General features: G+C 55.2%; 13 protein-coding genes and 1 non-coding gene across 28 annotated transcripts; 4 read left to right on the top strand and 10 right to left on the bottom strand.

The window, feature by feature from the left end:
* Window positions 1-12,189: 12,189 nt before the first annotated feature.
* Window positions 12,190-18,359, bottom strand: TMEM151A (transmembrane protein 151A). The gene is made up of 2 exons (XM_028516774.2): window positions 17,692-18,359; window positions 12,190-15,411 (listed from the first exon to the last, which is right to left on the bottom strand). Exons 1-2 carry the CDS (start codon window positions 17,764-17,766, stop codon window positions 14,080-14,082), a joined length of 1,407 nt encoding a protein of 468 aa, XP_028372575.1. The 5' UTR covers window positions 17,767-18,359; the 3' UTR covers window positions 12,190-14,079.
* Window positions 18,360-20,218: 1,859 nt separating this feature from the next.
* On the top strand, window positions 20,219-24,251 carry YIF1A (Yip1 interacting factor homolog A, membrane trafficking protein). The gene is made up of 8 exons (XM_028515902.2): window positions 20,219-20,399; window positions 20,992-21,203; window positions 21,356-21,460; window positions 21,581-21,659; window positions 23,036-23,093; window positions 23,246-23,401; window positions 23,854-23,947; window positions 24,049-24,251. Exons 1-8 carry the CDS (start codon window positions 20,369-20,371, stop codon window positions 24,193-24,195), a joined length of 882 nt encoding a protein of 293 aa, XP_028371703.1. The 5' UTR covers window positions 20,219-20,368; the 3' UTR covers window positions 24,196-24,251.
* Window positions 24,252-24,605: 354 nt separating this feature from the next.
* CNIH2 (cornichon family AMPA receptor auxiliary protein 2) lies at window positions 24,606-30,825 on the bottom strand. Its single transcript, XM_028516325.2, has 6 exons — window positions 30,355-30,825; window positions 26,543-26,611; window positions 26,055-26,102; window positions 25,700-25,812; window positions 25,446-25,589; window positions 24,606-25,241 (listed from the first exon to the last, which is right to left on the bottom strand). Exons 1-6 carry the CDS (start codon window positions 30,433-30,435, stop codon window positions 25,214-25,216), a joined length of 483 nt encoding a protein of 160 aa, XP_028372126.1. The 5' UTR covers window positions 30,436-30,825; the 3' UTR covers window positions 24,606-25,213.
* A 564-nt stretch (window positions 30,826-31,389) lies between these two features.
* On the bottom strand, window positions 31,390-38,592 carry RAB1B (RAB1B, member RAS oncogene family). Its single transcript, XM_028517388.2, has 6 exons — window positions 38,442-38,592; window positions 36,826-36,898; window positions 36,462-36,557; window positions 36,253-36,348; window positions 32,929-33,060; window positions 31,390-32,834 (listed from the first exon to the last, which is right to left on the bottom strand). The coding sequence occupies exons 1-6, from the start codon at window positions 38,453-38,455 to the stop codon at window positions 32,640-32,642; spliced, it is 606 nt and encodes a 201-aa protein (XP_028373189.1). The 5' UTR covers window positions 38,456-38,592; the 3' UTR covers window positions 31,390-32,639.
* Window positions 38,593-39,200: 608 nt separating this feature from the next.
* Window positions 39,201-49,190, bottom strand: KLC2 (kinesin light chain 2). Of its 8 annotated transcripts, none has more exons than XM_028517384.2 (16): window positions 49,108-49,190; window positions 48,010-48,247; window positions 45,159-45,389; window positions 44,936-45,005; window positions 44,107-44,329; window positions 43,313-43,400; window positions 43,117-43,218; window positions 42,847-43,020; window positions 42,631-42,730; window positions 41,967-42,016; window positions 41,792-41,859; window positions 41,231-41,339; window positions 40,974-41,132; window positions 40,774-40,898; window positions 40,501-40,558; window positions 39,201-40,179 (listed from the first exon to the last, which is right to left on the bottom strand). In XM_028517384.2, exons 2-16 carry the CDS (start codon window positions 48,235-48,237, stop codon window positions 40,096-40,098), a joined length of 1,869 nt encoding a protein of 622 aa, XP_028373185.1. In that variant the 5' UTR covers window positions 48,238-48,247; window positions 49,108-49,190; the 3' UTR covers window positions 39,201-40,095. The 8 variants fall into 8 exon arrangements, with proteins under 8 accessions (XP_028373185.1, XP_028373183.1, XP_028373184.1 ...); XM_028517382.1 differs by having other exon boundaries at window positions 48,010-48,276; window positions 49,108-49,189; XM_028517383.1 differs by having other exon boundaries at window positions 48,902-49,178.
* A 10,742-nt stretch (window positions 49,191-59,932) lies between these two features.
* Window positions 59,933-165,738, bottom strand: PACS1 (phosphofurin acidic cluster sorting protein 1). Of its 2 annotated transcripts, none has more exons than XM_028516463.2 (24): window positions 165,164-165,738; window positions 98,735-98,822; window positions 88,262-88,351; window positions 87,122-87,247; window positions 83,252-83,396; window positions 82,990-83,081; window positions 82,816-82,896; window positions 80,019-80,078; window positions 79,020-79,180; window positions 78,558-78,651; window positions 74,298-74,378; window positions 72,866-72,981; window positions 72,557-72,692; window positions 71,291-71,395; window positions 70,609-70,715; window positions 69,745-69,899; window positions 69,495-69,605; window positions 68,659-68,761; window positions 68,196-68,238; window positions 65,990-66,032; window positions 65,563-65,698; window positions 62,833-63,059; window positions 61,456-61,575; window positions 59,933-61,332 (listed from the first exon to the last, which is right to left on the bottom strand). In XM_028516463.2, exons 1-24 carry the CDS (start codon window positions 165,511-165,513, stop codon window positions 61,217-61,219), a joined length of 2,886 nt encoding a protein of 961 aa, XP_028372264.1. In that variant the 5' UTR covers window positions 165,514-165,738; the 3' UTR covers window positions 59,933-61,216. The 2 variants fall into 2 exon arrangements, with proteins under 2 accessions (XP_028372264.1, XP_035885614.1); XM_036029721.1 differs by lacking the exon at window positions 165,164-165,738 and adding an exon at window positions 126,235-126,305.
* Window positions 165,739-167,110: 1,372 nt separating this feature from the next.
* SF3B2 (splicing factor 3b subunit 2) lies at window positions 167,111-182,204 on the bottom strand. Of its 4 annotated transcripts, none has more exons than XM_028516128.2 (22): window positions 181,946-182,204; window positions 181,728-181,774; window positions 181,369-181,446; window positions 180,358-180,606; window positions 180,112-180,162; window positions 178,992-179,109; window positions 178,584-178,684; window positions 178,165-178,261; window positions 177,870-177,961; window positions 177,199-177,414; window positions 176,913-177,050; window positions 176,646-176,726; window positions 176,226-176,453; window positions 175,428-175,577; window positions 174,668-174,757; window positions 174,450-174,557; window positions 173,095-173,202; window positions 172,443-172,585; window positions 172,253-172,354; window positions 167,973-168,072; window positions 167,684-167,869; window positions 167,111-167,355 (listed from the first exon to the last, which is right to left on the bottom strand). In XM_028516128.2, exons 1-22 carry the CDS (start codon window positions 182,076-182,078, stop codon window positions 167,284-167,286), a joined length of 2,688 nt encoding a protein of 895 aa, XP_028371929.1. In that variant the 5' UTR covers window positions 182,079-182,204; the 3' UTR covers window positions 167,111-167,283. The 4 variants fall into 4 exon arrangements, with proteins under 4 accessions (XP_028371929.1, XP_035885615.1, XP_028371928.1 ...); XM_036029722.1 differs by having other exon boundaries at window positions 180,112-180,159; window positions 181,728-181,777; window positions 181,946-182,121; XM_028516127.2 differs by having other exon boundaries at window positions 181,728-181,777; window positions 181,946-182,120.
* Window positions 182,205-184,169: 1,965 nt separating this feature from the next.
* On the top strand, window positions 184,170-192,362 carry GAL3ST3 (galactose-3-O-sulfotransferase 3). 3 transcript variants are annotated; one of them, XM_036029724.1, is made up of 3 exons: window positions 184,170-184,962; window positions 188,414-188,650; window positions 190,699-192,362. In XM_036029724.1, exons 2-3 carry the CDS (start codon window positions 188,526-188,528, stop codon window positions 191,870-191,872), a joined length of 1,299 nt encoding a protein of 432 aa, XP_035885617.1. In that variant the 5' UTR covers window positions 184,170-184,962; window positions 188,414-188,525; the 3' UTR covers window positions 191,873-192,362. The 3 variants fall into 3 exon arrangements, with proteins under 3 accessions (XP_035885617.1, XP_035885618.1, XP_035885619.1); XM_036029725.1 differs by lacking the exon at window positions 184,170-184,962 and adding an exon at window positions 187,220-187,277; XM_036029726.1 differs by lacking the exon at window positions 184,170-184,962 and adding an exon at window positions 190,483-190,606 and having other exon boundaries at window positions 188,533-188,650.
* An 8,732-nt stretch (window positions 192,363-201,094) lies between these two features.
* CATSPER1 (cation channel sperm associated 1) lies at window positions 201,095-210,051 on the top strand. Its single transcript, XM_036030024.1, has 12 exons — window positions 201,095-202,109; window positions 203,124-203,327; window positions 204,055-204,168; window positions 204,344-204,503; window positions 204,788-204,879; window positions 204,977-205,120; window positions 205,308-205,371; window positions 205,532-205,604; window positions 205,739-205,799; window positions 207,157-207,232; window positions 209,552-209,666; window positions 209,836-210,051. Exons 1-12 carry the CDS (start codon window positions 201,095-201,097, stop codon window positions 209,860-209,862), a joined length of 2,145 nt encoding a protein of 714 aa, XP_035885917.1. The 3' UTR covers window positions 209,863-210,051.
* A 2,427-nt stretch (window positions 210,052-212,478) lies between these two features.
* Window positions 212,479-214,153, bottom strand: CST6 (cystatin E/M). Its single transcript, XM_028516954.2, has 3 exons — window positions 213,857-214,153; window positions 212,987-213,112; window positions 212,479-212,691 (listed from the first exon to the last, which is right to left on the bottom strand). The coding sequence occupies exons 1-3, from the start codon at window positions 214,094-214,096 to the stop codon at window positions 212,608-212,610; spliced, it is 450 nt and encodes a 149-aa protein (XP_028372755.1). The 5' UTR covers window positions 214,097-214,153; the 3' UTR covers window positions 212,479-212,607.
* A 5,404-nt stretch (window positions 214,154-219,557) lies between these two features.
* LOC114501198 lies at window positions 219,558-219,721 on the bottom strand. The gene has a single exon (XR_003684953.1).
* Window positions 219,722-221,112: 1,391 nt separating this feature from the next.
* On the bottom strand, window positions 221,113-222,826 carry BANF1 (BAF nuclear assembly factor 1). The gene is made up of 3 exons (XM_028515874.2): window positions 222,704-222,826; window positions 221,879-222,017; window positions 221,113-221,638 (listed from the first exon to the last, which is right to left on the bottom strand). Exons 2-3 carry the CDS (start codon window positions 221,999-222,001, stop codon window positions 221,492-221,494), a joined length of 270 nt encoding a protein of 89 aa, XP_028371675.1. The 5' UTR covers window positions 222,002-222,017; window positions 222,704-222,826; the 3' UTR covers window positions 221,113-221,491.
* A 43-nt stretch (window positions 222,827-222,869) lies between these two features.
* Window positions 222,870-226,376, top strand: EIF1AD (eukaryotic translation initiation factor 1A domain containing). Of its 2 annotated transcripts, none has more exons than XM_028516195.2 (6): window positions 222,870-223,377; window positions 224,648-224,822; window positions 224,943-225,051; window positions 225,155-225,263; window positions 225,427-225,477; window positions 226,015-226,376. In XM_028516195.2, the coding sequence occupies exons 2-6, from the start codon at window positions 224,736-224,738 to the stop codon at window positions 226,160-226,162; spliced, it is 504 nt and encodes a 167-aa protein (XP_028371996.1). In that variant the 5' UTR covers window positions 222,870-223,377; window positions 224,648-224,735; the 3' UTR covers window positions 226,163-226,376. The 2 variants fall into 2 exon arrangements, with proteins under 2 accessions (XP_028371996.1, XP_035885613.1); XM_036029720.1 differs by having other exon boundaries at window positions 224,626-224,822.
* Window positions 226,377-249,072: 22,696 nt separating this feature from the next.
* Window positions 249,073-260,193, bottom strand: SART1 (spliceosome associated factor 1, recruiter of U4/U6.U5 tri-snRNP). Its single transcript, XM_028517149.2, has 20 exons — window positions 259,779-260,193; window positions 257,840-257,897; window positions 257,176-257,231; window positions 256,300-256,426; window positions 256,074-256,179; window positions 255,740-255,817; window positions 255,535-255,634; window positions 255,302-255,444; window positions 255,004-255,210; window positions 254,310-254,434; window positions 254,096-254,229; window positions 253,866-253,999; window positions 251,563-251,736; window positions 251,332-251,442; window positions 250,975-251,062; window positions 250,391-250,481; window positions 250,143-250,278; window positions 249,469-249,558; window positions 249,243-249,364; window positions 249,073-249,157 (listed from the first exon to the last, which is right to left on the bottom strand). Exons 1-20 carry the CDS (start codon window positions 260,086-260,088, stop codon window positions 249,139-249,141), a joined length of 2,409 nt encoding a protein of 802 aa, XP_028372950.1. The 5' UTR covers window positions 260,089-260,193; the 3' UTR covers window positions 249,073-249,138.
* Between the last annotated feature and the right edge of the window lie 694 nt (window positions 260,194-260,887).

Genomic DNA, 260,887 nt, shown 5'->3' with positions numbered 1-260,887 from the left:
TTGCCCTTCTCTGTGTGGGTGGTATGGGGTCGGAAAGAACCCAGAAGACCCCAGCTTGAGTGAAGTTTCGGGCTGCTCAAGGTTAAAGTGTCCCATAAGTTGGAGGAGGGAAAGGTCAAACATCAGAGCCTGGGAAAACCCTGCAAGCTCCAGCAGCTTGGGCTCACTGCCTTGGGGACAGGGAGAGACGGAACCTGGGTCGTGGAGGCGCGGGGTCCCACTGCCTCTGTAATTTTTCAGTTGCAGCCTCTAAGCAGTCTCTCTAAGCAGCCTCTAATTAAGACAGAGCAGAACCACCACGACCACCCGGGCAGGCGAAGAGGGGTGTCCCAGAGTCCTTTTCCCTACCAGGTGCGCTATGCCACCGCCTGGCCCCAGGGGACTGAGCCTGGGCTGGGCTGAGCCCCAAGGGACTAGGAGACTAGATGCCTGGGCTGGGGACCAACCTGAGGGCAGGGCCCGGGGGGGGGGGGGGGGGGGGGGGGGGGGGGGGGCGGGAAAGATACGCACCACCCCCGCCCCCCTCACGTTTCCCTAACTCAAACCAGACGCCCTACCGGATTCTGCCCAAGTTTTTAACCTCGGAGACGCCGCCAAAGAGGTTTGCTGCATGAGAGGGGTTGGCGGGGTGGCCCAAAGGCCTGGGTCTGGGAAGAAGAGGGGGTACAGCCTGGGGGGGCGGGTGACAAAGCCTGACGATACGGGAAGGGCTGGAGCTCCGCCTTGAGACCCTGCGCCGGGGATCCAAAGCGCCTTGAGGACAGGAAAGAGTTAAATGCACTGCTGCCGGAGGGAGGAGATGGGAGTGGGGAAGGGGGCCCAGAGCCGGCTCTTTGTCATCCTGTAATGAGCACCAGATGAGGAGCTGCGTGCGGGCCTAAACACAAGGCCTCCCAAGGCAGAGGCTCCGCCTGGGCCGAGCCGGGACTCCGCCCGGACCCAGAGCTAAATGTCAGGCTCCGCCCACTGGCTCTCAGGCCCCGCCTCTTCGAGGCGCGACCCCAGCCTACACCCTGACCCGTGTTACAAACCGGGTCCCTGGGAGCTATGAACCACGCCTACTCACTGCTGTCGAGGGATCCCTCAGGAGGTCTCCAGAGGCCCCGCCCATCAAAGCCACAAGCCTCGCCCCCTGCCAGCTCAAAGGTTCTCAGAACCATTGCCCCGCCTCTCCCTTAGCTCCGCCCAGGCCGCCCCAGTACCAATGGCCCCCACCCACCCGGCTATAAGCTCCGCCTCCTCAGCGCGGTCTGCTCACACACTCTCGGAGCCATTAGTTCTCACATCCAGGAGGTATGAACTCTGCCCAGAGTTTAATATATTCTCCTCACGCAGCCCCGCATGACAACTAAAGCTCCGCCTCTTCCCAGAGCCGGGGGCTTGGTCCGCGAGCGATATTAACTCTGTCTCAGAGATGCAAGCTCCGCCCTCCAGGAGTTCACGCGTTCCCCTCTAGCGCCTCTGTGGGCCCCGCCCCCAACTATAAGCCCCGCCCCTTCCCCGAGGCATCACGAGTCTGCGGGGCAGAGCTCCAGGTCCGCCTCTCCTGGAAAGAACTCTGCCCACGTGCGGCTAACACTTTCCCTTCACACTGAGGTAACGGCCCACCTACGCGGAGTCCCCGGGGCCGCCCAGGAAGAATGCCCCGAAACAAACCCTGGCTCGTGCGGCTCGGTGGCTTCAGCACCGGCCCGCGAACTGAAAGGTCGCGGATTGGACTCCGGGTCAGGGCACATCGTGGGTTGCGGCCATCTCCGGATTGGGGGCGTGTGAGAGGCAACGGATGAGGTGTTTCTCTCCCTCCCTCTCTCACTCCCCTACCCTCTCTCTAAAAATAAATACATAATTAAAATATATATACCGAAATAAGAGCCTGACGGTCACTTAAGTCCCGCCCACTCAGAGCGCCACTGCTGAGGGGCGTCGTGCACAAGTCCCGCCCACACAGAGATCATGACCCTACCTCCCCTCCCAGGCCCCTCCCCCTGCTTCCGTGTGGCCCCGCGTACCTTTAGGCCCCACCCTCTCGGGGCTGAAGCTCCTCCCACTCCGAGCGCGGCGCTGTTGAAGTCTCTCGGCACCTTCTGCCGTACACTCAGACTAGTGGGTGCGACCACTAGTGGGTCCGACGCCGCGTCCCGGAACAAGATGTCCCTGAACCCGGCCCGGGCGCCCCCTCCTTCCCCACCCACGGCCTCTGTGCCTCTTTCTTGCGGATTCTCTGGAGGGAGCTCCGAGACGGTGTCGACAGCCCAGCGGACAGCGTGGATGAACCGGCGTTTGGTGCCACCTGCCTTCCGCGCCGCGGCTTGCAGCCGGCGGGAGACCTCCTTGCGGCCCCTCTCCCAAAGCACGGAGAGCTCAATAAATAGTTGCTTAATTTCTTAAATGTTTGTGTTCCTCAAATATCTGCCGACACAGCAGAGCTGCTTGCAGGTGTCCTCCGTTGTACTGAGAAGGCCTCGGAGGGGGTTTGTACCGGCCCTCAAGTCACTCTGTGAGCTGACATGGCCCCTGCCAGCCTTTACCGGGCCTGGTGGGACTCTTGCTATTCCTTCCCCACGGAGTCTGTTTTCCAGGAGCCAAAGCAGTCTCTCACCTGGACGTCTCCCCTGCCCCAGCCTCAAAGTGTGGACACTTTTCATAGGGGTCTGTGTTTAGTGGGAGGGAGTGGGCTTCAGCCCAGAGGCTCTCACGGGGGGAGCTGAGGGTCACAGTCTGGGGAGGGAGGCTGATCTCAGGGCAGATCTCTGTACCAGCACGCATCACTACGTTCGTAAATATTTACCTGCTCACTCCCACACGGGACTGGGGCTCCAGGAGCTCAAGAAAACACTTCTCAAACATTATTGGGCACAGGTGGCGGTTAACTACGGTTGGGGGAGGGCAGAATGAACGCCTACTGAGGTCCATTAGGTACTAGCTCCCAGCTGGGCACCCTGCACTAAGCCCTGGATGATGCTGCCTCCTGACAAACTCAGGTCTGGGAAGTCGGAGGCTTTCCGGCTGAGATTCCAGCTCTGGTGCTGTGGCTGCTATGAGTGGGAGTAGGGTTTGGTGCCAAACAATATTGAAGATAATAGTGGCTGCTTGTGACAATTACTATATGCCTGGTCCTCTTCTAAGGACTCTACATGTCTTACTTAACCCATTTAAGACCCATACCAACTTCCACGCAGGAAGTGCTGTTGTTATCACAATTTGCAGGTGAGAAAGCTGACGGCACTTGCCCGGGTGCCCTGCTTGAGGCCACCTGCCCTAGCTGGCTGAGTGAGTGGAGGCTGGCACCCGGGTGGATTCCGTGATCTTCACCCCTAGAGCGTGCTTCTCATCAGAAAATGCCCCCTGTTAACCAAAAACCTTCAAGGAGGAAAGCTTTCTTCTTTTTCTTTTTTAAATTCTCACCCAAGGATACGCTGTGTTGTTTTTGTTTTTGTTTTTTAGAGAGAGAGGAAGGGAGAGAGAGAGAGAGAGAAACATCGATGGGTTGCCTCCTGCACGTGTCCCGACCAGGGATTGAACCTGCAACATTTTTGTGCACAGGAAGATGCTCCAATCACCTGGCTAGGGCAGGGCCGAAAGTTCTTCTGAAAGAAAGGGTTTATTGACCCACATGCTAGCCAGAGAAATGTCCAGGTCCTGGGACACGCAGTCTGAACCCCCAGCAGCAGGGCCAGGCGGGGAAGGTGGCAAGGCCGCAGCCCTGGGATTCCTTTACACAATGGACATGTAAAGGGTTCCTTTACACAACGAGTGGGCAGGCGAAGGACCCAGGTTGTTTTGAAAGACTTTACATCAGTTGTAGATAGTGGGGTGGAGAGGTGACGTGGGGACAGTTCTGGGATAAGTGGACAGTCTATAAGGAAGAAGTGTTTGATGCTTCTGGATTGGTTGTGGGCAATAGCCCAGAAAGTTCGGGCATAAGCAGGATGCGGTGGTTGCTCTCCGCTCCAGGTAAAAGCAGAAAGAGTCACCTGAAGGCAGATTCAAGGTTTCGACACACAGCTCTGCCAGGCATGGCTCAGCTGGCTGTTACCCTGCAAAGTGGAAAGTTGCCGGTTCGATTCCTGCTCAGGGCACATGCCTGGGGTGTGGGCCAGTTCCCAGTTAGGGTGCATGCAAGAGGCAACCGGTGGATGTTTCTCTCCCTTTCCTTTTCCCTCCCTCCCCCTCTCTCTAAAAATAAATTAATAAAATACTTTTTTAAAAAGTTTCAACATACGTGTAGGAATGTGAGCGGTCTTGCTGGTTTTAGCCAGTGGCTGTTACTGATTAAGCTCCTTTATTTCTCTCTCCCCCATTGTCTTGCCTGCTGCAATTTAGTTTAAGAGATCTCATCATTTTTCTTTTGTCACCACCTCCCAGTGAGAGTCAGCAAGATGTGGACACCCAGGCTGATGGCGCTGCAATGTGGGGGGGGGGGGCGATGTGAAGCCTTCCCCACCCAGGGAGAGTCAGTGGTGGTTTGGCGCATGATCCTGGTGATTCATTGCCTGTGACTTCGTGGGATCCAGACGAGGGGCCCAGACTAGGTCCAGCTTTAGGGAACCTGACAGTGGCCATGTTCTCACCTGATTCTGGTGACTTCTCAGATTTCTCGCCAGGAGGCCAGCCAGCCACGGTTAAGAGCCGACACCCTGCACGGGGCAGCCTCGCTTTGATTCGGATCCCACTCCTTGCAGGCTGTGGGTCCTTGGGCAGGTTCCCTAATCACACTGTTTGTCCCCTGATTTGAAAAATGTGCATACTGTGCACCCCTTACAGCCACAGCCCGTTAGAAAGCAGACAGGACCCTCTGTGAGGAAAGTCAAGGTCTCTGGCTGGAGGCCAGGGAAGGCCTTCCTGGTGGCCGCGGGGACCTGCTGCAGGAGGTGCACCGCTGGCGGTGGGGAGGTCCCGAAGAGCGACGGTGGGAAAGCTCAAGTGGCAGACACCGAAGCCCCCAACCCTTCCAGTCCCTAGGGCAGAGGCTCCCAAACACTTGGTTCGCCACATCCCAGTGTCTCAGTGACATGTTCACGGCCCCCTCGGCCTCCCAAAATAACAAACAGCTCTGTTTGATAAATAGTTAGGTCCAAAGAACATAAAAAGTACTTGTGTTTTAATACTCCACTAATCGTTTGAAAAAAATAGCACACCTACGCAGATACAAAAATATTTTGTTCTCAGATAACCACCATTACTAGCTGTGTGTCTTGGGCACTGCGCAACTTCTCAAAACTGTTCCCCGTTGACTTTCCTTGCGGTGCTTGCTTTGTAGCACGGCAGCTGCCCCGCCCCCGCTCGCCCCCCCCCCACCGCCCCCGCTCGCCCCCGCCCCCACTCACAGAGATACGACGTCATCGAGGGGAAGCCGGAGCAGCCCGGGGTGGACCCTGAGAAGCGCCCCGAGCGGCGAGTTTGCGGTCGTCTGACAGACGTCGGGTGTGTCTGTGTGTCTCGCAAAGGGCTATATTTCACGGTGTCCCTGTGACTTTGCCGGAGGGCGAGTGGCCCTCCACCAAAGGAAGTTGCCTGTTAGACACCAGGCTTTTCCCGAGCCCCGCGCCTGCAATTTTTGTCTGTTGAAGAGGAAGGGAAGGCTCCCAATTACAGACCCACCGGCTGGGTTTAAATGGGCAGGCAGCTTTGAAGTGGCAGTTTCCCTAACTAGGATAAGCAGATAACACAAGAGTAGATTTTATTTTCTGCCGCTGTAGCTGCGCTGCTGCCGGGCTCGCTCGCAGAGGACCTGCCTAGGGCTGTTGCCTGGTTCCTGTTGTGTCACTTAGGACACTTTTGACACACATTCAGCCCCATGTCCCCAGGGGAACAAGGGCTATGACAGGGGAAAGGGTCAAGTGGAGGCCAGTGGAACCCCCTGCCCACTAAAATAATAATGCGTTCACTCATGTACCCAGTATTTATTGAGACACTGCTGTGCGCCAGCAACCCCGCAAGGGGTCAAGGATATAAAAGTGGCCAGAGAAGCGAGCTGTGAGAATACTGGAGGTGAGACCACTCAGGGCCCTGCCCGGGCAGGAGAGGATGCTGGCCTGGCGGAGGCAGAGCTGGGGTGGGAGGAGATGACAGGTGGCTGGCGAGGGGGTTTGAGCAGCCAACACCCAGCAGCTGGCTGCACGTGGAGGAGAGGAAGGGCGGCCACCAGTGTTGTCTCCTGCATGGTGCCCTTCGAGGGGGCAGAGATGGGGGAGAAGATGCCGCCCGGGGGGGCGGGCAGAGGATACGAGCAGTTTGGGGTCTGTGTCTGGAGACACAGTGGACTGACTGACTGCTCGGGAAGGCAGATGGGCGCCCGGACCCAGAGCCCAAAGCAGAGGTCCGGGCTGGAGGAGTTCCTCTCCTGCCCCCAGCCGGGGGTCCGGGAAACTACAGGCCCCCCCGCCCCGGGGGAGACCTAGCACTCCCTGCCCTTGATTTGTGAAGCAAGCGGTGCAAGAGGGGCGCCCCACTGCAACCTCATAAATGTCCGTGCTGTTTGAATTTTTAAATAATTATATTTTCATTTTATAAGGGTTTTTGGAGGTTTGGACTGGATCTTTATTAAACTATTAGTCTTTATATTATCTTTTACAACACATTGTTACAGTTTTTTATAACATATTGTGCTTTTATAACACAAATTGAAACTCTTCTACTGAAAGTGTTTTGGCGTTTCATTTTATAAGTTTATTTAAAATTGATTTGAGAGAGAGAGAGAGGAAGAGAGAGAGAGAAGCAATGATTTATCATTCCATTTATTGGTGCTTTCGTTGGTTGATTCTTGCATGTGCCCTAACTGGGAATCGAACCCTCAACCTTGGTATATCTAGGCGACACTCTAACCAGCTGAGTTACCTGACCACGGGCTCATTTTATAAGTTTTTAAAGCAGCAGTAAAAGAGAAGAAAAATACATCTGACTTCTGCAGCATGACCATGGGTCACTGAAAACTCTCCAACTTCGGTCTCAGCTGACACTCGAGGCAGAAATTCCTCCTGGGGCAGACGTGGCACAGCCCCTGGCGGTCGGCAGGCAGTTAGCGACGCAGCCCGTTTGGTGTTCTTTGCCTCCGTTGCCCCTGACTTCCAGGAGCTTCCGGCCTCCACGGAGCAGGGGCAGCGACGCGCCCTTCCTACCCCGACTCAGGGATGCGGCCAACTTTTGGCTCAACGCCTGATTCTCCTTACCCATTCGATACCAGTGACCTCAGCCATGACCTCATATTCATGGGTTCCGGACAACAGACGGCAGCGTGACGTCAGAGGGCAGATGGAACTCTCTCAGAAGATGCAGGGCCCGCTGCCCCTGGGGGGCTCTCGGGTCCGGTGGTCCAGGCCTGGATCCACGGGAGAGACACAGGCGTCGTGGTTGGCTCTGCACTGGGGACTCTGCATGCACGTCCCTTCCTGGGCCCAGCCACCGAGGACCCTAAAGCCCCACCTCAGGTGAGGCTCCGTGACACAAAGCTCCCTTGGCTGGTCTGGGCTGAGGGTTCGGGCTCTCCCTGCTCCGTCCTAGGACCCAGCAGCTTCGGGACATTGAGGCGTCGGTAGGAGCTCAGGAATCATTCACTTAGCAAATGTTGACTGGCCATCTGCTGTGCATCAGGCACGGTGCTGGCTGCTTGTGTCTGATTAGAGGAAGCGCCTATTTGTAAGTAATACTGATAATAATACAAATTATGATGATTATGGCTAAGTTTATTGAGCATCTACTATGCGTGAGACCCTATTTAAGCACGGCAGCACGTTGTCTTATTTAATCCTTACGACACCCTCCGAAGTCAATATCCTCTATTGTTATCCCGCATCTCGCAGCCCATAAGACTGAGGCAGAGGGAGGATAAGTGACTTGCCCAGGGCAGCTGAGGTCGCAGGGGCAGAGTTGGGACTCTGTCCCAATCAGAGTTCTGCACCTGTTCCCGTTCGCCTCCCATGGCTTTAGTTTTAAAACAAGACACAGTAATAAATTCATACATACACAAATACAAATTATTGCAACTTACGGTGAGTGGCAGAAAGGAAATGCAGAGGGAGGAAGCTGAGCTCAGGAACAGTGGTGAGACCCTGAGCGGTGTGGCTCAGCTGGCTGGGCATCTTACGAAGAGCAAAAGGTCCCTGGTTCAGTTCCCGGTCAGGACACATATCTAGGTTACAGGTGTCTGGGAGGAGTGACTGATGGATGTTTCTCTCCCTCTCTTTCTCCCTCCCTTCCCCTCTCTCTAAAAGTAAATACATAAAACCATAAAAAAAATGGAATCATGAAGGGGACGGTGGGGGCATGGCTTTAAGCAGAACAGTCACACTGATACACAAGCTGAGCTGAGAGGAGAGGAGCCCCAAAGCTACAGAAGGAAGAGGGCTCTGGGAGGAGGGGTGTCCTGAGCCAAAGCCCTGGAGGCGGGAAGAAGCCTGGCTTGTTCCAGGATCTGGCAGGCGCAGGGCCGCTGTGCTGGGGCTTTGTGAGGAGAGGGGAGCAGCTTGGAGGTGAGAGCGTGCAGACAGACGTCTGCCGGGTCCCACAGGGACCAAAGGGCTAGGGTAGGAACCGGGATTTTATGTGATGTTTGGTGGGAGATGCTGGTGTGTTTTGAGTGAAGCGGAGATGTGATTTGATTAACATGTTAAGACGATTTCGTGTGGGCTGCAGGGGACTCTACAGAGAGGCCTCTTGGAGTCTGCGATCACCGCGGGAGGAGGGGGCCTGGAGCAAGGCAGTGCGGCGGCTTGGGGTACAGGGGCCCCGGGGGCTGTTCGGAGATGGGTGTTGTCAGTAGAATCCTGGGGGGGCAGATTTCACATGGGGGGCTGAAGGAGATGTTCTCAGATGAAATGCTACAACTTCTAGATATTCTTCAAAATAAACCATTTAGCCCTGGCTGGTGTGGCTCAATGGATTGAGTGCCGGCCTGTGAATCAAAGGGTCACTGGTTCCATTCCCAGTCAGGGCACATGCCTGGGTTGCGGGCCAGGTCCCCAATAGGGGGTGCGTGAGAAGCAACTACATATTGATGTTTCTCTCCCTTTCTCTCTCCCTTCCCCTCTCTCTAAAAATAAATAAATAAAATGTTTTTAAAAATAAAAAATAAAATAAAAAATAAACGATTTAGAGCAGGGAGAAGTGGGACTGCGTGGGGTGGGATAAGATTGGTCATGGTGTGGGGGAGGGGCGTAAGGGGACTAAATGGTAATGGAAAAAATACCGCACGCATGCATGCACACACGAGTGGTCACAGCGGACTGCGGCTCCGGCTCCAGCTGGGCACAGTGGGCCTCATCACACCAATCTCTACTTTTCTGATGTTTGAAACTTTACATAATACAAAGGTTGGTTTTTTTAATAAAAAAGAAGAAGAAGAAGAGAATTGCCATGCAGGGTCTGGCTGAAGTGGCTGGGAGGGGATGGCGGCTCTGCTCACTGAGATGGGGAAGACAGGGAGGGGCGCGGGCCGGGCTGCAGGTTGGATCCCCGGGCTCTGTTGCACCCGCGCTGTGCCGGGTTTCCAACAGAAGGCACAGGCAGAGGCCCCTGGGGTTTTGGAGCCAGGCCCTGCCCCCTTCCTGAAGCATTCTCCTCCTCCGGAGAGTGGTGGGAATGCAGCATCGGAGCTCTATGCTGGCTCTTTCGAGAATGGACGTGTGGACAAGAGACACCGGAGGACCAGGAGACGGCAGCTCTCCAGCAGACATTGGGGGTTCTGGGGCTTCCCCACCTGGTGGCGCAGGCCCGGTGACGCTCCACCATGCACCGGAAGTGGGCCCAGGGTCTTGTATCGGCTGTGCATTATGCATACAACAAACCACTCCAAAACTTAGTAGTGTAAAATGAGGACTTGTTAATTCTCCACATTCTGTAGGTCCGTAATTTGGGTTGGAATCCACGCGGTGGTTTGTCTGTGGGTTACACCTGGTGTTGCTCCCGCGGCTGCGGCCATCTGTGCCTCGACTGGGGCTGGCGTGTCCAAATGGCCTCCCTCCCCGAGCTGGAAGCTGATGCTGGCTTTTGGCTGGACTCGCCGTGCTCCTGTGTGCGGCCCCTCATCTGTCAGGAGGCTAGACTGGACGTCTTCACAGCGCAGTGGCCTCAGGCTCCACGAGGGCACAGGCAGGAGCTGCACGGCCTCCTGAGGCCCAGCCTCAGCCATCACACAGCCTCCCTTCCACCACATCCCGTTGGCGAAGCCAGCCTCCAGGCCAGCCCAGGCTTAGAGAGCGGGGAAATAGGCTCCACCCCTGGAGGGGAGGAGCTGCAAAGAATCTGTGGCCCTATTTAATCTGCCACAGGCCAGAGGTCCTCCAAAAATGAGCAGAGCCGGTCATTCTGCCTTCAGCAGGATGCCCACATCTGACACACCACCACCTCCGTCCCTCGAACCAGCATCATAAAAGGCTGGCATTCATTGTGCAGACAACTCCATAGACACCAATCAGTTAGGAACGGGCCCTGGCTCAGTGATCAATGGCAGGTGTGAAGGCGCCCACTTGTGTATCCCCCACCCCACGTGCTGATCTTACAGCGTGATGTTGACATTGTAAGGGGTGGGGTCTCGTGTTCCTTTTCCTTGAAAGTGGGTGGAACTTGGTAATAACCTTGACCCATAGAGCGGGGCAGAAGTGATGCATGTGACTTCTGAGGCTAGGGCGCAAAGGGCAATGCAGAGTCCAACCTGTAGGTGCACTTGCCCTTGGAACTTAGCTGCCGTGTTATGGGGAAGCCCAAGCCGCGTGGGGAGGCCCTCGCTGGGTCCTCGGCCGTCAGCCAGCATCCGCTGCCGGGCGCGCGAGTGAAGGGGCTGGCGGGTGACTCCACCCCTGCTCTCCAGTCTTCCAGCAGGGGCTCTAGACGCCCTGGGGCACAGCCAAGCCACCCCTGTTCACTTTGTCCGGGTTCTTGACCCACAGAAACAAGGAGAGACAATGATGATTATTGATTCTTTTAAAGCCACTAAGTTTTGAGGTACACGGTTATGCTCTGCTATCTTCAGCACTCAGTTAGCCTTCTCCAAGTCGCTTCCCGATCCAAGAAGGCTGCTGCAGTTCCAACTGCCACATCTGCATTCCACACTGAATATAAGATGAGGCAAGAGGGCAGACTTAGCTGTTACCAATATAGTTTGTATTTCAAGAATTCTTAGAAATCCCTTGCAACACATTCTGCTCATATCTCACATCTTAAAATTAAGTCACAAAGCCACCCTATACGGGCAAGAGAGGCTAGAGATGTTGCCTTTTAGCTGGGCTCACTGCCACCTGAGGTAAAACTGGGGTTCTGTTCTGAGGAGGCGAGGAGGATGGACAGCAGCTAGAGAGCTGCGCTGCTAGAGCTCTCAATGGAAGAGGGAGACCGTCCCCATGGGGAGGAGGCGCGGCCAGTACGTCAGCCCCCACGCATTCAGCCTTCTTGAATGCCTGAGCACCGGAGAGTTTTCCATCTAAGCTGCTTAAAAGAATTGACTTCAGTCCTGGCTGGTGTGGCTCAGTGGATTGAGCTGTGGCCTACGAACCAAAGGTTGCTGGTTTGATTCCCAGTCAGGGCACATGCCTGGGTTGTGGGCCTGGTCTCCGGTTGGGGGCACGTGAGAGGCAACCACACACTGATGTTTCTCTCCCTCTCTTTCTCCTTCCCTTCCCCTCTGTCTAAAACTAAAATGAGCAAAATCTTTAAGAAATGAATAAAATCTGGGGAGGGTGGGCTGGGATGGGAAGACAGAAAACTATACATGAACAACAATTAAAATAAAATTAAAAAAATTTTAAAATGAATAAAATCTTAAAAAATATATAAATAAGCCTGGCTGGCATAGCTCAGTGGATTGAGCTCGGGCTGCAAAACAAAGCATTGCAGGTTCGATTCCCAGTCAGGGTACATGTCTAGGTTGCAGGCCATGGCCCCCAGCAACCGCACATTGATGTTTCTCTCTCTTTCTCCCTCCCTTCCCTCTCTAAAAATAAATAAATAAAATCTTAAAACATATATATTTTTTAAAGAAACAACTCTTACAGTATTTAAAAAAAAAAAGAATTGACTTCACCCCCAAAGAAGTGCGGGAAATGAGGCCATGAAATGATGCGGAGGAAGAGCTCTGGTCTCTGACCACCCCCTCCCCCCTTGGCTGAAATCCAATGTGGAGCCCTGAGCGTCCCACCTCCAGGCTCAGCCACACCGTCTCCATGGCCCCAGTGCGCCCAGCGTAAGGACAGATCCTGGGCTGTGGCATCGAAGGCCTCGGCCAGCTCTTCCACGACTCTTTGCTCCTGCCTCCTCGTCGCACCTGCTCCAGGGCCTGCACAGAGGACCCCGTGCCCTGTCTGTGCCTGGGGGAATCCCTCCCATCCTCAGCACCCTTCTGGGGCCACCACGCGCCCTTATGGAGCCCTTGCATGAGTTAGAAAAAGGTGCCCCTTTATCCAGTGGATGCAGCACCACTCCAGGGCTTGAGGAGCGGCCCACAGGCTGGATGCCCCCACGGGGGCCCTGCAGCCTGGCACCCTTGCACAGTGAACTCGTGAAGATGCCACGTCCAGGGGCCTCCCTAGCTCCGCCCATGGGCGAGGCTCTACCTTAGCCCTGCCCTGACTTGGGGTTCACCGTCTGCCGCTTGGTGTCCTCCAGCCTGCTCTGTGCCCACTGCCCGGGACCACTAACGCCAATAGCCACCAGGGGACCCAAACTCCCGCCACTGCCCACAGTTCTCTCCCCACTGTGGGGCCCCGTCACCCCTCCCTTAGTCCTCCGCACACCCGGCGGCAGAATGGAACCCCCCCACCCCCGGGCTGGAAGAGGGACCACTAAGACAACGCCTTAGAAGTGACACAGACGCCAAGTGGTTGGAGTCCACGGCTCAGAGCCCCTCAAGTCTGAGTCTCAGAGGCCCCAGGCCGGCAGGGAGGCTCCCTCTCAGCGAACCCCGCTCCTGGGAACGCTGGAGCCCAACCCCGCGGCCCCTCCCAGACCCCAGGCTGGCGCATTGCCCTGGTGGGGGCGGCCGTGGACCCTCCACTCAGGAAGGCACATCAGAACACCTTCCATTTTGTACCTTTTTATTTTATCTGCATCTTCGCTACCTCCTCCCTCCCCCACCGGTCCCTGCGAGGGTGTGGGAGCCCCGTTGGAAGGGAAGGGACCACTCTTTCCTCCCGCGGGAGGAGTGGCGTCCCCTGGGCCACGCCCTGCTGGTCAGGGAGGTGGAGCCCTCCGTGGCAGAGCAAGGGCACCGTCCAGCAGGCTGTCAGGCTGAGGCCCCTCGGATGCCCTGTGGCCCTGGGTCCCGTGGGTCACCAGGAAAATGAAGAGCAGAGGGGGATCCAGGGGAGCGCTGAGGGCGAAGCCCAGAGGGCGTGCGCGCGGCTGACAGAGGCGGAGTGGACTTCGTGGGGGGCGGAGGCAGGGGTGGGGGGGGGGCAGGGGATGTGGGATCAAAGCGGGCCCTGAGAAGAAGCCTCAGGCTGTAGGGGGCGCTGGATGCGGGGCGAGGGGCGCACACCGGGGAACAGTGGAGGGTGGTGCGGGGCCAGGCTGTGCTCCAAGGGCCAGACCCCCAGTGGGGGTTGTGCTGCAGGGTCTGGTCAGGGGCTGGCCCCAGGCAGAGGGTAGGTCGCAGGGCTGTGACGGGAAGAGGATGGGGACTTTGGGTGGGCCGTGGGGCCAAGGCCGTGGCGCTACTGTAACCAGCTCTTCAGCTTCACGGAGGTCAGCCCGGCTGGCACAGCCCCAAACCGCCAGTTTGTGCTCCGGAAGGCCCGAGCGCCCCCAGCGTGGCGTCAGCCGAGCGGGGGAGACCACGGGAGGCCCTGTCCTGTCCTCAGGGCGCCTCCATGGAAACTCCCTCCCCTGCCCAGCCTCAGCTCCCAAGACAGATCACCTGCCATTGCAGGGGGCGGGGCGGGGCGGTGGTGGGCGGAGCCATGCCCGGAGGTTCCCGGGCTCAACTTGCGTGGCACCCATTCGCCCCCCAAATGACCCGGAGTCCCTGAATTTCAGTCTGTTGAAGGGCTCCGCCCACCCCCCTTGTGTGCTGGTCTGAGTTCCCTCCTGTTCTGGACGACGACGACTCGGGCGTCGAAGCCCTCGGTGGTGGAAGGGGGGGGCCGGGGGGGCTCAGAGCGCGCCCTGCCCGTCCCCCTGGCAGCCGCTGTCCCCGTGGACGATGAGCACCGGGAAGTAAAGGGCGTCCTCGTAGCACGGCGGGCTCTCCAGGGGCTCCGTGTCCTCTCTGCGGCGCCCCAGCGGCCCCCCGCTCAGGCTCCGGAAGACCCCGGGCGTGACCCGGCCCCCGGCGCCCAGGGAGAGGCGGCTGCGGCTGAAAGGCAGGCGGGGCCCGCTGGGCCGGGCGGGCGGCAGCGAGTTGCTGCTGACCGAGCGGCGGCAGCGCTGGCAGCCGCGGAGGTAGGCGCCCGAGCTGGCGCCCATGACCACGGCCTCCGAGTAGCTGGGCACCAGCTGCCGGTTGGAGCAGATGTGCCACTCGAGCTCGGTGAAGTCCACCGTGGCCACGCGGGAGAGCGGGGGCCCGCTGGGCACGGCCCCCGGTGGGGGCGAGCTGGCGCCAAAAAGCTTCTCCACCTGGTAGTGCACGTGGGCGGTGCCGTAGGCCGCCACCACGCGCAGGGGCCAGGACAGCGTGGCCGCCGACACCAGCCAGAAGACCCAGGCACGCGCGTACCAGGGCGGGCTGTGGGGGTCGGCGAAGACCATGAGGGAGTCGCGGAAGTCCACGTCCTTCAGGTGCATGCCCTCGCGGGCCTCCAGGTAGTCGTCCAGGCCCTCGTTGGCGCCGAAGAAGCGGGCCCTCTGGGTGAGGTACGAGGCCTCGGCCTCGGCGCTGCCGAAGCTGAAGCACTTGGTGAAGCGCAGCCGCGTGGCCGCGTGGTCAGCCAGCCCCACGAGCTCCTTGGAGACATCACGGACGCCGTGCGCCGAGTAGTCAAACTCTCCGCGGGCCGTGCGACTGTCAGCCCTCTCGTGGTAGACCTGCGTGGTGGTGTAGGCGTCGCCGTTCCGGTAGCGGGTGATCTGGCGCGTGCGCCGCACGTAGTGGTAGCTCGTGGCCTTCCACCAGACGCAGGGCGGCGCCTGCTGCAGCCGGTGGATCAGAGCGAGCACGGTGTTGGCGTCCGTGCGCGGGGCCTGGCACGACCGCACGTGGCAGTGCCAGCACTCAGCCAGGTAGAGGAGGTAGAGGAGGGAGACAAAGGCCAGCGGGATGTACAGATAGCCATCGGAGCAGGGGCTGGCTGGGTAGGTGGGGGGCGGGGCCCCAGCCCCACGGGCCAGGGCCGCCTCCGGCCCCAGGACCAGCCGAGGCACGGTAGCCAGCCGACACCAGGCCACCACGGCACCACAGGCGTGGATGAGCAGCGTGAGGAGCAGGCACTTCCAGTTCGACTCGTGGCACAGGGAGCTTCCCAGGGACTGTTTCAGGGGCCGCTGCTGCAGGGCGGGCAGAGAGGGAGGCGAGGTCAGGGCGGGCTATCACCTGTGCCTGCCACTCCGCTCAAGCCCTGTGAAGGAGCTGGCGCCGCCCTCCCCACTCCACTGACGGGAGACCGAGGCTCTGAGAGACGGAATCCCGCACTCCAGTCCCCACCCTTCCAGCGAACTCACAGCGGAGCTGCGGGATTCGAACCTCGGCCTATCCGCCCGAGTCTGTGCTCCACTGTGCCCTGTCGTTTCCCAGTCAAGGGCATCTAGGACCATACAGACCCCTCTGTGCCAAGAGAAGGAAGAATCCCCGGCCACTGAGAAAGCTGAGTTCGGGGCCTGGCTCTGCCCCAAACTTGCTTCGCGGTCTTGGTCCTGTCCCTGCCTTCTCTGGGCCTCAACTCCTGGACCTGGTGGCATGGGGGGACCAGGGTCCTAGAAGCATAAAGAGCACGGGCTTCGGAGCCTGGCTGCCCAGGACCCAGTGCTGGCTCCACCACTTACTGTATGACTTGGGCAGGTCCCTCATCCTCTCTGGACCTCAGTGTCCTCATCTGTAAACTGGGGCTGTTGAGAGGGTTCAGCGAGATCGTGTGTGTGAGGATCTCAGCACGGGGTCTGGCCATGGGAATAAATATTATCGCTGTTACCCGTAGTTCCTCTAGGGACAGCGGGAGACTTGGGAGAGGTTTTTAAGGAAGTGGGAAAGAGGAAGCGCTGGGAGTGAGGGAGGTGTGAGTCTCCGGGGAGCAGATGGAGTGCCGGCCTCCACTCCCCATCTGTGCTCTGGGAGGGGGCGGGGCACAGCTGCTGGGCAGCAGGGGCTACTGCCCGCACGGAGGGTTGGGCCCACCCTTCCTAACAGGGCTGCCAGCTTGCCTCCACCTCATCCCCAAGGTGCCTACGGAGAGAGAAGGGAGGGGACAGTGGGAAGAGGAGGAGAAAAAAGGGGAGAAGGGAGAGGTCGTCTGGTGGGAATAGCACAGGTGGGGTTAGGGAGCCATCTCTCCCACCCCAGCCCCACCAGGCCTTGAGAGACCCAAGAGGAGAGGGACCACCCCCATCCCAGCCCAGGGTAGCCCACCCTTCGCCCACATCTCCCTCACCCACCACAGGTGCATGTTGCCACCCTGAGCTGCAGGGCCAGGCCAACGCACACACCCATGCACGCACCTACCTTCACCCCACATGCTCAGCACGGACCCACCCACTGCAGCCTGGCATGCTGCTTGTTCATCCCCGACACTTGGGGCCCTCACCTGTGCCCAGGGCACGGCCCTTGTCCCCACACCATAGCATGGTGTGTGGATACCTGTGCACACACATGCACACCGGACACACACATGCACATACACATCACACATCCCCTGAAGCCCAGGGACATGCCAGACCCGCACCTCACCACAGTGCACATGCCCCACCCCCACCCCCACTGCAACCTGACACCCACACTCTGCAGAATCTACAGGAGAGACCACCCACGTCAGGACACTCACACGTGCACTCACACATTACCGCTCTACCCAAGCCAAGGGGCCCCTCAGACCCTCGCCTGACTTGGGCCCATCCATGTGTCCCACTCAAGGTGCTGGGAGCATGCACCAGCATTCATGCACCCACAAGCACACTCCGTTCACCCAAGCACACGCATAGACCCCCTCACCACTTATCCCCCCAGCACCCCACACTGGGCCCCACACCCCTGCAGATCCTATTCCTAGCCAGGACTGAGGAGGGGCTATCCTGGGCATCCCAACCAGGAGGAGGGGCCCTAGGGCCTGACGGCTGGGAGAGGGAGCAGGGGCACTAAGGCCTCCTCCCTTCCTCTTTCCTTCCCTCCCTCCACTACCCACCCCCCCAAGTCCCCGCTGCTGCAGCTGCATTGCAGGCTCCACCCGGGCACCTTGCGAGCTTCCGGGACAGGCTAAGGGGCCTGACCCCCGGGCCCTGGGGGTGAGGGGCAGCGCTGCGGAATGGGGACGCTAGGGGCCAGGCGCTGACGTCACAAGAGGGAGAGGCAGGAAGAGGGGGCGCGGAGACCGGGGTCACCCCCCACATCCTCTCCCAGCTGCCCCATCCCTGCACCCACGCGGGTCCCTAAGCCCCCAGGACCCCTCGCAGGATGCAGGCCACCTCAATGACGTCATTGGCCACAGTGGCTCCCGGACTTCCTACCTCAGCCTCCATTCCGGGATTCGCCCCTTCCCTTGTCCCCCTTTCCCGCTCCGGCCCCGGCTCCGGCACCAGCCACCCCCCGCCCCCGCACCTTCCACCACTCAGAACCGGTACCTCTTCCCGCAGCGGCTCGCCGTCTGGGATGAGCGCGGGCACCTCCCCGCCATCGCCATCGCCGCCCTCGGGCATGGTGTCCTGGCTGCTTGGGCGGCCCAGGCCCGAGCCCCGGGCATGATAGGGGGGAGAGCAGAGGGCTGCGGCACGGCCCTGGCGGGCGTCCGCTCGGCTCGGCGGCCGCGGAGGGAGTGCGCCGAGCTCTCCCGAGCGCGGCGGCGGCGGCGGCGGCGGCGGCGGCGGCGGCGTTGGCGGCCTCGGTGCCCGGCGCCCCGCCCGCCGCTGACCCCGCCCTCGCGGCACCGGCGGCGCCGCCAGCAGCGCCTGGTACCGAGGGCGCTGCCCCAGCCCCTAAGAATCCCAGGCTGGGCAAACCGACTCCTAGGTCCCCCTCCCGCTGCACTTGCGCTAGCAACCTTGGGCGAGCTTTTGCTCTCCGGGGCCTGAGTTTCTCCCGCTGTACAACGAGCGAAGGAAATCTCCAAGGTGGATCGGTACTTCTGAGAAGCAGGCCCAAGCCTAAGCCCACCCAGACCCCATCCGGGAAGCCTCGCGTGTAGGACAGGGGTCAGTCACAACCGAGAAAGATGTAATGAGCTTCCTTAGAGGACAGCAGCTCTGAGTTCCACTCAGAGGCAGTGGGGTGGGGCCAGGGCACCCAGGGCCCTAGGCTGTGACCCTGGCGAGGCACTCTCCATCCACAACCCCAGTTAGTCCGTCTGAGGAATGGGGATGGAACGGTGCTAGATTCAATCAATGCTCAAACATTCCTCATAGATAGGGGTGGGGGAGGGGAGGAACTGTCGTGCATGGGAGGACCCCCTCCCAGGTACCCGTGGCCCCAGTGCTGTTCCCTGGCCCTCAGGGGCGGGTCTCACACCTCCCCTGGGTCTGGGGCCTACGGTCACGCTAGACAATCAGTCGATGGATCATAGGGAGCTGCAATGCTGGGGGGTTTTGTTTTGTGTCCGCTCCCCCCCCCACCCCAGAAGGGCTACTCTAAAGCCATTGGTTTCCACGCCCCTGCCCATTTAAAGATGAGGTAACTGAAATGCAGAAAGAGGAAAGGACCGACTCGGGGTTTCATCCATTCCTTATTTATTTACTGACACAGATGTTTATTGGGTGTCTTCTATATGCAAATACTGTGCTTGGCACTGTGAAGAGCAGGACTGGAGAATGGCAGCAAGGAAGTTACATCCAGGGCAAACTCATGCACCCAGAGGGAGCCTAGACCTTGGCCACCAGCCCCCGCCCCAGGCCAGATTAGGGTGCTCCCTTTGTCTGAGAGGCACAAGTTGAACTGACTCTCAAAGGACAGCTAGGCTTTGGACAAGTGGAAAGGAGGGAGAAGGGCATCCCAGGTGGAGGGGATTTCTGGGCAAAGGCACTGAGATTGGACCACGTGGGCTGAGTGTGGAGAGCAGGAAGGTCACCTGGTGTAACTGGACACTGGGTAGCTAACTAGAGGCAGGTCACAGAGGACCTGATCTTGCTCTTTAGAACGTGGTGTCTGAAGGTGAGAAGATTGGCCCCTGGGGACCATCCCTGGGGAGGGTGAGAGAGGTCAGAAACTGGGTGGAGAAAAAGGAGCCCCCGGAATCACGAGTGAGGCTGGGGGAGATCGCACTTCCAGATGACCGCAGGGCCAGCAATGACTCAGGTGTTTCAACCATAGCTTCGGGGACGGATCAGCCTCTCTCTCTACTCCCAAATCCCCTGGACCATGGAAGAAGGGGCCTCAGTCAGGATCCTATCTTAACCATACCACACAATCTCTGGGACTTCGGATATTCTGGACTCCGGTTTTTCAAAACGTGTAATGGTGTTTGTGTGGTCTGAGAGCCCAAGCCCAGGGCCTTCCACCAGCAGGCCCCAGGATCTGGAGGATGGCGGCAGTGGCGGTAGAGTATTTCAGCACCGGACCAAGGACAGCACCCGCGAGGAAAGGAGGGGTGGGAGGCAGGAGGAGGAGTCAGCGTCCTGGGACGCACTTGGTTGCGCTGTCACAGTCCGGCCCCGGCTCTTACCAACACCTTCCGGACAGCCCAGGCTCCATGCCAGGACTTGGGGGACTGTAGGGGACGAGGAAGGAAAGCAAGCATTGGGAGGGAGGAGCAAAAGACTAGAGGGGCGGGACTTGGTCAGAGCCCACCGCCCACGTCCCTCCTGGAGTACGTGCCGCGAGTGAAGCTTGGCTCCCGGACCGCAGCTGCAGCCGCCGCCGCCTGAACCACGTCTCCGCCTGTACGCCTGGTGTAGTCGTGGCAAGATTAGCATCAAGTGCCCCACTGCGCAGGCGCGGAAGTAATTCCCAGCACCTTCTATCTTAACCTATCTATTGGCCACTCCCGCCGAACCGGAAAATCCACTATCCAATCCAAGAGCGCCTCAAATTGCTCCGCCTATCCTGCCTCCCGGAAGTTGAGTACCGCCAAATCCGCTTCAGCGATGGAGCGCCAGTAGCCAATTGGGACGAGTCGACGCCACCGAAGAGCCAATGGCAGGTGGCGTAGGATGACGCTACAGACATGGCAGTGGCGGTCGCACAGTCGGGCGACGTGTCTGGCAACTCCGTAACCTCTGTCGGTGACCAGCGAGCGGAGCGGCTGCTTCATTAGTGTTCGTACCCACGAGGCGGCGCAGCGGGTCCTCCGAGAGGGCGAGCGTCGCGGCCATGGCTTATCATTCGGGCTACGGAGCTCACGGTGCGTGGGGCGGGCGGGGCGCGGCCCGACCCTCCAGAGGAGGGTCGGTGGCACGGCCCGCTCACCCCGAGGGAAAGGGGCGGCCGTGATCTCAGCCCAAGGCGGCAGTTGTCATTCAGGTTCCTGCCCGGCGCGACTCGGCCACGCGTCCTGGACTTCGCTCTCTCGGCCCAAAGCTAAGATCGGGCGGTGACAGCACAGCTGGGATCCCCATGCCCAACCCGGGCACGAACGGAGCCCGCCTCCAGAGCTTCCTTTCCCTGTCATGACCCCGGCAGGGTCCCTGACCACTGCCCAGGGGCTTCGGGTACCCAGCTATCGCCCTCCCAACCGTCGTTCATTTGGGGATGCCCTCGCAATGGTCTTTTCCACCTAGCAAACTTCCACTCGCTCTCCAAGCCTCAGTTCAGAGATCACTTCCCTTGAGAAGGCCCCCAGCAATCCCCAGGTGGGAAACCACTTCCAGGCACTGCCTCAGCTCTTGGTCTGCCTACATTTAGCACCTCTCGAAAAGGACCCCTGGAGAAGGGACGGTGGTTTGGGCTCATGCTTAGTATTCCTGTCACCTACTCTGGTACCTACACACCCACAGGCTCCAAGCACAGGGCCCGGGCAGCTCCGGATCCCCCTCCCCTCTTCGATGACACAAGCGGTGGTTACTCCAGCCAGCCAGGGGGATACCCAGCCCCAGGAGCCGACGTGGCCTTCAATGTCAACCACTTGCTCGGAGACCCAATGGCCAACATGGCTATGGCCTACGGCAGCTCCATCGCGTCCCACGGGAAGGACATGGTGCACAAGGAGGTGTGGCCCTCCCCAAGGGCAAGGGTGGCGGGATTTCTGGCCAGGGCTGGGGCATCACGGGATCCCACCTGACCCTCAGGGAAGGAACACACAGAAGAGCACCCTGAGGTTCAGGGTGCAGGTTGCCCACAGCCTCCCCCCTCCCCTCCCAGCTGCACCGTTTCGTGTCTGTGAACAAGCTCAAGTATTTCTTCGCTGTGGACACAGCCTACGTGGCCAAGAAGCTAGGGCTCCTGGTCTTCCCCTACACACACCAGGTGAGCTGCTGGGCCGCCTCGCCTCCCTCATCCCGCCCCAGAGTCCGACCCCCAGACCTCAATGCCCTTCTTTCTTCTCTCGTCTTTTCCTCCTGGCCTGCGCGCCGCTGCCACTGCCAGAACTGGGAAGTGCAGTACAGTCGTGACGTCCCTCTGCCCCCACGACAAGACCTCAATGCCCCTGACCTCTATATTCCCAGTGAGTCTTCGGCCCGGGCCAGGGTGCGTGGGGGGGCTGGTGTCTGGAGGCGCCGACGAAGAGAGGCTCGGGTGTTGATCCAGCGTCTGCTCGTGCTGGTATCCAGGCAGACAGCGGGGTGACCAGTGAGGAGCCTCCCGGGCGTGCCTTCAGTGGCCTCAGGGGACGCCCTTTTGACCGCTGCCTGCCTCCTGACGGGGACTGTGTCCCTCCCCAGCCCGGAGCGCTGGCTTTAGACCCGGCCCCGCTGCTTCCAGCTATGGGACGTCAGCTGGCTGCTGTCACGCTTCCGTAAAATGGGAGTAACAGCAATCCCTGCTGCAAAGGATTGTTGTGGAGACCTGGTGAGGTGACGTGCCCTCGGCACAGCACCCGGCCCGTAGGAAGCACGCAGTGAATAGTAGCTGTCACCATCATTACTTGTCCCCCAAGGCCTGCTCAGACACCCCTCCCTTCTGAGTCCCCAAGCTGCCTGTCCACATGGCACAGGCTGGGCCGCCCGCACTTTGCCGTGGCTGACAGACTCTACGTCTGACACCTCTCTGTTCTGTGGCCTCTACAAGGCCAGGCCCAGGCCAGCCCTCAGGGAAGCTGCTGGGAGGGCAGCGAGCCAGCCCAGTGGCCCCAAGAGGGACACAGTTTCTTCCCTCCTTCATTCCACTCCCCTCTCAGTACCACTGCATACGGTGGAAACTCCATTCTCATTTTATGTGGTGAAGCCGCGGCCCAGAGACTTGGCGAATCTTTGAAGCCACTCGGCTTATAGCCCGCTGGAGCTGGTTTCCTTTCTCCAGACACTGCCCCCTGGTGGGCACATCAGCTCTGGTGTTTCAGCGGGGCAGAGGCCAGGTCCCACGGGTTCGGAGCTCTTGGGAAAATGGTTGAACGTGGAGCTCTCTGCACTGGCAGGGCTGTCAGAGCCGTAGCTGGCACCAAGGCCTAGACTGAGAACTTCTGGTTACAGTGAGGTCATCCCTGTGGTCTGGACTCTAGGGCCCTCTAGTCTTTTCTGAGGTCAGTTTGGCCCCTGCCTGTGATGGGCCAAGGATGAACAATGACCTTGACTGGTGATGCAGGTTCTGAGATGCAGCAGGAAGTTTTGGTGAATTTCCCAGCACAGGGACAGCAAGGCCAGCGGCCTGGTGGTCCAGGGAGAAGGGTCAGGTGGCGTTCACACAGGGCGAGTGGGCTGAGCGGGGAAAGGCATCCCGGGCAGGGTCCTGGGGGCTGAGTGTGAAAGCTGACCAGGTTGGGATATGCAGGGAGGGAAGTGGGAGGGGGAGACAGGGGGGCCAGTGGCCTCAAAGTGCTGTCTGGGGTTGGGGGGATTCTGGTTGGGGAGACCAGGCTGATGGCATCTCTCTGGCTCTCGGCAGCAATGGCCTTCATCACCTACGTGTTGCTGGCCGGGATGGCGCTGGGCATTCAGAAAAGGTCAGTGCCAAGCCCCTCCCTACCCCCTCCCCTCCCTTCTCAGTGCCCTAGGGGATCTGCGCCGGGTCCCAAGCCCACTCCCAGCCCCCAGTCTCACCCCCCAGCACAGGGTAGCTGGTTCTCAGTCCCCCGCCTCTCCCTCGTGGCCACAGGTTCTCCCCGGAGGTGCTGGGCCTGTGCGCAAGCACAGCGCTGGTGTGGGTTGTGCTGGAGGTGCTCGCTCTGCTCCTGGGCGTCTACCTGGCCACTGTGCGCAGCGACCTGAGCACCTTCCACCTGCTGGCCTACAGCGGCTACAAATACGTCGGGTGAGTGGAGGGGAGCCAGCGGGGAGGCAGGCCTGGGGGAGGAGTCTGCGGCCCTGGGTTCCTGGCTGTGCAGCTACAGCCTGGAACGGTGACCCTGGACGCGCCCCTGCCCCTCTCGCGGCCTCTAGCTCCTCTGTTACAGAGGAGCCAGCTGTTTCGGGCAGTCTCCTTGGAACTGTGTGGTGTCAGGGAGTCGGGAATGTGGGGTCACGGTGGGAATGCTGGGGGAAAGGGCCCCGGACTGGGGTAGCGAAGGGGTCTCAGACCCCGGGCCTGGGCCTTCCAGGTTCACTGGGAGTCGAGGTTGCTGTGGGGGCGGACTGGGGGTAAAGGTCCTGGGTGGTGGTGGGTGGGGATCTACGCTGGGCGCTGGGCTCTGGCTGGGCGGGGGCCCACTCTCAGGCCTGGAGCCCTGGGGTGGTCTCCAGCCGTCTCGTGCCCGCCCCCTGCAGGATGATCCTCAGCGTGCTCACGGGGCTGCTCTTCGGCAGTGACGGCTACTACGTGGCGCTGGCCTGGACGTCGTCCGCACTCATGTACTTCATCGTGAGTCTGGGCTGCCCCGCTGCTCCTCCCCGGGCCAGGGCTGGCGTGAGCCTCCCCCTGTCCCCCGCCCCCAGCTCACCCTCAGCCCTCCTTTCTTGCAGGTGCGCTCTTTGCGAACGGCGACCCTGGGGCCCGACAGCATGGGGGGCCCGGCCCCTCGGCAGCACCTCCAGCTCTACCTGACCCTGGGGGCGGCAGCCTTCCAGCCCCTCATCATATACTGGCTGACCTTCCACCTGGTCCGGTGACCCCTGGCCCCCACTGGCGCCGACTTTTCCATACATTGAAGATTTGATTTCTTTGATTTGTTTGACCCTTGTTTCTGGGACCTGGGGGGCAGTTGCTGGTGCCTCTGCAGTGTCCGGGGAACAGGCTTGGGGCTGTTTAGAAGAAGGGGGGCCCTGGGAAGGCTTCCTGGGTTGGTGACCTCAATACTGTCTCCAAGGCACATGGAAGGGTTTCGTGAGGAGCAACTGTCCGGGAAAGTGACCATGGCAGCAGGCAGCTGCCGAGACCTGGGCGGCCCCTGGTCCATCCGAGAGGTCCCCAGAGGGGTCCGTGGGCTGGTGGGGCGAGCCTCGCTGTGCTGGGCGTTTAGCTCAGGGCTGTCCCTCCCACAGTCCCTTCAAGGCTTTCGGGAGCGGAACCGGGACCCACATGTTTGCAGTGGTTTATTCATATTTTGTCACAAATGGCCGGGGAGGGGGTGCGGACTCCTCCAGGCAACATAGAAAATAGGTCCGAGAGACAGGGTGGGCTGGGGTCGGGGCGAGTGGGAGCGGGAAGGAGTCTGGAGAGGGAGCCTAGGGGAGGGGAGAGGGCAGACTAGGAGTGGGGCTGCCCCCCTGCTGAGCCTGCTCATTCTGGGTGCGGGTACCCCCCCACCTGCAGGGGGAGCCTCAGGGTGGGGGTTGAGGGGGCTGGCCCAGAACTTCCAGGGTCAAGCCCTGCCCCTCGGCAGGGCCCAAAGTGCCCCCGAAATGGACGAGGCCAGAAGTCCCGCCCCTGCCGGGACAGACTGCCATGCCGACGGGCTGGCAGAGGAGCTCCAGCCCCTGCGTAGAGCTCTGCCCAGCCCTAGTCCGAGGGGAGGGGGCTCTGAAGGCGGGGAGATCCCCGCAGCAGCAGTTTGGGGGGTGGAGAGGAGGCTGGGGGCACCAGTGCCCCCTCCCTCCCCAGGGCTGAGGCCTCTGCGGCCGAGGGGCAGGGCTGGGGGTGCACAGGCGTCCGGTCCGTTCTGGGCTCGCTCCCTGGCCGGCTTCCCCCTTAGAAACTCACCAGCGTATAAACCATACTGTGGGGAGACGGGCGGCGCAGTGAGCTGAGGCCCGAACGGGCCCAGCCACGGGCTGCCCACCCCGTCACACCCCGGGCTGCTCTCGGTCCTCAAGGGCAAAAGGCAGGGACTCGGGGCTCAACCACTCCTGGGGCTGAAGGCATGGGGCCCGGAGCACCCCTTCCCCGGCTGCACCGCTGTGGGCCAGGCCTTGGGCCTCACCTGTACAGGTAATAGAAGAAGGAGAGCAGGTAGAAGGCGAGTTTGCACCAGGACTCCTTCTGGCAGTAGTTGAGGATGTCAGCGTTCATGATGGAGACCGCGTCATACATGACCTCGGAGCCGTCCGCAGGGCGGTGGAAGTACCTGCGGCCAGGGAGCGGCCTCAGTGCCCGGCCACAGGGCTCCCGCCCTGCCCCGCCCCGCCCTGCCCCAGCTGCCCCGCCTCTCCCTCCCTGAGGCGCCGCATCCCTCACCTCCAGAGGTGGTAGAAGAGGAGGGGGATGTTGAGGCCCAGCGTCACCCACTCCGCTGCACACAGAAACATCAGGCAGAAGAGGCCGTGGATGGAGTACTCGGGGACCACCAGCTGGGGAGCGAGGGCGAGAGGTCAGCGGCCCGGCGCCAGGACAGAGCCAGGCTTCAGGGGCACAGAGGGGAGCTGGGGTTTGGAAGTGGCCCAGCCACTAGGACCTCTGGGAACCAAAAGGGCTCTGGCCTCCCACTCCGTCCCAGCGGCAGAGCCAATCAAACAAGCTCCGGAGCGGGAAGATCCTAGAGAGTGGGGCCGAGCTGGGCTAGGAGCCTCCTTCCCCCGACCCTGAAACTGACCTTCCTCAGGAGGCAGCAGATGCGTTCGATGTTTTTTAAACGCTCGCGCTGTAGGGGGAGGAAAAAGCCGAGATGGGGATGGAGGCGGTGGGGAAGCAGGCCTTGGGGATGCCCCACCACCCTGTATTGCTCCCGCACCACCCCGCACGTGGCCGCCAGGGGGCACCAGAGCAGTCTGCGGCGGTGCCGGCACAGCCGGGAAGCAGCCCCACCGTCCCCATGACAACCGTCACCACGGAGGGACCTTCACCCGCGTCTCCACGGCAACGGCCCGGAGCCTGGCAACGGCTGCCCCGCCAGGAGGAACCCGAGCCCGGAGCCGCGCCAGGTGTTTTCTGGGGGTGGGGACAGACAGAGGAAGGGGCAAGGCCCCCGGTCCCCCTCCCCCTCCGCACACACCCGTCTTCCAGTCCTGCCCTCCCTTACCCCTGAACAAATGGAAAGACAGACGGACGGACACACCTCGGCACAGCACATGTATCACTTACTGCCCGCGCTGGGTTCCCCTGGTCGATGGGGTTCTTGAAGTCAGTCCGCAGCTCGTCAAAGGCTATGATCTGGGGGAGGGGCGTGTGCCTGTCAGGGTTGGGGCAGCAGCCCACGCCCTGCGCCCGCCCTTCTGCGGGAGAGTAATTAATACACGCGGGGACCAGACCAGAGGGAGCTTGCTGCCAAGTTGGGGAAACCGAGGCCCAGGGAGGGCCGGGGCCTGGCCCAAGGTCACACAACAGTCCAGAGCTAGCGATGCCCGAGCAGGCAATGTCCATGATCCTCCGTCCCACACACCCCAAGGAATGGTGTCTTCTCTGCCAAGCCCTGTGCCGAGCGCTGGGACCCCGGGGGCCCGGGACACGGGGCCTGCCCGGCGGAACCCCGGGCTCGGGAGGACTGTGACCACACGCCAGGGTGCCAGAGCAGCAGGGCACAGGGAGAACCTGGAGTGGGTGCCTGACCCAGCGTGCAGGTCACGTGGGATCCTGGCTGGTCTCTGAATAGGTGTTTGGTGCACAAGCTGGGGGACCGTCTGGGGAGCAGGAACAGCAGGTTCAAAGGCAAGAGGGCTGAAAGAATGTTCAGGGAGCTGCAGATTCCATGGGGCTAGAGTGCAAGTGTGAGGTGAGTGGGGAGAACGACGGCCACGGTGAAAGGCAGGCTGGGGGCCAGCAGAGCCGGACGGGGTGCCCTGTGGGGCGGGGCTGGGGCCGGGGGCTAGCTGCTTGGACTTACACCTAAAAACTAAGGAAGAACCACTGAGGGGCAGGAAGCAACAGAGTGGGGCGGCCCGGCTGGTGTTCTAGAACCGACGGAGCAGGAAGTACAGGCTGGCTAAGCGTTCCAGCCAAGACGTCCGCGGTGCTTCCTCCCCGTCAGCAGGCCCTGTGTTTCCGAGCTCGTTTAATGGTGGCGACAACCTCGTGATGCAGGTGCTGGTGTGATCGTTTCCATTTTGCAAATGAGGAAACTGAGACCGAGAGGTTACGTGAGTGTGCGAGGCCACGCGGCTAGTTAGTGGCGAGCCAGGATGCTCACGCGGACCCTGGAGCACTCGGACCAGTGAGGGAGCCGTCGGAGGGCCTGGTGCCGACGGAGACCCGCGTGAAGACAGGGCGGCAGTGGGGACGGGCAGGTGTGGCCGGACTCCGGAGCTGTTTGGGAGCCGGATTCCACAGGGCTTGAACAGCAGCGGAGGGGGGAGGGGGGCCCAAGGTACCTTTGGGTGTTGGAGCACCTGTGGGGCGGCGTCCTCCCTGGGAAGGGGAATGTGGGGGGGGAGGTGTTTGAGGGGGTGACGGGACAGGCCTCGGGGGGAGCTGGCAGAGGAGCCTTCCGGGGGGCCCCCTCCCCTCAGCGCAGCCCTGGGAGGAGGCGGCAGGCCCACCACACCCAGGCGGCCCGGCCCAGACGGCTGGGAGGGAGAGAACACGGGCTTCCTGGAGGGAGCTGGGGCCATCTGGAGCAGCACCCCCAACTCCCTGCTGACTCTGGGCAGCCACCTGCCTGCCAGGCACAGCAGCAGGGTCCAGCAGGGAATGGAAGGGTGCTGTCTGTCTGCCCCAGAGCTGGTGCCGCCAGCAGGAGGCGGGTGTCTCGCCACCCACCCCCCAGGCTGCCTGGCGCTGACTCAGCCCCCTGGAACAAACAATCCCCCACGGTGACAGCTGACACGCGTCACTCACCATCAGGGTTGCCTAGCGACCAGTGGGCCGGGGCTCAGGGTGTGGGGTAGGACGATCTGGGGTCCTGTCCTAGAAGGTTCTCGTTCTTACCAATTTGGATCAAGGACCACACCCCCTGTCCCCATCGCATGCCCTGAGCAGGCCCTACTCTGGGCCCTGTGGTGCGCCCACCAAAGCTCGGTTTACCGACGAGGAAACAAACTCAGGGTAAGGGACTTGCTAAGATCACCCAGCTAGAGAGCTGAGCCAACAGTGCTTGACACATAGTAGGTGCTCAACAAATATTTGTTGAGAAAGCTTGAGCCCTCCTCCCAGTTTGGGAGCCCCAGAAGGGCAAAGCATGAATCTTTTTCATCCTTGATTGCCCCAGAGCCACCCAGAGCTGAATCTCGGGAAGCATGGGTACAAGTTAGTTGGATGGAGGACTTCTCTGAGGATGCCCTAGGGACAGACAGGGCTCCCCACCCAGCTTAGGGGTTGTGGGGGGGCCTCTGGGTGGGGAGGGGCTTCTTTAATTCCAGGAGCCTTTCTCCCAGGAGCTGGTTAGCTCTGTGTCCCCAGCCTCATCCTTCCCATCCTCAGGCCCCCGGACCCCTGCTCCCACCTCATGGGGCTGTCCGAGGCCCTGATGGGACAGGAGTCTCAGAGCCGTCCAGGTGGGCCCAGGGGGAGTGGAGGGAAGGAAAGAGAACAGAGAAGAGAGAAAAGAAAAAGCGTGCGAGAGACCCAGGGAGAGGAAGACAAGTCAGGGAGACATGTGGGGTAGGGGGTGCAGGTGCCTGTGGGGGCTCACTCCTCGCTCACGGGAGGTGGTCTGAGTGCATGGAGTCCTGAGGTAAGAGGCAGGCAGCGGGGGCAGCAGGGGACGGAGAGGGGGAGTCTGGTCAGGAGCTGGGGAGGCCCCCCAAGCAGGCGGGTGGCTGGTCCCAGGAAAAGACAGGAGAGAGGAAGTGGGGAGACCAGGAAAGGAGCAGGTGAGGCAACGGGGAGGAAGTGAGAAGGGAGGCAGGAAGGAAGGAAGGGAGGAAGGCAGGAAGGGAGGAAGTGAGAAGGAAGGAAGGAAAGAATGAAGGGAGGGAGAAAGGAAGGCAGGAAGGAAGGAAGGCAGGCAGGAAGGAAGGAAGGAAAGGAAAGGAGGGAGGGAGGGAGGGAAGGTAAAGGGCCGACCCCCGCAGAGGGGAAGGCTGGAGCGGCGTGCACTGAAGTGCGAGCAGAGGACGCCGGCCCGAGTGGGCCAGGGCCGAGGAGGGAGACGGGCCGGGTGTGTGGAGGCCACCAGGTGGGGGTCCAGGAGGGGCAGAGGGGGGAGGCAGCACAGGGGCCCAAGGCCCCACACGGTGAGCTGAAGGTGGACGGGGAGTCTCTGTAGTGAGGGGAAGGGCGCCGGGCAGGGCACGGCTGGGAGGGCCCCAGGGAGGGGGAGGCTCTGGAGGGCCAGGTGTGGGGCCAGGCCAGAGCGAGAGACAACCACAGGGAACAGCAGACAAAGGGGAAAGCGGGGGCAGGAAGAGGAGGGAAGCTGCAGGGCGGGGAGGAAACCTGGAGGGGGAAAGCCCTGCCAGGAGGGGTGGGGAAACCCCAGGTGAGCTGGCGGTGGGGCCAGGTCTCCGGGGCTGCTTGGGGCCCGTGGCTGCTGGGTCAGGGAGGGGGGTGGAAAAGGAAAGGGTTAATGGGCTCCTTGATCTGTGGGTCCTGTAAACAGATGCAGTTGCCATAGTAACCGGTTCCATCACTCCAGCTGGAAAAACCCACAAAGGAGGAGGGGGCAGACAGACAAACTGCCCAACAGAAATGGGGGCAACGGGATGGATGGGGGGGTAGTATGCAGAGAGAGACAAGGATCCCAGAATTCTGCCCCACACCCCAGGGCTGCTTGGGGCGGGGGACGGAAGTCAGGGACCAGCTAACACACCGACAGAGGCGGGGGTACCGAGGAGGGGGCCCCTGGGAACCGAGGATGGGGAGGTTAATGGGGGCCAACAAAAGCCAGCCGACAGGGGAGAGCGGACAGGAGTCTCCAAGTTTCCCGGGGTCCCCAGACCATCATCCGCCCGGTTGCCTCCCGCTCCCCTCCCGCCCTGTGAGCCCCCGGCCGCCCACCCCGCCCCCAGCCTCAGCCTTACGTGCCAGATGACAAAGAAGATGAGGGAGGCGCACAGCACCAGGGTGAGCATGTAGCAGAACGCGGCGAAGGTGAACGCCATGGCCCCCACGCTGGACGGCAGCCCGGGGGGCGCCAGCGCTGGGCCCGGGCGCAAGGGGACGCCCCCCGCCCGGCCCGCACTTAGGGCCGGCCGGGCATGGCCCACAGGGCTCGGGCGTGGGTCGGGGAGACGCTGGCGGTGTGGCCGGGACCGGGGCCGCGGGGCCGCGGGGCGCGGGCCGGTGGGCTCGGGCGGCGCGTCCGCTGCCGACTGCCCGGGCCCCGATCGCTCATCCTGCGATCCCTCGCCCGTGGATCCCTCTCTCCAGCCCGCGAAGCCGGCGGGGCGGAGTCTGGGGCGGGACCGTGTGCGAGTGGCCTCGGGCGGGGCTGGGTCTCCGAGAGCCCGGCAGCAAACGCGACCCGGGTGTACCTGATGGACACGTAGGCATGTCCGCCCCCCCGCCCCCGCCCCCCGCGTCACAACGCGGACCCACCAGAGCCGCAGTCACACTGGGTCGGCTCCACCCGCACACACGACCCCGCTCTCACTTGGCGCCCTCACCCACAGGCAGGGGCTGCAACAAGAGGTCTTAAGTGCGAAACATTTGTCACTGTCCAAAGGGGCAAAAACAGCTGGCCTGAACCCAGTGACTCTGGGAGGGGGTTGAACCAGAGGGCTGGAGGGCTCGTGGGCCAGGCCCAATGGGGCAGTGTCTGGGGTCCCTGCTGCTCCCCAACTTTGCATCCGGTGTGCCCGGGTTGACCAGGTACTCTCAAAGGCCCGCCTGCCTGCATCCTTCCCCGCCGGAACCACGCTGGGGCCCGTGGGGACGGACCACAAAAGCACACGCAGGCAGCTCTCCTGGCTTCGGGAAGTGGGTCAAGGGCTTCTGACAGCCAACTTCTGGACACAGCCCACGCGAAGACCCCGCGCAGCCCGCAGACCCCCAGGGCCCCAGTCCCAAGCCCCGCCCCACGAGGCTCCCACCACAGACCGCAACCAGCCGCCACATCCTTGCAAAAACCCGCGGCTCACCCGGGGGCCAGTGGAAATTTATTTTTTTTGTCCTTTCTGTTTTTTCCCCAAGTGGCTTTTCCTTGCAAAATGCCTGACATGACACCATAGGGGAACCTGGGAGTGGGTGGGGCACCCCAAAGGGCAACCCAGGGACTTAAATACAAGCTGGAAGGCAGGGGACAGGAGGGACAGGTGAGAGACAGCACAAGGGACATGGCTTCTCATACAGAGACCAAAGGTTTTTTTTGCAGGAAGAAGCTGTGCCAGAGGGCCGGGGGCGAGGGTCCTGGGCGGGAGGGGCTGGCAGAGAGGCCCCCGACCCTGGGCTGCTCCACACTCCCCAGGGGAGCGGTAGCCCAGGGGCTGAGGGTCTGCCCTCGCGGGCCCCAGGGAAGGGGGCAGTAAGCCAGATGTGCCGCCGCGGCGGAAGGGAGGTGCTGGCAGCGTGAGGGTTAAGGCTGGTGCCTGGCCCCTGGCACAGTGTGCCTTCCACCTCCGCCTGCCTTCGGGACAAAGGGGCACGGTGGGCAGGCGGCACATGGGCCTGGGCAGGGGCGGCAGGAGCGGGCTCCCCCTGGGCACAAGACACAGGCCCAGCTCGGCTGCCCGCCCACCTGCCCGAGGTGTGCTCAGACCCCACCGCAGCTGGACGGCTGGAGCTGTGAGTGTGGGAGGGGTGGGAGCAGAGGCAGGGCGGGGGGAAGGGTGGGCTGCAGGCCTCTTGCAGCCCCCATCCTGTCCTGAGGTCTGGCCCAGGGCCCTGGATCCCAGGTGCTGGATCCCCTGGCCCCCTTCCTGGCCCTGGGTGCTGACTCCAGCCAGAGGCAGTAGAGGCGAGGGAGGCCCTCAGCTCTTGAGGAAGGGGTGGGTGGGGGAGAGAAGGAAGAAGGAGAGAGAGAGAAACCCGCTGCAGCATACATGGGGGCAGAGGGGGACAGACGGACAGAGGAGCCCTCATCCCAGAGAAAGGCGGGCGGGCGGTGGGGCATCTTTTAAAGTCACCCAGAGGTGGCAGCAGAGCAAGCCCCTGCGCCCGCCCCCGCCCCAGGTCCCGGTGTCCTCCCTTGGGGCCCTGCCAGAACCGAGGCTCAGGATGGCGGGCAGACGGGCCAGAGGGAGATGGGGAGCCCAGGACACCCCAAAGCCACAGACTCAAATGCCCCAGGAGAGGGGGCACTTCCGGTCCCCTCCAGGGGCATCATCTGGAGAAGGTGCCCCCTCCTGTCCCGCCCCACGTGCCCCTCCTAGCAACAGCCGCCACCGGTTTGCTTCACAGGGGTGCTGTCGATCTTGAGGTTGGGCCGCTCACCCCCCGAGGCGGCCCCAGGCCCCATCCGCTTCTTGATTTCAGCAGCCATGGTCATGAACGCCTGCTCCACGTTGGTGGCATTCTTGGCACTCGTCTCCAGGAAGGGGATGCCCAGAGAGTCTGCAAACTCCTGGCGAGGGGACAGGAGAGGAGGGCGGCGGGGTGAGAGGCTGTCAGCCCCAGCACCGCCCCCCCACCCCCGGGGTCCGGCCCCGCCCGCTCACCTTGGCCGTGGTGTTGTCCACCACTTTCTTGGTGGTGAGGTCGCTCTTGTTGCCCACCAGGAGCTTATTGACGTTCTCGCTGGCGTAGCGGTCGATCTCCTGCAGCCACTGCTTCACGTTGGCATAGGACTCCTAGAGGGGCCGGCGGCACAAGTCACTTTGCACCCAGCTCCCGCGCCCACGCGAGGCTTGGAGAATGGGGCCGTGAAGGGAAGGCACTGCCCTGGGCTCAGGGGCCCAGAGGAAGCTCTCCCTCCAGGCTCGGCTCTCCTCCCTCCCAAAAGGCCAGCCCCGCTGTCTGCCAGCAGCCCCGACACCCAAACCGCCTAGGCCTGAGGGCCGGCAGCTGCGCACCTCTCCCTGAGACACAGAAATGGGTTAACCACATGTGAGGGGCAAATGACATCAGAGACAAGCCAGAGGGACGAAGAGAAACAGAGAGTAACGAGTGAGCAAGAATCACCAAGTTCCCACAGGGGCCTCGGAGTCCCTGTAGGTGTGAAGTCTTGGAGCCCGGGGGCAGCGGAGACCCCGGCCTACGAGGGAGACGGCAGTCCCGGGAGCAGAGCCTAACATTCGTCCCGCTCCCGGCGCCGACAGCCTGCTCACCCGGCTCTCCCGGCAGCCCGCCGTGCCCCGCCCCGGCACGCGGACCAAGGACAGAACTTGCAGGGCTGTGCTGGGGCTACAGCTGCTTTCCCTTCTCAGGAGCCAGAGGCCCGATGACTGACATCAGCAGCGTTCAAACTCACAGATGCTGCCGTGCCCCAGGCTGCGCCCTACGCTGGGCGCTGGGGACCAAGGGGAGAGTGGTACCTGGGCCCTCCTCTAAAGCAGTGGGAATGGCAGGGCGAGCCTGGGACACGCACAGTGGCAGGACAGGGAGATGGGGGCTGCAGGGACAGAGGCGGCAGCTGCAGGGCTCCAGGACCACCTCTGCCCGAGGAGGCACAGCTGACCTACGCCTGCAGGGACGGACCGGCCTTGCATGAAAGCCAGTGATGGGGTGGGGCAGGAGGAAAGGTGGGGAGCCGACACACTCCAGGTCCCAGAGTGAGCTGGGAGGGGCTGAGGGCTGCGGGGACTCGGGCTCTGAGCCGGGAGCATGAGGGTGAGGAGGCAGGCCAGTGCATGGAGAGGCTCGGCCCAGATGCCTGCGGCAGCCAGGTGCCAAGGGAGGTTTCCTTAGGAAGGGAGTGTGGGAGCATGCCTGCTTTCTAGGGATCCTAGACAGTCCCGGCCAGAGTGCGGAGGCCAGCCCTGGCCGGTGTGGCTCGGCCCGTTGGAGCACTGTCCCGTAACCCGAAAGGTCTCGGGTTCAGTTCCCAGTCAGGGCGCACGCCCGGGTTGCAGGTTCTGTCCCTCAGGGCACATGCAAGAAGCAGCCGATCCCGTCCATTTTTCTCTCCCTCTCTCCCTCCCTTCCCCTGTCTCTAAAATCAGTAAGCATGTCTTTGGGTGAGGATTGAAAAACTAGAAAAAGAAGTGTAGAGCCCAGATCAGAGCAGCAAGAGAACGGAGCCCAACCGGGAGGTGGCTGGAGTGCTCCAGAGAATGGGAGCCGCGCTCGGAGCCGGGGAAGGCCACCGCGGGCAGAGCCCTGCTCTGCCGTCGCCGGTGCAAGCCCAGACGCGGCACCGGCCTGAGCCTCAGGTCCCCTGCTCGCTTACGGCAGCACCTCCCGGGCGGGCTGTGGCGAGCACGCAATTATGAATGCAAGCCCGTCTCTAACAAGTGCTCAGTGAGAAGGAGCCACTATTGTACCCGTCACTGCTGTTATTACAAGGAGGCAGATAGAGAGAGATGATGGGGGCATGGGGCGAACAGAGGTGGCCTGGGGCTGACGGGAAGGCTAGGGGCAGAGTGTTCGGTCAGCCTAACAGAGACTCGGGGGCTAGTGCAAGGAGACAGGCGAGGCCGGTGCTGGGCATGCAGCACCCTGTAGACGGCACGGGGCTCAGGAGAGGCTGAGAGCAGAAGAGGGCGCCCTTGGAAGCACAGCGCCCCGAGTCCAAGCACGACTCTGGTGGTCCTGCTGTGAGACCGTGGGCAAGTTACTTCACAGCTCTCCAGGCGCGTTTCCTCACCAGGGAAACGGGGACCCCACCACTCAGTCCACTGGGTGGCACTGGGAAGATCGGAATTACGCCGACACCGAGTGCCGGTGGAATGTAGGGCACGGAGGAGATCTACCGTGATAGCTGCTGCGATGCAGGAATCGCAGAACGTAAGGCAGAGGCCGAACCGCACGTGGCCGAAGCTGTGCAGGGAGAGCCGGGAGGAAGACGGGGGCAGGGGCGGGACGCACATGGCACACGACGCGGGGCTGCGGGACCAGCGCAGGACAGGACGAGCCGGTGAGAGGCCCCTGGGAAGGGCACCGATGCAGCAGCACGAGCGGGGAGGCTGGAAGCAGTGCACTCTCCAAGGAGAGGAAAGAGCGTGGAGTCAGAGCCACGAGAGGTCGACCTGGGTGAGAACTGAAACGAGGTCACAGGACTTGGCAGTCAGAGGTCCTTGGTGACCTTTGTCTATGTGCGGCACAGTTCACCCTCGGCCTGTTGTCCAGGAGGTGTGGCAAGTCCCTAGTGAGGGAAGAGCCTGCCGTGCCCCGGAGCAGGGCCCTGGCGCCAACCTGGGAACCTCCACGTCCCCAGAGCCTGGCCCCACCGAACGGCCGGGTTCGGCAGAAAGAACGAGGCAGGCAGCGTCCCCAGACCGAGGCGTCTGCCTCTGTCACGTGCCCAGCTGCAGGGCTCCGAGCTAGTCTCCTTCCGCTCTGACCCGCCTCACCTGTGACACGGGGGCACAAGTGTCACAGACACCAAAAGACCATGGCAGGCCCTGCCAGCCCCAAGGTGTGCTGGGGCTATTTCTGGTTGGCAGCATCACGACTGCTGCCACAGGCACACGACAAGCCGCCGCCCGGACGCAGGGCTCCCAGACCCCTGCTCGGCCCAGGCCCACAGCGGGGCCCCTCGCTTCCCTGCCTGAGGCTCTCCCACCGCTTCTCCGGTGTCTTCACACGGGAGGCCCCGGACCCAGCGCAGCACCCACCCAACCAAACTCCCCCGGAACACGGGTGCCGGAGGGTCTACAATAAGGAGGCAAGTGTGGCGGGGCGGGGAGGGGCGAGGCCTGGCTCTACCAAGACCCCGCAGCAGGGAGGATCTGTGCCCACGCTGTTCCCCTCTTGGTGACGAGGGTCCACGTCCAGTCTCCTCCCCGGGCCACATCAGGGAGAGAGGGTGGGGAGGGCAAAAAGCAGCCCGAGCCAAGGACCTGAGGCCGAGAAGGCAAAGCTGGGGAAGGTGAGCCGAGTACCTGGTCGGTGACATCGTACACCACAATGATGCCGTGAGCCCCCCGGTAGTAGCTGGATGTGATGGTCCGGAACCGCTCCTGACCAGCTGTGTCCCACTACGAGACAGTGCGAGGGGAGGGCAGGTGAGCCCTGGGCTCCATGCCCAGAGCCCCTCCCCTTCCGTGGCGGGTGCCTCTGGGCCAGGGACTTTGGGAAGGCCGGCACTCACGATCTGAAGTTTGATGGTCTTGCCATCCAGCTCAATGGTTCGGATCTTGAAGTCCACCCCGATGGTGCTGATGTAGCTCTCTGTGTATGTGTCATCCTGGAAGGTGCAGGGGCCAGAGACACGGCCTGATGAACCGCTGGAGGCCCAACTGGAAACCCTCCCTCTCGTTTCCTGCCCCAGCACAGCTCCTAACTGCAGCCAGTCTGCCCGCCAGCGCCCCTGTTCCGTCCGCTGCGTGGCTGGCCGGTCCTGCAACTTCATCCTCAGCCCCCCAGGTCTTGCAACTTCTGTGCTCTGGGCTGCCCCGTCCCCTCCAGCCACCAGCCAGAAACCCAGATGCGCGCAGGGGAGCCTTCTTACTCACAGCAAACCGCAGGAGCAGGCACGACTTGCCCACGCCCGAGTCACCGATCAAAAGCAGCTTAAACAGGTAGTCACTAGAGAGAAAGAGTGAAAAGGTGTGAGGCAAGGGAGGAAGCCCACCTGCCACCATCCTGAAGTCTCAGCCACAGCAACCTCCCACGCTCAGGCACCGCTTTAGAGCACGGAAGTGCTCACAAGATCCTCCCACAAGTCCTGTGGGGTGGGGAGAGCTGACCACCCCCCACAACAGAGTTGGCCCCGAGGCCTGAGTATGAATTCCCACTTGACAGAAAGGAAACTGAGGCACGGGAAGGACGAGATTTGCAGAGGATCACAGAAAGTCAGGTGACAGAGCTGGGTGTCCTAGCCTGACTCTGGGCAGACCCTCTGGCCTGCAGTCCAGTAGGGGCTATTCAGGGAGCCCCCTCCACTGCCCTGCGGGGCAGTGGCGTGGCAGGGGAGGCCCCAGCAGTGGGAGCCAGGGCCCGGCCTAGGCCTCAACGTTATTCAGTGAATATCTATGTAAAGAGCTGTGAAGAGCTCGGGGTGAAGCGTCTAAGGAGAGGTGGCAACCATAACAGACGGCGGTTAAACTGCAGTGAGTTCCTACTTGTGCCTGGTCCTGTGCTAAGTACCTTCAGACTGGAGACCAGGTTCAGACTCCAAAGTCTCTGTCAGTTCCCCTCTCAATCCCCTTACGCTCCCGCTCAGAGCCTCCCGCTTCCCCAAGGAAATATGAGGCCTGGATGCAGAGGAGAAAAGGGAAGTGGCGGAGGAGGAAGGGGGTAACTGACAGCGGGGGAAAACTGTCAATGAGAAGTCTGGGGCAGAACTGTGGGCCACCTACCCGCAGGGGGAGTGACTGAGAAGGAGAGTTTGAGAAAAAGAGAATCCCACTGGGGGGGGGGGGGGCGCAAATGCCACATCCATCTAAACTCCACCAGCAGTGTGACAGCCAAAGGAAGGGGTGTGACGGTGGCGCTGGGGCCTGCGCAAAGGTGAGGAGAGGTCGGGAAGGGACGGCCGCAGGGAGCGGAGCGGCAGGGCAGCCAGACGGAGACAAGGGGCGAAGCAGCAGCCCCGGAGGGGAAGACCTCCGGGAGAGCTACCCAGAGCGGCGTCTGAGGCCTCCCGCGTCCAAGCAGCCCCTGGGCCAGCCCCGAGAACCGGATTCCAGATTTACAGCCCGACCTAAAGGGCCCGGGTCTGAACCGAGACCAGGAACCGTCTGATGACAGCTCCAAAACGCTGCGGCCGTCGTCAGCCCACAGATCTCCACTTTCAACCAGGTGGGGAAACTGAGGCCCGGAAAAACCAGGGCTGCGGGGTCACCGGGCCGATAAGGCCTGGTAAGGCCAGTCCCTCGGCCTGCCAGTGGTGCTTTCGGGGGCGCAGTCTCTGGGGCCCTGAGCGTAAGAACTCGGGGTGTGGAGCCGGGGTCCTGGGGCCCCCGGGGGAGGGGCAGGACCCGGATGTGGGGGGGGGGGGTCAGCGGAAGAGGGACCCGGATGTGGGGGCGCCGCGCAGTCCTGACCCAGGCCAGACAACCCCGGTAAGCGTACAGCCCCGCACTCGGGATCGAGGCTGCGCCGGACGGCGCGGGCGGGGCTCACTCACTATTCGGGGTTCATGGCGGCAGCGGCAGCCCGCTCGGTCGCTCCCAGTCGGCTCTGCTCCGCCTCCCGTTCCAAGATGGTGGCCGCTCCGCCCCAGTGGCCCCGCCCGCGGCGCGCAGCCGCAAACAGTCGCAACTGGGGCCTCGCCGCATTGCTTCTCGGAACTTGTAGTCTCCTTACATTGACACATCCACACTCTCACACACACAAACACGCGCACGCTGCGCAGGCGGAAACTGGGAAGCCCGGGCTTCCTAGCCCGCACATTGCCTCCTGGGGCTTGTAGTTCGTTCTCTAGACATACCTGGGCTTGAGTTAGAAGTTCGATTTAGGACTGGGATTGACACCTTCCACCTCTGCCTGACAAAGGTGGTTATCTCTACCCTCCTAGCTCCCGGAGCTGTAGAAGTTCATTTATCTAGGGTTCTTTGTGTGCTGGCGCTCCTAACTCAGTCACAGGCCCCAGGGGAAAGTGTCACCATCCACCTTTTATAGATGAAAAAATCGAGTCTTGGGCAACTTGCTCAAGGTCCGACAGCTCAATAAGGGTCAGAGCTCCATCAAGGACCGCAGTTTCTGGAGCCTCAGGGCTAACCTGGGGACCCCGCACAATTGCAGGACAAGAGCACAGTATCTGGATTCCCGCTGCGAGGGACGGGAAGAGAGCGACCCCTCCCCCCTCATTAGCAGCCTTCCCCGACCCCACCCCCAACCTAGAGACGCTGGGAACCCTCGGCCTCAGCCCCGAAACAAGCCTGGCTCAGATTCAAACCGTCTTTATTTCTACAGCAACATTTGAAAATAGAGAGCGACCGCCTCACCCCCCAACAGGGGCAGCCCCTCCTGCCACAGGGGGACATCACTGTCCCTCGAGAAGCTGCAGGGGTGGGGGAAGGCGTGGCTGGATGGCTCGATGGGCCGTGCCCGGGGCGGGGTCAGGCCGTGCCTGGGCGGGGCCGGGCGGGAAGGGCAGTGCATAAGGCCGGGATGCGATGCAGGGCAGGGCCCGGCGGTGAAGGTCAGTGGAGGGCTCTCTATCCTGGGGCACAGGGCGATGACCGGGCAGGACGCACTCTCTGAGTCCGGGAGGAGTGCTGTAAGTCCAAGGGAACCCTTTGGAGAGGCCCCTGAGATGTGTGTGGAGCCTGGGAGATACCACCGCGCGGAATGGGGGTGATTAAGGCCTGGGCGGTACCACTAGAGAAGGGCGGGTGGAGGGAGGCCCGGGCAGTACCTTGGACTGAGGGTCGGGGCGCGGCCAATAACTTATTTCTCTATATACAGAAGCAACGGCCGGGGGGAGGGCAGGGGTGCTGACGGGATGGCAGGTGCTTAGTGTTCTCGGCTCTGGGGTCAGGGGATGGTGGGCCACTGAGTCTCCACCGGGAAGACCCCAGTCAGCCTCTCTCACTGGCCCTGAACTTGGGATGCGGGGGGCCCTGATGAAGGAATAAATAAGGGGTAGAGCTGCGGGGGGCAGGCCCAGCCTCCATGGCTCAAGCTGGGACAACAAGGGAGGAGGTTACCCTGAGATTAAACAGAAAAGACAAGGGTCCTGGGGAGAGACAGGTGGGGCAAGCAGCAGGCCCATGCGCAGGGCTGGGGGCGGGGGCAGTGCCGGGCGGAGGCTCGGGCAGCCCGCTGCCCCGTCAGTATTAGTCCACCAGGGAGCTTCGTCGGGACAGGTCCATGGAGCTGGAGCTGAGGGTGCGGCTGTCCGAGAGGCCTGTGCCTCCAGGCTGTGGGCAGAGGGGGCAGGAGGCTCAACCTCGGGCAGCTGCCAGTCTGTGATTCCCCGGCCCACAGGGGAAGGGGTCTGACTGGCCAGAGTCCCTGCGCCCGGGGCCTCACCCCCTGCCCATCTCCACAGTGACCGTGTTGGCACTGCCACTTGCATGTCTACCCAGGCAGGACCTGGGTTTCCCTAATTTGTCTCCCCCGTGTCCAGCCCAAAGTCGGCCTGGGACAGAGACAGGACATGTTGCTCGAGGAGAAGCTCGGCAGGGACACAGGACGCGTAGGCCTGCAGCCCCCGGGCCTGGGCGTCCGCCCACCCATACCTGGACCGGCTCTTCCACACTCTTGTTGAGGAAGTTGAGAGAGCTGGCCCGCTTCATCCTGCGGGGAAAGGAAGGCCCATGGGTGCCCACGGTGGAACTTGGGGGGGAAGGGGAAGGGGGTCAGGCAGGGTTTGGGGAGGGAGGCTGATGGGAGGGAACAGCTTGGGTGGGTGGTGGAGCTCCTTGGGTCAGAGGCCCATTTGGGGTTGGGGGTTTGTTGAGTGGGTTCTTGAGGCTCGCCCTGAGTGGGGGGCTTATCAGGCAAAGGCTGACCTGCGGTTAGGGGGCTCCTGGGGGCCCCCACCCTGCAGCTTCTTCACCAGCATCTCACTGCTGCGCCTCAGAGCATCTCGGAGCTTCCCAAAGGAGCCGCTGCGCCGCAGGGAGCCGCTGCCGTCCTGGGGGGTGAACAGGTTTGTCTCCGTGCCACACTGGCCCCACGCCTCTGGGCCCGCCCCCGTCCCGGCACTCACTCCGCTCCACTCGGCTGCGGGCCCTGCCTCCTCCAGGTCAGACTCCGACCGAGCCCCCGCACCCCTGGCCACATCTCGGCTGCCGCGGCGGTCTCCCCGCCCACCACCGCCGTCTTTCAGCAGTTCCACCACTTTGGTCTGGCTTGCGGGGTCCAGGCCCTGAGGAAGTGGAGGGCACATATAGGTGGAGCGACAGGTTGATGGGAGAACACAGGGCCAAGCAGGGCCCTGCCCAGCCCGCAGGTCTGTCGCCCCACCTGCTTGCGGCTGCGGCTGGCACAGTCCTCCAGCGTGTGCGCGGCTTCCAGCTTGCCCTGGCGCCGGTACAGGGCCCCCAAGCTGCGCAGGGTGGTGTTGACCGTGGGACTGCGGACAGGACAGCAAGACTGCCTCAGACTCCGTGTTCCCCAAGCACCAGGGCCTGTCCCGGCGTCCACCTGCACTGGGCTCTGAAGGACCCTCTGGCCCAGCAACAGCTCGAGCCCCCTGCCCAAAGTGTCAGCTCTGTGCTGGGCCCAGCTGCACTCTCCTCCCGTCTGGGAACTAACCCAGGGCTGGGGGCCTGGCCCCAGGGCCCTAATGGGATACTGCCACCAGGACTAAAAGCCAGGAGACCCAAGGATGACACAATCGAAGTTTCTTAGTACAGAAAGCCATTTTGGGACAAGTGGCCTATGACCCAGGCCTTGCATAACAAGCCGAAAGAGAAGAGGCGTGGCCCTGGGGGTGAGCAGCATGAATCGTGCTGCCCGGCCCCGACCCAGGGTACTGGTTCCCTGCTACCTGCTCTGCCACCACCCCTGTGCCACGGTCCTCACCTGTCTACTTTACAGGCCTTGTACCAGCTGCCGTATTCCCCGTAGGGCGTGCTATCCCGGCGCTTGTCCTGGGGGAAAGGACGGTCAGGGCAAGCAGGGAGAGAAGGGCCTCCCTCCGCACATTCCCTCCCTCCCTGGACACCCCGCCCCCCGGCAGCCCTGCCCGCAGAGCTACCTTGCTGTCCTCCCGTTCCTCTGCGTGCATCCAGATGGGCTTGTTGTCCCCTGCGGAGCGAAAGGGGGCTGTCACCAGCCTGCCCTATCGGCCTCTCCTGGCTGGGCTGATCATAAGACAGGCCTGGGGAGGGGGTCTCGGGTAGCCAGGAAGGACCAAGGTTCGGCTTTGTTGAATGACTGAACGAAAGTCAGACCCGAAACATCATTGACAGTCCCCCGGAGCAGAGAATGACTGTGGCACGGGCTCGCGCTGGAGGGGCGTGGGGGAGCAGGCCCTCAGAAACCTTGGGCCCACAGTCTAAGACATGCGCTGAGCCTGGATGATGGGCCAGGCCGAAGGATCCCAGAGCAGGAAATGACTGAACATCAGGGGCCAGAAGGCAGTACCCCAGAGGGGGGACATCTGGCCTTGGCCTTCCCAGTAGGCGGGAGTTGCCCCAAGGAGAAAGGGGAGGCTCTGAGCCAAGGGCACTGCAGGGTATGCAAAGGGTGTGCATGGCACAGGCGGGGCCCAGGAGGTGTGTGTACATGCTCACGTGTGCACACGAGTGCTGGGGACCAGCCAGACCCAGGTACGAGGGCCTGCCTGGCTGCTTCGGAAGGTGATGGCCGAGGAAGCCCGCGCCGGGCGAGCTGGGGGCACAGGGCAGCCGTGGACTCACCATTGACGGAGCCAAACTCCTTCTCGTGAGCACGGGTGAGGATCTCCTTGTACAGGATCTCTGCATCCTGGTACTTGCCCTGCTTCAGGTAGCAGGAGGCCTGGAGGGGCAGGGGGCAGAGGGTGAACAGGACGCAGGCAGCTGCGCCTTTTCTTCTCCCAACCTCCTTCCTGCCTGCCTGCCTCCCTCCCTCCAGCCCCTCCTGGCCCAGGGTACCAGGTTATTCTTGGTCTTGGCCACGTTGGGGTCGTCAGGCCCGAGGCGCGTGGCATAGATCTCCAGCGCCCGCCGGTAGTAGTACTCCACCTCCTCAGCTTTGCCCTGGTTCTGGCACAGCAGCGCCAGGTTGCTCAGCTGCTTGGCCACGTCTGGATGGAACTTGCCCAGGACCTGGGATGAGAGTGGGAGCCAGCGGCCAGGCTCAGAGCAGGCCTAGGCCCCCTGCCTGCCCAGCCACCTGGCCCGCCCAGCCCTGCCTGCTCGCACCTTCTCCCGGATCTCCAGCGCCCGCTTGCACAGAGGCTCGGCCTCCTTGTACTTGCCCCGCTTGCCATACAGAACTGCCAGGTTGTTTAATGTTGCGGCCACCTGGGGAGGGGAAGGCGCAGGGTCAGAATGGAGGCTCTGACCTGGGAGCTGCAGAGAGCAGCGGCAACCCCCGCCTCCACCCACTGTCACTCACAGCCGGGTGGTCCTTGCCCAGTGTCTTCTCTCGAATGGCCAGGGCATCATTGAGCAGGTGGGCAGCCTCCTTGTACTTGTTCTGGTCCCTGGGGATAAGGAGAAGTACGGAGAGGGTTTCCTCCGGCCCAGGCCCTGCCCATAGTGGTCCGCGATCCCTCGATCACTCCTCCTGCATGTACTGAGTGGGCGTGACTACGACCCGGAGCACGGGGGACCTGGTCAGCCTCTGCCCTCCAGGGGCTGGGGGCGGGGGCCTTCGGGTAATTCACTCACAACTCACCAGGACATACAGTGCTGGGGTAGGAGGCAGACTCCCCCAGAAACCACTGCCACCGCCTCGTGTCCAACGCACCTCGTTCTGTACTCCCCAGGGTCTTTGCTCATGCTGCTTTCTGCTAGGGAAACCTTTTCCAGTCCCTCGAGTTCTGGGCAGACTCATCTTTCACCCAAGACCCTACTCAGGCCACGGCGCCTAGAGGAGCTGAGCCTATGCCCTGGTGCCCCAGGAGCCCTTGTGTGCTGCCCACCGCACGCCCCACCCCGCCCCGGCTGTGCCCGAGCCTTGCGCCTCCACCAGACTGAGGCTTATTCTCGCTGCTAGCCGAGACCCACGCAAGCCCAGGCACCCGGGGCTCAGCCTCCTTGGGCACAAGCTCCCCTCTCTGCTGCCCCACTGCCTAGAGGAGCCCGAGTCGTGGCCTCGGCAGGCACCCAGGGTTCGTGACCCAGGCCTGGAGCCCCTGGGATGAGTGCAGGTGCTCCCATGGGTGCCTGTGGCCAGGGCGACCTCACCGGTAGACCAGCGCCAGGATGTTCAGCATGGTGGCCACGTCGGGGTGGTCATGACCTGACGTCTTCTCCAGGTCTTCGAGAGCCTGCTTGCAGAGTGGCACGGCCACCTCGTAGCGGCCCTGGGAGGCGTACTGGATCACCAGGTTGTGCAGGGTGCGGAGCCGTGCTGGGATCTCATAGCCTCCGTGCTGGGCGGCCACATCCCCTCCTCCAGGGCTGGGGGCTGCAAGGCCAAGGGCAGGAGCTCAGATGTACCTACCTGTCCCCTAAGCTGGGCTGGCGCATGCCAACCATGCCTTTAACTCACCTGACATGTGGCCCTGGGCAAGTTACGATTTGGCCTCAGTTTCTCTGTATTTAGAGTGGGTCTAGTCACCCCCCAGAAAGAGCTGTGATGTCTCAGTGCCAGTCATTCAAGCTCTGTGTCCTAGTGCAAAGCACCTGACCTCCGGCCCTCAGTCTCCACAGCTGCAGGAGGGAGGCTCCGACACTCGCACCCAGCACCGTCAGCAAGGCGAGCGCTGACACCGCACACACGCCCTCCTTTAACCCGCAGAGGCGGCTCAGCGAGGAAAAAACTCTGCCAGTGGTCCCAGAGCGCCCAGTGGCACCGCTCCGAAGCTCTGAACTGTGAAGCCAGCTCCTTACAGAGCTTGAAGGGTGTGTGTGGGGGAGCAAACGGAACACCCGCCACTGAAGCTCTAACACTGGGATGTGATGGTCAGAAACGAGGCAGGGAAGAACGTGGCAGCCACTTGGCCCGTTTCTGATGACCTCTGGGGCCCAAGGCCCGCCCCCCCCCACCCCAGACCCAGGTGCCCCTCCACACCTGGGCTCTGCTCCTCCTCGTTGGGGAACAGGTCATCCAGAGAGTCTTTGGGGACGTCCCCCTTCTCCTCCTGGGCGGGAAGACAGGATAAGCATCAGGGAAGGAAGCGCCAGGCAGCCCAGGTGCGGCGGCCGGGTGGGAGCCAAGTGTGCATCACACTATCCCCTCCCTGCCCCCGGGCACCCTGGTCTGGTGGCCCTGCAGTGGCCGTGGTAGGACTCACGTTGGGGGAGGTGTCCTCATCCAGCTTTCGGATCTGGCTCATGAACAGCAAGTGCTGCTTCTCCTCCTCGAGCTGGGCCACGGCCTGCTCACTGCGCTGCAGCTTCTGCTGCGTCCCCGCCAGCTCCTCTCGCAGCCACTGGTTCTCCTGCACCAGGCGCCGCACCTGCGCCCGCAGCTTCTGCTTCTCCGACTCCACGGCCCCCAGGTGGCTCGAAAGCGCCAGGATCACCTGTGGCAGCCAGCCCGGGTACAGGTCAGAGGCCCGTGCACCCCCAGTCGGGGCCCCCTGGGGTGCTGCGGCCCAGTGGAGGGCAAGGCCCGGCCCTCCCTGTGAGGGGCTGCAGGGTCAAGGGACTTGAAGTTCTCTTCTCATCAGGGAGTTTTCCCTCAAGGCCCCAGGCAGCCCATAGTACAAGACCTGAACCCAGGAGGCTTGGGGATCCCCAACTCCTTCCTTCTGGGGTCAGAAGCCCTGGGGGGTCCTTGGCCAGCTCTGCTGGACTCTAAGGAAGTCCGTCCCTCTGCCTGGGCCTCCAGCTCGTTCCCTGCACTGATGGGCCAGCTCCCTCCTCACTGCGCTGACGGTGAAGGGGGCCGGTCAGGGCGCGGTGCTTCCCCTGAGCTGACCCTTGTCTTCCTTCGTCTCTCCTGGGGCTGTCCTCGAGCCCCTGCAGCCACAGCCCCTGTATCACTTTCTCAAGGAACCCTGTCGGATGGCGGCAAGACCCCACCCTGACCTCCGCCGAGGGTCCAGGCGAGCCCCTGCCCTTCTGCTGCTCTGAGCGGGGGAAGGGGTGCATCTCCCAGCAGCTGGTCTGGGGGACGACAGGGCAGGCAAGGAAATCCAGAGGCTTAACCCTCCCCCTGTCCCCAACCTCTGTGACGCCTCTCCCGAGCTCCCAGGCTCTCCCTGCCTCGGGGCCTTGCACGAGCTCTGCCCTTTCTCCATCCTTCACGCCCAGGGTCATTTCCGCAGTGAAATTCTTCTCTCTCGTGCCCGCCGTCCCAGGAAAGCAGGGCACCTTCCACTCCCTCCGTGCCACGCTGCTGCCCATCTGCGCCAGGGCCTGCCTGCACTGGCGGGGGGGCCTGTGTGCTCCGCTCTGCACCTGGCAGCCAACCGGCCGAGGACTGAATGACCAACACGTCACCCTCCAGAGGCCCAGGCGGTCTGGGACTTTGTGCTTTCCAGTGGACTAGCAAACACCTAAACGCCAAGTGTTTTCACAACTACTAGCTTTAAAAAAAAAAATTCCCTAAATGACCTGGAAGTATATACAGCAGATGGCATGATCCCAATTTTACAGACAAGGAAACCAAGATGGTACCACCTGCTCAGAATTCACAGAGCCAGCCGTGTCTCAGCCGAGATCTGAGGGGGCCAACACCCCTTCCCCCAAAGCCTACCCCTGTCTGCGTCTGCCTATCGTTCTGGCAGCCCCGACCTCCAGGAGGGCCAAACCAGGACTCCTGAGCACGCAGGCTCTCATCCCCTTAACTTGCTCCAGCCACAAACCTGGGAGTTGCCCTGCCCTCCTCTCTCTCTCTCTCTCTCTCTCTCTCCCTCACACTGTCCCCTGGTCCCCCTGGACCTGCCTCCAGAACAGCTACAACTGGCCCCCTTCCGTCCACCCTCACAGCCACCCCGTCGGCCCAAGCCACCACTTCCCATGTGAATCCCCGCAGTGGCTCCCCAGCTACCTCCCACCTGCCTGCACCCTTGACCCACTATAGTTCATTCTCCACAGCTCAGCCTGAGGGAGCTTCTAAAACCCGAGCCATGCAGTGTGTCGTCCCTTGGCTGCTTAAAGCCCTCCAAAGGCTCCCCCGTGTCCTAAGAATGAAACCCACCCTAGTGAGGCGGAGCGTGGTCTGGCCGCTGCCTGCCCCACAGGTCTCTTCTGTCCCCCTCTCCTTCCCCACGAAGCTCTAGTCACATAGGTCCTCTCTCATCGCTTCCACTGTGACAAGGTCTTTCCCACCGCAGGACCTTTGCACAAGCAACTCTCGCCCTCCTCCCTCTTCTGGAGGCTGGTGCATTTCTTCCTTCGGGTCTTGGTTTAAATGCCATTCCCTCATAAACCTTGAGGCCTGACCAATACCTAAGACTTCCCATGAACAGCTGCCACAAGCCCTGGCTCACACAGCTCAGTGGATTGAGCACAGGCCTATAAACCAAAGGTCGCCAGTTTGATTCCCAGTCAGGGCACAGGCCTGGGTTGCAAGCCAGGTCCCCAGTAGGGGATGTATAAGAGGCAACCATACATTGATGTTTCTTTCCCTTTCTCCCTCCCTTCCTTTCTCTCTAAAAATAAATAAATAAGATCTTTAAAAAAAAAAGCTATTACAAGATCTTGTTCTTTTCTCTGGAGAACTTATCACAATGTGTCACAGAGGCGTGTGTGTTTCTGGCCGTGCTTCTATGGGCTAGGGTAGGAAGCTCGTCCGTCTCCTTGGGCTTGCATCCCTGGCACCCGACACCCTGCCTGGCACACAGTAGGCATTTGATAGCTTACCCGTTAATGAATAAATAAAAGGATGGATGGGAGGTACTCCTCAAGGGTTTCCTTTTTGTTCTCCTATGCAACTCAGCCTTTGCTACCAGCAGAGAAGCTAGGAGGAGGGTTCTGCGTGGGGGCGAAAGGGTGACCAGGGTTTCCCTGGGGCAAGGCCCCCGGGGCCATCTCTGAAGCCCATTCATTCACTTTTCCCAGATATTTACTGGGGTCCTGCCATGGGGCTCCAGGGGACAGATGGTTCCCTGCTCACATTCTGTTCCTGTGTTGCCAGAATCCCTCCGGAAGGCCCCAACCCTCCCTCCTGTGGCCTCCCACCTGAGCACCCCCTACCTGGGCTTCCCCCAGTCCCAGCTCGATGGCCTCCAGGGAGCGGCGCAGGAGGACACAGCGCTCCTGCGAGCCGGGCTCAGCATCGCCGGCTTCGGGAGCCACCAAGGGAGCGAGAAGGGCACGATGCTCCCCGCGCAGGGTCTCCAGCCCCTGGATGACCGCCTTGGTGCCCAGCACGATCTCATCCTGGCTCAGCTTCTCCTCTCGCGGAAGCACCATCGTGGCCATGGCCTTGATCCTGTGAAGGCGAGGGGGCGGGTGCTGGGCCTGGGGCCACAGCGCGGTCCGCCCAGAATTAGGTAAACACCTCTGGTCCCCGGACGCCTGGGTCCCCGGGGTGCCCCGGTCCCCTCATCAGCAGCACGCACCGTGCCTGCTCTCGGCCTACAGGGGGCGCGCCTAGCTCGTCTTGGCCCAGGAGACGCAATGCGGTGAGGCCAAGTGAGGCTGGACCCGGATTCGGCCCAGACCACCAGTTCAGGCCGGCTCAGGCGGCCCAGTCTCCGGGCTTCCCCGGAGGACTCTCTTAGCCAGGGCAGCGTGCGTCGGGGGACAGGCCTGCGGGGATCCTGGGGTCTCACTCCCATGCGGGGGACCCCGGCCCCTCAGGGAGGTACAGCCCCAGCCCCTCCGGCAGCCCCCTCCTCCCTAACAGGCATTCCGGGCCCCAGAGGCCCTCCTCTTGGGCACAGGAGCAGAGATCTCGGGTCCTTAGTCACCCCAGACCCCGCCCACGACGACCCTCCCCATAGGCCGGCGCGACGCCCAGAGGGCATTTCCCCCGAAAAGGCCGAGCTCCGGCTCCGGGCCACCCAGGACCGCGCCCCCTCCGTGCGGGTGGGCCCGGCCTTCGCACAGGCCGCGCCCGCGACGACCCCTCCCCTAGGCCTACCCAGAGCCCCGTCTCCGGCGCAATCGCTCCTCCGCGCCGACCTGCGCCTCCCGCTCGGGCCCGCCTCCCGCTCGGGTCTGGCTCCCGCTCCGGCTCCGGCTCCCTCTCCGTTTTACTCGGACCCGCTGCCGTGAGCAGATCCCACCGCCTCCATCCCGCCGCCCTTCCCAACAGTCCCTGCGCCGCCTTAAAGGTGAAGCCGCTACCTCAGCGACGTCGGAGGGGGCGAAACGCTCCTCGCCCGCAGGGTGCCTTAAAGGAGCGCGCCAGCCTGGCCTGCTCCAGGCGAGGGGTGGGAGGGCTGGGGCGTGGCCACCAGGGGCGGGGCGGGGCCACCAGGGGCGGGGCGGGGGCTGGCCCCCGGCTCAGGTTCCCAGCAGCGGCCTCCACGCACCTGCGGCCTGGAGTTCGCAACTGGAAACCTTCCTGAGGCCGCAGGCGTGTGGACAGGCTCGGGAAACGGTGAACCTGAAGGCACGCAGTACCGCGGCCAGAGAGGGCAGGGAGAGAAACTGAGGCACAGGGAGCCGGCCCGGAGTCCATAGAGAGAGACACTAGGCACTAGATGACGTGTACTGAGGGAGTTGCCACTCTCTGAGCGTTGTGCATCAGGCGCTTTGGTGCCGTAAATGGGTTAACGCAACCGAATGCTCACAAAGACTCCATGAGCTGGGCACTGCTGTAATCCCCATCTCAGATCTGCCCGACTCCAGGCTCACTCGTCTCTAGAGACTGGTCGTGCCCCCCACCCCGTCCTTCATTCCCTTGTAGGATTCACGGCAACTTAGGGCTGCTTCTTGGGGAGGAAGAGACAGAGATGCCTGGCCGTAAGGGAGAAAAGGGTGGCAAAGGGCAGCCCGGCATCTGCCGAAATGAAGACGCATGCGTCCGTGGGTGAACTCCACAGCCAATGCTGCTGACCAGAGACCATCAGGATAAGGTGATGATGTCATTCGGGGCTCAGATGAAATGTCACCTCTTCAGAGAGCCCTTCCCTGATTTCCGACCCCCCATGTAGAGCAGCCACCCAGCCCATCTCATGCACCCATTTAACTCTTTCTTCAGCATGCATCCCTCCCAGCACTCTTCCTGTCGGTCTCCTGTCCCCTCCCTAGATGCACAGCGAGGCCTGCCTGTCTGGTCCGCTCCCGGAGCAGCCCCTATAACTAGTGTTATAGGCCAACACTCAGTAAGTGCTGGTTATAAGAAAGGGCAGAAGTGCAGTCCCTTCCAGGCCCAAGTGAGGTCTGATGCTCTGCACCCCTGGACTGGGGGCTTTCCTGGCACTTCCCCCAGTGCGTTAGGTTGATGTCGTTCGTGGGTGACGGCAGGATAACCACCCCAAACACAAAACCTGCAAAGCGAAGCCTGGTGCTCGTACCTAGGGGTCTGGGTGCACTTCATGAGTCAGAGTGGGGTCGTACGCAGGTTCCACCGGCCTCAGCCTCCGGGTGGATGCAAGATCTCATCGGCGTCACCTCTGACAGGAAGGTGGCCGGCGCCCCTAACTCAAGTATGTCCTGTGTCAGGGAGCTCACTGGCTTCTGCTGAGACTAAGGTTAGGAGGCTTTTCTCAGAGGGCCCCACAGCAAACGGGCGCTCTGTCTTCGGGACGAGCAGTCCACTCCCTTTCGCCCATGAAGACACGCAGAGACCCAGATGCTCCCCCTGCCTGGGCTGGCGGCCCCTGCCCCTTCACCCACTCCTGCCCCGGCTTCCTGACCCTTCTTCTCCCTCCCAAATTCTCTTTTCGGGGTGTAGTTTAGCATGTCTGCCCAGACACTGCTTGGAGTGTGGTGCTCTGTCCGGGGCCCAGGGATCCAGCAGGAAGTGAACTGCACAGACCCCGGAGGGGCAGTCCGAGCTTCACAAACAGGCCGCCTGTGTCCTGCGAACTTGCAGGTCAGGCTGACCTTGACGGCCACCGCACCACGTCTGCCGAGGGGCTGGCTTGTCAGCCCAACCCCTAGGCTGCCTGCGTCCCAGTCACATCCAGACAGGTTCTTCTCCCCAGTCCTGTGCTTCTGCCAGTGATTTTTTTTCACAGTGGTTTTTCTTTTTTTAGAGAGGGAAGGGTGGGGGGAGAGAGAGAGAGAGAGAGAGGGAGAGAGAGATTTGCTGCTCCACCCATTCCTGTATTCATTGGTTGATTCGGTCAGGGATCCAACCCTCACCCTTGGTGTAACTGGACAACACTCCAACCAACTGCGCTACCCGGCCAGGGCACCCAGTGACTTTTAAAGGTAGCTAGTGGAGTCACGCGATGCAAAATTCAAAAGGCAGATCCAAGTGACACTGAAATGTGCTTGTTTCCTCTGAGCGCTGTCCTCAGCCACGCCGCTCCCCTGCCCGGAAGCACCTGCTGTCACCAGCTGCTGCGTCCATCAGCTGTGTTGCTGGCATCGGTGCCGAGCTTGCGTTTCTCCTTGTCAGTTCCATCCGGTCAGCTTTCCTCCGGGGCCCTGGAGACCGGAGTCTTGTGCACTTGGGATCTGTCGTCCTTTCTTCTTTAAAGCCCTCACGTGGGCCCTGTCTCCCAGGGGGCTCTGACTGGGGTGTGATTAGGCCGCCTCTGGGTGTGGAGTCCCATCGACCCGTGACTGCACCCCCAACCAGCCTCCGAGCGTACGGGGAGGAAACAGAATCTGGAGCCCAGATTCTGGGCGGGATTTGAGGTTCTGGGCGAGGTTCTGGGCGCGGCGGGGTTTCAGAATCTCCAGCGAAGAAACCGTTAGAAGGCTCTCCTTCTAGATACTGGGGCTTGGTGGTGCCGGGCCCTGGCCATCGCATCTTTTAAAACTGCAGCGGTGCCCATGATGTGCCCTCTGGGTTGAAAGCTTTATTTTACTAGTAAGGAGCCTGAGACCCAGAGAGAGGAAGGCAGCTGCAGGGGGTGAGGCTGCCTGCTGTTCCTGAGGAGCTCGGCCTCCCGGTCACCACCGTGTCCTTCCCTGATCCAGAGTCCAGGCCACTTGGTCCCAGTGTGTAAGGGACAACAGTGACCACGTGGAGTGGAGGTCGAGATAACCTGATGGGGGAACTCAAGAGTTGGAAAAGTATAGTTTTTTTCTCATAAAGCATCTTCTTTTTTTAAAATTTATTTACTGATTTTTAGAGAGAGGAAGGCACAGAGAGAGATTGATTTATTGTTCCACTTATTTATGCATTCATTGATTGCTTCTTTTTTTTTAAAAGATCTTATTTATTTTTAGAGAGGGAAGAGAGAGAGAGAGAAACATCAATGTGCAGTTGCTGGGGGTCATGGCCTGCAACCCAGGAATGTGCCCTGACTGGTAATCGAACCTGTGATGCCTGGTTCGAAGCCCGTGCTCAATCCACTGAGCTACGCCAGCCAGGGCCATTGATTGCTTCTTATATGTGCCCTGACCAGGAATCGAACTTGCAACCTTGGTATATCAGGACGAAGCTCTAACCAGCTGAGCTACCTGGCCAGGGCGGAAAATTATAGTTTTACGTTATAGTTAATAAGCTTAGTAGTTACTGCGTGAAAAAAGCTATTGTTTCAGGAACCAAAGGTGGGACCTGCCCTGACTCCGGGAGACCACGGGCAGTTCCACCTTTGTGCCCCAGGAGGACCTTGAGCAGTGGGATGGCGTCCGAGCCACTGTCTTCCAGGGAGAGACGTCCTGCCGCCCAGGACACAGGACACAGATCAAGAACCACTGGCCCACCGATGAAAGGGTGCTGGGGAAAAGGATGCTAGGGAAATTGCCAGACTCTGGCTTTTATCTGATTAACCTCTTTCCTGAATTCCAAATCCCTTACCTCTGCTTTTTCCCTTCCCATAAAAAGGCTGGCGTGAAAGGAAATGTAGGACGGTCTGTGAGGGTGCAAACCCGCCGTCTTCTCAGATCTCCGGCCACCTGCATAAAGTGCTCGTAAAGATTCAATCCCTGTCTCTGCTTCTTGGGTCTGGTGGGGTGACAGGCAGCACGGACGCTGACTTTTCCGGTTTCAAACCGAGGTCAAGGTGCTGGTTCACACCTGCACAAAAGCACGGTCGCACACGGCCTCAGGCAGCTTCCCCCAGAGGCACCGAACACGCGCACCCCTCCATGCGCAGGGGTCTGCGGGCACGCGCAGGGGCAGACCACACGTGGCCAAGCCCCAACTCACGTCCGCAGCCCCTGCTTTCTTCCCTTGTGCGTTCTCCCTGTCCGATAAGAGAGCACATTTTAAAGATAATCTTTTCCCAGGTGAACGATGGAAAGAGACTTCTCCCATCTCCCTGTGTGACTTCTGCTGGGTCCGTGTTCCAGCGTTTCTGCCAGCTCCCCGCCGTCTCGGCGGTTTCTCTGAGAGGCCCCTTGGCCAGCTGGCCCCGCTCCTCCCCTCCTGCCCAGCGGCGGCGAGGCCAGGCCTGCCCTGCGGCTTCTCAGACCCTTATCTTGCGCTCCGCTCCGTGCTTGACCTTGCATGTGTCCAAATCTTTGCAGCCACTCGGCTTTTTATCTCGCCTCCGAGGATTACACTGTGTATCTCCCACAGGAAGGGATTGTTACTTCACCCGCTCCGTCCTGCACCCCCACCCGGCGCCACTGGTCTCCTGCCAGGCTGCTGGCGGGCGGGCACTCAGCGGAGGGAGAGGAGAGGAAGGAGTCCGGGCTCCGCGGTGATTCAGCTCCTTTCGCCACTTTGCAAGGAGCTCATCGGCTTGCCCCCCCGCTGGTCCCAAGCCTGGGGAGGTTGTTCTTGCTACTTCTAACATTGCCTTCTCCCTGAAAACCCCTCCCTCCACTCCCACCCTTCCCCCTGGGTCCTCAGAAGCACTCGCCCCCCTGAAGTCGGCTTTGAAGCGGCCTGGGGGGGGGGCATTTTACCAAGCATACCATCCCCCCCGATGTGTCCACGAGGTCACCCACAAATGCTCAACGTTGGAGGCTGCTGAGAGGTCACGGCTCCCGGCACCACGCACACCTCTCACTCCCCGAGGGGCCTGTGCCACTGTGAGCACCTCTGGGTGTCAGCTTTTTTCTACCAACAAACCAAGAACTGAGTCTGCTCAGAGCTCCCTGGCGAGGCTCCTGTCCCGGCAGCCACGTGGCGAATCTGCACCGCCACCTCCTCCCGCGGCCTCCCAGCCAGACAAGGAGGGCGCCTGCCCCGCTCAGGGAGAAGGCGGCTCACAGGTTCTGGGGGCAGACCGAGCCCAGTTCAACGCCCTGTTCTCTCCACCGGACAGCTATGCAGCCTTAGGCTTGCTGTTGACTTTCTCTGTTTCCTCATCTGCAGAATGAGGCTCCTGAGACCTACCTTGCTGGGTGCTCGAGAGAACGAAATAAGTAGCAGAGTTCAGGTGTAACCCATGATGCCTCGTACATAGAGATGCTATTTCTAGTAGTGTTATTTATCATCACCGCCAGGCGCACTCTTGAACAGATCCTGTGCTAGTTAATGGAGAGTGGGGAGCAAAAACGAGAAACAGGGCGACCTCCGCTTACGGTGGCGTTGGAGAGAAAACACCGTCAGCATGGAAGCAAGTGACAGGTGGGGCCGCGGAGAAAAAGGCAGGTGCGAATACGGCATGCGCTAGGATGTTCGGTGCCGGACACAGGAGCTCGCCCGGCTGGGGTAGTCTGTCCGTCCGCCCCAGGTCCGCTCCCCCTCACACCAAGGAAGCCCGCCTCTCCCTCCCCCCAGGCCGTGCTACGCCAGCGGGATGGTCAGTGTGGGGAGCGCACCCTCCTCACCCCGAACCCGCCACCTCCCACCCGGATCTCCTCCAGGGGTGTTTCTCCTCCAGGGGTGTTCCGCCACCTGCCTATTCACCCACGGCAGGGGCCAGTCCCGATCCTTGACTCTCTCCTTCCTTCGACCCTATTTCCTAACCACCCTGTTGATCCCCCCGTCCCCCCCCCACCTTAAATAAGGCCCAAGCCTCCATTTTCCCCGCCTCTCCTGCCCTTGTCTTGGCCAATGTCTCAGCCACATCGTCTCTGAACTGCTGTGGTGCCCTTCCACGTCTCCTGGTCTCCGGTCTTGTTTCCTCCTGCATGTGGCAGCCGGGTGGTCTTCTAAAGTCCAGCCCGCCCTCTAGCCTTTCTGCCTAACGCCCTTTCTGGGCTCCCTGCAGGTTTCACGATGAAGCGCCCGGTCCACGCTCCGGCCCACAGAGCTGGGCCTCAAGGCGCCTCGGTGCCCTGGCCGCTTCCTCCCCCTTCTGCCCAGCCCCTCACTGTCCCCGTGGCCCTCCCGCTTTCCAGCCACACAGACCCCCCGTGGCTCCCAGAACGGGCTGGACTCTCTCATGTCTCTGGCTGTGCTGTTCCTGTGCCAGGAACACCCGTCGTATCAAGCATCTTCTGCTCAGGTGGCATCGCTCTGGGACATCTTCTCAGACACCCCCTCCCCAAGCTGGGTTAGACGCCCCTCCTGCCACGGAACCTGTCGTGCTGTGTGGCAACTGTGTATTCATCTGTCCCCCAACCCCCACGTGTCTCAGAGTTCTCACGTAGGTAAGGGCCCACCCCCGTGCTCAGCCCGGTGCCACCGTACCCAGGACAGGGGCTGGCCCGCAGTAGGGACTTAGCACGTGTAGGACCCATGGGCGGTAGGGGAGTTGGGATCTGGGCAGGCCCTTGAGAGGTGGCCTGGAGTCCTATGACCTGGGTGAGTCACCTGGATCCTTCTCAGCCTCGGACAGGCAACTGAGCCTGGACTCATCCACTTAGCTGGCCTCGCGAGTGTTTGCCAGGCACCCGAGTGGGGCGGGGGGCGGGGGGGGGAACGGGAGCCGAGACCCTGAGCACGTCAGCCCCTGCCCCTGCCCTCCTGGGACTCTCGCTCTGACGCGGGGCACAGGCGCCGATGGCCGGTAACAGGCTTTGGGCCAGCGGTCAGGAAAGCCTTTCTGAGGAAGTGATGAGCAGGTGAAGGGGTTAAGTGTGGGGCGGTGAGGACACTCCTGAGGGACCAAAGGGCATGGGAAGGCCCGTGTGCGGGGAAGAGGGATCTGATTACTGAAAGGCCAGCTGTGGTTCCCCGGGGAGGGGGGAGGGGGGCGGGGGGCAGGAGGCAGCGGGAAGGGAAGTTATTGGCAGGCCCGAGGGAGCACGTGGTTGGTGGCTGCGTTCAAAGGGCATCAGAAACCTTGGCGGGGCTGGGGGGGGCGGCAGGGGGTGCTCTGGCTCGTGCTCAAAAACAGTGTCCTGGCAGCAGAGTGGCCAGGGGTCGCTGTGATGACACGGGGTGACTCGTCGGTTTCTGGCCCGAGTGATAGTAGGGATGCGGGTGCCACTTGTTAGAACTGGGAAGACCGGAGGACAGCTCCCGACCACGTGAGGTCTGAGACGTCTTCGAGTATCCGGGGCAAGTTCACGGTAGAAAGGGGAGCCTGGAGTTGGGAGGGGAGCGCCGACCTTTGACGCCCTCCTGGGTGAAAAGCAGGCCTCAGCCAGACGGATTTCCCAAGGCCCCACTGAGGACGCCGAGACACTGGGTGGGGCGGGGGAAAGTGGGGGCGGGAACGTGGGGACGACGGTACTTGAACAACAGTAAACAAAACACGTAAATACATAAACCACAGGAAGCACTCGGCAGCAGCCTGGCCGCAGGCGACAGTGGGAGGGCTGTTCCCGCCGCGGGTCCCTGTGCAGCGCAGTGGCCGGCGAAGGGACTCCAAGCAGTGGACACAGAGGGCGGCTGCCCTCTCCTGGGTGTGGCCGAGCTCGGTGCCCGCTGCCCCCGGGGCGGGGCGGACGGGGCTGCCCCTGGCCTCGTCCACACTCCCTCCGCCTGGTGGTCCAGGTGCGAGTCCTCGAGGTGCCATGGCCACGCGTGACCTTGACAGGACGCACCAGCAGACCCGGATGGAAGGGCACTCTACGGAAAACCCAGCCAGGGCTCCTCAAAACTGCCACGGTCATCAAAAATGGGCGAAGACTGCCCTGGCTGGCATAGCTCAGTGGATTGAGCTCGGACTGTGAACTAAAGTGTCGCAGGTTCGATTCCCAGTCAGGGTACATTCCTGGGTTGCAGGCCATGGCCCCCAGCAACCGCACATTGATGTTTCTCTCTCTCTCTCTCTCTCTCTCTCTCTCCCTTCCTTCCCTCTCTAAAAATAAAAATAAAGTCTTTTAAACAGGCAAAGTCTGAGGGGCTGTCAGAGCCCCGGGGGGCTCAACGCGGCGTGCACCCCGGGCGAGATTCCGGCCCGCAGGAGAGGCGTCCGGGAAAGGCTGCGGCACCGGAGGGAAACTCGGGCTTCAGGGGACGTGGTGCCTCAGGGCTGGCGCGTCGGCCACGGTGAACGTTGCACTAATGTAACACGTTAGTGACAGGGGAGATGGGTCAGGTGCAGGCAGCAACTTTGTCCTGTCTTTGCCACTGCAAAGTAAAAAGTTTATTTAGATTAAAAGTAAAGCGAGTCCGGAGTTGGTGTGCAGGTAACATACGGGCTCTCCCATACTCTGTGCCGAAATGCCACCTCTCGGCCTTTGGGAGTGTCCCTGGCGGCTCGGGGACAGCTCTGCGCCGGTCAGTGGGCCCTCACCCCCGGCGGCTGGTGGGCGGGCGCCTCCTTGCGAACCTCCCATCGGCGCTGCCCCCTTTCTGGGGGCCTGGAAACCTCTCTGTCCAACCCTCTCCCGCCTCTCTGCTCAGAGTGAGAGTCTGTGTTCTTCCTCCAGGGCCCCCGAGAAAACTCGGGTGTCCTCGGGCCGAGTCCTCCGAGGGTCTGAGCAGCAAGTCCGGATGCGGGACCCTGTTGCGACAGGACAGGGCCCTTCATTCCCTGTTCCCGACATGCACCATGTGCCTGTCACGAGGCAGAGGGCATCCTGGGGGCCAAGGATAGGGCAGGGGAAACGATCCCGCTTTGTTGGAGTTGACGTCTCGTGGGGAGAGACAAAGGAAGAGTAATGAATGCCAAGGAGTGAGAAGCACTAAGACAAAAAAGGAGGGTGAGAGAAAGGGAAGGTGCTGGCTTGGACAGGGTGAGCAGGGAAGGTTTCTCTGAGATGAGCTTTCAGCCAGGACTTGAATGAAGGAGCAAGCCACACAGTCCTGGGGGCAGAGCAGAATGGGCGGGCGGGGGGGTGGGGTGGGGCGGGGATGGCTCGTGCAAAGGCCCTGAGGCAGACTGTTCAGGGTGTGTCTGGGGAATGTGCTGGAGGCCAGCTCGAGGGGCGAGTGAGCGAGAGATGATCACGCAGCCCCCCAGGGAGGGCAGACCAGGTGGGCCTGACAGGTTGTGATGGACGGCTCCACGAGCCGTGGGGCCACTTGGATCAATAACGTAGCACAATCTGATTAACACTGTAAAAGGCTCTCTCTGGCCCCCTTGTACGAACAGGCCACAGGAAGGGCGGGTGGAGGCCGAGGTGAGGAGGCGCCCGTAGCAGTGTGCAGACAGGAGGGAGCAGCGGCGGCAGCAGGAGCTGCTGGATGCTGGATCTGTCCCAGGGGACAGTCCAGAGGACGTGCTGGCGGACTGGGCGCCGGGCCTGAGAATGAGGGGCCCCGGTGATCCCAGGTTTCTGGCCTCGGCAGCTGAAGGAGGAGGGAGAAGGCTGTGCCGGGGGGTGCTCACCCCTTGGGGCTGGGTGAGGGGGGATGGGGGAGAGCAGGGTGGGGCCCCGAGGTGTCCAGTGTTCCCCGGCTGCCTGATGAGGAGGGGCAGAAAGGGAGGCCCACAGAGAGCAGCCTGTCGCGTGGGAGGAGGGCAGTGCTGGCCGCAGGCCACACAGAAGGTGACTCTGGCAGGGATAATGCACGCCTAGCGCCACTGATGGGAGAATAAGAAGATGGACCTTGGGTTTGGCCACCTGGGTCATCCGTGACCTCGGTACGGGGACTTCGGAAGGGCGGGCGAGGAGAACAGCCTGGAGGAGCGGGAGGACGACGCAGACAGGGACAGCCAACGGCTCTCCTGAAGAACTTTGCTCTCGGAGCAGACACGGTGGGTGGGGCAGCGAGGGGGCCGGGGACCAGGGAGGGTGTTCTCCACGCGGGAGCTCTCACTGTGTGTCCATGAAAGAGCCGTAGCACGGGAATGGCCGACACGGGAGTGGGGTCGGGCGCAGCAGTGAGGCCCCGGCCTGGGCAGGCGGCTGGAGCTCCTGCCTCCCCCTTGCTCCCATCTCCCGTGTCTCAGTCCTGAGCTCTGAGCCGGAACCTGAGCAGGCGAGGAGCTGGGAGCCTGGTCTGCTTGCTCCACTCCCGCCCGCCCTGCACTCCCACAGCGCCTGCCCTGCTGGCGACCTCCGCTGCTCGGCCCTGGGGACCACGCGTGTCCTCTCTGGTCTGTGTCTGAGGGGCTTCCTCTCGCTGACCAGACCGCATGCCTCGTGTGGTGGCTGATGTGCAGGGCACACTCTAGGCCACTCCCATCTTCCAGGCTGAGAGTTTGCATAGGGCCACACCCGGGGCCCCAGGGCCACCCTCGGTTAGGTCATCTGGCCACAGGGCTCGGGGAGCCAATGACAGCCTGCCCCACCTGGCTGTCCACCCCTGCGGCTGTCCTGCGGGTGAGGACACTGCTTCCTCACAGGTGGCAGCTCGGCCACAGGCCTGTCCCCGGGGAACACAGAGAGCCCCACACCACGGTGCAGGGGCTGTTCGCCAGCTCTAAGGTTAAGGGTGTCAGGGACAGCTCAGTGACAGACCCCAGACCCACCCCTGTCCCCTGCAGAGGCAGAGAGCCCTTTGGCCTCGGCCTTTACCAACTCCCAGAAACCACGGCACGATGTCAGCCTAGTAGGGGAGAGGAGCTGAGTTCGAATCCTCAGTCAGACGAGTCCCTGACATGTCCCTGCCTTGGGAGCCGGGGCTGGGGAAGGAGAGTCCCCGGAAAAAGTGGGAGGTAGACCGGCAGTGGCGCTGTCCGTTTCTGACCTCTGCTTGCCCGCTCCTGGCAGCAAGACACCTTCACGCCCGTTTCTGCCATCAAAACGGGACCTGCCGTTTCCCAAAGCCAGTCCTGGCTGACTTCGAGTGGAGCTGGCTGCCTGGTGCAGGGGGTGGGGGCTGCACAGACCCCGGACGACAGGGAGGGGCGCAGAAGTCCACGGCTTGCAGCGGGTAAGAAACCACCGGTTTATTGAATGAAAAACCCAGCATCCTCCCGGCCCCCCCAACTCCGCACCCCCTCGGGCCGGGAGCGCGGCGCAGGCCGGGGATGCTCGGGAACGCCAGGCTGAGCCGCGGGTCAGGGCTGGGCAGTCCGGGGGAGGTACGGAGAACGAGACAGACACCTTTCAAAACAAAGTCCTGTGCAAACTTCTGGAAGGGGTCGGAGGGCAACGGTACAGTCCTGGAGGTGCTGGTGGGGAATGGGGGGCTGCGGCTGGGACCCCGACCCAGTGTGCTCAGTCTCTCCCGAGAAGGCTGATGGTCGAGGCCGGGCGGAGGCTCAGGCCCCGATCCGAGGGGAGAGGGAAGGAACGGAGCCCGCTGCGGGGGGGCCCGGGCTGGGAGAAGGGGGCCTCCACCCAGACCAGGGGGCTGGGCGGGAGGTGGCGACGAGCACGGCAGGGAAAGGGAGACAGACAGACATGCTGGGCACAGGGGTGACGGCGCTGGGGCGCCACAGACAGCACACGGTGGGGCCCACCTCCCATCTCTCCCGAGTCCACAGTTCCAGGAGGAGACTGGGCCGTGCTGGGGGAGGGGCGGGGGCAGAGGGCGAATCAACAAGGGGAGCCACAGGACAGGGGCCGGTGCCCGGGCGCGTCACACGGGACTGCCAGGAGACTGGCCGTGCGAGGAACCAGAGAAACGCTGAGGACACAGGCCGCATCTACAGGGGCCCGGGCACGGCGAGGGGGTATGTGGGGGGGACCAGGAAGGCCTCCCCGTCACAGAAACACATGGCACTGCCACAGAAACGCTGTCGGGGGTGCAGGAGCGGAGGGCCCCTGGGCTCAGGCAGAGCAGCTCCCACCAGCTGGGCTGCAGAAGTGGGCGGGGCGGGGAGGGCTGGGCTGCCCGCTGTGGGCCGGGACGCCAGTTCCCTGTTTCTGCGGAGGGAACCTGTGCACGCGGGAAAAGGCTGGGAGTAACGAGAAGGAAGGCCTGGAGGGTTCCATTCCAGGGACTGGCGCCCCAAGGCAAAATCAACATGCCTCGGGCCCAGAGCAGGGGGGACAGGGTGGGGGGCGGTGTCTGCCCAGGGACAGGACTGAGCAGTGGGGAGGGCAGTGTCCCCAGTGGCAGTGTCCTTCAGGACCGGGCAAGGGAGATGCAGGCCCAGAACCAGGGAAGGGGAGCCGAGCCCGGGCCTGCTGGCCTCCCCCTGCCCGCAGGCGGTGAGGCTGTGGCAGTGCCAGGAGGGAGAGTGGCCAGGAGACGGTGCCCTCAGGTGGTCTTGCTGCCACTGAACAGTCCCACTGGAAAGTGCTTGACATGGGTGGGCCACTGGGCCGCCAGCTGGAAGAACTTGATGTCGCTCCACTCGACCCCGTCGATGGACACTGGGGGTGACACGGACAGGGGGGCGTGACCAGGACTGCTAAGGCCGTCTTCCCAGGGTCCCCGGGGAAGTATCGCCCCTCTGCCCCCCAGTCCCTTGTCGCCCCTCCCCGAGCTGTGCTCACCTCTCAGCATGGTCTGCTGCTGCTTGGCAGAGCAAATGAGGCGGCTGATGCCTTCGATGACCTGGCTCTTAGAATCCACCTCTTTCTCTCGCGGTTTCTTGCTCAGGAAGATGGTGGGGACTGGGAGGCAAGCAGGAGCCCGTCTGCCACGGCCCCAGGAGAAGCAGCCAAGCCTCTCCTCCCCCACCCCACGGCCTCCTTCCCGTGGGAAGCAGGGGTGGTTTGCAGAAAGCCAGTCCTCCGTCCCCTGCTCCCAGGATCTTGGGAGTCCCCGAGCAGTCTCAGCACAGGCCCCCCTCCCCACCCCGAGGCCTCCCGGACCTTCCTGTGTGATGAGGACCTGGGGCAGGGAGGTCCCTTCCAGCTCCGAGCTCTAGGTGGCCTGGGGGGCACGCGCAGGCCCTGTAGGGCTGTGCCTGCCGCCGCCAGGAGGGGGGCTGCCGGCAGTGTTTGCAGCAGCTCTGCCTGGGATGCGGCCCTGGCCCTGCGCCCGCTCCGATGAGGCAAGACCAGGAGGGCACCGCTGGGCTGATGGCCCACCCCAGGCCAGTCTTGGGGACGCAGGTGCAGGTTTTGGCACGCCCCCCCACCCCCCCCGCCCACTCAGGGACCTCCGAGGAACGGAAGTATGAACGGGAAGCGGCCCAGGTGCTTTGGGAGCCCTGGAGAAGGGGGTGGGGTCCAGCAGAGAGGAAGCTTCCTTCCTGGCAGCTGGGGGAGGGGTGCTGTCAGTGCCCTGGGGTCACCCCGCCTTCCGCTGCTGCAAGTGCCCGGTCTGGTCTGTGGCACACAACCCGCAGCAAGTGCTGCCCCCGCCCTGGCGGGTTGTGGGGGTCCCTGTCCCAGTCTCCCAAAGCACAGGACCCAGGACCACCGCAACTTGACCTCTGGTGCCTTAAAGCCACTCCTCTGGTCTCGGAGGGGCTGTATTCCCCTTAACTTGAAAGAAACAGCTATGCCTTAAGCTCGTGGAGGCGTGAGTGGCCCCTGGGGTTGGGTGTGAAGGCACTCCTCCGCAGGGCCAGGGGGACCGTGGGGCTGTGGCATGGAGGTGTCCTCCTCTGTCACACCGTCCATCCCTGAGGGCAGCGGCCAGAAAGGCTCACTTCCTCATGGCGGCCCTCATTGCCTCGGTCCTCGCGGAGCCCACGCGCAGCAGACAGGGACCGATGACTCCCTGGGGATCAGCCCTCCGTTACGGAGGGATGGCGCCGTCCCATGAGGGCAGGCGGGACCCCTGGGCGACCCCAGGCTGGACCACATGATACTGGCGCTGCTGCTCCCTCCTCCAAGGTCTCCCGGAAGCGGATTCCGTCCCAGACTCCGAGACAGTGAGTGTGGTAGCCCTGGCGGTCCCTGGCCTCAGATGTCACCTACCCTTCTTGTTCTTCTCTTTGGTGACCACGGTCATGGCCATGGTGCTGGAGAGCTGGGCCTCCCCGCCGTGTGGCAGGCGGGACACCTGCACTGAGCGGAAGACGCTCTTGAGGGTGTTCTTGGAGCTGGCGTCTCTCTTGTCACCTTCCCGCCTCCGCTCCCCGGGGTGGCCCAGCCAGTAGTCCACCTGGAGGCCAATCACGTCCCCATATGGACTGTTGGGGCTCCTGGGGAAGGAACAGCAACGGGGAATAGGCTCTGCCCGCAGCTCCAAACTACATGGCCCGGTGGGGGGCAGACTTGGGGACCAGCAGGCCGTGGGAGGGGTGAGAGGAGGTGGCCGGCTGAGTGGCTGCCGGTCCCCTACGTCTCACAAAAGTGGCTCACGTGGGATGGAGGGTCAGGCTGATCTGGGGACAAAGCCAGGAGAGGGTAACAGCCGGGATCACCGTGTGAGAGACCCCGCCCCCCAAGGCACAGGGGTCGCGCGTGCGCATGCACACACAGGGCAGGCGGACCGGCTCGGAGGTGAGGTGGCAGCAGCGCTGCGGCCGGAGCAGCCCCGGGGCGGGGGGGCCGGTGGGTGCTGCCCTGCGTCCTCCTCTTAGTTATGGCACCTCGAGCTCACGGGTAATTTTAGCTCCCGGGAGAAAAAGAGCTGATATTCTTCTTGAAAGGAGGCGTCAGACACAATAGGAACACAGGCTACAAAAATCATCTGACATTTCTCTTTCTGCCTCATTCCAGCGGCTCTGTGAAACATGAGCTCGAACTGGCCGGGAAGGAGGTCGAGGTGAGCGCCGGTCCCCAGGCCTCCCCAGGAGCCCGGACCCGGGGTCACGGGGGCCACACGTGGGATTTCCTCCAAGGGCACTTCACATTCTTCAGAGACCCACACTGTCACCGGTGGTTCTGGAAAGGCCGCCGGCCAGGGCCCACGCTCTCCACTGCGGCCGCCGCGAGGACCACCGTCAGCGGGACGAGAGAGAGGCGAAGGCGGAGGGAAGGGGGAAGAAAGGGACCCAGGGGAGGAGCAGCAGGAGCTCTTTCCTGCTCCTGACTCAGGCCGCCCCCTCTGCCCCCCGCACCCCCAGCAAATGCCTGCCCCTCTGCCCCCAGGCTCAGCGGGACAGAGAGGCCTCCCTGGCTGGGGGCTCTAGCCTTTGGGCTTGTTGGATCCTAAAGAAATTCCCTCGCTGGCTGGTGTGGCTCAGTGGACTGAGCACCGGACCGAAAACCGGAGGGTCGCTGGTTTGATTCCTGGTCAGGGCACATGCCTCAGTCGTGGCCAGGTCCCCACTTGGGGGCGGTCAATGTATGTGTCACACACTGACGCTTCTCTCCTTTTTCTGCCTCCCTTCCCCCCTCTCTAAAAAAGTAAGTAAATAACATCTTTTAAAAAGGGGGTAAAAAAGAAGTCCCCCACCCCCTACTTTCTGCAGCACCTCTTGCAACCGACACAGCTGCTTTGACCCTGCCGGGGCCCAGCCCTCCAGCCCCCGTGCGGACGGACGGACGGACGGACTAGGAGAGGGGAAGACAGAAGCACCTCCCGGGGCCAGGTGCCGACACACAAGCTCTTATCCACGCCTCACTGACCGGGCTGCGTCACCACTACACTCAGAGCCAAAGATGAAGCTCTGTAACTTGTCCGAGGGACAAAGGTTTTTGGCTTGACCCACTTCAGTCGGGCTCCTGAATCTTCTCTAGGCCCATCTGTGTGTACACCTCCTTATAAAACCCAGTTTTAGCAAAAACCGTGCTCAGTCAGCCAGCAAGAACCCCCGTCTTCATGTCTGAGCACTCTGGATCCCTGGTCAGCTGCTCTGCCTCCCTGCACCCCCAGGAGATGCCTGATGCCCCAGCCTGTCTCCACGGAGAATCCCGTTGATGCCCTGGCTGGTGTGCCTCAGCAGACCGACTGAGCGCCGGCCTGTGGACCAAAAGGTTGCTGGTTCAATGCCTGGTCAGGGCACATGCCTGGGTCGTGGGCTAAAACCCCAGTTGGTGGCGCGCAAGAGGCAACCAATTGGTGTTTCTCTCACACATTGATGTTTCCCTCCTCTTTTTCCCTCCCTTGCTCTCTCTAAAAATAAAAACAATTAAAAGAAATGTAATGAAGCAGTGATACATGCTACCACATAAATCTATTAAAAAACAAAGAAAAAAAGAATCCCGTGACCACGTCAGTTTGGCCAGAACCTCTGACCCTGAGCCAGCCTCTCGGTAACCTTCCACCCCCTGACCCCACGCAGCTTCATGGCTCTAAACCCTCACTTGCTCACGTTGGCCCTGTCTGTCCCCCCCTGCAAAGTCCCGCGCAGCCCTCCCCGCACCTGTCAGGGGAGCCCCGCCTCGAACGAAGTCCCTCACTGTGCTTCAACGAGTGTCACTGACTAGTCCCAGAGCTGCAGCTCGGGCTGGGTGTGTCTGACCCCCATTCCGTCTGCGGCGCTGGGCAGTCCCGAGACAAGATGCATGCAGGGCACCTTACAGGCTACGGGGGCCTCTCATTCAACCCCGAGACGCTGAGATAGGCAGACAGAGCCGTGCAGTGACTTGCCCGCCGCTGACCAAGTCCCTGTGCTCTAGCCTCAGCGCTTTCGCTGCCGTTCTACCCGCTGAGCTCTGTGTGCTCTCACTGTGCCACGGAGCCGCAGGCAGCAGGGGGGACCTGGACCCTGTCGGAGGGGGCGGCGGGAAGGACAGGTACGCGTGAGAGAGCCTTACCCCACGACAGCCAGGGCACTGCTCATGGACGGGGAGGAAGGAGGGGTGGCCGTGGCATCTCGACTCAGACCTGAGCTGGAGGGCGGTGACGTGGAGGGCACAGTGAGGCTGACCACAGGCGAGTCGTCCCCATCACCTATCAGGTGACAGACACAGTTGGCTGGAGGAAGCCACCCCTGACCTGCTGGTGGCGAGGAGCTGAGGTGCCCCTCTGGCTCAGTGGCAGCCTGCCCCCCTGTGGGCCTCAGTACCCCCCTACCCCCCCCCGTCAACGCTTCGCTGGGGAGTGAGGGTGTCCCCAGAGCTCCTGCTCGAACCCTGACTCCACCGAGGCCACCCGAAGTCTTCACCTTCAGGCCCGCTGGACCAGAGGAGGCCAGGAAGGACCCACCCGCGCTCCACAGAAGCAAAGGGGTCCCGCCCTCACCTGCCGTGGAAGGAGAGTCTTCGACCAGACCCACCTTCACCACCTGGGAGGGAAGGAGACAGAGCGTTAGGCCCTCGCCCCGAAGCGGCACGCGCTCCGGTCCAACTGGAAGCAGGTGGTTGGGAACAACACCGTCACCACACACTGTGATCTCGGGCTTTAAAAATCTCTGCGGACCCGGAGTAGCCCAGATATGAGAGAGATACGGGAACACCCAGTCCCAGAAGTTAGGGCAGGGCACAGGAGACCTTGCGGCTCTTCACCAGGGACAGGGACCACCAGGGCACCTGGTCTCCTCTCCTCTCAGATCACAGATCACGCAGGCGGGAGGCCATCCCTCACAGCGGAGAGAGAAGTGAAGAGCCACCCTCAGGAAGCGGGGGGGGGGGGGGGGGGGGGGGGGGGGGGGGGGGACGGACCGGAGCGGGGTGGGGAGGAGCTCTCCGCACACCTGCCCTGGCACCAAGCCAAGCAGCAGCCATGCTGCTTCCTCCTTCCTCCTTCCCAGACTCCCTGCGATCCGGGGGAATACCAGTGAGGACGGGTCCCCGCCTCACCCCTTCTAAGGTAGTCAGTGGGGTTGATTCCTGCTTCCCAGATAATTTTAGGTGTTGCACAGAAAATTCTGGGAAGGACAGAGGGCGCCCTCCAGTGGTCAGCAAAGGGCACAGCGAGAGACAGACTAAATGCCAGAGCTGTAATGCCGAGCGATCAAAGTCCTGTGACCTGGTGGGCTTTGGCTCTGGCCCCTGGCAGGAGCTCAGCAGGGCTGGGAGGCCACAGAAGGTGGACCCGGGGGACTGGCGTACAGTGAAGGTCATGTGCAGATGGACCCCTTACGGTTGGATGCTCAGAACACGATGCTGCCATTCACTGAAATGGGCCCCAAATTTCCTACACCCTCTCAGGTCCCAGACAGTAGCACAGTGACGCTGAGCTTCCTGGATACGACTCCTCTTGCTCCCCTGATGCGGAAGGAGGCTGCCACCTCCTTCAGTGGTTTGAATTTACATTTTTTATACCCCTCCCTCGGCAGCTCAGAGTGGGCAGCGATCCACAGCTCCATGAAGATGTGAGCTGGCCGCCACCCAGGCTACGGGCTACGGTCCGGGGCCCCCGACGCAGCTACGGGAGCAGCCCCAGTGGCTGACGAGGACGGACTGGGCCAGCCAGACGGGAGGCTCTGTGCAGCACGGGAGGGGCAAGTGCAGCTCCCCAGGCTCAGGCACCTCCCAACTCCGCTCAGGACACCTGGCACCCGAGAGGAGCAGAGGGCCGGGGCCGGGGCAGCGGGGCCCTCACCGGCCCCTTCGCCCCAGAGGCTGGGAGGTGTCGGTGAGGAGACCACACGAAAGGGCGTGACCTGACTCGGAAGGGAAGCTTGACCATCCCCTGCGTGGAGCGGAAATCTGGGTCTCAGTCACGCTTCCCCGGCAGTGCCTGGCCCCAGCAGGAGGTCGGGTCGGCTGTCCCCGAGGGCCCCCCTCCCCCCCCGCCCTTGGTAGGTCTGTGTCGTGTGGCCAAACAACCACCAGATGAACCCAAGATCAACACTCCCTGGCACGGAAGACACCCACGAGGTGGTCCCTTCCAAACCCACTCTGGAGGGGCTCGCCCTTGTCGAAACGGGGGACAGAGACCCTTATTCTCAGGGGCCTTCCTGTCCCTGAAGATGGAAACCACCTATTTCTCGGACTTCTCTTCCGAACACAATCTATTGTTCTTTCGGAGGCAGCTTCCCCTCCCTGGGCCTGCAGGAGCCATGCGCTGGACATGCTCCCCAGGCCACGGCACCAGGTGCAGGGCCCGGTGTACTTGACAGGAGGCACTGGCGGACAATCGAGGGTGGTCCGTGATTCCAGAAAGGAGACACCGAAAGGAGCAGCCAGCGCGTGCTCGAGCCCGGCGGCTGTCTGCCTCGGCACCACGACACTTGGGGGCGGCTCGCCCTCTGTGGCGGGGGCTGGCCTGCACACGGCAGGGCGTTTAGAAGCATCCTGGCCTCCACCCACAAGATCCCAGCAGCACCTACACTCCCAGCTGTGACAACCCAAGATGCCTCCAGACATCGCCAGATGGCCCGGGGCAGAATCGCCTCCGATGAGAACCACTGTCTAGGTGAGAGTCTCCTGTGTGTGCATGTGGGGGGGGCCGGGGAGGCCGGGAGAACGGGTGGGGCCCAGAGGAGAGGGCAGTCTGTACTCACGCCAATGAAGGGGATAAACTTCTGATACGAGTCTTCATCGGGGCTGTGGGGAGAGACAGGAGAGCCGCGCCGTTAGCGGGGCGGCCGTGTGGAGGGCTGCTCGTGCTCTGCGGTGGCTCTGAGCGGGCCAGACGCCCCCCGGCCTCTCTCCGTCAGGTTCAGGCACGAGGAGCCACAGAATGGAGGCACGAGACCCGGTTCTGCACACCAGGCCCCCTGCTCCCACTCTGGAGTCTCAGTCCCTGCGGTGGGCTGCTCTGGACTGAGGGCACCCGGATGGGTGAGGAGGCCCAGGGCAAGGGAGGGCGGGCTGGGCGGGAGACAGTAAAAGCACTGTCTCTCCCATTTTCCAGGGTTCCTGCGCAGGGAAACGGGCAGGAAGGAAGATGTGGAAAAGCAAAGATTGGAGACTGATCCAGCCCACCCCGCCTATTTCTAGGAAATCTCTGGACGTGGAACTTACAACTTATGTCTGCAGGTCAGCATGGCTTCAGCCACAGGAAGCTGGTGTGTCACGCCCGCCCCGTTGACGTACTGCATCACCCGCCCCACCACGTCCAGTTGCTCTGCAGAGAGGCCAGCAGGTAACTCCCACTGATTTCAGCAGGCAAACCCAACAGCCCGCCCAGGGAGCCCCCTTCTCGAGACCCACGAGTGGAGGTGGGGGTTCTACAGACCTGCTGGTTCCGACTCTAGGGCACCAGGGGCAGAGGCCCTGTCCTCTCCCGTCCACCCCTCCTGCTTACTGTCCTTCATGGCCCTGCTCTCCCCCAGGCTGCCGTCTGTGCTCACACCGACTTCGTAGCCCGGAGGAACCCCTCCACCCCACCAGTCTGTGCTGGTCACTTGCTGCAGGGTCTGAGGAAGCACCCGCCACCTCGGCCTCACAGAGCTCCGGCTCGCGCCACCCCCTGCCGCTTCACCCTGCGTTCCAGGATGACGTGGCTGGTGTGGTGTTATCTGTGCACCAGGAGGTGCCGAGCAGCCCTCCTCTGCTCGTGTCTGACCTGTACAACTAGGCGCGCCCTGCCCCCCGAGCACTGCTCCCCACGGCCTTCCTTATTTCTAGATGCACAGGAGCAGAGCCATCGGCAGAGGCTAGAAGCGTGCAGGGTGGGATGGAAGGGCTACACTTAATGCGCCCCCACTTAATAAGGCCGAGAAGACGAGCGTACGAAGCAGCGGGGAGCGCCAGAGCCGCAGGGGAGGGAGAGGCGTGTGCGCGGGCCTCCTGCAGCCACGGCCGGCTCTCCCTGAACCAGGCGCATCCTGCCCCGGTGCCTTACAAGGGGACATTACCGGTCACTGGGGGCTCCGAGCGACTGAACAGGTCTCTCCAGGCGGGATCGAGGAAGGCGCTGCTGTATCTGCTGTCGACCGAGCCCAAGTATTTGGCCACAGGGTGAGAACCTGGCGGGTGGAAACCACAGAGGCTGAGCTGGTTAGGGGATGGGATGACGGCCTGGCCTGTGGCCCCTGACTGCTCCTTCTGCGGACCCCACCCACTACCCTGCTACCCCGACACAGGAGGGGGGCCTGGCGTCTTTACCGAGGGGAATGATGAGAAAGCGCATGTAGCCGAGCCAGTCGGAGGTCTTGCTGGCCAGCGACTTGACAAAGAACCGGAGGATGGAGCTCAGGTACGTCTGGCCGCCCAGGGCCGCCACCTTCACCGGCCGCGGCATGGAGGAGTTGCAGTTGCAGCTGGGGAGCAAGGGGATGGTCACGACCGCCTTCCGGAGGTTTGCCAGCAGCCTGCTCAGAGCAGCCTGCTCAGACCTGACTTGGTCTCAGTAACCCACAGGGGAGGAACCAACCGACAAACAAAATAATACCGAGAAAAGCAGCGAGCCAGAGCTTTTGAAATTAGGGAGGCATCGGGATCAGAGAGGACAGGCCACTGTCTAGAAGGAAAACGGAGCTGGCTGAAGCTAACAGGGAGACAGGTCAGCGACGCCCCCGGCCGGGGTCAGGTGGGCATGGACCCAGATGCCAGGACGCCCAGAGTCTCCCCCCGGCAGGGACTCTGGGTCCCGCAGGGGGTCCTGGGAGGGGAAACCTCGGCTCTGGACACCATGCGGCATGGGGCAGATAGAGGGATGGAGGAAAGGATCTTTGCAAAGCCCGGGTCCTCTCTTCTTGGCCTTCTCCATCCTGGGTTTAAGAAGAGGATGAGGCAGGTTGAGGCACAGCAGGAGTCCAGCTGGGCAGGCAGGGAGGGCAGGCAAATGACATTTTCCACACACTGACCCTCTGGGACCAGCAGGGACATCTGAGCACCATGACGCACCACTGCCGGCCATGCACTGATGTGGACTATTGGTCTGATGGGCCCAGGGGATCCTGCCACTGCCTGGAGGTCGGGGGGAGGGGAGAGGCGCCCCAAAGGGCAGGAGAGGAGTCGAGTCCTTACTAGCGCTGGATACGGGTGAGCAGGGCGGACAGCACGGCCTGGACCTCCACGGTGGAGCAGGTGCACACGACAGGCTTCCGCTGGTCCTGGAGCAGCTCTGCCACGTACTGGGGGTGGGGCGGAGAGGGGCAGGGACACTGGTAAGGCCGTGGGGCAGGGACGCAGCTCCCCCACAGGGGCCAAGAGGGCAGGCAGGGCCCAGACCAAGCAGCAGGGTCCTGTCCTTTGCCCTTCAGACCAGCGGGGAAGAGGGATTCGGGCATCGGGATCTAACTGGGTGGACAGCGGCGGTGGGTGGGGGTTGCTCTGTCCCTTCTGAACTGTTGCCTTCATGGAACCCACGGGCAACCAGCGGGTGTCACAGTGCTTGGCACTCCTAAGGGACCTTCCTCCCGTGATGCTCTCTGACACACACCACCGCCCTGCAAGGAGGCAGAACAGGTGATACTGTTGCTGTTTTCACAGATGAGGAAACTGAGGCACCGGAAGTGGGTGACTTAAGGCCCCATAGGATGGAAAATGACAGAAGTGGGACTAGAGTCCAGAGTTCGTTCAGGGTAGAGGGAAGCTGAGACACGGGGACCCTTTCCTTACTCCTCCACGCCCTGCCTCTCGCATCACACCCCTGGTGTCACCTGCTCTGCAGACCCCTTCCCCCCGGCCCTGCAGCCTGGCGCTTCACCTGGCCCTGCCAGTCCGTGGTGTTCACAAGGATGACATTCTCCGGGAGGGCTGCGTCTGACACCAGGATCTGGTTCAGCTGGTCGTAGACCACCTTCCTTGGGATCTGCGGGGACAGGCAGAAGTGTCTGCGAGGCAGTTCCCAGGGAGCGTGAGGGTGGTGCTGGGTGGCTAGTGGGCAGAGGATTCCCGGGGCAGGGGCATTCGGAGAGACCAGGGAGCTGCGGAGCAGACTGGGGTCCCGCTGGTCTGACCACAGCGGACGGGAGGAGGACGAAGAACCAGTCCCCGGAGAGCACACGCGTCTGTGGGCACAAAGCCCCGCAGCCCTCCTGACGGGATGGGACGGGCGGGCAGAGCTGGAGGCGCGAGAGGCGCCCCACGAGGAGCACTGAGGGGCAGACGGGACAGGTGTCGTGGAAGGACCAGGAGAGGAGGGGGGAGAGGACGCTGGGCAGGGGCTCCCGGGGGTGGGGTGGGGTGGCGGGAATGAGGGCACTGGGGAGAGGACTAATGCGAGTGGCGCGGAGTGCTGGGCGGGGCCTGGGGCCGCAGGAACGGAGGGGCCTCCCAGGACAGAAGATCAGCAGGAGGGACAGCCCGTCACCCCAGGCGCTGGGCTATTCTAGTCTTGGGTTCATTTCCAGCTGGATAACAGCGTCCAACCCAGGAAGCCAGGCTGCCACAAACTTTGCTCTCAATGGCATTTGTCAGGTGAACCAACAGGCTTGCCATGAACTCCAGAAGGCAGGAGCTGTGCGAGGTGTCGGCTCCGATGAGGTCCTTCCCCAAGCCCCGGAGCCCCTGGCCTCGAAAAGGCAAACCTGGTCCCCAGGGTCCAGTTCCCTCTGCGCTTCTGCCGCAGCCCGCTCCCTAAGGTCTTGCGGCACTACGGTGTCCGAGCTCAGGCTGCGGTGCCCAGCGAGACCCTGACGGCTGCCGTCCTCTAGAACCCGAGTCAACGCGCAATCCCCACTCCAGTGGCCGAGGCAGGCGGAACGAACCAGAAGGTGTGGAACTGCCACCTGGGGCTGACGGCAGGCTGGGACAACGCTAGCATTTCTTACTCCGTGACCTAGCTCCCTGCGAACAGCGCCGAAGCCAGCGACAGACCAGTAGTAAATAACAAGCGTGCTAGGCTCCTCCATGTAGGCCTGCTTTTACAGCGTTCACTTAGAGCGTTTCGGAGTGGTCCTCCTTTCCTCTCACCCAGCTGCCCGGGAAGACGACAAAAGGGAAACCGAGGTCCAGGGGTGCCAGGGGGTACCTGTGCGCTGTGGCCCAGGTCCGGGGACCGCTCGCTGTCGGAGCTGTTGGTCCTTTCACTCAGGGGCTTGGAGAGCTGCCGCTCCTTCAGGGGGGTGCTCCTCTTCTGCCGGGGAGTGTGCCCCCCTTCCACTTTGCTGCCAGACGCGTGCAAAGGAGGTGGTGCATCAGCCCCTCTGAGCCCGAGCCGCTGCCAGCCCACTCCTCCCCAGGCCACGAGGCTCTGCTAAGCACGCTGGCAGCCTCGTCCCATCTGCCTGGCTTCCTTCATTCTACCCCCGCTTCCAGAGCTGCTTCCCGGCCTCAGTACCTGGGCGAGGCAGAGCCCTGGAGATCTGTTTTGCTGGACTTCATGGGGGTTTTGACTTTCTCCGGCACAACCAGACTGGTGCTCCCATCTGCAAACATGTCCTGGTCAGTGATCTCCTGAGAGGAGGAAGGGGAGCAGCGAGCGTTACTGCTTACTCGGCGCCACCAGGAGCCTCGCGGAGCCTGGCCAGGGCCTGTCGCCGCCACGAGGAGTGTGGGCCACTCCCTCTCCTTTTCCAAAGCTCCTGCTGCACCCCGTGGGGGCTCTCTCACTGTATGACAGAGTGGACACTGCCGTAGCCTTCAGTCTGTCCTCCGCATCTGCAAACTGTTTGTCAACACACAGCCCTGAACTGAGGACCTAGCTTCTCTAGGTGGGAAGGAGAGTTGTAATCAGGAAGTAACAGGGCTGAATTCCACTTGTAAACGGCCACTGTGCAGGCTGGACCAAAGGGGGCAAGAGTGAAAGCTGGGTTACTCCGACCACCACTGAACTACAGAGTGCAAGTTGAAGAGTAAGCTTTAAATCAACCTGGAATCAAGCCTAATGTTTTGCCATACACCGGATCTTTAATGCAGCATTATTTACTGTAAGAAACACAAGCTTAACAGAACTCTTTCTTGGACTCCACTGAACTTCCAGGTCTCACTGTGAGGCTGGTGCACAGCACACCCCCAGGTGGTGTTGGGTTGAGTTCTCTGCTCCCTCCCACCATGCCCAGCCTCCCGTCCCACTGGGCGAACTGCAGCACATCCCGTGAGGCCCAGCTCTGCTGTCCTCCCGCTGGTGGCGTCCCTCTGTCCCTCTCCCTGGGTCTCCACATGGGCTGTGCACAGGCGGGCTTTCCCGCTGCAGGGCTGCACCTCCAAGGCCGAGGCACGTTCTCATGTCTGCACCTTCAGTGCTCAGCACACACAGCCGCCCGGTATGTGTGTGTGGAGTTCACTGTGCAATGACACGGTGCAGCCCGGCCAGCCCATTCCGTTCCGCTAGGGCCTGGCCCGCTCCCCTGGGCGGCTCCAGCATGTCTCAGAGCAGGGAGCAGGCCGGGAGTTCCTAGGAGATTTAATGTGGTGGCTGCCAGGCCACAGTAAGAGCAACATGGGAGAAAGAGGTAGTTTTTTTAGGGGAAGACGCTGGTCGCCATCCCCCTCAGAAGTACATGAGGGCGACAGAGAATGAGAAATTATTCCAACCGGCATCTGATCGAATTAAAGGGCAGAATGAGAACATTTCTGGTTTGATAATTTGGGGACTGACCTGGTCCCCAGGGTCCCCATTCCATGGGCAAGGATTTCAGGAGAAAGAGGACACAGGACATTCACAAGCCCACAAATTTAAGCAAAAGGGTCCTAAGGGTCCTTTTGCCTTTATTCCTAAAGACACAGAAGCTATTCTGAGCAGCCGAGGTGGGAGACCGAACCGTGCATACCAGCGTGTCTGTCTCAGTCAAGCTGTCATCTTGATTTTTAATCCAAGCAGATTTGACTTTCTCTAGAGCAGCCAATTCCATCTGTAAAAATTATAATAATTAGTCATCACCAATCCAAATAATCACCACTAACTTGTTTTCTAGGTACCCAAGAAACTTAAAAAATACTTTCACTTACTTCTAAAGACCTCATACAGTCTTCAGGATTTTCATCTCATAAGGAGATTGACTGGGTGAAAACTAAGCCCCAGGAAGGCCGGTTATTTTTATAACCACCAAACCAGTAACAGCGAGACACGGAACCCGGACTCTCCCACTCCCACAAGGTGCCGCTGGGGAAGAGAGATTCCCAGTCGGGAGGGCTTTGCTGCGGGGTCCGTGAAGTCCTGCCCAGGACGCAGGGAGCCCCCCACCCAGGAGGGACATTTAGGGCTTCGTCTGCTTGCCAGACATTGCTGAAAATAAAGGTGGGATCTTACAGGTCTTTGATTTTGAGACTAAAGACATCCATGGTAGCCAAAGGCTTTTTGCTTGGTACAAAAACCCTCTAGAAAACCCTCAAACGGAATATACTAAGCAAAAGACACCCAGTGTCAAGCCATTTGGGTGTGAATGAATGCTCCCTTTGTATCCAACTCTTATCAGTGTTTCTCATAAAAATAAAAAATGTACTTTGCAGATACAGATACATTGTCAGATTTTCATATTTGCTAATACTGCTCTGGCTGTGCATATACCAACATCAAAGTCATGATCAGCTGAGGGCTATGGGACGCAGAGAAAAGGCGTATTTTAAAAAATTTACAAAAAAAAAATGTACAAGAGTGTATTTGAGCCAACTGACGACACTGTCAGGGAGCAAGATCTCAAATGCTCCGGAGAAAAGGTATTGGTCTCAGTGAATCTCTTGGTTCTTGTAGGGAACCAGACAGTCAGAAAAGATCAAGGTATCCCCCTTCCTCCTCCTCACTCAAAGTCCTTCCTCAAAGTATCAGTAAGCTAAAGAGCACTGAGCAACACCAGGCTAATAGGTTAAAGGAATCACTTGGCAAACCAATGAACAAGGATCACAGAAGTAGGCCTCTATGTCATTCTCTAAACCAGGGCTTCCCTGTCTGGACGCTACTGACAGTTTGGGCCAGGTTCTCCCCTGGGGCTGGCCTGCCCGGGGTGCTGCAGGATGTCCAGCAGCATCCCCAGCCTCCACCTGCCAGACCCCAGGAGCAGCCCCTGATCCCCACCCCGCCTCCCGCTGTGAAAACTAAAAATGTCCGCAGTCATTGCCAAATGTTCTCTGGGAGGTAGAAATCACCCCTGGTTGGGAAGCCAGCTGCGAGCCTAACCCAACAGGCTTCAACTGGACCCTGTGACCCCAGACCTTGACATGCTTTGGCTCGGGGCCACGCACAGTAGGCCGCCTGCAGACCGCAAAGTCGGGCCATCTGCCTGTACCACCTCTGTACAACCACCAATGTGACAGCAGAACCGTGTTGAAGTCCTGGTCAGACTTAAGTCTGAAGCGGATTTCACTCGGTTTTGGATCTCAGCATGGCCCCCTTCTGCTGGGCGGTTTCAAAGCAGCATGCCCTCTCGTCTAGCCTGCCACAGCCACGGCCTGTTTCCGCTGCAGAGCTGCCACACCCGGCGAGACCAGTAACTTGCAGGGGGGTTGAAGGGCACTGCTGGTTACTGACAGACTCTTCTAGGTGCTCCCGACAACCCTGCCTGGAGCACGCTCGGACACCGCACTTCTATTCCTGCTCCTGTAAATACCAGGGCTGTTCTCACCGCAGGACCCTGGGACACCGCCCGGGCAGTGGCCGTGTCTGTCTCACTGCGTGGCCCTGGAGCGAGGCGCCGGCAGTGCGGAGCGCTGTGCCCGTGGGGCGATGCTGGCCATCGCAGAGGATGCGCAGGCTCCTGCGTGTGTGTGTGTGGGGGGGGGGGGCAGTACTTCCAGCGAGCATCTTCATGAGGTACTCGCCGGCCTCTGGCACCATCATTTCCAGCGCTACGGAGACAGCAGCGTTTAGCGGCAGGCAGTCCTGGCTGAAAGGCTGCATCTCCCGGTCTGTCAGGGCCTGCTGCTATCAGCTCAGAGGCTTCTGTGTGCTGAAGTCTTGGGAAAACTCAACAACCGTAATAGTTTCTACTAGCAGAAATCCCTTCTGGTTTTAGCGATAAACTAAATCCTCTCAGATTCGGGGAGCAGAAAGGAAAACTAAGAAAAATTAAAAACGACGCTAGGAAGTCAGAGACACTGGGTGGACACGTGTGGGCCCACCCACGCAGGCCCGGCCTCCGTCCTTTCCCCCTGACACACCCGGAAGTTCTCCGCGCTAGAGCACAGCCCCGCTCCGCAGGCCCTCCCCAGGGTGCCTCTCACACGCAAGAATCCCAAAGTTGCACACCCACATCCAGACATATGGGGTTCTTCAAAATAGAAATGTCACAGGGAATCAGCCAAGTGAGTATGAAATCTGGCTGAGGAGACCAGAATTTGAAAGACTTGCCGAAGAGACACCTAGATCTATCAGCCGCAGTGCATCGCTCCAGCCACCCACTGATCCCCGTGCGGGAGGTCCCATCTGCATCCGCTCAGCTGTGTCTTCCCGCCGCCTTGTAAGGCATGTGCTTCAGACGGCTACACGGACAAGGGAACTCGGGCGTGGCAACTGCCCCAAGGATGGTCAGTGGACCACTGAGGTCGGGATCCGAACTCGGAATCTGACTCCAAAGTGCGGGCTCTCCACCCAGCCCTCCCTTCCCCCAGTGGGCGTTTTGCCCAAACAGGGGCCCTGAGGCCACTCTGCTGTACAGACTGATTTCTTTTGCCGACTTAATACCAACCACCCCTAGCATTTACTGAGCATTCACCCCAAGCCCGGGGCTGTGCTGGGGCTTCTGGGTCGTTACCTGAGCTAATTATTTAATTGCATCGTGTTACAGCAGAGCCTTGCTCTGCATCCCTAGGACACTGCAACGGTCCTCCTTGGGCCAGGTCCTCATCACTTATGTTCATATTTAGGATGGACCTGGCTCTAGCGGTCAAGGATCTGTCCACACGCACAGTGACAATTTGGCAGGGCCATCTGGCCGCCCCAGAAGACAGAGCAGCCACGTCCTAAATATAAATAATAAAGCGAGGGGTCCTCAGCTCCAGATCCCATGAGCCTGGGCTGGAGAGTTGCTGAAAAGTACACGGTCTGCAAGTGGGAGGCCTGAGGTTTCTCTGCGAGCGGCATCATCGCTGACCCACCTGGTGCTACCGTTCCAGGGCCAGACTGGGCCTGCTGCGCCTTCACCAGGAAGAGGGATTAGGTGGAAGACTGCCCCACCTGGTGGCAGCAGGCAGTATGTCAGCCCACTGGGTCCTGATGGTTTGCAGACACTTGGGAGCTGGGGTAGCCCTGCCACAGACACAACACTTCTCAGGGAATGAGGCACCTTACACACTTCATATTATTTCCCCGCTATTCATACCTATTTGCAGGATGAATTTTTATTACCTCTCTTAAAGCGGCAAGAACAGGAGGACTTAAAGGATTGTTTCCTTGATCTAAGAAAAGACGCTGTGGTTTCTAAAATCATCCATGATGTCTTCTTGCATTTAGTCGTGAATGAGAGGAGGAAGAGCTTCCCAGGGCCTGAGGCAGTCACAGCACCAACCCGGGCTCCTGCCGCTGGCCCACTGCTGGGAGAACCTTCCCAGGCAGGGACACGGCTCAGGGGGACGCTGGGCGCTCGGGGTGCCACAGCAGTCGGCTCCTTCCTCCTCTTGCTCGCCCGGCCACATGGAAGCCTGCCCACTAAGTTCTGAATTATCTGTGAGCGCTGCCCCCTCTGAGTAAACCTACATATGTTCAGTGCCTCCCGAACAGACAGACCTGCGTGCTTCTCTCCCCCTCTACACCTGTTCTTCCCCAGCCGGGAATGCTGAATTGTCTACCGCTGGCCGGATGCCATACTCGCAGCCACCACGCGACGGGTGCTGGGGGAGAGGTCTGGAGGCGCTGTGTGCTCTGGGAGGGAAGGCTCCAAGCCACGGTGGGATCAGACCGAAAGAAACAGCCGCACGGCCACAGCAATGCCTTGGAGAACTGAGCCCCAGCCAGGACCGAGGTGAGGACCCCCAGGGCTGCAATGAGAGGAGTCTGCCCTTCTGAGGTCCCATGTGCCGAGAGCAGAGGGCCCGGGGTGCTAAGCCCCAACACTTCCCAGGTCCCTCCCCGCTGACCCACGGCCACTGGTCTCACTCACAGGGCTGGTGGTGTCTTTGCCGAGGCTGCCCTTGCTGTTGAGGCTGCCGATCTCCGTCTGTGAGCTGGACTGCGACATCCCCTCAAAGAAGGGCCTGTGGGAGAGAAGCACAGCCAGGGTCAGCGGCCACCGGGGACCGGGACAGCTGCTCCTGGAGAGCTGAGTGGAGCCGGTGTCCAAGAGAGATCAACGACCTGAGTTTCAAGGGCATCAGGTGAGGAAGGACACAGCAGAGGCTAGGCAAGTGGGGACCTAGAGGGCAGGACTTCAGGAAAGCCCCATCAGGACTCTCGCCAGTGAGAGGCAAAAACAATGGTCTTTATCCAGAGAGCCAGAGGTTCGACAAGAATGAGGAACCGAGATTCCCTGGTGAAGGGGGTGGAGGCGGGGGAAGGGAGGGAATGGGGGCTGGGAAGGAGAGGTGTGCGGGGAGGCAGTCTGCCAGAGGAAGCTGGGCCTCACTTGAGCTTGGGCTTTGGGGTGCTGAGGATGCTCTCCGTCTCCTCCATCTCAGGGCCGCTGTCGCTGGGGTTGTACATCTCCAGACTATCATACAGTTCGTCCAAGTCCTCCTCCACCTCTCGGATCTGCTCCCGGGACACGTGTTCCAGCCCAAAGCCCACCTGCAGGGGAGACGCCCCTTGAGTCTGGGGCGACCCCGCTAACAGTGACGGTAGATGTGCAGCCCCTTCCCCCGCACAGGGGCCGCCAGCCTCCCTCCCCAGTCCCCGCCGAGGACAGGCCACGCCTTCACACTTGTCGGGGTGGTCTTGCTGTCCGGCTGTGGTCCAGCCCAGAGAGCAGGGGTGTGGGGAGGCCACCTTCCCCCTGCCGCTAGCACCCCACACTATGGACCTGGTGTCAGGAAGGAAAGCGGAAGTGCTAATACACCTCTCCTAAAGAATGGGCACAAGACACCTGCAGCCCGTGACCCCATGCGGGCTTGCTCTGCCTCCTACAGCCCACGTGACAAGGACACCTCTCAACAACGTTCGCCTTCATTCTCTCTTCAGTCCACAGAGAAGTCTGTGGAAACAGGCACTGGGCTGGCCAGAGCCCAGACTGCTTCTCTGTTAGTGGCCGATCCTTGGTCACTCCAGGTTTGACCATGGAGGACACGCCCACCTCACGGGCTACGGCTCACAATGTCCCCTGGGACAGGAGGAAAAGGGAACCTACAACGACAACTGGATTTTTTACTAATCCCCAAACCAGAGGCTTAGTATCAAGCGATGGCTGGGTGTAACCCTGCCACCGGTCTCCAAATACTGAGCAGTCTTGGGTGCTACATGCCAAGCCTTTCCTCCCATTTCAAGGAGCTTAAAGTCCGTCTTTAGCTGCCCTCTCGCTTGGGGGTCCCGGAATCTTGACTCCCAGTGGCAACAAAAAGTGCACCCCAGGAACGAGGGTGCAGCTCAGGGGCGTCTACTCACTGTCGACCTCGGGAGTAAGGGGTCGTACCTCATCTGAAACTTTGAACCGCTTCAGGAGGGCCACAAACTTCTGTTTGATGTTAGGTTGCTGTGGGGACAAATTGCACAACAGTTCTCAAACGACACCCACTTCTGAATGGAGATCAATTTGAGAGAGAGAGAGACAGAGACAGAAAGAGAGAGAGAGAGAGGGAGGGGCAGGCCGAGTGCCCAAGTTTGTGCAGAGCTGTGGGGGGCAGGGAGGTGGGAGGAGCCAGCGTCTGCCCTCTGGCACTCAGAACCTACGAGGGAAGGCGGCCGTGCACGGCTAATTCCAGTGCATGGGGGCAAGGAGGAGGTCTCGTGGGTGCCCAGGGCCCTGCACCACGCTGGCTCTGGCATCGTCCACGTGGGCACCCGCAGTTCATCACTTTCTCTTGACCCTCAGATCCCTGGTATCAACTGGCAACTTCTACCTGCATATATACAGGGACCTCAAACTCAGCATTTCCCAGACGGAATTCATCATCGTCCCCCTGTGTTCCCTCCCCGGTTACTAATGTCACCTTCCACCCAGGCGCCCGAGTCTAAATCTGGAGTCGCTCCCCGCCCCTCTCCCCCCACAGCGCTGTGTTCCCTCACTGCTACCCTCGCCCCAGCTGCAGCACCACTGCCTCCATCCAGGCCTTTCTCCTCTCCTCTCCCCGGAATCGACCGCAGCGGCCTTCCTGGCGGTGGGTGGCACCCATCCAGCCGGTCCCCAGCCTGTCCCGCCCGAATCTGCAGTGGCCACGCCCAGTGCAGACCTAATCGTGCCCCCTCCAGCCCAGAGGCCTTGGTGCACCCCTGCAGCCTGGAGAGTTGCCCCACACCTGCCCGAGGGCTGGTTCTGCCTGTCTCCAGCGTCAGTTTAACGTGTAACCCCTGAACCTCGCGTTCAAGTGGAAGCTAACTGCTTGCGGTTCTGTGTACAGCTGCACGCTGTTGTGTGCCCGGGTGGGGCGGGGGGCCTCTCTACTGGTATCTTTTACCTTGATTAAATATTCTCCCCAAATCCAGCAGGCGGAGTTCTTTCTATCCTCAGAAATGCACATCTCAGCGCCTCATCCCTGAAGCCCGGCTGCTATCCCGGCGCTCCTGCTCAGGGCTGGCGGAGGCCCCTCTGGCCACCTCTGCGTCTCACACAGAGCTCTCTCTGCGAGCACCTGTCCCACTGGGCTGTTTCGATGTGTCTGCGTCACCAGACACTGCAAGCCCCCCTGATGGAGCGCTCTAGGCCTTCCTCATCCCTGTCTCCAACTCTGGGCACCGTGACCAGCCCGTGGCCAGCAGCACTTCCTGCCTGAATAAGGGCATCACTATTCGGGGGACGGAAAAGACCAGCCTGCAGGTCAGACGGAGCCACACCTCTGAGAAAGGGCACGGCCTCCAAAAGCGTAAAGGTCATTGGCAGAAGTGAAAAAAACACGAGTGCACGGTGACAGAAGCGTAAGATGTGTTCAGAGCACAGAAGCCGATCACTGCATCTGGCACAGGATGTTCTCGGCAGGGAGAGAATAGAGCACGTGCACGAAAGGAGACAGCAACTGGAGAACAATGATTAAGTCTGGAAATCTGACTGAGACGTGCCTGCGGCTGATAACAAAAGCCTTTGGGGGCGTGGGCATTATTAATAGGAGCACTGAGCTCGGGCCATAGGATGGAGTGGGGAGCGGCTACGGGGACCACAGGAAGGGGCGGTTTCCCCGTGGGAAGAAAACAGGGCCTCTCTGTGGCTGCACAACGGGACAAAGAAAAACCTCGCAGAGGAGCTACAGCAGAGAGCGACACACTCCCCTCTCCCCATTCTCCGAGGACAACGGCTGGTGACATGCCCACGCTGCTCTGGAGAGCCAATCAAGGACGAGACACCTGAGGACAACAAAGCAGTTCTCGCACTCTCTGGTCACTGCTCAGGGGGGGAAACCAGGGCTGGAGCTGTGAGGATTCACGTCTAGGCCCAGTGGTACTTTGGGGGTGGGGGGGGCCACAGTGTTGGAAGGGAGACCTTCCAACACCCCTGGGAGGTCTGGCCCACGTTTATTCCACTCCTGCAGGTGGTGGGAACCTCTGCTCTCGGGGTCGCTAGACCAGCTCTGCACTAGAGAGGCTCAGGAAGCCTTGGGGAAAAAATGAAACTGAATTTCTCTTCTGAAAACTCCTAACACTTTTGCCTCTCCTACACTTGAGCACAGAACTACAGAATCAGTCAGCGTTAACCTAGAAACACAGGGAGTAAGCGTCTCAGAGCCGTAATTCCACCACCAACAGTGACCCCCGGGGAAATCCTGTGCAGGACACACATAATCCAAAGGCATTTGTCTGTAAGGCTCCGTACCTGTTTAGGCAGGAACTGTATACCTACTGTAACTGAACTTGATCAAACCCACAGTTCTGAGCACCAGCCCGTTATCTCTGGGTAAATTCAACAAACGATTTAAGGTGCTGACCCCCTAGGGAGGACAGGGCGTCCCTGCAGTGGGCGGTGTGTAGTTTGAAGTCACCACCTGGAGAGGGGCGCGGGGTGGCTGTGGTATTCTGCCGCCTAGGAAGCGTTAACCTGTTCCAAAGTCTAAAACAGAGGTTCTCACCCTTTTTTTTTTTTTAATCCCAAGACAAGCAGAAGAATATAAATGCTGCTAGGAGTAACGCTGATTCTTTGCGAGTGTGGCTCTTCATCAGGTGGTGGTGGAGGAGGAGACACACAGGGTGTATCAGAACCCTGAGGAGACCACCCCCACCCCCACCCCCCGGACCTGCCCATTGAAAACTTCAGCTCACGCATTCCCCAGACCTTTGAGGCTCACCCTTGTGATGGCGGAGGTCGAGGTGAGTTTCCTCCGGGTCTTCTTCACTTTCCGTAGGTCCTCATCTTCATAGAACAGGTCCTAGGTGGGTGGGGGACAGACCGAGGTTGGAAAACCCCAGGGGGTCTGCAGGGGCTCCCCAGGCACTGCCCGGGAGGGGCTGTGGAGAGCTACCTGCCCGTGCAGCGGGTCGTCACTGCCTTCCTGTTCGGACGAGAAACTCTCCTCCTCTTCCTCGGAGTAATTGTCAATATCGGGAGAGCGATCTGCAGACAGACAGACAGACAGACACCTCACGGTGGGACGGCCTGGCCCACGGCACCGACTGGCCGGAACATGGCTCTCCCGGGCAGAAACACGGCAGGGGTGGAGGAGGGCCAGGGCCACGGCCACGGCCGGCCCACTGTATTTTCAGGGGCCGCTGCCAACACCTTACCAGACAGCTTGGACTTGATCCCTTCGTGGTCGATGGGCTGGCTGGACAGGGAGTAGATCTTGATTTCTGCCACGGGCACGGACACGTCCTTCACGTTGCTGTGCAGGCCCAGCACCAGGGCCCCTTCGTTCGGGTGCTGCATCACCTACGGCCACAGGGAGGCGATGGGGACACCGTACTGCGGAGAGGACGGCAGGCCTGTCCGTTTTCGTAACTCCAGGTGGACACAGGCCAATGGGGACGGCATTCTGAGATATTTTCCTCCAAACCTGTGGCTCCTTTTCTCCGACTGCTGGCAAAGTCCTACTTTAAAACTGTCTGCAGAGCGCCAGCCACTGGTCAGAGCGTGTGCTTACAAAAAAAAACCAAGGCCTGAGCTCGAAAATGACTGCCAGTTCCCAGGACGGCATTTTAGCTCGAGTCCCTAGTCACAGAGAAACTAGCCCTCCGGGCTGGCGGGGCTGGCCTGCCGCCGGCTGTCTGCGCTCGCTCGCTGCACGACGGGGAAAGGGACCCGAGCACAGGAGGACAGACGCAAGGGCAGGTGGAGTCTGCGTCCCTTCACTGCCCCCAGTCCCTCAGAATGACCCCAAACGTGCAGAGGACACAAAGGTGGGTGAGGGCGACCCCGTATATCTATTTATTATGGAGTTTTAACAAACAGAATTTATTCTATTCGCAGTTTTTTCCTATTTAATATACCGAAGCATAGAAATAAGTTTTCAAACTGATCTGTGGCCCCCTTCAGCTCCCCCCTCGTCAGGGCTGAGAGGCTCTGCCGGGCACACGAGGGAACCCCGGGAACAAGCAGACACGTCCCGCAGAGGAGGGGCCCGGCTTCTCACTGCCGGAGATGGGATCAGACCCGTGGGAAGGCTGGAGCGAGCCGGTGGTGCTGGACCGGAACTGACTGGAGCGTGAGCTCGTGATCAGACAGGTAGACATGAGTGTGGAAACAGGTACCATGTGTATGAATATACACACACACACACACACACACACACACACGTACACAGGTTTCCTGAACCTGTCTAGAAGTGGTGATAACCCAGGTAAGAAAATGTGTACTCCCCTAATCAACAAAACAAACAAGCAAGCAAAATGTAACCAGAGACACTGAAATTAAGAACAATCTGACAGTAACTAGAGGGGAAGTAGGAGGGGACAATGGGGGGAAAAGGGTGAGGGGTTTTCAGGAACAACTCTAAAGGACACACGGACAAAATAAAGGTAGGGGGTGGGATCGGGGGAGGGAGGTGGGGATGGCTGGGTGGCGGGGACTGGTGGGGGGGGGGTAAATGCAGACACCTGTGCTTGAACAGCAATAAAATAAATGTATATATCCATATATAAAATGTGCACTCCTAGTACCTAGATCTTGGTTTCTAAATACCATATTCCACTAAAGGGAACCAGGGATCTTCAGAGAATCAGTTCATCTCAAGGCCGGATCAGGAACAGTACATGATGAGCATAATACTTTATATCAGAAAGTAAAGAAGTATCAAAAAATAATGGGGCACCTGAAAAAGGATACAGGAGCCAACCTAAAGGGGCTCTCACTGGCCAAATTTGAGATAATTTGAGCATCAAAATAAATAATTGGCCCTGGCTGGTGTGGTTCAGTAGATTGAGTGCGGGCCTGTGAAATGAAACGTTGCCAGTTCAATTCCCGGTCAGGGCACATGCCTGGGCTGCAGGCCGGGTCCCTAGTTGGGAGCATGCGAGAGGCAACCAACTGATGTTTCTCTCCCTTGCTTTCTCTAAAAATAAATAAATAAAATATTTTTAAGAATAACGGTAGTAGCAGATTAGGTACCACTGAATAAAGCAGGGATCCACAGGTCCATAAGTGATACAAATGAACCAATCAATAAATGGGGAAGAAGGTAAAACTCTATCTCATAACAGAAAGCCAACTAATAAATATAGAAGGAATGGTGGGCTTAGAAATTCAATTTGTAAGCATCAAAATATTAACTGATGTATGTATGCAAGAATCACAGACACTCAAACTTGGTGAAAATACGAGGAGGAAAAAGATTGTTACATAGTCTCAAAATATTTCCCTATAATCCTGGCTGATGTGGCTCAGTGGACTGAGTGCCAGCCTGAAAATGAAAGGGTCGCCAGTTTGATTCCAAGTCAGGGCACATGCCTGGGTTGTGGGCCAGGTTCCCAGTAGGGGGCACTCATGTGGCAACCACACATTGATGTTTCCCTCTCTTTCCCTCTCTAAAAATAAATAAATAAAATATTTAAAAAAACATTTCCCTATACATACTTTTTTCTTTGGTAAACACAAAATATCTACTACATTTATATTGAAAATCTTGGCAGACACCATCTTAATCAAGTGATAAAAGTTAACCCCACCAGTAATGGGACAAATCAACAGGAAGAAGATAACATTACTTCTGTGGTGATTCTGCCAAAAATACACCAGCTGAACCTAATCTTCAGAAAACATTAGACAAACCCAAATGAGGAACATTCCATAAAGTACCCAGCCTGTACTCTTAAAAAAATGTCAAGGGCATGAAAACCAAGGCAGACCCGAGGGACTGTGCAGGGCGGAGGGCACTAAAGGGACACGACCACCGAGTGCAACTCGCACTCCTGGGTTACATCCTGGGCCTGGGGGGGGTTCCCGAAGCCCTGGGCGTGGTGGTGTGAATCGGGACTGCGGCCGAGACGGCAATCCTGCATGGGTGCTGACGCCCTGGTCTTTAGGAAGGCCTGGTGTTCGCATAATTCAGCAAATGAACACAGTGCAGGACCAATGTGTAATGAGGCATCGCGTCTGCAACTTACTCTCAACGGTTCAGAAAAGAAAGTATGTATAGATGTGCACAGACACAGAGAAAAATAAGGCAAATGTGCTGATGCGTTAACACTAAAGAATCTGGGTGAAGGGTATATGAGAATTCCTTATACTATTCTTACAACTTTTTTTATAAGTTTGAATTGTTTTAAAAAAAGTTAAAAAGCTTGCCCTGACCACTATGGCTCAGCTGGCTGGCGCTGTCCTGCACAGTGAACGGTAGCCGGTTTGACTCCGGGTCAGGGTACGGGCCTGGCTTCTGGGTTGGGTCCCCGGTTGGGCGCACAGGGGAAGCAACTGATCGATGTCTCACATGTTTCTCTCTACCTCCCTCCCCCTCCTTTCCCTTGTATCTTGAATAAATAAATAACATTTATTAAAAGTTAAAACTTGCTCTGGCCAGGGTGGCTTGACTGGTTAGAGTGTCATCCCACAAACCAAGAGGTCAGGGGTTTGATTCCCTGTCAGGGCCCAGGCCTAGGTGGCGGGTTTGGTCCCTCGTTGGGGCGCATATGGGAGGCAACCAATAGATGTCTCTGTCCCTCTCTCTCTAAAATCAATAAACTTGTCCTCAGGTGAGGAATAAAAATAAATACATAAATAAAAATAAAAGTAAAAAATGTTTTTGTGTGGAGCCAGCACAAAACTTGATAAAAGAGGTATACCCTGAATTTCCAATATAAGAACTAACTTATGAAATAGAACACCCAGAGCACAGGCCGGGAAAATCATTTGCTAGGCTTACATGGCTAGGCTTGGTGTCTCTCTGACTCTCTGGTTTATTAATTTTTAAAAAAGACTTTATTTATTTTTAGAGAGAGGGAAAGGGAGGGAGAAAGAGAGGGAGAGAAACATCAGTGTGCGGTTGCCTCCCCTGTGCCCCCTACTGGGGACCTGGCCTGCAGCCCCCTGCAGGTGCCCTGACTGGGAATCGAACCGGAGACCCTTTGGTTCACAGGCCGGCACTCAACCCACTGAGTCACACGAGCCAGGGCTCAGAGTCTCTGATTTCAAGGCCAACAGGCTGGAGACGGTGCTCCTCTCACCTCTGCCATGTTGATGAGTCCCACGGCCAGGGTCTTGTAGCCCAAGATGGTCCGGTTCTTGTAACGCTTTCTCCTCTGCAGCATGATCTGCAGCTTGTTGGCGTCCCGCTTCAGGAAGTGGGGGTACTGCCGAGTGCAAACCAGAGTGGAGAATGGTCAGTGAGCAACGGGGTCCTGGGTGGGTTCTGGCCCTGCTAGAGGGCACACAACCCTTCTGTGCCCCACCGTCTCCCGTCTGTTCACGGGGGGAGCTGGGGGACGAAGACGTGTCATTGCACGGCTGTCGGGGGCCTGACCCTGCCCGGGGCCTGGCTGCGCAGCTCCGCGGTCCAGAGGAACAAAGAACAGAACAGAGGGACCATTTCATGAGAAGGGGTCAATCATCCAGAAGACACAGTCCCACACGCTTACATACCAGCTTCAGAAGCACAACTAAGCAAAACCCGTGCTGGTCGTCGGGCCTTCCCGCGGCTTGCACTCACAGCCCCTCTGTCCCCCATCCTCCTGAGGCTGGCTCTTTCCTAACTGCCAGCTCGCAGCTCAAATGCCTCCCCCTCCGTGAGGCCTTCCCACAGCCGCCCCCCCGCCCCTCTGTACCCCACTACGCAGTCTCCCCAGCTTCCCCGTCCTATCCATGTCAGAAACAATCTTGTCCTCTGACGACTTCATCTGCCCTGTCTTTCCCACCGCTGCCGCCCCTCTGCCCGGAGCGCGCCCGGCATGGAGCACACGCTCAGAAAACCGCCTCTTTCCTTGCCACGTGCGCACGTGTTTTCTCCGTGCACTCAATCTGGGCCACTGAGATGACGACGAGAGAGGGACACGGGGAAGAGCAGGGAGTGGGGGGAGATTACAACGTGAGGGCAAAACGGGTGTGTTCCAGGGCTCGCTAAGAGATGACGGCGCAGAGAGTGGAGGACGGGTGGGCGCACGGCCTCCTCGAAGGAAAGGAACGAGGAGAATGAGGCAGCGGGAGCCTCTCAGCAGCCCGCCTGGCTCTTGGCGCTGGCGAGGTGGTTTTAACAGCAAACTCACTGGGTGACTCTAGTTCGTGGATAAAACTGTTTCCAGACGGCAGGCCTGCCTGGTGACCAGCCTGGACATGGCATGTGAGTGACCTGAGGTCGAGCCGAGTCTCACCTGAAGGGAGAAGGTCAGCTGGAGCTCTGTCTCCACCAGCCCACTGGCCGGGAGGATGATCTCGTTGGAGCGAAGAATCCTTTTTGAACCCTGAAACCAAGAAAAAAAAATACATCAAAGTCATGTCACCCAAAATCAGACCGAAAGAAATATTACATTTGCAAACAACTATTTTTAAAAAGGTTTTATTTATTTATTTTAGAGACAGGGGAAGGGAGAGAGAAAAGAGAGGGAGAGCAACATCAATTGGTCACCTCTTGAATGTCCCAGCTGGGGCCCTGGCCAGCAACCCAGGCATGTGCCCTGACTGGGAATCGAACCAGCGACCTTTCGGTTCGCAGGCTGGCACTCAGTCCACTGAGCCACACCAGCCAGGAAGCAAACAACTTTTAAAGTCTACAAACATACTTACCAGCCCCAATATCTTACTGGTCTTTGTTGTTTGTGTTAGAACCAAGGCGCTACCACAGGTATGATGTTACCTGCACTATGCTACACGTTCATAAAAGGTTCTCACACGAAAATGATCTGCTGCTGCGTTTGGATTCTCCCAGCACTCTCGGGGAAGAGGCGGGCAGGCACTCGTGTCCCAGGGGAGGGGTGCCCTCCCCAGGCTCACCTCAGCCTGCCTCTCCCTCTCTCATCAACACTTCAGAGGCGCTGTCCTGTCTCTGGGCCTTTTCACGTGCGTTTCTTCCTACTCTCAGATGCTCTCCTGTGCTTCTGCACACAGCTAGCCAACCTGTCCTTCAGGCCTCAGCTCACATGTAATTTTTCCCAGGAACCTTTCCTTTCAGTCCCCCTCCCCAGTCCAACTCCAACTGGGTCAGACACTGCAGTCTCTAGCCCTGAAAAAAAAAAAGTTAGGCTAAACTATTCCTAAACTATAAAAAGAGATATGCAGGAGGGTCTGAGGAATGCCAGTAAATTTCTATAAATGACTTATCTTTAAAAAAAAATTGAGGTTTGATTTAAATCCAGGGAAGTGCCCATCTCCAGTGCACAGACTGATGAGCGACAAGCACATACGTCATGTGACCCACATCTCTATCAAGTTGGAGAACATTGCTGCCCTGGCTGGTGTGGCTCAGTGGACTGAGGGCCAGCATGCAAAACAAAGGGTCACTGGTTCGATTCCCAGTCAGGGTACATTCCCAGTGAGGGTACAGGTTGCAGGCCAGGCCCCCACTAGGGAGCGCATGAGAGGCAACCACACATTGATGTTTCTCTCCCTCTCATTCTTCCTCCCTCCCTCTCTCTAAAAATAAAGACATAAAGTCTTTTAAAAAATACTTAAAAATAAAGACAGAATATTTCTATCGCTCCAGAAAAATCCCTCCAAAACTTTCCCAACCTTGCACCACTCCCAGAGGCAAGAACTGCTCTGATTTCCCTCACCATTGACTGGTTTTGCCTGTTCTAAACGTCCACAGAAACGGGACCACCCAGTATGCACTACTCTGGGAGGGCTGCCTCTGCCCAACACCGCGTGTTTGAGGTCGGCACAGGTTGTCGCGTGTATCAGCAGTTCATTCCTTTTCGCTGCTGATTAGGATTCCATTCTGTGGATATGTGGGCCACACTTAATGCATTCGCCCGTTGTTGAACATTCACATTCTAAATTGTTTCCAGTTTTTGGCCACCATGCCTAAGGCCGTTTGTGTTTTGCATTTTCTTGGACAAACCCCTAAGAGAGGAATTGCTAGGTCTTAGGGCAGACACATGTTTAATTTTATGAGAAACGGTCAGAGGTCAGGCTGAGTGCCCCAGTGCTGGTGCCATCTGACGCCGCAGCCGCAGTGCACAAGAGCGGCAGCTACCCTGCATGTCCTCCCACACTGGGCGTGGTCAGTCCTTGATTCGTGGATTCTAGTGGGCACGGTCGGCGGAATACCACTGTGGTTGCAATTTGTGGGTCACTCGTAAATCTCCATTTATGAAATATGTACCTGATCAAACATCTTTGCCCAAGTTGCTTATCTTGTTACTAAGTTTTAAGTTTTGAAACTTATACACGACATTGTCAGACATGTGTATTATAAATATTTTGCCTATTTTCTTAATCTTTTGATGAAATATTTAATTCTGATCTAGTCAATGTTATTTTTTCTCTCATGTTTAATGCATGCTGGGTCCTAGCGAAGAAAGCTTTACTACTTACTCCAAGGTTGTCAAGTTATTCTGCTATATCGGAGCAGATATTCTGCAATTTTTTTCCTTTAGAAATTAAAAAAAATTTTTGGACTTCTTATCCATTTCTGATTTTTAAGAAATAAAATGCAGATTTTGTTTAATTCGAAAAGGAAAATCTCCAAATGCATTTTGCAATGGTGTGTAATTAGAAGAGCATTGTGCCAATTAAAATAATACAGGAAACTGCTTTGTCTGTTCGATGATGCTTTTTACAGTAACCTCTGCTACAAATAAGAATCTTGACAAAGTTTTCACCTAAGTTTATGTAGGCGTTTGGTTTAAGAAATGTCCGTAAAATAAATCTCAGAGATGCTGGAAGAATCCAAAACGTAGTTTCTATATTTCTGCCAGGGGAAGGGGGCGTCCGGTACTATCTAGAGATATTTCTGGCTGTTGCAGCTGGTGTGTGTGTGTGTGCTATTTCTAGAGGGCGGAGGCCAGGGTGGCTGCTGACCCCCCTACAACACCAGGGCAGCCCCCACAGCTGAAACCTGACCTCCCCCGAAGACACCGCTTCCTGGCAGCCCTCTCGGCAGGTGGCTGCTCTTCTCCCACAAGCCACACCCCGCCGTGCTTGGAAGTGGAGCAGGTGTCTTCTTGGTCCTCACCACCAACTGTAGAACATTCTCCCCTCTACTTCTCTAAACGCCCCCTGGCACTGATGTCGTGTGCCGACAGTACCCTCTATTCCCTGCCGCTGCTGTCTCCCCCGGAACTGCCAGTCACTCGGCTCACGGCTGGACTCTGGCTCCTCACCCACTGTTCCTCTCCCCGTACTAGTCTGGTCATAACGCTCCATGGTTTCAATACACAGTAGCTCTTTCCAACATCCTGACCTCTAAATAATCCCACAGTTCTCTTCCAACAATCTTGTTCTCACACTGGTCCTCGCCGCTCACACGGTCATACCGGGGATGTTATCATTAGCAGTAGTTACAAGCATGCATCCCACTCAGTCTGCCACTGCCTCTCTTCAGCTCATTCTCTCCAGCTGGTCCACAATGATAACCCTTCAAACCCACCGGGACCACGGGTCCTCCCATCCTTTCGCTCCTCCTCTGCCCCAGTTGTCCCTCCTTTCCTCCTGGTGCAGCTCGAAAGCCATCATCAGTCTTCATAAACATGCCCTTGCACACACCCTTAAGTCCTCTGCCTGCTATTGTTCTCATGTACTCATTTGGAAGTTACAACCCTGTTTAAATCCAACTGCACCAGCTGAACACGCCTGGAGAGAATCGTATAACAGGCTAACTGTTCTGGCTATAAACTTATGGCCCCATGCCCTGGCTGGTGTGGCTCAGCAGACTGATCACCGGCCTGAGAACCAAAGGGTTGCAGGTTTGATTCCCGATCAGGGTACATGCCTGGGCTGCAGGCCAGGTCCCCAGTTGGGGGTGCGTGAGAGGCAACCACACATTGATGTTTCTCTCCCTCCCTTCCTATTTCTCTAATAAATAGAAATCTTTAAAAAAAATAAATGCATGACCCCAAACCTTAAGCAGACATGCTTTCCCCAAGCCCCCCACTTTCCCACTCTACTTGATGACGACTGCACACCTCCTGGGGCTCCTGAAACCCCCCACCCCTCCCGACCCCTCTCCTCACTCTGAGCTGATAACCTCGATTCCCGCTCTGCTGAGAAAACGGAAACGCTGGGAAAGGAGCTCCCACGAGGCCCGCCACACTCACCTACTTTCCCACCACATCTGTATCCGCGTCCTCCTCTCTCCCCCCGGTCCTGTCGACTGCCCCAGGTGTGATCTCGCCCCTTCTCACCTGCTCAGACTGTTCCAGCCATTCTTCCCTCACCTGCAGCATCAGCTCCCTTCTCTATCCTGGACCACTTCCCTTAGCAGTAGCATGCTGTATTTCTCTTGTTACAGAAAAAGAAAGCCCTCTCTTGTCCCCACACGCCCGGCTGGCTACCACCCCTACCTCACCTTCCTTTTATAGCAACCCCCTTAAAAGCTATCTGTCTTTGCTCTCTTGCAGTGTCCTCTCCTTTCCGCCTAAACGCACCCCTGTCGGCCTTCCCGCCCCTCCAGTCCGCCGAAACCGCTACTGACGGGGTCTCAGCTCGCCTCCCCTGGAGGAAGCCCGGGGATCTGTTCTGTCTTCCGGGCCCTGCCCGCAGCTCTGACGGGGCGGTCACCCTCTCCGTCCAGCAGCACTTGCTCCGTCTGGCTGCCAGAACCCCGCGCTCGCCTCATTTCCTCTTGCCCTCTCGCTGCTCTGTCTTGGTTTCAGGTCCTTCTTCTCCCCGACTTCCTAATGTTGGGGGGCCTGGAGCCTCAACCCTTAGACCTGCTCTCTTCTTCATACTCACTCCACCCCTGGTGATCTCATGTAACGTTATGGTCTCAAATATGTCGATGACTCTCCAAACGGTTTCTGTCCCCCAGAACTCTCCCCTGAACTCTCAACTCATACACTCAACTCCGTTCGACCCCCCCCCCCCCCCCCGGATGACTGACAGACATCGCAAACCTAACACGGTAAGCTGAGTTTGGGATCTTTCTCTCCACACCTGTTTCACCCGGTCTTTCTCATCCCACTCAGTGGCACTGCCACCCTACCAGTTGCTGAGTCCCAAACTTTGCCACCACCTTCATCTCGTGCCAGAGTCACTGTTGCAGCCTGTTAACCGGTCTTCCTGATCCCTCTTTCAGCCTACATACTCTCCACACAACAGCCCGAGCGGCCCCACCGCTTCTCTGTTCAAAACCCTCCGACCCACAAAGAACGAAAGCTACAAGGCCTGGCGGTAACCTGCACACATCCTCTCCCCGTCCCAGGCCTCCTCCTGCTCCTCCTCCTCGATTCTGCCGGACAGCCCAGACACATTGCCACCTTAGGGCCGGCCTCGGCTTTTCTCTCGGCCCGGAATGCTCCTCTCCTCCTCCAGAAAGCTGCACGGCCCCTCCCTCACCTCCTTCCAAGTCCTAGCGTAAATGCCATCTTCTCAGTGAGGCCCACGCTGACCACCATGTATAAACTGTAATTTGTAACTCCCTCCCGACACCACCCCCATGCTCCTGACATGCCCCACCCTCCTTCTCTTATATGACTCTTGTCCCCCCCACAGGACACACCACCTTCCCACAGCAGTGGCCCTTGTTATCGGGGCCGTCACTATCCAAACATGTGCTATAAATACCTGCAAACATTTCTATCCCAAATGTGTTACCTGAATTGCAAACCTGTTCAAATGAATCGCATGAGCAGGTAACAGGACGTAGAGTACAGTGGAGTCATACTTCAGGCCCTTTTATTAGTTTTAATTTTTAATTTAATCTTTATTGTGTTTTTTTACATTACCCTTTAGTCACCTTACACCCCGTTCCCCCAGCAGTCACCACGCTGTTGTCCATGTCCACGAGCCCTTTTTCCTTTTTGCTCAATCCCTCCACCACCCCCCTCCCAGACACTTTTAAAGCGTGGTGCATCGCTGCTCTCACCCTTCCCTCCTCTCTCTCCAGCCTGAGCCCTTCATGGGTCCCAACACTTGCTTCTTCCAGGTGCCTGGGGCACCAACTTGGGTCCAATTGCAAAACTATCTTTAGTATCTTTACATGTCATTTAAAATCTATGTAACAGTATACCTTCATTTGCAGTATAGAAACAAAACAATTTATATCTGATACTACAGAATCATTACCTACAGCACATAAAACTACCTGTTAATGAATATTAATGCATTAAAAATTAGGTCACTGGTGTTTTCAATGCTTTAAAAAAAGATTTCATTTATTTACTTTTTAAGAGAGAGGGGAAGGGAAGGAGAAAGAGAGGGACAGAAACATCAGTTTCCTCTTACACACCCCCAAATTGGGACCTGGCCTGCAACCCAAGCATGTGCCCTGACTGGGAATCGAACCCACGACCCTTCTGGTTCACAGTCTGGCACTCAACCCACTGAGCTACACCAGCCAGGGTTAAATGGTTTTTTAATAATAATAATAAAAAAATTCTCAGTGGATTGAAATGTAGATATTTAAGAGTGTTGTAGGGATATTCCAGGAAATAGCTGAGATTTTTGATGTCTGAGAATATGTTATTTTCCCCAATTAAATAATGGAAGCTAGGCTCCCGCCATCCAAAATGTTTTCAAGGATGGGTTAAAGTTCAAGGAAAGCCTGGATATAATTTTCTTATTTATTATATTTATTGTCTCTTTCCTTCTACTACAATGATTTTAAACTCTTCAGTCTCAGGATCTTTTTAAACTCTTAAGAATTACTGAAGATCTCAAAAACTTCTGTTTATGTGGGTATATCTATCAATATTTATCATATTAGAATTAAAACAAATATTTAAAAATATATACTAATTCATTAAAAATAACTGTAATAGATCTATTATGTGTTTACATAAAAATATTTTTATAAAAGTATCTTTTCAAAACAAAGACAATTTAGAAAGAAGATGGCATACACTTTTAAAGGACAGCTTAACTGAGATATAATTCAATAAAGGGAGGGACAGAGAGGAGAGAAACATCGATGTGCGAGAGAAACACTGATGGTTTCCTGTCACGCCCCACAACCAGGGACCTGGCCTGCAGGAACAGAACCACGACCTATTGCTTGGTGGGGTGAGGCCCAACCCCGTGAGCCACACCCATCACGGCCATGTTTTAATTTTTCTTGGGTAACGTTTAGGAGTGGAATTGCTTGGTCATATGGTAACTATGTTCACCCTCTGGAGGAACTGCTAGGCTGTTTCCCAAAGTCTGGAAACTGCACCATTTTACATTCCCGACAGCACTGTATGGAGGAGATGGCACACTTGCACATTTCCGCAAATCTCTTTAGTGACTTGCTTAGTAGAAGGCAGCTGGGTTCTCATATCTGCTTCTGGATTCAGTCTACTGCAAAACATTGCCTTGGTTGAATATATGGGAAAAAAAAATACAGACCCAAAGAGATACAGAGTTAGGAAAAAAAGGAGCATTTGGGAACACTCCGATACCACACCAAAACTCTATAAGCAGTAGTCTCATACAGGCTAGTTGCAAAGTAGAAATCAAAACCATGTCAAAGTCTTTTTATTCTGTTATATACTAAAATCTAATCAATTAACAGAAAAAAGGACTTCAGTGGAAAAACTGGGAAATCTGAATAAAGTCTGTAATTTTTGTTAACAGTGTAGCATCAGTGATAACTTCCGAGTTTTGATACATGGACCATGGTTAAGAAAGAAGTTAACACTGGGAGAAGCTAGGTGAGGGGTACATCCTACTCCTGAATCACTTCTGTAAATGTAAAATTATTCTGAATAAAAAGTTAAAAATAGCCCTGGCTGGTGTGGCTCAGTGGATCGAGCACAGGCCTGCAAACCAAAGGGTTGTCTGTTTGATTCCCAGTCAGGACACAGGCCTGGGTTGCAGGCCAGGTCCCCAGAATGGGGTGTGCGAGAGGCAACAACACACTGATGTTTCTCTCCTCTTTCTCCTTCCCTTCCCCTCTCTCTAAAAATAAATAAATAAAAATCTTTTTTAAAAAGTTAAAAATAAAATCCAACCCATTAGTCTATTTTAGTCTTTGAATGAATCTTTTTTTTTTTTAAATATTTTATTTATTTATTTTTAGGGAGGGAAGAAAGGGGGGGAGAGAGAGAGAGAGAGAGAGAGAGACATCAATGTGTGGTTGCTGGGGGTTATGGCCTGCAACCCAGGAATGTACCCTGGCTGGGAATTGAACCCGGGACACTTTGGTTCCCAGCCCACGCTCAATCCACTGAGCTACGCCAGCCAGGGCCTGAATGAATCTTTCACCCAGCAAAATTGTATGATCTCGGTCATTTGGAAAATATAAATTCACTGAATTATATAAATCTTTCAAGAGTTACCCATTTCATTATACAATATTTAAAAAAAATCACAATCGTTACCATCACCACTGATATCTTCAGAAATGCCTATAAGGACTGTAAGAATCAGGAAGCTGTTAAACGTCCAGTGACAGAGACGAACTTTTCAGAATTCCGATTTTCACGTGAAAGCTCAGATTTTATTTATCATTGGTCAAAAACATCTTCAGTTGTTTCCCTTGAAGTGGCAGTTCAACAAACTTTTCAAGGTCATTTTCAAGAAAGTATCTGCCAAATACCCACGCCTGTACAACCAGTTTGCTGGTAAGCTCTTCTCTCCAAGCAAACGCGGCGCGCCATGACAAGAGCGGTGACCGCAGTGAGACTCACACCTGGACGCACCAGCCCTGGCCCCCGAGACAACGGCATCTTTGCTCTGGAGCAGGAGTGCTTCCTGCACGTTTCCCACTCCACCCCACGGAATACTAAAAAGGCGTGGACCGCAGGGCTGAGACGAGAAAATTCACGATTTTTACCACTTCAAGGACATCCTTAAGAAAGACTGGCCTTTCTTTTCCCTTCCTTTGAGTCTGACGGTGACAGCACAACGACCCCCAGTACAGTGTGTGGCAGCCGCCGGTGGGAGCTGAGGGCCTGCTATCTCCCCCACCAGCGCACTTGTGCCCTCGGTGCGAATGTCACCACCGTAAAAAGAGCAAATAACACCACCGTATCACCATGAGAATTGTTTTCGACCTCCTGTCTCTCTTGAAAGGGTTTTAGGGACCCAGGGTCTGCAGACCTCATTTTGAGCCTGCGGTTCTACCAGCACGTTAAGGTCCCTACATGCGGGGATTCTGGTCTGTTCTGTCCACTGCTCTATCCCCTGTGCCTCGAACAAGCTCGGCATATGATAGGGGCTTAATACGTATTTGTTAAATGAATGAATAAATGAGTAAGTGACTGGATAAATTAATGTTACAGCATCTGTAATTACTTTCGGCTGCTTGGAAATAAAACAATAAAAATTCAGAATATTTTTAGTTTTTTTGGTGCAATTCTAAATTTTATAGAACGTTAAATACTTAATCGGGGAATAAAAGAAATTATTTCCCTTGGTAACGGTATTCAACTGCAGGGATGGCAGGAGCAGCAGCGGACACCTTTCGAAACCATGCCAACGGTGTCGTCACTAGAAAGCGGCAGTTTTCAGCAAAGGCGGCGGCCCCCCGAACCGGAACACCGCCTGTGACCGGGGAGCGGGTGCGGGACCAGGGGAGGAGGGGGGACACGGGAGTGCCCACCTGCACGTCACTGCCCGCACTGTCTTCCGCCCGGCAGGGCTACACGCAAGGATGGGCAGGGAGTTAGAACATACTGAGCTGGGACACACAGGACTTCATAAGAAGTAATTAAAATGTTTTAAGTTTTGAGGACTAAATTCAGATAGTTTTATTTCAGACACAGCCCCGAGGACCTCAGTGTACGGCTCACGTACTGTGAGTGCCTCAGACGTGGACATTAATGAAGCCAATGTCAGCACCGAAAACTGCTGCGTAAGAGCCGACCTAGCTAATACAACGTGCCGGTTAGCAGGGAGATAGCCTGTCGCTGACTGCTTGTTGATGGATAAGAATTCAGCAAATACACCGTCCTTGAGCTGGAGGAGCCAACGCGAATTTAACGACCCCAGAGGCGCTTCGGAGTCTCCATAAGCTCCAGGGAGCCGTAGTCAGGCCGGACCCCTCCGCCGAGGGAGGCCTGGTAACGGTGTTTAATGACCACACCCGTCACCCGCTCCTTAGTGCCAAGCCCCGCCTCTGCCGCTCAGTGATTTGCTGGCAACAGACACGTTCCTTAACGTCTCTGTAGTTCAGTTTCTCCCTTCTTTCCTGAAAATTCAGGAATGCTTAGAACATGAAGGCATGGAGAATATTCCGCGTCTCCTGAAGATACTGAGCCAAGTGTGAGGAGTTACAGGTGGGGATTGCCCACAACATAAAACATCCCAGTAAAATCTTAATTTCCAATTCTGAGATAATAATCTCTGACTTTCTTCTACGCTACAGAAAACCTCCAAAGAAAACCCCAACCGTGCACCCGCGTGACCTATGAATCCTGGGGACGGGGTCGCTATGGATGCGAGCCACCCTGGTCGTTTCTGAACAGCGCGCCGAACACTCCAGCATCTGCATCACTTGGGCTCCACACCCACCCTGTTAGGCAGGGACGCAGGAACCACGTTTATTCTACAGAGCAGGAACCGGGGGTTAAAGAAATCGAGTGCTTTGCTAAGAGGCAGTGCTGGGACTCAGGAGGTCCCGTGAGCTCAACCGTCTCGCCGCTGTTGCACTGCTTTGCTGAGTGAAGGAAGGGAGAGGTGCCCCATCAGTATTTCCGAAGCCCCAGCAGCGGGCAAAAGCCACCCCGCTTCCTGGAACCCCGAACAAACAGCCCTGCTGAACTCACCTGCAGCTTCACGGCGATGACCACCGAGTTGAGGTCCTTGTCCATCTCCTTCAGCATGACAAGCTTCTTCAGGGTCAAGCTGAACAGCCTAGAAAAATTCAGAGAAAGAAGATCCAGTCAAACGTACGGAACCGGTGAGAAAAGGGATCGGTGATCCGCTGGGGAGACGCTGCTTCATCTACAGTGAGAACGTCAGGATGCCATTCGTGGTCCAACCCGTGTCTGCCTCCAGTGAATGGGCATCCATCCCTTTATCTAACTTCTGTTCTTGAGAAATGTCAGCAAGTTACATCATCCCATCAACCTCCTGCATGCCCGTTTATCTCAAGACAAAAGCAACCCGTGTGATGTTGAAGGAAAAAAAAAGAAGACCAATGGAACAGACCAGAGCACCCAGAAAAAAATCCCACGATCCCACAGAAACTTGATATAAGAAAAGCACGGTGTTAAAATAACGGGGAATAGCATAAACTACAAAATGGAAAAAAAAATTGGATCCTACCTCTCACTAGATATAAAAATAATCTCAAGGTGGATTAAATACTTAATTGTGAAAGGCAAGATTGTAGAACGGATATGGGGTGACATCTTCCTGACTCTGAGGTAAGAGTGGATTTCTTGCCCCGGCTGGTGCAGCTCAGAGGATGGAGGGCTGGCCTGCAAACCAAAGGGCTGTCAGTTTGATTCCCGCTCAGGGCACAGGCCTGGGCTGTGGGCCAGGCCCCTGGCGGGGGAGGGGGAGGGGTGCACGAGAGGCAACCACGCACTGATGTCTTTCTCCTTCTCTTTCTCCTTCCCTTACCGCTCTCTAAAAATAAATAAAATATATATAAAAAAGATTAAGACGGTAAATTTGATCTAAAAAAACAATGGATTTCTTCTTTTTTAATCCTCACCGAGGATACGTTTATGACGGAGGTGGCAGGGGAAGAGGAGACACACACACACACACACACACACATGTGGATGTGGAAGAGAAACACTGCCAGCGGCCTCCCGGGAGCACTCCACCTGGGGACTGACCCTCAGCCTTCCGGCGCGTGGGGCGGCACTCCAGCCAGCGGAGCCATCCAGCCAGGGCAAGGATGGATTTCTTAAATAAGACACTGAAAACCTGAGAAATCAGGCATTAAAACTAGGCATTTCTGTTTATTGGGAGACACCATGGAGTTAAAACACAAATCACGAACTTGGAAAAGATACTTGAAACCCCCAAGACTGACAAAAGGCCCAGAATGTAAAAACCCCACAATTCAACGAGAGAGGGACCGGCAAGTCAGTAGAAAAGTGGGTGAAAGACACGAACAGACGTCTCCTGTTCCCAGAAGAGGAAGCACCAACGGCTAATAAATGTATGAAAACATGCTCAACCTCATTAGGAACCAGGGAAATGAGTATTGAAATCAAAATATCATTTTACACCCACAAAATCGGCAGAACCACGTGTGGGTGGAGGTGGGCCACAGTGGGAACTCGGATGCACTAGTGAGTGTTTAGGCTGGAACCCACGTGCGTAGGACGCTGTTAGGCTTGTGAGGCTGGACGCGTGTGAAACCCAGGCTTCGGCAATCTCACTTCTGGAGAAACACCTGCCCCATGTACCCCGAGTACCAGGAGACGCATGCAAAAGCGTCCATGGCCTTCACTAGCTATACGACCGCGGGTGAACTACTTCATCTCCTGATGCCTCTGTTTCCTCATTGGTGGGACGGGGGTTACAACACCAGTGCAGAGAGCTGTCGTGAGGACTCATAGGTACGGAAGCACTAAGAACCGTGCTTGCGCCTCAGTAAGTTCTCTGTAAACCAGACGATACCTATGTTATGCTCGTCAGGACCCACATGTACAATGTCAGAAGAGCAGACGATAAACTGGGGTATGTTCACACAATAAAGTGCTACCCAGCAGTGAAAATGACTTCGACCTGCATTAATCTCCACACACAATGCTGAGTGAAAACAAAGTTGCAAAAGACTATACAGAGTGCAACACTGTATCAAATTCAAAACCCAGCAAAGGAGGGAAATCTGCAGAGGAGGAGGATGAAACATTCCATGAGGCTGGGCTGTGTCCGCAGCCCAGTGAACCAGGCAGCAGTGAAACGTGAGGTTAGAGGGGCAAACGGAGGCTGGACCACGCGGTACAGCCAGTGGAGAATTAGAAACAAGTACATGATATGCGGCGATCTGCGCCAGTTCACTCCACTGCCATGTGGCCAGTGGACCACAGGAAGGGGAGGGTGGGAACGGGAAGGCCTGTCTGGGCGCTGCTGCAGGTAAGACAGGGAGAAGACGGGAAAAACAGGAAGGTTTCGTCTGGAGCAGCGGCAGTGGGGACGGGCAGAAGGGTGGAATTCAGGAACATTCTGGTAGAACTGATAGGACATAGTGATACACCGAATGCAGGGTACGGGGGGAAAAGAAAGCTCAAAGATATTTCTGGGTTTTTTTGGCTTGAGCAACTCAGTGGGATTGAATGCACAATTGAACGCATAAAATGGACGGTGGTACTGTTTACTGAAAAGAGGGACATGGGCAAGTTTTTTGGTGAACAGGTTAGAAAAGCCAGGTCATTATTAAGTCTGCAACAGTTAAATATCCAAATGGAAAAATTAAAGCAGGCAGCCAGCCGGGGGCCCTGAGGCCCAGGGAAAGAGGCTGGAGTCACACGCGCGGGAGTCGTGGTGTGAAGGTGGTGTTTAAAGCGACGGTGACGGCCAAGGTCTTCCAGAGGAAAGTGCGAGTTGAAAAAAGGGGGAGGGGGTAGCGAGACTGGAGCCCTGGGCACGCCAATGCTTACAAGGCTGGCAGAAGAGAAAGGTCCAGTAAAGGAGAATAAGAATGTAGGGGAGAGGCGTGACTGGGCACCTGGATGGAATAAATCAACAAAATATTAAAAAAAAAAATTAGCCCTGGCTGGCGTAGCTCAGTGGATTGAGCGCGGGCTGGGAACCAAAGTGTCCCAGGTTCGATTCCCAGCCAGGGTACATTCCTGGGTTGCAGGCCAGAACCCCCAGCAACCGCACATTGATATGTCTCTCTCTCTTTCTCTCTCTCTCTCTCTCCCTCCCTTCCCTCTCTAAAAATAAATAAATAAAATATTAAAAAAAAAAAAAACAGACTAAAATCCAGATACAAAGAATATAATTAAAAAAAAAAATTAAAGTAACTCTGGTGTCTCCCTAGAATTATGAACAAAAAAATGATCCAGCAAACAATTACTTGGATGTTTTAATTATGTCCCACCACATCGTTATCCCAGGGCCATACTATTTTCTGTTGGGAACCACCCTGCCTGGTTTCAGAAGCTGTAACCCTCTGCGGCTAAGGCTGAGTAAAGGACCTTGGGACCATAAGCCACTTAGGGGACAAAGTTTATCTTCCTTGTAGGGGCACCACCTCTGCCCCCTTTTATTTCACCGTGCTTGGCCTCGGGTAGGTGACTGGTTAGCCAACGACGGGTAAGATTCCTCAAAAGAGGGACAACCTAAGACAGGCCTGGTCACGAAGGGGCCCTCAGGGAAGGACTTGAGGGGCTATAGGAAAAAGGGGCAATGGACCTTCACACCTTGACTTTGACATAGCCTGAGTCCTCATTCTGTCTGCAAGAAGTCTCCTAATCTCTTGGCTGCCTAACTTCCCCTGCCTGACTTAAGCCTGAAACAATGTCTTAAAAGCCTCAAACAATGCCGGAGGTGGGTGCAGCCCTGGGCTGGAAAGGGCGGGTTCCCTGGGACGATCAGGCCTAAGAAGGAATGCATAAAATCCTATGAAACCTGCTTTGTTAATACCCTCAATTTAAATGATAAGGGTCCAAGCAGGAAGTGAGTTTGTTCCCCAAAGTTTTATGGCCCTTTAACTATCTGACCCTGACTCAGAACAAGCCCTGAGAGTTCTCTGAATGTTATCTATCGTTTAATCATTTCTTCCTGACAATGACTGATGAGCTTCAGCGTATACACCCTGTGTTCCCGTGCAAACTGAACCCAATAAAAAGCCTGTCGAGGCAAAGGCAGAGGTGCTCTCCCCTTGAGAGAGCGGCCGCGCCGACCCTTTTCCTCCGCAGGACTCAGTGGTCTGTGTGAATTTGTTTAGTCACATCCACAACACACGGACCCCAGGGGCCAGAATCCGAGCCAGTTTTCAAAGTCACAGAGGTGAGGAGTTGATCCGTTATCTCTGCTACAGTGAGACTTGGCTCTAAATTTTACTGACAAAATTTACTGCCACTGACAGTGGGTAACTAACCACAGAAAGCAAAACTGCAGGAAAGGGGACCCTGGAACCAAGTTACAGCCTCCGCTGGTAACTAACTACGTAAGTTCCCTTCCCCCACCACAGCGCCTTTCCGTAAGCGAGCCATCGTTCGCTCCAGGTCACGCAAGCGTGCGTGTGCGTTCTCTGGGCTACTTTCTGTCTGCCTGCTCCACGGCCACCAGTCCCGCTCACTTGTCCTCTCTGTTCCGAGGCCGATGGGACCCTTTACCTCTTGGCCGTACACAAAGGGAAGACCAACAGCAGCAACGACACTCACACGGCACCGCCTCTGCCTTCCACTGTTCTAAATGCTTCGATCTCTTAACTTAATCTTCGCTCTAGGAACAGTACTATTTCCCACAGTTTTAAAAAAGAGTTTATTTTTATTTTATTTTTTTAGAGAGGGAAGGGAGGGAGAGAGAGAGAGAAAGAGAGAAACATCAATGTGCAGTTGCTGGGGGCGGTGGCCTGCAACCCAGGCATGTGCCCTGACTGGGAATCGAACCTGCAATGCCTTGGTTCGCAGCCTGCGCTCAATCCACTGAGATACGCCAGCCAGGGCCTACTTCCCACACTGTACAGATGAGCACACTGAGGGGGTCTGAGAGATGAATAGATGGTGGGATCAGGATGGGAACCCTAGCAGGTGGGCTCCCGCGTCCATGGTCTTAATCACTGTGCGGGACTGCTTTGAAGGTAAGGTGCCAAAATGCTGTTAGCACTGTTTCCTAGTGGAGAGGGTACACATGAGTTTTTAAAAATGCTTTTCTATATACCACATTTCTCACAACGATCATGTATTAATCTTGTAACCAGAAAAATATTTCTAAAAAAAAGATTTTTAGCTCTGGCTGGTATGGTGGCTCAGTGGATTAAGCACTGGACTATGAACCAAAAAAGATTTTATTTATTTATTTCCCTCTCTCTAACAACATTTGGTTGGCCAGGAAGTCTGTTTAGTTTTTTCCATTATATAAAAACTACACTTTTCATTTTCACCAATAACTTTATTGATTTAGATATTTTGAGTATGTCGGTATAATGCTGATTATTCTCAGTGAATGTCTCCACTTGGTCACTATCAACTTCAACTGGTGTCCCTGACCGTGGGGCATTGTCCAGCGAGAAGTCTCCAGCTTGAAGCTGGGCAAACCACTTCTGACATGTCCTATCAGTCGCAGCACCATCTCCATACACTGCACAAATCTTTTTTGGCATTTCAGTTGCATTTTTACCTTTCTTGGAATAAAGCATGATATGCCAGAAATGTTGCGTATCTCCTTCCATCTTCAATATTAAAATGACTGCACCAAAATTCACCAATTTTGATGTTTTTTTGTTAAATGCATGCTGGTATGACAGCTATCACAATACAATCTAACAAAATAGTTTTGACTTAAGTTCAAGACAACTAAGTGCTACTAGAGCCATGGTATGGAAAAAACCAAAAGCACTTTTTGGCCAACCGAATTATTTTTAGAGAGAGGGAAAGGGAGGGAGAAAGAGAGAGAGGGAAACATCAATGTGTGAGAGAAACATCAATGGGCTGCCTCTCGCACACCCCCGACCGGGACCCTGGCCCACAACTGAGACGTGTGCCCTGAGTGGGAATTGAGCCCATGACCTTTAGGTTTGCAGGACAACACCCAACCCACCGAGCCACATCTATTGGGACAGAAAAATACTCTTTCTGAGTATAAAAAGTATCATTCCGTGAAGGCACAACACAGTAATAACAGCGAGCACAGGAACACCGAGCCAGGCACTACAGTGTGCAGCCCACATACGCCAACTCAATCCTCAAAGCCACCGTGATCTTCCCTTCAGAGGTGAGAGGTGAGAAGACGGAGGCACAGAGACGGTACATAGCCTGCCCCAGGTCACACAGCTAGTGGGCGACAGCCAGGGTCGTCTAGCTTCAGTCTGTGTTCCTCACTAGGTTACGCTGCCTACATTAGATACAAACTTTGGTGCTAAACTCCAGTCTGACTCTCTGCCAGAGTGCACCAGTGCCAAGAAAACACATGTTTCACATTCTGTCACCTAAGCCAGATTAAAAAAACAACAACAACAACAACTGAAAAACCTTCCCTTGCCTCTACATCTGTGTATTTACGGCTACTCATTATTTTAGGTCATCCTAAACACTGCCCCCTCCCGTCCCCACTCGCTCCCTAAGCTTGCCCCCTTCTCCGAGGCCCGCCCCGCTTCTGCCTGCACTGCCCTCACCAGGTTCTGTCCCGAGTCACAGTCACCCGCACTGCACGCGTCTGAAGGACGGGGCTCTGTCCTACTCTGAATTCTTAAATTCCTCCAACTCCAAGCACACTGGTTTGAAAGAAAACAGGAAACGTTCAGTTTGTTTAACTAAACTGTAATCTTCACCATTCAATGTAAATATATTTAAAGGGAAGCGTCCAGGGGGAGGAAAAAATCCGCTTCGCCACACTAAGTATAAAAAGCCCAAGTGTTTTCATTCTAACACCCTTAATTGGACATTACCAGCCCAGATTAGAGGGCATTCAAATTACCTCTTTCTAAACAGTGTCACAAAATGCAGAGCATTTTCCCCCTTTGCCGCTGGATGAGCTGGGCATGTTGCCAAATCTTTTTCTAATTAGGTCCTGTGGTTAATTTCCTGATCTGTTAGCATTTCTTTGCAGCTTGTAAAATGTAAAGAAAGTTGGGCTTTTCCACTGATTTTGTGAAAGTGCGGTAATTCCTATGCCAGCCTCACAGGGATGGACTCACCACTAAACAGCCATCCTTTCTTTACCTGTCAGATCAGCAAAAGCCACCATCACCCCCTAAAAGCAGCGGTCCCCAACCTTTCTGGCACCAGGGACCGGTGTCGTGGAAGACAATTTTTCTATGGACCAGGGTGGAGGACCAGTGAGGCAGGAGGCAGAGTTCAGGCTGTGTCCACTGACCAGAAGAAGGGAGGCGGGGGACCCCTGCCCTACAGGAAGGGGGGAAAGGGAGGAAGACCTTTAACACCAGGGCACAGCTGTGGGGGAACAGGCACTCACACGTTGCCTGTGGGAACCTAGGCTGGCACATCCTTACAGAGGGCAATTCTGTCATTTCTACCCACCGTGCAAATGCAAGTACTCTTTGGCTCAGCATTTTCACTGTAGAGTGAAATTCTACTTTATTTCTACAGATATATGTTGTTACCTTTTTCCTGTTAAAGTTTTTTTTTAATTTATGATTTTTTGGGGGGGGGAGACAGATATTTGTTGTTTCACGTATTTGTGCATTCATTGGTTGATTCTTGCATGTGCCCTGATTGGGGAGCAAAGCCACAGCGCTGGCTTATGGGGACAATGCTCTAACCCACTGACCCGCTTGGCCAGGGCCAGATATATGTTGCTTCTCATAGCAGACTGGAAGACCCGAATTATCCATCAACACAGGACTAGTTAAATACATTATGATATATTCACAGGATGGACCACTATGCAGTTGTGAAAACAAAATAAGTCCCCATCAAAATACCAATGATATTTTTCACAGAACTAGAACAAATTATCTTAAAATTTATATAGAACCACAAAGACCCTGAATAACCAAAGCAATCTTGAAAAACAAGAACACACTTGGAGGTAACATGTGCCCTGATTGCACACTATACTACAAAACTAGTAACCAAACAGTATGGTGTTGGCATAAAAACAGACATCAATAGAACAGAACAGAAGTAAATCTATGCTTATATGGTCAATTAATCTATGATAAAGGAGGCAAGAATACACAATGGGGAAAAGATAGTCTCTTCAATAAATGCTGTTGGGAAAAGTGGGCAACTACATGCAAAATAAATAAAAAATAAACTGGATGACATTTTTATACTATACACAAAATAAACTCAAAATTAATGAATTAAAGACTTAAGACCGCCCTGGCTGGTGTAGCTCAGTGGATTGAGTGCAGACTGTGAACCAAAGTGTCACAGGTTCGATTCCCAGTCAGGGCACATGCCTGGGTTGCAGGCCACAGCCCCCAGCAACTGCACATTCATGTTTCTCTGTTTCTCTCTCTCTCTCCCCCCCCCCCCCTCTCTCTCTCTCCCCCTCCCTCTCTTCCCTCTCTAAAAATAAATAAAATATTAAAAAAAAAGACTTAAGACCAGAAACCATCAAAGTCCTAGAAAAAAAAAACTTTTGACATTAGCTTAATATATATATATATTTTTTTTTTTTGATATGTCCTCCCAGGCAAGGACAACAAAAGCAAAAACAAATTAAGTGGGATTACATTAAACTAAAAATAAAAAGCTTTTGCATCGTAAAGAAAACCATCAACAAAACCAAAACCCACTGAATGGGAAAAGTTATTTGCAAATGATAGATCCAATAAGGGGTTAATATCCAAAATATATAAGGAACTCATACAACTTAACACCAATAAAACAATCCAACTTAAAGATGTGTAGAGGACCTGAACAGACATTTCTCCAAACAAAACAGATGGCCAAGCGACACATGGAAAGATGCTCCACATCACTAGCCATCAGGGAAACGCCAACAATAGCGAGGCACCACCTCGTGTCTCTCAGACCGGCTACTAGCAGGAAGACAACAAACAATGGGCACGGGCAAGGACGTGGAGAACAGGGACCTCTGGGCACTGCCGGCAGGACTGCCCACCGGTGCGGCCTCTGTGCAAAAACAGTACGAAGGTTCTTCAAAAAAGTAAAACCAGAACTACCACATGGCCCAGCAATCCCACTTCTGGGTATCTACCCGAAGAAAACAAAAATACTGATTCAAGAAGATATATGCACCTCTATGTTCAATTTTTAGATGCAAGGAGAAAAACTAAACACATTGGTATTAGTGGAGCCAGAAATAGAAGTATAAATGAAAATAATTTAAGTCACAAAAGTTAGCAACAACAAAAAATTGAAAATATAGTTTCCAAATACTGGAGGGAGGAAGAAGGAAGAAAATAAAGGGTTTTGCATTAAATTCTTACCTGTCACATCAGCAAGTCAAAAGATCTCTCATAATTCAATAAAAAGAGGAAAGAACAAATGTGCCGTCATATCCCAAGAGGGGGAGCCCTCCCCAGCTCAAGGGGTGATTCTTGGTTGGTGTCAGCCAAGAGTGCTAAGAACCCAAAGACCACTTAACCTGTATCAAATAATCACGCTGTTAGTAACATGGTATTATTTAAAAAACTATTTAGCCCTGGCCTGGCCCGGTGGCTCAGGTAGCTGGAGCATCATCCTGGTACTGTACAAAAGGTTGTGGGCTCAATTTCCTTTCAGGGCACAAATCTAGGTGATGAGTTTGGTACCCAGTGGGTGCATATGGTAGGCAATTGATGGATGTTTCCCTCTCCCTCCCTTTCCCCTTCGAGCCCTGGCTGGCCTGAGAACCAGAAGGTCACTGGTTCAACTCCCAATCAGGGCACATGCCTGGGTTGCAGGCCAGGTTCCTAGTTGGGGGTGTGTGAGGGACAACTGATCAGTGTTTCTCTCTCCCATCAACGTTTCTCTCCCTTTCTTTCTCCCTCCCTTCCCCTCTCTCTCTTAAAAAAAAAAAATCTGCTTAGTTCTTGTAGCTTCTAGCTGGTGCTTTTTTAGGCTGGCTAACTGAGGTCTCCCCTGCACCTGTGTAATTTGGCAGACAGCCAAAGATTTGGACCGCTTATACACAGATTTGATGGCTCACACCCTGTGGTTTTTGTGTTTTTGTGCTTTGCCTCTAATTTTCCAGCTGCTCTGCACGTCGGGGTCTGTCTTCCAAAGCCAACAGGCTTCAGCTCGCGCTATTGCCTGCGCAGTGCAGCTTAGAAACACGTGCAGTTAAAAAAAAGAAAAAAGCATCAAACTTACACTTTCAGATAGTATAAGATTGCCTTTCAAGGACTGATACCTCTCTTGACTTTGCCCGTTGTTTTTGTTTGTTTGTTTGTTTGTTTAGTTAATTGGTTTTTATTTTTGTTTTGCTGGGTCCACTGGAGTCTCCCTGCACATTTGTAATGGTTAATTTTATGTGTCAACTTGACTGGGCCAGCGGGTGCCCACACAGCCAGTCAAACATTATTTCTGGGTGTGTCGGTAAGAGTGCTTCTGGAAGAGATTAGCATTTAAATCAGTAACTGAGTAAAGCACGCGGCCCTCCCCAGTGTGGGCGGGTCTAAATAGAAACAAAGGCGGGGGAAGGAAGAATTCACTCTCCCTCTCTCAGCCGGAGCTGAACCACCCATCTTCTCCTACCCTGCAACGTCCGCACGCTCGGACTCAGTTTGGGACTACACCATCGGCCCTCCAATTCTCCGGCCACTGGACTCAGGCCGATTCATGCCACCAGCCTTCCTGTTTCTCCCACTCGCAGACTGCGGACAGTGGGACTCCTCAGCCTCCATAATCACGTTAGCCAGTTCCTACAATGAATCTCCTCGGGTACATCACGTTGGTTCTGTCTGTCTGTCTGCAGAACCCCGACTCATCAGGCAACAGGGATTTGGGCCAAGTTTTGGGGCCTCACCCTTTTTGCAGCACTCTCTGGCTTCCAGGATTTCCCTCTTGAATTTCCAGCTGTTCCCCTGCCCCCGACCTCAGGTCTCGGGTCCTCTTAATCTATGTGGCTGCAGTGTTCCAGTATCATTTCATTCTCCTACAGCCACCATGGGGTCTGGAGCAAACTTTTGGCAAAAGGAGCCACAAACTTCCAGGTCTTGCTCCTTCCAATCGTAATTTTTTAGGAGTCAACTCTCCTTTTGCTGTTTTTGAATGCTTTTAGTAGGTTGTTATATTTTGTCCGGACTTCCTAGTTGTTATCTGTGGGAGGAGTTGAGCACCTACTTCAGTCTGCCTTCTTTGTTGGAAACTTCCTCCAATCCAATTTACAATTAAATATACTTTTAAGATTTTTAAAACAACATCTTATCTTTAACTGCATAGTGTTACGTTATCATTGTACAAAACAATGATAAGTAAAAGTTTTAAAATAATGAATAATAATCATCTCAATGGTAAAGTTTTCATTGTCCTTAGAAATTTAGTAAGTCAAGCAGTCCACGTGCCACATGTAATAAAAAGGCTTGGGACTGAGTTTTCTATTTTAATGAAAAGAAAAAAGAGACATAAAAGAAAAATAGCCCAGGTCTCAAATTAAAGAAGCTGTGAACTGGAATTCTGATCCTAGAAAACGAGTCTTTTTCCTGCCGAGGAGCCGCCACCACTCAGTCCGCTCCGCATCTGGTGCCTGGAGGGCGTGGGCAGCGGGGCTCCTCGTCGCTCTGGGTCTTGTTCCGATAGTCGTGCTGGCTACCGCGGGGGAGGAGAGGGAAACACTGTGGAGTAACGGTGCTGCAGATCACAGCACTGGATCCCAACTGCCGCATGGAACTACTATTCCTGTGTCTCTAACGAAGTGTAAACACACATAGATGGTTCCCTATGTGCAATTCATAAAAGGAACAGAGAAATGGGACGGGTAGAAGTTAATAAATATGAATAAGACCAGTTTGCCCCCAAAGATTTTTACTATATACTAAATATACATAAAAAAAAAACCCAGAAGAGGAACACAGGTGGTAGAATGGAAGTAGAAAGTTAAGTGTTGCTTATAGACTGAGTACCCACAGTTAGTGTCACGCTATGAATAATTTTTTAAAAGGTGTGTGTGTGTTCACAAAGTATTAATGGTACACTGTAGAAAAATATCTAATTTACTTTGGAAATATAAAGAGACATTTCCATAAACCTCTAGAGAGGATCGCTTTAAAAAGCTGAGGAAAAACTGTATGCGGGTCCACCAGCCTTTGAGCGTGTACCTCCGTGCCTCCCCCTCCCCCCAGAGGGTATTTTACAACCTGCACAGATTGAGTGGGCACCGGCCCGTGCTAGTAACGTCCCTGGACTAGACCTGCAGAATCTGTCTCCCCCATGGTGTGCAGCCATGATGTCCCTACTCCGTTGCTTTTTGGAACTTCTTGTTTATGCTTTTAAGCCTGACCTTCTGGGGGCTGCCCCTGTGGCTACACAGTTCGGTAATCAGCCAATAATTGGCTAATGGGTTAAAGATTGCACTCACACATCATGAGCTCGAGCCAGCTAGACTTCCACCTCTGCCCGCGGATCGGTGTAGGGGCTGTGGAATACAAAGTTCGGGTCTGCCCAACTTTTACTTTCTGCTGGGCCCTGGTGCCTCCCGTCTGCATATTTACTCAGCCAACCGGGATATGCGGAGAGCGCGGGCCCTTCCCAGCCCCACTTACACGTGTGCCCGCGCTTTTCGGCAGTCAGCAACGTGTGGAGAGCTTCTCAAGCCTTTCCGTGCCTGTGTCGTTTCCGGGATCTCTGAAGTTTTGGCCTGTCCACCAGTCCGTTGCTTGAGCTATCTGGGACAGCTATTTGGGCTACCAGAGCTGCCTCGCTCAGCTGCTACCGGGATCATTGCTTTTACCGACAATGCCAGTGGGCGCGGGCTTTCATCCTCTGCCCCAAACCAAACCAAGCGTGCGTCCTCTAGCAGCTGCCTCGCGAGTTTCCGTGGCCGGCCCCGCCCCGGGAGAACTACCGGACTAATGGGGGTGAAGGGAGCAGTCCCGGGCCAGGACATCAAAAACTTCCACTGTTCTTACGTGAAGTTCAGCAGTTTCTTACGGATAAACGCTTCTCGGTTCGTCATTTGCATTTGTTCCATTTCCAGAGCCCCCAAATGGTTGTTTTTGACAGTTCTGCCTAGTGTATCATGGTTTTTGAGGAGAGCTTTGCTGACGTCCTCACTGCACCCACCCAAGTCCTGCCTGTGTCCTCAGTTACTTTTAAATCTTTCATCTTCAAGAGTACCGTTCAGGCACGTGACAAAAAACTGCATTATATATCCAACGAGACCATAAGGAAAAATGTCTAGTTGTCTTCCTAAGCTATTACTCTATGCATTTCCAGGTCTTGAGAAAGCAAGATGCAACTTTCTAAAAGATGGCTACAAGATGGTTTTAGAGGAACTCTACCTGGTCTAAAGGTAAACCAAAGGACAGTTTCTTTCACGTCTTACCCAAGCACCAGGGGCGGTTTCACCGGGATCCTCTCAGGAGAGAAGCTGCTTGGCCGTGTTTGTTCTCCTTCCCCATAAGCCCTGCGCTCTACCGGCTCGCATCTGAAGTCGCCCATAAGCCACTGAAAGCTGGCCGCCTAATTTCTGTATCTATCTGTACAAAATCCACCCAAGATTTATTCCCCTTGCTCTACTACACCTGTCCTCTTCCTCACACGATACAGCGTTTCACACTGGCACCGTGTCCTGTCGCTGTACCTTGCCCTACTAAAACTGCAAGGGACCGCGTGGCCGCTCCGTGTTACTGTTACTCTTTGTTCGCCTTCCCATTCCTTGATAAGAGCCCAACTCAGGAAAAACTAAATATAGTCCGTTATCAGTAAGAGGCAAACAGGAATCAAAGTTCAAGAATTTCTGACTCCTAGATCGATGTCTACAAACCTCCCCAAATTAAAAGCCTTTTTCAATGTTATTATTTGACACTGCAAGTTTGTAATAAAGCATTTCTTTTACACAACTCATCTTAAATTAATTGTACATCACTTCAAACTTCTTAAAATGCTCCCCACCCCAAAAGTCTCCGATAGCAAATGGCTCCCCAAGTTGAGCATTGCATTAAATCAGGGCAAACCTCACGGCATGTTAAATTTCATTCGTGTTTCCCTTGGGTTGGTGGTACCACCTGACAGGTATACAGGAAGAAGAGCAAAACTGCACAGACAGTGATCCCAAGGCAGCCAGATTCAGTCTAGCCGAGTGTACACAGGGAAGGGCCGGCCGTAGGTGCACACACACAGGGAAGGGCCAGCCCGTAGACACCCACACACAGGGAAGGGCCAGCCCATAGACGCCCACACAGGGCAGCTCTCTGTGCCCAGCAGCTGCCCCAGATGCCTTCCCAGCACCAGCCAGCCGCACAAGTGTTTGCCTGAGGAACTCGCTAATTGAGGAATGTGGACATGCCTCTTCCAGACAGTTGGCGGGGAGTTTTAAATAATCCACACAAAGTCTTTGGAAGCCAGCAGTCCATTACAAGTAGCATTAACTGATAAGGCGGGATTGATTACAGGAAGGTAATTCAACTGCAAGACTCTTGATAACACCATAATCTAATACTGCTGGGGAGGGAAATCACTCTTATTATTTGACATTTTTATTAACAGAATCACCTGACTTCAGTTTAAAAAGTTGCATTAGAAAAAATAGCCCCTTTACCAGACAGGTGGACCTGGCCCACCTGTAAACAGTAGAACTGCTAGTCCAGCCGTACAGCTGGAGTCAAGGCAGGAGGAACTTCCACCTGTGACTCGTTTTGTTTTCTCAGTGACGGCGCCCCAGATCCAAACAGCACTCGTGGGTCTGGGGTTTTTCCAGGGAAGGTGGCTAACACGTTCACGCAGGAGCGCCCAACCTTTGGCACCTCTGGGCGACGCTGGAAGAAGAGGAGTGTCTTGGGCTACAGATTAAACACATAAACACCAACAAAAACAAAAACAAAAAAAATCTCATAATGTTTTAAGTAAATTTACAATTTTGTATTGGGCCACACAGGTTGGACACGCCTGGCTAGGGCCTTACTAGAAAGACAGACGCTCAGCCCCGGCTGGCGTGGCTCAGTGGACTGAGTGCCGGCCTGTGAAGCAAAGGGTCACTGGTTGGACTCCCAGTCAGGGCACAGGCCTGGGTGGCGGGCCAGGTCCCAGGTGAGGGGGGCACGAGAGGCAACCACACACTGATGTTTCTCTCCCTCTCTTTCTCCTTCCCTTCCCCTCAAAAAATAAATAAAATCTTAAAAACAAAAACAAAAACCGAAACTTGCAGCCCAACCCCTGACCCACTGAACCAGAGCCTGCATTTTAACAAGATTCCCAGGCCGTGCCCATGCACACTCAAGTATGAGACAGAATGAGCAGAAGGGGTGCCCAACGGAGTCTGTCAACCGATCCTAACAGTCTCAGCTCTTTCTCCCACGCTGCACCTCTGACCCAGGAAAGAGATGCAGTCCCGCCTGCCAGTCTCCTGGCTACCTCTCCACTGACGACCCAAGGACAGCCCTACCTGGCCAGCATCTTAAATCAGTGGCCTGGACAACGACATAAAAGAGATGCTTACTGCCCTGCAGGTGGCACAGAGCAAGAGGCTGCGGATGCAGGCGTGTCAGAGCCACACCATCCTGACAGGCTGGATGACAGGCCGAGCGTTTAAGTATGTAAGAAGTTTTATATTTAGGCCAAAAAACTCAGTAACAGAGGCATAAGACGTTGTAAGGGCTTGCTTGGCAGCAAAACATGAAAAAATCCTGGGAGCAGATCCAAAGCTATGTCATGAACTTAACATAGTGGCATTTCAAATCGACAGGACAGAATGAATAATTTAATAAATGGTGTTGGAATAACTGGATGCTACCTGGAAGAAAAGATAAATCCAAAACCTTACCTCTTATACCAAAATAAATTCCAGAAAGACCAAGATTTACACACAAGAACAAATCCACTGAAGTACTTAAGTATGAGAAAAATATTTCTTTAAATAACCTCTAAGTGGAGGAGGGCTTCCTAAGGGTAAGAAGTAATCTTGATGATTATTATATCTAAGGAAACAAAACGCAGAGGTCAGTTTTGAAAATTGATAAATCTCACTACATTAAGGAAAAAACCTGCGCAGAAAAATACCACTCACTGTAAACGAAGCCTGAAGACAACGGACAAAACGGGGAGAGATTTTACAACTTATGTCAAAGACAGAGGGGCTGTCTTCTTTATTGTACAAAGGCTCCCGAATCATAAGAAAGAGAACAGAACGGCGAGCTGGGAGAAAGCCCGCCTGCAGAGGCCCAGGAGGCTGCGTGCTGTCGACGGCAGAAGGGCGCTCCTGTGCGTGAGAGGGAAAAACGGAGCCGTTCGTTGCTATAAACAGTTGAATCGGGATTGGTGGTAGCAATCCCCTGGAGCTGAATGTCAGCTGCATATACAGAAGAACCTCCTGACTACTAGGAGAGTCCACAAATGGATGCAGGCCAAGGCCAAACAGCCAACCTCTAAAGATGGTTTCGGAAGAGAAAATCACATTCGATGGGAAAAATAAGCTCCATCATCACCGAGGTTCTGTCAGACTCTGAAATTATACAACTCTATCCCAAAGAGTGTGTCAGCTCTGAAAAGTTAAAGCATGAAATCAAATAATGACAGGTTCTTCAGAGCTCCAAAAAGAGTAAGAACCATGATGCTCATTAGTCTTAACTGTTTATACTTTTTCCAGTTTTTACATTTTCATTGTAAAGCTTGGAATAAGTTGACATGGGTTTTCCACTGACAGCCCAGCAAACAAACCGAACCACATGGGGTGGAGGGGAAGTCAGGGAAAGAGAAAGACAGAAATCATTACCAACCAATGGGATCGCGCTGGCAGTGCCAGACACGGGGGTGAAGTGGGGGCCAGGCAGGCAGGGGCCCTTCCTGGGAGGGGTGAAGCCGTGGAAAGTGGTACAAACCATGCGCCTGACACGCCCAAATCCCAGCTCCCTGACCCCACTCCTCGATGAGAGAGAGAGAGAGATGCAGCCCCACCTGCCAGAGAAGCACTGAGCGGAGAAGCCCCCAAAGAGACTTTCTCCTGGCTACCATAAGCCCTCCTGCCACCAGGAGACAGAGGCGTCCCAGAGCCCCTGGAAGAAAGAAACAACTCAAAGCTGTCCAGTCTGTCCCCAAAGTGCTGCAGGCCAGAGACCCTCCAGTGCAGAGACGCAGGGAGGGCCAGGAACATCCCTTCCTGGGCATGCTTCAGCGGCCACCCCTTCCCGGGGAAGAGAGATGGCCTAAGCCTGACTTGCCGTAAGTCCTCCCGGAACCCTGGGAGGAAAACAGGCTTCCCAGGGAGCCTGGGTAGGGGGAGACATAATCCCATGGACCCCAGTGGGAATACATGGTCCCCCAGACACTCCCAAGGAGCCCCCACAGGTGACAGATGCTCCGGAGACCTGAAATATCCCCCCCACACACACCCTCTCCCTACCAAGAGGCATGCTCTGAAGTAGGAGGGCGGGAACCGACTAGGTCCCCTCCCGGAAAACACGGGCCGGGCCAGCCTGGGTTTGAGGAGGTCTCCTCTGGCCAACCGTCGCCCATTAGCATGTAAAACCATATGCAACACAAGGCCTTGGGAAAGGGCTTCACAGATGTAGCACCCACAGGAGTGGTCTCCGGTGCTGTCACCTCTGCCCTCCTCTGTTTCACTGCTCCAGGACAGCCCTCGAGGCCACTGCCCCAGCTGCCGCGCACCTCGTTACCAATTTCGACACTACTGCACCTGCCCCGTGTGTGCAGGGAAAAGGGGCTGTATTTTTTTTTTAAGATTTTATTTATTTATTTTTAGAGAGGGAAGGGAGGGAGACAGAGAGAGAAAGAAAGAGAGAGAGATATCAATGTGCGGTTGCTGGGGGTTATGGCCTGCAACCCAGGAATGTACCCTGGCTGGGGACACTTTGGTTCCCAGTCCGCGCTCAGGGGCTGTATTTTTAACAAGCCCCAGCCCACTTTCTGGGCCTCTCCCAGGGAAAGGAGCATTTGGCCAAACCCCGGACCTGGCTGCTGCCACCGCAGCGCCCTCTACCCCTACCCTCCACAGAAGGGCTGTGTGGGCCACCAGCCTAATGACGCTCTCCCTCCCAGCACTGTTCCTCCAGGCCAAGTCAGGGCGCGGAGCAGAGAATAGGGTGATTCTTCAGCCCACTGGCTTTTCTGGAGTAGAGGTGGGGGGCTCTGGGGCTTTAGGGGTCAACACCCCAGCCACAAAGCTCCCAAAGGCACCAGATAACCACCAAGCAGCCTGTACCTGCCCTCCAGCCCTTGGACTGTCCCCCAAGCTTAGACTAAGTCAAGCAAGGGCTGTACCCTGAGTCTCCAGCCTCCCAGTCTGCGCCCCTGGGAGGCTGGAGAGGTGTGGGTCAAGGCAGTCATGGAAGGGGCCAGGGGACAAGGAGGAAGCAGGGTGCAGGTCCCCCCTACTGGGGGAAGCAATCAGCCACCCCTTCAGCAAACCTTCCTGCTCCCAACTCACCCAATCAGGCCAGAGGCGCAGTCATCCCACCCCTGTCTAGCTGTCCCCCACGGCCCCAGGGCTGCTCTGTGATGCTCATCTGGATGTGGGGGGCTTAAGGTTTTATTTTAAGTACATAGCGTGCTCTGGGGGCGGCACGGGGGCTGGTCTGAACGATTTGTTGAATCATGACTCCTGTGCTCAGGAGATGTTGAGCTTGTGTGGCGGTAGGGCGGGGTGATCTTGCTTCTTCGCTCAGCCCCCAGCCGCCCCAGGCTTCTCCATTCCTGAAAGCAAAGGCAGACTTCTGAGAATGAATTAGGGCTGGAAGGTGAAGTATGAGGTCTTAGTAGTGCGCATCTTTGTTATGTAAAACCCGTAAGCCACAACCCATGGGAGACACCTGGGTATCAACGTCACTTTCACTGCAGTCTGAGTATGAGCTAAAAGGCACAAACATTGCCAGGTACAACTTACAGATGAGCTGTATTCCGGAAGCTCGTTTGCAAGTAGGTTGGGGAGAACCTGAAGCGGCACTGAAAATACGGAGCAGGAGGGAAGGAAAGCCAGCTTACCAGTGCATGGAGAGCCCACAGTGGCTCAGAGATACTGGACACTAGTAATTCATGAAGTAAAATAAAATTCAGAACAACTGTTTCATCTGTCTTGAAGTCTAACCCTTAAGGCAAACGAATGTAATTGGGGAAGGCCGGCGAGGCTAACGAATCTGTGCGGACTCTGAAGGGAACTCCTTAGGTGTCTCTGAAACTTTAGAAGTCGGCAAGAGTGTGTCTATTTTGGCTTCTATTTTCACTTCCAAGTCTAGTGCTTCCTTTCACCCTAGTAAGGATGTGCCACATACTTTTAGCCATGACTGGGGAAAGTTTTCAGTTCAAAAATATATAACGAAAAGAATGAATAAGGAGAAGAAATAAGATACTTAGGAGGTAGCAATAAATAAGAAATAAGCTCAAAGAGGAGATAACAGATTATTTCAAGCATCAATACCTAAAGTGCAAAATAGAGTAAAAATGTGTAAATTATGCGCAGAAAGAGACTCCCCCACAAAAGTAGGGGGAGAGGCAGCCACGCAACGGAGTTTCTCTGCAGGCCATCAGGGGGCGCCATCAGCCCAGGACAACGTGGCTGTAGCCAGGGCGCAGGGAGAGGTGTCGAACTGGGTAGTCCCACGTTGGGAACTACTATACTAACCTATAAACCACTAGAAATGTCTTCACAGCCAGATTCACAGAGAAAAAAGATCATTAAAAACAAACGAAATCCGTTATCTGCCATCTGCTTCTATATATGCTTTTCCAAATCAGCAAGGGTAGTGACAGATAGCGTCGCTTGGTACCCAAAAGTAAGGGAGGCCAGAGAAAGCTGAAGAAACCTCTTCATGCAGCCCTAGCCGCTCTGACCCCTGCAGGAAGGACGGCCAGCCTGTGGTGGGCCGGAGGCCCCTTGGCCCAGGCTGTGGGGTGAAGGAACTAAATGAACAGGGGTTTTCAGGCCCGGGCAGAGGTAACAGACCTAGAACAATTTACATACACTTCGGGAATAAGTGTGTTTTATGGATATATTGAACTAGCTTTTCCTATCACTGAGAAATTAGAACATGACGTATACAGCATAGGCATTTGAAAAAGAAGGAAGTTAAATGTCTTGCTTAGTATCACACTTAACCAGGGCGAGTATACTGGTATGACTCTTACTGGTCCCATTAGACACTTTTGTAAATAAATTCATGCTGGGGAAGAAAAAGGAAGAAAGAACTGCCTTAAGGTGCATTTAACAAAAAAGTCTGGCAAATATCTGAGCCTGGACAATACGTGCAAGCAACTCTGCCTGAGCGCCTCTGTGTGGCTCTCAGACCTCCAACCGGCTGGCAAGCAAACCCAAGACATCTCTCGACCGGCGCTAAAAACCATGAGCATCACTAGCTGTTGTGATGACCTGTCCCGCGGCTCGCAGCATCCTCGGCCCTAAGTGCCCATCAACAAGGAGGCCTCCAGCGGCTGCGCGTGAGGACAGACAGGAAGGAAGGAAGGAAGGAAGGAAGGAAGGAAGGAAGGAAGGAAGGAAGGCTGGAGGAGGTGCAGGAGGAGAGAAGAGAAAGAGGATGAAAAACAGGTTTAGTGGTTTAGACAACACGGAATGCCACTCGCACTGTCATTAGCGATGTCCCTGGCTGCTAGTTGTTTTCACCTGTTCCCAAGGTGGACAAGAATGGTTATTGACCTGTGCAATTTAGTAATATTACCTTAAAATTTCCTTAACACAACTAACCTGTTACAAATACCGTTTTTTTTTTTTTACACCTGACGCTCGGGGGTTAGGAGTTGGCCCAGAGGAGGTCAAGACCTTTCAGAATCAGGGAGGCAGCTTTTCCAGGGAGGGTCTGAGAGGGGGCGGGGCACACACTGCTGGGGCGGCTGCTAGGTGTTTCCGTGAGTGATCTCATTTACTCCTTACACCCATTACTGGTTGTGTTGTTATCTCCACTCTGTAAATGCCAGACACACCTAGGGGAGGTGTGTGACTCGCTCAGGGTCTCAAAACCCGTAGAGCGGCAGAACCAGACGCAAATCCCAGGTCCCCAAAGGACAGCTGCCTGCCTCCCCCCCCAGTTGGCAGCTCGACTCTCCCGGCCGCAGGGGACAATGACTCTGAAGCCCATTCCTTCACTCAGAATGGTTCCTAACTGCCGCCGTGTCCCAGAGCACAGACGCAGACCCGAAGCAGCCGTGAATGAAGCAGCCCCAGTGCCCGACTCCATAAAGCCAGCTGCAGAGCTGGAGCGAGGCCGTGTGACACAAGGAATAAATACGACAGACAGACAACAGAACCGGAGAGTGATGACAACTACTGAAAAACAAGACACAGACAGGACAGTGGGGCAAGGGCCCCAATTCTGAGTGGTTGGGGAAGGCTACACTGAGGTGGCAAGGAAATGCTAAGACTGAAAGATAAGAACCAGCCATGCAGACAGCCCGGGGCAGAACATTCTAGGTAAGGGAGCAAATGCCCTGAGGCGGAAACACACTTGCTGTGAAACAAAGGAACAGGCCTGCTGGCTGAAGCAGGACAAGGAGGGATGACAGAGGCCCAACTGCGCACAAGGGCAGGTCCCGCTGGCACTGAGACAGGTGACTAGAGGCGGGTCAGAGGTTGTCGTTAAGCAGGAACATGATACGCTCTGACTAGTGTTTGGGAAGGGGGGCTCTGGCTCCTAACAATCTGGAGAGGCTAGAGGGAAAGCGGGGGAGGGGGGGCTCTGGAAGGGCGCTGCCAGAGCCCAGAAGACAGACGGTGGGGACTTGGTTTAGGACGGTGGCAGGGGAAGCTGAAAAAACAGGCACAGGTTTGAGACGGATTCTGGAGTTCGAACGTACAGAATGCACTTGCTGACAGATTGAATGTGAAGAGACCAGGAAAAAGGAAAAAATCAAAGATGACCCTTAGATTGCTGGCTGAAGCAGCAGGGTGGATGGTGGTACCCATTTACTTAGATGAATAAGGGATAAAATACAGAGGTCTGCGTTAGCAAGGCTGAACGTGAGGTATCTGTCAGATATTCAGATGGGGCTATCAGGTACGCAGTAGACGGACACCTTTAGAGATCAATGGAAGAATCAAGCTTGGAGACTGTAAATTTAAGAGACACCTATAAAACGAATGCTTCTCTTAACTAGAAGAAAATACAGGATTTCTTAGTGATCTAAGGATGGGAAATGATTTCTGAAATAAGACATCAAAAAGCACAATTTTTGAAAGGTACATGGAATAGGAAGCATAGTAGGTAAGTATAAAATAGACAAAGGGAGATTAAGAATAGAATAGGAAATAGAAAAGCCAAAGAACTTACATGTATGACCCAAAAACATGAACTAAGGGGTGGGAGAATGGTGGTGGGAGGGGGGATGCAGGGTAGAGGGGAATAAAGGGGAGAAAAAAATGGAACTGTAATAGCATAATCAATAAAATATACTTAAAAAAACAAAATGAGACAAAAGCACAATTTCTTTACTTGAAAAAAGTGACAGCGATGACCATCAAACAGGGTTTCTGCTGGGTAAAGGACACTAGGAACGAAGTTAACAGAGGGGTGAACACCGGAAGACGGCATGTGCAACATTTATAACCGATTTAGGATTAATGTCTAGAACATATAAAGAACTTCACTGGGAAAAAATAAGAAAAGGATGTGACCAGGTCATTCATAAAAGGAAAATCCAAAGACTAACCAGGTTATACAGAGACCCGCTTCCTCACTAGTAATCAGGGAAATGTGAATTAAAGCAAAACAGGCAGTGCCCTCGGTGGTCCCCTGGATCTGGCTCTTGCGTCTACAGCGTTTAGACGGAACAGACCCAGGGACACCCCTTCTTCCAGCCACCCCCAACCTCTTTTCTGGTCACCACCTTTGGAGCCATCTCTGCCATCCTTGGCCTCTTAGACCAGCCAACACCGTTTTGTCTTGTTTTACCTTCATTCCTTACTGCTGAGCAACCATGAATTGCCAGATTTGTCAGAACTATTCTACGAGGCGGAGGCTGCCATCGACTGCCTGGCCAACCTGCCTCTGCGGGTCTCCTATACCCACCCCCACCTCTCTCTGGGCTGCTATTCCCACCTCCACGGTGTGGCTCTGGAGGCGGGGGGCCACTTCAGGGAGCTGGCCGAGAAGTGTGAGGGAGCCCGGCATCTCCTAAAGATGCAAACCCAGCATAGTGGCTGCGTTCCCTTCCAGGGCGTGCTGAAGCCTTGCCAGGATGAGCGGGGTAAAACTCAGGGTGCCAAGGAAGCTGCCACTGTCAGGAGAAGAGCCTGAACCAGGCGGGCCCTTTTGGACCTGCAGGCCCTGGGTTCTCACCACACAGACCCTTGTCTCTGTGGCCTCCTGGAGACCCACGTCCTGGATGAGCAGGTGCCACTCATCAAGATGGGCAACACCTGACTCACCTCCGCAGGCTGGGCTGGGCGAGTGTCTCTTTGAAAGGCTCATCCTCAAGCAGGACTAGGAGGCTTCGGAACTAGAGGCCTTTGAGGGACTCCTCTGCATTCCTGGGGTGTCTGGCTTTTGCTTGAGCCAGTCCCTGAAACCACTAAGCATCCTTTTAACTATCCTGGAGCCCTCTCCCATGCACTGGACCAGATGGAAACATTAAAGCTTTCTGCAGCAAGAGAAATTTTTAAAGCAAACAAACAAACAAAAAGCAAGGCAACACACCTCATCTGCCAAACTGACGGACGTCTGAAAGTCAGACGGCAGTGCTGCACTTCATGGCGGGCACGTGAGGGTGGCAACCGTGCAACACTTAGTGAAACGAGTTAGGAGCGCGCTCTGCGACCTAACACACGCTCGTTGGCATTCGGCTAAAGGAACTCTGGGCCACGTCCCCTAAGAGGATACACACGAGGCCCTTTATCAGAGCACTGCTCGCGGTGCAGGCAGATGGAGAACAGTCCAGGGGCCCCTCCCTAGGGGAGCGGATACGTAAAATGTGGTGGACACAGGTGGTAAAATCCATAAAGTAGCTAACATGGATATAACTAAAAATATAGCTCTACTAAAACAGCTATATTATTTATATACATTCTAAAAACACTGTAAAGGACATTATTTATATAAACTTACAAAAACCACTGTGAAGGATACAAACACATCCAGGGATAAATATTAGACACACTAGAGAAGATGGTAATGGGAACTGGGAGTGGGAATGGCAGAAGAGATGGAAAATGACAACAATGGGAAATAATAAAAAGGGGTCTCACAATGTCAATATAATGTTCAATAAACTAAATAGTATGACAAAGTCAACTCTGCACTTAAGATCTAAAGAAAAAAACAAAGCCAAAACCAAATGCATGGGGTAAAAGGAATGTTCCTTCTGTTCAAACTGCCTGACATTTTCTCCGCTGACTCATCCGACCGTAACAGGCGGGGCGGGGGGAGGCAGCCGCCACTGTACCGCGCACCCACCTTCGCCAGGGCATCGGTCATGCTGCTGAAGTTATATGTAAACCCGACTGTCTTCCCACCCCGAAAGTTGTATCCTTCAGGGTAGGACCGTATCACATTCATTCTCACAAACCCAGAACTCAGCTCCGTGGCCGGTGCAAAGACTGTATTTAATAAATGCTGACCGCCTGACTGGTTTGTTGGCTGGTACGCTGGGTGAAAAATAAGTCAAAATTAGAACCTCACTGACAGTTTTCAGTTCAGGTTTACACTCAGTTCTTGCTTATTGTGATGCGGTGAGTGTTCAATGACTATCAGAATGCAGTGAACGCTCTGACTTACCATCGGACATGGCTAAGTGTCCGTCCCAGCATCAAATGCGTGTGTCCATTTGGATGACAGACACATGAACAAACTTATGACAAAATTCAAGTTGACTCTGTGACTGCAAGAAATGATGATGCTACAGCAAAATCAGAAGTGCAAATGAGAGGAGTGTGTTTTGAGTGGGGGCAAAGCTGCGAGGCAACACGAGTCCGAGAGCCCCACCACCTGGCAGCATGAGGCGGCATCAAACCGCTGGAGTCGCCATTTAACACTGTGTGTGCGGCACGTGAAAACCCTTAGTAGTTTTTAACTTTTTATATTGATTAGAGGGGAAGGGGGAGAGAGAGACAGCAAGTGAGAAACATCGATTTGTTGCTCCACTTAGCTATGCATTCACTGGTTGTTTCTCGTATGTGCCCTGACAGGGGATCGAACTGGCAACCCTAGCATATCAAGGTGATGTTCTAACCAAGTGACCCACCCAGCCAGGGCTTGAAAACCCTTAACATTTTTAAATCAATTTTTAAATCAATTTGAGTTCAGTGTAATTTACATACAATAAAATGCACCCACTCAAAATGAACAGTTTGATGAGTTTCAAAGTATGCATCCAAGTAACCATCACCACTATCAAGATCCGGAACACTCCCAACACCCAAAAGGCCCCGCGGGCCCCGTACAGTCGTCCAGCTCTTACCCCAGGTCCCCAGCGACCGCGTGATTTGCATCTGTTAAAACATCGCTCTTTATATATTTTTTAATATGAAAGGGTTGAACTTTGTATTTGGAGCATCAAACATACACACAGAGGAACACTAGGACGGACCCGCTCCACCCACACTCAGCCCACTGCACGGCTGACCCTGTCACCCCCTCTCCTGCCCACCCCCTGCCGGGGTGGCTCCCAAACAAACCCCCCACACCATTCCTCTTCACGTGCACACACTTCAGTATGTATCTCCGAAGAGCACGGTTTTAAAACACACCCACCATACCATTTTCACACTTAACATAATTAACAGTGAGGTTCTCGATACATCAAATACACGGTAGCCACGTTTCTCAGATTGACTCACGTTTTTTCTTCATTTTGTTTCTCTGATCAGATCTATATATATGGGTTCATTCATCTGGTAGGTCTATCTATAGGTTGCCCCTCTATCCTTTTCCCCTTATCATTTATCAGTTGACAAACTGGTTTGTTTTCCTGTAAAGCTCCTGCAATTTGAAATTTGCTAATGCACCCCCCAAACATAAACAGTTTCACTGTCCCTTGTATTCCCCATAAACTTGTAGGTTTTAACAAGTTCAGGTTTTATTTGAGCTGGCGAGGCTCCCCAACGGGTGGCATTGTGCACCTCTATCCAGGAGATACACATACATAACATCGCACATTCCATTCTTGTCTCACTTTTTGAGATAAAGTCTTTTCCTCAACTAATTGAAAACAAAAATGTTTATTATCGTTTGTCAGACTCATTTAATCTAGAAAAGTATAAAAGTACAGGACATCAGTTCTCACTTACCAGACCGAGTCTGGATCACGGTGCCCCTACAGAGAAAAAAGTACTTCTTAAGTTACGGCCTGAAACACTTAGAAGGTTCCATCCATCACACCTGCGCACCGTGTACCTGAAGCTATACAGTGCACCTCCCCAGCCATGGCCATCGTTCTGTGGGGGTCACGTCTCCCCAGTCACATTTTCAGTTCGTGAGGGGAGAAATGCCGCCTCACGCCCCCCTCACCCCCACCCCCGCCCACAGCCAGCTCTGCCCAGGCGGCACCGAGAGCGGCAGTGCCCAGGCCTCTCTCTGCTGGGGAGGGCCCTCCTCTAGCCTGGGTGCAGTCCAGCCTCTCTTATCAGCAGCTCTTCTCAGCCTTCCTCCACAGTCAGGGCCATCCGCATTTTACCCATCAGGAAACGGAGGTGCACAGGAGAAGCACGAACAGTGACTCAGTGGAAGATTACAATGAGAACTCAAAACTCAGTTCAGAAAAACCCGCTGAGTTCAGCGTGGTTCTCCTTTAAGGCTCCTCCTTCCCTTCAGGGAGACCGTAAGCCTCACCAACAGGAGTGCACGGGGGAAAGGGCTGCAGACACTGCCTAGGCAAGGAACCAGAGGGCCTTCCTGCTTCCCTTGTCAGCACAAGTCCCTGCTTGACAAGGGCTAGTTATCACAAAAGAGAATAAGAATCAGCTAAATTAAAGGGATAACCCGTGCAGTTCGGGATGGGGAAGGAGAGAAAAGCAGTTGATGTTCTAACCTCACGAAAGCCCAGGGAGAGGCACGTCATCGCCGCACCGTGCAGAGGAAGTTCGAGTCAGCAGCAGAACACCAGGGCCTCTCTCTTCCCACTTTGCTAAAACCCCTGTCACCTGCCACACAGTGCTGCTCAGACAGCTGCGGGGCCCTCCAGCGCCAGCCACCTCCCACTCACCTCTGTGCTTGGCTGGTTCTTCACCGCCTTCAGAAATAAAAGGTAGACCTGTTACGCCAATAATCGCTACCTGGTAACATGCGTTCCAGAAGCAAAGGCCCCTGGTTAACAGCATAACCTTCACTCTAAAAGGAGAGAGCTCGCCCTCATCCCTGCCTCCACCCCTGGACAAGCACAGATTAAATTAAGAATTCTCAAAATTCCCAGTGGTGTCAAAAGCACTTAAAGTTGCCAGGTCAAAGATTCATTTTTGCAGCAGACAACCACAAAGGATTTCAGTGTTACATACAGTGGAAATGACTGCAAGAAATTCTAAATATGGACAGACAGTAATTTAAATTCTTTTTCTAATGGCTAATACTATTTTCTCAGTTCAATATCTGATTCTAAGTCAGGCTCCAATTAAGGAAGGCAAGACCCAGTTTCCTGGCTCCGCTGGGACTTCCCTGTCCAGGGACTACCTGGCCTGCCCATTGCGAGCCTGCTTCCCGTCACTGCTCTGCTGGAACCCTGTCATGACTAACAGATGTGTCTCAGCGCGAGGAAACACCCCAGTGACTCGGCGTCGAAGGGGAAGTAAGGCCCAAACAAGCAACTCTCACTGCCGGCCGGGTGCTTTCCCAGCAGGCCCGCCGCAGTCTGCACCAGCTGTGTCAAGTTGCAAACGAAGCTACCTAGGTTTTGATTTCCTTTTCTCTAGCTGACTTACTCACAATAGCCAAAAGCTGGAAACAACCCAAATGTCCATGGTAAAGAGAGAGACATGGGGAAAAACAGCTCCTCTTTTTCAGCTGTGCATTCTGGTGTCCATCTGTGACACCTGGAGTTACAGCAGACGACCTGAGACCCCGGGGAGCCAGCCAGGACAAGCCAGTGTGCTGAAGATGGAAGGGCGGGGAGAGAAAATGAACTTAAGTCGCTGAATTAACCAACATTGGATTCACCCTATCTCCAGACTTCTCGTTACTGGAAATACTGTGTGTGTTTAAGCCACTGATTGGCTTCTCTGTTTCTCAAAGGTGAAAACATTCTAACTGGCAACACCACTGACCTAAAAAGTCTGGCGCATCACAGGACTCACGCAGCAGTGGAAGGCAGAGTTGGGTCTCTATAGTTAACACAACCAAAACAAAGCAGAGCACCCTGTTGTGGTTACTAAAACCCGAGAAAGGGTTGAGGCCAGGTCAAGAACAAGGGTATATAAGGACAAGTGCAGTCAGTGGACCCACACATGTAGCAATTCACTAAGTAAATCTGGACCTGGAAACCAGCCTGGAGGAGGTGATGGTGCTCCCTCCCAGAACTATTACCTAGAAGACAGTGACCGTGAAGGCAGTCTCTGTGTGCGCAACAGCGCTGTGAGGCAGTCACTACCTGCATCACAACTGAGAACCCCAAGCACAGAGGTTAGGGCTAAGTGACTTGCCCAAACCACCCCATTCACGCACTTTTCTCCACCTGGAAGCCTTCCTGGTTTCACTAAATAACCGCTACACATCATTCCGATTTCAACTTAAATACACATCACCTCCTTAGGAAAATGCTTCCTTGAAGTGTCCAAACACGGTCCAAAGCTCCTACTGTATCCACTGCATCCCACGCTCCCCCACGGCAGCACTGTGTACGCTCACGACTACTCAAACATCCGTCTCCCTACCAGGATACACAGGCCCTGAGAACATCTGTCTAGCCCACCACCTTGTAGTATTCCCAGAGCTGAGCACCAGGGCCTTGCCCTCAAGGGGCTCCCTGTCTGCCAGACAGCAACGGGAGGCAGAGGGAGGGCCACGCAGGACTCTGGAAGCACAGCAGAGAGGGCGCGGGAAGGCTCTGCAGACATGCCCCTTGAACTGGGCTTTGAAGGGTGAGTAAGTCAGGGGAAAAAGGAATGAGAAGAAAGGTGTTCTAGGCAGACAAAGCGTAGGTAATGTATAAAAAGTAAAGAGGCTGTGAAATTAAGGGGAGCTACCATGAACTCACTAAAGCTGGAATTTGGTATTAATTAGGTAGCAAAAAGTTGAAGCTTCAGAGACAGGAAGATTCAGCCTGTACTCAAAGTCAGCAATATGCCGTACAGACCTCTAACAAATCTAAACCAACAGGAATGACGAAAGCACTTACCGTACATCAGACACCAGGCTAAGCGCTTCCCCTGCATAATTTCATTTCACCTTCACAACCCGCTGGGAAGAGTGATTCCCACGAGGAAGTAAGATCACACACAGCGAGTAAGTACATGGCAAAGCCAGGCTTTGAACCGCAGCTACGTCACCGTATTTTGCTGTGTTTAATGCACACTTTTTGCCCCAATTTTTTAAGGGAAAAATAAGAATGCACATCATACATGGGTAGTACCTGAAACACCTTGTATCTGTTCTTGCGTTTTGTAATTATTAGTTACATAAAATTTCTTATACCATAATATGTTAAAAAATAAATGCTAAAGTTCCTTTATAATACAAAAAAAACCCCAAGTATCTAAAGATAAATAAATAAATAAATGATTGAATAAAAATTTAAAATCAAAGATTCATTTTTCCTGAAAGTTTGGGCCAAAAACATGGGTGCGCATTATATACGGCAAAATATGTATAAGACTCCAAAACCTCTTCTCTTAACCACACAACCTAATCCTTGCCTCACTTACTATGCATTGATATATAATATAGTTGTAGTTACCTTGATTCTACTGGGAAAGCTGCCCATTTAAAGAAAGCCCCCATCTTTTTCTTTAAGCAAATCATAAACACAAGTATTTCATACAATGAGTTTGCTTTAAAAAGTATATAATTGGTATTCAATAAACCTTTATGAATTGAGATCAAAGGAAAATTAGTCAAAGACAGAAAATGCAGTGTCCTAAGTACCTCTAAACCATCAAAAACTATGCTAAACAAACATTAGCAACTCCCTGGTTTAAGTCTCATCAGAACTAACCTTCCTAGGGGGAACTGAAATTATTCTTTAAACAGCTCAATAATTGAAAATGAGTGAAAAGGAAGGAAAGTTGATACTGAGGACTGATGACGGGACCCACAAAACCTCTTCCCCATCATCATCTGCTTTAAGCATGGCAAACTGGTAATATGACTGAATGTGTTTACAAGGCTCCACATTTACTTTATATGTCAATTCAAGGTAAAACATGAGCTAGAAAATTTACCAGGTAGGAAAAGTTTTGGTTCAAAGAACTCAGTGTTTAGGAAGCCGGTTATTAGCAAAAACGCAAATGTACTAAGTCACAGCTGATGGGCTATTACTGAACCATTGAAACAAACTGCAAGGAGGTCTTTGCTTTTTAAAATGTCTCATAGTATCAGTAAGAGTTCACAGATTGATAATAATTATTATAGTTACACTAGATTAAATACATATTAGTGCCAAGAGTGTTTTTTTTTTACTTTTTTATTGACTTTATTGGGGTGACACTGGTTAATAAAATCACGAAGGTTTCAGGTGTACAATATTGTAACTCATCGTCTGTACGCCGTGTCGTGTGTTCGCCACCCTGAGTCACCTCTTTCCATCCCTATTCATCCCCCTGTAGCACCAGGAGTATTAGGAACACAAGCTCATTTTGTTCTTTTAAGGTTATTCTCACAGCCACATTTTCAGATGAGCTAACTAAGGCACGATGAGTTTAGACAAGTTGCTCAAGATCAGCTGGGTGGAAGTGGCAGAGGCAGGATTCACACACAGGCCCGTCTGACGCCAAAGTGCGTGCTCCTGCACCACGCCGTGCAACAATCAGGCCCGGTCTCTGCTGGGCGGAGAGGCACCTGGAGGTTATCCAGTTCACTCACTCATCAACCCAATCACTTAGCGAGACCTGCAAGGGAGTGAAAGGACTCTCCTGATGTCCTGTGGCTAGTTTCCAGCGCAGCTGGGAGTGGACCCCGTATTTCCTACCCTTCGGGCGAGCACATTTTGACCCGTGCCTGATACTCACTTTTTGAGGCATATTTAAAAATCCCCATAACTAGACTCAAAATAGACGAAACAAGAATGACGTAAGCGCCTGGCACTGTGCACTGAGGTGTGCGCGCTCCGTTTTAGAGGGAGATAGGAAAAGAGAAGTCTCAGGCACTTCCTGTGCACAACTCACCGCCGGCCAGCAGAAGGTGGCAGGATTTCATGCGTGCCTTTTGACGAGCAACATTTTTCAGCCCCTGCATGTCACTGGGGCATTGAAAAAGCACGAAAGCAGAAGTGGGCAAACGCGTTCTATAAAGGGCCTAGGCATCCGAGGCCGTGTGGGCCGTGCCGTCTCTGTGGCAAACACTCTGCTGCACCATTTTAGGGAGAAACAAAGCAGCCGGGGACAATGCTTGGGTGAGCGTGGCTGTGTTCCAGTCAAGTTCCAATCAAGTCTCAATAAAGTTATGGGCACAGGAATTGGAATTTCAATAAATGTTACAAATCCCAAAATACCATATTCCTTTTATGCATTTATTTTTTCCAACTACTTAAAAAGGTGCAGCTCGTGGGCCACAGAAAGGCAGGCGGTGGGCCGGAGAGCACCCGCTGACCCCGCACTGCACCAGAGAAGTCCCTGCGGTGGGAAGAGACCAAATGAACGGCCGTGCTCAGCAGGGCAAGGCCGTGGCTCTTTTCTCGACTCAGTTCTGGTGCTGCTGGCTCTGCAGCCCTCCTTGGGCCACCCCCACCCCCCACCCCGGCTTCGGGGAGGTGTCCCGCTGTTGTGTTCTCACGGAAACTTATGCTTGTTTCTCTCCTATCACTTACCATAATAGATTCTACTGATTATTCAACTGTCCGTATCTCCCCAAATCAAGGAAAGGCTGTTTTTATTTTTAATCTACATTCCTAGCTGACAGGATGCTCATGAAATCAAAACCAAAAACTGGGGGAGGGTGAGAAGGAAAACAAAAGAGAAATAATCTCAGAATGTCGTACCCTTACACAGAGAACAGGTCCCAGAGCGAGGCCCAGCTAGTAGTGGTTCAGCGGCACAAGCCTAAGGAGTTAAATCAGCGGCTCACCCGCTCCTGCATCTGTTAACAATCCACGTTGCTTACATCCCAAAATGCGCACCAACCCCTCAATCTACCCTCGTTATTTCTGCCTCCCTCCAGGCCAGCCATCTGACTAACTTGTTTAGACTAATCTGGATGAGAAAGGTCTAGGCATTCATTTAAAATGACCACTGGGCCTCCAGAAAGACGTCAGGGTACCCCAGGGTTTTGCAGAACGCAGATGGAAAAACGACTGTCCTGCACCACTAGCCTCAGAAGTGAACGATGGCTTCAAATCATTCAAAGAAAACCTGAAAAGCCACAATTACCAGACATAATAGGAAAATCAACATGGAGGAGGCTACCTTATCATTATCATATCAAACGTAACAGAAATAAACATTTCAATCCCACGTGCTTGGATGGATGACCCTCTGCTGCAGGATCCTTAACCTTTGCTGTGCCATGGGTCCCTTTGGCAGTCTGGAAAAGTGGACTGCCTTCTCAGAACACTGGTTTTTGTTTTAAGGTTTTTATTTATTTATTTTTAGAGGGGAACGGGGGCGGGGAGGAGAAAGAGGAAGAGAAACATCCATATGTGGTTGCCTCTCGCATGTTCCCTACTGGGAACCTGGCCTGTAACCTAGGCATGTGCCCTGACTGGGAATCGAACCAGTGACCCTTTGGTTTGCAGGCTGGCACTCAATCCACTGAGCCATATCAGCCAGGGCTCAGAACACTGTTTTTGAATGCATCAAATACTATGCATAATTTTGTTTATTTTTTAATATTTAACAGTGTCTTTTTAAATTTTTAGTTGATTTTAGAGAGAAAGATGGGGGAGGGAGAGGGAGAGAGGGAGAGAGGGAGAGAGGCAGAGAGAGAGACAGAGAGAGAGAGAGAGAGAGAGACGGCAGGGGAAGGGCATCAATTTGTTGTTCCACTTATTTATGTGTTCACTGGTTGATTCTTTTATGTGCCCAGGGATCAAACCCGCAGGACAATGCTCTAACTAACTGAGTGACCTGGCCAGGGCTGTGCATAGTTTTGAAAAGGAAACCCACCCTGACTGGTGTAGCTCAGTGGGTTGGGTGTCATCCCACGAAGCGAAAGGTCATCAGTTCAATTCTCGGTCAGGGCACGTATCTGGGTTGCAGGCCAGGTCCCTGGTTGGGGCATTGTGAGAGGCAACCCATTGATGTTTCTCTTACATATCGATAATTCCCTCCCTCTCTCTCTCTCTTTCTCCCTCCCTCCCCTCTCTCTAAAAATAAATAAATAAAATAAAAATGAAAAGGAAATCCGTAGGGCACCTGCAAGCCAGGCAGCAAATGGGGTGAGGGAGAGAACCCGCTATAGCCCCATGTTGTTGCCCCTGGCCTGTCTGCACGGCCAGACAGGAAACAAACAAACAAACAAACAAACAAGAAACTCCTTACAATAATCATTAAGCCACACTAACCTCCTCTGCCACTTCCTGTTTTCTTTCCCTGCTTTATTTTTTCCATTTAGCATTTGTCACTGTCCATCACGGTATTGTACTTGTGCGCTCTCATGTAGATGTTTCCCCAGCTGAAACCTAATTTCCACGGGGGCAGGGAAGTTTACCTATTTCGTTCACCACTCTCTTTCCCAAACCTACAAAATGCCTGATGTATAATAGATGCTCAGTAAATATTTCCTGAGTTATTAAATAAACTTATGTCCTATGAGCTACACTCAGACAAATCAAAGGCAGATGGACCTTTGAATCACCCTTAGGAAAGATAACAGGCAATATTATACACGTACAAGTAACTTCTGGGTAGACCCTGGAGCCCTTTTATAAACACAACCTTATTCATCCACAGTAAGCTTAGCATCTAGTGACTCAGGGCAAAGAAACAATAGGGGGAAGAGATGGGGAGTCAAGTGTCTCCAGGTTAGTAGTGAACCAAATGCGTGAGCCAGGTCTCCTGCCTGCTCACTCTGTCCCTTCACTGCACCCTTTGGCCTCTGGAGCTTCGGCTCCACTGCCTCCAAGCACAGCCTCCTCCCCGCCGAAGGTGTCTGTGTGCACACCGGCAGTGGGAGACGCTTTCAGGGACCTGAGCACACGCGCTCAGAACGAGTAGCTACACATGCCTCGGCAACACGGTTCTAGGATTTCCAACTTCTTGCCAAAGCAATTCTTGAATAGAGGAAATGGTTTTCTTTCAAAATACATCCCATCAAATAAATTAAAAGGTTAACAAGAAGTTAAAACCCTCAGACATAAAAGGCTGTTTCATGTAGTCCCAAGAGGAAGGAAGCTTAAAGCCAAGGCAACTCAAACCACCAGAGAAATGCAATAACTTCTACCAACTGCAACACCTTCACGCTACAGTGTGTGACAAATCAGAAACCAAAAAAAGAAAGGGGGGAAGGAAGACGAGGGTAACAACGAGGCCACATAATGACATTAAGAATTGTCCTCAGACTGTTGCACAACTATGCAAGCAGGCAAAACCCAACAGGAGGGCCGCCTGGCCCTCCTTGAGCAGCTAAAACAAATGCCAGCTTGCTCTCCACCCTGCTCTTTGCCAAAAGGCAGAGCTGAGGAAATGTGCTTATGTCGTGAGAGTTTTTGAGACACTCAACCTCTTTGCTTTTGAAATGTAACTTTCTCATTCTGCTTATACATCAGAATTTCCCATACTCGTGGATCCTCCTACATACAGGACAAGAAAATGTGAAGAAACAGGTATTTTGTGTATTTGTTTTTAATATTTCCAGTGCTAATAAACCAGCAGCAGCTGGTCACCAGCACAGGATGACAGAAAGTTCCACAGCAGCGATGTATATTAATAGGATTTCAAAATGAAAAAGAAGGAGGGGGACGTTTTTCACACATGCTGGACTCCAGTTCAGTGGGAAAAGATTAACCCTCCATAACTAAATGCTGGCTTCTCGTATGGTTCTAGTGTAATCCTTAGAGATGCATGCTTTTGAACTGACCAGGTAAAATTTTAAGATAATTTTCTAACTACTTATAGTTGCTATGGCTTTGTAATCACACTTGAGAAAGCCCTGAAGATACAATGATAAATAAAGGCCACAATCACAGAGAACTTGTATTCCACCATGTCTTGCAAAAGTTTGCAAACAGTGTCGTTTCAACATTACAATATCAGAGAGGTACTTCTTATCCCCGTAAGCTTTTTAAAAAGGTAGTATAAATAATTACATAACTGAATTATAAAGGAAAAAAACCTCACAAATTATTTACGTTATTCTACACTCACTTTCTGATTGACTGTTAGAGTGAAAATTAGAAGTAAACTAAATATCCATTTAGTGGGATTAACTAAGTGAACTGTGTTTTGTCCATTCTGTGGAATACTATACAGCCATTTAAAAGAACGAGCGAGATCCCTAAGCACAGAAATGGACAAGATACCCTGCTATGGGGAATGAGCACACTGAACAAGTCTTGGTGATTCTGCTTATACAAAGTCTTTATAGGAACCTGTATATATATTGCATTTAAATGCTTTGGGCAAGATCTAGAAGAATATAATAGATGCCGAATTCTTAACCGTGATTTAGTCTGGGGAGGGCGCAAGAAGTAAGGGAGCTTTGGGAGGATTTTCACATCATACACTACATACGGCTTAAATGTTTTGTAAGGTGGTATATGTATATATCACTTATGAATAATAAACATATTCATTAAGGAAGAAAGGACTAGATTCTATGAAGGGAAAAAATCAAAATACAAAAACTTGCTTGATACTAAATTCTAATAATGTCAGAGCAAGAGGCTGATCATCAGTCTTCTAGCCGCCACACCTCACTGTATATAGTTTTTAGTGCAGCCTCTAAATTGACAGGAACAGAATAAATCATAAAGAATTAAGATTTTTGAAGTGGTATGTCTACACTATAATCCAAATACACAAGTCATCATATCTAAAACAACGGAAAGTTTAAAATATTCACTTGTTTATTATGTCTTCCTATCAAGCTAAATGAACTGCTTTTTTTTTTCTTGTTGTATTGTAAAATAGCCATACTTCTGTCGGAAGTACTTATTCTTTGGCATTGAAGCCCAATTAGTCAAGTTCCAATAGAACATCTGAAAATAACCAACAGCACTGCAATTAAAAAGGTGCTTTGCCAGCTAGATATAGAAGACAAGAACCCAAAAGATGTTGATACTTACTCATAAACAAGAATGCCAGCATGACCAGGATGAGTCAGCAGGAGGCCCAGGGACCCTGAAATTTAAAGTTATCTGCCCAGGAAGCAGGGAGGTAAATAAGACAAAAGAACCCCAGTGTTCTTCCACGCAGGCACCAGAAGATCTTCATCAACTTTATCGAGATATAGTTTGTATGTAATAAAATGGACTAATATAAATTCCTTTTAAAAAAGATTTTATTTATTTCTTTTTAGAGAAAGAGGAAGAGAGGGAGAAAGAGAGGGAGAGTGACATCAATGTGTGGTTGCCTCTCATGTATCCCCAATCAGGACCTGGCCCACAACACAGGCATGTGCCCTGACTGGGAATCGAACCAGCAACCCTCTGGTTTACAGGCTGGCGCGCAATCCACTGAGCCACACCAGCCAGGGCAAAATGGACTAATTTTAACTGTGCATTTCAATAAGATTTGACAAATTTATACATCCGTGTAATCACCCCCCTAAAGTTTTCATAACCTGAAAACCTAATTTTCTGGTGCCCCATCCCAGTCAATCTGCTCCCATCCCTGGCCCCAGATAAGCACGTTTCTGTTACTATAGACTAGATATTTTTGTCTTATTCCTCACCTGAGGAAATGTTTACTGACTTTTAGAAAGAGAGAGACAGAGAAAGAGAGAAACATCCCGGTGAGAGGGAAACATCGATTGGTTGCCTCCCACACGCGCCCTGACTGGGGATTGAACCCACAACCCAGGTATGTGCCTGGGATGACACCCGGGAGGTAAGAGATGAGGCTGGAGAGGCAGGGAGAAATCAGGCCAAACAGAATCTTGTAGGCCATGATAAGAAGTCTGGGTTTTACTGGAGAGTATTAAGCAGGAGAGTAAAATAACCAGATTTGCACTTAAGATCACTCTTGCTGGGTAGAGAACTGTAAAGGGCGAGAGTGGACGCAGACCAGTTAGGTAGCTCCTGTGTGGCGCAGGCACTGATGGCTCGAACTACAGAGAAATCTGCAAGGGAAACACGAGAAATGGGAACGGCTTCAAGGTATCTTCCAAGCAGAATCAGCAGCTCTTGCTGATGGATTAGATGTGGCAGGTATAAAGAAGAATACAGGAGAATTCATTCCTAGGTGTGTGGCTTAGGCTACTAAGTGGGTGACAGGACCATTTACTGAGAGGGGGGAGCTGGAGGGAAAGTAGGTGTGTGGCTGTGGGGAGAATCGCGCTCCATCCCAGTCACGGCAAACTTGTGTTGCCGACTGAACATCCAGACGCAGACGTTGAAGAGGAGCTTGGACACGTGGGTCTGACGCTGGGAGGGAAGGTCAGTGGTGGGAATGCAGCGTTCGGGCTAGTGTGTGTGCGACTAAGGAGCGGACCACACAATTTGCTCCTGGAAGCAGTACACACACACCCCTCAGTGCACCGGGATCACACCAGGGAACCAGGACTCCACAAGCAGTTTTACTTGCAATCGGGGTCAGGGGAGTAGGGAGGGATGGTTTTATATTTGTGTGCGCGTGCGCACAGAGTAAAATGCTGAATTTACACACATTTTCAAGGTTAAACATAGGATTCCAAAGTAATTTTGTATTTGTAGCAGGCGGTCTTTGGATTATACAAGACCCCAAGTGATACGTTTTCATCTGTCTCTTGGAATGTTTCAGGAAAAAAGTTAAATAGGCATCAGAACACACAACAATTAATCAGAAAATATTTAACCCACAGACCAGACCACTGAGCCCTCAGCTGCGGAGATCATGGAGAGAGAGAAGTAGAGTTGCTAAGGACATTGACTTGCATACAGACTTCAGAATCAAATGGACCTAGGTTCGAATCCCCCCCTTGCTGTTTAGTAGCGTGGGACAGGAACCCTCACAGGGGTAAATACCAGAGCATGTGCGATGCACCTCGGCACTGCCTCGGATTCAACGTTCACCCCCAGTATGTTCTCTCTCCAGGGTCTCAGTGTCTAATGACACTCACAAGACATGTATTTACAAAAGGATAATAATGTAAGTTACCCATGAAAAATGCTGAACATGATTGGTAGGCATGGTCAGGAAAGCACTGAAATTTGGGCTGAAAAAGACTAATAAAGAGAAAAAGGAAGGTTTTTAGCTTTATTTCTTTTCATTTTTATTTGAAGGGGAGTGGGTAAAGACAGAAAAGAAGGTAAGGCCACGTGCGGAGGTGGTGAACTGCCATTACTGTGCACTAACTGGCAGAACTATTGCCTCTCAACTTCTTGGCGCTAATTCCTGCACCGCACAATCCGTCCCCTTAAAGTGGACCATTCACCTGTCGCCACGGCAGTCCGAGTCGTGCAACCAGCACCACAATCCGTTTCAGAACACCTTCGTCACCCCCCAGAGAAAACCCATACCCGTTAGCTGGCAGTCACTCCCCACGTGCCCCCAATCCCACAAGCCCTAGGCAACCACTAACCTGCCTTCTGTCTCCGCAAATTTGCCTATTCTGGACATTTCCTATAAATAATCATAAAATGTGTGACTGGATTCTTTCTTAATTATATTTTATTGATTATGCTATTACAGTTGTCCCAAATTCCCCCCTTTGCCCTCCTCCACCCAGCACCCCCCACTCCCTCAGGCAATCCTCCCCATCTTTGTTCATGTCCATGCGTCCTGCACGTAAGTCCCTTGGCCGCTCGGCTTCCTGTGCTGTCCTTCACATCCCCCTGGCGCTTCTGTAACTATCTGTGCTTCTCAGTCCCCTCCCCTCTTCCCCCTTCCCCCACACCCCACTCCCGTCTGGCGGCCATCAAAATGCTCGCCCTATCCATGACTCTGTCTCTGTTCCTGTTTGCTTAATTTGTTTTTAGATTCAATTGTTGATAGATGTTTATTTATTGCCATTTTATTGTTCATGGTTTTGATCTTTTTCTTGAATTACTTCCTTTAACATTCACATAATAATGGTTTAGTGAAGATGAACTTCTTTCATTTTTTTCTTGTCTGGGAAGCTCTTTATTTGCCCTTCTGTTCTAAATGAGTTTTGTTGGGTAGAGCAATTTTGGCTATAGGTCCCCACTTTTCATGACTTTGAATATTTCTTACCAATCCCTTCTAGCCTGCAAAGTTTCTTTTGAGAAATCAGCTGACGCTCTTATGGGAAGTCCCCTTTAAGTAGCTAACTGCTTTTCTCTTGCTGCTTTTAAGATTCTCTCTTTGTCTTTAATCTTTGCATTTTAATTATGTGTCTTGGAGGGAGTCTTTGCATCCACCTTGTTTGGGACTTTCTGTGCTTCCTGGACTTGCATGTCTATTTCCTTCACCAAATTAGATACGTTTTCTTTCATTATTTTTAAAAATATATTTCCAATTTTTTCCTCTTCTCCTTCTGGCACCCCTATGATGCAGATGTTGAAATACTTGAAGTTGTCCCAGAGGCTGCTTATACTATCCTCGGTTTTTTATGGATTGTTTTTTCTTCTTGTTCTGATTGGTTGTTTTTTGCTTCCTTATGTTCCATATCATTGATCCCACTGATCTCAGCTTCACCCATTCTACTGTTGTTTCCCCGTAAATTGTTCTTATTTCAATTAGTGTATTCTTTGTTTCTGACTGGATCTTTTTTATGCTGTTAAAGTCCTCACTAAGTTCTTTGAACTTCTCATAACCAGTGTTTTGAATTCTGCATATGACAGATTGCTTATCTTTATTCTGTTTAGTTCTTTTTCTGGAGTTTTGATCTGTTCTTTCATTTGAGCCATGTCTCTTTGTCTCTTCATTTTGACAGCCTCCCTGTGTTTGTTTCTTTGTATTAGGTACAGCTGCTTTGACTCCATGTCTTGGTAGAGTGGCCTAATATAGTAGGTGTCCTGTAGGGTCCAGTGGCACAGCCTCCCCTATCACACAAGCTGGGTACTTGAGATGTGCCCTCTGTGTGGGTTGAGTACACTCTCCTCTTGTAGTTGAGCCTTGAATGCTATTGGCAGGTCGATGTGAGGGATTTACCCAGGTCAGTCAGCTGCAAGGACTAGCTACGACCACTGACCACTAGACTATGCCCTCTGTGGAGGATCAGCTGTGTGGGGACAGGGTGGCAATGCTCCAATGTGGTCTGTAGTTGTCCACTGGGTGCACAGGCTCTGGGGTTTCCTGAGTAGTGCAGGCCAAGGTCAGCCCCCACCTGTACTCTTCCCAGGGTCACCCTGCATGAGCTACAAAGCAATCTGCAGAGGGCTGTTACTTGTGCTGGGCTTAAAGGTTTCCAGGTGAAGTCAAGCTGTGAACCTAGCCTGGCCACTGCTAGTGCCTGGCCTGGGGGCACTTGGCAAGAGGTACAGGCAGCTGGGGGATTCACTGAGGCCGGCTTTTGTCTATTTAAGAGAATTTAGGAAGTTGTGACGCATGAGCCAAGATCAGATATTCATATGGAAAAGCCACTGTTAACAGCTTGGGTGAGCCCATAAGTTGGGTGGGGCAGAACCTCAGGGTATCTCCAGGGTGGGGCAAACAGTGTTGGCCAGGTTGATGGGGTCTCAGATATGGCAACTGCCTGCCTGCTGTGACTGTGGGGAGAGAGTTCAGAAAAGGAACAATGGCCTCTGCCTGCCTTTCTGTCCGAGAGAAAGCTGTCCCCTAGCACTCGCTTTAATGCCAGACACTTCAGTTCCTCCGTGTGTGCCACTGGTGCCTTTCAAGCTGCTTTCCTGGTGCTGGAGCTCAGAGGGAGCGAATCTGAGTAAGTCTGTATGCTGGTTCTTTAAGAGGAACGGCTTGGGGCTCCAGGAGTTTCTTCCACCAACTCAATCCCCACTGGGTTTTGCAGCCAGAAGTTATGGGGACTTATCTTCCTGGCACTGGAAGCCTGCGCTGGGGTCCTGGTGTGGGGCTGAGATATCCCTCCTGATTTCTATTCACTGCACGTGGGTGTGGGACCGGCCCACTTCGCATCTCCCTCCCTCCCTCCCATCAGTCTGGATGGATGTGGTTTCTTTCATTCTGTAGTTGTCAGACTTCCATTCAACTCGATTTCTGACAGTTCTGAATGATGGCTGTTCTCTACTAAGTAGTTTAGTTGTAATTCTGAGGTGGTTGTGTGAGGAGACAAGCTGTGTTACCTACGCCTCCACCTTGACCAGAAGTGACTGGATTCTTCCACTTAGCACAATGTTCCCAAAATTCATTCATGTTGAAGCATGAATCAGTACTTCATTCTACTGTATTACTAAACTGTATTCTACTAGGCCGATATAACACATTTTATTTATCCCACCGTCAGTTGATGGACACTTGCTGTTTCTAATTTTTAACTATTGTGAGTAATGCTGCTATGAACGTTCACATACGAGTTTTTACATGGGCACGTGTTTTTGTTTCTCTCAGGTGTATGTCCAGGAATGGCGTAACCTGAGAGAAATTGTTAAACTGTTTAATCTTTGAGCACTGCCAGACTGTTAAGTCAATACAGTGAGCTCCAAATAAGTAAACGATGGTAACTAATTTCCAGCCAACACCTCTGGGGATCTGGGGATCTGAAATTACTTTCATTTCTAATAGTTTCAAATTGTTTAGTGATTTTTAAGTTTGTACTAAAGTCTATAGGAAAAGGTGAGCATGAAGAAAAGAGAGAGTGATTAAAAAGCCAGAAAAAGAGAACTCTAGACCTTTATTTGCTCCTCAAAACACTGAAAAGCTTTATGAGACAAACTGGGTAAAAAAGCCAAAATCATATTTATTTAAGAGAAGAACAAGTACTAAATATCAATTATGTGCATCCATATGTTGAAGTTGGGTATGTATAAATCGGAAAATTATAAAACCAAGTGAGATTTTTGGCCAATTTTTCCATTCCTTCAGAGTAACTTTTAAAAGGCTCTTTCTGCACCTCCGGTTCTCTCTCTCACGGCCCATCATCAAAGAAACACATTGTGTCTTAACCACATCGGCCAAATAACTGATTCATGGCCCAAAATGTCTTCATCACCAAAGCGTCAGAAGATTTGCATTTTCAATAAATATTACAATTGCTTGAGGCAGTATCATCCTGTGACAAGATAGCCCTTCTAGGGCTCCGTGGTTCAATATGATAACCATTTAACAACATGTCACTAAGCTCTTAAAGTGTGGCTAGTGTGCCTAAGAAACTACAGTTTAAAGTTTGACTTAACTTTAATGAATTTAAATTTAAAAACTGCAGCAGTGGTAAATCCTTTTATTATATCGATTACACTTACTTTAGATGAAGTGGATAAATAAATAAAATTTATTTTTAAAATGAATTTCATCTGGCCCTAACCAGTGTTGCTCAGTGGGTTGGGCAATGTCCTGCAAATCAAAAGGTCATTGGTTCAATTTGGGGTCAGGGCACATGCCTGGGTTGCTGGCCAGGTCCCCAGTTGGGGATGTGGGAAAGGCAGTTGATCGATGTTTCTCTTGAATGCCGATGTTTCTCCCCTTATCTTTCTCTGTCCCTTACCCTCTCTCTAAAATTAAATAAATAAAATATTTTTTAAAATAAAAATGTTATCTGTTGCTACTTCTCTTTTTAATATGGTTATTAGAAAATTTAAAAGTACTTATGTCTGTAAATGCTAAAATCCAATGGATTGTACACTTTCAATGAGTGAATTTAAATGAATGTGTGGTATGCAAACAGCATTTCAACAAAGCTGTGTTTTACACTGTATTTCAATTTGACTGTGACCATTTCTCCATTTCTGAAGTTACATGAGTCGATTATAGTAATAATGAGAAGGAAGGAAGAAAGGAAGGAAGGAAGGAAGGAAGGAAGGAAAGAAGAAAGAAGAGAGAAAATCATATTTATTTCTGTTTGTATAATAGCATTTGTGATAGACCTATTTATAAAACAAGTAAAAAGCTAAAGTTAATGAAGAAGAGAATCATCTACTGAAGAAATTAACTTCACTAATTAGAAGTTACAGTTAACAGAGTATTAGCAAATATTCAGTGTGAGGATGAAAAAGAAAAATGGAATAAGAGGACAAAAAGAAATGTTAAGGCCAGGGCTACAGTGAAGAGGACCCAGGAGGTTCCATAACAACTAGCACCTAGTAAATGTTCAATAAATGTCAGATGGAAAAACAGAAGAACAGATGGATGAGTGAACAAATAAAGAAGGATAAAAGGGCAAAAAAGACATTTAAAAACTTTTTTAAAAGCCTCTACTACACAATTATAAAAGCTATTGGAACTGAGTTCAATTTACCTACCAGCAGATCACCAGTCTGGGGAAGAAGCTAACACCCAGGACAAGGAACATGATTAATAGACTCGGGAAGAGGATCGACAGAAAAGGATCACAGAGAATACCCACCTGATTTTCAGTGTTTTGTGGAATGTGCTACGAAGTAAAAACACATGCTATTGAGATCCAAAGGCATTTGGTAAGAGCTCTGGTAGTTTATCAAAGGATCATGAAGCAATAAGGCATGTGATAAGTGCTTTTTGATTATTTCAAGACCATGAACCAACATGAGATGAAGGCAGGAGGAGGATACTCCCTCCATCTCTGTACTAGTAGAGAAATCAATTATACTCTCATGCGTGTGTCTCAGCACAGGCAGGAAAACCAGCTCAAAGCATATGGCAACCAACCCTCAAGGCAAGAAGGGGCTGGCAAGAAGTATTCAAAGTCATGAAAGGCAAGGACCTACATCCAAGATGACTGTGTCCAGCACAGCTATCATTTAGAATGGAAGGGCAGATAAGTGCTTCCCAGATGAGGTCAAGTTAAAGTTCATCGTCACTAAGCTATTGTTACATAAAATGTTAAAGGGACTTATTTAACAAAAAGAAGATCAAAACTATTAACAGTAAAATGACAACAAACTCACAACTATCAACAACTGAATCTAAAAACAAACAACTAGAACAGGAACAGAATCACAAAAATGCAGATCACATGAGGGCTATCAATGGTGTGGGGGGGGGAGAATGAGGGAAAACGTACAGGGAATAAGAAGCATAAATGGTAGGTTGAAAATAGACAGGAGGAGGTTAAGAATAATATAGGAAATACAGGAGCCAAAGAACTTATATGGACGACCCATGGACATGAACTAAGTGGGGGAATCCTGGTGGGAGGGGGAACGCAGGACAGGGGGGAATAAAGGGGAGGAAAAATATGCAACAACGGTAATAGCATAATCAATAAAATATACTTAAAAAATAAAAAAATAAAGTGTATGGCAATCAAGATAAACTTAATTTAATGTTATATGTATCCCTCTGAGGAGGAAAACGAAATGCTGGCTTACTATGCAAGGAATTCTCTGGAGTCATAACTTATCAAATTACTTGTGCCATTTATATCGTGAGAACTTCACAGAATGCGGCATCAGTAAGTGCAGTTTCATAAGCAGAGCACTGTGCTGGCTGACAACATCCTTTTTCACCTATTAATGGCAACACAGGCTCCAACAGGAACAGTTTCCACTTAACGCAAGGAATTGCCTTTGGAGAGAGCTAGGTTCAACTCACCTCAAGGAAAAGAGATTATAAAAAAAAAAGTCAGTAACTTTCAACAGAGCACGAAGAGGAAAGTCATTGGCTGTTAACACAGTAAAACGCTTGGGACGAAAAGAACAAGAGGCCCGCGTGGGCAGAACGGGGCAACCCACAAGGAAGTAGTAGGTGGTCAGATTATAAGCCTGGGCAGGGAGCTAGTTCTATCACGTAACTCTTGTGACTACTGGAAAGAGTTAGGGTTTTATTTTAAGCTAAAATAAGGTACTTCATCATCCTCCCATCTGCCATACCTGGGAGGTAATATTCCCTTCAAGAGTGAGCCTCTGAAACTGTGAAATCTTTCTGTGTTTTGTTTTGTGCTGCCCCAACAAGAAACTCAGATGAGGCTTAGAGGCAATGGCTGGAAACCTAACTATATATAACCCAGAAATGTAATTTGGTAGGACAAACACAAATCTATTTCAATAAAAAGACTCCCACACATCCTTGGGAGATGAGAGAACAAAAATTTTGCACATGGAGAAACAGAGGTACAAAGAAAAGACTTATCCATGTTTTCAAAGGCAGCCTGAAAGTGACATGGGAAGAAAACCAAATGACTACTCCACATGACGGCCTGAATCCACGAGAGAAATGCTGCCTTTCTACGGCACCACGGACAAAGCCACCAGAACGCGCATCTCTGAATAAGAGCAGGGGGGACACCAACATAAGACAGTATCATCTAGACCACTCCTTTCCACCATGCCTGTTCATGCGCCACTTCAAGTAAAAGGGCTTCTGCCTAAATGAAAACTTATAAAATTAAACCCAAATCAGGATGCTCACAGGCATACTTGCTGCTGGAAGACATACTGTAGTTGTTTACCAAGGGATAAAATGAAACATCGATCCATAATGCCCATCAATCTCTCCAATGCCGAGATTCCACGTAAGCTCTTCTCTCTGATTACTGCATTATTTGTGATCCACACTAAAGTTTAGATTTCTGGACAGGGTGCAGAGATGGAAGGTGGGGAGGGAGGGAGGCATGGAGAAATTATATATTTTAAAATTAATTACTGAAGTGAGAAAACAATGCAGGCATACCTCATTTCATTGCACTTTGCTTTACTTGTACATTTTTTTACAAATTGAAGGTAAGACTCTCCACCAGCAAAAGGATTACAACTTGCTGAAAATTCAGATGATGATCAGCATTTTTTAAGCAATAAAGTATTTCTATTAAGGTATGTACACAGTTTATTAGACATAATGCTACTCTAAACTTAATAGACTACAGTATAGTGTAAGCATAACTTTTAGATCTGCTGGGAAACCAAACGTTCCTGTGACTTGCTGTACTGCAATATTCATTTTACTGCAGTGTTCTGAACCGAACCCACAGAATCTCCAAGGTATCCACTGTCTTAAAACAGTGACTTCATTTTTGCATTATCTTCTGGTCTTTGTCCATACTCATGTGTATTTTAGAGAGTCGATGTGTGTAAGACTCTGACCCATCATAAACACGTTCCCACATTTCTGCAGTCTCCCTAATTACTAGTTTTCATTGCTCCTTAAGACTTCATTGTATCGCCCTGACCGGTGTGGTTCAGTTGGCTGGAGCACCATCCCAGAGACCGAAAGGTCACAGGTTTGATTCCCAGTCGGGGAACACACCCAGGTTGCAGGTCTGACCCCCAGTCGGGGCATGTACGAGAAGGCCACCAACCGATGTGTCCCTCTCACATCGATGTTTCTCTCTCTCTTCCCCTTCCTCTCTGAAAGCAATGAGAACATGTCCTTGGGTGAGGATTTAAAAAAAAAAATTAAGACTCCATTGTTTTTGATGAAACAATTTTCTAAACTTTGTTGGGGGGGAATTATAAGAAATTTATGTAATAGCATCACTGCCACCTAAAAACACACCATCCTCGTGCCCCAAGACGCTCCAATGTCTGACACTGAAGAGGAGCAAAAAGACCAAGGCATTCACTCATTCACTCAACGACTGCCTACTGAGTGCCTAGTAAGTGTCTGGCACTGATCCAGACACTGGGGACAGAGCAGTGAACAAAAGACACGAAAACCCCGCACCTTACCTCTAGTGGGGGGAGAAAGACAATAAACAAAATAACCAAATAACAATCAAACAGGAAGGGAAATTCTTAGAGAAACTCCTTTTTCTATGAAGGGCCAAGCAGTAACCATGCGGGGCTTGGCAGGCCGTGGGGTCCCTGCGGCAGCCACTCCACTCTGCCGCCGAAGGGCGCGGCGGCCACAGACGGCGTGCGAGTGGATGGGCGGGGCTGTGCGCCCGCGGAGGCCTGGCCGAGAGGAGGACGGGGCTGGCTGACGCCGTTCGAGACGGCTCAACACGACCACACAAACACCGCGAACCAGAAACCCAGGGAAGACACGCACACTGTCCTCGGCTGGAAAATCCCGTTGAGTTTTCCTCCACAGCGACTCAGCCTTGCCGTTTCCTTTCCTCTTCCGCGGCCGCGGCCCGGAATCGGACTTTCACCACCTTTCACTTTGGCACGTTTCTCTGCTTTGCACATGCCGTTCCCTCGGCCCGAATCCTCTTTCTCCCATCCACCACCTATCAAAACCTTCTCTGTGAAGTCCTGCTCGGCTGACTGTCAATTAGAAATTACGGACTTCCTGTTCATTATTTTAGGAGGGGTAATGGTATTATGGTTATGAATTTTTAAAAGTGTCCCTATCTCTTAGACACGCATACTGAAACTGTTGTAGAAGAAACCCTATGATGTCTGGGATTTGCTCCAAAATAATCTAGGGAGGAAAGCGGGGGAGGGGTGGGGAAACAGATGACACTACCTTGAGCTGGTAATGAAGCTGGGTGACGTGTTCATCAGGATTCATTACCCATTTTCTCTATTTTTTGTGTATTAAAATTTTTTTTTCCAGAACAAAGAGTTGAAGACAAAATTCCAGTTCCAATACCAGACCCTACAGAGGAATCAACACCCCTTCCTCCTGTGCTGCCTCAGCATGTGCCTCTGCTTCTCACCGACTTCAACACGCTTCGGACTGCTGTTAGCTGTTTACACCAAGACAGCGAGCTCTTGTAAGGACAGGCCTGTAACATACTCATCCGTGCAGCCCCCCCAGCATACTTTACATGTAATTGACCTCTGATATTGTCTGTTGAAGTTATCGGGAAAACAGTAACAGGGGCACCTTTCACTTCCCCTCCCCTGATCAAAATTAAGCCAACAGGGCTTTTACCATTTCAACTCTACTATTTACACAGAGCTAGTAGGCTATCTCCAGCTTTGAACTTCAGTAATCCAATAAAAAAAAACAACAAAAAACCAAAAAACCAACCATCCCTCTTAACTTTCCTGGAGCGGGGTTTGGGGAGGACTAGATTTTTGTTCCTAAACAGGAGCTGGCATTATTATTTTCCACTACTGACTTTGAGGACCCCAGTATTTCAAACATCCTCACCATCCCAGTGGATCAATGTGGTTACCAAAGCTAAGAGTCTCAGTAGAATAACCGAGGGTCTGTCCCACTCAGTATGCATCCATCACTTAGTAATTACTACAAATCCTCGCTCCGGCATAAAAGAGAGCTCAATGATGCTAATCACACGTGCAGCCTAGGTTGGCTTCACCTGAGAGATCAAGGGAGTTCCAATCAGGTAGCTCTGGTTTCAACTTTTAAATGTCTTCGGTGCCTCACATTGTATATTTTGCAAAAGACTCTCTCAGCCCATATTATATAAAATGAAAATAAAAACTGCTTCTGAAAAAAATGGACAGCTTTTTAAAGAACAGAACTTAACTGCATCAAATGTAGAGACACAGGATCCTGGCCTGGAAGGAAGAGACCCCATTTTGTGGGTCTACACCAACGAAGAGCCCACCGGCCAGACTCCGCCCTCTCTCAAGTGGTCATCGGCTCTGTCTCGCAGTTCTGTCTGTCCGCTCCAACTCCAGTCCCGCCCTTGGACTTGTGTGCATGGCCTGTGCCTCCGACTGCCTGGTATGCTGGAGGCACAAACATTCATTTCTCGAACAAAACCAACTAACACAGCTCCCCACCACATTTTTCTAGCTGTCCTGCCTCCTCAGACGGCAGATCTGCTCTGCTGAGTCCTCCTCTCTGTCTCATTCCGTCCACCTTTGCTGGAAAGCCTCTCCCACTCCATTCTTTTTCCTTGAGTCCAGTCTCCTATCCCTTTATGATCAAACAACCAAATCAGAAAATAGAATGTGTGCAGCCATTAAGAACAAAGTGGAACAAAAATCTCTTGACCTATAGTGATTTCCACAAGGTGTTCAGTGAGAAAAAAAGATGCAAAAATCAGGTTTTTTAAAAGCCCTGAAGGGGCCCCGGCTGGTGTAGTCCAGTGGACTGAGTGCCAGTCTGTGAACCAAAAGGTTCAATTCCGGGTCAGGGCACAGGTCAGGGCACAGGCCCGGGTTGCCCACCAGGTCCCAGGTTGGGGGCGTGCGAAAAGCAATTGAACAATGTTTCTCTCCCTCTCTTTCTCCCTCCCTTCCACTCTCTCCAAAAATAAATGAATAAAATCTTTTTTTAAAAGTTAAACATACACCTACACTAAGAGCTACCATTCCACTCCTACATATTTACCCCTAAAGAAATGAAAATGTGCCCATAAAAAGACTTGTACAAGAATGCTCAGAGCAGCTTTATTCAGGAAATCCAAAAACTGTAAACAACCCATATGTCCATCGACAGGAGAATGAAGAAACAAACTGTAGTATCTGTTCCAATGAAATGCTACTTGAAAATAAAAAGGAATGAACTCACACACACAGCGTGGATGAATCTGGCAAAAGGTCAACACGAGAATACATACCGTGTGATCCCATTTACACGGGGTTCAACAACCAACAAAACCAACCTGCGGCGACATACACCAGAACAGTGACTGCCGGTGGGAGGTGGGGGCTGACCGGCGGGGGTAAGAACGCTCTGTATCTTGTTTAAGGTGTTGGTTACACAAATGCGTATGTTTGTCAAAACTCATCAAACTAGAAGCCCAAAATCTGTGCATTTCACTGCATTTAAATTTTACCTCAATAAAATAAATGTTTAGGTATATATTAACAGAAAAGCTACTCAGCATGGCACTTGAGAGCACAGGTCCTGAGGCCAGACGGCCAGGGCCTGAGCTCGGACCACATCACTTCCTCGGGCGAGTCGCCTAACCTCTCGGCGCCTCCCTCCCTCCCCCCTCTCTACAAATGAATAAATAAAATATTAAGGAAAGATATATTTATAACTTTGGTCATTGAATCTGATTTAATCGACTTATTTAATCTGATAAATAAATCAACACACGGACAGCAATTCGAACAGCACCTAGTACATATTATGTATTCAATTAATATTAGCTATTATTAAACAAAACCAGAAAGACAATTTTTAATGCCAGGAAAAATTAAAGTTGGCCAGAAAAAGAAAATCATAGTTTACTACATAGCTCAACAGTGACTTGCCTTTCTATAGTTATAATAATAAAACCCTGAATAATAATCAAACCAAAATTATTCATTTTATTGGGACGATGAGGTAATGGTGAAAAACAAACAACCTTCCATATTCGGATTTACCAGATAACATCAAAAGATTGTTTTGAAATAAGCCTTAGAGAACAACTTGACTCTAAAATGTGTGTGCAGCCCTGACCGGCGTGGCTCACTTGGTTGAGCATCGTCCCACGAGGTGAAAGGTCGCCAGTTCAGTCCAGGGTCAGGGAACACGCCTGGGCTGCGGGTTCAGTCTCTGGTCAGGCACGTGTGAGGGGCAACTGGTCGATGTTTCTCGTTTGCTTCAGTGTTTCTCTCCCTCTCTTTCTCCCTCCCTACCTCTCTCTCCAAAAAAATAAGTAAATATTTTTAAAAATAAATAAATAAAAGGGCAAGCATCTGCATTCTACAGGTATTTAACTATGGAGACTGTCTGATGGGCACGGAGTTTATTCCATATTAAAACTGCACAGACAACATCCTTCCTCCCTCACAACTTACTTTCCAAACTCCTATCACCTTTTTATGCAATAACAAGCCAGGGATTTCTCAATCCCCTGGGCAATGACCTGAACACACGACTCATAAAAGGCGGTATTACAAACGGCTGATAAGTTTATGAAAAGGTACTCAACATAATGAGGGAAAAGCAAAGTAAGACCACGGGAGACACCATTTTTACCTCCAGCCAGCATGACTAAAATGAAAAAGATAGAGAATGCCAACTGCTGGTATTGCTGAGCGGGACATACTTATACCCCCCGATCCTGCAATCCCACTGCTGGCTGTAAACTCAAGAAAAACGAGATGACATGCACGAGAGTGCTCACATCCACCAGCAGACAGGCACGAGACTGTTCGCAGTGGCGCTGCTCACAGCAGCTCCAAACTGGACATCTTCCACGTGACCATCACCAGCAGAATGGTTAATAAACTGTGATACAGTCACACATGGAATGCTATACAACCGGAATGTAAGAAGTGCAACCATGGGCAATAATGTGGGTGAATCACACCAACATCAGGTTGAGCAAAAGGAGTGAGACGCAAGAATGTACGCTGTGTGGAGTACAAAGGCAGGAACACTAAGGCTACTGGAAGTTAGGGTACTAGTTCTCTTTGGTGGAAGGGACAGGCAGAGAGTAGAAGGGGGCAAGGCAATATCTGGGGCATCGGTAGTGTTCTGTTTCCTGATACAGGTGCTAGTTATGTGGGCATGTTCAATTTGTAAAAATTCATCAACTATACTTAGTCTATGTGTACTTTTCTAAGTATGTATTAGACTTCAATTAAAAGTTTTCTTTAAAAATTAAGTATAGGGCCATGGAAAGTGGCAGGTGCACATGAAGGGCCTCGAAGCTTAAGCTTCATTAGCTCCATAATAAATCTGCGTTTGGTCCTGCAGGACACATACGTATGCAAATAAGAAGCAGTTTATAATTACCTAGACCTAGAACTAAATAGACTTTTACACCATTTAAAGTACACTGAATTTCCCAGGAACTATAATTACTGTGTAAATAGAGGAAGGACTGTATTTGGTTTTGTGTAGAACTAGATGAAGATTTATTCAGCATTCCAGAAAACCATACACCGATGGCATTGCCACATATCACCTGAGTCGCCCACGCAATACACCTGTATCAGTCTCTGTTTATGGGTGTCATGTTCAGAGATAAGCTATGTGTGCTTGCCAGCACCCGATGGCTATAGTTTCTGATGTGCTGTGAACATGTACAAATGTCTCCTGGGAATTTGCATTTAGAAACACATACTGTATTACGAATAGCCCTCCTTTCATGACATTACAATTAAGATGTTGTAAATATGCTGGTGAGTTTTATTGTCTGGGAATTTCATTTCAGGGTAGAAAAGAGGCCATAAAGTCTGAGAGTGCTGAAAACCAGTTACAACCCATCGGCCTACCAAAAGAACTGGGAAGAGAATCCTAATTCCTGAACTTTGTAGCTGTTCTTTTATGCTAGTCACATTTTCCAAATCACACGTTAAGCAATATACTTATCTAAAAAAGAAGAAAGAGGAGGAGAAGGAGGAGGAGGAGGAGGGGGGAGGAAAAAAGCCCAGCTGCCATTTCCAAGAGTAATTACCTAAATATATCTATCGTAAACTTGGTCTAGAGGTGAGCAGAACAAGAGGAAAATAAGAATTCCAAGCACAAGGTCTGAGTCCTCTTCCTTGTAGATCATCGGTGAGACCCAATCTGGCAGTCACAAGCAAAGGGCTCCATTATTTTTCGGTTCTCTTTCAAAAATAGCTCCACCTTCAAGATTACACAAATTAGATCACTCTGCAGCAGGATTCCTCCTTACAGAGCAGCTCCTGGGAAGCAGAGAGAGGCTGTCTACTGTAGCAAACCAGTCATTTAGGGGGGGAAAAAAAAACAGATGCTTCTTCCTTTTCAGCTTCATTGGGTGACCGAGGAAGGCCATGTGCTGTAGTTGTTAACAGCTTCTGCAGCACAGCTCCCTCGTCAAAAGCCATCAGATCAGTAAGATTCACAGAGGAGATACCAGACCAAGCAATTAGGACAGCAGAATAATTAGGGGTGTTAAGCCTCAGCTGCTCCCATAGCATCAACATGGCCCACAGCATAAAAAGAACTTATCTATATTTTTAACACAATCAATTACCAACCTATGGATTATTCCATCACCCAGTAAATTCCTAAGGAAATTTACTCCCAATTACATATGGCAAAAATAGAAATAAATTTCCTCAAGAGCTCTGAAGAGTTTTGTAACAGATTTCTTATCTCACATAATGTCACTTAAGACAAAAATGACAACAATAATTAACTTTGGTAAAAAAAAAAGAAAAAATAGAAAACTGACAAAAGGAAGTTAAATGGAACTTTCAAGTCCTCCTTGAATCCTCTTCTTCTATCATACTCCAAATCCAATTCATAAGCAAACTGTTTAGTCTTGAAAATATACCCAGAATCTGAAGACTTCTCATCTCTTCCGCCTCTGTCACCCTGGGCCAAGCCAGCATCAGCAACCACCACATCATCTCAATACCCCTAACTGGACTCCCTGCTTCCACCCCTGCCCTTCTCTACAGGCTACTCTACACACAGCAGCCAGTGGTTATCTCAACACAGAAGTCACTATCATGCCTCTACTCTGGAAGAAACCCCCAAACGGCTTCCCATCTCACTCAAGGTCAAAGCCAGAGTCCTCCAACGGCCTACAAGACCTGGTCCTGTTTACCTCTCTGATTTCCTCTCCCGTCACTCTCCGCCTCACTTGCTTGGATCCAGTCCACTGGCCTTCTGGACGTTCCTGGAATCCACCGGTGCTTGCTGCTTCCTCTGCCGATTTGCCTAAACCTGGGCTCCACGGGGGCTGCTCACCTCCTGAGGTCTCCTAGAGCGGCCTACTCAGAACTGTAACACTCTCTGCCCCGCTTATCCCCCTTTGCCACTTTAATTTTCCCCATCTGACACACCCTGTAACATTGGCTCACTCATTTGCTGCCCACCCTGCCTGCCCCCTGGAAGGTAACCCTCAGGAGAGCCAGGCTTTTGACTGTTTTATCCACTGCTCTCTCCTCGGCATCTGAGATGGTGACCGGCATGCACACTCAGTAGGCATCTGCTGACTAAATGAAGTTACTCACAGGCAGAGGAAGAGTTACGGACACTTATCCAAACCCATGTAGTGAAGTAAAGCCAAATAAGAGACCAAATTCTAAAGCCAAAGCATTCTGGGCTTGGGGTTTTAAAAAAAATTACAGCAACTACCTGATATATTTTTCCTCCAGATATACTGTAACAATAGGAGGAAATACTTGAACGGGCATCAAACAAAACAAAACAAAGCAAAACAAAACCCAAACAGAGTGTCATCCCAAACAGTCCTTTGTCTATAAAACCTTCTCCTAAATGAACTCAAACGAGACGAGCCTAACCACACGGAGACATGGTGTTCGTTTATCAGCGAGGCCGCCTGAGAACTGAGGAAACGTATCGCTTGGCCTCCGTCCAAAGCACACCAAGCTAATCTCATGCCAAATCTTAGTTTAGAGGAGCATTTCCCATTTCCAGCCCAAGTTTTTGTTTCTCCAATGAGATTCTTTCCTTTCCCTCCATGGAGAGAAAAATAAACTGAAAAGATTAATGAGCAATGTTTAATAATATTATAGCTATTCCTTTTTTATAAATTTATAAAGGAAAGATAGAGGGAATTACCTACGAGTAATAAAAACAAAGCAATAATGATATTACGTACAGTTAAGGAACAATTAACTGGCAAGGGCATAAACAATTTATTGCACATTTTGGTGGCAGAGAGGAAGTACAATTAAATCCATTAATAGCCACAGGAGTTTTTATGTTCCCAGAGGACCTTGGTTTCCAGAGTTGCTTATTCACTTCCATCCACAGCAAACATGGTGCGCGGCGGAGACGACAGGATGCTGCAGACTACTCTCCGCATCTTTTCATTTTGATAGGACAATTTTATTCATTTGGATAAGACGTAAGGTAGATAGTACTGCCACGTTCCACTGAACGTGAGCTGAAAAGTGCCAAACAGAAACCCGCCTGCGCAGCGACACGCATGACGCCCACCGTGAACACGGCCTACCGCAGGCCTGCAAACACGCCACCGCGCTCACAGCTCCACTGCCGTCGCCCGGACATGTTGAGGCGACGACGCCTAGGAACACGGATGCGCAAACATCTCGCAAACACTTTGTTTCTCTTCATAACAAATCAACAAAGCAACAACAAAACAAGTGTCTTTGCTTTTAAAAGCCAGGAAGAGGCACCGTCTCCCTCCCAGCAGCACGCCCACCCCTTTCTCCCGTCTCAGGTGTGCATCTCCCAGGCTGTAAGGGTCTCCACGGGATCGAAGCCGGGGGAGTGATGAATGGGCAGCGGTGGTTCGCCCCAGGCTGACCCCGCCTAGGCTCTCTCCTGTTTGGTGCTTCTTCTGTCCCGAGCCTTTCCTGCTTTCACTGTCCCCAGCTTTAATACACAGAATCTCAAAATAAACAAATAAAATAAAAATAAAAATCAGGAAGAAAAGTGACTTGCCCGGAGGTAATAAAAAAAAAATTTAACCAAGCACAAGATAGAGGGCTCTATTTACTAATCCATAATTCTCTAATCCAAGCATAAAATGTATCTCTACTTGTATCTCTAACTGTGTCTTCAACAGAGTTCCTCACTCCCTAAGACTTTAGAAGATTAAACCCCAACCTTAAACTCACCAGTGACCCTGCCTCTCTGGAGCACAACCTAAGAGAAGCAAGCAGAAAGTTTCTGCTCGGCCCCTAAAGGACCCCAGCTGTGACTCTCATGGTCTCAGTTTACAATGCTCATTGCTCCCAGGACTACACTCAAAGCCCATTCATTCCTGCACAGTGGTTAGACCACACATACTTTACAGAACGACCCCTCCGATATTTCAAGTACCCACCTGGCCCCATACATAGTTTCGTACTACAATATTATTGACCATATTCCCTGCGCTGTATTTTACAATCCCTTGATTTCAGAGCCTATTCATTCTTAACATATTTGACTCTCTGGTTCTTCAGCCCATGGTGTACAGTTAGAAGCAACAAAGCAGAAAGAAGGCACACTGGCAGCCCTGGAGAGAAACGAAGACAGAAACAACACTAAAAGCGAACACGAGTTTAACAACGGTCACGCGCCAGGTCCCAGTCCACACTCCTCATTTCAAGCCCCGGTGACCACTGTGAGGACCTCACTCATCACGGCTGTCCACCCTCGAGAAGAGGCCAGCCTGTTTTATTTTCCAGGAAGAACCAGAACCATGTAAATACTCCTACAGCTTTCCAACCAAAATGGGAAAATAAAGGCTTGGTGCTTACTGATGGAGAAAATTAACATACACACAAAGACTCAAATGCTTCATGATAGCCCTTACATCATTTTCAGGTTTCTCCCGTCAAAGGAGAGTGGTTTCTCCACAGCTTGAGACATGAAAAGGAAAGCTTAAGGAAACAAGAGAAAAGTATCAACTCTATTTAAACCCTCAATTTGCCTTGGAGTCGCTCAGCCTTTATGGGCGATAAATGGCTAGCTGTAAACCGGTTTAGTTGCTCCTGCCGCAGCAGAGCTAAAGAAGTCAGCAGGTAGAATAGGGAAGCTGTCAAGTCAAGCTGGCTCAAAACAAAGTTGTGGTTTGCAGGCGGGGCCTGCGCCATCTCTTCCGTTCATATAAGCTGGCAGGATGTAGAAACAGGATCCCGACTCAGCCACTGCTTCAGAGAACCAAAATATTTTGCTTTGACTTTCTAGTCTATTAAGCCTGGGGCTTGGCAGGAGCTGTGTCTAAAGTGAACTCAAGGCCATGCACTCAAGGTCCCAGTGAGGAAACCAGAATACTAACAGAGAACTACCCTATTTCTAGAAAGAAAGCAGTTTTTGGAGGGTGTGGAGGAGACAGAGATGCTGGACTGGCATTAAGATAGAAATAATAATAGTAATAGCTAATATTTTAAAGTATTTTCTATACGCCACATAAGCATTGAACTTGTGAGGGATAGGGCTTTGGCTGCTGTGGCTCAGTGGATTGAGTGCCAGCCTGTGAACCAAAGGGTCGCTGGTTCGATTCCCAGTCAGGGCACATGCCTGGGTAGCAGGCCAGGTCCCCAGTAGGGGGCGCGTGAGAGGCAACCACACATTGGTGTTTCTCCCCCTCTCTTTCTCCCTCCCTTCCCCTCTCTTTAAAATTAAATGTAAAAAAATAAAAATAAATAAACGAGGGGTAGGGACCATTATTATGCCCACTTTACAGATGAGAAAACTGAAGTATTAGAGAGGTGAAGTAATTTGCCCAAGTCACTCTAATGGTAAACAACAGAGTCAGGACTAAAATCCTGGCTACTGGCTCCGGAACAGATACGCACAGCCACTAGGCTATGAAGCATCTCCCTGCCTACACTTTGGTAACAGAGCAGCATTCTGTAATTCCAACATGAAAAAGTATAAAGCATTAAACACTATGTGTCAGCTATGAGAACCAGACAGGGTTTTGGGGACGCCAAGTTCACACAGAGAAATAGCTCTGGGGTCTGACAGTCGTGAGTCATGAAGATAAATCCCTGCCCCACCGACCTCTAAACTGCGTAGCCTTGCAAAAATGCCCTCTCCTCGCTGGACCGCGACGTCCCTTTCTGGGAAGGGGAGCTCCATCACCGCCTCGGCAGGTTACCGCGGCACCTTCCTTTGGCGCTCCATGGCCAGGTTCACTCCGTTCGGGCACGGGCTCGAAGGTCGCCTCACCAGGGGTGTCCTCTGACCACGCTACCTGAAACAGCCCTCCTCCAGCACGCTCACTTCCCCACTTATTTTTCACCACAGCACTACTCACCATCTGACCATTTATCAAAGATCTAATTATTTTAAGACCGTGGCCCTCTACTAGCAAGTACACTAGGAGAGCACGGACTTTGTTCATCAACCCATTTGCTGCTGTTTTCCCCGGCACCTCGGGCAGTGCTTGGTACACCGGAATACTCAATAAATGTTTGCTAAATGAATGAAGTGTGTATAATAGATTTTCACTCAATAGACACTATAAATAAATGGGCACTGTTCATTTAACAAATTTATTAGGCATGTACAAAGTAATTATTGTACATAAATGAACAGGATTATTTCAAATGATAACAATTACTGGTGAAGATCTGTATAAACTCCCATAAGGGACTGGGCAGGTGAGGTCAGCTATCAAGGTGGCAAGTCAACTGAATGATGACCTTAATGGCACCCAGGAGCCCGCCACATGATGATCTGGGCACAGAGCATCCAGACAGAGAGAACGGCAAGTGCAAAAGCCCCAAGGCGAGGGCGAGGCGCCTAGGCCCAGCCTGCCCGGGGCCAGGGGAGAGTGGTCAAGGATGAGGGTGCAGACCCAGGAAAAGCCACACCAGGAAGATCTCCTAAGTGAGAAAAAGAAGTCTTATTCAAAGAGACATCTACTAAATGAATGAACTGGGAAGATTATGAGGAGGGGAGTCACAGGATCTGACTTTCACTTTTAACTATCCCTCTGAACTGCTACCAGTGGTTACCTTCTGGGAGGAGACCGGGCTGGCGGCGGATGGGGCCGATGACAAACAGCAGAGTGCCATGTGCTGAGAGGCACCATAAAGCAGGGAAAAGCTACTCTCTCGATCTGGAAGCTAAAGCAATGAAAACACATGTCTTTGGGTGAGGATAAAAAAAATTTTTTTTAAGATTTTATTCATCCATTTTTAGAGAGGGAAGGGAGGGAGAAAGAGAGAGAGAGAGAGAGAGAGAGAGACGGAGACAAACATCAATGTGCAGTTGCTGGGGGCCATGGCCTGCAACTCAGGCATGTGCCCTGACTAGGAATCGAACCTGCGATGCTTTGGTTCACAGCCTGCGCTCAATTCACTGAGCTACGCCAGCCAGGGCAAAAAAAAATTTTTTTTAAAGGACTATCTCACCTATGAAAAGAAGAACGACAAGAAACTCAAAGACAGACAGACAAACAAACACACAGTGTTTTGGAAAGAAGAAACACCTCCCTATGTCTAAGCGCAGCAACCAGCCTAAATCTCCTCTGAGACAATGAGGAAACTTACATCCGAAATGCCACTGGGAGGAATCTTGTTCACAATAACACTCTGAGAGGCAGACTGTCATTTGGAGGAGGAGTTCCGCAGTCTGCAAGAGAGGACCAAGTACTGTAGTAGGGATCAAGTTCTAAAACATCCCTCTTTTCGCATCTGCCTAGATCTGCACTAGGTCACACACACTAAATGCAGGATAAACTACTCACAGTGTGGTTTCTAAGATGCACGTCACAGTTCTATTTTTTTTTCTTGCCAAAATAACCTATGGAATATTACCTAGCAGTGTCTGTGTTTACAGGACTGCAAGCCCCGAGGGTGCTGGAAGGATGAACGAGACACAGGTGTGTCTGGGAGTTCGCAGAGTCGTGACTCCCCCAGGGAAAGGAGGAAGAACAGTGTTCAGGCTCAGAAACACTAGTGAAGCTAGAACTGAACTCAGATATTTTGGCTTTTCATGTACTTTACATTCTAAAAGAATTTACACAAACATTAAATAAATAAATGTGCCATTATCGATATTACCTTACCACCTGCGCCTGCCTCAACCACCCACCCACCATGAAAAAGCAATGTTCTAGAATGTTCTCCAGTCACCATTTTTGCTATCAATAAAAATGAACAAGCAATTCCAGGACCAAGAAAGGTCATGAGTGGAGTGAAACTTTAATCCCCCATGTCTTCATCCATTCAATATGTACTTTTTTTACAGCTTTATTGTGATATAAATGTGTAGTGTTCATTCCTTTGAGGTGTACAGTCAAGTAGTGTCAATGTGTATCTTTAAATACGTATTTTAAAAACAACATTTACTGGTATTTTCTGTAATATATGTTTATTGTAGATAATTTAGAAATCACCGAGTAACACATAAAAGACAAAAATTAATATCATACATGACCCTACCGTCTACACACCACTTTGGAGTTAATGTCTCCGGGCGGCTTTCTCCACAGACACTAAGACCTAAAAATGCGGGAGACCAAGGGCGGGGAGGCTCCAGGAAGCCGGTTCCCTCCAGAAAGGAGTGAGCGGACTCGAAGGTGACACCGTTTAAAGGGAAAAAAACTAACAACTGAAAACTAACGAGCCCTTGAATAGCGAAAAGAGGCATGTATGTATGTATGTATGTATGTATTTTAATCCTCACCCAAGGACATGTTTATTGGTTTTGGAGAGAGAGGGAGGAAGAGTGGGAGGGAGAGGGAGGCGGGGAGACAGACAAACATTGACCGGAGAGAGAAACATCAATCTGTTCCCTCCCGTACACGCCCAGACCGCCCAGACCGCATACAGCCAGTGGCTACTGTATTAGCACGGCTTTGAAGATAAAACAGCTTATGCCCTAAAGACATAATTGAATGTCGAATGGAATGTTTTAAGGAAGCGTTTTCAGGAAGACACAGAAGTAGGTAACAACGTATCATCACTTACTCTCCTTCTCTGCTACTGTGCTACCCGAGGTGGAGGCCGGCGGCAGGTCTGCCTGAGTGGATCTCTGAGCTGCAACTACAGCTGTTCTTCCGTTCGTAAGAAGACAAACGGGAATGCCGGTCAAGCGTGCTTTCTCACCGAACAACTGGCCTGTGAATGGCAGTGAGAGGGAAACACACCCGAGAGCTGGTACCTAGGCACATCTCGGTTTTCTAGAGCCCTCGGAAGCCTTGCTGGCTAGTCTCCTAAGTAGGCCTAGAGAAGGGAGGGCTCTGTCAGTGCTTGCCGACCTGGAACCAAACCGCCTTGCTCACGTCCAGCCCAAGGGACCTCTGAAAGGTGATGTAAGACCAACTTCAAACCCTGTCTTTTCTCAAGAGCCCTTAATACCACTCAGACCCGGACTGGAAAAAGACCGGCTCTTGCCATCATTCCCACATCTACCCTGCGTGCCCAAAGCACTCCCAGAACGTGATGCTGCAGACACACGCCAAGTGACTCTGAACTTCAGAGGGCCCACTGAGCCTTCAAGCCCAGGCCGAGACAGGACGAAGCGAGACAGGACAAAGCCTCCGGGGGTGAAGCAGTGGAAAGACTCAGCCCACACAGTTTCTGACTGGCGCTCCCTCCCGCGCACAGAGGCGAGCGCTGCGAGTGACAGTGGCAGCTTACCGGTGCAGCTAAGAAACTGGAAAACTAGTTTAAAAAGAAATCACATAACCACGAATGTGTCCAAAAGATCTGTAAATCGATACATGTAAAACAGACTCTGTGAAAGGCATTCTCTTGCTACCTTAAGGAATCTGAGCTTCCACAGGAACGGTGGATAGTATTACCCTGCCAGAGAGGGTATCCTATTACACCACTCACACTGTGAAATTCAAATCTTCTAAGACACAAATATGCTTTTAAGACTTTTAATGCTAGGGAAATAACAGAAATTTCACCAGGTCTCTCTTATTTGATCAATTACATTTACTTAAAAAATTTTTATTTATTTATTTTTAGACAGAGGGGAAGGGAGAAAGAGAGGGAGAGAAACACCAATGTGTGGTTGCCTCTTATGCGGCAACCCCCACCCCCTACTGCAACCCACCAGAGACCAGCCACAACCCAGGCATGTGCCCTGACTGGGAATCAAACAAGCGACCCTTTGGTTCACAGGCCTGCACTCAATTCACTGAGCCACACCAGCCAGGGCAATTACATTTCCTTTATAGCTATCATTCAAGTACTTTTTCTTGTGAAGCTATAGCTCCTATTATATAGGGTCCAGCAGAAGCAACGCTTGCTTAAGTGTGTTTGGTGGGGTAATAATATGGGTATAATAATTTATAGTTTTATTTGAACATTTCACCTAAAATGTCACATGGTGTGCTTGAGTGTGATATTGTTACATTACAGAATTACCTGCTTATGAATTTGTAATAAAAGATTTTGTAATAAAAAAGGGGTGTTATTTGTGCCGGACTCTGTATATTTATTGAATATTTTATCCACATCTTAGAATAGAGATTAAATAAAAGTATTCCCAAGCAATGGATGGAAAAAAAAAAACTAAGGTGTGGAAGAGTTTTCCCTAGTATACCATAGGAACACAGAGCAAAACTCCTGGCTTGCCTGGGGCTTTTGTGGTCAGAGGGGCAGCTGCCCCCACGTGCCTTCATGAAACACTCCTGCGGGCCGGTCATGCCAGCCTAGCCACGGCCACCTCCTTTGGCCTTAGCCCTAGTATGCGATAAGGCTCAACCTCAGCACCCACATAAAAAAAGTGGACTAAGGAGACACGTGACTGATAACTGCCGAGTCCCTCCCTTAGCAGACACGCAGATAAGGGTATGCACACGTGCTTTGCTCAAAGACAAATGTGACACAGTCTGAGTAATACCAGAGAGCGCATTTTGTCTCCTAACAGTTTTACGCCACTGAGGAAATGTTGTATACTTGTGAAATTCAATAATTTTAATAATTGTTCTGCACCTCCTTCTTCAGCAATTTGAAACCAGAAAACATACCGGGAAAAACTTCATGTGCAAAGTGGAGAGAAGGAACCAACATGAGACTCCAAAACCCTTTCTTTAACATCAAGCAACACGCCACACGGCGCCTACAACGGTGCCATACCACCACCCACGTCACGGACCACCCACAGTAGAAAAGGACAACTGAGTACGGCAGGAAGACAATGCCAGCTTCCAAAGCTGTGAATTCCTCCCTGGCTGGTGTGGCTTGGCGGACTGAGAGCGGCCTGTGAGCGGCCTGTGAACCAAAAGACCGCCAGTTCGATTCCCATTCAGGGCAGGTGCCTGGGTTGGGGGCCAGGTCCCTGGTTGGGGGGGGGGTCTGGCAACCAATCAATGTATCCCTCACACAATGATGTCTCTCTCTCTTTCTCTCTAAAAAGTAAAATAAATAAAGTCTTATAAAAAAAGCTGTGAATTTCATAAAACTAATAGACCTACCTACTCATAACAGAATCATAAAGCCAACTGTGTTTCCCTGTGACTATCTCTGGGGAGTGAGAACAGAGACAGGATTAGGGCTTTTTCCTTTACACTTTCCATTTTCCTGTCCTGTTAAAATTTCTAATCTTGAACACGTATTAATCTTTTTATTTTAAAAAATGCTGGTAAAAATGGCAATGGCTAGAATAATTTAATTATCTTTTATTTATTTTATTTTCATCATTGTTCAAGTGCAGTTTTCTGTCCTTTACTCCCATCCCAGCCCACCCACCCATTCCTCCCCACCTCCCTCCCATTTCTACTAATCTAATTATCTTAAAGCCAAACTATATGTATGCTCTTCATCCATAAAAAGTTTTTTTTAATTACTATGGGTTACAAGGAAATTTAGGAGGTGTTGAATAAAAGCAGAGTACAGCCCTGCCTGGGTAGCTCACCTGGTGGGAGCGTTGTCCCACACCCCGAAAGGCTGATGGTTTAATTTCGGGTCAGGGCACATACCTAGGTTGCAGGCTCAATCTTGGGGTGGGTACGGGCGGCAACCAATCAATATTTTCCACATTGATGTTCCCCTCTCTTTCCCTCCCCACCCGCAACTTCCTCTCTTGAAAATAAATAAACACATACAGGTCTGGCACAAATAACGCCCCCTTTTTATTACAAAATTATAAACATGTAATTCTATAACATAACGATGTCACACTCAAGCACATCATATGGCATTTTAGGTGAAATGCTCAAATTAAAACTACAAATTATAACACCCATATTATTACCCTACCGACCACTCTCAAGCAGGCGTTATTTCTGCCAGACCCTATATTTACCCCTCTTTGGGGGAAGACCTTAAAAAAAAAAAAAAAAAAAAAAGAGCATTGTATATTCCTCAAAAACAACTACAATGCCCATCTTTATTTAAATCCATAACAAAAAGGAAGGGATTTTTTTCAAAAGCAAATTATACTTCTGTAGGGAGCAAGAAAAGGCGCGTGACCACACTAACACTCAACTTTTCAACTCTCTGCGCTAGGCAGAGAATCACATTTCACGAGACTGACTCCCATAACATTCTTGTATCACAATCACGTCTATATGTCTTCAGAGCATATGTCTCAAGTTTGTGTCCCGCGGTGCACGCCACAAGAATGTGAATCCCAGACTCCATACAGAGTGCACACTGCCAATACGTTCTAAACAACGTGAACAAGTACACCAAGGAGACCTCAAATTAACCAGGTGACTCGAATAATGCGAAGGACCAACAGCAAGCCGTTTTCCCCCACGGGGTGTTACTTTCCGTCCTGCAGATAAAACAGCAGGCTCCGAAGAGCACAAGTGTTCCCCAAGGAGCCAGGAACAACAAAGTCAGAGCAGGACAGCTGACAAGCTCACGGACTGGTCACAGACACACCGCACACTCCCTGCAGGTGAAAGTAAGCCAGCCTAAGCCTCCTCTCACACCAAGTGCACATAATAAATACCGATGTGATCAGGATGCCTGGCTGTTTCTTGGGCTAATAAACGAGGACTTTTCGGAGGAACAGACCCAAAATCAATAGCAATCCTTGATTTTCTTTACATACCCCACATACATACCCTCCACCCCCCAACCACCTCTCTGAGCTCCCACCACCCCAACTCCCGCTGCACAGCAGCTTCCTGCCAGTCGGCTCAGGCCTTCACAACCTAACAAGCTGGAGAAGGCAGCTGCAGCTGCCCCAATATCACCAGTCCAACACGGAGACCCACGTGAAGAAAGGATGGGCGAGCATCCACTGACACACTGGATTCACGTGGGAAGGGTACTATGCTTTTATGTTTCAAAGAGATAGATTAGAATACTTCATCTAGAGAGAAGCCTATATAAAGAGAGGCCTGCTCAGGCCCGAGAGAGGAATAGAAACAAATACTAAACTCCCACTTGCGTTGGGTGTTGTGCTACGGTGCTGGCCAAAGCAAACTAAACTACCGTGGCTCCTGATGACCCTAAGGGAAGGACAGAATAAAATCAAGTGTAAGTAGGTACAATGAATGATGAAACACAAAGTACCTGGAGAGCAGAGTGGAGCGAATGGAAAACAAACTAGCGTTATCTTAACGGGTTCCAGATGCATTCCCTGCAAGCACAATTCCACCCCACACATGAGGACAGCCGAGAGGAACTTTTACAAGGAGCGCCAGGAGTCCTGGACAAAAATGTTGACAGCGTGACTGTTTATGTTAACAAACAGGAAGCAACCCAAATGTTCATCAAAAGGAGAATGATGATACATTCGTACAGTGAAATTCTACCCACTGGTGAAAACATTTAAACTACAGTTAGCATGCAACCGTGGTGATTCTCACAAAACTAATGTTAAGTTTAAAAGCACACACGCACACACTAAAATAGGTCACAGAACACATAGAGTTATAATAGCATTTACATAGACTTCAAAAACATTCGAAGTTTAAAAAATGTAGACAGAGATGCACACACATAATAAAGCCTGTTTTCAAAGACAAGGGAAACGATAAACACACAATTCAGGATAGTGTTTACCTTTGCGGGGAAAGAAGGGAACGTGGCGGGAGGGGGCACCCTGAGGGCTTCAGCATAACTGGTAATGCTCTATTTCTCAGGCTGAGTCAAGGCCAGAGACCTGCTCCTCATCCTTTTTTAATAGTCTATCTAGGACATATACATATCGACAAAATTGTGTATGCATGCAATAACTCAACGTAAAGAGGGGAGAAAAAAATGCAGCTGAGGGTGGAACCACACAGGGCTCCCTCTCCCCCACGCACACAGCCATATGCCCAAGGCTGGGCTCGCAGTAAAAAGTGAGCCCAAGACTCCAGGGCAACAGACTCAACTCCGAGGCGACAAAAAGATCACCTCCAGGCACCTCTCCGCGCTTGCTGGGCAACACCTGCTCCAGTGTCTATCCCAGAGGAAGCCGGGTGGCTGCACACAGCCCCTCACGAGTTGTACAGCGACTGCCTTGCCAATACAGACACAGAAAAGATCCCAAACTCGGGCACATTTTACCAATGGAAGGGAAGTCCCCAGATGGTTCCAACCAACAGGAATGGATTGGGTTTGGGAGCAAGGCGGTAATTTTACGTAGCCCTACAGGGCTGGGAGAATTTGTGACCAGCTCCTGGAGGAGGAAGGACGGGGATGAAAAATACAGCTGAAGACACACTGAACAGGGCTTTTCCAAGACCGTAGAGGCCGGCACAGAATGTATGTAATTTTAAGTTCAAACGAACATGTGTGCTGACGACTAACTAGAGGCCCCTAGGGTTAATGTATGGGCTTTCCCGGGCAGAAGGTGACAGCTGACTTTGGCACCTGCTGAGTATATTGGGAAACAATAATATCAAAAGAGATCTATACCTCATCTATGTAATGTATGTAGAGCCCACGGGCACCGGCAAAGCAGGGGGGAAAGTCTGATTTATGCGGGGAAACTGTCAGGAAGGCCGGATTCGGTCAGAGCAAAGAAAGGAAGGCCCAGCGCTTGAAAATCCCGAAGGCCCCACTTTGGGAGGGAAGAGGGTGGTCCCGGCCCGACCCAGAAGGTGCGGCTGCCAGGAGAGGGCGGGGTCTCCGCGGGAGGAGTCTCCGGAGGCCAGGCAAGGGCCAGGCGGGGCGGCGGGGCCGCCAGCGGGAGTGTAGAGAGGGGGTGTCTAGAAGGGGGCGTCCCCTTGGGCGATGGGACAGAGGGGAATGGGAGGCGGGGGCCTATCCCAGCCCTGGCCCTAGGGCCCGGTCCCCCCGCCCGACTCTCACCTGGGCACGCAGCTGGACGAGCTCCGGTCCACCTCCCAGGTGGCGTACAGGTTCATCTGCACCGGGGCAGGGGTGCGGCCTGGCCCCGGGCCGCCGGGAGGCGCGGAGCCCGAGGCCACCGCGACGGCCATGGAGGTGGAGGTGGAAGAGGACGAGGAGGAAGCGGCCGCCGCCGAGGTGGACGAGGACGACGAGGTGGCCTGGGCCAGCTTGGGGGGCGTTGGCTGCTGCGGCGTCGGCTGCTGCGGCGCCGGCTGCTGCTGCGGAGACTGGGCGACCCCAGAGCCCCGCTGGCCGCTGCCACCCCCGGCGCCTCCGGGACCACCGCCCACCCCTCCGCGTTCCGCCATGGCCCTGGCGGGGGTGAGGGGTGAGGGGTTACGGGAATCGAGGCGACGCCAAGAGGACGCCTAGGCTTTCCCCCCCGGCGGCGGCGGCGGCGGCGGCGGCGGCGGCGGCGGCGGGGGCTCGACTGGTCTCCTCAGCCCGCCCGCCCGAGCGCGCGAGCGAGCGAGAGGCTGCACGCAGGCGCGGGGCCTCACGGCGCGCTGTCCTCGCGCCCGCCTGCCGCTGCCTGTTGCGGCTCGCGCCGCCGACACTGGGTGGGCGTGTCCGGGAGGGGGCGGGGAGCCCAGCCTCGCGCCGGCCCCACCCAGCGCCGAGGGGCGGGGCCCGGGCTCGCGCTCCGCCGGCGGGTCTGTGGGCGCGCGCTCCTCGCTCCCTCGGAGAGGGGTCTGTGGCTTGCGCAGGCACAGCTGGGCTCTTCCCCAAAATCCACTGCACGAGAGCGCAGCGGGCCGGTGCAGTCCTCCCCTCCCCCGTTGTCCTCCCGACCGCAGTAGCCAGGCCAGCCAGGCCAGCGGAAACCCCGCTTTTCCGGGGCGCGGCCGCAGCCCAGGGAAGGGGGGCTGCCGCGAGAGCGCGCCTCGGCCCCCTCGGGTCTGCAGAGGACAGGCAAAAGCCGCTGGCGCTCCTAGCCCGCTTTCCCGCGGGCAGACCTGGCACCCAGTCCGGCAGCCCCCGGGTTTTTTCATCAAGACCAGCGAAGGGAGTGAAGACCCAGCGGCCAGGCGCTACGGGCCGTTGTTTCCGCTCCTGCTTTGCTCTAGTGTAAGGGGGAGCTCAGGGACCTAGAGTCCAAAAGGCCCTTGGCACGGGTGAATTAAAAAGCTAAACCCTGGCCCTTCTGGAACCAACCCTGTTCTGTCTCTACAGCCCCATTCCCAAAAAACCATTTCAGAGGCCCAAGGCCATCACCTTTGCCCTCAATTTCTTCCTCTTGGAATGTTTTTTTCTACTTAGAAAATACCTAAAATTCTATTCCCCCAAAGCCTTGCTCAATTTGCACGTCCTCCGTGGGATTTCCCACACTCCCTGCTCCAGAAACCATCTCGAAGCCTGCTGCACACGGGCACCGCTGTTGGTGCGCTCCCAACACCCGCGGTACGGCCGCAGCAGGAGACACCTCCCCAGCGCTCCGCAAATGCCGTTTAACCCCCAGAGCAAGCCCCCAGGACCGAAACCTCCCATGGATGGCAAGGTCCCGGGACAATCTAGACTTCGGGCTGTCTCTGCGCCATAGGACTGGGACTCTTCTGGCCGCAAGGTCTGTTAGAAAGGCCTGACCTGGCCTACTTCCCAAGCCCACTGTACTTCCTTGCCCAGCCTGGGCGCTAAGCTGGCTATTTTTAGCCCCCAAGGACAAAGTAGTAAGGTCAAACCAGAGCTTCAGGTACTTTCCCCAGAGCCTTACTTCCTACAAAGACAGGCCGTGGTAAAACAGTTTCTGCCCAGCTTGGGCTTCACCACCACCAGTCTCAACCACACCATCTGATCCAGGTGCATGCCCCTGCTCACTGGGGCAGCCCTGAAGGTGTAGAAAAAGGCTGTTTTAGTCCTTTTGCAGGAGGGGGACTAAAAGGAGACAAAGGAGGGTCAGGAGTGTTAACATAGTCATCTCTTTCCTTGGGAAACAGCTTTATTTACAAAACAGGTCTAAAATAAGAACATGAAATGACAAGCCCTTGGGAATGTGGGAGAGCTGGCTCTTGGGAACCCATGTGTGAAGCCCAGGCATCCAGGCAGAGGGTATGAAGGAGGGCTGGGGGTGTGACGGGAACCTAAAATTTGAACTCCTTGTATTTCTTGCTGCCCCCACGGCTGTCCTGGGGCTGTGCTTTCCGTTTCTTTTGCTAAAGGAGAGAAAGAGAAACAGGTTACAACAGGTTAAACGACCCACTGATCCCCCAAACAAGGGTGGGCAGCCTGACACAGCCACACACGTCTGTGGAAAAAGTGCCGACACTGGCTTCTCAGACTTGGATGAGTTCCTTCCCCTCCCTGTGCCTGTTTCATCACCCTTGAGGAGGGCAGCCCACCAGCCCATTTCTAAGGTTTCAGCACCCAGGAAGCTCAGGGCAGCAGGCCCTGAGCTGTCCCTCACTCTCCCCACTAGAGGACACCACTCCACTGAAAAAGGAGTCCCAGGCCCCAGCCAGAGGTGCTGCTGCGAGCTCCTACCTTCTGTTTGGCAGCATGCTCAGCCACCATGTCACTGAAGTCTTCCTTCTCCACTTGTGCCTGCTGCTCCCGCACATGCTCCTCATACTTCTGGGTCATGGCCATGGGGTCCAGCTCCAACTCTTCAGGTGCCAGAGCCACTTCCACACCTTGCAGCTCGGGGGCCGGGCCCTTCCGGCTCATAACCTACGAAGGGGATCAGAGCCTTGTCATTTCCAGAGAGAGGCTCAGAAACCCCGGCTTCTGCCCCATATCCAGTCCTCAAAAGCAGCATCCACCGAGTGCTCACCGTGGACATGTCGTAGATGTGGGTCGATCCCATTATGGCTCCCCCAACGGTGGCCGTTCTCTTCTCTGGCAACACAGTGAACAGCTGGGGCGTCTCACTTCTGCAGAGAACAAAGGGGTCAAGACCAAGATGAAAGGGAAGCAAAAGGACACAAACAGCACCTCCACCCAGCACCCAGCTGGAGAGATCCTGAGACATGGGGGAGAAGGGGGATGATACCCAAGCTGCCTCTGCCTCCGTGGGTCACGGAAACCCACGCGAGGACAGAACTGGCTCAGTGCTGACTGCAGGGCACACAGCCGGGAAGGAGCACAAGACCGAGTGAAGGGACCCCCTGAACGAAGTTCAGGTTGTCAGAGACCAGGACTACACCACATGCAAAGAAGGACGAAGGGTCAGAGGCTGCAAGTTTCCAGAAGATCTCGGGTACAGAGAAGCTAAGAGAAGAGAAGAGGCTACGGCAGTTCCTGCCCAACGCTGTGCCTGGAGTTTCAGCATCCAGAAAGAACTCCAACTTCCAACCGTTCCACTGGTGTAAGCACCACCCACAGCCAATCTCACCAGCTGCTTAAAGGGTTCCATTTGAAACACAAGAGCAAATCGACCACTGTCAACCCAGACAGGGCTCCATCCCCACCTCTCCCCCGGGAAGCGTTGACAGTCTACTCTCACACAGCAGCCGGAGCAAACGCCTTAAAATGGAATCCAGATGCTGTCCTTCCTTTGCTCAAAACCCAGTGAGGCTTCTGGTCACAATGAATGCCGTTCCTACTCTACCATGGTCTAAAGGGTCCACAGTCTGACCCCGTCCCTGATTCCTGCTCACCACACTCAGCCACAGTACCCGTCTTTCTTTTTATTTCTCAAATATGCAAAACTTGAAATTTCTGCTTCCTGACGAGGTGCAACAGGGACACATGTACCCTCCCACCTAAAACAACCAAAATAAGGGGGCAAAATAGATGTAAGTTTCTAAATACTGCCCAGAAGTGGTGTCACAGTGGCTGCCAAGCCCCTGGACACGAGACAGTGAAGGACAGTGATTCCTGAGATAAGTAACAAATGAAGTGAGTCCCCCAGTCGCCCAGCCCCCTGCATGGAGAGTCTGCAGACCACAGAATGAGGGGTAACCCGTGTAGAAGCCAAAGGACTCCACGAGTTGAAGAGAGAAAGCCACAAGTGCAAGGAGACCAAAGTGGCTGGAGATCACAGGACAGGGCACTGGAGAAGAGAAAACAGGCCGGAGACTCAAGGGCTCATGACACCTGCAGAAGGTCCCCCTCAAGGACTCAGGTAAGCACTGCATGTGAGGCAGTACCCGGGCCAGGGGGAGAAGCACCCGAAAGGACCGCTGGGAACAGTACCGGCCGCTTACCCGGTCCCAGCAGGTGGACAGAAAACACTGCCTAGTTAACCAGGCAGAGGGCAGAGCGCACGGAGCATCCTGCGCCTCAGGAATGGAGGGACCGCCGCAGTCCTGCCACTGAGCCTGAATGCAAGCCCTGCAAGGATCAAACTGTTTGCAAGTGCAGTCATGCCTTGGTTCTCAAACGTCTTGGTTCTCGAACAGTTCAGCTCTCAACCAAGCTGTTCACAGAAAAAGATGTCTCAGTTGTCTAAAAAAACTTTAGGCCCCGATTCTCTTCCCGACAACCCTTTCGTGTTGGTACCTGTGTGTTTAGTCACGCGTCTCTCAGGCAACAAAAGATGTGGTTTTTGAACAAATTGCTTGTAAAGTTTTCCAGAACATATTAGGGCAAGAGCTGAGGTTCCACTGTATCCCTGAGCAAAGCTAAAGATTTACAGGAAGACAAAAGTATCCTCGATCTAGCAACGTACGTTTTACAGTCTAGCATCCAATCAAAAACCAACAGACATTCACAGAAGCAGGAAATCCTTAATGAGAAAAATAATCAGTTTAAATCAACCCAGAACTGGCACAGATGTTGGCATTTAGCAGGCAAGTACATTAAAATCTTTTTTCTTTTTCTTTTTTTTTTTACAAATTTTATTTATTTATTTTTAGAGAGAGGGGGGAAGGAAGGGAGAAAGAGAGGGAGAGAAACATCAAAGCATGGTTGCCTCGTGCATGCTCCCCACTGGGGACCTAGCCTGCAACCAAGGCATGCGCCCTGGCTGGGAATTGAACCAGCAATCCTTTGGTTTGTAGGCCAACACTCAATCTATTGAGCCACAGCAGCCAAGGCTAAAATGTTATAACTACATTCCATTTATTCAAAAGTTAAATAAGAGACACAGAAGACATAAAAGACCCAAAACTGCCCTGGCCAGGTGGCTCGGTTGGTTGGAGCATCGTTCCATACAAACAAAATATTACGGGTTCGATCCCCTTTCAGGGCACATACCTAGGTTGTGAGTTTGGTCCCTGGTCAGGGTGCAAACAGGAAGCAACCAATCAATGTTTCCTTCTCACATTGATGTTTCTCTCCCTCCCTAAAAATCAATAAACGTACCCTCAAGTGAGGACTGGGAAAAAAAAAACCAAAGTCCCAAATCACACTGCTAGAGATAAAAACTATAATGGATGTGATTAAAAGTCAGATTAGAAACCGCAGAAAAGGAACAGAAATTTTCTAAAAGGTAGAAATACAAAGAGAAATTTCTAATACAAAGAGAAAAAATGTATTTTAAAAATGAAGAGCATCAGTGAAAAGTGGAACAATTTTAAGAGCTCTAACAGATGCATAATTGGAGTTCCCAAAGGAGAGAGAAAGGGAACAAAAAGAATATTTAGAAAAATGGCTAAAATTTTTCAAAAATTAATAAAAACCATAAACCCAGATTCAAGATGTTGCACAAACTCCAAAGAAACTTAAAGAAAACCACACAACACACTGCCCTGGAGTGCACAGCATAATTGAATTGCTCAGAACAGTGAGAAAACCTTAAAAGCAGCCAGAGAAAAGTAACATGTGTACAGAGGAACAAAGGAAGGTGCAGACAACAGAGTTCTCATCGGCAACAACAGAGGAGAGAAGACAACGGAGCACCTTTAAACTACTTGGAAGAAAGAAGCAGCCAGTCTAGAACCCTATGCCTGACACACACACATCTCTCAGAGAGGCGAGCCGAGTGAGCACGTGTTCGGACTGCGGGAGCTGAAAGAGCTCACGACCAGCAGTCTCACATCGAGCAAAGCTGAAGGGGCAGTTTGAGGCAGAAGGAAAATGATACCGGGTATCCACCTAGACACCCAGAAGAAAGGAAGAACGCTTGGTAATTACGCAGGTTACCATATGACTCTCACTATTTAACTCTCTCTAGAAGATAACTGGCCACTGAAACGAAACTAATAATCATGGCGAGTAGGACTTCTAACCTAAAAGTAAAATGCACGACAAAGTTAGGGGGGAAGAAATGCAAGACACTTTTGTGAGGTTCTTAATACCACTCGGAAGCGGTATAACACTATCTGAAGGCAGACTGTGATAAAGATGGATATTCCAAACCCTAAGCCACCCACTAACATGATAAAATGAAGACTTACAGTCACTAAGTCAAAATAGAACACAAAATGGAATCATAAAAAATGTTCAATTAGGCCCTGGCTGGTGCAGCTCAGTAAACTGAGTGCAGGCTGTGAACCAAAGGATCACCAGTTTGATTCCCAGTCAGGGCACAGGCCTGGGTTGTGGGCCAGGTCCCCAGTAGGGGGAGCTCGAGAGGCAACCACACATTGATGTTTCTCTCCCTCTCTTTCTCCTTCCCTTCCCCGCTCTCTAAAAATAAAATCTTAAAAAAAGAAAGTTCATTAATCCAAAAAAACAGGAAAAGAGGAACAAAGAACAGAATAGACCATTACATGACAAAGAGGATCAATTCACTCAGATGTAACGATCCCACGTGTTTACATACCTAATGACAAGAGCTCCAGAAGCACAATTATGCCAAATCTGTGTTAGGGCCTTCCCGCTGCTTGCACTCACAGCTCCTCTGTCCCCGATTGTCCTGAGGCTGGCTCTTTCCTAACTGTCAGCTCTCAGCTCAAATGCCCCCCGCCCCCAGCCCCTCTATACCCCAATACGCAGTCTCCCCAGCTTCCCTGTCCTATCCACGTGGAAAATGATCTTGTCCTCTGCCGACTTTCTCTGCCCTGACTTTCCCACTGCTGCCGCCCCTCTGCCCGGAGCGGCGCCCAGCACAGAGCTGCAGTTCAGTAACTGTGTGTCCCGGGGGCAGGCGACAACAAACGTCGGCCAGCCAACCTAGACGCTGGAGGGAGGAGAAAGGCCTCCCCCTCGGCCTGCTGGTTTCCTCACCCATCCATCGCCTCCTCGATCTTCTTCTTCCTCAGCTCAATGAGTTCCGGGGTCTCCATTCCCGCTGGCACCGAGGAGAAGCCCCCAGGAGTGATGAGGCCACTGTGGAGAGAGGAACGAGCCCTGGAGTGACGAGAAGGTCCCCAAGGACAGACCGACCAGTTCAGAGAGGTCGACTCTGCTTCCCCACCTGTCTGCAGGAGTGATGAAGCCTGTTTCATCCGGCTTGTCTTCGTCACTTTCCTCCTCTTCCTCTTCTTCTGAAGACTCTTCGTCAGATGGCTCCAGCTCCCCCCAGGGGGTCCGGTCAATCTCTTCTTCTTCAGTCTTGGTCTGGAAGAGATCACTCATTCACTTAGCAAACGTTTACTGCCGCTCCTGTGCCAGGCTGTTGTAAAGGGAAACTGACCCGGACAGGGGCACACCGCCTCTGCGCAGAGGGAGCTCCGTCCCAGCGGGGGCTCGCACTTGCAGTGCGGCGCAGAAGGGCGCGCGCCCTCCTTCAGACGCTGACAATTCACAACACCCAGCGCACTGGCAATGAAGCTATAAACCAGGGGTGCCCAAACCGTGGCCCGTGGGTTGCATGAGGCCCAGGATGGCTGTGAATGCGGCCCAACACGAAACTGTAAATGTCCTTAAAACGTTAGAGATTTTCTTGTGATTACACATTACAATATATTTAGCGTGTCACCATGTATTTCACGTGTGGCCCAAGACAACCCTTCTTCTTCCAGTGCGGCCCAGAGATGCCAAAAGGCTGGACACCGCTGCGATAAACCAACTTTTTCTCAAACTTCATGACCCTCAGTAAGGCCAAGCCGGCCTGCCGTGGCCCGCACCTGGAACTCGGCCGCGTTGGTTCCGAACACGTCCCCGTAGAGTGGCTTCCCTGTCTCGTCCACAGGGGGTTTGCCCCAGCCTCCAGCGTGGTACCCGAAGGAGCAGCTCTGCAAGACAGGAAAGGCCGGTCAGTGCCATCCCCACACTCCGCAAGGAGCACTGCAGGCCTAGCAGAAAGTCACGCTCCGAAGTACAGAAAAATAACACTTGGGAACTCTGGAAATCATGATCTCAGAGATGAGTTAAATGTAAAAAGGAGTTATAAAGCAACAGTAATTATCAACAAAAATCTGGAGGCGACAGGACAGGGAGATGAGAGACAGAAAGTATGTGAATGACTTCCGCTTTTGTGGTAGCCCATACTGTCTAAAACTGAAACACATTCATTAAAAAACACGACCCCCTCTTCTTCCTGATGCTTTCCTAACTTTTGAAAAGCCTTTAGAATCTATTTCTCTTGAGAAATTCTGCCGTGGCTGCTGTGGCTCAGTGGACTGAGTGCTGGCCTAAGAACAAAAGGGTCGCCGGTTCAATTCCCAGTCAGGGCACATGTCTGGGTTGTGGTCCAGGTCCCCAGTAGGGGGGCGCGTGAGAAGCAGCCACACACTGATGTCTCTCTCTCTCTCCCTCCCTTCCCTCTCTAAAAATAAGTAAAGAAAATCTTCAAAAAAAAATTCTGAAGCTGAACAATTACTTCTTTTTCACTTCAATGACTTTGTTGTCTGTTAATTTTTTTAGTTCTCTTTAAAAAAAGAATTTAAAGAAATTATTTTTAAAAGAATTAATTTTCTTAATTCTTTTTAAAAAAACTTTATCGATTTTAGAGAGGGAGGGAGGGCAGGAGAGAGAGAGAGAGAGAAATCCATCAGTTCATTGTTGCACTGATTCACGCGTTCATCCGCTGCTTCCCCCACATGCCCTGACCGAGCATCACAACTGCGATCTCGGGGCCTCAGGGCACCACTCCAGCCAGCTGGGCCACCTGGCCAAGGCAATGTTTGTTTGTGGTTTTTTGTTTTTGTTTTTGTTTTTAAATAAAAATGAACTTAATGCTATTCCTGACATAAAATTATTTCTGTATCCATCCTCGTCCATACCAGGGCGATAGCTGGAAACACATTCACCAAATGTTAAGTCCGGTTATTTCTGAGCGATAAAATTGTGATTCGTTTTCATCTTTGTACTTCTTGATTCTGATTATTTTAGATGAGCATGTCAGGTTTTTTAAATAACAAAATCCATTATTCTTTTTTATTTTTCTCCCCAAAATAAAAACACATGGGGGAATGAGAAAGAAAACCTTGCTCTAGTTCTGAGCGGAGACAGCTGAGAACAAGGAAAGCAGCGTGCTCACCTCGGGGATGGGCGAGTTCAGCCCAGGGATTTTCAGGTTCGGGTACGACGGGGGTGGTCCGTATCGCTGCATGGCAATCAGCCACGGGGGCGGGACCTTGTGGGCATTCTGCGGGAAAGAGGGAACCGAATACCATCTGCCTGACCCTACCCCTTTGTCTCCCTTCCGCCCCAGTTCCCGCCCTCTTCTCCATGTCCCGCCGGGTCGCTGGCACTCACTGGTCCCACCGGCATCCCCAAGGAGATCCTTAGCTCATCGGACAGATCTCCTGGCTTCTTCTCCTTCAGCCGCGTCTCGAACTCCTTCCCCTGGGGAGAAAGCAGGGCAGGCTGTATTGTGAGCACCAGACACACACCAGGGACTCGATGGCAAAAGGACTCGAGAACAAAGACGAGACGTCCCAGCCCACGCAGACACACAGCCCCGCTGAGCACGGCCGCGTTCCCAGTCCACCTCCGGTAGCCTCATTCCCCAGCTGGCACAGCCGAAGGGCTAAAGGCCAGGAAGGAGGGGTCTGGAAAGCAAGACTCCCAGTCCTCTGATCAGTCCACTGTGAGGTCCCGGGCAGACCCCAGGCTGCCTTCTCATCTGTGCAATGAGGGCATTTGACTGGATGACTGCCAGGACCCTCCCGCCTCAAGAATTCCAGGATGTCACGGTCAGTAATATCTTAAGAATCAGAAAAAAAGTTTTCTCCCTTCCCCAATATTAAATGTTTCCGAAAAGCATCTGCCTCTGTCCCTAAACCACCCATTAACAAATATCCCTTCAAAGACATGGTCTGCACCTCTCCAAAAAGCCGCCTCATCTGAAGATTTCCGGTTCCGTCCCCCTCAGGGAGAGTTAATGGACAACTCGGAGGCCGAGGGGAGGGGCCACACTGTACCAGCTTCCGAAGCCCTTCAGACCAGGAGCCACGGAGCCACGACCCAAGGCCCAGCCTCGCTGCCCCAGTCCCCACCCCCGAGCCCCCCAAACCTCATAGTACAGGTCCCCGTGGATCGTCAGCTTTGGCTTGGTCTGCCACTTGAAGAAGGCGTCGTGCAGCTTCTGGTAGTCGATGTCGATCTTGCCCATCTTGGGCCGAACCTTCTCTCGCATTTTTGACTTCATGGTCTTCTGTTCTTCCTGGGGAGGATGGCAGAAAACGGATTCAGCAAGTTCAATTCCTAATAGATCGGGCTCCCCGCTCCCAGATGAGCTGAAATGAAACCTCCTTTGTTTCCTTCAGAAAGTTACCCACACCCTCCTGCTCAAACCCCTCAACGTGACAGCCTCCGTGTTGAACAGAACACACGCGCCCTACGAAGCGAACTCACGAACCGCCCCCGAGAGGCCTGGCAGGCGAGCGCCTCGCTGGGGGGCAGAGACTTCCCCTGGTGCTCTGGCACCTCCTGAATGCTGGCGGGACACACAACTGCCGCCCACAAGGTATTTAAGTAAGACTTTTAAATTTAAGAAGTCACACGACCACCGAGAATCTGTAGCCCCGAAGTGGACCGCGCTCACGTTGGAGGCAGGTAACTGCAGACAAAGCCAGAGCAACCAGCAGCGGAAGGAGGCACTGTGTGCGGACCAAAGACGGCTGGCCAAGTGCCAGCACAGGGGGCAAGGGGGGCACTGGAGCCGCTCAGGACCAGGCGTCTCCGGGAGGGGACAGGAGAGCTAGCTCTGGGTGCCAAGATGAGGACCAACCCTCCTGCCACGTGTCACCTCCAGCGCTGACTTCTAAACATGGCTCGCGCAGGGCGCCTCGGGGCCCCAGGCAGGCCTCACCTTCTCCTGCAGGGCCTCCCGCATCTCCTGGATGCCCGTGCGTTTGATGAAGTCGGGCAGCTCGAAGGGGGGCTTCTCGATGCCGCGTTTGCCCTGCAGGTACTTGCGCTTGAAACACCAGTGGCGCGGCACGGGCACGGAATTCCGAGTGGCCTTGAGGTGCACCAGGAGCTTGGGGTCCTGTGCCGTCACATCGTGCATCTCCACGACATCGGGCCGAGCCACAAGCTGCGAAACAGCAACACACCTCAGAAAAGCCCCAGCCTCTCCGGTCCACAGCTTCTTCTTTCTCCTTCTGCAAGGACTCCTGCCGACGCCCCCTGGCCTCCTTCAAGGCTCCCCTCCCCGCAGCAAAACCGCCCACGGGGAGTCAAGGAGCTCCGCGCCTGCCGGACCAGCTCAGGACCAGCCCGGTCTCACCTGCTTCAGCTCAGCCACAGTGAAGCGATTCATTCGGCGCAGCTTCTTCTTGGACAGCTTGGGGGCTTCCGGCTTCTTCTCCTGGAACAGGAGGGCTCTCTCTTTAGAGCAGGACTCATCGGTGCCCGTCAGGCTGCCCAGCCAACCCCAAACCTTCGGCCACCACAGGGGCCCTCCCCCGCCAGCGTTCACTGCCAGCCAGCCCTGGAGTCCCCGTCCCCCTGCACCCCCCGACCCCCGGTCCCAGAGGGAGGGTGCGGGCCTCACCGCTTCGTCGTCGCTGCTGTCGTCATCACTGTCCTTGTGCTCCTCCTCAAAGCCCTTCTTCTTGGGGGCTGCAGAGTTCTCCAGCTTGTCGAGTTTCTCTGGCTCCTTCTCCTTCTCCTTCTTCACGTCGTCCGTGAGCTGAGGAGGCAGACGGCATGGAAACCCCGGCCCCGAGCCCTGCCCCAGTTCCTGAACCCCCCACGGGAAACATCCTGCAGGTCCTGCCTTTCCCCATCCCTGCCCCTTCCCCACTCAGCCCCGCCCCAGGGAGGGCTGCTCCTTGTACCTTGAAAGCCTCAAAAATCCTCTTGAAGAAGATGAAGTTGGGCTCATAAATTTCAGGTTCTTCGGTCACGTACTCAATTTCAACGTCAGCGGCCGGGGATTCGGAGCCGCGGGACCGGGCCGGCTCTTTCTCCCGGTCCCCAGAACTCTCAGATGATGCCGCCCGTGACCGCTGGGGCTTCTTCTTCTTCTTCCGGTTCCTACGCTTCCGATTTTTCTGCCAAACCAAGTAAAACCAACTGCGTCAGAGAATCCAAGCACCATGCTGGCCCCCAACCTCTAGTCTCCCCCAGTTTCCTCAAGAAGCTGAGAAAAGAGGCCTTGAACTCAGTGGATCGAGTGCCAGCTTGCAAACCAAAAGGTCGCCAGTTCAATTCCCAGTCAGGGCACATGCCTGGGTTGCAGGCCAGGTCCCCAGTAGGGGGCGCATGAGAGGCAACCACGTGTTGATGTTTCTTTCTCTTTCTCCTTTCCTCTCCCTCCCTCTAAAAATAAATAAAACCTTAAAAAAAAGAACTTGAAGAACTTACGGCAACTGAATGAAAAACACCTACGAGATGCCGGGGACAAAACCCGGCACGACAGCAGCTGCTACGTACGGAGCACCGAGAAGGGGAGTGACCTCAGTGCCCAGAGCCCCCTCCAGCCGCTGCTTCCGGGCCCGCTCCGTACCTCTTTTTTGGACACAGACACTGCGTCCTCCTCAGTCTCCGACGCTGACTGGCCCAGGGACGAGCGCATGTCTGTCTCCATCTCCTCTTCCTCTGCAGGGAGGGAGGCGGCCATGGGTCTCCTCTCAGGGCGCTGCCCCGCCACGTGCTCCCAGCGGCCCCTCCCTATCAAGGGTCGGGTCCTGTCCCACACCCTCCCACACCCTCCTCGGGACGGGAGAGAGGAATGCAGCCTCGGCCACAGCCCCTCCGGGTTCCCTGTCCCCGCAGCCCTCAGCACACCACAACGCACTCACCCTGTTGCGAGTTCATCTCCTCCTGGCGGCTCTCCTTCAGCTGCAGGATCTTCTCCAAAGCCTGGGGGATCTTGGGGCCCACAGAGGGGTCATCCATCTGCCAGACAAGCCAGGAAGAAGGGGTAAACTCAGTGCCTCTGTCCCGAGGACACCCACCTCCCGTACTGGGAAAGCTGCTGGCCAGACGACACAACCAGCAGAGAGCGGACAATACCAGCCGGGCTCCCCCGCCCCCTCAGAGCGAACTGCAGGACCCTGCCCCAGAGATGCCCCCCTGGCCTACATACACACGTCTGAACCACATGTGCCCCTCCCCCCGGAAGTCCGACTGCCTTCTCTCAGAACCCTCCTCTAACAGCCCGGAAATAGCCCCCTTCTGAACTGCTCTCCTCTCCCTGCAAAGAAATCAGCAACCTCACCTCTCTGTTCTCATCTCCAGGGGGCGGTGGGGGGCCACGAGGCCGGGGAACTGGGGCCCCCATGGGCAAAACAGTGGGAGTGGGGCCCACTGGAGCGGCAACTAAGAAAGAAATCCGGAGTGAGAGGAGACAAAACACTCATTTTAAATATTACCTTCCTGGCTGAAAGTCAAGGTGACAGTGCCCTTGGGAGAGGGAGTGGCTGGAAGGGAGCCAGGAGGACTTTTGGGGTGCTGGTTCTGTTTCGGTCCTTGGTCCAGGTACTGGCTATACGGGTGTGTTCCATTTATGAAAGTTCATTGGAACTACGTACTTTTGACGTGCCTCCTTTTTTAATGTGATCCATACTTAAATAAATAAAATCTTCACCACCATCCTCGCCCTTCCCTTCCGCTATCAAGGTCTCACCTCGAGGACCCAGAGGAGTGCGAACACCAATCTGGCCCAGGTCCTGTGGGGGCCGAGGGACTGGGGTGCCCATCTTGGCAATCTCCTGCTGCCGTTCTTGCTCCAGCAACACCGCGGCCTACAGGGGGAAGTGCACGTGGGGCCGCAGTCGGGCAATCCGCCGGGCAGGCAGCCCTGGCAGTGCGTCCTTTCAGCCGGGCCACAGGCCCCAGGAGAACAATCAGGCACCGCCGGCGCTCTGGCGGCCCCGCCACCCCCGGGGCACTGATCCAAACGAAGGAGCCCTTCTCACCTCCTCTCTCTCTCTCACACGTACACATACACATACATGTATATATACACATACGTACATATATATACACACACATACATACACACACACCCTGGAAATAACACCAGGAAACACTCCAGGAGACTTCTGATTCCCAGCAGAGAATTTGATATTTAGCTAAACCCTGACTTCTATTTTTTAACCAGAGTTTGGTCCAAAAGATTAAGCTATCTCTAACAAAGAATGAATTCTTTACTTATATCTGCCCCTCAAGATCTAGCACAATCTGGGCAAAGACAGTACTTCGTGACTATTTCCACAGCTGGTGCCATTAACACCGTTTTCCTAACGCTCCGTCAGGTAACAACTGACATAGGACACCTGGTGGACTGAATGTCTCCTGCATCACGTTTAGTCTCAATCAGATATGAATGACTACACTAGCCCAGAGTCCTCTTCACAGCACCTAAAATGACATCCGGTGAGACTAGGAGGGATCATCACACTTTTCCTGTAACAGGCCAGACAGTAAACACTTAAGCCACTGTATGGACCCTTTTACACACTCGTGGGGTATTTCCTCCAGTAATATGAAAACCACTCTTAGCTTGCATTGCATACCAATCAAACAAACATACACACACACACACACACACACACACAGGCTGCAGTACACAGCTCACCAGCGCCTCAGCTACGAGAAAGATGAAATTATTGGGAGAGACTGGCTGAAACTCCGTCAAGAACAAAGTAACCTGGAACGGCGCATCTTATTTGGGACACAAAGCTATAGAAGTGACAGCCAAGGAACTGGGCCGTGGGGTCAAAGATGGAAATGAGGGGCCTTACCCGCTTCTGTTGCTCCAAGAGCTCATGTTCCTTCAGTGAATGATCTCCCTGCTTAAAAAAGAAAACCAGCTCACACCAGCACCGGTGCCCCCAGGCCAGCCCACTACAGCTCTGCCTCCTGGGGTCCCCTTCCAGCTTCGGGCCTAAGCCCTAGTCTTTGACCCAGACCTTCCCAGAAGGCTTGGCCCCAAACCCACCTCTAAGACTCCCCCTTCACACCCCAGGCCAGGCTGCCAGCTGCCCTACCTGCTTGGCGCGCTCCTCCTGCTGCATCAACAACGCCGCCTGCTGCTGGGCCAGCTTCAGCCGCTCCTCCTCTGACAGTGCCACAGGCTCACCCCCGCGAAGAGGAGGCGGGGGCCCCAAGTTGGGTGGGCGGGGTCCAACTGCCATAGGAAAGCCAAGGCCAAGGCCTGGTGGAGGTGGTGGGGGTGGTGGAGGAGGCTGCAGAGGGGGCAGTCCCATGGGTGGCGGCGGCATGGGAATCCCAGACAGCTGTGGGGAAAACATGACCATAATCTCGGAAGCATTTATCTACCGCAGACGCTTGCTGGGGATCTACTATCATGCAGGTGCCGGGATCCAAGGTCAAACAACGCACAGTTCTTGCACTCAGATGATGCTCCATAGCAACACCAAGAGCAGATGTTAACTCTGGGGCACCAGCCACAGAAAACTAGTGGTACTCTCTCCAGAAAAGTATCTTGAGCACAGATTTTGCATACAACGTCAGGAGACTCATGGACAGCTCTAAAAGCCATCTGAGGACTCCTTGCCCCACACACAGAAGTCAACGGGCCCCCGGTCAGAGCCACCACTCCAGAGAAACAGACTCATATCCTGGATCATGAAGAACAGGGAATTTGAGAGGACTTAAATAAGCAGGAGCCGGTATGCCCCAATAACTCACTAAATGTGGGTAGTATGAAGTCAAATCAGAAAGTGAGCCCTGATGTCTTAATGAATAACACAGGAACTGTGCCCCAGGACAAAGAAAATCATTACGTCCAGCTGCATAGGGGAGAATCAAGTCAAGCTTCCAGATATTTAAGCTGTATCTTAAACAATCAGTAGAATTCGGAGGAGCAGACACTGGGAAAGGAGGCCAGGATGGGACCATGGGAGAAATGAAGAGCTCCTACCTCTGTCACTGCAATAACTCCCTGCCCAATCAGCTACTTGCATCCCCGGTACACCACCCGTGGGAAAGGATACCCTAACCAGAAGGGGCGTGGTAAAGGGGAACCATCTCCCTACCTGTGCTGACATGGGAGGGGGAGCAGCCTTGTCCCCATCTTCGCCTCTCAGAACAGGCCGATTCAGTACGATGCCGGTCTGCAAAAGAGAAAGGGCTCTAGGTCAGTCCAAGAACATGCTGTTCCCCTAAACGACGTTCGCTCCCGCTCATGCCACAAAATTTGCCCCGTGCCTGTCGGCCGGAGCTCCAGCTGAGCACTGGGGGAAATCAGTATGTGTACAGAAGCGGTTACGACAGAGCATGTAAAGGCAGCAACAGACAAAAAGAGAGAGACCCGCTTGCTGTGTGGAGGTACACAAAGAATGAAGGCCTCCTGCAGAAGCTCGGCCTATCCCGACACCCTGCTGGCAACGCTTACCTGGCGGGTGTAGCTCTGCAGCCGTTCCACCAGCTCCTCGCGACTCCCTGCTGGACAGAGCAGAGGATTAAGCGCGTAGCACAGGCCGAGCAGGCCAGGCGGCCCTAGTCAAGCCCCGGCAGCCCTCCTCCGCCACCCGCCCCCGGGTCTCCGGGGTAACCAGACTCCGCTTCCCCGCAGGCCTGCGCTGCCCGCTCTTGACCTCCAGGGCCCCTCACCCTGGATTGGAGCTCCGATCTCTGCCAGTTTGGCCTGAAGCTCCTGGGCAGCCCAGGCGCCATAGTGCCCAGGTGGCGGCGGCGGCGGCAGCTGCAACTCTCCTTTGGGAGGCTCAAGATGCTCGGCCGCCATCTTAGCCACAGCAAAGCGCGCGACCAAACCGGAAGCTCGGGCCGCACTGGGGGGGGGGGGGGCCCACTTCCCGGAACTTCCGGCAGCGCCGTCCGCCACGTCCCCTCTGGGGTTGGAAGGCCCTTGGGGTAGAGACCCACCCCCTGCTGTTCTCCAATTGTCTCTAGGCAGCCTCGCCACGGAGCCTTCTGGGAGTTGTAGTACGGCGCCCGGCCACTGCGCTGGGCACGCTGGGGGCCGGAGCAAGCTGGGCTGTTTTCAGTGTCTGATCTGCCGGTTCCCCGATCGGGAGGCTCCCGGCTCGACTCCCAAATCAAGCGAGAGACGCCCGGACGCTTACGTTCCCAAGGACTCCTAACGACTCACTCCCGGGCGGCCAGGCATTGAGGGCGCCAAAAAGCGGGAAGTCGCAGCCCATACCTGTGATAAAACTGTGTGATTGTCTGCCGCCCACCCCCAGCCCAGGTGAACGCGCTGAAATGGGATCAGAGCCGGTAGAAGAGCGGACCTGCCCGGGCTGAGCTCCAGCTACCGACCTGGGGGGAGGGCCACGCTTAAAGCCCTTTTTTCCCACCATTCAGGCCGGCTGAAATGTCTCGTTAGGTTTTCTCCCATTTTCACGTCCTTGCATGGAGCTCCCATGACACGTTCAAACCTCCAACGTTTGTTTTGAAGTCTTTCTTGCCCCTTCTTCCCCAACTTTATCCCCAAGAACTTGAGAAGGGGCCTGCTGGCGTCCAAGAAGTGCTCCATAAATGATTATCGGAGGAGAAGCAAATGAAACAGCCTTTCCAGCGACAGGATTTGTGTCTTTTTTAATGTCCAAAATAAACTCAGGAACTTTTCTTCCCTCATCCCCAGGAGTCTCCTGGGAAGTCGACCCTGCCTCCTGCCCCGCCCCCCACCAGTGGCCCGTGTCCCTGAGAGAGAAATGGACAGGTGTGCCCTTGCCTGCTGGGCTTCACCTGTCCCTATCCTGACCAGTCAATTCAGTTTCTCTCCCCACGCCTGCCTCGAGCTCCGAGGTTCCTCTGCCAGGCTAGCTCTGTCTCCGACTGGCAGGCACACTACCTGTGTGTGTATGTGTGCATGGGGGGGAACAACCAGGAAACTCAGGTGAAATGGTCTCATTCCCCGCAAACGCCCACGCCCCTCAGATCTCTAGCATGCTCTACTTCACCCACCGCCTCCAGCAGAGAAATCGCTGGCGGCAGTGAAAGAAAGAATGGGGTGCCAGGTCCAGTGCAGCTGAGGTTTGAGAGACGGAGGAAAGGACTGGCTAGGACATTCTCTTCGCTCCTGCCTGAACCTTGACCCTCCCCACTTCGATCACCATCCCAGTCTCCTGACACTCCCCGAGGAGAAGCCAAAGCCACAAGGGACAAGGAAAAGCAGCGCTGCCCTCCCCTCCAGCTTGTCAGCCCACTCGAGCAGAACCAGTCCTGATACAAAGGAAGTGTCTCTCTGCTCCCTGAAACTGGAGAGCCAATGGCGGGTCATCTGAGGCTAGAGGCCCGGAGGCCTGTGTATGCGGCAGGGAAGGGGCTGCGAGTCTCCGAGGCAGGAGACCTAAGGACTGATGGGTGAGGAGGTAGCATAGCTTAGGCCAGAAAGTGACAGCCCAAGCGGGGCCCCATGTTACCCTAAAAGCTCTGGGACCCAAGCAGGGTAGGACCCCCACTGTCCAGAGGGGAAGACAGAAAAGCCAAACTGAGACCACAAGCAGTTATCCTGCTGCTGAGCGTCCCCCTTCCCTTCTCCTCCTTAGTCAGGGTCCTCACACGAGACCTATCTGTTCGGGTCTAGAATGAATCCAGGCCCTTCCAGAGCCAGCTTCGGGGTGGCTGCCACAGCTCCAGGATCCTTGCTGCACCAGGCCAAGAGGGCAACAGAAAGCAGGGGTCCGGGAGAACCACAGAACTAAATGTGGGGCTCTTGGTGTCTGGCGGGACTCTGGGAGGTGCTGCTGCCCAGCACCCCGGTGGTGGGAGCTAAGAACTAAGAGGGCAGTAGAAAACAAGACCTCCCCGCCCCACCCCCACCTGCCACACACACACACACACACACACACACACACACGAGCTCACACAGAGCCTTCACATCCATCATCGCTGTAGCCTCAGAACCGTGGAAGCAGCCAGGCCCAGGCGAAGTGCCCGGGCAAGGGGTCCCAGGCCCACAAAGGCTCTGGTCAGGAGTAAGTGGGTCTGGGGTCCTCGTAAAGAGTGGGAGTGGGTCAGTAGCAAGGGGCTCCCTCGGGCTGGAGGGGAACAGGGACCCAGGGGTGTGAGGGCAAATGAGACCAGACCCAGGGGTGGGGGTGGAAGAGAAGGGAAGGAAACAGGGAGCATCGCATGCTTATAGATAAATGTACTTGTGCCTCTAACTCCCCCGGGGACCCACCAGTCCAACGATGGCCAGTGGGATCCAGGGATGTGCAGTAGTGCTGTCGTATCCGGATACCTTCTGGGGCTCAGTTTCCCCTTCTGTACGAGGAGGGCAAGGAGCTGGCCACGCTGGTGTCCGGACTCAGCAAGATCGCAAGCGGAAGATGCCCGCATCCGAAGATGCCGCCGGGAGACTGTTCGGCAGCCGACGAGCCAGCGCTGCCCCCTCCCCTTCCCCTCCCTCTCCCCGGCGCTGCCGCTGGCCCCCGCCCCCGCCCCGCCTCCAGCGTGCGATGGGGGGCGGGCAGCGGGCAGAGTCGAGAGCAGCGAAGCCCAGCAGACGCTGCCACCTGATCCCATCCAGGCTGCGAGAGGCGAGCAACGGGTACTTGGTGCGCAGGGCCCCAGCACCCTCGGCCCCGCAGCGGATCTCAGAAGAAGGGTTGGGAGGTAGCGGCGACCACCCGCCACCCAGGTCGGAGGCAGAGCCCTCGCGTGAGTACTGCGGTAGTCAACCTGCGGCTGGGGGGCAGGGGGGACTGGACCGGGATGAGGACGATGGGTGGGCGGGAGAGTGTCCTGGGGACCCAGCGCCTGGAGACCCTGAGGAGGGGGACTCCCGGCCCCCTGGGGAGGGACAGAGGACTGGGTGAGGGAGCGAATCTGGCCTATCCCCTAGGGTGAGCAGATCCCAATGACAGATCCCTGGGGGAGGATGTGATGAAACGGAGGGAATTGGGGCGAGGGGAGGTAGGCAGTGATGGAGAGAAGAGAGGAAGGGAATTTGCAGGTGGGGATGACGTGGGGAAGGATGACAGGGAAAGGGGGCTAGAGGGACCCCGTGCAGGCCAGGATGGGGGGAGGAGAAGAGGGGGGTGGAAAGATACTTGATCTCCTGGGACACTAATTTGCAGCCTTCTCAGCCTCTGGCCCCTTCCTCTCCAGTGCCAGGGGAGGTGTCCCCGTTCACTGGGCTGCACGGCCCTCAGGTGAGGATGGAGTCTCCAGGTCAGCCAAGGGTCGGCCAGGTCGTCAGGGCTGGGTGGTCCAGGACAAGGCGCCCTCCTCCTCTACACGCACCAGTATCAGCCCCAGAGCTCGGAGCAGGGAGAGAAAAGGGCTCATCTGAGGGTGGGTGGGCGTGCAGGCCAGTTTGCAGAGCTCTGGTTAGCTCTTCCCTTTCTTCTTTGGTTCCCTGGAGAAAGAAAAGCAATTTGCAAAAAGCGGGCAGCAGCCTGAGGTAGAGCGTTCTGCCTAAAATTAGCACTGATACTCTGATGAGGCTGGGCGGGCTGACCCGTCTGGGATGGCTGAGGGACACGCTCCCCGCTCCCCGCGGAGGAGGCATGGGGGGGAGCCGGGAAGTAGTTTGAAGCGTAGGATGGGCAGGAGCCAGGGCCTGGCCCCAGCAGACCCGCCTCACCCCAGCCTGGAGACCAGAGGGGGGAACTCGGCCCCTCCTGGGCGCCAGAGCCCTGACTCCGTCTCCAGATCAGGCACCAGGCACCGGGCGCTGAACTTGCCAAGGGGGGGAGGGCTGCCTCCCATGTCCCGGTGTCCGAGCAGCACCCTCTGCGGGACCCGGAACGTTTACCCTGGCCCAGTGCCCACCCAGAGGAGACAGGGTTACTGCTTTCAAACACCCAAAGGCCTGTCGTGGAGAAAGAGGGGCCGTGGGGTCTAGGAGGGCAGCGTGAGCAACCGCGTGGAGTGGAAGGACGGTGGCAGGGCCCAAGCTGAAGATCCCAGCTGTCCCAGAAAGAACATGTGGACAGCCAGGGCCGCTGAGAAGTGGGCTGGGCTGTATCGTACGGTGATGAGCGGCCCGTCACTGCTGGTGGCCAAGTGGAAATCGGTGCCCGGAGAACTCTTGTGATGACGCCCTGATCCGAGGGAGCCCCACGCTGGGCTCTGGCTGGCTGGCTGACTGGCTCCCTGGGCGACGGGGAATGGGATGGGGAGGACCACCCGGCAGGCTGCCGTCCCTCTCTGGGGGGCCTGGTTGAAGCATCTGCCCCGAGCAAGTTCCATGGTGGGCTCCTCAAGGCTGGAGGCCTTCGGCTGACCCCCAGTCCTCTGAAAACTAGGGTGGTCTCAGCGAGTTCAGCAAAGATGGGAACGGGCTGGCTCCCCACTGTGCCCCTTTGGGAGACCGGGCAGTCACCAAGTCCCCTAGGCAGGCTCAGCAACGAAGGGAAGAAGGTCTGCATCCCGAGGGGCCACAGGACCCTGCAGGACCTCCTCCTGCAGGCTGCCCGCGCGGGCAGGGCCGGCCCTCCCCTGCCCCGCAGTCCTGGGGAAGACCCGGGGTGAGTGGGCTTGGACTTTCCTTCTCGGCCAGGCCCTCAGCTGTCCCCTGTGGTTGGACCCTTCACCCTCCGTGGCTCCGGACGGATTAAGTGTGTCTGCCCGCTGGTGGTGGAAACCAGGAGATGGGGCGTGGGGAGCGGGGCGAGGCTTGACCAGACACCTTTCCCCCAAACGGGTTTAAACGTAATCCAGGATTAATTGGGGTCGGGGGAAGGAGCAGGACTGGAAGCCAATGCCAGGGCTGCCAGGCGAGGGGACGGTCAGAGAGCTTCCACATTACCTCACCCCTCCTGGGGCCCGGGTGCCCTAGTTCCGCACCTGCACGTGCCCATCGGGTCCCAGCCCCCCTGCCCCCACCTGGAGAGCCGTGTAGGTGAGGCAGAAGCTGAACCAGCACCCGGGCACGGAGGGCCCTGGGGCAGAGACCCCACCTGTGGCCCGGGGACAGGCACTGCCAGGGGCTGCGCTGCCCTTGAGCCGAGGCATCCGTGTGTGGGGACAGGTGAGTGGCTGGGAAGCAGGCCCTTTGGCCTCTCACACCGTCCCTCACCGGGGACGGAGACCCACCTTCTCCCGGAGATGCTCAGCAGGACAACCAGCGGGAGCCCCTCTGCACTCCCCGCACCGCCCTGCGCCTCCCACGCGGCCGTCTTGCTGCCTCGGCCAGTCCGCCTCATCACGGAGCGAGCTCACGGGGTGGCCAGGGTTTCAGGTATCCGGGGGTGGAATCCGGATAAGGTTCCAGGATTTCAGGTCCTTCCTTTCTTTCCCTCGCCAGGAGGAGCCCTCCTCCTCCTGGGATTGGGCTCCTCCTGGGATTTATTGGTCTGGGGCCCTCAGGGCAGGAGCCCAGCTGGGAGGGCTCGGGGCTCAGAAGCATGGAGTGCTAGAGTCTGGGCAGGCTGCAGAAATCAGCTCTCTGCGGGAGCAGCACCCGGTCCAAGGGCATGGACTCTGCAGCCAGAAAGAGCGGGTCTGACTCCAGGTTCCGCTGGCACCAGCAGTGAGGCCCAGACAAGGGGCGTCATCTGTCAGAGCCTCGGTTTCCTCGTCTGTAAAGTGGAGTGCCCGCTGGGGGTTCAGTGACCGAGCAGGACTGAGTAGGTGATAGTACAGCACACACAGTAGCCTGCGGTACGGACCCTTCCCTCAGTCAGAGACTTGAGAAGGTGAAGGGTTGGTCAGTTTCTGAGGAGCTCAGTTTCTGGGGCGTCAAGACCAACCCTTGGCTGCGGCCATCAGGTAAGGAGCCCTCGAGCAGGGGGGACCCTGGGGTGAGGCTTCTGTGCTCCGAGCCAAGCCTCGGTGCCACGGCGAGTCTGCCGGGGACACAGACACAGACGGCGAGGAGACAGAGACTGATTAGGGGCAGGCGGAGAAGCGGAGACGGGGCCCAGGGGAGGCCGTGGCTGTAGCCTGCGGGGCTGGCCACACCCCAGAGGCTGTAATTCCACCCAAGACGGAGTTATCTGGAGCAACTCGGAGATAGGGTCTTGGTGAAGGGAGGCAGGAATCTGATCTTCCCTGGCCTCTCTGCTCGCCCCACTCTGGGGAGCGCTCCTTTGCAGCAGTCCGCTGGGGCTCGGCGCCCATCAGCCTCTGCCCACGGTAAACCTGTTCGCCTCCTTCTCCTGCCAGGCCTCGCAGGAACCCTGGCCCTGCTGCCAGAGCCTCAGGAGCCCCCATGAGCGCCAGCGAAGGGCGTCCCGGATAGCGAGACCCTGGCCAGCCCGGGGGTGCGTGCCCCGTCATGCCCACCATCCTGCAGCGCCTGCAGCAGGCCACGAAGATGATGAGCCGCAGGAAAATCCTGCTGCTGGTGCTGGGGTGCAGCACGTTGAGCCTCCTCATCCACCAGGGGACACAACTCAGCTGGTAAGGGGTTGGGGCCTTGGGCAGGGCGGGGGGGGGGGGGGGCAGAGGGGGCAGGAGACTCAGTTCTCCTGCGGCCAGCTGCCTGGTTCGCACCAGACCTGAGAACGCTCCTTCCCATTCCACACACCTGCCGCAAGAGTCTGTCTTCTCCCGGGCTTTGTTCCTTCCCTCTCTCTCCTGAAAGTGTTTCCCGCACATCTTTGTAACCACACAGCCTCCCAGGTCAGGGACTGACCTTCACACAGAGGGTGGGTGACTTGCTCAGAGTCCCAGAGTCGGTCAGTGACCTTGCCGGGGACTCTAGTCTAGCCCAGGACCTCCGCGCCCACCATGGGCGCCCCCACAGACTTCTCACTGTCTCTGCTGTGCCGGGCAAGTGCCCTCACTTCTCCGTTTCCTCATCTGTGAAGTAGAAATGATGGTATGTGTGCCCCAGCCTGTCACCCTGACGCAGGATGCCATGGGACGACTAACAGGAGTCCCGACCCCACTCCCAGCTCACAGGTGACCCCAACACACCTCGGCACCCCCTCAGGGCCTCCCCTTCCCCATTTCCTACTCAGTCTGCCCCAGACAGGGGTGTCAGTGGGCCCAGGCGCCTTGCCAGAGGATTGGCTGGTCTTTAATGTCTGTGTAGACGTTATCGTGAGCCTGAATCAGCCACAGACAGGAAATCTCCATGGTGTCCTCAAAGCTGCTTAGAGTTGTCCTCCCGACACTGTGCTTACGGTGGAAGGAAAGAAACCGGAGAGCCACTCAGAGTCTGAAGAGCGCTCGTGGCTCACCTGTAATCCCGAACACCCTGTTTCAGGGTCAAGGACACAGAAATGAAAGCTTCCTGAAGACTAGCATTGTTCTCTGTTTTTTTTATACTATCATATTTCTGGAGTCTAGAACAGCGCCTGGCACATGGGAAATGTTAAAAAAACACATTGGCTGAATGAGTGAATCAAGATCTGGAGGTCTTAACAGAATCATGTGACAGTCGGGTTGCCTCAAAGCCCAAGCCACGCCTCCACAAGGTGGGGAGTTGGAGGCAAAGTAAACATGAAAAAGGAAACAGAGCCCTGGCTGGTGTGGCTCAGTGGGCTGAGCTCCCGCCTGCAAACCAAAAGGTCACTGGTTTGATTCCCAGTCAGGGCACATGCCTGGGTTGTGGCCAGGTCCCCAGTAGGGGGCACTCAAGAGGCAACCACACATTAATGTTCCTCTCTCCCTTCCTTCCTCCCTCCCTCTCTAAAAATAAATTAATTAAATCTTTAAAAGAAAAAAGAGAAAGAACACAGAGAGCAAGAGCATTTGGTGACTTTATCTGAGCTGCCAGACTTCTGTAAATGAGTCTTCTCCTTCTGGTCTTCGCTCTCTGTATCCGCAGAGCGGAATTCCTCAAGGATCTCCAGGAGCCACTGGCCCTGTATTAATGACCTATTTCTGTGTAACTGAACGGCCTCAAAACTTAGCAGCTGCACGTATCAAACATGTATGACCTCACTTCCGTGGATCAGGAATCCAGGTGGGGATCGGCCAGGTGCCTGTGGCTGGAGGTCTGCTAACGAGGCTGCAGCGCCCTCTGCAGGTCTGATGAGAAGGCCCCCTTCCAAGCTCACTCTGTGGTTGTTCACAGGCCTGAGTAGGGGGATGGACTGAAGGCCCAGGTCCTTGGGAGTTTTTGCCCCGTGGTGCCTCCCCACAGGGCTGCTCACAGGACGGCGGCTTGCTGCCCCTTCTGCATGAGATTTTTTAGAGAAAGACACCAACATAAAAGCCATCGCCTTTCTGTAACGTAATCTCACACGTGACACCCATCATTTCTGCCCCATTCTATTCCCTAGAGCCATCAGTAAGTCCCGCCCACACTCAAGGGGAAGGAAATACACAAGAGCATGAATACCAGGAGGCCGGCAGGGATCACGTGGGTTATCCTAGAGGCCACCTTCCATACCCCTCCACTGCTATGTGGCCCACCCCACAGGCCTTGGGGAGGGGCAGAAGTCCAGCTACACACCTCTTACACCCTCCTCCCTGCACCCCCTCCCTGGATCCTGCAGGTACCCCAAGTTGTTCCCTCTGAGTTGCCCGCCCCTGCAGGACTCGCCGCCGCGCCCCAAGCACATGACCGTGGCCTTCCTGAAGACACACAAGACTGCGGGCACTACGGTGCAGAACATCCTGTTTCGCTTCGCGGAACGCCACAACCTGACGGTGGCCCTGCCACACCCGACCTGCGAGCACCAGTTCTGCTATCCGCGAAACTTCTCGGCGCACTTCGTGCACCCGGCCACGCGCCCGCCACACGTACTGGCCAGCCACCTGCGCTTCGACCGGGCGGAGCTCGAGCGCCTCATGCCACCGGGCACCGTCTACGTCACCATCCTGCGCGAGCCGGCTGCCATGTTCGAGTCGCTCTTCAGCTACTACAACCAGTACTGCCCCGCCTTCCGGCGCGTGCCCAACGCGTCGCTCGAGGCCTTCTTGCACGCGCCCGAGACCTACTACCGCGCGGGCGAGCACTTCGCCATGTTCGCGCACAACACGCTGGCCTACGACCTGGGCGGCGACAATGAGCGCAGCCCGCGTGAGGACGCCGCCTACTTGGCGGGCCTCATCCGCCAGGTGGAGGAGGTCTTCTCGCTGGTCATGATCGCTGAGTACTTCGACGAGTCGCTCGTGCTGCTGCGGCGGCTCCTGGCCTGGGACCTGGAGGACGTGCTGTACGCCAAGCTCAACGCGCGCGCGGCCAGCTCGCGCCTGGCCAGCATCCCCGCGTCTCTGGCGCAGGCCGCGCGCGCCTGGAACGCGCTCGACGCGGGCCTCTACGACCACTTCAACGCCACGTTCTGGCGCCGCGTGGCGCATGCTGGCCGCGCCTGCGTGGAGCGTGAGGCGCGGGAGCTGCGTGAGGCCCGGGAGCGCCTGCTGCGGCGTTGCTTCGGCGAGGAGCCGGTGCTACGGCCAGCCGCGCAGATCCGCACCAAGCAGCTGCAGCCCTGGCAGCCCAGCCGCAAGGTGGACATCATGGGCTACGACCTGCCCAGCGGTGTTGCCGGCCCGGCCACTGAGGCCTGCCTCAAGCTGGCCATGCCCGAAGTACAGTACTCCAACTACCTGCTGCGCAAGCAGAAACGCCGGGTTGGTGTGCGGGCCCGGCCCGAACCGGTCCTGGACAATCCCCCACCGCCTCGGCCCATCCGGGCACTGCCCCGCATTCCCCAAGGCCACTGAGCTCCTAGAGTCTGGCCTGGGGCTGCCTCCAGGTTCTGCCTCATTTGGGCCCTGATTTCCAAAAGGCTTAAGCCTCACGCCGTCCTTGGGGGTGCGTCTCCCTATCTGAGCCCACCTCCCTGGGGTGGGCTGAACCCCGCCATCCGGAAGGGTGCGGATAGGCCCAACTGAGACCTGGGCCATGCTGTCCTGCTTCCTAACTGGCTGGCGCCTTCTACAGGCGGCCTCGGGCTTGTCCAGAACTGTCTAGTCTGCCTCTTTCTGGGTCTTTTCCCAGCGAATGAGCGCAGGCCGCAGAGAGGGGCTCTGCCTGCCAGCCTCCAGGGGCTCTTGCTCTTCTTCACAGGGGTCAGAGCCCCCCACACCACCTGTCTTCCAGGTTCCACCCTCACCACAGACCTAAGCTGCTCCCAGACTCCCAGAACCAAGAGTTCTTGGGTCGGGCTTTTTGTTGGTTTTTGTTTTTTAAATAAAATATCCTTAAAATGTGCAGGCTGTGTGTCATTCATTGGAAGCCAGATGCCCCACATTTGAGGATGAGCCAGGTGCCCAGGAACGGCTGTGGGCACCATAAGGGGGCGGGGGTGGGGGACCCTCCACTGCTCTTTGCAGAAGCTCAACCTGGATTGACTCAGCTGCCTCAGCCCCATTCATTCCCTTCAAGAGAATCTACATTATGCCCCGGCTGGCGTAGCTCAGTGGATTGAGCGCAGGCTGCAAACCAGGTATTAAAGGTTCGATTCCCAGTTAGGGCACATGCCTGGGTTGCAGGCTATGGCCCCCAGCAACTGCACATTGAAGTTTCTCTCTTTCTATCTCCCCCCTTCTCTCTCCCTTCCCTCTCTAAAAATAAATAAATAAAATCTTTAAAAAAGAGAGAGAATCTACATTATTTTCATTCCATTCAGCAACCTTTTTCAAGCACCATCTCTGTAACCTGGGACACGGGCGAACAAGGCAGCTAGGGGCCTTTCTCCTTCCTCCTGGAGCTCATACGGGGCGTGGACACTGGGGCAGAAGGACACAGAGGAGGGACCTCGGGAGGTCAGAGCGGAACAGCAGCTCCTCGGGCAGGGCTCAAGCGGGGGGTGGGGGGGGCTCATTCCACGGGAGGAGGTGCAGGGCTCCGCATGGCTCCTCCCCTTTTTGCATCACCAGCTTCACCCCTGGCCTTCTCCCTGCACGGAGGCGGCAATCCCGACCCAAAGGAGGGCCATTCCCTGCCTCTACTGTCCTTTGGCAGAGCAAAGCTCTCTCTGTCTCTGAAGACCAGCAAAGAATCAGGATTTTTCCTGTCACTTTCTTTTCTTCTTTGCAATGTACAGCTACACGGACCTACCCAGACACGTGAGCAAAGCTGGCGTGGTCTGCTGTGTGCTAGCCGCTCGTGCAAGGGGCGTCTATACCTTACCCCAGGAGACAGACACCGTTCTGTGGGTGAGGGAGCTGAACCTCGGAGAGGCCACACGGCTAGAAAGCGGCCCCCAGGATCTGATCCCAGACAGTATAGCTTTGGAACCTGTGCTCCTGGGTGCTGCCACAGGGCCACTCGAAGGAAGAAGTTCGCATGTCCCAGGCCAGGCTGACGCGGGCCTTCCCCCAGAAGAAGGGCGAGCGGGGACGCCGAGGCGGTGCTAGCTGCTCCTCTCTGTGGTTTCCCACGGAGACCGTCGTTGGCCTGCTCGGGCCACGGAGCTTGCAGCGGCTGGTGGACAGGTTGTATGACACACCCTGGGCTTGAAAGAGGGGCTGTTTGGATAACACCCCCCTTTGTAGCAGTTGAGCTCTGGAAAGGCAAGCAAGGCAGTAACTACAGACAGGCAAATGTACAATCAGGCTTCCAGGATTAAACTGCAGTAAAATACTGTACGAGACTCCAAGTCACCTACCCAAAGACAAGAGTGCTGGGGCCCCGGGCCAAGAAGGTGTCTGTCTGCCACTCCCACCTCCACCTCCAGCACTCCCCCCCACCCCCCGTCTCCCCGTCTCCAGCCCTAGCCTTCCGTCATGTGTTTGCCAGGAACACCCTTCCCCTTGCTCTGGATCCTCCTGGGAAACTCAGCTTTCAGATTTGCCCCGATAGGCCTGTCCCGCCTCCCCGCCCCTCGGGCGGGTGGGCTCTCCTTCTCAAACCCGCGCCTCTCAGCAGAGAGCCCACCTCTGGGCTCAGGAAACCTGGATGAGGGGCTCCCTGGGACCAACAGTGCCTGGGAGACGGTTTCTCCGACATGGCAGCAAGCACAGACCCCGAGCAGGCACTGTGCTGAACGTTAGCCTTTGGCAGCTGAGAAGGGGTCTCTGGGACGCCTTGGTCCAAACCTCTCCAGCTTCAGCCACCCCCCGGGGGAACAGCCCCTGGGACCCCGATGCCCTGCAGAGAGGCTCCTCCCGTCCACACACACGTGGTGCCGCTCACCCCGTGCCCGCTCTGCGTGTTTCCGGGGCTTCAGCGGTGGGGGAGACACGGCCCCTGCCTGGGGGAGCTCCCGCTACCGTCTCGGGCAGGCGTGTAAGTAGCAACCAAGGTGGCAACTCTAATGGAGGTGATTACCTCAGAGGCTTCAGGGTTCACACCCTGGCTCTGCCACCTACCGCTCACCTGGCTTTGGTCTCAGCCTCCGAGCCTCACTTTGCTCACCTTTGAAGTGATGAGTTCCCCCTGGGGAATGAGCAGTATTTGACATAAGGCACCCAGCACAGTGCGTGGCCCATGGAAGTGTCCCCGAGGCACCGGTGTTGTCAGGGCTCCCCCAGGCCCAACACCCGCCACGTTGCAGATGTTAACATGTTGGCACATCAGTCCCAAGAGCCTTCCAGCAGGTGGAAGAAGGCATTTTGGGGTAAGGGCACCTGTTCCCAGTTCGCCCTGAGGCGCTGCACGGGCAGGCGGGGCCTTGCTGGTGATGGTTTTGGAAGGACGGGCAGAGCGGTGGGAGCGAAGGGGAGGGCAGGCGCGTCTGCCCCAGCTGAGCCCCTGCAGAGGCCCCTGCGGGAGGGAGGTGTCAGCAGAGAACAGGGACATGGGAGGGTGCTCCAAACAGGCGCCAACGCCGGGTTATGGAAGGCCTTGAACATCACGCTTCCAAGTTCAGATTGTTCTGCATGGGACGCTGCAGTCAACGGAATGGCCGAGGTGACCAGCAGGGGAAGCCAGGCTGTCCCCAGAGCGGAGGGGGTCACCACCACAGCCCATCTGTAGCCCCCTCCTGACGCAGCAGCCCCCGAGGTAGGGACCTCTGCTGCACGGCCCGGAGGTCACCGAGTCGGCAGGGGCGGGGCCCCGGATACGGCGCGGGTGCCGCTGAGAGGAGGCACGCTCAGGAGAGGACACGTGTACTGGGCGAGGACTCACTATGTGCTCGGCGCCTTTCTCCGTGCTTTATGTATTTTAATTTACTGGGTTCTTACAACGCCCTGGTGACACGGGGATTACTCTTGTACCTCTGTCACAGAAGGGGAAACTGAGACACAAAAAAGCTGAACTGCCCAGGCTCACTGGCTGGAAGAAGCTGCTCTGGGACAGAAAGCAGAGCGTTTGGGCTCCCAAGCCTGTGTCCACCACGGGGACACATTGTCGCCATCTGTCCCATCCCCCCCAGTCCCCCCACCCCCACACACACCCAGCAACCCCTACCAGCTCCTTCTCAAAGAGCCCTCTGAGATGAGCACCCCCACCCCTGGAGTGGGAGGAAGGGGCAGAGGTAAGGAAGGCGGGGGCACAGACAGAGGAAGCTGGCCGTCCGCCACCTGCATTGGGCAGCTGCCCGGGAGGTGCTGGTGGACTGGAAAGGGGACCGCAGGGCAGGCGCACCGAAGGGGAGGGGGTGTGATGGGGGGAGGTGAACGAGCATGGCAGCCCCTTCCTCTGCCTCATAAGCCCTGAGATTAGCTTCTGTGAACCAGCAGGACTGCAGGGATCCGAGGACCCCAGCCAGCCCTGCCTCCTGCCACGCTCCGGCGGGCAAAGCACAGGACAGGAAGGGCCTCCTCCACACCCGCCCCGATCTCATGGGATTTTCACAACATGCAGGCGGGGCATGGGAGTCAGGGCCTGATACCCCAGGGCCTGAATTCGGGGACTGAGTCCCAGAGAGGGGATGCGGCTTCCACAGGTGGTCACCCAGGGCCAGGCCAGAGGCAGGAGTGAGGACACTCCCAGGAGCTGGAGCCACGAGAGGCCAGACCCTGGCCCTCTGTCCCGGCTTCGTCTCTGGCCTGGAGCTCCCTTCCCGGTGGGTGTCCCCAGGCTCATCAGACGCACAATGTTCGGAACCAAGCGGCTCATCTTCTGCCCAGACCAGCTCCTCCCGTGCTCTCAGTTTCAGGGGCTGGCACCGGTTCCCACGGACGCTCAGGCCCTGGTCCTTGCCTCTCTCACCCTTTGCACAGCGCCACCTGCCTGTCATCGTGTCCTGGACGTTTTCACTCCAGAGTAACTGGCATCTCCCCCTCTTTCCCCACCACATCTTTGTCTTTGACCAGGACTTCGGAGTTCCTCTACTGGTTACATCAACAGCCCCCTCACCCGCCTACCTGCCTCAGGCTCCCCACGGCAAACGCAGTCTCCTCTCTGTAGGCAGAGTGGTCCTTGATCCTTTTTTTTTTTAAGATTTTATTTATTTTTAGAGAGGGGAAGGGTGGGAGAAAGAGGGAAAGAAACATCCATGTGTGGTTGACTCTCACACGCCCCCTACCGGGGACCTGGCCCACAACAGTGTGCCCTGACTGGGAATTGAACTGGGCACCCTTTGCTTTGCAGTCCGGCGGTCAGTCCACTGAGCCACACCAGCCAGGACTATTATTCATACTCTTAAGGACATCTGTATCCGTGGTATGTGTCTGGTGGAAGTCTTGTAGAATCGTGTGCTTCACGTTTCACCCAAACAGTGTTCGGTGACTTCACACTGGTGGTGGGCATCAGCCGTGGTGGGAGGAGTTATACTACAAATCAATGAACACTGTATGTCAGAGATTGATTTATGGCTTTTTTGTTCATCTAGACGAGGGATCGGCACACTACAAGCCAAATCCGGCCCACCGCCTCTCTTTGTAAATAAAGATTTATCGGAACACAGCCACACCCATTCATTTGCTTATCGCCCTGGGGCATTTTGCACCACCACAATGGAGTTGAGTCGTTGGGATGGAGAGTGTGTGGCCCCCAAAGCCGAAACCGTTTACTGCTTGGCCCTTCATGAGGGCCCTTGTCACTCATTAACAAAAATTAAAACATCAGCCAACACTCACGTCAGAACGTGTGGAGAAACGGGCATTAAACACTCACCAGCACATGGCTGCCTGAAGGTGCCGCGCCCACTCACACCTCCCTTCTGCGCCCACAGTGCTTGCTTCTTCCCCAGCGGGAGAGCTCGTACCCATTCTCCAAAACCCAACGCAAGTATCCCTGTTCCCATGCCACCTGTATCGGTTAGCTATGTGCTGGGTGACACCCCCCCCCCCCAACATATAATGGCTTTAAAAAAAACTATTTCTCTCCAGATTCTGGTTCATCTCTGTGGCTCTGCTGGCCCGGGCTGAGCTCGACCGGTCGCATGGTGCTGAGCTCGCTCAGGGGCCGGCTGTCAGGGTGGCTGGGGGCTGGGGCTGGCTGCTCTGAGACGGCCTCGGCCTCAGTGACTCAGCTGTGCCCCACGTGGTCTCTCCTATGTTTTCTGTTTGCCTGTTTGTTTAAATAACAAACATTTATTTCTCACAGTTTCTGGAGCTGGACGTTTGAGGCCAGGGTGCCAGCATGGCCGGGCTCTGGGAGGGTCCCCTTCCAGGGCGCAGAAAGTCAGCTTGTCTTTGTAGCCTCCCGTGGTGGAAGGGACACAGAAAAGTCTGGCCTCTCAGATCTGCAGCAGAGGAGCCTGGGCTTTTTCTCATCGGCCAAGTGTGGGTCCAAGAGAGCAGGGGAAACGGGCAAGTTCTCGCCTCAGCACTTCCGCCACGTTTGATTGGCCAAAGCGGGTCACGAGGCCAGTCCGTATTGGAGGAGTAAGGGCACAGTACTTCGAAGTCACATTTGAAGGGGCATTTTGGACAGAAGTTGGGGCAGAACTGGAGCTGTTGATATACTCACCCCACTTCCCCCTCTTTCCCGAGCCATGGTGCTGCTCCTGACGCAGGGCTCACGCAGCACTGCTCGGGGGCGGAACAAACCCGGCACAAGCGCTTGGCTAACGTAAGGTGTCTGCCAGGGGCACCGGTTCATGTGCCCTCGTGCACAAAGGCAGGAGACATGGGCGGAGCTCCGAGGCTCTTCTAACAAAGAACACTGGCAGTTTGTATCTTTTAAAGCTACTATATCAGCCAGGATCTGATCAGAGAAACAAAGTTATGGGGAGCTATTATATTGTGGGGAGAAGACCTTATGTAATTGTGAGGGTTGGTTATACAAGACCACTGTGTCTTTAGCTGTCTCTTTAGCTGGCACTGGAGCCTGAACCAGCCAGCAGGCAGCTGGGACGAACGTGTGTGTGTGGGGGGGAGGTACCTGCGAGGACGAGCTGGAACCCACAGCATGGAGCAGAAGCCGAGCCCACATTTTGCTGCATCTCAGCCTCCAGCTTTGATGACGCACGGGACCTGCAGGAGAGGCTGGCACACTGTCTGGGGGCTCGACATACACCTGGAACGGGAGTGACGGAAGCTGGAGGATCTGGCGGAAGCTGCAGGAGCCGTGGGCCCAGCCGCTGCCAGCAAGGTGAGCCAGCAAGGAAGGTCATTGCGAATGAGCTGTGACTGCTTCTGGTGGCCCCGCGCCAACCTTCCTGGTGGAAAAAGGACACAACTCCTCTTTCACTCCTACTCTCCAAATCTGGCACAAAATGTCACTTGTGGCCCCCGCTAAGACAGGACCGCAGGGGAAAGAATTCTGGGGAACGTAGTTACAGCTCTGCTAAGATGACAAATTCGCTGCAGCTACAGATGTTCATCTGAATATCACACCCATGGAGACCAGTTAGCACCAGAGGCCTTTAGAGACCCAAGGCCACAGTCCTGAGGCCCTCGGGTGTGTGCTGTGGTTATTCCCCTCCCGGAATGTACCGCGAGATCAGTCCTCAGCAGCTGGCAGAATCCCCCACCCGTTCCCTGACACTGCAAAAAAGGGGGCCAAGCGGAAACCCCTGGAATGTTCCTTCTGCCCCTGCCAAGTTATAAACCCAAAGTGATGGCACGGCCCTGGGGAAATAGCCGAGGTTACTGCCACCACCAAGGATGTGAGAGATGCAACAGTAGTGATTCTAAACATATCTCCTTATAACTCATTTTTTTTTTACAGGCAATAAAGGGAACTCAATGATGCGGCGACGCCAATCACAGCTGCGAGTCTAGATGTGATATCTTCATGGGAGAAAATCAATGCCGGCCCCAGCAACCGGTGTGTGGCTATTGAGCCAGCAAGTGCTTTCTCCTCCATTCCCCCGAGTGTGGCAAACTGCACTCAGTTTGCACTTACACAGAACAGGTTTTTCCATGCCCTGCAAACGGCAGGGTCCAGGGGGACCACGAGAGTTTTGACAGCACAGAGAACACCGCGCCGATACATTCAACGGATGCCATTGTGCCAACCGGACTCTGAGCAGGAAACATCAAGCACCTCCGGTGCCGCAGACGGGGGTGCGCCGGAGAGCTGGAGATGAGCCCTGTGGAAGTTCAAGGGCCTGCCACAGCAGGAAAGCTCCTGGTGCAGCAGAGGTCTGGGGAATGTCAGATATCCTCTAATGTGAGAGACACGTCGCTGTGCCCCACACCAGACACAGCAGAAAGAGGAGTGATACACGGCGTGTCGTTTGGAGTTTGGAGCCAGCACGTATCACTCGTGGACAAGGTGCTTTGACTCACGTACGGGGCAAACTATAAATACCACAGTGTCAGGTCTGGATCTGAAACAGGCTCTTCGAGAGGCTGTGATACGAGCGGCCCTAGCGCTTGGGCATCGTGCCTGGTATGTCCACGTGCCTGACTTAGGTGTCGGCCAAAGATGCCATGTGGTACCCCTGGCAAGTCCCAGTAGGGGTATCAGAGTTACGACTCCTGGAGTTTTAGCCGCGCTGGCCTCTGCCAACAATTCGACACTCTGAAAAGCAGTTTCTGGCTTGTCGCTGGACCTTGGGAAAGGCTGACCGCCCGGTTTATGGGACGCCAAGTGATTACAGGAACCGAACGTTCTCCATAAACCGAGTGTTCTCTGAGCCCCAGAATCGTGACAGTGGACTCGCACAGCAGCATCCCACTGGGAGCTGGAGCGGGGTAGACGATACCGGGGCCAGGCGGATCCAGAACTGCACAAACGAACGGGCCAGGCGGGTGCCTTGGAGTCCCATGGTGCTTGTTCACACAGCCACCACCCCCCTGTGGTTCATACTCCATAGCTTCAAGGGGAACAGGGAACGTGACTTACGGAAGGCCCCGCACAGTAAGCTGGGGCCGGCCCGCTGCAGGGCGCCCTGGAAGTGGGCGGTGAAGGGAGGGGAAATCCCCCCAGTGGGAGGAGCGTGGGGCGGTCCCCTGGGTGCGGAAGGAGAGAAGGCCTGCGGTGCAGACCGCCATGAGCTCACGAGCAGCGTCTGAGGGGCTGGCCACTCGCAGAGACTCGGGAAGAACACGACCGGGAACTCGATGATGTGTTTGTTGGCCCACGACAGAGGTCTGCGGCAGGCTTCCGAAAATGCTCGCAGAGTGGGGGCGCACTCGTGTCCCGTGCGAACTCCCACGGGGAGGCGATTGGCCGCGGCGGCAGAGGCGGCGGCAGCGGCGTGTCCTCGCCACGTGAGAGGGCCCGTGCCATTGACTCAGCCCGCCTCTTTCCCAGGCAAAGTGGTGCTTCTCAACGGACCCACGGGAAGGGCAAAGCCACTGGCCCTCGGCGTGTGACAGAAGATTGCTGTGCTCTTTGTCCAGCTTTGCCATTGACCTGAGGGGTCACTTTGGACCATTCCCTTCCCTTTCCTTGACCTCAGTTCCCCAGGTCTACAGGGAAGGAGTTAGTCTCAATGATCTTTGATTCTGAGCTGCAGCCCCGCGGGAGGCATTTGTGAACGGGGCGGCGGGGGGGGCGTCTGCCGGTGACGTCACAGAGGGGAGGGTTCCGCGGGAAGAGCCGGGCCTTCCCAGAAGCCCCGCTGCCCCGGCTTCGGTGAAAAGCAGCACCGAACGGCCAGGGGCCTGCTGGGCTTTGGTCTTGACCTCTTCTTGTTCGGGGTTCCCATCGTCGTCATGGATCAACCTTCAGCGGCCGAAAAGGCTCCACAGGAGGCAGACGCCAGTTACACGGATGTGACCTCTGACCCCGGCGCCCCAACCCCGCTCCACCGGCCGGGTGGCGGGGGAGCCCGCCGCCACCACCGGTCCCGTCACCACGGCGTGTCCTATCACACCGAGGCGCCCCATCGCCGTGGTGAATCTCACCTCGGCAGCGAACTCCAAGACTCCCCTGAGCGCACCGTCTCCCGCCATTCGCAACGCCGCCGCAGCCACCGCCACTCCCTGCGTCGCGGCGGAGCCCAGGGCTCCACACCCCCTGCCACGGCTGCTTCCCGCGACACTGTCCTCTCCCAGCACTCCCCCGCGGAGGACTTCTTGGATGACGAGCGTCAGCAGAGCCGCGGGAGGCTCAACAGTATACCCAACGACCCCGCCAGGGGGCCCCGCCGCCACAGTGGGCTCCCTCCGGAAGGCGAGCCTAACTCCCATAAAGAGGTCTACCATGACAGCGAGGCCTCCGACCACGGGGGGCCCCAGAACCACGACGCTTCCGACCAGGGCAGGCGCCGCCATCATCAAGCCCACCACCACAGAAGGCCTCTTCATCCTGGAGAGACCCATCCCCACCCTGCCTACGGGGCATCCTCCCAGCAAGCCATACCTCGCTACTCCAGCGAGCACCGCCGCGGCCACCGCGGCCACCACGGCGAGCACCGCCACAGAGAGCAGCAGCAGGGCGAACTGCTCCCCCACGGCATCCCCAGCAAGCACTACGAGGCGTACCGCCAGGCCGGAGCCCCGGGCTTTGGCTCGCACAGGTCCCGCAGCGCGATCCGGATCGGCCCCGCCCGGTCTTCCTCCGCAGCCCTCCCACTCGGCGGCGTGGCGAGCCCACAGAGCTTGACTCCACCCCAGGGTGCAGTGCACCCGCATGCCGCCAAGGGCTTCGGCAAAGTCCATCCTCAGGATTCCTTCTCTAAAACCTCAGGAAGCTGGGCTGAAGATGAGCAACTGCAGAAGCGCAAAAGTGAGTCTTCGTCCTCCCCTCCAACTCCCACTGCCCCGCCCAGACTCCAGACCTCGCTGAGGCCCCTGCACCGAACTGTGCACAGACTGAGGCCTGACTCCCTGCAGGTGTGTCTGATCAGCCGTCCACTCACCTGCCTTCATCATGCAGGCGTTCATTCATTCCTAGGACCAGGCACCTCTTCGGGCCATCGGCTGTTCATTCATTCAGTCACTGCTTCATTCATTCACACGTTCACTTCTCAAACATTCCCTCTTACCTAATATGAGTACCTGGCCTACCTGGACCTTGGCAGCACAGGGAAGACCAGCCCCCAAGGGGCTTCAAGGCCAAAGGTGGTCACTTAACCAACTAATCCCAGACCACCCAGTGATGGAGACCTGTCCTCCATGGCAGAACATTTGTGGATTCCATTTTCTCATATTTCCCACCCCAAACTGTGAGCTTCCTAAGGACAGGCACCGGGGAGCAGTACCTGAATGAGGGCCTTGTTTGAGGGCAGGGAGGGACCTACCTTGGCTGTTAACACACAACCCCCAACCTTGGCCTCTAGTAGTTCAGTACACATGGCAACGGCCACACAGACCAGCAGAGGTGGGTGGATGTCTAACAGACCGGGGTGGGAGTTGGGGGGGGGCAGGTAGGGAAAGCGGCCAAAGGAAGATATTTCAGGAGAATCTTAAAGGGAAAGGGAGAGTTTACCCAGAGGATGGGGCGGTGTGGAGGACTGGATTTCCACGCAGAAGTTGCCGTGTGAGTAAAGAGAGGTGTGGAAATGGAGGAGCATGCGCCCTCAAGACGTGCTCAAGCAGACCCCGAACCCCAAACAGGCCGGCATCTCCCAGGGAAGGGGTCGGGCTTGTGGCCCTGTACCAGTACAGGGCCAACCCAGGCACCTCAGTGAGCGAACGGCAAGCAAGCAGGCAGGCGTGAAGATGAATGGCAGCCCAGCCTGAGAGGAGACTGGGGGGGCCCCAGGCCCTGCTGCCACACTGACTTGACCTTCTGCCTCCCTTACAGCCACCAGGGTCCAGCGGGCTCACAAGAAGCTGCACACTTGGTTGTGGGAAAAATTCAACAACCTCTTTCAAGGCCTGCGGAAAATGCTCAGGACCCTGACTGACTCCCTGGTCTTCGACGCCTTCATCTTCCTCGTCGTCTGCCTCAACACCATCATGCTGGTGGCCCAGACCTTCGCTGAAGTCGAGATCCGGGGTGGTAAGAGCAGGGTGGGGGGGGGCGTTCACGTGGAGGAGGAGGAGGCTATTGATGTTGCTTCAGGCCTCCCGTCGGCCTGACTCAGTGCCGAGGGATTCGGATCACTGACCTTACCTGAATCTCACCCCTGGGAAGCGGACACATTCTCAGCGTTAGAGATGAGACGGGCGCGGAGAGCGAGCCGAGGTCCGCGGGGCAGCCGGAGTCAGAAAGGCCTGTTGAGCTGCAGGGTGTGCTGTTTGCGGCCGCGGCCACGAGGTGGCGCGCCCGCCCTCAGGATGCGGCATCGCGCGGAAAGGTGCCGGGAGCCCAGGCGGGCCCCAGGGGCCAGGAGATTCTGAGTAGACCCTGGAGGGGTGAGAGTGGAAAACCGGAGAAGGTGGCCCCTCAAACCCTGGCAGCAGGGTGAAGTACAGGACATACCTAAGGAGAGAAGGAGAAGACGACGAATGGCTGACATTTCTTGCATGCTCCCTGGTGCAGGCTCCGTTATAAGCGTTTTACTGTGTTAAATGCCTTTCGCGCTCACGAAAACCCTATCAGGCTGGCCGCTAGTGTCACCGTTTACAGGCGAGAAAACTGAGGCACAGAGCAGTTAAGACACACAGCTATTTGAGCAGAGGGAGGCTCTCCCCAAATGGCTGCATGTGCGGTTCCCCTGGGGAGGAGGGGAAAGGGGCCAGAGCTGCCGGGGATGGCCCTGAGCAAGCCCCTGCTGTCCCTGCAGAGTGGTGCTTCATGGCCTTTGACTCCATCTTCCTCTCCATCTACGTGGTGGAAGCTGTGCTCAAGATCATTGCTCTGGGCCTCAACTATTTTTATGACGTCTGGAACAACCTAGGTGTGTGAGGATGGGGCCTTCTGTGTGTGTGTGTGTGTGTGTGTGAGTGTGTGTGTGTGCACACGCAAGCGTGCCACTGAACTGCCCGAGGGAGGCTAAGGACGAAAGGGGATGGGAGCAGGGGTGTGGGCGTTGGGGGCACCATGCGTGGCACTCAGGCGCCCTGTGCCCTCAGACTTCGTCATCATGGTCATGGCCGTGCTGGACTTCTCGCTCATGCAGTTCAACTCCCGCTCCTTCAAGCGCACCATCTACAACCAAAGCGTCTTCCGGATCTTCAAGGTCTTCAAGAGCCTGCGGGCCCTGAGGGCCGTTCGGGTCCTGCGGAGGCTCAGGTCAGCGGGGTCACAGCAGCCCGCCCTGGCGCGGGGGACTCCGAAGGAAAAGGGGACATGGGCCTGGACCTGTTGCAGGGACGGGGGAGGGGGAGGCCGCAGACTCCAGCCCGTTTCTGAGAGGCCTCCTGTCGGATCATCCTCTTCATCTTCCAGAGAGGGGCCGGGACTCCTCCAGGTCATGAGCACGTCGGGGACCCCTTGGGCTCAGCATCAGCTCTGGCTCCTCCTGGGCACAGAGCCCCACGGCCACTGACTGCCCCCCTGTCCACCTCTGCCCACAGCTTCCTGACCAGCCTCCAGGAAGTGACCGGGACCCTGGTGCGGTCCTTGCCGTCCATCGCCGCCATCCTTGTCCTCATGTTTACCTGTCTCTGTATCCTGCGCTGCGGGGGGCCGGGGCGGGGCAGAGGCCAGGGCAGGAGGAGAGGGTGAAAGGGGCCCTGCAAGCCGGGTTTGGCCCTGACAGCCAGTCCTCTTCTCCGTGGTGCTCCGGGCGATGTTCCGCCAATCAGACCCCAAGCGTTTCCAGAACATCCTCACCACCATCTTCACCCTCTTCACCCTGCTCACTCTGGACGACTGGTCCCAAATCTACCTGGACAGCAAGGCCCACGGTGGGGCAGGCCCCGGGCTGGGTGCAGGGCAGGAGGCTGGCCGGGGTGGGGGCAGACCCTGAGGGCTGGTTCCTCCCGTCTCCAAAGTGGGGCTTCTGATGCTTGCTGGCAGCGGTGCGGTGAGGGCTGGGCGGGGGGAGGGGGAGGGCGACTCACAGCCTCAACCCCCCCCACCCCCCCGTCCCAGGCGCCTGGCACATCATCCCCATCCTCATGATTTACATCATCATCCAGTACTTCATCTTCCTCAAGTAAGGTTGGCCCCCAGCTCCACTCCGCCCCCGCCCCCAACCCCAGGGCAGCCCCTCCCATTCCTCTCACCCTGGTCAGGCCCGGATGAACCCAGAGAAGGGTGCTGGCCTCCCCTCCAGCCTCGTCCTTGAGAGCACCCCACTGTTCCCCCACCTCCAGCCTCGTGATTGCCGTCCTGGTGGACAACTTCCAGATGGCACTGCTCAAGGGCCTGGAGAAAGTGAAGCAGGAGGTGCGGGGCGGGGCGGGGCGGCCAATCAGGGAAGATCCGGGAGGGGGTGCCAAGGCTGGGGGTCTGGCAGGCGGCTTCCGGTGTGGGGCGGGCAGGCCTGGGACTCCCGCAGGACCGAGGCCTCTTCTTCCCAGAGGGCCGCCAAGTTCCACGAGCCGCTGCTGTGTGAGTCGCTGACGGAGCTCGCCGATGCAGGTATCGGCCCTCCCCGCCTTCCACGCTCCGGCACAGGGTTCCAGGCTCAGTCTTAGAGTTTTAGAATCTTTTTTTTTAAGATTTTATTTATTTATTTTTAGAGAAGGGAAGGGAGGGAGAAAGAGAGAGAGAAACATCAATGTGTGGTTGCTTCTCATGTGGCCCCCACTGGGGACCTGGCCCGCAACCCAGGCATGTGCCCTGACTGGGAACTGAACCTGCAACACGTTGGTTCGCAGCCCGCACTCAATCCACTGAGCTATGCCGGCCAGGGCCGAGTTTTAGAATCTTGAGGCTCAAGAGAACGACCTTTTCTCCTTTTCTTCCTCCCTCCCTTCCTTCCTTCCTTCCTTCCCTCCTTCCTTCTTTCCTTTTTTCTTTCTATTTTTTATTTTCTTGAGAGAGAGGGGAAGGGAGGGAGAGAAACATCTCTCTCTCATTGATTGGCTGCCTCCCCCATGAGCTTTCAAAGCTTACAACGTTGGTCCAAAGAGACTAAGGCAGTCCTCCAAAAGCCAATTACATGGAGAGTCAGTTCTTGAAAGACCCGTTGGCGAAATGGCTAATTAGCCAGATTACGGTTTACCAAACATTTGTTTCTGTTAATAAGTTTCCAGCAGTGGTCTTCATGAGATGGCTTCGGCTGTCTGAGGCTTTTGTCGAGGTCAAGTACATACACACTTGTCCAGAGCGGCTCACAAACATGAAGTTTCCCGTACTTGTTCATACGCACACCCGTGGCTTTCTGTGTGCATTTATTTTGAGCCCATTACTCTTGCTTCCTGCTGAAAGATCCTCAGAGCCCTGGCTGGTGTGGCTCAGTGCACTGAGAGGCAGACTGTGAACCAAAAGGTCACCGGTTCGATTCCCAGCCAGGGCACATGCCTGGGTTGCGGGCCAGGCCCCAGCTGGGGGTGTGTGAGAGGCAATTGATGGATGTACCTCTCACACACTGCTGTTTCTCTCCCTCTCTTTCTCCCACCCTTCCCCTCTCTCTAAAAGTAAATAAATACTTCAGAATCTGAGCTCCAGGCTCCCACTCTTAGGACCATTAACACCGGGGGAGTGAAGGTCCTCTGGGGTCGCCTGCTCCCCCACTCCCCCCACCCCTGCCCGTCCTCTCCATCAGGGACAGACGCTCAGTGCAGACGAGCCTGCCGGGCCTGAGCTCATCACCTAAAACTGCCACACACTCCGCCCCTGGAGAAGCGAGCTCTTTGAGGGAATCCTGGGCAAAAACGTGTCAGCCCCTGTTTGCATAGGGAGCCCCTGTTTCCGTGGCCCATGGGGTTCCCTCCCTCCACTCCCTCTCAGCCCAGGCACCTCCTGCACCTCCCTGCTCTTTCTCCACACCCAGAGCCTGAAGAGGTGATGAGTGAGCACGCCAGACAGAAGCGCCTCCTGGAGAAGAAGTTTGGGACCATGACCGAGAAGTAAGGAGACCCGAAGGGAGGGTGGCTGTGGGTGTGAGGGGAGAGCTCTGGGGCCCGGCCGCCGGGCTGGCAGGGGAAGGCCCCCGGGCCCCCTCTGTGGCAGGGGGTGGAGCGCCCAGGCATATGCAGAGCCTGTGGGTCAGATGTGCAGAACACGAGTGGCTTCTGCCACCAAGAGTTGCCCTGTGCCACCGCGTGTGACCCCCAGCTGCACCGAAAGGGCCGTGAGAGCCCCGCTGAGGCCAGGGCCCACGGGCAGAGGCCTCGGAGAGGCTGCGGAGAGGCCCCGGAGGGCGGTGCTTCTGCTCATCTTCTCACTGAAGGAGCATCCCCGGGCCCTGCTCCGGGCCAGGCCCGGCGAGGACCCCAGGGACACACAGAGGACGCAGACGAGCACCTGCCCACGCGGGCCCCACCTCGCGGTGGTGCTGGCCTCCAGCGGAGTGCAGGGATGAGGCGAGTGGGCCACAGCCCATTTCCTCGGACTTGAGTGGTCAGCTGGGCCAGGACAGCTAGGGGCTCGGGGCTGTGCTCACTGCGGTGGGGGCACCTTGGCACGGGCTCCTGCCGCCCGGCTCCCAGAGAGCCCAGCCTCTGAACACCGGGCCTCCCCCCACTGCGTCCAGACTGGCCCTAAAGCAGCGGACAGGGCGCCGGACTCCTGCACCCACTGCGCTCATTCCCCAGAGGGAGCCCAAGCCCCAAGGGGCCCCATGGTCGAGCCTTTGCCAACCTTGCTCGTGTCACTGCAGCCACTGCCGCCCCCTCACACCCTGGCTTCACCCAGCGTGTCCCCACCAGAGCACATAGTTCTCCCCCCCGGGCCTTTGCCCACACTGTTCTCTGTCCCTGGAATGTTCTCGGCTTGTCGATACCAGGCTCCAGTGACCAGGAGTTGGGAGAGCTGAGTTCCGACCCTGCCCGCTCCACTTCCGGCCCCCCACCCCTGTCCACCCTGCACGCCCTGGCTCTCCGGCCCTCAGCCTCGCTGGGCCCTCGGTGCCTGTGCCATCCTTCCAGGGGGCGTCTTGGCCTCCAGCTCCTTCCCCCCTAGTCCACCTCCACCAAGAGTGCTCTGTGTTGTGTTGTGTTTGTTTAAATCATTTTTTAAAGATTTTATTTATTTATTTTTAGAGAGGGAAGGGAGGGAGATAGAGAAAGAAACATCAATGTGTAGTTGCTGGGGGCTGTGGCCTGCAACCCAGGCATGTACCCTGACTGGGAATCGAACCTGCGACACTTTGGTTTGCAGCCCGCGCTCAATCCACTGAGCTACGCCAGCCAGGGCTTGTTTAAATCATTTTCTTTCCTTTCGATTTATTTAGAGAGTGGTCTTTGTTAAAGAGCATTTTCAGCTTTTCTCTCCTCCCGATTTTGAAACCCTACAAGGGCCCCTGCCTCCCCGAGGATAAGGTCCAGGTGTCTTGCTCTGACGTTGCCTGGGCGTCTCCACCTCCATCCAGCCTTCCCCTGAGGCCTCCCCCGACCCGAGGCCTGCCCCAGCCCCCCACCCCGGGATGTGCCCCGAGGTTCTGGAACGGGGAACCGGGGGCCCTGCGTGAGCCCAGCAAAGGCTCCCATCTTTCCAACTCAGCCAAGCGGTGCTCGCTCTGGGAGCCCTTCCCGATCCGTGTGTGCACGTGTCACAGTGTAAACACACTCAGTTTGCTCTGCTGGCTCCACCGCAGACTGCGCTTCTTGAGGGCAGGGGCTGTCTCTCGTTTATGTTCATGTTCTCACCTTGTTCAAGGTTCTACGCGCCTTGCGTGTAGGCTGGTTTTGGTGTCATGGGAGGGACGGGTCGGTGAGACAGGCAGGCGGCAAAGGCGCCAGTCAATGGGGAGTAGGTGGGGCTTAGGGGAATGACTGACCGCTCAGCGTGGTGAAGGGGTGCGGTGGGGGTCCAGGGATGAGCAGGGTGGATGGAGGGACAGGCGAGTGAGTGAAAAGGTGGGGTGATCAGATGGGCGAGTGGACGAACTGGGGGTGAACGGGTGCACGGGGAGGTATGGGGTTGTGGGAGGGGCAGGCAGACGGCGGAAGGGTGGAGGGACGGAGGGTCGGGAGGACGCACCATGAATACCCTCTGTGGTACCGGCAGATGGGGTGGGGGTGGTTTAGGAGGGGCAAGGCCACGCTCGGAAACATTGTGGTCATCCCTGGGAACCGAGGTCAAGGGCGACGTGAGCGTATGGGTGGGGGTGGGGGAGGCAGGCGAGAAGAGCCATGGGGGGGGGGGGGGGGTCTGGGGCGCCCCCCCCCCCCCCCCCGGGCCCAGCCGGGCAGGCCGCCAGGGCTCGCCTCGCCCCCTCCCCACAGGCAGCAGGAGCTCCTGTTCCACTTCCTGCAGCTGGCCGCGGGGGTGGAGCACTACCAGCAGAAGTTCCGCTCCCAGGCGTCGGTCATCGACGAGATCGTGGACACCGCGTTTGAGGTGAACCAGGCGGGGCCAGGAGGGAGGGCTGGGGTAGGGGACCCTGGACGGCCAGGCGGGGGGCGGGGGGCACGCCCAGAGCGGCCGGCCCTGAGCCACAGCCCCATGGGCGCTGGAGAAGGCGGAGGCTGGCGGCTCAGCCACCCTCCCGCCCCGCCCCGCCCCGCAGGCTGGAGAAGAGGACTTCGGGAAGTGATCCCTGGACGGACACGGCGGGTACAGACCTCGGGCCCCTGGCGCGCTGCCCACCGGGGCGGTCGGGACAGGTCCCCAGACACGCTGGAGCGATTGTCGAGGCTGCGGGGCCGGACCCCAACAGAGTGTTGAAAGCCCAGCGGGCCCCGTGTCTTCACTGGCTGGGCCGGCGCGGGCAGGGGAACGTGTGTGCGTGCACGTGTGTGCGTGCACGTGTGTGCGTGCGCGTGTTGCACGTGACAGGCGCTGTCCGTGGCCTCCCCCAGCCCCACCAGGGCCCCGCGCCCTGGCCTGCTGCTCCACAGGGGGGAGCCAGAAAGCAGGCCCGCTCAGCGCCACGGGGCGAGTGGGCGGTCACCCTGCTTAGGGGAGGAAGCCGTCTCTGGCCCGGGAGTCGGAGAGAAACAACCGGCTGGAATGGGCCCCCTATTTTTTGTGTGTTTTTTTTTAAAGATTTTATTCATCCATTTTTAGAGAGGGAAGGGAGAGAGAGAGAGAGAGAGAGAGAGAGAGACGTCAATGTGCGGTTGCTGGGGGCTATGGCCTGCAACCCAGGCATGTGCCCTGACTGGGAATTGAACCTGCGACACTTTGGTTCACAGCCCATGCTCAATCCACTGAGCTACGCCAGCCAGGGCTGACCCTCTGTTTCGGGATGCAGGAAACCCACAGAATGCAGAACAGGGGCTGAGCGCTCAGGAATCCAGGCCTACCAGCACCTGCAGTGTCCACTGTAGGGGTGTCACGAGCCCAGAAAGCCCCAAGTGCCTGGGCCTGTGCTGGGCGCCGGAGACCTAGCACCGAGTCAGGCACGCGCCCAGCCCTGGCTCTGGGGGCTCCCGTCCACAGGAGGGTCTCCCACGATCCATAGCACTCACCTCACCTCTGGCAAAGTGAAGCCGTCACGCAGCACAGGCTGGAGGGTGTCAGGAGTGGGACTCCAGGGTGGGGCAAACAGTTTTCCCAACCACCCCTGCACCTCTACGCTGGACAGGTAGTGGCGAAGGCTCCAGGCCCCGGAACAGGAGCAGCACCTCCCCATCCCTCTGGCCTGGCGTGGGCACTGGCTGGCCCGGGGCCCAGGGATGGCCGTGCAGAGGACATGCCATCTGGGGCTTGGGCCACCTGGCGGAGAGGCCATCTGGCAGATGTCTCCAGGACTCGCCTCACTCCTCTACTTCACATGTTCATTCAACAAGCATTTCCTGCCCCCTCCCTGTGCCGGCTGCATGCTGGGAACTCCTGCTCGGTGACACGTGGGAGCCCTCCCCAACAGCGGCCCCGCCACCTGCCCCTGGTGTGTCTGAGCTGCAGCATCCGACAGGCTGGAGCAGAAGCGGGACCGGAAGTTTCTCCTGCAGCCCTCACTCTGCTCAAACCCGGCTCATCAGTCTTCCACGTACAAGTCACACCTACTTTACGCTTCCCGGTCCCCTCCTCTAAGGCAGGTGGCCTTTAAGGCAGAGGGCAGGGCCTGGGCGCTGGGACTGTTCCCCACTAGGTCCCAGCGCCGGGCAGGGGACCCGGCAGCCGCAGCCCGGTGTGAGCCCTTGCCTGTTAGGAGCCAGCGGGCAGGGGTGGCGTTGCTCTCCACAGCCACCGCGTTCTGCCTGCCTGGGCTTGACGGTGTCCACGCCTAGTGCTCCCGAGGAATCGGGTTGCCGCCCCCCCGTCCCAGGTGTGGGTGTCGGACAGCCCTGGGCGGAGCGTGTGGGTCTCTGGCGTCGTGTTTGGGAATCGCGTGTGCATCCCCGGGTGGTTTCTGGGTGGCGGTGCGTCCGTGTGTGTGCGTCTGTGCTTCTGGGTTGCTAGGTTGTGTCCGTGTTTTTCTGGACGTGTGTGTGGTGTCTGGGAGCACCCGAGTGTGTGCTTTGGGTTTCTCTGTATGTGCATGTCTAGTGTGTTACGGAGTTCTGGGTGTGTGTGGGAGGGAGCAGTACGAATTGTAGCTGCAGATTCAGGTGTGCAAAAAAATGTTGCAACTCTGTTTTCCTTCAATTGTGCCTGCCCCTTACTCCTCCTGTGGGCAGCAGATCTGACCCCGGCCCCTGGAAGCTCCCGGTCCAGCCCCTTCCAGGGGTCCTGCCCAGGGCAAAGCCCCGGAGAGCTGCACTGGTGTGTGGCCCGCGGTGTGTCCTTGAGAGTCACTGTCTCAGCCCTCCTGACGTTGGCCTGCGGGGCCTCTGCCATCTCTGGACCACATGTGGGTAGAGAAATCTCACAGGCTGAGAGCTCAGAGTCCCGGGGCCCTGCTGGCTGACCCCTCCCGACCCCCCCCCCCATGCCACCCTGAGTGGTCCTGTGGGCTGACAGGGAGGAGTGCGCAGGTGCTCCCCAGAGAACTCACCCACTCCTACCCTTTCCCCTCCGACGGGGCGCCATCCCTCTCCTGACTTCGTCTCCCACCCCTGAACTCTGAGAATATTGAGAATCGGGAGCATCGTTCCCCTGCGTCTGTCATCCTGGGGTGCTTGAAGGACTCCAGATTTGGGGCTGAACCCTGTACCCCTCAGCACCGTCTGGGCTGGGCCAGCAGCAGCTCGGCTGGGCTGGGGGTCAGAGGGGAGCTGCCAGGAGTGGGGGCGGTGGGCGCGAGAGGGCGGAGTGAAGCACCCCAAAGAGATGACTGCAAGGAGCAATGCTAGCAGTTTATTGCAACATGCGGCCCACTGACCGGAAGTGCCCTCCACCGATGGCCCCCGCTCCCTCCCACACCCATGGCCGCAGGGGCCGACTGAAGGGCTGACTACACGGGCACGCAGTGGTGCTTTAGAAGTTTGGAGGAGTTCTCCCAGGGCACCACCAGGATCTCGAAGTCGCAGCGCAGCGTCTGCAGGCAGAGCAAGGGAAGAGAAGGAGGGGTGAGCCTGGGTCCAGGCCTGCCTCCTCCCAACAGTCAGCCCGGGCCCACGATGAGGAGCCATCACTGGCTCCGGGGGCGAGAGACAGATCCCTGGTCCTCCTAGTCCGTGCGCTCACTCGCTGCGGAAGCCCCAGTCTCCTCTCCCCGCGGGGCCGCCCCAACCCGGGGCTGAGTCATCCGCGAGGCTGGGAGAGGCTCTGTCTGGCCGGCCAGACTCGTTCAGGGCGGCCAGCCCGAGGGCCTGGGGCTGCGGGGACGTTACCTCCTCCTGCGCTCCTGCGGCCAGGGGGCAGGTGGTGAGGTCCATGTGGTCTCCTGTCACCGCACCCTTCCGGCAGGCTGTGCTCCCCATCTCCACGGTCAGGTAGTACTTAACGCCAGCCACCAGCTGGGGCGGAGGGCAGAGGCGAGTCAGACGTGCTGGGACAGTACCCTGACCCAGACCCCTCACCCTTCTCCAGTCTCCCACCCCCCCTCCCCCTCCCCTGGGCACACCAGCACACTGGCCCTGGGCTTCAGACATGGCAGGGGGGACAGGCCCATCCCGGCCGGGGTCTCTGGGAAGTAGGCCAGGGTCCAGGCCAGGTGGGGGGCTGACCCAAGGGCGCACGCCGTCCCGAAGCCCATGGCCTCCCCTCCCTCCCCTCCCAGCCAGCTGGGCAGGGCAGGGACTAGTGTGAGGCTGGCGAAACAGCTGTGCACGGTCAGGGTTGGATCCTGTCTATTGGAAATGTAGGTATTTTGTTCATTGTGAATTTTTGGTATGAATTTGATTTTTTAAAATTTTATTTTAAAAAATGTGTTTGTTCTGGCTGGTGTGGCTCAGTGTATTGAGCGCTGGCCTATGAATAACTCAAAGGTCACGGGTTGGATTCTGGTCAGGGCACAAGCCTGGGTTATGGGCCAAGTCCGTAGCTGCAGCTTGGGGGGGGGGGTAGTACCAACCAATGGATGTATCTCTTGTACACTGATGCTTCTCTCCCTCTCCCCTTCCCTTCCCCTTTCTCTAAAAATAAAACCTTTCTTTAAAATGTTGTGTTAGAATATCCCGATTACTCTTGTGACTCTCCCCTAACCTGGCGCCTCCCTCGCCTCAGTCCCACGGCCCCCTGTCCCGCGGGCCCAGCCGCACCTGGCTCTGCGCCTTGAGGATGCGCGTGTCTCGGAAGTAGTAGAGGCTGTTGCTGCCCATGTTGTAGCTGGCCACGGCCGCCTGCGCCGCCTTCTGCACCTGCGGATCGTTGAGCTCCAGGTCCTTCCGTCCTCCGACGAAGGTCTCCCCTGGCCGGGCCCCGGTGTCGTGGGGCAGCGCCAGGAGGCAGAACGCCAGCAGGGCCAGGCCCAGCGTCCGCGGGACGTTAGGATGCGCCATAGTCGTCAGTGTCTGGCTATCCCGGCGCCACCGGCTTTTAAGGGCTCAGGACTCCGAGGCCCCGCCCAACCACACACGGCCCCGCCCCGCCCCGCCCCGCGGCTGCCGTGCGCCCCCGCTTAAGGACAGATCGCTTGGGCTGCCCAGTCTGGCAAGGACCCCTGCCCAGCACACCTCTGCGCCACGGTTCTTGCCCTGCCTTCCGGGACACACCCAGTCCTGTGAAGGAAAGGACAGTGGCGTTCACCCGCAAAAAGTGCCACTACCGGGACGGTTCACAGGAGGCCCATTCAGTCCGAAATACTGGCAGCTGTGAGCAAGTTCTTACTACCGCCCAATGCACTAACGGTACCTCGGAGAATGTACTTGACCCCTCAGTGCCTCGGCTTGCTCCTCTGTAAAATGGGGCGCTGTGAGCACCCCACGGGCACCGTGCTCGGAGCAGGCAGGGCACCGTGTCAATAGCAGGTGGGCAGGGACGTGGCTGTGCCTCGCTGGACGCTGTGTGACCCTCGCAGCCGGCAGGAGGAGGGAATTTACGTTCCCCTCAACAGCAGAGGACACAGGCCGCCAGGGACAACTGATCTCCGAGGGCCCCGAAGGGTGAACAGTAAACGATGGCATTGGCGTTTGAGCCCCAACAGTCCGACTCAAACCTTCGCCCTTACACCACACCGGGACCAAAGCGTGATAATTGGCCAGAAGGGTTTGCCATGGCAGCTCTGCCCCTTACCAACTGGGTGACTTCTGACAAGCCCCTCGAGCTTCCAGAGCCTCAGAGCCCTCATCCGAAGGGGATGGCTAATCCCTTCCAGGGTTGTTCTATTAATAACTGGCCCAAGACTGGGTCACTCGCAGGGAAGCCGGGCGTGGGCTGGAAGTACCAGCAAAACAGGGCACTGTAGTTCTTGGAAGGGTGGAACAATCTGGTAACATCACAGCAGTATGGTGGTGAGCATGACACAGCCCGGACTTTGTTGGGATTCCCCATGTCTGACTAGGAGCACGGCACTCACCCTTCACCCCGTGGCCGGGGGAAGCAGGCCTTTTGCCCGTGGGGCACTAAGGTCCGGTCAGTGCTTGGGGTCGAGGATCTGCACCCGGCCTTGGCAGAGGCAGTGGTTTATCGGGTGTGACACACAGTTCGTGCTGGGTAAGTGGTCATTACTACAGCTGACCCTTGAATGACAGGGGTTTGGGCTGCACGAGTCCACTTATGCACACCCCCCCCCCCAAGAAATACAGTAAACGTGTCCTCATGATTTTTTTTAATGCTGCCACTTCTGAGGTTTTATTTTTTTAATATTTTATTTATTTATTTTTAGAGGGGGGGAAGGGGGAGGAACACAGAGAGGAAGAGAAACATTAATGTGTGGTTGCCTCTCACGCACCCCCCCCCACACACACACTGGGGACCTGGCCTGCAACCCAGGCATGTGCCCTGACTGGGAATCAAACCAACGACCCTTTGGTTCACAGGCCGGTGCTCAATCCACTGAGCCACACCAGCCAGGGCTCATGATTTTCTTAACATCTTTTCTCTGGCTTACTTTAGTGTTAGAATACAGGGTATAATACAAACAACATACAGACATGTGTGAATGGCTTGTTTTATTGGGAAGGTTCCTGGTCAGTGGAGAGCTAGTAGTTTGGGGTGGCCATCATGATCAGTGACTAAGCATCCAGCATCTTCCAGCACTGAGTGCGGTCACTGCCTAGTTTGGAAGCTGCCCCACCCTCTCTTCCCAGCTGTGAAAACAATCTTGGGATTCCAAGGACTGTCACGTTTGCCGTGGGCCCAGGTGTCTGCTTTAGGGACAGACCCCAGTCTGTGAGAGAGCAGGCTGGCTCGAGGTGGGTTTGGGGAGGAGGCGGCAGGAACCTGACCTGAGAGAAGCAGGAGGGGGTAGTAAGAGGCCCAGGGAAAGGAAGGGGCAGCCCCAAGTGGCCAGAAGCCTCCTCTGGCTTTCCCAGGTCTACTGTCATGTCACTTGGGGTTCAGCCGTGGCCACACTCACCCCTGACAACTCCCGGAAAATCAGCGGAGGCCGGGCCCCCCCACCTACCTGCCAGTCCTCTGTGCTGATGCCGAGTCTTTTTTTTTTTAAGATTTTATTTATTTATTTTTAGAGAGGGAAGGGAGGGGGGGAGGGAGAGAGAGAGAGAGAGAGAGAAACATCAATGTGTGGTTGCTGGGGGTCATGGCCTGCAACCCAGGCATGTACCCTGGCTGGGAATCGAACCTGCGACACTTTGGTGATGCCGAGTCTTTTGCACCCCAGCCCAACAATTAGCAAAAACTTTCCCCCAGTCTATTCTCATAAGCAGCACAAAGTAGTAAGCATCACCTTTATTCTGCAGACGAAGAAAGTTAACCAGAGAGGTGAGGACCACTCGTCTGAGGTCACACAGCTGGAAGCAAGATCTTGGAGAGAAAAGGGGGTGGGGGGAGGGAGACGGACACTCACTGAACTCCTGGTGCGTGCCAGAGGCTCGACACTGGCACGCTCATCCTCCTAGCAGCTCTGCAGAGGTGGCATTTCCTCTTTTTACAGGGAAGAAATTAGAGGTTAAAGCAGGTCAGTGGGGCGGCGGGGGGTGGGGTGGGGTCAGGGATGGCACCCAGGGGCCAGCGTGCCGGTGTGTTAGTCCCAGACTGCTCCACCGGAGTGCGAGGCCTGCGGTGCGGGCCCAAACCCCTGGAGGTGGGTACTGCAGAGAGCTTCCCAGGGCCGGGCTCCACCCTGTTGACCCTTGAAGGACCACTCTGGCTTCCAGCAGGCCCGAGCCAGGTGTGAGCCCAAGGCTGGCCAGCCCCACTGGCCACAGGGGCCTCCGGTTTTGCTGCAGCCCAGACGGCCCAGCCCACGGTGTCCAAGGTGCCACTCACTTGGCCCTGGCCAATGGGTCTCACTGACCGGGGTGGGCCCTCGACACTCCCTTCACCCCAGGGTCAGGCCACCAAGGGGCTTCATGCCAACCCTCTTCGTTGAACCCTTAACCTTTATTCCTTACCCCAGGGCTCTACTCCCCTTCCCCGCCTGACCCCATCCTGGAAGGGCGACCTTGCAGCAGGGAGAGCTGCATCCTCGCCCCCCCACCCCCGCACAGCTGAGGGGGGCCGAGGGCAGCGAGGCACCTCGCTGCAGGCTGCAGAGACCAAAGGAGGAACGGAGACCAGACCTGGACCCAGCTGCCCTTTCAGGCTACCACCCCTCGAGGCCAGGAGTCCTGGCCCCTGCAGGGAGGGGGCAACGTGAAAGGGGGGCTGACAGTCACCAGCACACACTTCGAGCCTTCACACTGTCTGGGCTGCCACCGGGCCGATGTGGTGGGCTGGGGTTTCACCCTGTAGCCTCCCCTACTTCCTCTCCAGGGGTGGCAGGGCTCCCTCAGGGCCCGAGGGCGCTGGGCCAGGTCTGAACACTCACACCACACTGGCTGAGGGGGCCAAGCTGTGGCTGGGCGCAAGGGCAGCAGGGTGTGGGTGGGACAATGGCACCGAGTCAGTCCTTGCCGACTCTCAGGCCCACCTGTACCTGCCAACAAAGCAGGCCCCGCTGGGCCGTGTGGGCTGACAGTCAGATAAGCTTGTTTCTCCCCACCCCCCATCCCCACCTGTGTCCGCTTCCTCCGACACCCCGGCTGCCGGCCGAGCTGGGGCTGCGTCTCTGAGAGGCCAGTGGCACAACGCACATTCTAGATGCCGAGTCTCCTGTTGCCCTGGGACTGACCCAGGAAGCTGTGTGGGACGGACTCAGCGGCCCAGATACAGGGCTTGGGCCTTCCCGAGCCGTCACAGGTCTGCCTGGGCCCCGAGGGAGTGGTGAGAAACCAGCTCCAGCTGCTCAGAGACAAAGCCTGCGGGCGAGGCAGGGAGAGCCCACCACCGCGCGGGGCAGGCAGCGCGTCCCACAGTTCCGGCAGATGGGCCCCAGCGCCAGAGCCAAGGGCAGCAACGCCAGGCAACCAGCGTGGGCAGGTGCCAGGTGAGGGCGTCGTGGAGGAGGAACACCTCAGGGAGTGCCGACAACAGCCGGGCAGGATCAGGACTCGGGTGGGGAGAGGCTGTGGCCCTGCTGAGCACTGACACCCCCCCAAGGGTCAGCATCACAGTACAAGGGTCAAGGCTGAGGGGACCCTGAAGTGAACTTGGACACACCCAGGAGAACGTCAGAAACACAGCACGGCCCGAAGCTCCCGGGACAGCCCCTATTTCCACCTCGGTCTGCGCCTCAGACTGGCGCCCTCCCAGGAAGCGGCCTGTAACGCGAGCCGGGCCCTGCTGACCACCTGGTGCCCTTCCAAGGGGCCGCCCACACTCCCCAGAGCCAGCCCTGCACTCAGGCCTCTCCCCTACGCACCACCGCCAGCTCCCAGCTGCGTGCACACGTGCCCCCACCCCCACCCCGGGTCTCTCTCGTTTCCCTTCTAGTCCGCTACTGTTCCCAGGTGCGGCCAACCCACAGGAAAGCGCACAGAACACGGGTTCCTTTAACAGCCAGTCAGTGCCCATGCCGGCCGCCGCCGCCGTCCCCAGGCCGCCCCACTCCTCGCCCCTGCCCGGAAGGCAGTCACCGCTGACTTCCACAACAAGCTTTGCTCCTTTTACCACCTACACAGAGATCCCCAAGCCACAGTTTACTTAACTTTCCAAGAATGGAAGCACACTACTTGACGTTTTGAGATTCAACCCTTGTATCGCAGCAAGTTCACGTTCACCAGTGTCACAGCCATTAGCAGTTCCAGTCGGGGGCCGTTACAAACAAAGCTGGTGCCACGGCGCAGGCGGGTGCCGGAGCAGCCGGGCCCCAGGGTGGGTCTTCAGTTTTACGAGAAAACACCCGACCGTTTCCCCCGGGGTTCGCGCCAGTGGGCATTCCCGCCAGCTGCTGTGCGCCACTCCCTTGCCAGCACGCGGTCCCGTCCGACTTCCCAGTCAGTGCACCACAGCCCCTCACCCCCTCTTCACGTCCGAGTCTGTTCGTGGGCTTGCCCGGCACTGGGGCGTCCCCGGGGGCTGCCTCCCAGGCCCTCTCCCTGCGCCGCAGTCGCGCACGCGCTCTGGACAGAGCCCCCGCGGTCTCTGCGCCGCAGGCGCCCTTGCCCGCTCCGGGCTAGTCCTGCCCTCCGCCTGTGGGTGGTACCTTCGGAGACAGCTTCTGTCGATGCAGTTGAGTTGATCAACCTTCTCTCCCTACTTTTCCCTGCTGAGACCGCGAGACTCTCTCCCATTACCCGTTTCTGTACTGAATATGCCAGTCTCCTCACCAGACAGTGACCCTCCCGGGACAGTGCAGGGGGTCGCAAGTGGACTCCACCCTGATGGAAAGAACTCATGCGAGGGGCCTAAGTGTGACTCCTTGCTTTCTGTCAAGTCCCGGAGCTGAAATGAACCTAGCCACGTCTTTCGAGGAAAGAGGGCGCAACCAACCATAACATCCTTGCCTTGTTCTTTTCTGGCTGTGCCGCTGAGTTATAACTCAGTGTGTGTCTTTACACGCTGGGCTTAAGACTCATGGCTTTTGTTTTAATATTGCACTTGTTGAACCCAGCTATCACAATGCATCCCAAGCCTTTGACACAAGGCCGGGACACAGATAGCTCGGTTAGTATCCAGTGCTGTGACACCCTTAACATCAGTTTTCTGTAAAATCGTTACTTGGTCAAACGGTCACTACAGTATTTGTGTGCGCAGTTTCACAGGTCCCTTGAGTGACCCGCTGACCATGGCACACACCTGTGACTACCTCGGCGCTCGACCACTGCCAGATGATGATGGGGGACACCGGCCTCGCCGGCATTTCCGAGCCCTACACCCACCCCAAAGCCCCAGTGTAACCCATCCACGAGAACCCGCTGGGGAGCTCGACTTCTCTTTTCTGGCTAGCTCCCTTGTGCACAAACTTTTTAACATTTAAAAATAACTACTTATTTTTAGAGAGGGGAGAGGAGGGAGAAAGGGAGAGAAACGTTGATTAGTAGCCCTTATTCGCATCCCAACCGGTGACCTTTCGATTTGTGGGCCAATGCCCTACCAACTGAGCTACACCCATTAGGGCTGCACGTTCTTTCTAATAAATGCTATGCTATCTGCTCAACCTTATATTGAGTTCAGTGCTCATTTCTATGACAATGAGACTCAAGAACCTGACATTCAAGCTCTGCTGACACAGGAAAATTCTGTAAGCAAGTAGTTCCTCTTGTTCTACTGATGGACTGAAAGCCAAGCTGGGCTGGGCACCACACAGCTAGCATTCCCTCTGATCACTGCAACAACCTCCTTTTCATTTTCCAAGTGGGGAAACTGAGGCTCGTGACCAAGGAGCACGGGGCTCTCAGGTACACGTTTCCAAGTTGTCTGAGGGCCGCTCTGGTGCCTCCCACCAGCAAGTCCATGAACATATTACTTGCTGGTCTCTGAGCCCCTGGTTTCCTCACCTGTGGAAGAGGAAACGCCTACTTATTATCATGGAAGAAGAGTGTTTGCAAAAATCTTAGCTATGGGCCTGGTTCACTAAGTGCTCAACCAAGAAGAGGACACAAGTGTACCAAGTGAAAGGGTACCCCTCCCCCACCGTGATACCTGTGCTCTTCTGCCTCGCTCAGGTAGCAGGGCAAGAGTCCTGCCCGCTCCTCCCCGAGGCCAGGAGAGCACACGACAATCAGTTGAACTTTTACCCACGTTGGGCCCCACCCCTTCCTGGTACCTTCGACTCCCACTGAGTTTTCCATCAGGTGCTGCCTAGCCCAGCTGTTGACTCAACTGGCATCTGGAACGCCACAGCCCATCTGGATCCCAGGAAGGGGTCAACCCACACTCTCCCACATTGTGAAGGGATTGAGACACTCCAAGGCACCTGCCCGAGGTTTATGCATCCAGGGTGGCTGTCCTCCAGAGTGAGGAGGAAGCTGCCAGTTTCGATCTGTGCTGATAAGGAGTGCGGCAGGCCTATCCGCCCGCGAGGAGGAGGCGACTCCCAACCCTGCTGCTCGTCAACCCACAGAGCCCAGTCTTGAAGGCCACTGACTTTATTGACTCAAAAAACTTTGTATGGACAGTGACGGTTCTGCCAAAAGAGAAGCCAAATGGCATAAAACAGACCAGAGGTGAGGGTGGGGGTGAGGGAGGGGGCCGGGAACCCACTCAAAAAAGCTAATAATTATCGACCTGAAACTGGGAGGGGAAGGACAAGGGAGACGCATGCAAGAGCGAGAATTCCAAAAAAGTTGAAATGGTGAGGGGAGAGAACTCCCACAAAGACCCTGGAGGACATCGGAGGTGAGTAGACGGCAACTGTTTCCTTTGTGGAGGACGAGGGAGCAGCCCCCGCTCAGCTGCGAACTCCGGAGACTCAACGCTGGGGTCAGGGGTTGGGGGCTCCCCAGAGGGCATCACAAGAAGGCGTCGCACCACTCACGAAGGCACCCGCAGCAGTCCCGGGACTGCTTGGCATTGGCGCCACATGTGTCCTTTAGCCATTCCCGGAAGAGGTCTTCATCTTTCTTTAGCACCAGAAACTGGCCAAGGACCACGTAGGCCTGCAACACAGGCAAAGCACAGGACCAGCGGCTCAGTGCTCTGAGACTGCGAACCAGGAGGCCACTTCCCTGCGGTTCAAAGCACAGGAGCCTAGGAGGCAGGGCCGGCCCCGCTCTCTCTCCAGACTACGTATCACTGCCCACCCCCAACAGATCAACTCACTTCCCCACTCCCAAGCTGCCCTGCGATACCGCGGTCGGCCACCCCAGCCCTCCCCAGCTGCACGCAGCCACCCACACCTTGTCAAAGCCCCTTTCCTCCAGCTTCTTGCCCAGGACTTCGCCAATTCCGGCCAGGCTCCCCACTGGCTTTTCCCCCATGGGCTCTGCCACGAAGTCTCGGTGCTTTTGGGAGGTTGTCATCTTGATCAGGGTTTACCTGGGTATCCCAAGAAAAGGTAGGTTAGGGCTGAAAACCCGGGAGCTCCCAAAGGCCCACCGGTCCAAATCTCCTATTATTCAGAAAAAGCGAAACCAGCCATTAAGGTGCCCACTCGACACCCATCATTTCACAGATAAGAAAACTGAAAGCCAAAGCGAGTCTCCCCCACTGCTCGAGAAAGAAATCGCTTCCACTCCCTGCGGGAGGTACATTTTGGACTGCTCTAGAGGAAAGACTATCCTGCCCTATCAGGTGGCGCGCGCAGGGCAGTGGGGAAATTCCCAGTCGGCATTCAGGGCTCATCCTGAAGGTGTCACACCCTCTGTGACCTTGGCTGGCAAAAGAAGGCACTGACAGCCCGGAACAGCTACCTGGCCTGAAAAGCAAACAAAGGGTCTCCCTGTCCCACTCGTCCCACAGGCTGCCCACGGACGCAGGCCAGAACGCGTCCACCTGCTCCCAGCCCGGCCGGGTCCACGCCTGTGTTCCCGCCGCGCCCCGCCCCACCAGCCCCGCCCCGGCCCCTCCACGCGCCGCCGCGCCCACGCGCCGGGTCCCGCCGCCTAGCCCTCTTGGAGGGCCCATCCCTCGGCCGGCCGCAGCGCTCGCGACCCCTCTCCACTCCTCCTCCGTGCACCTCCACTGTTCTCCAAGCCAGGTCCTGCTCCGCCGCTGGCACTCACCAACAGCCCCAGCTCCTGTAACGGCTCCTCCCGCCGCCCGGCTGCTCCCGCTAATACCTCAACCCACTAGAACTTTCTTCCACTTCCGCTTCCGGGTCGCCTCCAGAGCCGCCTAAAAAGTTAAATTTGGTACTTCTAGCCCCTTACAGCCATAGAGATGAGGCGCTCTGGACCTCGACCACGACCTTATTAGGCGCTCCTTTCCGGTCCATTCGCGGGAATCCGGGGTCCCTTGTATAGTCTCGGTTCTCGGGCAGCGTTTCGGTGTCAGGAAGCAGAAACCTCTGTGGAGAAAACTTCCTTTCCCCACTGCACGAAGTCCGGAACTCAAGGACCTAGCCTTGGCCGGCCTGGCGGAGGGAAGCGTTAGAGGGACGGACAAGCCGGAAGAAGTGTGGCGGGAGGCTTACCGCAGAGCGCCGGAAGTACGGCGCTCGGAAGGGTCCGACTTAGGCCGTCTCGTGTCGCCCTCGTCTCAATCGAGCTTTTAGGAGTGGGGCAGGAACCGAGATCTGAGTCTAAGCCGACTCCACCGTCGTGACAGCCGGCAAGTCCCTTTTTTGAGCTTTCGGCTTCGCTCGGCTGCGAAGTGAGTCGTGAGCCAGCCGCTCCCGGCGTCCAGCCTGGAAAACGGGGTCGTTCAGGCAGCGCCCGCGGGAGAAGGGGGTCAGAAAGTAAGTGTGGGTCTCTCTCGGAGCACCTTTCCTCCGGGGTAGGGAAGGGAGGAAGGCCGGGAACGGCAGCTAGCGGTAGCACTTTGGAGTTTCTTTTGAAAACCACCAGTCTTGGCGGTGCGAGTCCTTGTCATCTTGAGAACCCAAGTCAAATAGAGCAGATACCTTAAACCAAGGCGGCTCACCTCGCCCTTTACTGAACTCGCTCCTGGCTCGGACCGTTGCGGTGGTCTCTTAACTGCTCTCTCTCTGCCTGGAGTGTTTTGAGAGATTGTGTATCTGTGTTGTGTAGCTGTGCTACTCTGGGACGCACAACTATGTTAAGGAAGATACAGTTTATCTTTGCCTTCTTGATCGATTGCCAGAACGATTTAGTTTTTGTGATTACGCCAGTACTTAGGACAACGTGTTATTTCTGCGTGTCATACACAGTACTGAATGCTTTGCTTACATCATCCCATTCTAATAGCAATGTTCTGGGTTAGCTATTCTTTTTCTCAGAGGCCTAGAGGAGTTGAACAGTAAGGATCATAAACATGAGAAACAAACGTGAAGAGAATTTTTGGGGGGGTTTATTTGAGCCAACCTGACAACATATGCCAGGGAGCCAGATCTTGAGCGCTCTAGAAATTTTTCAGTTCCTTTTATGCACTTGAAATTGAAGGAGCTAAAGAGATTACACAAGGGTAGAAGGAAGCTAGGTAGGGATTGGATTACAGGATAGTTAACAAGATTATGTGTTCCTTGAATTTGGTCATGCTTTCCAGGGGTATTACTTGGCTGCCTTAAAACCTTTCACTGCCCTGACCAGTGACCCTGGCTCAGTTGGTTGGGCATCATCCGGCAGAGCAAAGGGTCACCAGTTCAATTCCTGGCCAGGGCACATGCCCAGGTTGCCGATTCAGTCCCCAGTCAGGGCACTTACAGGAGCCAACCATCTGATGTTTCTCTCTCACATGGACATTTCTCCTCTTCTCTTCCTCCCTCCCTTCCCCTTTCTCTAAAAATAAATACATAAATAAATAAACTCCTAAAAAACAAAACAAAACAGCTTCCACTGAAGAAGTTACAGGCCTGAGGCACAACCACCCACCATGACCTGCCCATTTAGGAGCACCCTGGGAGGTTACTTCTACATAGAACCCCTTTTCTTGTCCACAGGAAATAGTCATGGTAGGATTTCAATGCAAGCGATTAGATTTCACAGCTCACGTTCTTAACCAGGACATTGTGTCACTCAGTAAACAGTCCCTTCCCATCTTCAAAACAGTCCTGGATTCTCACCCTGCCATCCAAGAAAGTCAGGAGGAAAAGTCGACGGCCTCTGTGTCCCTCGCCACCCTGGGATAGGACCCGGCATGTCTCAGGCCACCAAAAGGAAGCATGTGGTGAAGGAGGTGCTGGGGGAGCACATGGTGCCCTCTGACCAGCAGCAGATCGTGAGGGTGAGTAGCACTGGGCGCAAGCTCCTGCTGGGCCCCTAGGGTGGGGGGAGGGTGCAGCGCAGCTCACCGAGTCTGTGAGCTGGCTGATGAGGCCTGCTGGCTCTTGGTCTCCTGGACCAGGTACTCAGGACCCCAGGGAACAATCTGCATGAAGTGGAGACAGCCCAGGGGCAGCGCTTCCTGGTGAGCATGCCCTCCAAGTACCGCAAGAACATCTGGATCAAGAGAGGTGAGAGAGACAGCCCTCTAGGAGCTGGAACCATTCCCTGGGACCTCGGCCTCCACGGCTGCCACTGCGAGCTGGATTGACTACACTTTTTCTCTGCCTGCAGGGGACTTTCTCATTGTTGACCCTATTGAAGAGGGAGAAAAGGTGAAGGCTGAGATCTCCTTTGTGCTCTGCAAAGACCATGTGCGCTCTCTGCAGAAGGAAGGGCTCTGGTAGGTGGTCCCCTTGGTCATTGGTTGTCTGATTTCTGGGGACACTGACTTCCTAGCGCTGAAACTGGAGGAGGAAGATCATGGCATCGCAGGCAGCTGGAAACAGTGTTTATGCTGAGAGCTTTCTCTGTCCCCTCTGACCCTGGCTCTTCTCTTGACACAGGCCCGAGGCCTTCTCCGAAGTGGCTGAGAAACACAGCAGCAGCAGGAACAGGTTAGGATGGAGCTGTGGGGTAGGGAAGACAGCAAACGGGGCATCCGGCCTTAGTGCCTAGAGGGGGAGGTAGAGCCTGCCTTTCTCTCTGGTGAGAGCGCCTACATGCGTGTCAGTACATGTGGCTTGAAAGTTAGGTGCTGTGGGTTAAAATCCGGGCTTTCCCACTCTTGGGCTTTAAGCAGGCTACTTCATCACTTAAGCCTGGGTTTCCTTCCCTATAAAATGGGAGCCTCACGAGGACTAAAGGAGCTTGTAAAATTGCTGGTATAGTCTCTGGCACACAATGTGGGTCCATTGCATATTGGTGGCAGAGTCGTTATGTGAAAAGCATTGACTGTAGTAAACTTTTGAGGTGGGGGGATGGGTGGTCTTTAGCTGAGTTTTTCTGCTTTTTGCTCTAACTCTGCCCTTGTCTGACTCACTGGGCCCTGACTGCTTGGCCCTAGGGGCCCCGCTTTTTGTGAGGCTTCTTGACTGCAGATGGGGCTTTCCCAGAAGGCATTGCGCTAACTCTGTTTTTTTTCCCCCATGAAGACAGACCCAGCCAGAACTCCCAGCTGAGCCACAGTCATCAGGAGAAGAGTCCAGCTCTGAAGACGATTCTGACCTCTTCGTGAACACCAACCGCAGGCAGTACCACGAGAGCGAGGAGGAGAGCGAGGAGGAGGAGGAGGCAGCCTGAGGCCCCAGGACCCACCCTCCTTGTGCTCAGAGACTGGTCCTCGGCCCCTCTGAGCTCGGACATTCCAGGGCGCTCTGCAGCTCCCCCCCCGCCCCCGGGTGGGGACAAGGCAGGACCCCTCTCTGAACTGGCCTTCCGACCTAGGAGAATTAAACCCCTGGTGGGTGACGACGCGTGCTGGTGTCCGAGTGGCTCTCTGGGGTGGAGGGGCCTGTGGTGACGTTAAAGGTTTCCCCTTGAGCTTGAGTTGGAGGCCGCGTGGGCATGGGGGCCGAGCGAGCAGGAAGTGGGGAGTGGCCGCAGTCTTTTCCGGGTTCTTGCTCTCTTCTCACCGGGCACCTAGTAAGGGGCGGGTTCTCAGTGTGTGTCAGGCCTTATGCTGTCCCTCCTGGAGTGTATTTCAGAACTGGGGACAGGCAGTCCCACTTTCCTGCCTGCTCGCAGTCCGCACTGATTCAGGATCACAGCCATAGGGCCTGGTCCCTGTTACCTCTCAGGAACACTCAGGATGACTTCACAGTGCCTCGGGAGCTGCTGCCCCTGCCTTTCCCGTCACCCGTGGCTGCCCGGGTGCCCACCTCCGCATGGCTGTGTACGCCCCCGGTCGCTGGGCCCTCGTGGCAGCTCGGACCGCCGCTCCTCCACCCTCTTGTGAACCACCTCGTCTCGCTTGTGGGTTGTTTTGTTTTGTATTTTTAACCTCTGGCTATACACCCTTCCTCCTCATTGCTGGCATTGACCTTTTAAGGTTTTGTTTATTTTTAGAGAGGGAGAAGGGAGGGGGAAAGAGAGGGAGAGAAACAGCAGTGTGAGAGGGGCACATCCACTGAACCCACAGCCCGGGCATGCGCCCTGACCGGGAGTGAAATGGTGACCTTCCCCTTTAAGGAAGGACACTCATCCAGCTGGGCCATCCCGCTCAGAGCTGGCGTTGGCATTCTCGCCACCACTCGGGCGTTGGAGAGTTGGTCTCCTGGCGTAGAGTCGTTTCCTTCTGTCCGTCTTCATTTCCTCCATCCCGTGGAAGGGCCCACTCGGCGCTGTGTTCCTTCCATTCCCATCACCAATGCTCATGTCTTCCGATCCGCGCCTGCTGCCCACGCCCCTCGTTCCTGGACACCTGACATCAGGACAAACCGCAGCACCTTTTCAATGCGGGTAGCTGTGCAATCACCACCTCCTGGCTTTCTTGCTCACTTGCTCAACTCCCGCCTCTGCAAAAAATTTTTTATCTTCGTCCTCCATCCCCACCACCTTCCCACCATTATTCTCCTATCTTCAGTTTCCTCCTTGTGCAACACAGATTCCATGGCCCACACCCTCCACTCCCTTGTCTTCCTCCACTGTGCGCACCTGTTTGGACCTCACCCCGGCCAACCCAGTCACTCGTCCCTGCTGGGCCCGTCGCTGTTAGAGAAAACCGCCAGCACGGCTCGCTGGTTGTACTTTAAATTCGTCATTACAGACTTCAGGTGGGCCCTCAGCACTGCCTAGCAGGTCAACTCAGGTGCGTGTCAACACTTACCTTGTCTGCATCTCCCTCCTCTGCTAGTGACCACAGCACACACTGCATTAGGAAGTGGTAGCCAGCCCCGGCCGGTGGGGCCCAGTCGGTGGAAGCATCGCCATGTAAACTGAGGTCGTGGCTTTGATTCCTGATTGGGGCACATGCCTAGGTTGCGGGTTCGGTCCACCACTAGGGCACGTATGAGAGGCAACCAATTGATGTTCCTCTTACATCGATGTTTCTCTCCCTCTCTGGAATCGGTAAGCATGTCCTCGGGTGAGGATTGAAAAAAGAAGTAGTAGAAATAGTAGCCACTGGTGAGAACTCTCCCCTCCTCCTCACTGACCCCGCAAGTGTGCAGTCTCTCCACCTCCCGCTGTATTCAGCGGGACCCCGGCCTGTCGTCCTCCATCTGCTCCTCATCACACTCTTCTGTTTGCTTAGTGCAGCTTGAAATGTGTGCATATGTGTGTGTGCTTGTGTGTATGTGTATGTACGTGTTTCAGAACGTCTACGTACACACAAAAACCCAGAGGAGGTAGAGGTGTATATACGTATGTGTGTTTTTTACCTTGTTTGTGTTTATGTGTTATGGGAAATGGCTAACTTTTCTTGTGAAGGGATGGCCACTTGTCCCTGTACCGTCCCTTGTCCCTGTATCAAATGGGTCGTTCTCTCCCCACCAATTTAAATACCTCTTTTCAATAAACTGCATTCCTGCGCATATATGTACGGATCTCTGTGAAATTTCTGATCTGTTCTGTTCATCTGTTGCACATTTTACAGTGTGATCGATACTGCTCCCTCCTCCCTGCCCCACTGTTCCTTGAAAATGTCCTCTTTTTTTACGTAAGAACTTGAGAGCGGGCTTGTCAGTTTTCATTTAAAAGTCCTGTTGAGGTTTTCACTGGCATGAATTTAAATCTTATAGTTTGATACGGAGAGAAGTGCTATCTTAACACTTTTGAATCTTTTTAAAAGTTTTTATTTACTGATTTTTAGAGGAACATCGATTTGTTGTTCCATTTATTGATGCGTTCATTGGTTGATTTTTGTTTGTGCCCTGACTGGGGATTGAACCTGCCACCTTGGCATATTGAGACTGACGCTCTAACCAACTGAGTTACCTGGTGAGGGTTCCCGAGTCTTCTTATCCGAAAATGAGGTCATGTTTGTCCTTCTGCAAAGTGTTGTCTTCATATCGGTGTCTAGTGTTTCCAGTTCAGTTTAGTCTTAAGGTTCTTAAGAGTTATTTATTGTCATGAATGGGTCTTTTGAAATTATGTTTCTGACCGTTGCTGGTGTCTACAGAAGGCTGTCGCTCTTTGTGGGCTCACCTCACTGATCTCATTGAATTTTCTCATTCTAATTCACTCTTCAGTTGATTCTCTTCTCTTTCTGATTAAAAGTCAGATCTACTAGAGGTGGATTCGTCCGATCCTTTGTGCTCATTTCTTTTGCTTGGACTGGAGGGGCCAGGACCTCCGGCATCATGCTGAATGGCGCCCTCATCTGCTCCTGTGTGAGCAGGGGTGGGTCTCATGTTTCCTGAAGAAATCTGAGTCCGTCTCTGGGTTTCTGGTAAATAACCTTCACCAGGCTAAAGGTGTGTCCTGTTCCAGCCCACTGTGGGGTTTCTCCTCCAGCAGCACATAGTGATGAATTCTGACATCTGCCGAGATAATCAGAAGATTGTGTTTTATTGTACTGATTTTCGTGAATACGTTCCCTAACGTGGAACCGTTTTCACATTCTGATGTAAACCCTGCTTAGTTCTGTAATGTGTATGTAGTTGGGGTTTTTATAGCTGTCTCTGGGCCAGTTTCACTTTTTGTTTCAGCGATCTGATCGCCCTGCTGCATTTTGATAACAGAATTAGGCTAGCGTGCGGAATGGGTCAGAAACATTTCATCGTTTTTTTTCCAGCTTGAATTTCTAGAAAGGAATGATTTGTTTCTTTCAAGTCTGGTAAGATGTATTTATAAAAAACATCAGTGCTTGATGCCTTTATTTCTGGGTGGATCTTTGCCTTTTAATTTTTTCTGATTCAAGTTTTCTCTTTTTGAGTCCATTTTTATCACTTTGTTTTGGAGAATCATATATTTGATGTACATTTAAGGTTTGGGGGGCAAAAAGTCATGCGTCGTAGTTTGTATTTAGGGCTTTTGTAAATTACTCATAAAGCGACAAAATCTAATTTGAGCAGAAGCAAAACTTGGCTCGTCGACCCGAGGTGTAAGAGCAGAGCTTCAGGCAGAGCTGACCCAGGCCGGCAGGACCCCACCCGGGCTCCCTGCCCGGTTACTTCTCGGGTTACCTCTGCTCCTCCGAGCTGATGATCCCTTTCTCCCTACAGGTGTTTTCCTCGGGAAACTCCTGTCTCCTCTCAGTCTTTCCAGAGGGTTCCTTCCTCCGGGTGCAGGCATCCCCGGGAAGACCCGCTGGCTCTGCCCAGTCCCTTGCCCGCTCCTGAGCAATCCCTGCGGCTGGGTAGGGAGGTGGGGGCTGGGGGCACGCAAGGTGAGCCACACCTGATCCACATGACCTGGTTCCTGCACCAGCAAAAGGGACACGGTGGAGAGAGAGCAATCAGACCAGCAGGATCTGTCCTGGTTTCTGCGTATTTTCTTGGACTAGCTTTGCAGAATGTCCTTGTTAGTCTTTTCCTGTTTCTTCGGGTTTATTTTCTCACTTTTAGCTTCTGAGCTGTATGTTTTATTGGTTGAATTTCAGTCTTGTTTTTCCTTATATTTAGGGCTGTACATTTCCCTCTGAGTACCCCTCTGAGTGACTGTTCTGGCATTGCGTCTGCAAGCCAGGCCTTGCGTTTTCCTCCAGCTCACAGCAGGCCTGCTGCTTGCCTGATAGACCCTGCTCCCCGGAAACCTTTTCCTCTCCGTGTCTCCATCTCTGACCAGCCAGTCAGCTCCTGGGGGAATCGTAGCTTGGGATCCTGGGGGAAGCAGAGTCCTTGTATTCTGCTTGCTTCTCCCCTTTGTCCTTCTCTGAGGCTCGTCTCCACCTCTGTTTCCCAGCTCTGTGGTGGGCTCTCCCTGCGTGACTAGATCTCCCAGAATGAGCTGCGTGCCCTAAGCACCCTCTCCCCCTCCCAGGTGCCGTGGACAGTCCTGGCGACCGGTTGCCCGACAGTACTGGTCCCCACCGCAGTCAGGCTTGAGACTTGTGGCCCGTCGGCCTCTGCCCCTCTGCCCCTGTGGGACCAGCTGTCTCAACCGGGCTGGTTCCCCTAGGGCTTCCCCCAGGCAGCCCCACTCAGGCTCTCCCCTTGTCACCCGGCCACCCAGGCACGAGGTGGGGCAGAAGCAGGCTTACGGTTGTGAGTGTGTGAAACACAGAGTTTGTTCTCATGTTACTACCTATTCGTTATTGCATTACCTTCCATGCGAACAACAGAAACCTGCTTCTGCCCCGCCCCGTGTATGTGCCGAGGAGCACACTTGGCCTTCCGAGCTGCCACATGGTTCTTCTCCTCCAGTCCGTGAATGTGGCGAGACAGCTCGACAGAGCTTCTCCCGTCAGAACACCCTTGCAGCCCTGGAATGAGAGAGTCGTGACGTGCTTTTCGGTGTATTGCTGGAGCTGGTTTTTGACACTGGGGGTTTGGGCACCCAGGTTCGTGGGGGAGATGGCTTGAGCTCCCCCTTTCCTGGACGGCCCCTGTCTGGTTTCTCTGTCTGGGTGGCGGTGGCGGCACCTCCTGACATGACTTGGAGGGCGTTCTCGAGTCTTTATCTGCATTCCACATGCTCGGAGAAGGTTGGAATTTTGCATTTCTAACACTTCTGGGAACACTTACTGTAAAACCCCGCTGTGCTTGGCATTTGGGGAATGGTGGGGGGACCTTTAACTCCAGGTCGTTACTGATGACGGATTGCTCAGGTTTCTGTTCCGGAATCAGTTATACTTTCAGGGAACAATGTTTTCATATTTCCTCATTTTTTTTTTTTTTACCGATGGGTTTAAATTTGTTGGCACAGAATTGTTTGTAGACTGGCCTTATGTTTGTGGTTTCAGCAGATGTTTAGTTATTAGTGTCTTTCAAATACCAACTCTCTGTTGTCATTCCTCGTCATTGTCAGCTTCCTTCTTTTTATCTAGTTCCTGCTCTCGTTCTGTTCCCCTGAACTCACATGCTCCCTTTGGGTCTGTGCTGTGGTTTTCTGACCTTTTCGGTTGGGTGCTTAGCTCGTGAGTGTTCAGCTGCACCTCCTCACCCACCCGAAACTGTAAAGGGAATTTTCAAACCTAAAGAATTGTAATAGAAGTACCCGTAATACCCTTCATCAGGGTAGAATATTTGCAAGTTCTATTTCTCTGTAGACACAACACGCACGGTTTGTATATTTAATTGTTACATCTCTGTAGCTCTTTTTAATTTAGAACAGGAGCTGCCTTAATGTTTTTTTGTTCTTTATAAAAAGGACTTGTGGCAGGTTCCGTCCAGCTACCTTATAAAGACACCCTGCAGTTGAGTTCGTGTCATCATTTTTGTGCTCAGATTTGGGTGAAACAGGTGTAGCCGACAGAGCCTCAAGCCGGCCACAAGGCATGTGGTACAGCATCAAGCTGACACTGAGGCTCGGCTAAAGGGGCCGCACCCCACTAATGGTGCCCTTCCCCCTTTGCAAGTAGGTAACCTGTGCGTGTTTTAACCTGGAGACTTTAACCAGGCTAAAATCTCCCTGATGCGGCTCTGCACATACTTGTATCTCGTTTTCTAAAGTTGTATTTCAAATACACGTAACATTTAGTGTTTTAACCATTTTAAAAAATACAGTTTAGTAGAGTTCCATCCTCCTGCATTATTGTGCAACCCATCTCCGGAATGTTTTTATGCCCTTTAACGCTTCCCCATCTGCCCCTGCCGCGGGCCCTGACAACCACGCCTCTGCTTCCTGTTGCTGCGAGTTTGCCTGGACAGCCTTGGACAAGTGGCATCACACCGTGTTTGTCCTTCTGTGTCTGGGCTTATTTCACTGAGCCCTCAGGGCTCATTTGCAGTGTAGCACATGTCAGAATGTCCTTCCTTTTTCCTTTTAGAGATTGTATTTATTTTAGAGAGAGGGGAAGGGAACGAGAAAGAGAGGGTGAGAAACATCAATGCATGGTTGCCTCTTGCACACCCCCACACGGGAACCTGGCTCTCAGCCCAGGTGTGTGCCCTGACTGGGAATCGAACCCACGACCCTTTGGTTTGCAGGCTGTCGCCCAATCCACTGAACCACGCCAGCCAGGGCAGTTTCCTTCTCTTTTTGGGGTTGATGAGATCCCGCTGTATGTGTGTTAATATGCCACGTTTGACTGACCCATGCACGGTCAGCGGACACTTGGGACTCCTTCCACCTTTAACCGTTGTGAATGGTGCTGCTCCGAACATGGCTGCACAGGTTCCTGCTAAACACCTTGCTTTCAGTTTTTTGGGATATATGCCCGGAAGTAGATTGGCTGTACTGCATGGTAATTCTATATTCAATTTTTTTAAAGATTTTAATTATTTATTTTGAGAGGGAGGGGAAGGAGAAAGAGAGAAACATCAACATGTCAGAGAAACATAGATTGGTGCCTCTTGTGCCCCCAGCTGGGGGGGGCCTGTCCCACAACCCAGACAGGTACCCTGACTGGGAATTGAACCGGCAACCTTTCGGTTCACCAGCCAGTACTCAATATACTGAGCCACACCAGCCTGGGCTCTATATTTGATTTTTCAAGGAGCTACTGCTATACTGTCTTCCATAGTGGCTGCACCATTTTACATTCCCACCAGCGATGCCCAGGGGTTCCAGTTTCTCCACACACTCCCCAGTACACTATCTCCTGTTCGGGTTTTTTTTCTTTTAATAGTAGTCATTCTTGGATTGAGCACGGGCTGCGAACCAAAGTGTTGCAGGTTCGATTACCAGTAAGGGCAGATGCCTGGGTTGCAGGCCATGGCCCCCAGCAACCGAACATTGATGTCTCTCTCTTTCTCCCTCCCTTCCCTCTCTAAAAATAAATAAATAAAATCTTTTTAAAAAAAAGTTACTAAAACAACTTAAAAAAAATAGTAGTCATTCTGATAGGAGTGAAGTATAGTTTAGAATGTTTTCTAATTTTCATTATGATTCCTCTTTTGGTCCATAAAATGTATTTAAATATTTACTTGGATATTTTTGGTAGTGTAAACAGGTTCAGACCCACTGCCACAAAAGCAGGGGTTTGGACGGTAACCCAGGTGACCGTACACCTCCACCCTGCCCCACCCACTCCATTCTCTGTTCTCCCACTCCATTCTCTGTTCTCCCGAGCAAGGTAACCCTCTTCTTGATTTTCATATGTCCTTATTTCCTTTTTATACCTGCATGTATTTTTAAAAGAGCTTTTAAAAGGCATTTCAGCCCTATGAGAAGGTCAACAGACTCATGTTTGGGAGGCGACTTCTTGCATTCCATCGTGCCTTCCCGCGGTTCTCCCTGTCGCCGTGTGGCTCTGGTGCGTCTGACTGTCAGTATTTTCTCTCTGTGTCATGTTTCTCCCTCACTCCTCCGCTGATGGCCTTTGGGTTCTCCCACTGTTTCAGAAAATCACATGTGGAGATGACGAAGCACAAACTTTATTACTCACCGGCTCAGGGGGGTGGTTAACCATCCAAATCCTCTGAGCAAAGAGTCTAAGCTGGAGCTTTCTTTATATACTAGTTACACAGGCAGAAAGGGAGGGGGAACCAGCCGCTGAAAGCAAGCAGCGAAGGTCAGTTTTGACCTTGAGATAACCGGCCGTTGCCTTGGTGACAGCTCCTTACCTAAAATAACTTTTTGCAAGTGTTACAGAGAGCACTGCTGATCAAAGAAGCTACAGAGCATAGAAACTTTTTCATGGAGGTTTTCTTCTCCTGCCACATTCCCCCCTTTGATGCTATAAGGTGTTTTATCCCTTTTAGCATCACTAACACCTGGCTATAAGGCTGAGGTCCTTGGGAGGGTTGCAACTGCGGATACTGGTGTTGGTACCACCGGGGTGCTAGCACTGTGGCGGCTGCCCTACGAGTCACTGTGGCCCCAGGTGTTGGACCAAGGTCTGGAGGCTGCAGGGTCCCATATGCCTGACACCTCCCGGTCTGGTACTCCATGGTCCTGGATGTTACTCCAGTCCAGTATACCTTCCTTCCCCAAGTGCAGAGGGATTGCTGTGGCTGAACGCAACCCGATGGCATGCCAGTGGAGCTGAAAGCTGACCCTGGGAGATAGTAAGAGACCACTTTACCGCTGAGCACAACTCTATGCCCAGGGGTATTACATTTGCAGGCTGGGGCTGAGACAGGGGTCGCATTTGTTAAGCAAAGCATACAATAAATCCAAATACAGAGATCAAACAGAGACAAACTATTTCTAGGGTGACCCGCTTTGCAGGGATTCCATTCCTCAGGGGCCACAGTCACTAGTCCAATTGTCAATGCTCCTGCGAAGGTGCCAATTAAAGTCAGGTACCCTGCGGAACAACGGTCTATTCCTTGGCGTCTTCTTTACTGGCTGGCATCTTTTGGTGCCTCAGTGTGGGTATTCTAGGCACAGGCCTAGTCCTTGGGTCTTCGGGATCTGCTGCTCTCCTGGCCCGGTTGTAGTGGATCCAAGGGGTGGCTCCCAGCACCCTAGACAATGCTAGCAGCAGTAAGTCTGTCCAGGGCAGTCCAGTTTTCTGGTCTGCGTACCCGGCGACCCTCCTGTCCTCAACCATGTAGCTGCTTCCATCCATGTAGTGGGTGACATCAGGTTGGGCCAGGGGCTGGTCCTGGAGGTCTGGCCAGCTGGCGTGGACCTTTTCGGTTACTTTAAGACAGTCATGGTCCAGATCTCTGAGTTCTGCCAGTAAGTAGGTGGCTGGATTGACTTGTTTCATGGTCTTAACATGCACCTTTGGGTTTCCTTGGAGGAGGATGCCCTGGTACTGAGTCAGTTTAGGGTTTGACAGCCACTTATGCCCCTGCCCAGCAAGGAGGCTGTTCACTGTGTGTGGTACGTGAAGACTGACTTCTTAGCCTAGAGTTAACTTGTCTGCCTCTTGCAAGAGGGTTACGGCAGCAGCGACTGTCCTTAGACGAGGTGGCCAGCCGGTGGCGACATGGTTCAACTGCTTAGACAGGTGAGCTACCAGGTGTTGTTTTGGTCCGACAGGCTGGGTCAGGACCCAAGGGCTACTTTGTCTCTCTTGTGGGTATACAGATCAAAAGGCTGCCCCGACTCTGACAGTCCAAGGGCAGGAACATTACTAAGGCAACCCTTGATATCTTGGAAGGCTTTTTCTTCATTTTTTCCCATTCTAGGGGCTTAATGTCTGGAGCACTTTAAAGCCTGGTAGTAGGGCCGAGTTCCACAGCAGCAGGGTGCAGGCTGGCTTTTCCCCAGGAGAACAAGAATTTTCCTCAGAAATCAGACAAGGTTCTGGAGGGCGTTGGCAACTCTGCCATTTTCTGTCCGCGTCCCTTATCACACCGTGAGTACTTCCGGCGAGCCTGGTTGCTAAGCTCTGCGCCTGGTGACATTGCCAGAGCCCCAAGGGAGCTTGCAGGCCACTGGGGCAGGCGAACCCGATGGAGCACTGTGAAGGGCCACGACAGAGGACTGCACAGACGGCTGTGGGGGGTACTTCAGCAGAGTGTGCCCTCCCGGCACCGTTCCTGGGATGGGCCGCCAGGAGGAGGTTGTCCATGTACTGCAGAATCGTCAGGTCCGTCCCCCCTTAGCGAGGGGCTTCAGGTCTCCTGCTAGGGCTTCCCCAAATAAGGTTGGGGAGTTCTTAAACCCCTGGGACAGTCTAGTCCAGGTTAACTGAGTCTTGACCACTGTGTGCGGGTTTTTCCATTCAAAGGCAAAAATGGGTTGGCTGGAAGGTGCCACAGGATTGCAGGAGAAGGCATCCTTCAGATCAAGGCAGGTGAACCACATTGCTGTTGGGGGAAGCTGGCTCGGGAGGGTGTACGGGTTTGGGACCACCAGGTGGCGGCTATCGGCTGCTTCGTAGACGGCCCCCAGATTCTGGACAGGCCAGTACCCGCTCCTCTCCAGCTGCCATCATGGGTCTGGGCAGGTGTGGCCCCATGTTATGGAGCCAATCTTCTTCAAGCTCCCACACAGGTGCTGTAACTCGGGGGACCTGCCTTCCAGTTACATCTTACTCGGGGAAGTTTTCTTTATTTCCCTGGCCCAGAGCATGGCCTCAGCTATTTAGCATATTTAAGTGACCAGCCAAAGGCTTTAGGTATGTTAAATGACTATGCCATGGATTAGCTGTAAAGCTGTTGCTGTACAAAACAGCCCTGCATGTTCTTGCTCTGTGTGTCCCTCCCCAACTTACACCTGTGGGGGAAGGGGTGAAGACATCTTAAAATCTCCTGGACGCCTTGAGTTCTGGACCCTGTTTTGAATGCCCATTTGGGGTCCCCCCTCTTGGCTGCACCCTGTAACAATTTCTCATTTTAGATATACACCCACTTTAAATTCTTTTAAAGGACAATGGACGAAGGTCTTGTAACTGCTTCCGGCTGGAAATGGACATTGTTCTACCTGCCCGTGGATCTGGGGTGCCCTGAAGGGGGGGTGCAGCACAGAGGGAGTCCTTCCTGTAAGGGGAAGGACCTTACAGGCATACATCCTATGAAAACAGAAGAACACACAGGTTAATTCACACAATAGTCCCCAAACCAGTCTCTGTGCCTGTGAGACTGTTTTGTTGGGAAGTCATTTAGTTGCAAGGTCTTTCCTGCAATGACATTTAGCAATGGCAAGTTGACAGGTTTTTCATACCTGTAAACTGTACATCTTTGATGATATTACAAAACCAGTTTTAACTTTTAAACAAAAAGACGCTTTTAAGACAGTTAGCTGTGTCATTCTGATATTTAATACTGAGCACTGTGATTTTCCTTGAACCACAATTTTTCTCCCTAAGATCACCCTCACTGTTATTAATGGGACTACTTTGAATTCTGTTTTGTTTGTTTATTTTGACTGTTCTTTTGCATAAAAACACCAGGAGCAGCCTGGATCACTTATGATCCTTGATTCCGCTTTGCTGGAACTCACACAGGGAACCTTTAGATTGACTTCTCAGTCTGCCCCTCGGGACACAGAAGCAGAGCCACACATCCACCATCTGGCTTTGCCTGTACCAGTTGTTTCACTCCGATCCTTGAGGCTTTTATTGTGTCCACAGGTTCCTTTTTGGCCATCTTTCATGAAAGCAACCTTCATTCCTTCCCTGGAAAGACTGCCATGAACCGCACAACCAACCAAAGTACCAGGCTTTTCTCGTGGGCTTACGCTAGCTTCGCAAGTCAATCCCAGTTCCTCAGGGCTTTCTGGTGACGACCAGAACCCATACATGCCTCCTTCAGGCGTGACATTCCAGTCAAAATCTCAGTTAACAAAACCACTATTAGCAACTCGTCTTATTGGTTTTATGCAAAGAAACCTTATGTCATTACTTACTCCTTCAGAATGCCAAATTCTGGAGGGATCAGGTGGAGAGAAAAATACAAAGTGTGAAGTAAAATCCTTTCACTTCTGATATCCACCGGGCTTCTTAAAACCCTTTACTTCCACAGACTTTCTGCAACATTCACAAACCCTTTATTTTTCTTTTATACAGCTTCTGGTATCCACCAAGATTGCATCTCCGTGCCCTATACCTTTTATTATTAACTTACACCACATAATTCCTTCCTAAAACTTTTCTTTTTCCTTTTATCTTTCCAGTTTCCCACAGACCTTTTATTACTCATATATATATATATATATATATATATATATATATAATATTCTTATTTACTTTCTTACAGAGTGTGAAGTTTCAACCTTCCCTGGAATCCTTAATTTCCTTTTAGAGCAGATACAGAGCAAAATCCAAAACACAGAGTTTCCAAAACAATACACAGGTAGGGGCATTCTCTTGCACCAATGCATTCATTGGTGCCTTGCAGAGACGTGCTCCTTCAGGCCCAGTCTTTTGGCAGAGACATGCTGCCTTGCCTCTGGCTGAAGCACTCATCAGCCCCAAATGACCCTTCCTGGGTCCTGAGTGGCAAAGGCATTCTCCCCAACCGGTTACAGGCAACCTTAAACAGATTTTAAGTACAGAGGTTTTCTGATCAGAAACAACACTGCTCTTTTCCCACAAAACCAGAAAACAAATAGTTGAGGTTTCCTTTACTCTAGGTTTAAGACTTTACATTCTTTATACATAATTTCACTCATTCAGATTTAACCATTATTCTTTTTTAATCCTGGTTCCTTTCCCACTCTGGGAAGGCTATATTTAAACTCAGCATGTGGCAGCCAAAAGTCCCTGGCACTGCAGGTACCTTCCACTAAAATTCCCTAGATTTGCAGGGACATCCTGCAGTTTTCTGAAGCTCAGACCCTGAAAACACCCTATAGGTCAGATGCTCACCCTTGGACCTCAGTTCATGTCCTTCAGGACCAGAGCCATTCCTATCAGAACCAGTTACACAGAGAACAAGACTGATGCGGTGCCCACACAGCAGCATACAGCCTATAATCTGGAGAGAGCCCTTAGCCTGGCACCTTGCCCAGTTCCAAGATGGAGGGGCTCTCACGTGACCCATCGTCCAAGATGACGACAACCATTCACGCTCCACCCTCCATGGGGGGGCACTCACGTGGCTCATCCTCCATTTTACCCAAAATGACGGCGCACCCACATGGCTTGCTGTCCAATCTCCCACATACATGCAATATAGTACTGTGGCAGAACCCCCCACCCCATGATGAATTCTCCTGATTGGCGCAGACAAACAAAAGGAAAAGGGGCTCTTTCACACGCCCGCCGCAGGTGAGGGCCCAGTTAGACTCCATAAGCCTGGACGGCTCGTGGAGTCACAGATACATTCACACGCACAGTCATACAGAAGTTAACTGTTTTTCCCCTGAGAAGGAGTCCGATGGTCTGGGTCTCTGCCCAGACTCCTGAATTTTTCGGTTGAGAGGTGATCAATCTCTCTTTGACTCTTGGGTCAGGTCCCTGGGGCACTTACCGATTCTGATTGGTACTTCTGACAGTTCGTGGTTACTCTCTCCCCCTCCGCCCGGGTCTTAGAGCGGTCAGGGATGCGGCACGGGAGTCTCCACCCCAGAAAGCCTGAAACAACCAGGGCACATGCTCCTTCCCTTGTGGCAGGGCTCCCCCGCCGACTCCCCTGGTCGCCTTCACCGGAGGTAAAATGCCTGCTCGCGTGAGTCGTTTCCCGTTCAGGGAACCAAAATGTTGCAGAAAATCACTCGCACGTGGAGATGACGAAGCACAAACTTTATTACTCGCGGGCTCAGGTGGGGGGTAAACCATCCAAATCCTCTGAGCCAAGAGTCTAAGCTGGAGCTTTCTTTATATACTAGTTACACAGGCAGAAAGGGAGGGGGAACCAGCCACTGAAAGCAAGCAGAGAAGGTCACTTTTGGCCTTGAGATAACAGGCCGTTGCCTTGGTGACGGCTCCTTACCTAAAAATAGCTTTTTGCAAATGTTACAGAGAGCACTGCTGATCAAAGAAGCTACAGAGCATAGAAACTTTTTTATGGGGGTTTTCTTCTCCTGCCGCACCACATTTTTGTTGTCGTAACCATCCTTGTTTGTGTTTATGTGGGAGGGTTTGTCTTGGGACAGTGCCCAGGTGAGGCATCCCTTCGCCTCGGCCGCGGGCAGTGCTGGGAGGTGCTTCCCCCTCCCCCCCCGACCCCCCGGGCCGGGTGGGCCTGCTGGCGTTCGCTGGCCGTGGGTCCCCGCGGCGGGGTAATGATCGCTTCTGTAGGCTCAGTTTTTGCTAGATACATCTCCAGTTTACCGTGTGAAGTACAGCGTGTTAAGATCACTACCTCTTTTCATCACTGAGCCCTTGATTGCAGACCGACCCTTCCCATCCCTGCGGGTGCGTTGCATCTCGGTTCATTTCACCGGATGTCGGAAGAGCCGCCCCGGCGTCTTCCGGTTAGGGCCCTGCCGGGTGAGCTGGCTCCCTTCTGCGTCCTCTGCTGCGGGTTTCCATGCGCCAGGTGTCTCCAGGCATTAGGTGGATTCTCAAAAATTGAATCACTGTTTTGTCTTTTTATTTTTCATCATTACCTGAGGATATGTTTATTGATTTTTAGAGAGAGAGGAAGTGGGGGGAGAGAAACGTTGATGTGAGGGACATTCACTGATTGCCTCCCATACGTGCCCCAACCGGGGATCGAACCCACAATCTGGGTATGTTCCCTGACCAGGATTCGAGCCCACAACCTTTGGGTACATGGGAGGACGCTCCAACCAACTGAGTCATGGGGCCAAGGCTCACTATTTGTCTTTGAACTGAAATGTTTAATTCACTGAACTCACTGTAATAATTGGTATGTGGGGACCCATCTGTTATAGTAAAGAGACAGTTTGGAGAGACAGGATGTTCTAGATTCCAAATTCTTTGCCTTCAATATTTTAAAAATATTACTTTGTCTTCTCACATCCAGTGGTGCTGTTGAACAACCTGACATCAGTTGATCATCATTCCCGTGTCTATGACGTGTTTTTGTCTCTCTGCTAAGCATTCTCTCTGATACTCTTAAAGTTCTATGTAATGTATGCAGGTGTGGGTAATTCCTTTTCTCTCCTTTTGGCACTCTTTGGGGTTTTTTTGATCCACGGTGCTTCGTGTTCGTGTTATTCCAAGAAATGTGTCGCTGTCATTTCTTCAGCTGTGTTCTCCCTCCCTGGTGACATTTCTCTCTAGACTTCCTAGTGTTCAGATCTTGCTGTCTTCCACGTCTCTTAGCTTCTCAAGTGTGCCCTTTCTGTTGTGTAGCCCATCCCTTCTGTTCTTTTTCAGCTCAGGGTGAGTTCTGTGGCAGGTTTAAACTACAGGGGACCGCACCGGAAATCTCCTTTGTAGAGAACTTCAGGAGCCATTTCGGTGATGGCCCCTGAGGAGACAGGCAGCCGGGCTGTGTTCCCTTCAACTCCCACCAGTCGTTGCCAAAGGTGGGCATTGGCCCGGTCTGCCCGTGTGTGGGTAGACAGGTGTGTGGGTAGGTCGGCTTCAGTGGCAGGGAAGTCCTCAGGCAAAGTGTGGCAGCAGCTGGCCGCTGAAACCTGGCCAGCACCCACGACGCGTGTGGGCGCTCACACTTCTCAGCACAGGAACACGTCTGTGAGTGCGGGAGCCCGGGGGCCAGCGAGTGCCGGCGGAATGTGGTTTCCGAGGCTGAGACGAGGTCCGAGCATCCAAGGAGAGGAGTTCGGGGGCAGGGCTTGGCTCACAGGTTCCTGGCCCTCAAGGCTTCCTGCACAGGGGCCCGTGCAAACTCGGTCTCTCATCTGGTGGCCCAGTTCACAGGCTTTTATAAAATTCTTAGAAGTGGGCCCTGGCTGGCATAGCTCAGTGGACTGAGCGTGGGCTGCAAACCAAAGTGTCTCAGGTTCGATTCCTAGTCAGGCCACATACCTGGGTTGCAGGCCACGGCCCCCAGCAACTGCACATTGATGTTTCTCTCTCTCTTTTTCCCTCCCTTCCCTCTGTAAAAAGATACAAAAAAATAAAAATAAATAAAAAAGAAGTGGAGGATGCTGCCTTTGATATACAGAGGAGCTTAAGTGGTGTGGGGCCTCCTTCTGTGTGGCTGGAGGTGTCGGGCCAGCAACTGACTCCTAGAAAGTTGCCTCAGATGCCTCCCCAGGAGGCCGATTGGGCTGCAGCACCCTGGATCTTGTCCTCGTGCAAGCCCAAGCGTCCCCTCTCACCAGCGCCCGAGCGGCTTGCAAGACAGCAGGCGTTTGCTCAGTAGGAACCACTGTCCGGCTGTCATCGATGTCACACAAAGTCAGGACACCAGCGGGCTCACGGGTTTGAATTTGGCCCAATGCCACATTGTAAGACAAGCAGAAGTCCCTGCGGAAGGTGTAAAGGCGCGCCTCACCTGGTGGCGGGAATGGAGGGCTAGCAGCGGCCTGCCGAGGCCAGCTACTGAGCACTAGTGGGGGCAGCCGTCTTCCCAGCTACGGTTATGACGAGTCTGACCGTACCGGAGGCTGAAGTACCCACTCCGTGATGTAACCCTTGCTAGTTCACAGCAAGGCACCACGTGCCAGAAGCTTTGTGACTAGCTACTCCAGGTTGTCCAGCATGGGGACCGTGCTGGGGGTCACTCCGGTCTCATTAGTTCTCATGTGAGGAGACTCTTGCCCCTGGTGGTGTGCACCGTGGTTCCTGCTGCATCAGCTCCTGGCTCCATGTTCAGTCAACATTTACAGAAGCTGCCAGCAGGGGTCACCATAAGCATGTCCAATCTGCAAGTCGTCTGCTGTCCCTGGGTGGCAGCACCCCAAACCATCGGCCGCACTTACACAGTCGGGTAGCGACGGCCCCTGTCCAGCCAAAGGGTCCACCGCTGGCCACACAGGTCCCCCACCCCCAGGGGGAATTCGCTGCGGAGGCCTTCCCAGCCCCTGCCCTCTGGCATACACGGATGAGCATGTGCTCACAAACTTGGAGACAGGAGGGAGCTGCCCTGGTCTTTCCGTTTTAAAGTACCCGGGTCAGGTGCAGGGGCCCCGCACGGCAGCGCCTGTGGCTGTGCACGGCCCCTCCGGAAACCCGGCTGCAGAAGATGGCTCGGGACTCAGGAGGCCACGGGACACTGTTAGGTGGGCACAGGGGCTGAGATCTCAGAATCCTGATCTCTGAAGGGGCTTTCTCCCCAGGGACCCCCTCACCCCACTGTTGCAACTGCTCCCCTTCTAGAAACAGCTGAGGCTTTCGGACTCACCTGCCCTCTTTGCCTCATCTCTGAGGCCTCCGCGTGCCTTCCTCCTCCGTGTAGGTCCCCAGTCACCTGACATCTCCCATTAATTTAGCGTTTTGGCGATCAGTCCTCTTTACTCCCCGGGGGCACGCGGAGCTTTGTGAGATGAGGCTCGGCAGCGAGGCCCCCTTTTTGGTCCCCCCTTTCTGTGCAGGGCTGACAAATCAGAACCTTTGGGGGACCCCTCCTGTCTCTCCCCCACTCCCCAAGATGGAGCGTATATTGACACAGGGACATTCGGCATCTCTAAGTGTCCTCCAGAGCAGGAGGGAAAGGCTGGGGTCTGAGGAAGGGCAGGTAACATGCGTATGTTGGGCGTGTTGACTCCGGGAGGTGCAGAGCCCTCAATGCCAGGCTGAGGGGTTTTGATGAGAGTCACCCCAGATGGCAGGATCTGGTGCCCCAAGCTTCAGGGAAGGGAGTTGCAGGACGGCTGGGACCCAGCCTGCCGAGTGGAGTCCCTAAGTGAGGCCAGCCCCATCTGTCCAGGGCGTCAGAGCCTCAGTGGCCAGCGGGACCCACTTTGAGCCTCCCTACAGCCCCATGAGTGAGTGTGGCTGTCCCCACCCACCCTGTGCCAACTCGAAGGCGTGCAGGCCGGCGGAATGTGGGAGTTTGCCACCAGCAGACAGGAGGGACTTCTAGAACATGAACTTCAGAAAGAATGAAAATGACCCCAGAGGAGAGACCTGAGAAGCAAGAAGGAACAAGGAGCAAGTTCATTAATGAGGATGCTAATTTGGGGGTGGTTCTTAAAAAGTCAAGATGAGGTTCTGCAGAACAAAAACAAGACTAGAGGGAACAGTTATAATTAAAGGGTTGTGAAGGCTTTGTGTAGTTGAAGGGAGAAAAACCTATTGACTAAGTTTTTAGACTTGGTTAACACACATGCGAAAATGCTGAGGGCAATCTAAGAAATAGAAATAGAGTCCTGGCTGGTGTGGCTCAGTGGACTGAGTGCTGGCCTGTGAACCAAAGGGTCGCTGGTTCGATTCCCAGTCAGGGCATGTTCCTGGGTTGCAGGCCAGGTCCTCAGTAGGGGGCTGAATGAGAGGCAACCACACATTGATGTTTCTCTCCCTCTCTTTCTCCCTCCCTCCCCCTCTTTAAAAAAAGAAAGAAAGAAAAGAAATACAGTGTGTAACCTCCAAGCCAGTAAAAAGGTGTTAAAAACGTAACAGAAGAACGTAAGGAGAAAAACACTAGAAGGGCAGAAAATATTGCTTGCGTGGAAGAGGACCCAGTGTTTTTAAGAAAAGTAATTTTCTAGACCATTTCAGGTGGCTCTCTGTGTTGGTTAACCTTATGTGTCAACTAGGCCGGGCCAAGGAATGCCGGAGGGCTGGGCAAACGCTGTTTCTGGGTGTGTTTGTGAGGGTGTTTCTGGAAGAGAGGAACATTCGAATCAGCAGGCTGCGTAAGGAGTTCCCGCACCGGCGCAGGGATGCTGCAGGTGAGCTGCAGGTGAGCTGCAGGTGAGCGTCATCCCGTTTGTCGAGCACCTGGACAGAAAAGGCAGAAAGGCGGAGGAGGGAAGAAGGGTTTGCCGTTTGGGCTGGGACACCCACCGCCCGGACGGGCGTGGCTCCTCTCAGGCCGCTCTTGCTGTTTCCATCTCTACCTCGGGAAACCGTATGCCAACTTCTGACAGCACAGGTCATTTTTGCCTGGTTTTGCACCGAATTGAAGCAGGCAGTGTATGATTTTATGTCTGGTCTTTACCTCCGTCATGTCTGAGGCTCATCCATACTCTCCACTCCATGATGTGACTATCCACCGTTGATCCGCTCCACTGCAGACGGACATGCGGGCTGTTCCCAGCGTGGGGCGGTTATAAATAGTGCTGTTCTGAACATTCTTGTTCGTGTCTTTGGCTGCACATATGTCCTTTTTTCTGTTGCTAAGCCAACATTTTTTAGCTCTCTTTTTAAACAAAGTTTTATCATGGAATTTTTTTTTTAGATTTTATTTCATTTTCAGAGAGAGGAAGGGAGGAAGAAAGAGAGGAAGGGAAATGTCAATATGCAATAGATAGGTTGCCTCTCACGTGCCCCCAACTGGGGACCTGGCCCTGCAACCCAGGCGTGTGCCCTGACTGGGAACTGACCTTGACCTTTCGGTTCGCAGGCCATTGCTCAATCCTCTGAACCACACCAGCCAGGGCTATTGGACATTTTGAAACATGCTCAAAGGTGGATGGAATGGAATAATTAAACTCCTTGTGCCCATCTTTCAGTTTCAATACTATTAACATCTTGCTAATCCTGCCTCATATGTACCTACTCCCCATGTCTTTTTATTTTTTTTAAGATTTTATCCATTTATTTTTAGAGACAGGGGAAGGAAGGAAGAGAGGAAGAGAAACACCCACGTGCAAGAGAAAGGTCAATCTCCTTCCTCTCACACACCTGCAACCGGGGACCTGGCCCACAGCCCGGGCACGTGTCCCGACCAGGAATCGAACTGGTGACCTTTCACTTTACAGGCCGATGCCCAACCCGGTGAGCCAGGCCGGTCAGGGCTTTTTATTCTTCAGTGCTGGAGTATACATGTGTATGTATGTGCAGGTTACATTCATACGTGTGTGTCTCTAGCATAAGAGTTAATCTTCCCTAACCACCACGCCAGTACCACACCCAACAAAATTAATTCCTTAATGTCCTCTAGTAGCCAATCTGCTCAATTTTGCCTGATAATCTCAATTTTTTTATTTGAATCAGGATCCAAACGAAGTGTCCATTGTGTCCCTCTCAATGTCTCCTGCATCTTTTTCATCCGTCGCCTTTTCTCATGCCTTTTATGTTTTATTGAACCAGCTCATCTGCCTGTGGAATCTCCCTGGTGATGACGCCTCACACGTTCCTCTGTCCCCACCCCCGCTTTCTGGACACTGGCAGGTAAACCCAGGGCCATTATTTGGAAAGGAATGCTTCCCAGGTGATGTTACCGCATCGCACAGGGATGCCTGTCCTGCTTTTAACAATGTCAACGTTGAAAGTGGGATCAGCAGCTGATGGCAACGTGCGCTTGTTACAAAGTTTCCTATCGACTTCCACCTGCGGGCTTAGCGGCCGCTGATCATCACTGCCTGCATCCTTCGTTAACGAGGCATTGAAAACAGGTGACTTCCCAATGACCTCCCCAGTTCTCTATCTTGAGCTGCAATTTTTCCGTAAGGAAAAGCTTTCCATTATCAACCATTTGTTTACTTTGAAATACAATTAGTACAGGAGAGGCAGGGAAATCCTTGATTTTTTTTTTGTCTTTTTCTTCCTTTTAGACCAATTTTAGTATAAAGATTCAGTGCTAAAGATTTAGTGTAAAGAGTCAGAGTCCAGTCAGGAGATTTAAACTTTTATCAGTTACTTTTTTTTTTTTAGGAATTTTATCTATTTCTTCTTAGGGAAGGGAGGGAGATAGAGAGGGAGAGAAACATCAGTGTGTGGTTGCTTCTCATGCATCCCATACTGGGGATCTGGCCCACAACCCAGGCACATGCCCTGACTGGGAATTGAACCAGCGACCCTTTGGTTCGCAGGCCCACGCTTAATCCACTGAGCCACGCCAGACAGGGCCCGATCAGTTATTGTAACTGTGAGAATTTTATCGGAAGAGTTGTTAATGAGATCTTTGAACACTGTAAAGGAAAAAGGTGGACTCTGAGATACCAGTGAGCAACTGGAGGCAGCAGCTACCACCTGTGTGGGAGCCAGGAAGCGGGGCTCTGGAGCTGGGGAATGTGCCAGAATCACGCAGGCGGTGGGTGGCGGGAAGACCCAGGCCCATGACCAAGGAAAAGAAGAGAACTTGAATGTTTATTGTGTCACCAGACGTTCAAGCCCCAGAAGCCCGACCCTGCAGAGCGGGCCCCTCGCCCTGACTGGCCCCTTGGTCACCCCCAGTCTGCACGTGGGCTGCCTGGTTCTTGAAGTCACCACGGGACAATGACCAGATCAGCTGGGGAAGCCGGGGCAGGAGGTCCCAGGGGCACCAAGAATAGCACCTTGGGTGAAGATGGGTGGGAACTCAGCCCACCAGCATGCTCCAAGGGCCTGTGCCGGGCAGCCCCGAGGGGCACCTTTCCCCCACTGCACCAGGGTGCCTAGGATGCAGGGCCCTGCCTGGGCCCCCAGAGTATGAATTGGAGGGGAGGTGTGTTAAATCCAGCCGGCTCTGGAGGAGGAGGGGAGGGAGCAGGTTCCTGGTCCTGTGGGCTGGACACTCCTCACCACGCCGTGGGGGAAGCACCAAAAGGGACCATTAGCTGACAGGAGGGGCACAGGCTGGGTGTGGCCCCTGGGGCCTGAAGCGGTCTGGAGGACCTGAAGGGGGTGGGCACAGCCAGAGAGAGCAGGACCACCAGAGAAGAGGGGCCCCATCCTGGCTCCGACGATGGCGACGGCCCCCTGACCATTGGACCGTTGCCTGCAGGGGATGAAGCGTGGGCTTCCAAATGAGCTTGGCCAGGGCTGGTGCCACCCGCCACCACCCAGGGACATGGCACTGCCTGTCGACACCAGGTGGCCTGTGTGGGCTTTTGGGAGAAACGAACTGAGACTCCTCAAACCCTAAGCGCAGGCCAGACGCCCCACGGGCACCACCGGGGGGCCCGAGGGAGGAGCCGGGGCACAGACTAAGTCAGGGCCGGCCGCAGGGCGGGGAGGCGGGCGCCCAAGAAAGGAGACTGCAGGGCGAGTGCCACGCAGAAGCTGCCGTCCAGAGCCGTCGGCTAAGGCAACTGTATTTTGTTCTTTGCTTACATTTCTCATTTTTAAAACAATCTGAGCCATCTGGAATACATCCGGACGTAGGTGGGGGCGGGACGCCGGTCTGTCTGACTCCCAAGGGAGCCGCGTGTCACCCTTCCCTGTTTCCGGGCCCTGGCGGCACCACGGCAGCACCGCAGGCCTCCTCCTCCGAGTCACCCCCAGGACGCCCATCTTCCAGCTGCTCCTGGGACCAGTCTCCCGGGGGGCGCGCTAAGGCCCTCCCACCCCGAGGACACCATGCTCTCCACGCAGACCAAGGGGGCACCTCCGCCCTGCCCTGCCAGGCTGGGCGGTCCGGGGCCTGGTGGGCAGTGACTTGTGCGGCACTGGAAACTGGGTGCCCGAGCCTCCACTTCTTACCAGAAAGTCTGTCTTGCAGGAGACCGATCGTGACCTTCAGGGTGGTGGGGGAGGGGGCTGACAACATAAACCACCGGCCTGGCTTCAGCTGGGTGGTGGCCAGGGTCGGGGGGAGTGGCTTAGAGGGTCCAGACTGGTTCTCTCCCTGCATCTTGTTCAGTTATTCACGTCTTCTGACGACCAGGCCTCACCTCACGAAGGCAGACTTTAAGCCATGTCACCTCCGAATTCCCGGTGAATGGATGAGTGAATGAGCTCATTTGATCTTCGTGAGACGCCCTGCACAAATGGCGGAACTGAGGCTCAGAGAGGCTCAGTGACTTGCCCGAGGTCACACAGCGGACCCCTCAGCCTGCCTGAGGATGGCGTCGATGCTCCTCCCAACACTGCCTGCCTCTCCTCCTGGTCTAACCCTGGGATCTGCACCATGACCAGGGAGGAAAAAATAAGAAGGGAACTTTATTTAATATTAAAGTCGGGGCAGGGAGTGGGAGCGAGGGCGGCCTCACTTGGTGATGGTGTTCCTGCAGAGAGAAGACGGGCGTGAGGCTGCAGCGCGGGCACCGGGCCCACCGCCCGCCCTCCCAGGCCCCGCGCCGGCCCACTCACGCATTCATGCTCTTCCCACTGCCACTGAGCACGATGTACGGTGTCTTCTGGGCCTTCTGCTTCTCCTGGAGCAGAGCCACGGTGCCCAGGGGCGTGTCACTGGAGCTCATCTTCTTCAGGAGCTGCGGGGTGGTGGCCAGTTAGCACCCGAAGGAGCAGCCCCAGCCACCAGCCTCCCCAGCACCAGCAGATGCAGAAGCCACCCACGCCCCCAAGGGCCACCCACCGCCTCCTCGTCCAGCTTCTTCATCCGCCGCTCTGTCTTCATCTTGCCCGAGCCCTTCCCGTGGAAGCGGTGGGACAGCTGCCGGAAAGCCTGAGGACACGGGGCAGGGGCCGTGTTAGAGCTGCCTGTGCCCCACAGGGGGGGAGGAGTGGACACCCAGCTGACCCAGGGTGGCAGGCAGGGGCTGGGAGAAGGGGAGACGGGCTCTGGAGAGAGGTGGGCTGCGCTGGGGGCACGCAGGGTCTCGGGTGAGACCTGCTGGGCTGAGGTAGGCCAGGTCACGTGGGATGGGGGGAGGCCAGCAACCCCAGGGCGTGTGTGCGGAACAGTGCGGGTGGGGTGGGGGTGCAAGGCAGGGAGGGGGCAGCACAGTCAGGCAAGCGCTGCCCGAGGGAGCCGGGGGTCTGGGGGGACACAGGAGCGAGTCCAGGGCCCGTACCCTGCCCGCCAGAACGGTGGCCCCGAGGGCAGGTGCAGCCGCTGCAAGGGCAGCTGGGCAGAGGAGCCGAGGTGCCCGCTGCCCCTCCCGCCAGGCCTGTGAAGGGGGCTCCTGTGCCCACCAGAGAGGACGACACGGGGGGATGACAGAGCGTCGGACGCTTCCCCATGGCCCCCGGCCAGCAGCCAACTGAGCCCGGGCTCCACCGTGTCCCCAGGCCCCCCGAGGCCCTCACCTCCTTCGGGGTGAGCTTCCGGCCCGTCTCGTCCACGTACTCGATCTTAACGTCGGGCTTGTAGCCGTCCTTCTCCTTGAAGTCCTGGGTGAAGCCGCGGTACTCCTCCCGCCGGCTGTACTTGTCATCGATGGCCCTGACCCGAGACAGAAGGGGTGTCAGGGCCGGCCCCCGCCCACCCGGCCTGGGCGCCGGGTGGTCCCAAGCTGGCGCCAGCCCCCGGCCTCCGCCTGCCCCTGAGCACTCACATCTTGTCCTCGATGCAGTACACGGCCGACGGCAGCGACTTGTTGGGGGCCTTCACCCGGGCCACCTTCTGCACCGTCGTCTCCAGCAGCCCTGGGGAGGCAGGCGGTGAGACCCTGGCTGTCCACCCCAGCCCAGGGGCCCAGCCCCAGGGGGGGCCTGACACCCTCGACAGCACAGAGGGCCCTGCGGGGACCTCACAGCCGGGCCGTGCGAGCAAAGGCGTCAGGCCTGCTTTGCAGACAAACGGAAGAGACCCGGAGGAATCAACCCTTGTTGAGGGCCACCGACCAAGTAAATGGCGGAGCTGGGATCCTAACGCTGGGGTCTCCGTGCCGCAGCCCGGACTGCTTCAAGGCCCCCATCCTTCCTCAGAGGAGACACCGGGCACCGAGGGAGAAACGGTGCTCTGTAGGGGGCATGGGAGCAAAGGCTTCACAGCTGGGGTGATGAAGAGCAGGCCGTACATGCCCGAGACCGCCCCACACCGGGTGCAAACGGAGCGGCTCGCAGCCCTGGGAGCAGGGGAAAGACAGCGGAGGAGGCCGTGCGGGCACCTGGCCTCACAGCGCCCGGAGCCCCTCACCTTTGTTCTGGCACAGGAGCAGCGCGGCCGCCAGCCCTCTGTTCACGATGGGCTCCTCGTCCAGGATGGTGGTGGAGGAGGCCGAGAACTGGGGGGGGCGACACGGGGGCGAGTGGGCCAGGGGGACTCTTCTCCCCCCTTACCCACCAGTCAGCCCCCACCTCACGCGGCTGTGGTCCTTCCCTCGGCCGGGCCCCGTGTGCCCGGACGCCTCACTCAAGCCTCGCGAGGAGCCTGGGAGGCCGGGGATCTGAGACACTGGGGGGCTTGCCGCCAGCTGAAGCCTCGATCCCCCCCCCAGGCTGCGTGGTCCCCGCCCGTCCACGCCCCCAGCCCCTCCGCGCCGCCCCTCCTCACGTCCTGGTGCTGCTTCTCCTCGTCCAGGTTGACGGTGCTCCAGCCGATGTTCTCCTCCCCGTCGGACTCGGAGCCGCCGTTGGCCGAGCGGTCCTCGTCCCGTTCGAAGTCCTGCGGATGCAAGACCAGCATCAGCCCAGGCCCACCCCTGCGGACCCCCAGGGACACCCACCCCACCCCCGGCCCCGAGCAGAGCGGGGCGGGGGGGCGGGGGGCTGCCCGAACACCCACCATGAGCTCCTCCTGCTCCTCGCGGTTGCCGGCCAGCCCATAGGTGGGGATCTCCCCCAGGGTGCGGCAGAACTCCGACGTGGCGTTGAACACGATGGCCCCCTTCCGCTCCGGGTCCTCCTCCTCCTCCCAGCCGCGCTGGCGGGACTCCAGCTTCTTCACGATCTCCACCACCTGGAGGAGCGAGCGGCCGTGGGCAAACCCAGAAGGCGCCGGGACGCTGCCACGGAGACCCAGGAACCCAAGGTCCTCCCTGGGAGCAGCGAGACAAGCCCTGCCCACTGCCCACAGCGGGCCTCTGACGGTCCCCACGTCCTCCCTGACCCCAGTCCGCTCTCCACTCTGCACCTGTCTTGCTGGACTAGGTCACTCCGCTGCTCCAGAGCCATTGGTGGTTCCCTACTGCCCTTTGAACCAACATCCAAAATCCTACATGGCCATCGTGACCATGGCCCTGCCGACCCTCTTCCAAAGCCCCTCAGCTGGCCACCTCAGCCTCACACGCCCCCCTCCAGGGCCAGGAGCACACCAGGGCCTCTCCTGCCGCTTCCTTGCCACCCACCTCTTCTAGAACACCCACCCCCCCACCCCGACACCTCAGGGCGCTCAGATGCCCTCTGGAACTTCCCCGTGCTCCCAGCACTGACTGCCCCGGCCACCCACACCCCTGCCTTTCCTCCGGTCACCGATGCCCGGCCCCGCTCCTACCTCAGGCCACCCGCCTGCCTGGCACAGCCGAGGCCACTCAAACTCTGCCCCTGACACTACGCCCCGACTGCACCCACTGTCCCCTCTATCGCGTCACCGCCAGAGCACAGGATAACCTGGGCCCTCCCCTCTGAAAAAGGTCCTCAGCACGCAGCCCTGCTGCTCTGCCCTCCAGAGCAACCTCCTCAGAGAAGTTTCTAGCCGGTGCACCTACTTCTGCACCTCCCCTTCCATGTTACTGTGTTTATTTTTTACCGAATGTCATCATAAACCTAAAAGGGTTGTATCTAACAATGCACTTTTCTTTTAAAATAATAGTAATAAGCATACACCCACCCACCACCCGAGTACCCTTCAGGGCCCCACATCTGTGGTCACAATTCACTGTCCTTTCTTCCAGGTTCACCACGTCAGGACTACCACAGTGTTATTTTGCTGTGCGTTCTTCAAACATCATAGAATCTGAATCTTGTGATTCTAGTTTGCATTTTTTTAAAGATTTTACTTATTTATTTTTTGAAAGAGAAAGAGAGGAAGGAGGAGAGAGAGAGAGAGAAACATCCATGTCTGGTTGCCTCTCACACGCCCCCCACTGGGGACCTGGCCTGCAAGCCAGGCGTGTGCCCTGACTGGGAATTGAACTGGTGACCTTTCTTCGGTCCATAGGACGGTGCTCAGTCCACTGAGCCACGCCAGCCAGGGCTGATCTGCTTTTTATGAAATCGATGTGCTACCTACTGAGCTAATGAGGCACCTTGATTTGCTTTTTAAAAAAATATTTTAAAAGTGAATCTTGACACCAGTGGCTCCAGTCCGCTGCCTTCCCACTGCACGGTCACCTCCCATGACGGGGGCAGAACTCAGTCCGGGCGTCTCCTGCAGCGAGGATGGGCGTGTTCTGCCGCCACATGGGATGCGGCCACGGGCTTGTTTCCTGTGCGCACGGGCAAGCGTTTCTCCAGGCCGCAGGTTACACACACATGCTCACACGTGCGTGCACACACACACTTTCACTCTAAAAGACTGTGCTGACGCCTCCCCGATCTGATTAGACTCACGAGCCCATGAAAAGTGCTAAGGATTCTGGCAGCTCCACGCCCCACGCCAGGCTTCGTCAGACTCGGGGGCCTGTGACAGACAGCGGGGGCGTGGCCTGTGCGTCATTGCTCCAGCTCTCCCGACTGTGACCACTGATGGGGCTCAGGCAGTTCCCCGGCCGCTCACCCTCCCTCGTCTGTGCACTGCCTGCTGGGTCTTTGGCCTGTTCCTGTTTGGCCAAGTCTTTGTTCTTTATACATTCTTGACACCAGCCCACGGACAGTTACGCATATGGGCGAGTGAGTCTCTTCCTCAGGCCCTTTCACATTCTTCGTGATACCTTTTGAAGAAAACTTAAGTTCCTAATTTCTAAGTAGAAATATTAGGTTTTTAGCTTCATGGCTTATGCTTCCATCAGGTCATAAACACAACCTCCTGTGTTTTCTGAAACACCGTGTTTTCACTTTGGACACCATGCTTCATCTGCAAGTGAACTCCGGGTCGGCGTCAGGTCCGGCCCGGCCCCCGGCGCCCACACCCGGCCGCGGGGTCCCTACCTTCTCGCCGCTGTCCCGCAGCTGCTGCAGCTGCCGCAGCCGGCGCCCCTTCTCCAGCTGCTTCTGCAGCTCCAGCTCCGCCTCGTCCTCCTCCAGCGCCTCCGGGGACCCGGGCGGTGGCCCTCCGCCCTCCTCTGGTGGAGACAAGGAGACGCCTGCTCAGGCCGCGCTCCGGGACCCCGGGCTCTTCCCCGGGCCCCTCCACCCGTCCTCAGCCAGCGGGCGCTCACCCTCATCGCTGATGTCCATGTTCTCCACGCGAGTGTCATCTGACTGCGGGGGCTGAGGCGCGGGCTCCTTCTCCTCCTCCTCCGGGGCCTCCTCGTCCCCCTCCGGCACTCGGCGCCGACCCCGGCCCCGCAGCCTGGGCGAGAGAGACCGCTCCAGTGGGCAGCGGCCCCCAGGCTGGCCCGCCCCACCCCCCGCCCCGGTGCCCACGCCCACCTGGAACCGAAGTCCCCGTCTTGAGTCTGGTCCCCGAGAGGCAGCAAGTCGTCGGCCCGCACTATCACCTCCTTCTCCTTTTTGCGGATTTTCTTCACCTTCCGCTTGGTCTTTTTGAAGGTCACCTGAGGGGAGGGGAGGGGAGGAGAGGGGAGACGTGAAGGGGGAAGCGGGGAGGTGGGCCGCCACCAGCCCACGAGGATGAACACTTCCTACAGGAAACAAGACGTGGGGTGTGTGCGTGTCACCCCACCAGCGAGGTGAGGAAACTGAGGCACAGCGCCTAAGTGCCTTGCCCAGGGTACCCCAGCAGCTCAGTGGGAGAGCTGGGCTGTGACTCTCGGCTCTGTGGCCCCAGGGCCTGCTCTTGGCCACTCAGCCATGCAGGCTGCTGAGCTGGCTGATCGACCTGTTTTCACACAGGAATCCCCATTGCGAAACCCACACACAGCCCCAGAATCGCCACTTACCAGACCGTCACTCACCCTGCACCAGCCCGCGAGAGGGGGCTCCCACCACCCCCACTTCAGATGGTGCGCCTCAGGCTCACAGTTACAAGGCTCACCCGTGGCACGGGCTGGCCACCGGGCAGAGCCTGAGCTCAGACGCAGGCCCACCTGGCTCCCTGTCCCTGCTCTGCCCACCCCCACTGCCGCCCCAGCACCTCCCCGGGGCTGCAGATCACGGAGCTCACCATCTCCTCCGGCGTGAGGTACTCGGAAGCCAGCCGGGGCCCGACCGCGCTCAGGGACTGAGCTTGCAGCCGCAGCCTGGCCCGGATCTCTTCGAGCTCGCGTTCCCGGAGGCCGTCGGCCACGCCGCCCTGCTCCAGGCGGAAGGAGTGCGGCCGCTCGCCCTCCAGCTCCTCGTCGTACTTGGACAGGATGGAGCGGGGTTTTTGCTGCACGGCAAGAGGCTCAGGTTGGGACCCAGCCTGGCCGGTGAAGAGCCCCAGAGCCGCCAACCCCTCAGAGCCCGCGCTGCCCGCCTGCCTGGGCCAAGTCGTCCACGCTCTCGTCCTCTGCGTAGGGCAGGTAGTCGGGCTTCTTCTTCCGCAGCTCCACGTTCTTCTCCGCCCGCTCCTTGTCCACCAGGTTCACGTTCACCAGCACGTCCTCCTCCTCCTGCAGCACCCCTGGGGACGGGACGGAGGCAGCAGGCAGTCACACCTGCCCTCAACTCGGCAGCGCCTGCGCCCCACCCAGAGGACCCCAGCGCAACCCACCCTTGTCCTTGAGGGTGAGGATCATCGTCTCCCCCTCCCTGAAGGAATCCACAGCGTGCTCCACGGTGAGGCCCTGCAGGTCCCGGGCGCTGTACAGGTTCTAGAAGGAAGGGGGAGGGTCCAGCCGGGTCAGGAGCCCTGACCCACGCAGTCCCGGAGCCCCAGCACCAAGGACAGCGTGCCACCCCCACCCCACCCCCCTCACCTGCCGCCTCTGCCCGAACTCCTCCTCCACCAGAGTGCTGACACCAAACTCTTGGTCCATCTCCTCCAGCAGCTTGGCCTGCGGGACAACGGGCAGGGCACGAGGACCTATGACCTCAGGGCCACTGAGGGTCACCGGAAGACCCACAGTGCTTTCTCAAGTGCGAATACAAAAAGCATAGGCCTTGTGGGAAAGCCACCGAGAATGCAGAGCAGACGCCACTGATCACGGACCTCCCAGCCCCCTGAGCCCAGCCTCCCCTCCCCTGGGCCAGCCTCCTGCCTCACCAGCTCCAGAGGCACCGAGCAACGCCCCCCGCCGCCCAGGTTCTCACCCTCTTCTCTGCCAAGTCCTTCTCCTTCTGAAGCTGCCGGCTCCTCTCGATCCAGGCCGCAGTGTCGTCCAGCCAGGGGTCGTCCTCCCCCAAAGTCTTGATCTTCCTGAAGAGGGAACACGTGAGCCTCTGGGAGCCCAAGCCCTCCTGCCCAACCCGGCCACAGAGCTCCTCGGTGGCCTCCTTGGGCCCTTCCCCCGCCCGCCCTGGCCGGGGCCCCCCTCACCCTAGCTTTTGGTTCAGGAGGCGCTTTTCTTTGGCAGCCGCCAGCTTCTCTCGTAGTTCCTCTCGCTGCCGCAAGGCCATGGGGTTGATGATATCGGCCGCCACGGGCTCCTCCTTGGTGCCCGCCTCTGGAAGGGGGGCCCAGACGTGAGGCCATGCCTGCCCATGGCTGGTGGGGAGAGGAGGGAGGCACTCACCCGGCCCCCTTCCAGCTCGGGGGCCAGAAGGGGCCAAGGGAAGGGGGAAGGATCCTTCCCTTCCCTACCCCCACTTTACCCCACACTCCCGTGCCATCCCACACAGCATGATGGGACCCTCTGTGCCTTCCAAACCTCCCCTCAAATCGTGCTTAAAAAAAGAAAAAAAAAAAATAGCCCTGGCTGGCGTAGCTCAGTGGATTGAGCACGGGCTGGGAACCAAAGTGTCCCAGGTTCGATTCCCAGTCAGGGCACATGCCTGGGTTGCAGGCCATAACCCCCAGCAACCACACATTGATGTTTCTCTCTCTCTCTCTCTCTCTCTCCCTCTATCTCCCTCCCTTCCCTCTCTAAAAATAAATAAATAAATAAAATATTTAAAAAAAAAGAAAGAAAGAAAGAAAAAAAAACAACCCAACACCCTCACAGCCCTGATCAGTCTGTGGCAACCGCGTGCACCCCTCAGCCCTTCTAACGCCGCCTGGCAGCCCGAGCGAGGTGGCAGCGCCCACCGTCCGAGCTTGGGGAACGAGCCGAGGGAGGGCCATGGCGACAGCAAGGAGTCCCGTCCCCACCAAGAGCGCACACACAGACCGAGACGGGGACTGAGCCTCCACTCCAGCCCCGCTCTCCTCCACCCACACGCCCCGCCTCACCCCCGTCCTCGGCCACACACTCACCCTTCTTGACAGCATTGACCTCCAAGGGTTTCAGCCCCAGCTTTGCCCGGAGTTTACTGAAGACAAGATATACAAGTGTTAGGAGCTGTCAAAAAATAAAAATGAAGCCCTGGCTGGCATAGCTCAGTGGATGGAGCTCGGGCTGCAAACCAAAGTGTCGCAGGTTTGATTCCCAGCCAGGGTACATTCCTGGGTTGCAGGCCATGACCCCCAGCAACCGCACATTGATGTTTCTCTCTCTCTCTCTCTCTCTGTCTCCCTCCCTTCTCTCTCTAGAGATAAAATAAATAAAGTCTTAAAAAAATAAAAATAAAAATAAAAATGAGACGGGGCACCAAATGCATTTCTGGACACACATGGGACTGAGTGGCTCGAAGGGTCCCACACACGGGGCCGGACCGGGGCGGTCTGGAGCGTGGGAGGGCCTGGCCTCCAAACCAGGGAACGAGGGCACTGGGCCCTCTCTGCCCCGGGCCGGTGGCAAGCCGTCTCCCTCCGGGGGCTCGGTGTCCTCCCCCAGAGCTCAGACGGTAGGCTAATGTGGTTTACGGGCACGTCCAGTTCTGACCGGAGCGCCCTTGTGTGCGAACAGCCTCCCTAAAGCGGCCGCTCCACACCTGCCTGTTTCAGGAGGAAGAGGTGGAGACAGCGGAACAGGACTTACTTGGTCTCCTCAATGCTGAGTGACGAGGCATCTCCTGAGCTGGGTTTGGAGCTGGCAGCTGGAACGACAGGACGCAGGGCTCAGGAGCTGAACGCGCATCCAAGAAGCCACATCCTCGGCCCTGGCTGCAGGGCCGCAGACAAGGGCCCTCGCAGCACCGGCCCCGCTGAGACGCTGTAGCCGTCACCCAGCCACATGCCTCCTTCTAGCTGGGTCCCAGTCCTGAGGAGCCCTCCTCATTGACACACCTTCGCTCCTTGACCCCAATGCCCGACTTTCCACACCCCTCCCTTTGCTACGCCCTCCCTTTGCGTATTCTGTGTTTGCAACCTGCACTGCCCACTCGGGCCTCACTCCGAACGACAAAGTCCTAGCCAAACAGCAAGATCACATGCCACATCCCTCAGGGCATCCGGTTCAACCGTATATCAATCAGAGTGAGCTGCTCCCCCAGACTCCACGGCACGGTCGGCCATTTCTGGGCCCGTTACTCCCCGAAAGGCAGGGACCGTGTCCTCTGCAATTCACGGAGTCAAGAAAAACACTTCTTGGTGTCCTGCTCCGTGCTGGATGTTGGGAACGCAGAGATAAAGCAGCATTTCAACCCCCCTCCATCCACCTCACGAAGAGAAAACAGCTTCACCGAACGCAGAGGCGGAAGCTAGACACCCTCTTCAGATGGCGCTGCCCCGACCGAGCTCCTGCGGCATGCTGGTCCCTCCTGCACCCCCACCCCACGACCCACCTCCTCCCCTTCCCTCCCATGTGGACCCTGGATTCCAACCCCTCCAGTGCCCTGTCTCCAGGTTCACCAGCCTCCTTATGTTTAAATCCAACGGACTCTTTTCAGCTCCGGTTCTGCCTGACGGCCTGCAGTGTGCGACACTTCCAAGCACGTCCTTCTGACAGCGCTCCTCCCACAGACCCAAGGCTCAGTGCTTCTCCTGCCTTTTGGCTACTCTCCACCTTTCCCGTGGTGTTTTGCTCCACCTTCTACTAAAGTATTAGCATTTCTTGGGCTCTGCCTCGACCCTGGCTTCACACTCCCCACTCTCCCAGGGGCCTTCATTTGCCACCCAGTCACTCGCCTCTCCCACATCACTCCATCAAGCCCAGACCCTGGGTCTCGCCCATGCACAGCAAATACAACACTCCCCAAAACTGAGTTCATTCTCTTACCCCCCAAATCTGCTTCTCTTCCAAACTCCTCAACTTCAGTGGACGATGCCACGACCCACCTAGCTGCTCAAGCCGAAATTCCAGTCACCCTCGATTTCTTCTTTCTCTTCCACCCTCATGCAAGCGCATTCACTCCTCTTCTGAACTACCCCTGCCGTCGGGCCAAGTCTCTCCCCTTGGCCGCTGCCGCCTTGGTGCAGGCCACTCATGGCCTCCAGCCTCGACCACCGTCCACCCAGTTCCACATGCAGTGATCTTTGCAAATTGTGCAAGGGATCAACTCACTCCCGCTCTCTACCACCCCCAGGACACAGTTCAGAGTTCTTAACACAGCCCACAGGGCCCTTTGTGTTCGGACCCCTACCTACCTCACAGCCTCAGGTCTCTCCTGCGTGCCCTACACGATTTGCCCTCGCCATACCAGGTTTTGTCTTGCTTCTGACACGTTGACACCATTCCCTTCCTTCCCTCCCTCCCTCCCTCCCTCCTTCCTTCCTTCCTTCATTCCTTTATTGAGGGCCTGTGAATAGCCAATTAAGGAAAACAAAATCTCTGTCCTCAGAGATTAGTAGAGGGGAACGATCTTTAACACCAAATACCCTTAAGGCCTTTTGGAAGGTGCTGACGAAGACAACCTGCGGCTGCCTCCACTTGCAGAGCTGGGCGGGCCCTGCCTCCACAGCCTGGGACCCTGGGACCCTGGGACCCCCGGCCGCCCGCCCCGCCCCGCCCCGCCCCCTGCGCAGGCCCCGTGCCTCACCGGCCTCGTAGCCATCGTCGCGCTTTTCCCGCTTCACGCGCCGCTCGGAGGGCTCGGCCTGGCTGCGCTCCCGCCCGTGCGCACTGCTGCGGGCCTCGGTCTCGCGCCGCCCGCTCCCGCGCTCGGTGCCCCGTTCCCGGCTCCGCTTCCGTCGTTCGCCACCGCTGCTGCCGCCGCCGCCGCCGCTCCGATGCTTGTGCTTTTTGTGCTCCCGATGTCGCGGCGGCTGCTCGGTGGCGCCCCCGGTGCCGGCCGCTGCCGTCGTCCCGGTCGCCTCCTTCTCCCCGCGGTGCTTCTTTGACGACCCCATGGTGGTACGTCTGCCCCGAGCCCGGCCGCCACCGAGCCCAGACGACGCAAAATGGGAAAACTTCCGGGTCGCCCGGCAGCCGCTGTCGTGTTGCCGGAAACTAAGAGCGGCTGCTTCCGTCATTCGGTCGGCGCCTGCCCCAGAGGTTCATGGGAAGGCCGGGAGTGGAGCCGGAGAGCTGGATCACAGCTCCCTCCGGCCGGCCGGGCGTCTTTGAGTCGGTGGTGCGATGGCGCGTGCGCTCACCCGGGTGCACGGACCTGATGGAGCTCTGGGCCCCAGAGCTATGAGGGCCTGAAGGGCATCTGAGCCGGCGTCCCCGGAGCTGGCGGCCCCTGCCGGGCTTCCCTGCGCTTGCACAGCCCAGCCGCGAGATGCGCACTGTCTCGCGGACTTTCCGTGGACAGCTCCCCCGCTCCAGTGAGGCGTCCCCCAATGGACTCCCTGGGGTCGTGCCTCCTTCGGGTGCTGGAGGACCCAGCTTACTCTCCTCCGAGCTCCACAGCCCAGCCTGAGTCTCTCTAACCAGTTTTGCCAGCAAATGCTGCCTTCCCACGTTCTCTGGACTTTTTCCCCCCAAGTTAATTTATCGATTTTAGAGAGAGAAACACAAATTTGTTGTTCCGATTAGTTATGCATTCATTGGTTGATTCTTGTATGTGCCCTGACCATATCTAACCAGCAACCTTGGCTATGGGGCTGACGCTCTAACCAACTGAGCTACCCGGCCTGGGTCGGAATGGGTGTTCTAACCTGCACTTGGTGAACTGCTAAGGAGCTCCAGAAGAACTGTGTGCTT

This window comes from Phyllostomus discolor, chromosome 6, assembly GCF_004126475.2.
Source record: "Phyllostomus discolor isolate MPI-MPIP mPhyDis1 chromosome 6, mPhyDis1.pri.v3, whole genome shotgun sequence".
Lineage (NCBI taxonomy): Eukaryota > Metazoa > Chordata > Mammalia > Chiroptera > Phyllostomidae > Phyllostomus > Phyllostomus discolor.
Note: the sequence above shows the minus strand (reverse complement) of the source record. Positions and strands in the feature narration are given on the sequence as shown.

Coding starts and splice junctions, on each gene's coding strand:
- TMEM151A (XM_028516774.2), bottom strand. CDS start 17,766: ATGCCCGAGGGCGGCGATGGCGATGGCGGGGAGGTGCCCGCGCTCATC. Junction 15,412..17,691: donor GCGAGCCGCTGCGGGAAGAG/GTACCGGTTCTG, acceptor CCCGCCCTGCAG/CAGCGGCCCCTGAAACAGTC.
- YIF1A (XM_028515902.2), top strand. CDS start 20,369: ATGGCTTATCATTCGGGCTACGGAGCTCACG. Junction 20,400..20,991: donor TTCGGGCTACGGAGCTCACG/GTGCGTGGGGCG, acceptor ACACACCCACAG/GCTCCAAGCACAGGGCCCGG. Junction 21,660..23,035: donor CCCTGACCTCTATATTCCCA/GTGAGTCTTCGG, acceptor GGCTCTCGGCAG/CAATGGCCTTCATCACCTAC.
- CNIH2 (XM_028516325.2), bottom strand. CDS start 30,435: ATGGCGTTCACCTTCGCCGCGTTCTGCTACATGCTCACCCTGGTGCTG. Junction 26,612..30,354: donor TCTTCTTTGTCATCTGGCAC/GTAAGGCTGAGG, acceptor CCCCTCCCCCAG/ATCATAGCCTTTGACGAGCT. Junction 25,590..25,699: donor CTCTTCTACCACCTCTGGAG/GTGAGGGATGCG, acceptor CCCTGGCCGCAG/GTACTTCCACCGCCCTGCGG.
- RAB1B (XM_028517388.2), bottom strand. Junction 36,349..36,461: donor AGACCATCAAACTTCAGATC/GTGAGTGCCGGC, acceptor ACTGTCTCGTAG/TGGGACACAGCTGGTCAGGA. Junction 33,061..36,252: donor TGTACGATGTCACCGACCAG/GTACTCGGCTCA, acceptor CGGCCCCTCTAG/GAGTCCTATGCCAACGTGAA.
- KLC2 (XM_028517384.2), bottom strand. CDS start 48,237: ATGGCCACGATGGTGCTTCCGCGAGAGGAGAAGCTGAGCCAGGATGAG. Junction 45,390..48,009: donor TGGGACTGGGGGAAGCCCAG/GTAGGGGGTGCT, acceptor TGGCTGCCACAG/GTGATCCTGGCGCTTTCGAG. Junction 41,133..41,230: donor CCAGCCGCAGCCGCAAGCAG/GTGGGGCGACAG, acceptor CCACTTCCTCAG/GGCCTGGACCCCGCAAGCCA.
- PACS1 (XM_028516463.2), bottom strand. CDS start 165,513: ATGGCGGAACGCGGAGGGGTGGGCGGTGGTCCCGGAGGCGCCGGGGGT. Junction 88,352..98,734: donor TCATCGCCGTGAAGCTGCAG/GTGAGTTCAGCA, acceptor TCTTGGTTTCAG/GGTTCAAAAAGGATTCTTCG. Junction 74,379..78,557: donor GCAAAGACACCACCAGCCCT/GTGAGTGAGACC, acceptor TAATTTTTACAG/ATGGAATTGGCTGCTCTAGA.
- SF3B2 (XM_028516127.2), bottom strand. CDS start 182,078: ATGGCGGCCGAGCATCTTGAGCCTCCCAAAGGAGAGTTGCAGCTGCCG. Junction 172,586..173,094: donor CCAACGCGGCCGAGTTCCAG/GTGCGGGCCACG, acceptor GATCTCTTCCAG/ACCAAGACTGAAGAAGAAGA. Junction 167,356..167,683: donor AGCATGCTGCCAAACAGAAG/GTAGGAGCTCGC, acceptor TCTCTCCTTTAG/CAAAAGAAACGGAAAGCACA.
- GAL3ST3 (XM_036029724.1), top strand. CDS start 188,526: ATGCCCACCATCCTGCAGCGCCTGCAGCAGGCCACGAAGATGATGAGC. Junction 188,651..190,698: donor CAGGGGACACAACTCAGCTG/GTAAGGGGTTGG, acceptor TGGATCCTGCAG/GTACCCCAAGTTGTTCCCTC.
- CATSPER1 (XM_036030024.1), top strand. CDS start 201,095: ATGGATCAACCTTCAGCGGCCGAAAAGGCTCCACAGGAGGCAGACGCC. Junction 202,110..203,123: donor GCAACTGCAGAAGCGCAAAA/GTGAGTCTTCGT, acceptor CTTCTGCCTCCC/TTACAGCCACCAGGGTCCAG. Junction 204,169..204,343: donor TGACGTCTGGAACAACCTAG/GTGTGTGAGGAT, acceptor CTGTGCCCTCAG/ACTTCGTCATCATGGTCATG.
- CST6 (XM_028516954.2), bottom strand. CDS start 214,096: ATGGCGCATCCTAACGTCCCGCGGACGCTGGGCCTGGCCCTGCTGGCG. Junction 213,113..213,856: donor TCCTCAAGGCGCAGAGCCAG/GTGCGGCTGGGC, acceptor CCTCCGCCCCAG/CTGGTGGCTGGCGTTAAGTA. Junction 212,692..212,986: donor CCGCAGGAGCGCAGGAGGAG/GTAACGTCCCCG, acceptor CTCTGCCTGCAG/ACGCTGCGCTGCGACTTCGA.
- BANF1 (XM_028515874.2), bottom strand. CDS start 222,001: ATGACAACCTCCCAAAAGCACCGAGACTTCGTGGCAGAGCCCATGGGG. Junction 221,639..221,878: donor AGGAAAGGGGCTTTGACAAG/GTGTGGGTGGCT, acceptor CCTGTGTTGCAG/GCCTACGTGGTCCTTGGCCA.
- EIF1AD (XM_028516195.2), top strand. CDS start 224,736: ATGTCTCAGGCCACCAAAAGGAAGCATGTGGTGAAGGAGGTGCTGGGG. Junction 224,823..224,942: donor ACCAGCAGCAGATCGTGAGG/GTGAGTAGCACT, acceptor CTCCTGGACCAG/GTACTCAGGACCCCAGGGAA. Junction 225,478..226,014: donor CACAGCAGCAGCAGGAACAG/GTTAGGATGGAG, acceptor TCCCCCATGAAG/ACAGACCCAGCCAGAACTCC.
- SART1 (XM_028517149.2), bottom strand. CDS start 260,088: ATGGGGTCGTCAAAGAAGCACCGCGGGGAGAAGGAGGCGACCGGGACG. Junction 257,898..259,778: donor CGACGATGGCTACGAGGCCG/GTGAGGCACGGG, acceptor CTGTCGTTCCAG/CTGCCAGCTCCAAACCCAGC. Junction 250,482..250,974: donor GCTCCTGTGCCAGAACAAAG/GTGAGGGGCTCC, acceptor CTGCCTCCCCAG/GGCTGCTGGAGACGACGGTG.